This window comes from Molothrus ater, chromosome 1 (assembly GCF_012460135.2).
Source record: "Molothrus ater isolate BHLD 08-10-18 breed brown headed cowbird chromosome 1, BPBGC_Mater_1.1, whole genome shotgun sequence".
NCBI lineage: Eukaryota > Metazoa > Chordata > Aves > Passeriformes > Icteridae > Molothrus > Molothrus ater.
Genome location: NC_050478.2, coordinates 115510311 through 115798668, shown reverse-complemented (window position 1 = coordinate 115798668; position 288358 = coordinate 115510311). Strand labels below are relative to the sequence as shown.

Below are 288358 nucleotides of genomic sequence, written 5' to 3'. Positions count from 1 at the left end.
ACCATCAACAGATGTTCCTCAAAATTATTCAGGGAACAAACCTAGAAAATGTACTTGCATTTTTTTTCTGTGTGCATAACCATGAACACAAAGTATGTAAAACAAGAAGTAGCATTCTAAGTTTAACTTATTTTTTATTTGATTGCACATGAGAAATATTCTGAGAGAAATAGACTGGTGGAGTTTTTTCCCAAAAGGTCAAGCAGTCTTTGAATGGAAACAGTGCAGCAACAGTCTCATATGACTTTCAAGAAGGCTTGGTAAGTAGTTTTTTTCTACTGTTGATCTAAACCAGGTATGGCACCAGCATATGTTATGTTTTTCCCAAGAAGCTTTCAGTAGATTTTAATAGTAGGATTGTGCAGAACATGAAGTAAAACACTAGCAGTGCAAAAAGCCCTGTTAAATCTGTAAACTTTTCTGTGATTTATTCTTCTCACAGAAAATCATTCACCATCTTTTGTACTTAAGTTTTCTTTCCTGCTGTAGATTCAACTGCTTGCATCTACCTCTTACATGAATATCTCTCATAGTGTTTGTCACAGCTTGTTTTTGTTTGAAATCAATGTATCATTACTGCTACACAAAAAAAAAAGAAAAGAAAAAAGTAACATCACTTTCATTAAATGTCCCCTCTGGATACTTTTCACTGCTCTGCCTAACATTTGTAGACGATGTTTTGCTCACATCTGCTGAAGTAATTTTTTACCACTTTTTCAGCTCAGCTGCATTTTCCCACCTTCTCTCATTCAAATATCATTGGCTGGTTTGCCTTCCACAGATAAAGCTTCCAACAGCTAAATTCCTATGTCACCAGCTGAGAAGCCTGCTGATTTGATTTTTCATGAACACACGGCACATACTCATTTGTATTGAGTGCAAATTAAATACATTCTTATACACACTGGTAAGACTTCAGTTTAAATTCAAAAAGACTGTCACTGTCAGTGTAAGATTATAGCTTTACACATAAATATGTCTCCTTTAAACCATAGGATTTGGCTTTACCTCTTCAACTAGTATATTAACAATTAACAATTATCTAAGTGTTGTCATGTCTTACCCAAATACGTCTTTTATTTTAAGCACTCCTAATTTAGACTTTGACATGTCAATTTCTTTTTAGGGATATATATTTTTAAAAATTGAAAATCCAACAGAAAAAAAGTCAAGGGATATCAGCAATGTTACACTTAATGGTAGTTAATAATCTTGATTTCCTAATTTTACTGAGCTTCCTCCAGTTTCACAACTGCTCTAGGAGGCGGTTTTACAGCCCTTTTGCATATCTCACCTTAAAATACAAGTGACTAGCAGTCATTTAATCTCATTTTCTAAAGTACAGCAGCCCTACATTCCTCCTTAACTACTTCAAACTATTCACTCACCTAATAAATTACCTTAGCAAGCTTAGGTCTCCCTGCACTGGTTTTGGCTGTGATGGAGCTAATTTTGTTCATAGTGTCTGGTGTGGAGCTGTATTTTGGATTTGATTTGAAAACAGTGTTGATAATTCAGAGATGTTTTTGTTTTTGCTGAGCAGGGCTTACCCAGAGCCAAAACATTTTCTACTTTTTATGCTGCCACACTGGTGAGGAGGTTGGGGGTACACAAGGAGTTGGGAGAGGGCACAGCTGGGACAGCTGACCCCAACAGAACAAAGGGATATTCCACACCATATGGTATTTTTTCTCCCTTCATGAAGACATTTAAAACAGAGGTCTTCAAACATTCCCTGATTCTTCTGAAAAGTTTTGTGGAAAAGCATCTTGATGCCCACCCACTTCAGGATATCATCTACTATATTCTAGCTCAAAACATTTCTTTCTAAATATTTAGTGGGATATCTGATGTGGAAATCTTAACATGAAGCAGACCATGTATACATTACAATGTCACACAAATCAGAACGGCTAAGAATTACTATTAATCCTCTCTAAAAAGGAAATAAGAGTAAGAATTCAGTATGTACCTTCACAGTTTCATACAGCTTTGCAATCCTTGGTTTCACTTTCATTGGTTGAGAAGGTTGAGTTATTTTTATTTCTTGAGGCTTTCCGGCTTCTTACATAGGTGAGAATTTACTGCTGCACATCAACCAAAATGTTTTTCATTAGACATGTTAGACTGCCTATTCTAAAATAGAAGCTTTCATAATTTTCTTTTTAAAAATGGGTCTAAGGCTTCTACATAGGTCATCATTTGTTTTAGTCACACTTGCTAAGATTCATTATTGTAGAATCATTTTTTAATCTTTCTTCCTGAGATTTCTTTATTGGCAAGTCACAACAAACTGTAAAATTTGCTACATTTGCCATGAACAGCTTGTGAAACATGTCAACTTTCTCTATAATTTTCACAGGGCTTTAATTATGAATCAATGTGATGTTATGAATAGGGGTATTCATAGTTAATGCTTTCAACATGTAGTAAGCAATATTTCTATTAGTTAAACATTGCTCATATTCACAGGCACTACATTCTGGATTGCTTCTTTTGTGAATACCCAGGCATGTGCATTTTACTCAGTCTGATGGTCAGGTTAAAAAGGAAATGATGCATTTTCCTTGGAATTTTACATTGCAAATAAGGATGAATTTTCTAACTGGAGAGTTGCAATTCCCTTGGGACAGTTTGTGACTGACATTATATTTTATCTGCACATTGAAACAACACACTTATCAAATGGAAAAGAAGAAGAAAAATTACAGGAGATTTGATCTTCTTTACAGCTTCTAATAGTAAAATACACTCTATGATTAATGAACCTGTCAACTGTAATGGGAAGAATATGTAACAAGTAACTGTGCATTACTTGTTTGTGATTTTTATCTTTTATAAATGCAGCCATGTGTAGGATGATAAGATTAACTCTTTGTGCTTTTAAGTGAACATTATATGCAAGAATAATACAACTTCTTCTGTTTCTTGTCTTTCTGTCAGTTTTCACTCTTTAGAACTGGAGCTTTTCCTAATTCCAAAACAATCATATTATTATTTCATTTGGCATGGCTACACATCTACTGCTGGATATATTATTCAGAGGGATGAAAGACAAAAAAGCCCACACAGCATACCTGTTTCTATCCATTTAGCTTCTTATGCTTTGTACCCTGCAGCCTTTCTGTGTCAAACAAAAATATTTTAATAATTACTTCAGGATTTCTATAGGGCCTACAAGGGGAGAGCCCTGGGTGCACACTGCAACCTGCCTGGCATTGAGACAGCATGACATAAGGGATATATGTCCTACAGGTCTACATTATTTTTGAGATGCTTATTATGTAATTTTTTTATCCTTATGTCTTATTCTCCAGGAATAACATCAAGAAAAAAAAATCTTTCATGTCCCACTAACTCAAAACTTGAGGAGTCCTAATATTGTTTAAGTATATTGCAGATGTATGGCCTTGAGATGGGAAAAAATCAGGGATTTCTGGAAGTTTTCTCAGCAGCTATCAGAAGGGATAGGGAATGGCAGGGTTTTTGCATCTAAGACTCAGAAAATTCATCAAATTATGGTAGTCAAATATCTCTAAGGAGGACATTTAAAAAGAAGTTTATTAATTTTCCATGTTATCATAACATCTTCATTAAATGTCCAGTGGCATTAAAGTAATAGGAAGTTATTTATTACCCTTAACTTCACATTTATTTTTTGACTTTCAACTATCTCATTGTCTTTAATTGCCTTGGGTAACTTGTACCACTGAAAGTAAAACTCATATGTTCCAGATGTACAGAAATTCTGAACTAGGAATATGGGAAGTGTTTGCAATTGTAATCAAATCTGTCTGTCACTTCGTTGTTCACAAAAAAAATATTATTAGAGCTGAAAAAATAATTTAAATATGTTTTAATGCACTTTAAAATGGGGACACAGTGTTAGAATATAGTCCATTTACAATTTAAGAAAATAGTCCATTTAATTAAGCATTTGGGAATTTGAAGTTTTATGTTTCAAAAGAAAGTTCAAAACTGAAGTACATTTTGAAATCAGATCTGAGCATAGAGAAAAGCATTTGGTATGGTGTGAAAATTGGGAAAATTACTTGTCATTTAGTTGAATGTCATTATGAAAATAATTTGTCAGAATATACATCATTTATTGCAAGACATTATTTATTGTAATATCACTCCATCCAGTTAGCCTAATAACATTAGCAGTGCAGTATGATCATATCAACTATATAAAAATGTTTAATATCAGTTCTTATTTTTGTGCTGTCTTTATACTGGTATTGGGAAAACAGGAGTCCTATCAAATGAATTACATTACAAGGTCCAGTAATTGATTGTAGACAGGAAAGGTGAAAGTTGTCATCAGTACCATGATATGTCCATTATATATCTTAAGCATACTTTCTGCAGTACCAACTAATTACACAATTTTTTTATAGCTATCCCATCTCTCTGAATTCAGGCAAAACATTAAACAGAACTGAATCATCAAATATGATTTCTCCTGGATCTCCCTTCATAGACTTTTGCATCTCCAATGAGATTTTTAAGTCCTTTAGAAGTCAAAGAAAAACACAGGCAAATCAGGTCCATTTGTTAATAGAAAGTTAACCCTATGAAGAAGTGCAGATTGTACTATCCAGTGCCATTTTGCCCAAATAAGAGATTAAATATGAAAAGATACCCAACCAAACTTCAGCAAAAGGAAAGGTATCAGGACAGAAAAGAAAAATTGTAGACTAAACCCAGAAAAGTTAAGGTTAAGTAAAGGCACAGAAGTTCTATATTTAGAGCACAAGAATATAAAAAAACTAAAACAACTATTAGAGATGCAGAATGATTCCACATGGGAGAATATATGGTCAGTAAAATAAAGTACTCAACTTGCAAAGGGAATGAAGCAGTTTTAGGGTACTCCTCATGAAATAAAATAGTATCTACAGTTGTTAGAACACATACAACAACCATTGTTACTGCCATTATTCTTACACAATATCCATCCAAAACTAAGTGTTAAAAGGATAAGTTGACAAGAAACACAGATTTTGAGGAAGTACCATGTCAAGCCTGTATGATTTTTCTCTGTGGGAGAAAAATTGCTCTTTTTTTGTTGGAAAGTAACAGATCTAAATTGGTTTGTCATAGGTAAAGCTTTTAAAACTGTCTAAACAATGCATTAATAAACACACAAGAGAAAAGATAACCCAGATGAAAAGATCACGAGACAGAAAGTAATAAAAATTGGACTCAACAAATTAAACTGCAAGGACAGACCAAGAATAATTCAGCAATCTCATCACCCATTAGAAAAGAAAATTAATAAAATATGAATCCAGCAACTAAGAATTATAAAAGAAGTAAAAAGTATAACATAAAGAAAAGTAGAAAGAAAAATTATTTCTTAGCCTGAAAAGTGATATTTCTTTTAATAAATATAAAGAAGACAGTGATCAACTTTCTATGTATCCAGTGAGAGCAGTAGAAATAATAATCTTTGTAACACGAGACATTTATGGCAGCTCTTAGGAGATGAAAAAATTGTTCCACCTAGTATTAAAATAGTTGACCAGCCTTTACGAGTGAAACACAGTGATTTTAAGAGACCCTCTGCCCTTTAAAAACTAGTTTTAGTAAGCATCTGTCAGCAATGGTCTACATGTGCATCCCCAGGCTAGTAGGAGGAGAAGGAACAAGACCTCTCCAAGGTAACTTGCAAGACCAGTTTTTTACATTCTCTTTATCTCCAGATTTATCAATACCCAAAGGGTGAGCATACACCCTCCCTTGGTAATGTCTCTTATGAATTAGGAGAGTCTTGGACAGCCTTGAATAATGACTACCCTGTGGTACCTGTACAGCAAAGAGGGCAAAGGAACTTAATTCTTTCCAGAACAAAGAATGGCAATGGAAAATTGTAATTGACCTCTACCAGTCTACTTTTGTGCTCACTTCTTAATTCAGAGCAAATTTTGAAGGGCTCATCCAGTTTTTCATGCAGGAAGTTTAATTTATATGCCATTCCAAGCTCATGCAGCGCCCTCTTACAGAGTACCAACTGGATCAGCAGCAAAGGTATTACATGTGACAGAATCACTCAAAAGCAGTCCCCATTGCCTAACATAAGATGCAAATTTCTGAATCTGTGCCCCTTGGTCTGGGTCAACAGGCAGCAGCTCCATGATCTCAGCCTCCTCTTCTTTCAGCAGCACATACTGACACCAGTTGCCTTCACAGGATGTTAAACTTGACAAGATATCACTGACATGATTTGTCTGCTGCAAATGTCCTGTAGCCAAACTGTCCTCTTCTGTGTAAATGCTTACTGAAAGAAATGTCTTAAACTCTAGACTAAGTGCTGATGTAGCACTTGAGAGGCTGAGGGAATCAGACATTTACCAAGTTGTCTGAGTTGGTAAGTAGCAGTTTATTTTTAGTGCCTTCAGAAGTGGCGTGAAATGCCTTCCCTGGTTAACATCCCTGCTCTGACTATACGAGCAGTCAGTTAATATGTTAACATATTACACTTGCCAAAATAAAACTCCTAAACCGCACCCACTGACATTAATGATAGGCTGTGGAAAGGTTATTAATAATCTGAGTTCAAGTTTTGCTACCAACTGTCACATAAAGTGTTATGCTACTGAATTCATAACACAACACTGGAGTGAGGGAATTCTCTACATTTAAAAGATTTATTATTGTAACTATATTAGTTTTCTATTGTGTATTTTATGTCAAACAGCAAAAAGTTCTATTCTCATTTGTACCATTATTTATTGTTCTATCTATTATCCCTGGAAGAAAAAAAAAAAAAAAAAGGCTATGAACAACATCTAGTTAATCTTTTGGCTTTAACAATTCAATATGTAAGGAATTTTTTTTTTCCCAGTGTCCTCAATTGACATGACCATTTTTCAAGCAGTAGCATGTTTAGACATGTTTTCTTTTTTCCTGTGTGTGTTCATAACAGTCTGTCCCTTTACTGCCAAATAAAGCTGGCTGAAATTTGGGGTGGTGTTTTTTGTTTGTTTTGTTTTGTTCGTGGTGGTGGTGGGTTTTTTTTAAATGAATGGTATCTAGCTGGAAAATGTACTTTTATGCAAAATGAAGAATTACTGGTGAAATGCACCAGATACCAAACATTTAGTTGGGAAATTCTGCAATGGAATGCTTGGCTTCTTAGCTTAGTCACTGATACATGAATTTGAATTTTCCATCTGCACCACCAGCCCTCAGATATCACCTTGTTTTTAAGCTGCTAGTAAATTCTTGTCCAGTACTCCTCCACTCTGGAAATCACTGACCAAAGTGATTGTCATTACAATTCAGGAGTCACTATGGCACTAAAAGTTGGACTTCATAGTTTGGTTTTCCACCCACCAACTCTTCCATCTTCGGGTTAAGCACACAACCACTATTCTGTTTGGAACTGTTTATCCTTTTGACTATCTGACAGTGTCAGTAAACGGTTTTATTTCTAGTTAGCAAAAAGGCTTAAGTATTCCAATTATGATTTTCTATACTCCTCTGGGAATAAATCATGAGGTTTAGAGAAAGAATGAACCATTTTTCAAGTTAGAGGAGGGGTACAGCAAGTATTTAAAGACTCTTTCTGTTGCATCAAAAACTTGCTTACTATATTTTTTCTTGTTTTACAGAAGTTGCAGTTAATTAATTGACTAAAAGCATCCTCTTTGTTTTTCTCTGCAATTTACAGCTTTTGAATCTGAGAAACTCCTTTGAGGAAATGACAGTAGACCTTTGTTGCAGCTCTAGATACTGAGGTTATTCCAAAACATTTTTCTTATAAATACTAATAGAAAATCCACCACTACCTGATTCCAAGACTGTCTTGGGTTTGTTTGTTAAACAAAACAAAACCAAGTTCCCTACCCCATCTCCACAGTACCTGGGGGCCTGTCAGCTAAAAGAAGTCTGTGGAGATATTTGTAAATCAGAAAAACATTAACAGAACATTAGCTAGAACAATGATGATTCAAAATACTTCAATTTTACAAAATTTGTCACTACTAAATCACTTTCAGTAGTGCAGGTCAGATGCAGGAGAAATTTCTGCAGGGAAATGTCAAGGTTGGAATTGCAGAGGACGATCATAATTTAAAAGTCTGCCACAGCATTCCTCACCTACTGCACTACAGACGTGGTTAGTACTTGTGGATATTGGCAATTGTTACATGCAATTACTCATATTACTTTATAAAGTGCTCTGTAACTGCACTGTAGTGATTCTGACAGTGTTTTTGTGTCCCTTGGCTGTTTCAGTGTCTTATTGTATAACCTCATGGTGTTGTTTTTGGACCAAGCTGTGTAACTGCAAAATGCAGCAATGTTCATGTACTTAAGGTGACTCTGATGAGTTTGTTTAACTTTCAACACATCCCTTTGAATATAAAACTCACGTCTCAGTGCTGAATACTCATCCACAGCTGTAATAAATTTATTTACTCTCCTGATCACGGTCAAGGCTGCAAATTTAAGCATCAGAGAAACAAGCTATTTAATAATTTTTAACCTGCATTTAACCCCTCATTGTCATCTTAGTTTGAGATTTATAGAAACACAGAATAGAGCATATACAACTTTGTAACGTTTGAGAGCAGAGCACTGGCATTAAAAGGCCAAAAATCATACCATTGGTAATAAATAAACATATTGTTAATATAGAACAAGTATTGCATTGGTAATAAATAAACATATTGTTAATATAGAACAAGTATTGCTTTCACACCTTTGAAAGGTTATAAACATAAAATGTAGATTTAAACAAATGGGCAATAAAACACTTCTGAAAAAATGTATATATAGGCTATATTTATTGCATATGATGAAGAGATGAGAGCATTCTGGCGGATGAAAATGTCCAGGTGTTTCCTAATTCTCCAAGTGGGCATTTTCTGAGCTTAAGAATTTCACACTTGACAGATGCAACTTCCTGAACCTTCTGGTAACACTGTAGATATACTAGGGAACCCCAACAGGCAACACTGGCTTTTTTTTCTCTGCACTCCATGCAGGGTCTTTCAGGTCAGCTGCCTGCTAAGTGCCTCCTCCAGACAGCCTACCAGGTCTGATATTGTGTACATACAAAATGCAAAAGCTATCTGGGGGTGGAAGACACTGTGTAAAATTGTAAAGGACTATTACAGTTTCGGAGACACCAACTATGAGTGCCAGGCTTTTGGTACAAAATACTGATTAGTTTCATGGCAGTGGCTGCTGAAAATTGCTACCTAATTAAAACAGTATTATTGTAATTATTTGCACTTTTCTGGAGATTTGATGTTCCAAGAACAGGTCTCTTTGTAAACCTTACTTATTAAGTGAAAATAAGGATCATCACCAATATACAGTCTACCTAGTAGAAGCTCTTGTAAGCTCTTCTTTACTCCACCAGGGCTGCTATTCTTTCCTCCTAATATAAATAGATAATTTATAGAAAAAAAATCTCTAGTGTTCTGCTGTTACATCAATAAGACACACATCTTTACACTTAAATTAAGGTTTATTTTGCTCCTAAATTTGCCCCTCAGGAGCACAGACATCAAGAAATCAACAGGAGGGTAATTTTTCTGTACTCTCAGCTTAGGTAATATATGGTCTCTATTAAAACATGAGCAGAGCCTCTACTCTCTTACCATTGTCTGCAAAGCCAAGATAAGCATACATTCCAGATTTGTCACTTTGGAACATTATTTAACCTATTTTTTTCTAACTTTGTCATCTTCTCCTTTGCTTATTTGGATCCATGTCCTCTCCTCCAGTCACTCATTTCCTTTGATTGGTTTGTTTTTTTCAGGGGGTTGTGGGTTAGAATTAACTTATTTTTTTCAGTCATAAAGACGTAATGTTGCCAAATCTATGCTTGGGGATATTGAAAATGCTCATTCTGTAGGAGCTGTAGCAAGCAGAGGGCAGCACTTTTGTGACTGTCACCCTCATTTCATCTTAGCAAGGGCTCAAATCCAGAAAACTGCTGCCTGAGTACACCAAAAATAAAATTCTCTTATACTTCTGCACACTGTTAATAATTTAAATAGAAACAGTGGCAGAATAATAAAACTTGATGCCACACTCTCTTCAGTTCTGAAAGTTTTACACATGGCAGCTGCATTAGAAAATCAGGGAGTATGCAGTAAGATATCTACCCTTTTTAATGTATATGTCTTTTTAAAGAAAGGTGTGATTATATTCTGAATAGGTCAGTCTCTGCACCTGGCATTTCTTCTCTTTTTCCTATGACCTTTTACTGAACAAGTGGGATATTTGCAATCTTTTTGGAACTGTCCATCCATTTGAGGCAGTGAATACGAGAGGCACAGTTTGACTATATCAGAATTATTGCAGTGGGTTATTGCAAGGGCAGAAACCACCTACTGTGGGTGGAAATGTTTCTTCCATAACAGCATGTCTCCAATTCAGGTTTAACTTTACTTTGTCTTCTGTTTGTTCATCCACATTTCTAAAGATTTAAATAAATGTGCAGTCACATTTGTTCATGGAAAGTAACAAATGAATAAAACTGCACTGGACAGATTTGAGTTTCACAATGTATGCTGAAACAGATGTCTTCTTTTCAATGGCTCGGGAAAGAATTATTAATATGGACCTTCCTTGGTTATGAAAGAGACAATTAGGAGCTTTAATCCAATCTCTAATAGTTCAAAAATGTTATTTTTTATTAGATTTCAGCAGCAAAGAATACCATTTAGATAGATCACCAGAGTAATAAGCAACATGATGCTGGGTTCCACCCCATCTGTGATATTTTAAAAATACAGTCTACTGGTGCCAAACTTCAGATTTCCCATAGGAACATTTATAAGAATACAAAGCTCAATAGGCAGCACTGATGCTGTATTAAGGATTTGTGTCATTTCCACTACAGAATAAACATGCGCTATAAAGGGGCATGTAGGATTTTATTAGTAGAGAACTGAAGTTTGACTTACATGAAAGATTTTATTCTGTTCAGTGCAGCACAGAGCTATCACATTTTCAGAATTTTTTTCTGCTGTACCAAGACAAAGGCATGGGGAGCATTTAAATCTTTTGTTAATGAACCCAATTTTAACCCATGGAGAAATAGTTTTAAATATGGTTTATAATCTGTTCAATGAATATGATAGCTTCAGCTTGGTCCCTACTGGATACTTCTCCATATTTCAAAACCTACCCTGCTTCCCAAATTTGGCACAGTAGCAATTTTTGGTGATACAAAGCCAAGAACTGAAATTCTAGGGTGTTGGAGATTGGGTTTACGGACTATTGGAGAAGCTGTGAAGAGGAGAATATGCAAGGTCTGTCACAGCCATCTGTCCCCACCCAAACAATTTAAGGAGCATAACTGCTAAGTGATTTGCTCAAAATGAGCAGGCTATTCAGGCTGCCATAGAGGGATTCCAGAACTAAACCTGATCTGAGAATGTGCACTCATATAATCCAGTGTAGGACCACACTAAAGTACCATTATTCCAGATACACAAGGTTTAATGCTCATTCTTTCTTCAATAGGGCCAAATACTTAAACAGGTAGTTCTTCATGGATATGGATCAAGCAGCTATAGTTAAGCCAAGGTCAGGGAGAGTTGGGCTTCAAGACTTAGATTGAAATTGTAATCTTCAAAGCCACAGACCTAACTGCCAGCAGAGCCAAACACTTCTTCAGTTCTGTGTCTCCTTTGGATCAATGAGCATTAAAAAATCCTACAGCTCGGTTTGTGGTGAAGAGTGCAAATACAATGTGATGTGTGGACAAATCTTAAGAAATCTTCATTTCTAGCATAAGTGCTGCTACTGATGGGAAATATCCCTTTGTAAGTTCTCTGGCACAAATGGCTTGCTCATGGGACTAGGGTGCAGTGACAAGGGTTTGACAGAGCAGAGATTACAGTCTCCTGGTTGAATCACTGTGACAAAAATGGTCCTTAGCTAAATTCTAGCTCTTAACAGCTAGCTGGCTTCAGCTCTCATCCTAGTTTCTTGCCTCCTGAATGCAAGGAAATAAATCTCTTCTTTTCCTGAAAGGGGAATCTAGCACAACTATAGACAGTGATCCATACATAACTCTCATTTGACCAGAAGTCATGAGCAAGGGCCCCCTATCAGTCAGGTTTCATGTTCAAGAATGATCAGTGATTTTGGATGACTTTTGGATGGATGGTCTGAGACTGGGGCCATGGTTAATTTTCAGAGGACTAGAGAAGAAAGATCTAGATCTGCTATTAGGTTTTTAAAAGACCAAAAGCTTGAATGAAGACAAGAATCACTTGACAAAAAGGTTTATTAATGAGAGTTTTGATAGATGTGGCTTTGGCCTGTTAAGCAGTTACATTAAGTGAGGGATTTGGGAAATTTGGATAGAAAAACTGACTTTATAGTTTGACTCTATTAAAAGAGCTACAAATATTTCTGTTGAGGACTGAGGAAATTATATTCTTCCAATACCTGCAGCAGGGAGCATTGCTGAGAACAAAGTAGAATTTTATTAGGATGCCCAAAAAAGGTGAAGTCCTTGGTTTTTCTAGGTCTCTTGTGGACTAGGAAGAGGGCTGATCTTAGTAAAGCTGAACAGCATCCAAAACAGAGCAAGTATTATGCAATATAAGTCTAGGAGTCAGCTGAGGGTCAGGAAGGTATCAAATACTTCTGAAACGTGTCACTGGACCTTGAAAACACACTACATTTAAGATGACCATTCTTAGCAGACAATGAAGATCATTAATTCTAAGAGGCATATTGATCACAGGGCTATACTTCTACTTAGGACAAGTTGATATCAGGGTGAGTGTTTAGGACAGCATGGGAGAAGAACTATATTTATTGATAGAAATTGATGTGAACTATTTAAAAATTCACTCAGAAGGAAATACTTACAAAGAGGTACAAAATATAATTTTCTCAGATCACTGATAATACACATTTGTTTTAACTACCCAATTTGGTATCACAAGTGGTCTAAACTTGCCACAGTTGGTCAGGACTGCCCCTCTCCTTTGCTACTTGTATTGATTGGTCAGTGCTACTTCCATATAAGTAGACAAAGAAATTTTGCAGTATTTACAGTAACTTCCTGGAACAGAAACAAGAGCATATTATATCAAATAATCTAGAAAAACATCCCCATGGGTTAGATTGGGTCTGTCCTTCCCTCCTCAAATGATATTAGGTTATACCTTTCACCCTTAAAAGCTATACCTCATTACTGTTGCAATAAAATTATATAAGGTTAAGAAAAGTAATCTGCCACCATGCACCATTATGCAGATAAAAACTCCTCACATGTATCTGACCTGCTATATTAGACAAGTTTCTATTGCCAGAAGTCCCATGTATGCAAGCTTTTTTTCTCAATGCACAGTAGAAAATTGCTGTACGTGCTGGGCTCATAAAGCAATTTTCTGCTTACCTAGGACAACTATTTTAAGTCTGACTGCCTGTTGCTTCTCTTCTTGTTTCTATTTAGTCTACAGAGAGATTTACTGTTTTTCTTCACATGAAAATTACAGTGCTTTCTGTGCACTGCTGAATGTGTAATGTCCTACAGGTTGGCAGACACAGTAAAAGCATTTCCCTGGAACAGATCTGACAAAACAGCTGGGGGTATTTGTAACAAGGAAGGGCTTAAAGGCCATGCTCAGAACCATGGTGGGTTTGGCTCCCTGCAACTGTGCCCATATCCCACACTGAACACAAAGGGAGCCAAATTCTCTTTCCTAAAGCCTATTTAAGTATTTGTGTAAAATATTAGACACAGGAGAAGCACTAGAGTTGGGAGGCCTCCAAAATATGACTTTTTGTCAGGACTGATCTATGGCAACATTCATCAGTCCTCCTCACCCTACCAGTCACCTGCCAAACCTCACAAATGTACTAGAGTCTTGTAATATATTTAAAACATGTCAAAAGTAAAGAGAGGGGAGGAACCTAGTACCAGCCTCAGGCTGCCCTGTGCAGGGGAAAAGTTTTCTGCACAGACACCTTTACACAGGGAGGTCTGCATCATGTGCATAATACACAGTCCAAGTCTGGGAAATGCACTTGGACTGGGCTACATGCACTTCACAAAAAGCAACCACAGCTACTAGAGCAGAACAGTGTACAACACTGCCTGCTAGTAAAAAGAAAACTGGAGGTTAGAGTGAAACTATTTCTCTTTTAAATCTCATTTTAGCAAGGGTCTGGCTCCCCTGAGCATGGTGAATTATGTGTGACTGTGCGCATTGATGAACAAAAAACACATTGAGAAACACACAGAAATCACTTGTAACTGCCAAGTCCCACTTAATCTAATGTTACTGATCCACTGCATGTGTTTAATTTTAAGATTTTTCTCTGTCCTCCATTTCAAACCATATACACAGTATATGCTTTAGGAATACAGAGTATAAGCAGTTTCTTCTATGCATTTTGCAGGTAATAAATGGTTCCAAGAAGAAAACTGATTTATATTAGAATACTAGATGCAGCTCCTGCTAAAGCTTATACATATAATTTGCTAGTAAAATATTAATTATATATAATATTTATAAATATATATATAAACCTTCTTGGATTTCTGTCTAAAAGTTTTGCAGAAGAGTATATTATACCCCCATTATACTTTACACCAAACCTTTGGTGTGAAGGCAAATTCCTTACTCTCAAAAGTAAAGTAAGCCTCAAGAACATCTTTAACAGTTGAAAGTTCCCTCTTGAAAAATTCTGGACTATGTAACTAATTTTTCTCCTAATATCCATTTACCCTTCACTGATACTTGACTCAGAAGGGAGCTGTGAATGTTTGGTGTTTCAGGAAAGAGCAACTGACAGGCTCTTGACTTTTGCAACAAGAAAACTAAATTGAACGAACTATTTTGAAACACCTGGATGCTTTCAAAGTGTCAATCTGTATGAAAAAACCCCATATATATTATAGAATGAATGTTGTGTTTATTTCAACACTATGCACACATTTTGGATGACCTTGATAATCTACCAGCAATGTAAATTCTTAGGAGTGACCCTCTTTTTCAGAGTCACACTACTCAAACTTTCCAAAGTAGGCCCAGTAAAGCAAACAAAGCAGAAGAGGTATTCAAGGATATCCTTGAAATTTATGTTGAAGTGATTTCCTGAATAGAATGAACCTGAAGACATGCTTGAGGTCTTTCTTGAAAAAGGGCTTACATCACACTATGCAATAGTGTGAATCATAGTAAAAGGATAGAGATACACAAAGAGATAGATAAATTTCTACATTATTTATATTAATGTAATAACCTTATCAGTGCTTTAGAAGTATTGAACATCTCACCAATGACAATTGAACATCTCAGACTTTCAGTCCATAGGTTTCATTTCTAAGCATATGATTACATTTCTTTCCTAATGCCCATCACCTTATAAAAATTCTATGCCCTTATGAATTTAAAAAAGAAAGTAATGCACTGAAAGGAAAAAGAAATATGCTAAATTCTGCACTGAACCTCATGCATTTTCTACAATAAAATAAAAGTTTTATGGTAAGCCAAAAGGAAAAGAAAGTGAGTATAGAGGGGAACATATAGGTGTTCCCAATATGAAGATGATATCATAACATCATAACAATATGAAGAGTAGAGCAGGGTCAGGGATTATAAGGAGATCACTGGACAGATCCACAGGGATGAGGCAGGTCCAAAGTGGAGCCAGGAAGTCATTGGCAGTATATCCTGGGTTCAGAGATCTGTGGCCAGGCAGAAACACTGCCACAGCACAGCTCAGGTGAGTACCGTGGTCTGGAGTCTTGTTAAAATGCAGTTTTGCAGAGCAAAGCAGGGGAGGGCCTGAGGAGGTATTTGAAGGCTGTTTCACAGTAGGCTGTTGTCATCTTATTGCAAGAGTTCCATACCTTCTTGGTGAGCTCTCATAAGCAGCTCCTCACAGCACTAACTCCTCCTCCACAGTACAGCCAACAAACTCCAGCTAGCCCACTCTTTATAGCACTCATCTTCATTGGACACAGCTGTGGCCTGTTAAGGGCAGGCCCATTCCTAATCTTTGATGATTAGCACAGCTGCAACTCCCAACTCTTCGGAGGTGAGATTACCTTTTGCACCATCTTTATTTTCTTACATTCTGTCGCCCCGCAATTCCCCCTTTTCTTTTAATTACAAAGTTGCAGCATCTCTAGAAAGAAATGCTTGAGTAAATTGATATTATAACATATTCACATATCTCACTTAGGACTAACGGTATACATTTCTAAGTTCTGATTTAATCTTGCTTTTCATAGTCTAGAACATCAAACTAAGGCTTTTCATAAACTAATGCTGTGTTCACTATCTTTTGCAGGGCCCTTGGCAAAAGATAGTAAACCCAGTACAACCATCTTTTGTATAATTTCCATTTAAATTTGGAATGTGTTTGTGTGCTGACCTTGATTCATTACCCAAACTTACATTACATATCATCAGAAACCCTTATACTTACACTTCTAGAATATTGAAAATATCAATAGCTATACAACCTTAAAAGACAACCCACAAGAGTAAGTTAAAGGCTATATATTAGGGTAGTAACAAATCAACAGTTAGATAAATTTATCAATAGCTATCCAACTTGAACATTGATCCAGTATCTGTCAAATGTACTTATGCTTGTGGAATATAAACTTTTACACTTATGCCTAATCAAAGATTAATAGCTGCAATTCACAAACAAAATGCACATGTTTCATCAGCAAATGAATACACCATACTGAATGACAGAACTACTCTGTCCTCAGCTCCAACTGCTGGTTTAATAATCCTCTTCTTCCTTTTACAGTTTTTTGTTGTATTAGTTGGTCACTGCAAGCCTCTCTTGCCCTGCTGTTTTCCATGTAGATGAAACAATCTGTTCTTCACTTGATATGTTATTTCCCATTGTGTCCCCAGCAGCTCACCTGTACTCCAGGTGTGGAAATCTGTCAGGTCCAGACCAGGCAGCCTCTCCTGCTGCTCTCAGTGCTACACTGGGCTCCATCTCGCCCTACAGCCCATCCTGAATCACACTGGGTTACTGTGGAGATGGCCACTATACAGTTTTAGAGGGCTACTCTTACATATTGTCTGTGCAGCTCTGACTCTGTCTCAGAGCTCCATGTTGCTTTTGTTCCAGTACTTATGTAGCAGCAACTTAGCAAACATCCCCCTGTACTCCTCAGGGGCCAAGCTATTGCTGAGGCACCGGCTACTGCTGTGGCCATGCCATTTGCCACTTCTACCACATCACTCCTGTGTCCTGCTGCACACACTGCCATTCAGGGGGAACTCAGCACCGTCCTGGGTCCCCTCTGGACTGTGGCCATACCTTGGCAGGGGGCACGGGGCTCGCTCCAATGCACCAAATAAAGTGCAAAGTGTGTAGCGTCCATTCCTCATATCCAGCACTCTTCCTCTTGGAGGTGGTATCTCATACATTGTCCAGACTTCTAGGCTCCCAGGTTTAGGCTCTAGGTCTGCCTGACTCCATCATCTTATTCTCTTAGGTCTGCCATCATCTTCCTGCATCACCTTGGGATCACATCACTTAATATTTAAGTCCTTTCTCCTGAACCACCACAGGATCATGTCAGAAACATGACAGGATCACCAGTTGTTATTATCTTATTACAAAAGGTCTATACCTTCTTGGTAAGCTCTCATAAGCAGCTCTTCACAGCGTTAACTCCTTCTTCTCCACAGTACAACCAACAAACTCCAGCTAGCCCATTCTTTTATAGCACTCATCTTCATTGGACACAGCTGTGGCCTGTTAATGGCAGGCCTGTTCCTAATCTTTGGTGATTAGCACAGCTGCAACTCCTCAGGGGTGAGACTACCTTTTGCACTATCTTTATTTTCTTATATTCTATCCCCCCACAGTAGGCTGATGACAGTCACAAGCCCAGGAGTGGGAGCTGATCCTCAAACTGGCAAGCCAGAACTCCTGCCTGCAGAAGAGGCGGCTGAGCTTGTGGGGTAATCAAGTTTCTTCCTGGATAGATAAGGATGGTTTGGTGCCAAGGGATGGGATTCACCTAATTACCCCAGATGCCTCGTCTAGTCAAAACAAAATGCCAGTGACTGGATGAGTGAGTCTGAAGTCTTGCAGAGTAGGCATCTCAGAAATTCTGAACTAAGCCTGGTGTATAAAATTGAGACTCATACTGAGCTCCACACCTTATTTTCCTGGAAGGCCTTGCTTATGTAACTTAATGGCACGGTGGCAGTGGTGCAATCTCTCTCATATCCAATTCTGCAGCACATGCTGATATTTCTTACTTCATCTGCTTAAAATGTACACTATATCCCAATGATGCCTTTATTGCTGGTTTAGCAGCACATTCCCTCTCCAGTCTAACTGGATTCTTGGATCTTGAAATTCCTCAAGAAACTCCTCTATTTTGGTTGAAAAGTCTTCCACCTGGACTGAAGAGAGATAGTAGACCATTTTTTCACCTCTACTGCCTTCCTGGTGGCCCAGGAAATAGCATAAAATTTGGATTCCTTCAGGACAACTTTCCAAGGGAGGGGCAAGGGTAAATAAGCTCCGCCATATCCCTCTCTAAAGCAAGGACTGGAAGCAAAAAGCAGCTGAGTAAAAGGTAGTCACCACTGACCCAGTGGCTTCCCTTCAAGCACAAATGTGTCACACAACTTTTAGACTTTATTTCATTTTGAGAAGAGTGAAAAAGAAACCTCTTAATGTTAAAAACAACTCCAAGGAAAAAAAGCCACAAAAAAGTGTTTGGTAATTAATGATTCATGATGAAGCCAATCTAATAAATGTGTGAGTGCATGGAAAAGAAACTAGGACACTGACAGAAAAGCTTTGGTAGCCCGCTTAAAAGGCAATGCATTTCTGAATGTAGGAGCTCACTGGAGACCATCTGAGATGGGCAAAACTACTGCTGTCAAAAAAGCAGAACGAAAGGAGTCAGGCACAGCTGGTGGAAATACACAGTAAAATTTCTTGAGGATAATTTTTAATTATATTATGACGGTCACCAGAGAGAGGCTGAACTCCTGTCCTGATGGAAATTGATTACCCTCCACAAGGTGTCCCTAAGAGAGCCTCCAAACAGAGCCAATGTTTCAAAAGACAGTCTGGCTTCTACTCATAGCAGGTTAGCAATGTCCTGTCCTTCTAGCAGTGTAAAAGCCAATCTAATCAGGTGTGAAGCATTTGATGTATGGAAAAATTAACCAGCATCTAGAGAGAGAACCTGGCACAAGATGAAGAAACCTGGCAGCTGAGACAATAGACCTGGCAAAATCTACAGGAGTTTCATTCCAGTTTTGTTGAAGTTATTTCTTTTCTGCTTTCTATTCTACATAGGTTTTCTTTCATTTTCATTCTAGGCTGTAAGTCCAAATAAGAAAGCAAGCTATTCTGCTGTGTGCCAAGACACCATTCTGCAGAAAAGCACAAAAAAACCTTTTCATTTATTTATCTCTAAACTCTTTGTTTCAAAACATGGCTCTAAAACTAATTTTACAAGCATCTTTTTATGGAATGCAAATAATATGAGTTAGAATATCTGAGGATATATTAATAACAAAGTAAAAGCAAAGTCTTACTAAATTCAGTAAATGTTCTCACAAGCCAGTGGAAAATAGTGTTAATTTTTAATAAGCACTTAGCTAAAATCAGTGTCTTGCATATTGGAGAATTGCTGAGGAAGTCAGGCAGCTCTTTCATGTAATTATTTGTCTACCCAAAGAATGTGTGCAATATTTTGTTTCAAACAAAACCAAAACCAAGTACCCACACTTCAGATTTATGTCATGATTTACCCAAATATACTCTCTTTAGCTCTTTTTGAGCTTTTCACCCCTTTCTGTCTGCCCTTGGATTTCTTCCACCTTCTTCCTTGAAATGTCTGGAGTTTTTTTTTTTTTGTTTTGTTTTTTTTTTGGGGGGGGGGGCGGTTTTTTGGGCTTTTTTTTCTTATTGTTGTTGTTTTTTTTCCCTCTATGTACAATACTCCTTCAGAAAAAAAGAAATTACACCCATATCTCTCATCCCAAACTCTCCTCATACATTTCACCTTCCTGAGTATGGCCAGAGTTTTGGGAAAGACTTTGTACTGTGTTGTCTACTTCCCACTCCCCAAAGAAATTAATTGCATTTTTTCCTGACTGACTAGTGGTGCTACCATAGCTTGGCCTTACTGGGATTTTCATATAAATCCTAGAATAAGAATATATATTTAGAAAAAATAGCCCTTTCTTCATTGCAAAGCTTACCTCAACCAAGGTACTCAGTGATAAGTAGTTTAGTTTTAAAACACAAAAATGGACATCCACACTGTAGACCAGCTTGATTTGTATCCATGTGTTTTCTTCCTAAAACAATGACCAACCTGCACTGGTAATTAACATCTTTAACAGGATGATTAGGGCATCATTTTTCACACTCTGCTGTAGAAGAAGCTGATGTCCTTTCTACAAAAGCAATAATATAAACTCCAAACTTACTTCTCTCAGATACTGCTCTCACCAAAATAGAATTGTGCTGTACTGTATTGATGCTCCACTGGCAGTAATTACAGAAGCTGGCACAGCTGGTCCCACACATGGTAGATGTGCATCCACATGTGCCTCTCATCATCTTTTGTTACACAGGAAGTGTGCTGCTGTATTTACTCACTTGTATTGAGGATACGGAGTAAGGGGCTTGTCCCTGGGGGTGCATGTGCGCCACTGCCACTGGACACTTGTATAAGAATGCCACAGCGTGGATCCTTCAGGGAGCAAAAGTGGGAACAGATACATATGTGGAAAATGCTGGGAAATCTGGGTATATTGCAATCTCCGCATTTTCTCTGTTCATATGCTGGGAGAAGATTGTGGCAGGACAATTAAAAGCGTGATGATATCATAACATCATTTTGACTAATAAACAGTAATAAGAAATGCTTCCAAAACTGCTGTGAGACAATTTTAATGCAGTTGTGTGAACAGCTGCCTCTGACCCTCTGCCATACTGGCACATGAATACTCAAGGATATGTCCACCTACTCACAAGCTAGGGACTGCTGATATCTGAAAGCAAGCTCTTCCAAATCACTACAAGGCAGCAGCTGACAAATTCTATACTGACAAGGAAACTGTCAATATTGAGATAACAGAGTCTGGAAGGCAATTGTTGATGTGATTTAATTTTCAATGCTGAATTTAGCTTACTTTCTCCTAATTAAAAAAAAGAAAAAAAAGAAAGTAACCATCCCATTTCTGGTTCAAACCTGAGGCCCTGCCTGCCCCCACCATTGCTCAGGGTAGGTTCAAGGCTGAAAATAAGAATTATGTACATTTCCTTTAATTATGTACATTTCCTTTAATGAATCCAGTCATGGGCATGGAGATGTGTGATGTTACAATGGGGCAAAATGATGCTTTGCTGTTTTACCATTAACTATGTGTTTGAAATTATTTGCAGAAGAAGCTCTTTTAAATATATAGGTTTTCAATGACATCATGGAATCATAGACTGGTTTGTGTAGATGATTTAGTTTCATCCCCCCCATCGTGCACAGGGAGACTTTTCACTAGACCAGGTTGCTCAAAGCCCCTTCCAGTCTGGCCTTGAAAACTTCAAAGCATTTCTTCTTAATGTCTAATTTAAACTTGCCCTCTGTCACTTTTGTCCCTTGTCCTGTCATTACATGTTCTTGTAAAAAGTCCCTCTCCTGCTTTCCTGTAGCTCCTTTAGGTACTGGAAAGTGCTCTAAGTTCTCCCTAGAGACTTCTCTTTTCTAGGCTAAACAACCCAAATCCTCTCATACTGTCTTCATAGGAAAGGTGCTCCATCCATTTGTGGCCTCCTCTGGACTTTGTCCAGTGTTGGGAAGGATGAAAGTTTGACAAGAAAGTCTCACAGATATGCATGCCTAGCAGAAAGATTTTTATATAGAGAGTTTGATGAAGGAATAGAGATGGAAGCAAGTTTTGCTATAGAAGAAAAGAATTGCTGAGCCAGTTTTACTGGATAACCCAGGAGGCAAAGGGTATGTTAGTTAGAAGGGGTTTTTATGACATAGAGCAAAGGATAAACCCACCTCAAACAAGAAGATGTTTTTACGAAGCAGAAAGATAGCACAGGCAAACAAGTCAGTAAATGTTGCAAGTAGAAAAAAGATCTCAAAATTTTCCACTGCAAGAAAACTGAAAAACAACTTCTAGCTTACACTGTAATGTACTAACTTTTAGTGATTGGAGAATAGTAATATGAATATGGTAATTATAGTAGCTATGATAGGCTATAGATAAAAGTTAAAGTACAGATTGGTTCTACAGTATTAAGGTGCTCAGCAAAGAAAAGTATATAATGCAATGTAACCAAAACCAAAGGGTCTTCAGGCCTGTCTGCAGCCTGTAGGCACAGGCTCTGTTGCCCACAACCCTGGACTGCTGTAACATCTTGGATGGAATGAACTGCATTCTGGAGAGCCCCTGGAGTCCTGCATCCCTCATTTTGGCTCTTACAGTCCAGAAGAATAATGTCCTTCTTATGTTGGGGAATCCCAGATGTGATTGCAGTACTCCAGCTGGAGTCCCAAGAGGCATAGAGGGGGGACAATCCTTTTCTTCTGCTTTTTCTGCTGCTGATTCTGGTACATAGATCTGTATTGAGAACGTCATTCAATTCACAGAATTTTTTTATTTATCCTTTCATTTCTTTCTGTGTGCATTGCTATTGCTTTACATTGTAGCCTGGGACAGAATGTGCTACCAAAGGTACAGTCATTTCTTCCACAGAAGAAAGAAAATTTCCTCCCTGACATCTTGACAAAGGCAGATATTGATACTTGTTGTCTTTTTGTGTGCCTCTATTTCATCCCTGTACAACAACTTCTCAGATACCGCCCTTGCAAGTATGGTAGATGCAATTAATTGAGAAGAGGCTGGGACCTGCTGCATTTGGGGGCTCTGGGTATAAGGACAATGAGCCTCACTGTGTTCCACTGATTATATTTTAGTTATTTCAGGTCTGAGATGCTCCTTGAAATGTTACATAAGCTGGATAACCTTGGGCAGGTCAGGCAGCAGTTTCCAAGGCCTTCAATTATACAGACACTCTGTGAATGAACTGGAAAAAGACAGCTATAGGAACAGTGGTAGGCAAGAATCTCTGAAATCTAGAATCTAATCTGTAGAAAAATCCTGAGATTTGACAGCCACGAGAACAGACATTTTGTGGTGAAAAGAAATAGGGTATCGAACCAGCACAGGGAGGTTGTGGATAATAATGCCTTATCTGTTGCTTGGGCTCCATATCCTGGACAATGTCATGAAATACAGTTATTGTGCTACCAACAGAAAGTGCCAAGAGGCTCTGAAGAGACCTTTTCACTTGATACCACCACTGGGATTTGTAACTCAAACCCTTATCCCACCTGCACAAGCAAACCCAAATTCCAAGCACAGATAAGCCCAATTTTAAAGAGCTTGTGGCTGACAGGTACAATCCATGGAAGAATCCAAAAGAACCATGAAAGTAAATAATGACTGAAGAAAACTTTCTTTCTTTCAAATTTCTACTCGGAATACACTTTTTAAACTTGTATTTCCTTTGCTTAACAGTTTCTCTGCTTGCATCATCCTTTTGGTTCCTTCTTCCCCTAAGACTGGCTGGGAATCCAGAGCACAGCTCAAAAAATACAGTAAAATTTGATCATACATAAGCTTGGTGTGAAAGTGTTTTAAAACTGTATGCATATCTACAAGAGTACTTAATTAAATTATAATTTACTGCTCATATCTATAAAAAATTAGTAACAATAAGGTTGTGATATCTTCACAACTGCATTTATGTGAAAATTATTATTAGGTACACTACACACAGTGAAGCTTACCAACAAGGGAGAGAGGTGCCAGTCAATACCTTTCATGCAAGAAATAAAAAGAAGCAAATGCAAATATATAAGGTTATGTTTTGTTCTGTTTTACTTAAATTTTCTGGGACATCATTTTCTGGGTGAAAACTGGCATTCAAACCTTCACTTTCAGAACATTGGAAGTGTCATTGAGGTAAAATGAAATTTTACAGCTCCATGAAGGCCTAAATGCGTCAGTCTGTATAAAGTAAACTGAGCATTGCCATGTGCCTGATGGGGAGGACTGCTGAGTAGCACATCCACTCCCCACTGCACTGGGTGCTGTGTACAGCTGTGTGGGCAGGATACAGAAGGAAAAAGGTGCTGCTCCCTTTTTTGGTTTTTCACCCAGTTTGTTTAGATTTGAAGATGTCCTCTGAACATATTACATGCTCAATCTTTTTTAGACAGACACAGTTCCTTCAGACACTTGCAGAGGCCCAGAATAGACCTGGATCAATTCAGAGCCCCTGTATTTGCCACACTCCTGCAACAAGGGTACACCAGGGTGGGCCAAAGAGGGGCATGCAGCCCCACAGAGCTGAGGAATTATGTGTAAGGAAGCTTGGGTTTATGTTCTTCAGTCTCCTGCTGTGTGAGCTCCAGAGTGATTTTTAAGGGCTGCTTCATGGGAATTGTGTTGTCATGGCTGGAGTCAAGGTATGCAGCACTCATCTGTTTGAAGAAACAATGAGGGAGAAATCTCTAGTAGATGAAGCCCTTGAAAGAGAGTTTCTTTTGACACTTCCTAGGCTTTTGAGAACTGAGAAATCAAACTTAATTGGAATTTAAAGACATGATATGGTAGGAATGACTGATGACACTTGATAGTTGAACCTGAATCAAATTTACAGAAAAAGTCATTTATAGGAAATATTTCAAAACAGGGCACTTCAATATGTTTAAATATTTTCTCTTAACCCCTCAGCTCTTTAGATCATTACTCATAGTTCATAAATAATAGTCTAATGCCCACTAAAATACATATGACAAAATGTGCTATTCCATGGGGTTGCAAAACCTAATGTATTTTTACATCTAGGTATATTCCTGGAGTAAATCAAATGTTGCAAAATGCCATTTAGTTTAATTGCATGTATAAACATACAGATCAAAAGAGAAAACAACTGATTTTACTCATTATCTTTATCATGACAGCTGTGGGCAAAAAGGTTACTAGTCTAAGGGTTATCTTTCTTGATCCTTACTAGTTTAATTTTCCATGTTGGAACTAACTTTTTAACTGCAAAAAATAACTTAGTAATAATAACTATACTCTTTTAAAAAATCTATTTTTGTTTTAAGGCCTTAAAACACTACTACTGACAGGTAGTGTAAACACAGAAAACTGTTCTGTAAACTGAGAAATAGCCACCCTAACAGAGTACAGTCATCATCTACAACTTATATCAGACTACATCTGACAAAACTCACTTTCAAAAGACTTAAGCAATCATTACAACCTCAATGAGGTACTGACAAAAAGGTAAATAAAAACACAAAAAAACAATTTCCACTGTGGATTACTTTATAAATTCTGTCAGTCCACTATGTATTGTATGTTCTTCAGAGATTATGACTGATCCATGACATTCCCAAGACAGCCCATTGCAGTTGCAGTATTATGGCTTTAAATGTAATATCGGACATCACCATGAGAAAAGAATACCCCCAGGAGTCGAGGACAGAAGGTAATACAGTGGCTCTTTCAGTGGTGTGGGAGACATGGCAAACTGCTGCATAGCTGAACAGTTCCCCTTTGTTCTCTGTTCAGCTATGGATCCGATTTCTCTGAATTGGGCTTATTACAATAAATATAGATGCACAACATGATTATTTATGGGAAGAAAACAGACAAAAGAGGTTGAGTTGCTGGTACCTAAAACCTCATTTTCTGAGCTTCTCCCCTTGAGGCCCTTTTCATTTGTTGCACCATTGTATTCTCATTGTTGCTCAATGATACAAGCCTAAGCTGTTCATCAATTTACGCACACCCCCAATCTCTTTCTCTCTCATGTGTGCTTCCTCTCTCTTCCCATGTTAATAGTTCCCCTGAAATCCTATCACTTTGCTGGAGGATTGATGTAAGTCTCCAGCAATTAACATAATTACAAGCCTGATTATCTTCTAATTGCATTATGAGTATTTGGTTATTCACTACACAAATTAGAGAAAATTAAAGAGGAGCAAGATCCTGTGGTGTGGGCGGTATGCTTTCTAAACTGTTATGATCATCTGAATGCTGTGAGATAACAAGAAGGTGAACACGTTTTATATTCCTATTGGCTCACAGTTCTTCTTGTCATTGTGTAATTTCTTTTTCCTCTTTCAGCTGTGCTTCCTGTCACTGAAAGATGCAGTCCTACTTCATTTGTTTACTGACAACATACAGTAAACTACAGTAAATGCTGTATTTTTCTATATAGATTTGGCAGAGTAAAATGATAGAAATTCAAATAAAAGGCACTCAGATGATAGGGTTCTCTACAATTGCGCCGCATCAATAATTCAAATACATAATTAAGGGATACTCTTTGTGGTGGCAGGAGAACATAAAAATAAAAACCATCAAGAATTGCACATTATTGCCTGTCTCTTCTTGAGTTTTTGAGGTTATTCCATTATTAGTTAAATAATCAGGGATAAATTCAAATAATGAATAATTGCTAGAGGGCAGTTTTAAGCCTGAATTAGACTTTGATGCAGCATAACCAATATAGGACAAAAGTCACTTTACTGTCAGCAAGGCCAGCAATGAAAAGGTGTTCTTGAAATGAACAGAATGGAATTTCATTAAGGGAAAATTAAGTAACTGGATATATTTTAAAAAGAAAATAATTGGAGTTTTACCAAAATATGGAGAGAAAAACTTATGACAAGGAAAAGGTGCAGGCTTACAGAAAACATTGTCGCTTTTGCAGTTTGGGTTGAAGATTGTGAATGCTGCTGGAAAAACAGCCATCTCATGCCTCATGCAGGACTAACCACCCTGTTACACACAAAAAAACCCCAGTGAGGTAGGAGGTAAACCAGCTGAACTCCCCTGAGCAGTGCTTTGAGCATCATGTGCTGACTTCCACCCTAAGTAACTGCCAACTCTTGTGTTTTGGGATAACTCGGTACCTGTCTGGTTATGAGCCAAATCCTGCTAATGTTCTTTATCTTAGAGATGTGTTGTCAATATAAATTAACTTGGCAACACTCAAAACTGGTGTCCCTGAATGAATTTACAGGATAATTTACATATTAGTGATCTAATATCCGTGAATATAACTTTGTCTTCTGTACCAAGGGACCTGTAGTCATGACCCTCTTGGTCATAACATGCTCAGATGCAAATGGCACCCAGACACAAGGGAATAAATGGATGATATTTGCTTATTTCAAAAGTGTCAGCACACAGTCTTTGGTCAGGAATTTTGCCTTCTGACCTGGGAACTGTATAGCGTGGAATTAAAATATATGACCTAAGGCTTTGTAGCTGTGAAATGTTCACTATGAAAACACATTTCTATTTACATAATTTCCTTGAATGTACCTAATGCATTCAACTGCATTCCCCTCTGGGTTTGGCTGGAGAGTTAGGACCTAATGAACATAACTTTCTCAGCCAAGCAAAGTGTACACTGCAAGACTCACTGCTATTTGCATGCAAACAGGAAATTTTAGCTTTGATCTCTTCCCTGTATCTCCTTACATATCACCATGTTATTTGCTGTCGAGACTATTCCCAAAGACTTTCTATCAAAAAAATCACTAATAACACTCCCTGTCTGCAAACATCTCCTGGTGCTTAGACAGAAGTTGCAAAACTAGAATAGTGCATCCTAAATAGGGCCGCAATCCTGCAAGCAGGTCTCACTGACTTATTTGATCTGTCTTATTCTAACTTCTCTATTCATACCTCCTTAGGATGGGCAGGAAAAGAATGCTATCTTTCCACTTCCTTTAGGACATAAAAGTATGTCTTTGTAGAGCTCTTAAAGTCCTTAACTTTTGGACATTTACTGATGCAACAAGCTGGCCATTATTATAACATCAATCTAAGACAAACTTCAAGGAGAAAAGAGAACAATCTTAATTATATATCACTCTATGATGGTTGCTAAAAAAATCTCACAACAACAGAAGAATTTTCTTATTAACAGATGCATGCATATTTTCATTTGATGCTGCCAAGTGTAAACAGAAAACTCTGGGAACCAATGACCATGTGTTTCATCTGATCCATCCAGACAGAAAATAAAGAGAGAAGCCACACACCATATGAATCCTTAACAGGATAATTTAAAAGTATTTGTCAAGTTGGTTTAAAATAGATTCAACATTATACTGAATTTTTTCAAGTGCATTAAATTTCATGTAACTTTTTAAATCTCTATAACTTCAATAGCTGTAGACAGTGGGCCAAATTCAGCTTTAATGTAAAACACACTGAATTTAATGAAAAGCTTCATTGAATTTACTGGCAATTTGCCCAGTTGCCACAGAATTCAGTTTTGCACCGTCTTTCACGTTCCTCCCACTGCTTCTCAAAGCTGTCATATGTATGTAGTCTAGAAGTTTTCAGAAGTCCAGGACTGGTAGTGAAAGTGGATTTAATAGTCTAATATCAAAGGGCCCATGGAGAAAAGCCACCCTGCAATTTTGCCATGGAAAGTAAACAACAGATCACCATTTTCACTGCTGCCTTTATAAAAGGCCATTTTTAAAATTCTACAAATACTTTGCTCTGAATGGCATCCCTGAAATTCAAACTGAAGCCTGGATTCCCAAGTGAAACAATGAATTAGAAGGAAATAAATGAGGATTTTTTTTTCTTTTGCACTTGACAGTCCCACTTTTACAAGAAATTCTGAGCATCTGATTTAGGCAGAAGATACAAGCATTTCCTTGAAGAAATCCTGTGTAGTACATAAACAAAATTTCCACAACAGAGTGAAACTGACACCCAAATAAATTGTCCATATGTGTTCTTTACATGTTATGCAAGCAATTTCTAGGAGGCAGTACTCATGACAGGATAGTCTAGAGCCATTTCAGATTTTTTTAAAACAGAAATCAGTACTTAGAAGGCAGGCAGTAACACCACGCCACAGCTATCCTCATATTTGAAGGGTTATCTTCCTTTTTGATGCAAAACTCCTCACCACAGTGAAAAGAAAACAAAATATTTTTTCCTTGCTTCATTACTTTAGTAAGAAGGATTGACGACATGCTTAGCTGGCAGGAAAAAATAATTTATTTCACTGTCACCTTATTTGTTCACCTGGTGCAAGGTAAATAAAAGCTAAGTCACTTTTTATTTATTTAGCTTTTGCAAGACACCCATACTGAAATAGCTGGCATTATCTATTATATACAACCACTCTATTATACTGATCACAGAAAATAAAAACAGTGTGAGACCATCTATAACTCTTAACTTCACTCTTAATAGTTAATACTTGGTGAATGCCTTTTTTTTTTTCATTCACCACTTTTCCAATTTATAATGTGTTTTGAAAATAACAGCAATTTAACCTATTTCATGTTCAAAATGTTCCAGGAAAGTAAATGGTCCACGCGTAGCACTTTCCAGTGTCTGGCTTTTATCTGTTATCACAGACCTATTAGCATTAATTAGGAAAATCTCTTTGTCATAACACTACAAAAAAATTTAACCAATAAATATATTTGAAAATGCAGTTAAAAGCTGATTCCCATGTTAATTTCTCAGAGAAATTTCCCACTAGGGTGTGGCTGAAAGCAGAGAAAGTGAGTTGGGATTGTACAGAGATTACTATGCATTAGCGTAAAGCGTATCTTTTCCTGAGAAGTGAAGAATGGTATAAGCTCCACACTCAAAATGAGAGTATAAATTTGACTCAACAAAGCAGCCTGCTTGCAGGAACTTGCTTCACTCTCTCATTTCATAGCACAAATAAAATGCTTTTTTATGCTGCCTTTGCAAATAGAGTCAAACATTTTAAATAAAGTAAAATGTTCTATCAAGGGGACAAGCAAAGAAATTATGTTTCAGGAGATTGCCTGACAGTGAAATGAAGGTAATATGGTAAGAAGGTAATATGGCAAACTCATACAAGGCCACAGAAGTAAATATAGTGGCTTCATTTTTTTTCTCTTTCATGTTGTCTTCAGCCCATGCAGCCCTGAACTCTTCATTGTCTCTTTGGTGGATTAGCAATTGGCTTTGACATTCGGCTGCCTGTTGCATGGGCGGACCTGCCAGAGCTGGCATAGTGGAGTGTGCTTTTCCAGAAGTCTGTAGAAAGTATTGAATTTGTACTCTTCTTAGCCATAACCAGAAGTTGTCACTGTCTCCACAGATTACAAATGTGGGCCACATTCTGGTATGCAGTGCTACTTCCTTTACAGTAAATAGTGAGGTTGCTTACTGTTGCAGGTGTTTACCTATTGAAATTTGAATATCTTTCAAATTTCCTTTTTTTAAACTTTCAAACCCTTGTTACTTTCAAATTTGTCAGAACTCTGATTTTGGAAATATGCAAAAGTTTTCTGAGAACATGAACATCATTTCCTCCCCTTGAGTTCCCCTGTTGCTATGCTAGAATCGGTCTGAGGCTCCACCTTTCAAATGGTCACTTACAGATTTAAAATGATGGGAGCACATTTGGTGGGGGAAACTGAAACTACTGGCAAGAGAGAGGGCATTCACCTAAGTGGAAAAGCCAGGTTCAAGCCTCTTATGTAAAAAAGACAGAAGAACAAACTGACCTTTGCTCCCTCTTGGTTCACAGACATCCATTGGCTGGTTGTCTATGTTAGGTTTTATTCAGGCTTAACCAGAAATCCTTCTTGAAACTCAAGTTATGCTGAAATTGGTATATTTCTGGTAAAAGAAAAAAGCCTTCTCATTTCAGCTAACCAACATTTTCCCTGAGAGAGTCTGACACAGTTCTCATGGTAAAAAGGTATTTTTAAATTTTTATTATGATTCAGTAGTGCTATATTTATGTACAGTACATTACATTCTGTGTTTACTTAATCTCAGAAGATATAACAATAATATATGGAACAGTTATGCACAGTGGGAAGACTTTACGTATACATTTGATATATTAACCTGCTATTGTTGTATGCTTATGGAACAGCAGTGTAAAAATATAAAACACTATAACACTTGCTCTTTGATGACATTATTATGCTAATAGATCACCTTTTTTGTCTTCTGAAGAGATTTTTCTTTTCCACTGTAAAAAGTCACCACCTCCCATTATTTTTTCAACACTGTTTTATACACATTTGCCAACAACAACTTCTTCATTTTCCATAAAATTCTGAGGCCAAAAAGGCAAGATATGTTCTCTGGTAGACTTGACATCATACTAGACCACACTTACATGTGCACTGTGAAGAAATATGAGCATCCTCAGCTTCTACCAGCCACGTTTGAATGCTGGCTTTGCTATATTTTGCAGCTCTGGACCAGCAGCCATAACTTCAGTCTATGCTTTCAAGCTAAACCAAAAATGTAGAAAGCTGTCTCCGATGTTTCTGTTGGATAAGTATATAAGCTTGCTCTCAGTATTTTTTAAGAAACACTGGATTTTATTATACCATAGTTCTGGGTTTGCTGCGGTCTTTTGGCCTAACAGTAAAGGACAGAAATAGACAAATTAAAGAGGTAGTTGAAAATATTTTGGCATGAGGTCCTTGCACAGGAGACCAGGGACTTGAAGCGAGAATTTGATGTTTTCCTCACACTCATAATGTCTTTTTTTGTCAGGAGCTGAAAATCTGGTTAGCTGTCTCCAGAGCAGTTGTCTTGGAGCACATTTACAGAAACCACCAATGAGCTAATAACAGCTGGGAAATAACATCCTGGCACCCTCATTTTATCTCAGGACTGCAGCAGGTGGCAGTCACTGTTGTGCCATAATTTTCCTATATTTTCTAGAAAGGTTTTTTCTCCAGCAATCTGTGCAGGATTCAACTTTAGCATCAGTAGTTCTGAGTGAAAATTCATTTTTCTATGTTCGCTGCTATTACCAAGAAACTTCCTATGGACTCAAAAATGCATCTTACATTAATGCTCATTTTAAACCACTTCAGGCATCTCATTTGTCCACATTTTCCTCATCTCCAGCATCTGGTTGAAATGCAAGAGAAAGCCTGGGCAAAGAACTAAGAACACCTCTATTTTTTTTTAAATTTTAGTTATTTTAATATAAAGGATGTCTGCAAATTTTTTGTAAGTTTAATTTTTCTGCCTTCATTTCTTTTCATGCTGTTTACATCTTATTTTTTGGTACTTTTGTTGATTTTTGTCACCTTAGTTAAGGATGTTTAGAGCTGCTGAAACCCTGCAAGAAAGGCTTATGTAACCATGGTTGACTCTTTACAGCTTGGTGAAGGAAGCATAAATATTTCTCACTTGTAAGATTCTGTTTTTCCATTCTGCCACTTCAGTGGACAAACTTTCTTGCTGTGACACACTTGATAGTTGTTGCAAGAGATTAGATGAGGCTCATGGAGGTTAGGGCTACGAGAAGCAACTGCCGAGCGCATGTGGGCATATCAAATGAAAGACCATGCTGTACTCACACTGTTTGCTGGAATCTACTGCAACCCTCCATGGGTTATTTCAGAGACAAAGGGGAAGTGTGCTCCAGTACAGGAATTCTTAAAAACTAAATTTAATATACAGAAATTTCTTTTCTGTATTTTGAAATTAGCCAGCAAACTTTCTGTCTTACTAATGAGACCAGTATTTTTCTAAACGGCATCAGTTCACTTCACTTTCAAATTTACTTTTGGAGAATTACCTAGTGCAACTACTCCAGTACATTTAGGTCCCTGTTCACTATATTTTCTTCCAAGTTATTTTGATAAATGGACATGCTGACGTTTCCTAACCACAGTAGATGATTTTACAGAACATCTTTGAAGTACAGACCAACAATTTTCACATATGGTAAAGTTCAAGTGAAAAACAGTGCATACAATTCATTTATCCTTTGGAGAACACAACTTAGTTGAACTCTGGGCTACAAAAATACAATGTTATTTGGAAAAACAAGTCACTAGCCCAACTTATACACTTCCCACTGCGGTTAAACACATCCTTTAACAAGAACAAAAACCTCATGCATTTAGGATTACTGACACAAGCCAGTGATAATGACTTCCATGCATTTCGTCCCCCCCCCCCCCCCCCCGCCCCCCCAAAATCTCAAGACAATTTTAAAAATGTACTGCTGTTTTCTTCTAGGTACTGTAGTCCTAAGGGAAACTTAAATAATACAATTAAAAAAAAAATAGAAAGGTGAAATGTACCCTCCACCATCATACACTCATTTTAATGTCTTTCCTCCCACTTTAAGTCAATTTTCATCACACTGACTAAATTCACTTGTGTCCATATTTCACTCAGATAACTTTAGAGCACCTCTCTCTTTTCTTCTCTCCCCCAAAATTCAGTTTGTCACTGTAATGTTTGTCACAGGTCTTTATTTTTAACCCCCACCATTTTGCCTCATTTACCATAGTAATATGCCTGAAAACAATCACACTAATATTTTAATGATTATTAATAAATTAATTGTATTATTATACTATCACTGCTGATCAATTCTTTGTCTGACAAAGAATTGCTGTAATGAAATAGTGACTAAGAATGAGGCTGTATGACATGGCACAGTCACTAATTTTTCTAGAAGAAATGGCATTGGAGGCATCTTCTGTCTTTCCCATTTCATTTGAGATAACCGTAATGATTTTGTTAGCACAAGACCTTAGAGTCCTTAAATGGCTACTGGTCCATTATGTTTGGAAGCACTTCCCTAAATAGGGTATGAAATCATATATTCATTTTTTACAGAGACATTAATGGGGAGCAAACAATGACAGCTGAACTTAACGCTACTCAACATTTAAATTTAGCTGAGGAATTTCCATCCTAAATTCAGAAAATATCTTCTTAAAGATAAACACTGAAATATATTGAAGATGCATATTATACATGAACTATTTTATTATTAACCTTGTCTGACATCTAGTAAACACTTCAGAAAAGCTCTTTTGGTCTCTACTTCATTGATTTTAATGGAAACCAGAGACCTATTCTATAAAGTACATATAGAAGGCCATATACCACAATGCAAGTAATTTGGCATACATCCATAAGTCTTGAAAGGAGAGGCACTTAGAAGTGTGAATGTGAATTGCTTTGCAATCTGCAGTGTGGTAATATAGCTGTCAACCATATTTCATGTTGTGCAGGACTAGGGATAGAAAGCATCTCTGAAAGACATGATTTTTAACTCACAGAGACTCAATGACTGACATCCAAATACCTTTTTTTTTCCTACTGGGGTCTAAAAAGCTCCATGAAGAAGTGCAGTAAAGAAGACTGTCTTTCACAGAATGATAGTCTGTAGTGAGGAACTTCCCTAAAATTTGGTTGAAATATGAAAAAAATCCTTCTACAGAGGTGCATACAATATTTAAGAAAAAGAAGATCAATGTAATGTACTTGCATACAGCCAGAAAAGTGAAAGTTGGTGGTTTTGGAATAGAGGGTCTGTGACTCCCTAAAAGGTTTCAATTCCTTCTGAGTTTGCACCCTTGAGTTTTACTTTGGGTTATAGGGTGAAAAAAATTATACTCAAAACAATACCTATCAAGCTACCAAGATGCTCTTTTCTTCAAGATGAAATCATTAAAAACCACCAAGTCTTGGCACTATTTCTACCTGAAATTATCTGTTCTATAAGATTCTCTGGCTATTTAGCTTCACTGAAAAGTCTACAAATTTTGGCATATCTCATCTGAGTTCTAGCTTTTTATCAGATCATGAACACATGAAAATCCCTACTTGCTTCTGCTTTCATTATGAAAATTTCCCCACTGTTTATACATGGCCATCAAAATCAGACAGTAGTGCTGAATTAATGCATTACAGTAGTCTGTAATGTGTTAATTCATTTGTAATGCACCTACATTCATCTAAAAAAAGACATATTTGACTTCTGTAGCAAAAGAACATGATTTGTGTGAAAACCTTTATTTTCTTGTACAACTGATTATATCACTTTCGACTACTGTTTTATGTGTTACGTGTTCTGAGCAAGCCATCACATTTCTCTATGGTGCAGTTTCTTCAGGTAAATGCTATCAGGATAGCATTTAGTTACCATGTAAAGATGCATAGACAATTTAAGACAAATGACATAAATACAATTATTACTTTGTATTCTAACCACTGTATAAGCTATATATAGGAACAAGAGTAAAGCATTCACAAAACAGACATTTTAAAATGAAACAAGTTTTAAGCACTCAGATTCTGGAATGAGGTGAGGTTTTGAGTTATATACCCAGTAATATTGCAGTGAATGCAATATTGCTGCATAGATGGAAGTAATCTTTCAAAAACCTCTTCACCTCTAGAAACCTTAGAATTTAATAACCAGTTCAAATTAGTCCAATTCAGGATGTAATCCAAATAACTTTTCTCAAGAAATGATAAAGAAAATACTCCTGCATGTTTGGTGTCCTGTAGCTTGTACCACACACTCAGTACATTTTTCATTTTATATCTCCCTGCTTTTCAGAACTCAATCATAATTAAAAAAAAAAAGTTTCAAATTGCTAAGGAACCCAATGCATTTGATAGTGGATAAAGTCAGGGTCAGTGTCTGATTTGCTGGCGCTTTCCCAGGCACGAGACATGTTTTCCCCTGGGGTCATCAGGTCCAAGCTGTATTCTTTCTGCCAGGCACTTTGTAATGTGCAATGAACAGTGTCATTTATTTTCATTTCCTCATACTTAATTGCATGCTTCTTGCTTCCAATATTAAGTCAGAAGGCAGGTGGTAGAAGCAGTAAACTAAACTACTACTAGCTGTCAGAGTTACAGACCATGCTACTCTCCTTGTGAAACAACCCAATTGTTTACAATTCAGCAGAAACTGCTGAACTGGAAAAACATTTGCTTCCATTGCACATTCAATAGAGATTTTTTCTTTTATTCTGAAAAAAAGAAAACCAAAAAATGCTTACCAAACACACGCTACTTAAATTAATCAACACTTTATCACAGTAGGAGGAAGAAATATATAAAGTTACTGTTTTTTGTAAATGTATCAAAAATACTTTTAAGGTATAGATGGAAGCCTGCTTTAGCCAAATAACATGTCAGTAATAATACTTCTGGAATTAATTAACTCAGCAGTAAGCTAGTTAAAAATTTAATGATCATGCCTGAATATAGAAAGAAGACATTAATTAGGTATGCAAAGTTTATGGTTATTGTATTTGGAATTAAATTATTTCATTCATTGCAGAAGCTAGCATTTATTTAATTTTCACCTCTTATAATTAACAAAATAAAGTTTTACCAAAGACCTCACTACAGAACTTCCTTAACTTCACCTTCATGATGCACCTGTACTTCATTTCTGATGTGTTTTATAGATGGGTATGTCACCTAGATTTAGGGTGATTCAGATCAAGTCAGATTTATTGGCATATTTATGTCACTTATTGTATTCATAAGTAGCACTTTATAAGGTACAAGAACTTTTTCAAGTAGTAACTTTTGCAACAGATTTGTGTTATTTTTGAAATATTCTGCTGAAACATACTAAAATCACTCCATACTGCTGTTAAAAATGACATAGGGGAAAAACTAAAGTGACAATAAGTATATGTATGATCCTTTAAAAAATTATTATATTATTATTTTATTTGTTATTATTTATATTTATTTCATTTATTAATTATATTAATTATTATATTTATTATATTAAAATAATTTTAAAAATTTATCACACCAGTGACTACACAAGTGTTTTAATAAGAAAGGAGGTGTCAGCTATTCCTTCTGAAATTGTCTAATAATGCTAAATCATAAATACAGGATTTCTACACATATTTGCTTATTTGCATAATAATACAAGTGTTAGCAACATAACAAGAAAAATGCACTACATCAGAACATGCTGTCCATTTTAGTTCATAATTTTTTATGTACATGTCCTTCTATGCTAATTAATAACTAACAGTATACAATTTCCTGTTTATTATAAACATAGTGCTGTTCACTTTCTGTAATACCCTACTAAGAGATTACAGATGCTGTTATCACAGGATAGCATATTTCAGCTGCAAGAAATACAAATATAGCCAAGTTCAGGCTCAACCCTGCTAAATTTTTCATGCAGGGTTCTATATGGAAGACTTTACACCTTGGCATTACACCCTCTTGAAGTCAGTGGAGCTCTGAGCTAACGAAGGATTGCCTTGCTTGCCCAATAAAATGGAATTGTGGAGTTTCATATCACAAGGAATGAGACATCCCATTTAGAAACAGCAGCAACATCACAGCAGGCACACTTTATTAAAGCAAAATCCATTCCTAATCTCTCATGTCTGAAAAAAAGATACAAGCAGGTGGGCAAAAATTAAGTTACATTTTAAACTTTTCCCACTACCAACAAGTCTTGACTGAATTTGTTTATTTTTATAAAGTATCTTTTTCTTCATAGAATCTTATGGTGCATCCAGACCATCCTAAACAAACTGAAGATCCAATTATTAGGAAATGAGTGGGCAAAAGTTTAATATTTTAAAAGCTACTGAACTGTCTAAAACATCAAATTCTGATTTTCTTGTATGACATAGCTTTTACTATATTTAATTTTATTTCTTTTCAGTGAAACTCAGGTTTGCAGAGATAGTTTCTCAAGAAACTCAGGAACCTCATTAAGTTCCAAAGTATTCATATAGTCCCATTGAAATCAATGGAAGATAAATGTCTTCTGAAAATCCCAATCAGTCTTTTTTCTTTCCATTCTTTAGGATTAAAATATCATAGGAAATATGATTTTTAAGGCCAGAGTTTTAACCTTATTAAAACACCTATTTCCTAAGTGGCAAGCTAATTTGTTCTGCCTTACAATCAGTGATGAAGGACCAAGAAAATGTGAGGTGAGCTATTTGGAATTGACCACCACTTTCCATATCCAATTGGAAAAATTCAGGGTGACCTCCTTTTTGCCCCTTACCAGGGGCACCTGAAACTAGGTGAGATGCATCACACTTTACAGACTAAAAATAATTTCTTTTGGATGCATCTTCAAAAAATGGAAGATCTTTTCCCTGTAACTCTGACCAATGTTTTTTGCTCCACCTCCCAGCTCCTCTCTTGTGATCTGTACTTTATGACAAATTAAAGACAAACCCAGGAAAAAAAAAAAAGGGGAATCCCAACTGAATATAAGGAAAGCTTTTAAATTCTGAAATTCTGACGAAGAAAGGGATTAAGATGTTTCTCTGCCCACAGGATTCTCTATTGCCAAGTTCTTGGTTAACAGTACTTTTGAATGATTTTGCATTACCAAAGTTCACTCACATAATGAAGAATAAGTAGCAATTTCAGTCTTTCCCTAGTCCAGTAATGCACTTTATAATAACAACTTTTAGAATATAAAGACATTCCTTTTGTTAGTGAGGGAGGGTTGGGGTATGGGGAAGAAGGGAGGAGAGGGGACAGGACAATTTACCACTTAATAGAATTCCTGGCATCCAGCTTAGCTAGAAAAATTTCTCAAGAAGTCCTGGGGAGACACAACAGAAAGTCCTGTATGGCACACAACAGAAATTACCTAGGAAAGTCAGTGCACTCAGGAGAAACTGGAAATATCAAAGGGAAGGGACTATTAAAAGTCTTTAATCTACACAGTTATGTTGCATTGAGCATGCATAGAAGAACAGACCTCCATCCACTGAAGAGTCACAACATACAGTTTTATTATAAGCACTGCTTTCATAATCCAGAGGGGAATGAGTCTTTCCTCACACCTCACACTTCACAAAGTCTTTCCTCCCAAAGCAAACCAGATGCAGAAGTATTTTCCAGCTCTTGTCCTGCCAAAAAACTTCATTAGGAAAGATGGAGAAAGTAAGATGGTAGCAAGGTGAGTGACATGAATTACATGCAGCAGGAGAGACCCAGGATCCATCAATTGATTAAAAAAATAAAACAGTAACCTTTTCAAAATTAAATGCCTTATACCCAAAAGACAACTAAGTCTCCCTTTCTGTAAGAGAAGGCCATAGTTACTAAGCCCTTAGCAGTCCCTTATCCCTGCACTCAGGAAACCATTAGTTGGGAAACTTTCTGAAGTGGGAATGCTGGAGGCCAAAATTTCCACACATATAATTGATAGACCACTAACAGCTACCAGTTAAGTTATATAGGTTAGCTGGGGAAAAGAATGCTTACTTTGAGAATTCCAATAGAGTTTGAATGTAAAAGACTACTCTGCTCTGCATGGTCAATGCATGGTTAAAGCATTTGCATTTCTCCTGGCATTATCCAAAAAAGACATGTCTCTGTACTGAAGACATTGATAACTCAGGATGAAAATCCTCCTGGCCTTATCCTGCAGCTGATCTGGGATATTTTGAAATTAGGCAAGATAAGCACTCACAGTACTAAGCATAAAAGTCTCTCTGTAGAGTCCAGCCTGGACTCCTGTGTTTTTGGAAATTAAGGGTCTTTCCCAAAGGACTGCACTGTTTGTATTTTTAAAATCAATCAAAAGTGTTGATTTTTGCAGACTCAAGACCAAAGTCCTCACTGAAAAAATCATACCATTTAGAAAAATTATGATCCTCCAAAGATACATTTATCAAACTTCAGCCAAGAAGACTGCTGACTATAACTATGACACTAGCAGTGACATGTTGGCCTGCCTGCAACAGAAATTGATTCGTGCTAAAAGAACCAAACCACCAAAAAAAAAAAAAATCAGAAGTGCAAAATCCACTTCCTTATACCTTTGGGGACTCACTCCATATTTTTTTGACTGCCATTGTGATACTGCATTTGGAGGCATCCAGAAGTGTTTGAGAGCTGGCTGTAACTAAAAGTATCTTGAACTTTAAAAAAGACGTCTAGCATTTATGCACAGAAATGCCTTTCATGTTTCCATTTCAAGAGCATCCAGTCTGTAATCTTGCAGATCACTCATTCACAGGTTATGTCTATGTATCTAGAAATTTCCAAACTGCAATGTTTGTTTTTCATCTATCCAGATGAATACCGCAAAAAATACCACTGACCCTTTGACATGATAAATGACTCTGTGGGGATTTTATTGCTAAGATGCATAACTCTGGAGAGTCATGTAATCATGCAATCTAATTAGTCTTTTAGATGGTGAAATATCATTCAGGGGAGAGATACTTTACAAATAATATTATCAGGATTCTCTTTTCCCTCCCTCTTTTCTAAATTGTCTTCATAGACATAGATATACACAAATACACTGCCATACACTATCCAAATGACTGGCCTTGATAAGATCATTTCTGCTTAGACAGACCATTGTTTTTTGCTGAATTTCATTTAGAAAGGCTTTTTGAGTTGTAGACAGAATCTTTACAGAGTACACATTGATGAGTACATGTTGAAAATGCAGAGAAAAATATTTTTAAGTTCTGTCATTCCCTATACTCCATTTCAATTTCTTTTTTTATGAAAGCATTCGAAAGCAGTGGAGAATCTAGTTTGAACCTTTATTTTTATTTTGGTTTTCTCATGTCCAAATTATAAAAGACAGATCCCAATTCTTTGGGTACTGCAATTTAATTTACCTCCAAAGATGCATTTTTTCTTCTTCTTGCTGTATAGTTGCTCACAGCTGAAATTGTTCAGTCATAATGAAAACACACTTACTGCATTCCAAATGCTTACACAAGTATGCATTTGGGGAATAGCTTTCTTTTATTTAAAGTTATCTGCAAAGAAAAATATTGTAAAATATACCATTCCTGAGAGAGTTTTCAGAAAAAGTTAAGCAGAGTTAAAAAATATATTTCAGGTGACTATTCTATTGAGCTTAAATTTGAGTAACTCTAGTGTAATACTGATGTCTAATTTTGCTATCATTTCTGCTCAGTATTTTTCCCTCCTCTCTAAGAGTACCATGCAGTTCCATAAGAGGGCTGGATATGTTAACTCATCCCTGAATTTCTTACCCTTGCCCCTAGCTAAAGGATTGCAAATTAGATAAAGTAACTACATTTTTCAGACTGTGATACAGAACACATTTCAAGCCATTCACTCATTAGAAAAGAGTATGACTTTCTTGAGCTGCATTATCAGAGCCAAATGTTTCATAAACTACAAAATGACATGTTTATTCTGTGTGGGTACTTAATTCTTAAATTTGCTCATTCGTTCATGCCTAACAGAAAAAACTAGGTTATTGCCTGCTCAGTCAGAAGCAACAATTGAAAAATAATTACACTGTAGCAAAGGCAAAAAATTCTTAAACTTTGATGCGCCTTCCAAAAAGTTACCATGAATTTCTCAATTTTCCTTCTTCTTTATCCCCCCTAAACCCTTTTCTCAGTATTGCAAGTTCATTTACTAGAAAAATGTGTGCTGAATGGAAGCAACCATTTATTCTTTATCAACACCTTTGCAGCTAAATTATACTGCGGGTAAGTATACTTATTCAAACACATCTATTGAACAAAATTTGGATTAAGGACTTTTCTGTGTTCTTTAAAGTTATATAACTACAAAAGATAATGTTAGTAAATGAAACATATACTTGGCTAATTAATGCATGCAATTAAAAGTACATAATTGTCTTTTCATTCCCATTTAGGTCTCTATTCAAAAAAGCACTTAAGAATATCCTGCTCTTTAATGTGACTACTGTACTCCTTTAGGCATATGACCAACCAAATATTTAAGGATGCACTTAGGAATATGTTTAAGAGGTCTGCTGAAACCAGATGTTAGTGTAGAAGAGCATGCAAAAGAGAGCACTCATCCCCCTTGGATTGAAAAATCTATTAAAAATGCTTCTGAATTAAAAAGAAGCACAGTAAAATATGAGTTCAGTTCAGTTCATCCCAACTGAAAGGAAAAGCAGGAAATGCTCTCAGAGGCTGACAAAACCTGCTGTTTCTATCACTAAGTCCAAGGAAGTAAATCAAAGTAAGGAGTAAATACAGAAATTCACAGCACTTGCTGCACAACCCTCTTCAGAGTTTCTTGAAATCAGTGTTTAAGATCTTCCTAAGTGAAGAGGACAGAAAAAGCTGTCATTACACTAGCTGTTATCACAACTAACCTCTACATAATTAAAGCCTTTTTTCATATTCACTTTGTTACTTAGAAGCCTGTCTGCTTAGTAAACTCATAATGCAGCATAGACTGTTTGTCATAGTTTTGCTTTTTTCACTACTACAACACCATAGCAACCCAAACACCAAATATTTATTTTCTTTCTCAAATACTGCAAGTTATTTTATGAAAAATTTTATGCAAATTGGGCAATACGTTGACTCATTCTGTTTGTCTCTCTTGCATGTATCTCTAAGGCACCTATCACCATGGTGCCTAAATGCTGTGGTACTATAGTTATTTGCCAGCTTTCTTGTATCATAAGTAGTGTCATCATTTTTGTCCACTTTTATACAGCCTTTTTATATAAACTCTAAAAAAGTATCAGCTAGGACAGAACAGTCATGGATTAAATGCAATGATGCTTTCTGCAGCAATAAACAGAAATCAGTAGTAAAATTAATCATCCTGTTTCCTTCAGTCTTCATTTACTCTGAAAATACAGTAGCTATTAGTAGAAGGTACTCTTTTGATAAAAGCATCTCTGATTTTAAAAATCCTGGACTGTACTTAAAATCACTTGCATTCCACCTCCAAACCAGCTCTTATAACCCACAGCTGCCCACACAACACTACACTGTCCTAACAATTTTTTGTAGTACATAATTCAACTTATTTCTCTCCTTAGAACTCATTCAGAGTGCATCATCCCCTAAAACATACTGTAATCATTTTAGCTCCAGACCAATGTCATCCTACAAACAAGTTATGTTATTGTGAGACCCAGGCTGTGTAAACAATCCTGCAGAGCTTCCATGCTACTACAAATACAAAACAAACCAGGGATGAGAAACAGTGACATTTGTAAAGATACACCTTCTGCTGATGGTAAAAGTTAATATCTTTTTTCCCCCTCCTCCTCCTTTAATAGCAGTCAAATGGAGAGCACAGGAAACTGCAAATAAACTTTATATTTGAAAAAAAAAACTAACATGAGCCAAAACATTGTGATGGTGTATTCGGCTCAACTTAAAATAGAATGATTTTTCTCCCAAAATATTAAATGGAAACAGTATAACAAGAAAGAAGTGAAATGGAAAATTGCTAAAGCTGAAGAACATTACGCAGAAAAAAAAAGCAGCATTTTTTCTAACAGCTCTGAGATTACATGAGAAAGAGAGAAAGGATGTGGAGGAGGGGGAAAGGGATAGAGAGGTAAGACAAGGGAACATGAAGCAGACTGAAAACAGAATAGAAATAACTGTTATGGAAAGACTAAAAAAATTAAGAGAGAGCACAAAATCAAAGGGGCACATTCAAGACTTTAAATATTCTGCAGAATAGGTTTTCCATAAGAAACTTAAATGTAATTGGACATCATTTATAAAACTGGACTTTTTGTAGTTCATCTTGCCACAGGCCAGACTGCTTCCACTTCTCTTACCTACAGCATGTTTTACTCTGGAGTTTATCTTAATCTCTGCAATTCTACATCAAAAGATATCATGATATAATTTTTAGCCAATGTTTTAATTTAAAACCTTTTTTTAAAACCATTGGTAAGATAGGATGGAAGGTAAGTGCCTCCAAACAGAAAAATGTCTCACTTTTTAGTTGTTCTCAAGGATGGCAACAAAGTTTGACAGCTGACATTTGGGGAAGCAAAAAGAGCTTGGAATACTACATTAATAAAGCATATTTTGTCTTTCTTAATGGAACATATACAGGGACATTGTAAAAATAAAATACTCTCCTCTAACTTTAATATTCAGATTCTTCATTGATCATGATGCTTTATCACCAGTGAAATGTACAGCATTTTTAGCACATCCAAACTCATATGAAATGGATGATTTATATATATATACAGCACCTTACATCTTCAAAGAGTTTGTAAATAGCAACACCTTCATTCTCATCCTATTTCACTAATGCAATATGTAAGACTTGACATCAGAAATATGTAAAACAAGAAAATTTAGATTTTTCAAAGTACAACTGATATTAGAGAGATCTAAAATTTCCACTGATATATGAGAAACTCTGCCTAGATAAAAACTAGGTCTCTGTGAATTTCCACTCTGTGGAGGTGGGCACAGGCATGAAACCTCTTCCTTTGCAGAAAATAAATTAACATCACCATTTCTTTTCAGTATTACAAAATTTTTTGTTGACTGAATGTGCACAACCTCTGCCTTCCAAGGCATCAAATAATATCATTGATAAGACATAAATGAATCAGTCAAACCTGTTCAGCTCATAACCAACCCTTTTTCTATGTTCTAGAAAAGAGTGGTTGTATTTCTGTCTAGCCCATGGCTATACATACAGCTATATTGCTAAGGCATTGCTTAAAATCCTGACACATCATATATTTTATATGGCTGCATATGTTATATTTCAATACATTTTTGAAATTACTTAACTTGATGAATCTTCTTGCAGCTGGCCTACTGAATTTCAAGATTGCTAGTACAGCCAGTCGCTATGAGAGTTCAACCCTTTTGTACAAGCGACTGATAACTCTGTGACTGCTGTTAAATTCCTGGACAGATTAAATGAAGCTCACCTCCCCCTAGATCTGAAATCTCTTCAAGCTGCTTTTTTAAAGCCACATAACAAGTGTTTTGTCCTGACATTACCGTTCCACTTTTTCTTCCCTGTCTTAAAGGAATTTTCATTCTTCTAGTTCTCATGGGAAATAGTGTTAAAATTCAGGAACCTGACCTTAGGTTGCATTGAATATTCCCATTGACTTCAGGCCATAAAAAAGGAAAACTGTGAAAAAGAGTTATATTCTGTCAGGAAGAATATGGCTCCAAATGCTGGAATCATCCTGACAGCTCTATTTCAGAAGTTAGCCAAGGAGAAAGAAAGGGCCAGATCTCTTGAAAATTACATACACATACCTCACACACATGTATACACATACAAAGCATAAAGGAGAATAGAAAAGAGAACCTGGAAAGAAACCCTGCCAATTTATCAAGTGGTAGATGAATTATCCCCAAGACTTCTATAGAAGCAGCAGCCACCCCATTTTAAGGTGAAATTTTATTTCAATCTCAGCTGAAGCATAATCTCAGATCCATCCATCCATGTTTCGCCCACTCCCCCTCCTTTCCCCTCACAGTCCCCCTGCTCCCTTCCCAACTCACACGTTGAGTAACTTTGAGGCATCACTTCCTCTCCAGTACCACAGCTTTGATGGGCCTGTCTAGGTAGGAATTTCAGGAAGAAGGATTGAATTGCTACAAAAAAAACCAGGTTAGGTAAAAATTTACTTCAATAAGTTTTCATCCCAGTTGAAGCTTATGAACTTTGTGTACCTTTTTGATAACTGTTGGTGTGTTTCAGAGTATTTTCAACATTCTCCCCACCACAGAACATTTTAGGGAAAACTACTGGAGTTATATGGAAAAAATTTGGAAAACTGGGTCTATGTGAGGTGTCTAACTCTTACTATTGTTCCACTCAATATCTACTATTTCTTTTTCCTGCATGATGGCTCTGCTTCAAGCTCTCTGGAAATTACACTACACAGAAAGTTTAAAAAAAAAAGCATTGGAATTTTCCAGTGTTTGGTCTTCCCTAATACCAGAAGCACATTTCACCTCTGAGTTTAGCAAGCAGACTCTTAGGTGCTGTTTCATTATTGGCTTAAGCTACCCTTAGTATGGAGTGTGCCAAGAGGCAGGCCCACTCACCACCTCCCTCCCCCTCCTCTCCTCAGACCTAGGTAAATACTCCTCTCATTTCATCATCAGTTCTCATGCTGCCTCAGAGTCAGCCAGATCAAAAATACAAAATGCTCCACCTAAGATCTGAGCCACACACTAATTTTCAGATGGTTCCTGACACAGCTGACCTTGAAGCCAGAAGTATGCTCATTCTCCCTAGGGAAACAGCAGAATATGCAGCTGGAGGAGGAAGGGAAAGAGAGCTGTACCACCATCTTCAGCAGCAGCACAGATTTAAATTTGCTGAAGCCTACTGCAAAACCACAGCTTTGTTATGTTAGGAACAACTCCCAAATGAACCAAACTGTACAAAAGAAAAAAGCAGACCTTGACCCTTGATTTTAATGTTCAAGGAAGACAAGAAAATACAGATATTCTCCTGAATCAGAAATGCCAGATGGCAGAGAAGCACACTTGAGTATGTTTCCAAAGCAGAACCAGTAATAACACCCTACACCTGGATGCTGTGCCTGCACTAACTCCTGACTTATAAGCAGTGCTAGTAATTATGGGAGCATATCCCTTAAGCTGTGTGTGAAAACATGTGTACCTCAACAAATTTATTTCCAATACGTTAAGGGAGAAATTGTCTGGCCTTTTTGGGTGTGCATGGAGAGCACTTTGAGAAGCTGATGGAAGAGACACAATAATACCCATGGGCTGTAGTCCCAGTTTTCAGCAGTAGTGATCTCATGAGACTGATTGTATTAGCACTGCTGGTTCATGCCTTTTGATGCCCAGTCAGCTCAAGTTTACTGCACTTCAGTGTTTGAGCTGGAATGTTAGGAAACTGCATCTATTTGAATAACCACTGCAGCACATTCAAATATAAGAAATACCACCTAAGACAGACAAAAGTACAGAGAAGCAGGGCAAACACAAGCCTGGTCCAGCCTGATTTTGTTGCCTTAAATTGGTGCCAGTGGGCTGTTTGGCTTCTGGGGCAGGAGGAAAGCAGTTAACTACCCTTGTGCAGTTCAATGCCACGAGAATACCTCAGTTTGATGTACAACTATCCAGAGAACCTGAAATGCTGCAGAAATACTTCCATTTTTAACAGCTGACAACAGCAACTCTAAGTGTTCCATTTATATTTCTGCTATGATACTTCAGAAGATCTTATCCTGGAACACTTGTGTCGGGTGACTAATTACATAAGAATTGTTCATTTTTGTCCTTTCTACCGCAGGAGTATGTTCACGAAGTTAGTCCTTTATCTGTGATGAACTTCTGAAAGAGAAAAACAAAAAAGACAGAGAAGCCTGGAGATTTGATTAGTTTCTTCCAAGATATTTAATTGCTATTACAGCCAGAAATATGTAATACACTATAATACAATTTTCTTTTTGAGAGTAAAACTTGGGTTAAATACTAGGACAAATTCCACGTGATAGCAAAGTAATCTCAGGAGTTTCAAAAAACAGAACATGGCAAGCTAGACTTCCACTGGTTATTTGTGGTTCGCTTTATAAATTTTGGGCACAGAATCAAACTTTAACATTCTATATAGAAAGCCAGAATCTTTCTAAAAAATCTTTTACAAATCAGCAAGACTGGAAACAATTTGATAGAAGACTTACTGTGTATGCTCTTTCAGCCATTTCACTAGAAACTCATTTTAGCTTTCTCTGAGGTAGAGATAAACCACAGCTAAGAGACAGTTATTAAATCTTCTTTATACATTCTGTATGAAATGTATTAAACCAAAAAAATACTATATTCAAATAAGGTTAAGGGTCTGACTTAAACCCACAAAGACATGGAAATTCAGAAATATTGTGTCTTCCTACCCTTTACTCTCTTCAGTGTGGCTATGTATTGTAGCAAAAATGACTTGTGCTCAGGTTCCTTAAACCTCTTCTTTATGTTACGTTTCTCCTTAACGGTACTTTCTATTTTAAGGTTATTTCAGTTTGCATTCTCTTTGTGGATTGAATTCTGCCCTGGACAGTCTGGGGGGTTTCATTGTTTGTTTGGTTGTTTTTTTTTAATAATTTCATTTTTTAAAGTCATTACAGAAACACAGATGTGAAAAAAATGAAGGAAAAGTATGTATGTATTAGTCTTGGCAACCAAATATTCTTGCTTTTATTTTTCAGCACATACCTTACAAATCACACGCACGAGAGACAGGCAGGCAGATGTTGGACATGCATGACTCTCAGCAAGTGCAAGCACATGCTTCAGCTCTCTCCCTGCCCCCCTGCAGCTCCACTTAAACATATGTAAATACCTATTACATATTTCTCCAGTGAACTAAGTAGGAACCTTGCAGTTGACACTGCAAGACTTTGTGCCACAAAATGTCTTGGGGCCTTCTTCCATGATGGACTTTTTCCCCTTTTCCTGAATACAACAACGACCAGTGGAGGTCACACTTTATTCAAAAGAAAGTAAGATGCTTGCAGATCCTCCTTCCAAGGGGCTGTCAGCCTTGAAACCACCTCCTACACTGTGGTACAGTAGTTTGGACCTGCTGACCTCTTAGGCAAATTGCAAATTGTGTCTTCTCAAGATAACTTCAAGCAGGGAAATTCCACTGTGAGGAGGGGGAGGGTATCTTAGGAGGATGGTGGAGGTTTTTTTTCCTATATTCTACAACTGTAAATGAGTCTGAGTTTCTTTTCATGCTCTTTTATTTCAAATTATTATTTGTTTTTACTTAATTATTATCAGCGTATTATGCAGTCAGGCAACTGTCTCCACGCAGCTATTATCTATAAATCTATATGCATTCAACAAATTGTTAGAAACTTGATAATTTCAAATGTGGCCTGGGAGTTCCCCTCCACGTGTTTCATAGATTCTGATAAATATGTATATTTAATTCTTTTATACTTACACATGCTACTGAAGAGTCAATTTTTAAAGATGAACAGCCAACGTAGACGATTCATTCCCTCTAACTGGTACTCCTGCCAACTGCTAAAAAAAAGGACAATGGCCATTCCAACAAGAAAACAGTGTTGATTACACTCTGGTAGCCAGAGTAAAGGAGATGATTTGGAGGATGTCCACAAACATTAATCTTTGCAGTCTGACTGTGATAAAAGTAAACCATTCAAAATCCTCAACCAAATAATCCTCAGCAAAACAGTATAAGACTATAAAATAATACCAGTGATGTAGATTTATCTTAAGATACCATAGAACAAGACACAGGGGATTGAGAGAAATTCCTTAAACAGATAATATTTGACAGTAGTAGACAATCTCTGTTAAAGAGTAAGAGAAACAGAAAACAGTAGCCTTGACCTAGAAAAGGTATTTCTGCCTTATACAGCATAAAAGACAGACATTCAAGAAAAGCTCATCCATGAGAAATGGTGATCTCCTATTGCTGCCAAGGTCAGTCAGACCTGTTGTGATATGTTCTGTAAATGCTGACTCTATCACTTACAGTTTTCCAAGGACTTCCTTAACACCCAGAGCTTTTTTATTTTTATTGTGGAACAAAGTTATAACACAAAACTGTCAAACTAGAAAGCCCAGAAAAGGAAGACAGAGAGTCTTTATTAGACTTAAGAGTGACAACTCCATCGAGAAAAAAAAAACCCCATAGCAGTTATAAGGAAGGGGATCTGAAATTCCTAGAGATCCACCAGAAAAATGCCAAAATCTCAGCAAGAAAGTAAATTTTGCTCTCAAGTCAGCAGTCCTAACAGTTTATCATGCCCCTTAAAAGCTGACTGCAGATGACATGCAGATGACATATCTGTTTCAGCCTATCAAGTGTGAATGGGATGGGATTTATTTGCTACAACAGGAAGCTCTAATGGAAACCCCCAACATACTTTTATTATACCTCAGTCACAACCTTTTACACTTGAAATGCCAACTGTGCCCATTCTGTGGTGCTTTTCTGACAGCAATCATAAATCCCAAAGGGAGAAAAATAGATTCAAGCAAGTAATTTTATTTTCTCTAGCTAAAAAATTAAAATGAGATAATAGATAAACTGTATTACCTTCTAGCCCTAAAAAATAATTTTTTTACTCTCTGAACTTTACTATACTTACATGTATTCAGAGAGAATAGAGTTTGGACCCCTCTCTCTATTAACATCTATAATTCTGAGCTTGAATTAAACTACTAATTAAACTCACGTAAAAGAATGTATTTAGACTACTTTTTTGCCTCACTGCTTTGGGGTGGGAGCCTCCTTTTGAAACACCTACCTTGCCCGGAGATTTAAGAAACATCTTTCTCTTCATGTAGACCTTGTGAATATAAATGAAAATGAAAATTTTCTTTAGCAAAAGACATCTGAAACAGAAAAGAAGGGGTTTCAAGTAAGCCTGTAATGATACCCTCATGTCAGGGGAGCTCATGCAGGGGCAATTCAACTCTGTTTGGGGGTTTATCAAATGATGACATCATTGTTCTGAATTGAAAACTGATTAATCACCTACTTGGCATCTGTCTTGCAGATGAGAATTCCCTGTTGAATGCCATGGGTAAACTGGTGATACAGACCCTTCCTCTGCTGGTGACCAGTTGTCTGTTCAGTCTTTACTTTCTCCTGACTATTCAGCTAACATATTAATATGTACATTTGTAAAATACCTGCAAATACAGATGGGTATTTTTAATGGTAGCAACTATGAATACAGATTTGTTCTCAAGACATCTGTATATGATGCAGTCTCCAGATAACATTTATAGAACTTATATGAATCCTCAATTTTTGGAGGAGAAACCAAAATGCCTTTAGACAGCTTTTAAACCATCAAATAAATTGTTGAAAACGTAACTTTCCTTTAAAAAAAATCTAAGTTACTGAACTCTAAGTACAGGCCTCCAGTACACTTCAGAAAAAAACCAGCACAAAACCGAAAATTCCTGATTCCCTATACTTCTGGATGTTTCATGATTGATCTAACAAGATAAGTGGAAGAGTGGAAAATTGGCAACTTTAGCAGTTGAGTATATCTTGAAATTGTGAACTAGCTACATCACACTGTGATGTATTTTTGAGCCTTCCTTCCTTCATACCATGTGGACAGTGTAGCTCATATAAAAACCTTGATAAGATAGATAATACAGGAAGAGAATAAAAGGAACTTCATGTTTCCCTTTGTTTCTCTGACCATGAGAAATAATCTAAAGCCCAGTAAAATGTTTTCTTTTGAGACTGGCCTACCTTCCCCATGTCTGCAAGGCCACATTTAATTTGGTAATTTGAATTGAACCAGCTGGCAGTGTCTTTGAGACATATGGGAATGGATCAAAGCTGCAAATATGCAAGGTGAATTTTACATTTTTATATTTCTTTCATGGTAATTTAAGTTCTTGATTCTCTGAGATATTTTGTCCTTAATTCCTACTGGGGGCAACGGCAGATGAGTTGTAAGAATCTTTTCTGAGATGCAAAACACAGTTTGGCTTCAACCCATGTGTCAATTCCTCCTCCAGTGTTAAATTGTCTGTGTATGATTTTTTGGACTAAGAAGATATGGCAATACTCGGGTTTTCTCTCTGCTTTGTATCAAAGGGAATTCAGGGGCTCTCTTTAACTTTTAAAAGTGATTTGTACTTCCTTATAGAGGACAATTTATTTTCATACAAGTGTGATAATTTGGGGCCTATCATTTTTACCACAACAAATGAAATAGGACAGGAGCAATAGCTAAAATAATAAAATATCTAGCTCTTTCATTACACTTTGTTTGACACACTATCAAACAAACTGTTTAAATACTGGTAGCCTTACAAACTGTTTAAATACTCTGAAATATATATTACACCTATTAAGTTTTTATACTATATTGAAGACCTCTTTTTTCACATTGATTTATGCTCACTTGTAAATGCACAGAATGTCAACACTTAAAATGAATCAATTTCTTAAAGGATTTGAGTTCATTCTGATTAAACAACCAGATTAATTACATTGTTTAAAATATTCTGCAATCTTAATATATTATCATTTGCATCTTCCCAGATCCAAGTGTCATATCCAGATTAAGAACATGAAATAGGACATCCACACAAAAGAGACAGACCCTTTGTCCTATTATTATTTAATTAACTACTATCTAGAAATGGATGAGCATTGGCCTTTGTTATGAATGGTAAACAGTGCTGTCAGTTAGTCAGAAAATCAAAAATTTCAGCAGGAGGGATTTTCTTAGCAAAATCTCATTGGTTCCCTTTTAGCTTATCTATTCCTCCTGGCTACCAAAGCAAGAAGCAAAATGATTTTCCAATCCAACTCTTTTTAAAAATATGCAGCAAAAAACTTTTCTTTAAAGAAGAGCCAGCCTCATGAAGAGATTCTTGTGGTGCCTAGCCTAAGTATAATAAATACTAAGCCATCATCACAGTCTCACATTTCCTTCTTTCTAGGAAGACCAGGAAGTCTGCTCTTTGTAATACATGATCAGATATCTAGTACTCTCAAATAAAACTGGGTATATGTGTGTGAGATTTAAACAAAAAGATGTTGGACTGTTGTTTTTTAAACTAAAATACTTTATTTCTCTTTGGCTGAGAACATTAGTTATGTCTGCTGATGGCCCCCCAACACACTAGACAGACCAGCTGGGTCAGACAGTAGGATACACAAGAAAATAACCTGTCATATCAGACACAGTTACTTGTTCCACTGAATTCTGTTCACCTGGCCACTGCTAAGACTGTGCATTCTCAAATGAGACTGTGCCAATGGCCAGACTGGTTCAGACTGAGGGTGTGTCCTAGCAGTACTCTGCCTCCAATGATGGCTCTAGACGTGACAGCCCAAACTGAGGGCAAATACTGCCACTACCTACTTCCATATCCTCTACCTCCAGCTCTTTTCAGCTCAGAGGAGTTACTGATCCATTTATGGTTTGTCTATCTAACGACCTTCTTAGGTCTCCAGTCTGCTGTGTAAACCTCTTGCATCCACAATGCTGTTTGGCAAGGAATGCCATACGAGTTCTCCATTGCGTGGAGAGTATTTACACTGCACAGTCTAACTCCAGCAGACAGCATTTAAAAGAATAACATTTTTAGTATTGGCAGATAAAGATCATGTTCCTCAAGGCATTTGTTCCTATTTATATGAGAAAGGCAATAACACTCTTCTCATATGCTGGTATAGCAACCTCTTTCAAGACTATTTTGGAGACATTCACTTGAATGTTGAATGGCTTTAAAAACTCAGTGCCCTTCTGAACAAATGTTCCTTCCTTTTGAGCTTCTAAAAATTGATTCATTCTTTTAAATCTGTTTTAACTTTTTTTGTCTTTTTCTGGAAAATGCACTTCCATGAGCTAAAGTGGCCAAGTTTGATATACCATTGAATTATCCTGCAAAGGCCCTTGCTTTCTCAGTCCATAAAGGCAAAACCTACAATATTATTAACAATTTTACTTCTGGTCTCCACAAACACATTATTCTGAAAACCCTAGAGAACATGTTCCCTACAAAACAAAAGAATGTTCTAACAGAATAATATATATATTTAGCTCTTTAATTTTTACCAACTGTACAGATAAGTGCCACAAATCTCAGGTATTTTACCATCTTGATGATTAAATCATCTCTGTAAGTAGCAGGAAAAATTTTATAACTCTCAGGGCCTGCATCATTAAGTACTGAAAATAACTTGAAGTGCTGCGCAAAGCAAACGGTACAGTTGTAAACTCCTACAGACTCCAAGGAACCCGAAGCCCTTCCTAAGGCAGCAGTCAGTAATATTTCACATAAATAAAAAGCCAATTCTCTACTTTTTATTATCAGACACTCTAGTCATTCTGGTATTGACATCTCCAGCTCTGCATTAGCGTTTCTGTACCTGCATGCACTTGTATGCGCCTGCACGCACTGGTTGCCTAGAACAGCTCATCTCGAATTGCTGTATCTCTACCACCTCTCTCCACAATAGGCTGCAAACTAATCCACTGTCCATGAATAACAAGTTTCTCAACAGCAGCTTTTCAATACGGAGCTTGCAATCTGTCTCCCATTCACTTTGTCAAATTATGGTCCACATATCAGCCATTTGCAGCAGTGATATATCTGTCAGGCGTCAAGTACATCTCTTGCAAAGGAAAATCTTTTTTAGGATTTTTTAACTTTCAAAATGTCTAATCCCAAACATGTAAAATAATGAGTCAGATGCCAAAAATCATGAGGGTTTGGGTTTTTTTGTGGTTTTTTTTTTTTTAATATGTTAATTTCTTTTCCTTTGCTTTCTGGAGCTTTTTCTAGGTCATGTTTTCAAGCTTTTCTCCAAGGCCAGAAGGGTTTCAAACATTATTAAAAAGAAAGCAACTCAGATCCTTTTGTAATTGCTTGTTTAAGAAAAACATTTATTGCCATCAAACCTAAATTCTGTTGAACTGACAACCAAGTATCTTCAGAGATGTTTTTGATCAAATAATCCTGAAATAGGAATATTGCTTCAAACGTGTTTTCTCTAGAGTTTCATTTGCATTACTTATGTATTTTTTTCAGATAATTAAGCTTTAATGAAAGCAGGTTGTTAGACATGGAAGAAAGTCATGACTTAACACAATCCTGAAGGACTCTACAATATCAAAATATCTGAGGTGCAGATTATATATCTTCATATATGTATGTGTATATCCTCACACAAACATTGATTTTTTCACCTGAAATTTGCGAATTGCTCCCCCCAATACTGAGTTGCCTTGAAATCTTTACCGTATAATTTTTTTTCAGTGATGAGAAGACAGTTTTGTGTGGCAACATGCATTACAAATCTTCTAAGATTCTAACTGGTTTGTGATGGAAATGTTCATGAGTATTGATAAATGTAACCATTCCTGTTAATCATCATAATCTCAGTTTATTTGTGTGGCACTCAGTAATTCGCTTTTATTTAAAGAAGAAAAGACATTCCTTTCTTTTCATAACAATTCCTCTGTTGGGCATTATCTAAGCTCAGCATAGTGTCCTTCCTGTATTCTTTCTCTTCCATCCTTTCTGCCCTGATTAAGACTACTGAAGACTCAGCAGGAAACCCAGTGGAATTGCTCATGGTGTCTTGAAGTCACCTTTTCTTTCATTGTTTTTGCCTGTTAAACCTTGTTATTGTTATGCTCATCAATCCCTCTCCCGCATCCCACTGGATTCCGAACTTTCCTTTGTCAGCACCCTTATTTGCTCCTAATTGAGCTCCTCCTAATTTTCCCTACCCCATCCGCTTCTCCTTCCTTCCTCCCCTCACAGTTAGGCCATCTCCTCAAATGTCCCTCCTTCATCCTGTGCCTGGTGTCACCCTGTGTGCCCAGGCCTGAGCATCACCATTAATGGCGTAGACCCCAGATGACGAGATATTTCACGGGTGCGCTCTACTTTCAACTTGTTTCCTGTTTTCTGGGACACGCTCATGGATCATAGCCTATGTGTGCCACCACAAACTCTGGGCCGTAGCTTCCACTCTGCCGGGACTGGAGACGAGGGCTCTGCTGACAGCGCGACCCACACCAGCCTCAGAGGGCTGCCAGGGCGGAGGGGTCGCCCGACCCCAACTTTGCCAAAGGTCCGCAGAAATGGGTCCAAGGGTCTCACAGAGGCACCTCGAGAGACCTGCCCGCGGCCACACCGGCACTCTGAGCCCGACCCACCCCAGGCAGCGCACCGAGCGCCCCCTCCCCGCCGCCCCTGCGGCCCGGCCCGGCCCCGCGGCGCGGAGGGGGTGCCATAGTAACGGGCGGGGGCCGGGCGGCGCCGGGGGCCGGGCGGAGGGCGCTGCGCGAGGGCGGGGACGGCGGCGGGATGGCGGGCGCGGGAGCGCCCCCTTTCCGCGGCTCCGGGCCCCGGCGGCCGCAAATGGCTCTTCCCTCGCCGGCCCCTTTGTGTGAGGCACACTCGGAGCGGCGGCTCCGCGGCGGAGCGCGGTGCGTCCCCTGCCGCCGCCAGCCCAACCCAGCCCGGCCGGGCCGGGCCGAGCCAAGCCGAGTAGAGCAGAGCCGAGCGAGCGGGGCGGCCATTCCAGCGCCTGGACGCCCCGCTCCCCCCGGGGGTGCGCGGGGGGCCCGGCTGCTGTCGCCACCTCCCCCTCAGCCCCCCCAAGGCCCTCGGTGTGGTGGGCGACCAAAATACAACTCTACCAAACCAAAGCAAATAAATAATAACAATATTAATAAAAGAAAAAAAAGAGAGACAAAAAGAAAAGGAAGGAAAGAAAGAAAGAAAGAACGGGAAAAGAACAGAGGGAGCGAGCGAGAGGGAGGGAGGGAGAAGCGAACCAACTCCGAGACTCCCATAAAGAGCGGCACGCACGGAGCGAGCGCCCCGGTGCCGATGCGCGGGGGAAACAATAAGTACTCGAAGTTACCTGCCCTGCCGTAGAAGAAGGAGGGTTCGTGGGTTCTCTTGCAGACATCTGCAGACCGGTGCTTTTTTGGAAGAGATTTTTTTTTTCCTCTCCTCTCTCTCTTTACAAACCACAAACGGATGTGAGGCAGGGAAGGTGTTTGACTACTGAAGTCAGGCACCTCTTTTTTTATTCTTCTCAGTCTTGTGTGTCCCCCCCCCCTTCCCTCTCTCTCTCTCTCTCACACACACACACACACTCTCACACACACACACTCTCACACCCCCCTTTTTGCACCTACATTAACGACCAAAAGAAAAGGAAAGGAGTTTGCTTGATGTTTTAGTGAAATGGACGTAAGATTTTATTCACCACCTCCTCAGCCTGCAGCCGCTCCTGATACGCCTTGTTTGGGACCTTCCCCCTGCCTGGACCCCTACTATTGCAACAAGGTGACTCGTGTTTTGTGTCGTGCGAGGTGTTTTATCTGTGCTGTCGGTGTGTGCTGTTGTCGCGGCGCGTTGCATGAGCGGGCGCTGCGCTCTGGCGAGCCGCGCACCAAGTTCCCCGGCGAGGCGGAGGGAGGGCAGCGGCACTTGCCGGGCTTTGGGGTTTGGGGAGCGCAGTGCCGCCCGCCGCGGAGCGGTGCCGCCGGGACACACACCGGCTCCCCCGCAGGCACCCCAAATTAAACCCCCGGAGTAGTCTGGGGGCGGGCGGCTGGAGCGGGGGGGTGGGTGGGGGAGGCATTTTCCATAACATCTTTTCGGAGAAACGGCGTGGACGGGGATGTTGGTGCGGGGGACTTGAATTTCCAGGGCGCTTATTAATGAGAAAGATCGCGTCCGCCACAAACGGGCAGAAACTCTGCCCCGCAATTCATGTGTCAAAGAGCCGAAAAGCACGTTTTTGTGTGTGCGTGTGTGTGTGACATATGTGTGTGTACACACACAGACACACACACAGACACACACACACAGAGGCATACACATATCTCTGTGTGCATAATAAGTCCGCATAGTGTTTACAAGTCGGTTTAGAACATCGGCTCCACTTTGTCCCGGCCGTGCAACTGCCTTCCCAATTTCTCTGTAACTTGATTAAACCTCTGCAAATAGGGTCTGTATCTGAGGAGAGCTAAGTTTTAGGTCCCCGAGCCTTGGGGAAGGAGGAACCGCAGAGGATACCCCTAATCCTGAGTCCGGTTCCGAGAGTTTGGTGTTGCGATCCCGGAGCACTTTGCGTGACTTTTGCTGCCGAGGAAGGGGGCTGGGGTTCCTGCATTGTTACTGCCGCTGTAGCCTGAGCCAGCTGGTGCTTTATGTATGAACTGCACTTTCTCTGCTGTTACGGAATGGGCTTTGCATGTGAATAAAACGTTGGCCGTAGGAAATGATCGGAAAATGCGAGTTACCCAGAGCACAGCCCGGCCAAGGGGAGCAAGCCGGGAGAGAGCGATGTGTTCAAACCTGCGCGCTCGGGCTCTTGTTTGGAAGCCCGCCGTGGCAGCCCGTGGCGGGCTGCAGCAGCAGCAGCAGCAGCAGCAGCAGCAGATGGCTTTTCGCAGCGCAAGCCCCGCCGTGCGCAGGCTCCGCAGGGCCGGCCGCGGGTGCGGAGGGCGGCGGCGGGGCGCGGTGGCCGGCGGGGCTCTACCGCGGAGGAGCGGCCCCGGCCCGGCCCGGCCCGGCCCGGCCGGCCCGGCCCGGCCCGGCCCATCCCGGCGGACAGCCCGGTCCCGCGCCCGGCTATTGTCGTGACTGTCTCACGTGTCAGAGAGACGTTCCGAGCCGTCCCTTTCATCCCGGGCAGCTGCCTCGATTCAGAGATAAACAGCAAAATAGAGTGTGCTTGTGCTGAGGCGCGGAGGCTGCGGCGCCCGGGTGAAGCCCTCTCAGTTTTCAGGAAAGGTTTCCCACATGGTCGCATCTACCAATCACAACAGAAAGGACCAAATTCATCCTGGCTGCATTTCACATATACTCAATGGAGTTATAGAATCCAGGGATAAATCGGGCCCTTTGTGGTGGATGCCCCAGGATATTTCAAGAGAGATCCCAGAGGTATGACTGTTAGCGTTGTTTTAAGTAACTATTTTGCAGCATCTGGCAAACGTGCGCTATATTTTGGAAGTTCGTGCCAGGAGTGAACTTGGTTCAGCATGAAGAGTTCAAATGCAAAGGAGCATTTGTGTGTTCATTAATTTTCTCTTAGTACTCTGAGTAATCATGAGGCTACTGCTACTTTTCATCTGTGGTTTGCTGTTATTTTCTCTATTGTCAGTATTGTAAATTGTAACAGTGGAATGTTGCCACGTGAAAAGCTTGGGCTGATATTAATGCCATAAGAACCAAAGTGTTTGAAGACCTGTTTGGCAGTGAAACTGGACAAACGTTATTAAACTTATCAATGATTTAAAGCTTCAGAAGGAAGGTAATGACTTGAATACACATTTCACTCATCATTCTTGAGATAGTGGCCAGATTTAATTTAAAAGTTAAATGCTTTGGAAAATCAGGAATTACTTTAATATATTAAATCATTTTCCAATTAAGTTCCTTAAATAATTTTTGGTGTGTTGCACTCCAAATCGAATAAATTAATTTAGAAATCGTTTTCAGAATTTCTTTACTAGCTGGTTAAAGCTTCTTTCAAGTCATGCCATGTATGAGGGAGCAAACTGTTCTTTTCAAATGCAAATGAGACACTCATTCTGTAGACAAGTTGCAACTCTTCTATTTCACTTTGCCTGAACTGATAATGCGCTTAAAAGTGCACAGTCATAAGACATATGTTTTATGCTTGGAAAAGTCTTACCAGGAATGTTTCAATATAAGATATCGAGTACAGAACAATTGTCTTCCTCAAATGTCTTTACCACTGACCATTGATAACATTAAATGGACAGAGTAGATTTGCCAGGCCCCTTGGAGGTGTACATTTAGTGAACATTTCATTTTTCACCCCTTCACTCTCTGCCTTTGCCCAGCATGATTAACATTGCTGTGAAAACTTATCTGACTTGTTCTAAACATGTCATCATGTTACAGTATTGCTCTGTCACTCATTTTCAGGCTGTGTGTATTTAGGGAGTTGGAAGGGTGGGAGGCCTACAGAATTTTCTGTTCAGTATGTTTGGTTGAGTGTTTGCTTTTAAACTCTCCCAGGAAAGGAGATGATGGCTGGAGTGTGATGGATCCTTGTTCTGGGCCAGAATGGTGGTCTTCCTTAGGAATCTACCTGCAAAACTCATTGGGAACTCATTCAAGATCCTCTAGGTTCTTGTTTCTTGTAAAGTTAGTTAAAACTTACTTTTGGCACTTACTAGCGGATTTGACCCTATTTTTCATATCTAGGTTTCGGTGGTGTTTTTCCTTTTACAAATTTTCCAGACTTTGATTGTTTACATTTGAAGTCTGCTTGAGCTGCTGGTAATTTAGAATGTATTCTACAAATACTTAGGCTTTTAAGTTTTTTAGTTGTTCTGTTAGTACTAGTTGTTTTCCCTGATCAGATGGTTGTTTGTAGCATATGAGTTCCCAGGCACATGCATGGGAGGCATTGACTGTGCATTTTTCTTTAGCCAGAGGAAAATAATGTGGAGTCAAACAATCACCTCTTATCTTACAATTTTCAGTTGGCAGGCTTTGTTTCAGAAGACTGCTTAGATCTTTATTTTATAAACCTAAAATAGCATTTTAAGCATCTTAGCCTAATATTTCTTTATCTGCTGTGAAAGCTCATTATGCTCTGCATATATTGTTATGCAGGCTTTTCCTTGTTTCTCTTGCATTACCCATGGAGAGAGAAAAGTGAAGAAACAATGCAAACAATGTTGGTTATGACAACTGTGAGAGGTATCTCTTATACAAACAGACAGAATGGACGGTATGCTTTGGTATATAGGTCAGCCTTTGAAATAACATAGTGGAGCTCTTATGCTGGACAGATTTAGGGTTGAGATTGTACTGTTCACCCCTTGAACCTTGAAGCATAATTGCAGTTCAGATACGTTCAGGCTAATGTGAGTAGTCTTTTCAGTTGAAGTTTATTTTAGGAAACGTCACATTCTGTAATTGAGTTGAATTATATAAAAGAAATAACTTTGATAATCCAAGTGTCTTAATTTGATAGAATATGATGATTAGAATAGAAAATGATCAGCCAGTGATTTCAAGCTGCTGGAAGAAGTTGGATGATAAGTTTAAATGTTTAAGTAGAAAGAAGTAAATAACAGTCTTGTGGCTTTCCCTATTAAAGTGTCACCTGCAAAGACCATCAGTACTGTAAGAAGGATAGGTATATTTTAATTTTCATATTTGCAACTTCACAGTGTTTTCAGATATCTGCTCACATAAAGTGCAGTTATATAATTGTAGTTTGACACAGCTAATGACAGGGATGCTGACCTCTGCCATCAGAAGGCAGAAAATAATAGTCTTTACTGCTCCCAATGGTTAGCCTTGCAGAATTATGCACTGGATTCTTCTGTGATTTGCTACCTTGTTCAAAAATACAGGAGCCTACAACTCATCTTTCTTGTATTCACTGATAGTTGTCAGTGCAGTGGAAAAATACAGCCAGGCAGCAGAGGTAAAATGATAGACTGTAGTTGTTTTTAAAAAGAGGAATAAAGAGGAGAAAGGAGGGAGAGGGAAGCAAAACCTTTCAAATGAAAAAAGCAGAGTGACATTGGGTAGAAGTGGATAAGGAGATATAATACAATGCTTTGTAAGCAGGTAACAATCCTGCTTGTAATCAGAATTCCATGGAGCAAAAGTGCATTTATTTATACTTAGCGTTTAGAGTAATTTATTGTGTAAACTTAACCCTATCATAGAGACTACTCTAAATAAAATGTTCCATGGCTGTTTACAAAGTGTACATTATTTCCAGGGGCTTGCTTCTGTCCAGTCTCTATCTCAAACTCAGAGTTGTGGCGAGCAGGCTCTCTGAAGGACAGCTCTAAAGCTGAAATACTATGTTGCTGTTTTGACAGCGATTTAGATTATGCTTGTATTGTTTATCCTGAACATATTTCCCCCCCCACCCCGCCCTTAAAAAAAATACCTTATCCCCTACTGTCTTAGAATCATACTTGAAATTTGTTATTGTTTCATAAAGGAGAGAATAAACAGTTGCATTGGGGCTGACTGTTGATTTTCAAGTGTTAAGTCTTTTAGTTTCAAAAATACCACATATGAAGAACGGAAATGGTCTTTTCTTTCATATCTTAGTATGTAGTTTCAGAATTGTGGGCAAGTCTCAAGTGTGCCTCCTTAAATTCCAGTGTTTCAGAAAAGAAGTGGTCCCAATTTTAGTGGAACATAGGAAATGATTTATGTATGTGCTTTTGAGAAATCTTTCTCAAAGATTTCTATAAACCAAAGCATTTGCAGTAATTTATTTTTTTTTCTTTCTGCCAAATATCAGTACCCGGAGAGGAATTATGTTTTATTCTCATACCAGAACGATGTGTTTCATCTCTACAGCATTACCCTCAATCAGCCTATCATGAGGTCTTACGAAAGAGAAGTGAAACCAGTAAATTATTAAGAACGCTGAATCAACTAAACACTACAGCACATGCAGTACCTTTGGTGTTTACATTAAACCAAAGAGGAGCTGGAGCTGATTTTGAGAAGCTGATACTGTGAAGGACTATGCAGTTCCAGCTTCTGTTGAGTTCGGGGTGTGTTGGGGATGATCACACTTTACTGTGAAGAACTGAGCACCCTCTGGCCCTCAGATTCCCACATCATTAAGACTTTCTTGTCTTGCTAAAAATGTACAGAAGCATTTGAAAAACGGACTGTGTGTAAAACACAATTTATATTTTAGCAGAGAATTGTCCTAATCATGGTAGGATTTAGATTAAAAATCTTGGATATTTAAATCCTTTATTGATGGTAGATATAAAAAAGCTTAGATGTTGGAAGTAAAAAAGCTTCTTTTGACTTCACTCTCAGCACTGTTCAAGAGTGACCTGAAAGCACCACTTTGCGTGGTGAGAGGGTAGTCTCTGGATCAGTGCAGACCTTGGATTCTGGAACTGACAGCAGAGGCAATTAGTGGCAGCTTTGTTTATCTTTTTGAAGAGGACACATGCTCTTTGAATGTCTAGCATGGATTTCATACAATAAAATACTTATTTTAAATGTAACCTAAATTTAAATGTTTTTTTGTTGCAGTTGGACTGTGTGATTGTTGTAGATCCCTTCCAACTGAAATAGTTTATTCTGCTGTTTTAGCTACGCAACTACATACCAATTTTCTGCCCAAAGAATGATTTCTCATTAAAAGCGTTGAGTTATAAACTGCTTCAAAACATGGTTTATAGCAGATTCGCCAAATGACTCTTAATTATAGCAATGCTTCCAAAATACTTTGAGGCATGGAATTCACATCAGCCCAAATGAGATTTTCTTGATCGTAATGCTTTTCCCTACAGTGTTCAGTTGAAAAATGGCAGCATTGGCTTATTCTATGGTTAGGCACAGATTATGTAGCCGTAGCAGCAGCAACAAAGTCTGCCCCTCCAAAGCGGTGAGTGCATGTAAGGAACTCTTGTCTCCCCTTCTAATGGAGTAGCTGCCATTTCTGTTCATTGGTAGCAATGAGTTTTCAGTTGGTAAGTCAGCAAATAAAACGTTTAGCTCTTGATTTAGACCTTCAAACTTAAAATTGTTTTTCAGCAGGCATCTTGGTGCAACCCACATTTGTAATGTCTGTGGTTTTGTTTTGCTTCTTATGTTTGCAGCAAATTATTTTTAGCATTTGAATTTCATATGGCTCTAATAATATTTATATCTTATCTTTCAATTGCACATATGCTAACACTGTTCTTGAGCTGTTCATTTATATTTCTCACTGGGCTGCTATTTGATTTGCTACAGACTCTTGTTGAATGGTTTCCTCCCAAGGAACACGCTGCCTTCTAAGTTGCAAAACATACTTGAATTACATGAGCATCTGACAAATCCAGGTTAGTGGAAATGTCAGAATGTTTTAGCATTCACATTCTTGACTGTTAAACCACTCTCTACCAATCAAAAGTGGCACGAGTTGGTTTTTTCAAAGGTTCTGCTGTCTAAGCATGGAAATTGAGCTGCTGTGGTAGTACTTTTGTCTCCTGCTATTGTTGTTGATGATTATATGGTCTTAAAGGTTAAATAGAAGTTACTGTAGCTGGTATGTATTTTTGTTATATTAAGAAAATCTGCAGTGAACTCCAGTTCTTATTCTATATGCAAGAATTCAGAACTCTGAAATCAGGCAGTGGTAACCTGTACTTACGGAAATGGGTCAGTAAAGGAAGTATGAAGCCTGCAATGTGAAGTAAAAGATTTATCTAGACAGTTCCTGCTAGAAGAGAAGATTATGTAAACATGTTAATTTCTGTTGTATCTGTGCTACTCTATATGTATATACACACATGTAGATTTCTGCTTCATTACACATATTGCTGACTTTGAAAGAAGTGAACTTACTCTGGGAATGCATAATTTCTATCCTGTACTATAAGTAATTGGCTTTGAAGTCATGTCCTGGTCACAGTTGCCAAAAGTGGGTAGGTTTGTGTTCATGAATAAGAGAAAACATTTGTTTCTCCTATGATCATTGTGTTTGCATCGATCTGAAATAATAATAAATAGTAAAAGGAAAAATAATGGTGAAAAGGGATGATAGCCTTTCAAAAACATATAATTGATCGTTTGGCAGACAAAGTTGTGAACATTAGTCATAGAAACCTGCAGATAGTAGAGGCTTAATATCAAAGCTAATGATTTATTTTATGTTAATGACTTTCTGCTAGGGCATAAAAGACTGCTCATAATGGACTCTCAGTGCTGTGTTCAGTTGCGAAGGCTAATGGGATAATCTTACCCAAAACTAAGCTTTTTGAAGTAAATCATGGCGTTATTTTTTCAAGTTAACTCTTGAAAATGATTCTTTAGGAACTGCTTGTAGTCTTTATAGGAAAATGTAAGGTGAGTTCTTTTTTCTTCACCAGCAGTTTTCTTAATTGTATTGGAAATGTCTGTGCTTTTTTTATGGTTCTGAAAAATAATATTCAAGATATGAAAGTCATTCAGTCACTTCAGTGTTTTTATCGTAGGGCAATAGGTTTTTGTGAGGCACAGTTGTTTTTACAGGTTGAACAAAGGAAAAGAAGAATTATTTTTTTTGTGGCTTAGCCACTTATTAGCTAAATGGCAGTAAAACTCTTAGTTTTGCATTGAGAAGTTTTTTAAATCATGTTTACAATTAGTTATAACCAACATTATATTTCAATAAGAGATAATTTGCCTACTAAAGTTCACATAATGTGCTAATCATGTGTAGTGGTTAATAAAGGCCTCCTATCTCACTCCCCTGATGGCTATAAAAGGCTATTATGTTCATGGCAGCAGTTCAGGTACAGCTGCTGTGTGTTAATAATGCATCATTGTCCCACTAATAAACACAGCAAAGGTCAGCAACCCTGAGCACCTAAAACACCCATTCTCTTTCCAAAATATTTATTAACACCTTAATGGTGTATCTATTCATTTTGGTTAGGATTATATCAGTTAATGACCCTCACGGAATACTGTGTGCTCAGGTTTTGCAACCTACATGCTGCTGTGGGCTGCTGCACTCATCTTTCCTCCTAAACACTTTTCATCACAACTTTGTGTTGTTTTTTGAAGACTAGCATGAAGACTAACACTTCATGGTCACCTTATGATTAACTTGCTTTGTTACTTAGTTTGGCAGTTTTCATTTTTTTTCTTCAGCTAATTTAAGATTCTGTCTAGAGGCTGAGTTTTCATGACTTAAGACACTTTGTAGAAATTCTGTGTGCTAAAAAACTATGTGACTGTGTAACAGACATTGACGCATGCACAGAGACATGCATGTATACATGTATGTACATGAGCACTACTTCCCCTTGGTTCCATGCATAATTTTATACTAGTTACCTATGTTTTCCTTTTTAGCATAGATTGCTGTATTCATAAAGGTTTTTTAAAATGCATTTTCTACAGACAAAGAACATACCCACATGGGATTTCCATTTTGCCAGGGAAACATGCAAATCAATAGGCCAGCACTTATCTACATTAAAATTAGGTACACTGTAATTTATGGGTGTAGTGATATTGTATTTGTCGTGTATAGCCTCAGATATTCTTTAACGTAGCCTGATTCTGTGTCTGTAGAGAAAAGCAAAAGTGTTAATTTAACAAAATCTCATTTTCTCATCTTGTAGTATTGTCTTTTGTTATCTGTTACTCATTTTGAAAACCTGATTTTTTTTTCTTATGCTGTGTGATTTACAAACAAATGTTTAGAGTGCAGAAAAATACTACTACATTTCCATCAAGAGCAATGAAAAAGCTTAACAAGCTGAAGGGTTTCTTTTTGGGGTAGCACATAGCCTCAGTGACACATTTGTCATGCTTTAAATATATAATACATACAATAAAATATGTACAGGCACAGTTGTGATATATGTAGTGTTTGGCTCCATTGCTATTGTTTGTAGTCTCTACGGTTGTCATACATTGTTCTTTGCACATCATACCATTACAGCAGAATTTGACACAATTTCTAGCTTTCAGTCCTGCACCATTTTCATTGCACAATATACATGAGTTTGACAGGGTGTGTTGAGGACAACTCTGGCAAGCAATTGATATTTTGAAGTGGCAAGCGTTTCAGCAGCTGCCTGCTTGTGAAAAAGGAATGATAAGGTATACTGTATTGTTAGTTTCAGGCAAAGCATTAAGGTTTAAGCTCTGTAATAATGTACACATTATTCGTCAGTGGTGAAGCAAGCCTTTTATGTTTTTTAGAGCTTAGCTCTCTGGCTGATGTGAACTAGAATGACATTGGTTTAATGGTCAGTAAATGAATAGGAGTACTTTGAATTTGAACCACTGCCAATTTTGCACCGACAAAGAGACTGACAAAAGAAAGATTTTATGTGAAAGCAAAGCACAAGCAATGTTTGGGGAGGTGGGGAGAGGGGCAGAGGAACCCAACAGAAATATTCTCTAACACAGCCTTGTAATGATTCTAAAATTGTTAAAACACATCCATTTTGCATGGCTCATTGGCTACAAACCTAAGCTGTTTCATCTAATGTTCTTTAAAACCTGTTGTATACACATAGTCTTTTAGAATATATTCATATGGAATTTACAGTGTGTTTTTCTAAATACCACACTGTGCCCTGAAGGCCTGCTGGCAGAACATCAGAGTTGTCCACTGCTGGAGTTCCCAAGTCTCTCTCTATCTGGTAGTGGGAAATTGTAGTTTAATCAGTTATGGCACTTTCAGTGTGTAACATTCATTAGTAAGGCAATTTGTCATGACTGTTAATAGTCAGGATGCATCTGCTCTCTCTTCAGTTATGGAGTGTGATAAGCAAGAGGGCAAATATTTCAATATTTAATAATATTAGCATGTTTGAAAACTGTAATTCAAGGTTAGTGCTCAAAACACAAACATCAGATTATTGACGATCAAAGTATTTTTACTGGTTTTACCTTTACAGAGTGGATTTGAAAGTACCCTAATGCTCTTACAACTTCTGTGTTACGTGACTGGGTATTAGAAAGTAAATGTTATCATCTTCAATATTTATCAAAGACTTTTCCTCTGTTTTTCTCTGTAAATTGAAAGGTAGGATATTTTCATGGAGTTCCAAATACCTATAATTATTTTCCAGTGTATCAGTAATAAATTGTTCACAGTATCATTTTTGGCAGTAGCAGACCTTTTTCAGTGTTAGTTTTGTGTCTGGGCAGCTTATAATGTCATGTTATAAAAGATATTCGATGCCTACCAAATAGACAACATGCAATTAGAATAATGTTCTCCTCTCACTAAAAACCAGCTTGTAATCATTGTTCATTGTTCTAAATATGAAAGGATAAATTGTTTCCTACAGCCAAGAAGGGTTAGAGAGGGTTTTTTTTAACATATATCTGATAACCCTCATGTATTACATAATATGATAGCTTCACACACAATAGCTTTGTGACACATTTTAATTTTTAATGAAAAGCCCCCAAAATTTTAACATAATTATTTCTTTAGAAACCGAGCCCAATCTTGGTAAAATCCGTTCTTGCTAGTAACAAAAGCTGTTACTGTTTAAGTTCCTGTTCAGCAGTTAGTTGGTACGCTTCACTGGATGTTGTCAAAAAGGCTTTTCTCTTGATTGACAACCCTGTAGGAATGTGAATGGAGATTTTAATTGCATATCATGTGTGCATATCAGAGTGAGTGGATTCACTGACTCTGCTTAGCTGTGTATCTCTACAGGTCAGCCATGCCAAAACATTTCTTTTTTTAATAAGCAATTGATATATTTTCCAATGAGAGAGAAAACGGGCATACAAGTGAAGAAGACACTGTAAAGCAAAAGGTTCCTGTGAATTTGGAAGAAAAATGTGTGCAATAAATTTTTAACACAATTAAGGGGTGTTTTGATGATGTAAATTCATATCAAGTCTACACTAACCAAAGACTGCTAGAAGTGTCTTTATCTTTTTCTCTCCTTTTTTTTTTTTTTTTTTTTAATTTTCAAGAGTACTTTGAGCAAAATCAGTTTTAAAAAAAAAGAAGCAAAGTGAGTGGAAAAATTTACTGAGGCAGGCTGCCCTTGAGTCTTGTCCTCTTATAGAGACAAGGGGAAATTATGGGAGTTTTCATTTCTATTGAGAGCTAGTGGGGTTTCTTCTTTATAGTGTATTTGATGCACACTTTTTGGGGCAACACTGTTAATTTAGGGGGAGATTTATTTATAACTGAAGGATCTCAGTTTTAAGTCTGATACTAAAACCAAGTTCTGATATCAACTGTAATGCAACTTTAATAATTTTTTCCTTAAGAACAGTAAATGATACATCACTAGAAAAAGCTCTGCTAAACAGACTTCATTATTTTCCATAACCAAGAACATAAAAATATCAAAGCCAAATATTTGTTATTATGAATAATAATTATATGTCAATATCTTAAATTAGATTCCAGGTTTCATTTTGCATCAAAAACCACAGTATTGGTTGTATTCTTTTTAAAGCTCACAAAGCATCAGCAACTGAAAGCACAGCTACAAGACAGTTGTGAGGAACTTTTAGCTGAGTTTGTGTTTTGTTCAAGTACAGGGACATGAAAATCTAAAGGAGGATGACAGTTGCATTTTTCTGTGAGGACCCCTGGGAAGGAATTGTTACTTAGTAACAAAGTTTCTTTCCTCTTTTCTCCTGGTTTGTTTTGAATGAAAAGCAAATTTTGCTCTTTCACCCTTTGTGTAAGGCCAACTCTGACTTTCAGGTTATATTTGTGTAAAAAGTGTAGGAAGAAAGGATGCTCACCACTTGTTGAAGGCACATCAAATGGTCTGACAACACGCTGGCACCTTTATAGAGCTATTTTCTCCTGTGCTGGATTAAAGTGTATCTCACCCAACTGCATCTTGAACATCAGTAAATCTGCAAGAGTGCTTAAAATAAGTGAACACCTTAAGAAGAAAATCAGTGAGATTTACTTTATTTCTAATGAAGCAGATCACTTCTAACTTAATATATGACATTGATGTATGGTTGGATCTATTAGAATCTGACACTGCTATGGGTTGTCAAGATTTGTGAGTAAAAAATAGAGCACCAGGTCCACAAGAGTCAAGGGAAAATTCCAGATTTTGAAACTTTAAATCTGTATGAAATGAAGAATTAAAAATTTTTTTTTATCAATATTGAGGAAAGAATCGACTTAGATTTTGCAACATTAAATACCAGAGCCGTTTTTGTAAATCACCATAGTAGCCCTTGAAATAAAGTTAAAAAATTGCAACATTGATGTCATCAGGACTTCATTTTTGAGGACTTTGTTAGGTTACAAAGTCAGGCATTTTAATGCTGGGAATGGCAGATTTAAGGACGTCTTGATTTTGCTCTTTAGTATGTTATCATCGGCAGGAATCTGAGCAAAACAGAGGGTGTGGGATGAATGATCATGCCATTACAACTTTATCATTAATGCAGTTGCAAATTGTACCAGAGTAAAACTTTCAGGCAGCCTCAAATTTGCATTTTTACATTTTGATCACATGACTTTCTAGCCCAAATAATATTGTTTCAGAAGAAATTTTTTGTGTGTTTTGCTGATTCATTTGATCATGCCCATGTCATTCATTCCTATTGTCTCTTAGGAGTGCCTGAGTCTTTTCAGCATTACCACACAGATTTTTCTGCTGCAGAGTTAATTCCATTTTAGTAGCAGAGAGAATTTTGTCATGGTGAATGAAGTGAGGACCAAGTCTTGGTGTGGCTAGGAAGATCTTGGGCTGTCTCTTACCAATCCTTTCTTTCTGATACTTTTGTGCAGGCTGTCATGACTCATGCATTACATTCTATGGGTTTTGGATTGAGCATGAGAATACCTGTGTTATTATTTTGTCACAATGCCCCCATTTTGGGATGAGGAACTCAAGCATAAGTTAAGGCCTTACTTTTTTCTAAACTTTATCTCTGAACAAAAGGCACTTCTCTATCTCAGTATCTTTTCTTCTCCTGAATTCAAAAGATGTCCTGCAGATAATGGAGCTGGTTGAATTTCCTTAAGGCAAAAAATTCTCCAACTCTAAGTACAGATACTGTGACCAAAATTGCAGTCATATGTACATAGTTAAACCTACAATTGTAAGTAAGAGAAAGCCTATTGTGCATGTATTTATTATCATATATATAGTTACTATGCTTATGGAAATAATTAAAGAGGTATCTGTTAAATATATGCTTATACTAAACTTTCTAAATTTGTATAAATTATTTCAATTCTAGTAAAACCAGGGGATTTAGTTTGAAAATCGTTAGGGCTCATCCTATAACTTTTTTTTTTTTTGGAGATAGAGAAGAGTCCATGTATATAATAATAAAAGCTCAGAGAAAAAATATTTTTGAGAAGGAAAAATATGTTACTCAGCAGAATCCATTGCCCTTTTAAGAATGCTTTCTCAGACAGAGGACTTTCTCAAACAGAACACTACAGTGGAAATACTAAGGTAGCATTCTCAAACTTGGCTGTGGTTTTATTAACTCTTTTCAGAAATTCAAAATTTAAATGTTAATATTTACTGCAAAGTAAAATAGTTCTGGATTTAGGAGGAGTTTAGAAGGCTTTGGCTAGAGCAGATGACTGCAGACTTTCTAGGAACAAGTTTATTACAGAGCCCTTAACCTGCTGCTTCCTACATGGTTCTCTTGGATTCTAGCAATGCTGGAAGCTCTTTGTAGAGGTTTAAGCATATTCTGAAGCAACAGGGCACATTGATGTACCAGGCCTGGAAGTTAATTTTCTACCATTTTCCACTCATCAGAATCTTTCCTTATTACTACTGAGCTTGTAATGCACCTGTACAAAGATTAATAGTTTAAAAAAAAAAAACAAAAAACCACAGAATATTCTGAATTGGAGAGTGTCATAATCTTCAGGTCCTACTATCCTGGGCAAGGATGAAATGTTTTGAGGAAACATGAGCTTTTCACACACAGTAGTGTGTGAAAAGTGTGAGTGAGTGTTCAGTCAAGTGTGGGAGAGGAGAGCACAGAAAGGGAGCACTGAGTGTTTCAGGAACTCATGTAAGCAAAAGAGCTGTATCTGTGGTCCTTCATGCTGGTTCAAGAATACGTTTGTATTTCACCTTACTGAATACCAGTTTCTGTTATGTCAGGACCCTCCTTTCTCCCTTTATATTTTGAGTATTCACCCTACACAGAGGCTGAACTTTGAAAAGATAGATGAATTGCAACTATAGCATATCTGTCACTTGGACACTTAGGAATTTATACTAGAAAAGAATAAAATATGGAGATCTTCTGTAGAAAGAAGATTTTCTGACTGGTCTTGGTTAAACCTGGATACCATTTCCACCAGTATGGACACCTAAACTATCTCCAGGAAAAACTGACCAGCTGACTCTTAGATGAGTAGGGACATCACCAGAGGGTCCTGAAGTACCTGTACTGACAGTGGAGAAGAGGTGTGTGGAGTGTGCCCCAGACAGACTAATTTTCACCCTTAGTTCTTTGGGATGAATCAAAAATCTCAGGTTCACAGATCTGGTGTGACAACATGTCTGCTTTAAGGAAAACAGCCAAATTCAGATTTAAATGACAGCAGGGCTATTAGGATCAGGACAAATCAGCTGAAGTAGTGCTGGATGATGTTAAAAGTCATGTGCATGTGGGTTTTCAGAAGTCTTTGTGGTACAGGTATTTCTTTTTCTGTGAACTTGCATGACTCTAGGCAATGTTTGCTGGCTCATGGGATAAACTCCCCATGCTGTAGGAGTTTCCTTGGGAAGTGCTTTTTGTCTTAGTCCATGAAATGTCATATTAGCTATTCCACTGCTGCCTTCATCTGCTACTTTCCTCACTCATGTTCTGTATAAAGTCCTGACCTCCTGCAACCAAGACTGATTTACCATTTCCTACCTGGAACTTTCTTTTAAGAAGGTACAATCCAAAAAATAAGGAAATCCTTTTTTTGGCCATTATATAGATGAGATCTCATAAGAGAAATGGGGAAAAGTAGTATAACCAGAAATGGATCATGGTGAGAGAAAGAGCAGAAAGAGCAGTCTCCAAAAATGGATGTAGAGATTCTTCAACACAAATTTAATTGCGGAGTAGAACTAGAGAAACACTATGAGATGCTATGTCATCTCCTGTCCCATTCCCCACACCCCTTCCTCCTCCATTTCTGAAAAAAATCACTCTTCTCCACATTGTAATTTGTTATCTCATAACTTGGATGAGAACCTTTTTCTTCCTCAACAGCAGATCTTATTTCAGTCCTTATCTGGTGGTTCAATACCTTATGCCTCTAGCCCTTAAAAAAAATAATTCGGATGAATTTGAAGTACAAGAAGCAGACCGCTCAGATATGTGAATTCTTTTCCCTTCAGGGCCACTCCACAGTACTCCATAAAAATTATTATACTATTTGGATTTTGGTTTTCCCTTTTCTTGCGGTTGACTGTTTAGCTGAGAAACTGGCAAAAAAATTCTGCTACACAGAAATAGTTAAAAAGAATTAGCCTAAGATTATTAACCACACAAGTGCTGAAGGACTTGAAAGGTCTTGTTTATACCCATAAAAGTAGAGAAGAGAAAGGTAAGAATTAGAGCTGGAATTCCATATTTAGTTTGAAATTTCTAGTGATGGCAAAACATTTTGTATATAGGATTATTACTTTTTGGCAAACCCTGCTATATCTAAACACTTTTGGGTGGGCTAAGGATGAAGTTTCATTTTAACTCTTAACTTAAAGAATTTCCTTGCTTTGTGGTTTTAGATTATATTAACATTTCATGAGCATCAATTTCTATGGTACAGTTCCTTTGTAGAAGATACTGCTTTTACACAGAAGTAGTGCTAAGTCTGTAGCATTAGATTTTACAAGATAAACTTCATTATATTTGTCCTGACAAAGATTTGTATCATCTAGGATACAGAACTGTGACAAGATGTTTGCGAAAGAATTAAACAAATCTTGTATTTTCTTACCATTTTTTCCCCATTATCCTAGGAAGTAATGCCACCATGTGAAAAACTTTACCCTCTTGGTGCTTTGTTATATGGGCTGAAATACACTCGTGAACATCTCATTACATTCTGTGTGCACCACTTGTATAGGACTGCCAGCGTCTGTCGCCAGTCCTGCCCTTAATACAGCTCCCCATTCTTAGTATCTTGTGTTTAGACTCAGTGCAGCACAAGTACAAAGCTGCTGCCTTTTTAGTGTCGAATTTTTAATATGTTTCATCCTTTTTAATGATTTTCTTACTGAACAGAATTGGACTTTATTTTTGCAGATACCACTGTATTTGGAAAAGTCCCCATTCTTTCCTCCCTTGAAGTGTTTATAGTACATTGTGTACTTCTCCATGTATCCAAGTCTCGAAATTAGTTCTCTGTGTATCTGAGTCTCCAAATTAGTTTGCATCACCTCTGTTATAAAACTCCTTTTTTTCCACCACTACACTGAAATTGCCTTTCGTACTCAGTGTAACCTATGAATTGGTCCTGCAAGTGAGTCATTCCAAGGTTGTTATTCTTCCCTTATAACTATATTTAATAGAAAATACTGTGCGCTATGTTATGTCCGTCTTGTTCAGATAGAACAGTGTCTGAGATGGAGAAGCAGAATGCAATATCAGAATACATTTAAATGTAATAACATCTCTGGAAAATTTCTTTTTATGGTACAGAAATAACAGCTCCTCTGCCATTATCACTGCTTTGGCTTTTAGAGCCTTGTGGTATCAGAGTATTTCAGTGACTGGCTTGGCCTTGCAGCTTCTACCCTAGGGAAAAATGCTACTGATGTCCAGAGGAGTTTTGCATTCTTCAAGGACTGTAATTTGGCCTCTGGTGGGCTATATAGCCCTGTCTTAGGAACCCTTTTTCCCTGCATAAAACATTACATAAAATTTAGTGGTTTATCTATCCTGAACATTTCTTCTATTAACAAAATGATACACCTGGGGTTAATTGTCAAGATTATTGCATTTTATACTTACTGACCCTAAAGAGATCTTACTGAGAACATTAAATTCATTTTCTACTGAGGATTGTTTTTCCTTTAAGTACATTAACCCAGTATTAGCTATCACACTTACAAGATCACATTTTATCTGGCCCTCCTGCAGTTGCAAAACTGTGACTGAAGTTCATTTGAATTACTCTTTCCTCAAAAAATAATCAGTTAGTTGTATTTTCCCTGTGTAGTGGGTCAATTCAAAGGGAATTTCATTAGTAAGACAGAAGCCCACACAAGCTGTGCATCTGGGGTAGGAAGCAAATGCGCAAACCCACAAACCTGCTGTCTCTCTGCAGTAGTCTCTGTAGGACTCCCTCCAGGTCCTTTTCCTGGTAAGTAGGATAAAGAGTATTGGTAGTTGTAAGGGAACTTGCACTTAACTTCAGTAGCTGAGGAAAACTCATGCCAGAAATCTTGTTTTTGTTATAAAATAATTACACATCTTTCCATCCACATGTTCTCACCGAATCTTTCAGAAACTTGTAACTCACACTAAGCTGTGAGGCTCTCACAGTGTGATTCAGGCTGCTACCTGCCTGGGACATCTCGAAGACCAACTGTTACTACTTGTAAAAATTTGCTTTTAATGTTTCCTTTAAATCCCCATTTTAAAATTCAAAATCCTTGCATAAGTAGATACATGAAATTAAAGAATCCGTGTATTTTCCTGATACAGGGAATTTGTTCACTGTTCCTTTGATCTCTTTCTTGACCTTGTTCTGTGTTACAGTTTTGTTGCTGTGATCTACAGCAGACTGTGGGTGCGGTTGAGTGCTGGTGATGTGAATTTATGCTACTCTGCCTGTTGTAGAGTAGCATTCCATGCAGATACTTCCATGCCCACACAGGATGCCTTTATGGAACGACACTCTGCTTTGAAAGCAAATGGACATTACAGCTTTCTGCTCTTTCTTACTAAGTTCTTGTTGTAACTGGTGATCTGCTCTGGTTTGTCATGTGTCTGCAGTAGGAGTACCAAGCAAAGAGGGGGCAGAATTCACATTTAGTTGCAATTTAAAATGGATTTTAGCCAGTTCTGAGACTGCACCCTAAAGTTATATGGGGATTTTTCAAAACGGAGGATATGCTTCAAATTCATATGGGTGCTCATGTGTTTCTGTGTGCAAATCCCATGTATATGTGTACCTTAGGCATATTAGGCATATTTTGAAAAGAACCTATATATGCGCTATTACTGCAGATAATTCAAGAATGAAACATCCTAAAATTCACCCGTGGATGTGATTCCAATGACAAGCAGTTCTACTTAAAAAGTGAGATTGAATATGGTTCAGCGTTGGCAGGCTTGGCTAACTGGAGTGTATAGCAACCATTCTAGTTTGCAGTAGTTTTAAGTCTGGCTTTAAAAGTGTTTCAGGAATCATTTTGAAGTAGAAATCTGAGAATATGAGATACACAGAAGGAAGTGTTTCTGTCTGTCATGAAAAGTCTGTATCTAGCTAGAGGCTGCAATGATTGTGAAGAATGATAGTATCTCAGATATGCAGTATGCATTTTTGACTGTCAAAATTTGCATATATTTAATGCATTGAACTGTTTTACAAACACTATTCTTAGAATACTTGTCAAAATATTTTCTATAATGGATGAATTTAAATCTAATTAACATATTCATGTTTTAAACTTATTGGCATTTTTTTGTCCAAAGAAGTGCATAATTTATACTCATATATAAATATCTTATACATACTATATTCAGAGGTAGTATATAGCTCAGGTTTAAATTGAACTTGCATGATGTTCAGTCATAATACATCTTACTCATCGATACAGCTTTCTGTAGTTGTTCATCAATATTCTCTGAAAAAAGAGGATAAATGTTTTATACCTACAACCTATCTCTTATAGTTGGGGTTTGTAATGGTGAAATAAAAAAATTGAGGTAAAGCTGCCTCAGATACTTGTTTTGTGCAAAACTTGTTCTGTATGTGCAACACTTAAAAATAAAGGTGCAAGAGCAAATAGTTTAGATGTCAGGTAAGATGACATCTGTATAAGCTCTCTGCTGAGTTCTGAGTAATCTTTTGTTAGTTCCCCCAATAACTCAGTCTAATCTAATACAGGGATGTAAGCGATATCATGTAATAGGTTTTTGGAATCAATAAATATGCCAAGGTTTTGAATTACTAGCAGTGTAGATGTAGCTGATAAGCTCAATTGTTGGAAAACTGATCCCATAAAAGTGAAAAGTGAGATCTTTAAAAGAAAAAAATTAGATAAAAGCCAAATCTTTTATGAAACAGAAATAAAATGTGGCCAAGTTCTACATTGCACAAATTTCGGCAAATAAGTAATGATATGATAGAAAGAAATATGCAAGTTTAGCAGTGATATTGTTCAGAATCCAGGTTGTTAACAATTGATAAACAAGAATTCTGGGTTAAAGAAATGAGATATCAGTTTTCTCAATCTTCACATAATCTTCAAAAAACTGCCTTGGCATTAATATTTAAATTAGAGCCTTAGGTGTGATTGTGCCAAAGGTCTGTTTTCTAAAGCTTAAGTACAGGCAAAGCTTTGGGATAGGAATCCTCCATAAAACTGGCATGGATGGCTTAGCAGTAGAGATAGGTAACATATGTTTCCTCAAAGTATTCTTTTCTTTGTTCATCTGGCTTGCCAGTGTGCCTTAGTTTGTGACTGCCAAGCATCTAAAATTAATGTAACATCTTATTAAAATGATGGTGAAGTTTATGCATGGTATGCTAAGCTTGTGCAGAACCAATGGCACATAAATTCCATATTGAAGGCATCTGTGTGTAGCAAAGATTTTTCTAATGTTAAACACCTGGGATTTCTGGTGTGTGCTACTGGTCTTCCTTGCCTGAGGTTCCTTGTTGTAACATCCCATACTGGATATGGATTGAACCGTGGGGCTTTTGCCCCACTGTTCACCAATGAGTTCACCATCTGTTCCATGGATGCTGCTACTTCTGTGTTGGTGATTTTATTTGTACCAGTGCACGATGTGGAGGCTGACTGAGAGGGGAGCTGTTGGGATTGAGTGTGTTGTCAGTGCATTTGTTGTGGAGAATGGATAACAGTTCCTCCATAGTAGTATATGTATTTTACTGGACACTGTGTGTATAGAAGCATTCATAGCACTGAGACATATCTAATGAAGGTAATATATTTTGTAACTTTGGCCGTTTTGGTTCGGTACTCATCATTTATTTATATGCTGCTAGCATCCATATTTAGTGCTGTATAAATTAATAACACTATATTTAGTAAATATGAACTATAATCATTGTGCTATTTAATTTGGGTCTAATAAGTACTTGCCAGACTAATGTGTAGTCATGTAGTTGGGCAGATGTACAAAAATGTCATTAACTTGTTTTGATTTGCGGACAGTGATGTATGTGGCAATGTCTGTGAATACTCCTGCTTTTCTTACACCACAGCTACCTCATTTGCCAAATATGGCTATGATCCTTTGTCCATGTTAATTGAGAATGGCATCCTTATTCATCATGTGCAGGGTTTTTTTCAGCCATTAAAATGCTGTCCAAAGACTACTCAACTGAGGAAAACTACAGAATAATACAGAGTGCTTGTTTATCTGTTGTTGTAAGCCTTCTGTTTTATCCCATTGTAATGAATGGGAAAAGGAACTCTCACATGTGAATGCAATGCTGTTGCTAAAGAGCACAAATTCCTTTTGGAACATCAGCATTAATAATTGGACTGGGACTTGCTTGAAATATTTTCATCAGCCAAGTCTCTGTTCAGTGTTTCTTGTTCTTTTCTTTGACCTTCTGAAATATAAGTGAAAAATGGATTAAGAAAATTTACATTAGTTGTCAAAAACTGTGTTTATTTCTTTGATAATAAAGGTTTCCATTCCTTGATTAAATTTATGTTTATATTTGACATTTTCCAGGGATGCATAAATTCATATGACAGTTAAAGTCTACATACTCCTAGTACCTAGTGCCAGGTTGAGTTGAATTTGGACACTTCACATAAATAAAAGTGGTTTTATGTTTCACCTTCATCTGGTAGGTGAGCACTCCACCTTTTCTTGTGAAACATAATCGGTTTTGACATGGCAAAATTAGATCCTGGCTATTTATTATCTGCTGAAATCAAAAACCATAACTGGGAAAGCATGTGGTAAGTCCATTGGAACAGCTTGCATGCAGAGAAGAAAAGAGGAGGCATTCCAATTTTATAAGCTCAAGGTGATTTTCTCTAACACCTAAACTGTTTTAATTAATTACCCTGAAAGATTGAGTAAATTATTATTTGAATACTTTATGGCATTACATGTTAACATTTCAAGGACAAAGTGCTGTACTTAGCTTTTCAACAATGCTTCATCTGTCAGAATATATCTTCTGAATTTATGTAGTATACTGCAGTGTAAAGGGTAGTCAGAATTTGAATACTATGAAACATTACAAGAAACTGAAATGGGAACCCTAATATTTATGGAGACCTGATAGGGACCTACAAATTAAGAAAACCGAAAATTAAGATTTTAAAAAATATTTTCCCTACATTTTTTAATGTGAAAGTAATAATGGAATGCTATTAAAATGTTGATAGTATTGTGGGTATAGGCTTTGCTGCTAACAGCGTGTCCATGGAGTATGGCCCTGCATATTTGCAGGGTGAGATGCTGTTTCAGTTGCCCTGCTTACACAATATGCAGAGCATCTATGTTTTCTCTTCCTTTATGACTTCCACTTTTGACACTTTTGCTTTAGAAGAAAGGTTTATGATATTAAACCAGTACCTTCATGGTGGATATACCTACATGTTTGATATAACCTTTTTGAATCAGTGGAGTATGTGAAGTCTGATAGGTTGTTTAAATGGTGTTTGTAACCAAAACATCAGCTGTACTCCACAAATGTAATCCTTCTTCCACTGGAAGAGCATACAACCTTTTAGTAACTTCAGCCTAGCATCAGTAGATTAGATCAAATCCCCATTTACTGCATTATATTAATATTTTCAATGGCACACTAATCCAAGAAATAAATGTGTCAGTTTCTATGGCTACCCTGTAATGGCCATGGCCATAAGACTGTGCCTTAAGGCCACATAAAAGACTTAATGTACAGATTGAATAGAAGCACATTATTTATTACTAAGCTATCAAGCTGAGAAAATTTAGTGATCTCATTTTTTAGATTTGCTCATTTGACCTGGGCCAATTTGCTTGGATGATAATACTGAGTATTTAAAACCACAATATTTTCTCAGTTTTAAGGATAAAGTGATTCACACTAATCTTTCAGAACAATTTTGTGGAATTAATGATTTTTATGTTCCTGTGATGGAACTTACTGATGGATCTTTGCATTTTTTGTGGTTTGAAAATTAGGCAAGACTCTTTCAGACTTTGAATGAATGCATCAGAATTCAAGTGTACTGCTATACAAAGTAAGGGAGATGCTTCTCCTATCTTCCCTCCCAGCCCCATGATACATTGAGACATTTGGGCTGTAAATAACTTGAAATAAGATGAGGTGACCAGCAAGAGTCACAGGGCTTTCCCCGACCCTAGGGAGTCTGCTTCTTCAAAGATGGAGCACTGGAACTGCAGTGTGCCAATATATTTCCCTACTTGGTGACCCACACATGCAGCTTAACTCCCTGAGGTGTGTGATGCCAATCTCTTCCCCCTCTGCCTAGGATGACTTCAATACATTGCTCATACAGTTAAAAAAACCAGTCACCTTTGGTGTACATTTATCCCCACCACAACTTGGCTTCCAGAAGGAGTGATGGTGTGCACAAGTGAAGGGAGAAGGTACAGTCTGGGGCATTTCTGTGGTCATTCAAACTAGAAGGATAGGAGTCCTTGGAGACGGATTACAGGACTAAAACACTCAGGAGACTCTTTGGCTGCAAACGAGCATAAAATGACTGGAGGGACTGTTATTAGAGAAGATCTGGGGTCAGAGCCCTCAAATGCTTTCCTAGCAGATGGGAGATGGTGGGAGAAAGGAGGCAGAGTGTTGTGAAAATGGTTTCCTTCTCAGTGTGTTACTCCCCCTAGCAATACTTTGGGAAGTGGTGATTGTATCAACTTGAATGCAGACTATTGAGTCACCAAATAATATAACTTTTCTAAAAAATTGTTTCTTAAATATGGCTTGAGGAATCTACAGTTTATTTTCTTTTCTGTGCAGAATTTGTGGTTATCACATCATTTCCAAAAGGTTTGTTGAAAGACAAAATTGTTCTTTTAAAATACTCTTTTACACTTCCTAAGAGAACTACTAATAACACTTTTAGACTGTGACACTTGCCAAGAGCTGACATTTTCAGAATTTCAAATGTCAATAAAACTGCTTAAAACCTTGTAAGGAGGCTGAGTGAAGACAAGAGAGACTTAGCAGAACATATTAGTGGTTTTAACACGTGTCTGCTTAAGCCTTAAAATTTATGTTCTGAAAAGGCCCATTTCTAGCAAGTCACAATAACCTTCATGACAAGTTTCATCAACATAAATGCTAAAGATGAGTGACAGATATGTATAGCATATAGCTTACATGGAATGTAAATAAGAGCTTTAACCCACTGCAAAAAAAAAAAAAAGTGTTCATGAAGTAATATAGACCTAGAAAAGCAGAAGGTAACATTTTTGTCACCTCATAATGACTAGCATTTACACGGGGTTTTTGGTGCATGTTTGCCATTACAAACACTACATTTGCTCTTAAGTATGTTTGTCCATTCAGGCACACCTAGCATAACTAACAAATGGTTATTACAAAGTCTCACTTGAGGTTAGAATATCTGATAGAAAATATCTGGAACTATTTACAGTGCAAATGTTAGAGGAGAGAGGAGACTTCTGGGCCTATATGTGTTGAGCAAAAAACCTAGTAATGTAGGTAGTTTGTGTTATAAAACAGCCCCTGCTCTGTGTGAGATGTAGTGTTTCCAAACACTAAATTTACTAGAGATGAATGTTTTGTCCCTCCCGTGCAGAACCTTTATGCAATGTGTTCTCTACATGGAAAGCACCTGGTGTGCTGAGTAGGTCATTATGTTAGGGACAAAGGCTTATGCAGCAATGCAGTTAAACTGCTGTAGCATCTCAAATTTTGTTTCTTGTCTCAAGAGAAAAAGTATTCAAGATTTCATCAGCTGCCTGTAAAGAACTAGCCTTTACATTCAGTCCCAGTAAAGTGTTATTATAAGGGCAGCCTTTCTGAAAGAGTTCAGGGTACACTACCAGTCTATGATCACAGCCATTTTGGCAGCGCTTTTTGCAATTAGTTCAGATGCTGTCTTGTACTTTCTAGTTTAGCAGAGTTGGTAGAGAAATGAATGGCAAAGAAAACAATCTCAGTTAAGGCCTTCTGTTTGAAAGAAATGTAGTGCTGCTAGGAACAAAATTATTTACCATGTGGACTGAGTCATCTTGTATTAGTGTATTCTGTAAAATACTGTGTATAGCATTATTATAAGCAAATGAGACTTTCCAAGTAACAAGTGCCCTCTGTTTAAACAAACAATTTTCTATGCAAAGGTTAAGCACTGAGATATTTTTCTTGTTCGAGTCATGCTCATGACTTTGGAAAGTCACCAAGCAAGTATGCTTAAAAAAGAAAATGTGAATGGAAAATTCTGAAGCATTTTGCCCTTTTGGTTCCTAAGAGTGAGCTATCGTTTCTCTCCAGTGTGGTCATTAATAATGACAGATGTATGTGGTGCAGAGTTCACCTACATTATTGTCAGTAACAGGGATAGAGAGGGAATATTTATTACAGCAGAAGGAGGGAGGGGAAAGACATGATGTTGAACCAGAAGACAAGAGCAGAGTTCAGTGTTTTTCGTCTGGGTGGGGAGGAGGGTTAGCAGAGAGCATGCGCAAAGGTTTCTTAAGACTGACAGCTCTCACTGAAATCAGCTGAAATACTGCTACAGGCTGCTGTGAGAGGTGGATTGATTGAATCTTTAATATGTTGTGCTTTACAGTACTTCAGTAACACAGATTTATTTCACCGCAGCAAAAGCTGTTATTGCTTTGGGTTTCCAAACAAGTACGGTAACAACATTTTATTTATTTATTTATGGTAAACTGGTCAAGCATTAAATCATGATCATAAACTGATACAAGGACACTCCCAGCTTGACACCTATTAATTTTGAAAATATAAGGATGTATAGTTTTGGGTTGTGCATCTTTTTTGTAGCACAACTTACAATTTGTTTTATTGTTATTACATTAGCCCTTAGAGAAAAAAAAAAGTTTCTTTATTATTTTGCTGTGTGAAAAACAAACATGGCATCCCCCAGACTTGTGGGCAGACTCATGAGCTGACAGTATGTGGACGTCATTACATGCCCACTGGCCTACATTTCATGCCACCTGTCTTTTGTCGTTTAACTGTGTCTTCAAGAATACTTGGAAGTCAAGGAAGAGAGGTTGCATCTCCAAAGTGGCCATTTAAATATTATGAGCTTGAGTTGGTGACTGAACTTGGCCTGCAGGTTGGCATACAGTTTAAAAATGCATTGGGGAGCTATGCAATAATTCCAAAAGTTCATTTGGTAGCAAATGATGCCTGGATAGAAAGTTTGAGAATATGAAAGCATGGTGTAATTTATTTATCACCTGAAAAATTATGTTCTACTTAAATTATTCACAGATGAACTTAATGTAGCATGAAAGACAAATAGATGAAACTGGGATGTCTGACTTCTTGCAGAAGATTGGACCATTGTATCTCACCCTTTAAGGGATTTATAAATTGCCCACTTTAAATACAGCCTTCTACTAGTGACTGTATCACAGGGTTTTGTTTTAGTAAGTAACAATATTAAGTTACATCAGGTCTGGTATTGTTTTAATATGCAGACATAGAGCTTTGGACCTATGAAGGGGAAAAAAACATCCTTAGGACCCATTTTCCTGATGGTAAGCTGTTACTTAATGTGTGAAAGTTTGCAGAGATCCACAGGGATGATGGAAGTTCAGCTCCTGGCCCTGCATGGGACGACTCCAAGAATCACCCTATGTGCATGAGAGCATTGTCCAAACACTTCCTGAACTCTGGCAGGATGGTTCTGCGACCACTTCCCTGGGGGGGGGGGGCTTCTGGATGAAAAATCTTTAACAAATACTGAATCTAGATCTCCCTGACACAGCTTCATGCCATTCACTCAGGTCCTGTCAATGGTCAGCAGAGAAATGAGATCATTGCCTGCCCATCCTTTTCCTCTTGTGAGGAAGTTGTAGACTCCAGTGAGGTCTCCCCTCAGTGTATTAGTCTCCAGGCTGAACAAGCCAAGGGATCTCAGCCATTTTTGATATGTCTTCTTCTCTATGCCCTTCACCATCTTCAGATCCCACCTTTGGATGTTTTCTAGTAGCTTTACGTCCTTCTTTTATTATGGCACCCAAAACTGCACAGAGGACTCAAGAGAAGGCTGCATCAGTGCAGAGTAAAGCAGGACAATCACCTCCCTCAACCAGCAGGCAGTGCAGTGCTTCAGGCACCCCAAGACATGTCTGGCCCTCTTCATAAAAAACATGGATGCAGGACTGGAAGGGATACTAAGCAAGTTTGCAGATGATACAAAACTGGGAGGACCTGCTGACTCCCTGAAATGCAGGGAAACCGTACAGAGAGACCCCAACAAATTAGAGGGCTGAGCAATCACCAGCTGTATGAAATTTAACAAGGGTAAGTGTCAGGGACTGAACTGGAAATGGGACAACCCTTGCTCTATGGACAGACTGGGAATGAGAGGCTGGAGAGCAGCACTGAGGGATGGGACCTGAGGGTCCTGGTTGATGGCAAGTTGAATGTGAGTCAGGAGTGCCTTCGCAGCCAGGAGGCCAAATATTTAAACTCTAACTTTTCAATACTCTAAACAAGAGTCTGATACCTGCTTCAGACTTTTTCACTTTCTCTAGGAGAATGACTTATATCCTAATGGTGCTTTAATGTGAGACTGTCGGTTGAGGTGAATTCTATGAATCAGTTCTCATTAATACAAGTACTTCACTTTGAGTATTTTTCAAACTATAGTAATACATAATTTCTGACAAAATGAATGAGTTTTGAATTTTCTAGTGACTCTTTACCAGAGAATAGAAAATGAAATAATAAGAAAATGAAATAATTATGCTGCTTCATCTTTTATTAATGACAGTGTAAACAATATTATAAATGAAAACAACATCCATAATAAATACTAGACAGGGGATGCATGAAAAAAATAAGTAGGTCTGTTACATAAGAATTTGCTAAAAGAATTTTGAACAATTGTGAAATATTTCTTATATTTCATGCATTTGAAAGAACTGTGAGTAGTTCTAGAAATTGAAGAGCAAGAATTGAGATATGCACTTCAAAGATTGAATTGTACTCTGGTTTGTAAGGAAGCAGTAAGAGTAGATCTTGCCTATAATACAGATGACAATAGTTAGAGATTTTGAATTCACCAGGGTAGATAGTTGAACACATCCTAAAACCTGTCACTGACACTGCTGTAGACCTTCTCCTTGTCAATAATCTTACTAAAAACAAGATTGATGAATGTGTGGGCTGGCATAGGAATTTGTCTTTTCATACCCTAACAGGGCCCCCATCAGGTCTGAGTAGTAAATGCAGCTCTGTTTCTCTGTTTCTCTGGGCTTCTCTCTGATCCATAGCTCAAAGGACTTCTGCATTCAGTTCTCAACTTGGTGCCATATCAGCTCTATCTTCAGGTACCAGGGCAGCAATGGATCCCTGTCTCCTTTTGTACCTTTTAGCTTGTGTTCACTGTGTGGTTGAACCCACTTCTTTTCATTTATCTTAATCATGTTTTACAATGCAAAATGTTTGCTTTTCTTTGCGGCTGCTTGACAATCAAATATTATTTCCTAAGCTGAGTGAATAATGAAATACTGAGTTGAGAGTTATGGTGATGATACTGGAAAAGTTAGCAGAAGATCGACAGTCGTTACAGAATCAGCTTTGATGTAATAAGCTGTGTTATTTACATAGTTTTGATAAATCAAGAAACACATGAATCGTAATTTCTTTTAATTTTGGAGAAAGATCTAATGTAAAGATTTTATCTTCTTTATATTAAACAGGCAATACAGAGGTCAAGTAATTCTTCATCTCCATGAAGTGCATACATGTTCTCATATTTTCTTCTGAAGTAAAAAGGCATTGTTTTCTTTCACTGTTAAGTGAAATCCTGCTCTAAGCTGTCTTGCCAAGCTGTACTAACTTTGCTAATAGTTCTAAAAGCCTATCATCACAGGATTTTGCCAAGAGTAGGCATAGTATGCATAGGGCAGATCCAAATGAGTAAGCAGATCTTGTTTTCAGGAACTTAAAAGATCAGAATAGATACAGAAGAGTTATCTGACCTTCTCTATGTTTTCTTGGTTAAATTTGTGTACTGACATATATTTACACTGCATTCAATAGGAAGCATCTCCAAAGTAATTTAATATACAGAAACCCATATAAACTGTAACCAAACATTGTGTTACATTATGTCTACAAGGGAAAGGTAGTGAGTTCCAATTCTGGAGGAGTCACCTTCTATTAGGGTTTCTTTCTGTCCTTATTCTGTATGTCAGATGGATCGCTACATTTAATTAAGCAGTAACAATTGAGGTGCAGATTATTTCCTGGGGATTAATGACCAGCTGGACAGAGTTGATAGCCCAAGGTATTGGATAGATTATGCTGCATAGCCTCTTGGATTAAGTATGAGCTCTATATTGTAGATGTAGTTACTTTGAATAGTGTAGGAGAAAGCATCACATTGAAGATAAACTCTATATTTTTTAACTTTTATTCTTTCAGCACCAAGTAGATCACTACAAAAGGCAGTTCTTGATCATGCCTTTTTCCTGAAATAACCTGTATTTAAAATGACTATTTTTTCAGCAATATAAGCTACTGATTTAGTTTCACATTGTCCTGTTGTGGCTAGAAGTGGCTAAGGAAGTGACACAATAGCTTGCAGAGAGAGATTCCATCCTTTTTCAAAATATCCTACAAGCTTTTTGGTGCAGAAGTAATTTTCCAAGTTTATTCCAGTTTGCAGGTGGCTTAGGAATAATTTTGTCCTTGTTTTGCACTACAGAATAAATTTAAATTAAGTTTTGTAGATGGTATTTCATTATTTTTTCCTGTACATTTTGATATGGCTGTTATTTGCATAAGAATGTTGCACCTTGACTGAAACTATACACATCTAGATGCCCTTTACTGGCCACCAATGTTTGAGAGTGAAACCTTACACTGAGTTCTTCCATTTTTGTTTGTGTTTTTAGTTTGCCTGGAGTTTGGGAGAGGGGTCATTCTGAACATATAAGCTAGAGCCAGTGGCAAAATCACTACCTGCTGTTTTGTGCCTCCACATGATAAAGAAGAGAGAGCATATCTAAGGATGGCCCAAAGACCCGGTTCATGCTTTAGAGACGTGATGGAAGATCCACTCCCCTCTCCTCTGTAGATTTCCGTACGGGTTCATTCCATAAGCTGGGAGTTGGTGACACTCATCTGTCTTTCCATCTTGAAGTCAGGACATGTTTGAGGGCCTGCACTGAGATGAACACTGGAGCACACTTTCTTTCGTATTTTATTGTACCCAGTAAAATTGGCCTTCTGCTATTTGCAGTTGTACCCCAGATTAAACTGATCAGATCTGGGAGTTTCTGGACTGTTTGTTCTCCATGATGAGGGGTCATTCATCACCACTTCTCCTGAACTATACTTTCTTATTTATGTCCATAGTTAGGTATTTATTGCTGCTGTAGAGAGGTAGTTGAATTCTCAGGGTCACGCATACCATAGTGCATGTAATTTTGTGTCTGCTTTCTTGGTACAATTAACAGAAAAGGAGGATATAATAAAATGTCAGAATGTTGGTAAAAACAATTTTTCCATGAATACTTTCCTCTCATTCCTTTCATATTGCAGTTGTACTGTCAGCATGATGTCTAGGCTCAAAATGCAATATGTAAGAGAAGCACATCAGTTGCTGTCTGTAAATTAATGATTTTCTTAACTCATTCCTTGATAGAAAATGAAAAATTAATAATGTCCTAAATATGTCATAAAATATTCGCAGCACTTTTTCCAATTTGAAAAAAGGAATAGGGGATGTAGTAGTTCTTGTCAGCTGGTGTCTATCCTGATCTCATTTATGGTAGTGGTAGCAATGGTGTAGAGGCCTTAGATGGTCCAAGGCAGGATCAGCTGTGACTCTGGCTCTTCCTCTTGCAATATGCCTGGGACACTTCACATCCAGGGTGCTCTGGAGACACTGCCTGGCCTTCTGCCAGCACATTGCCATGGAACAGGGTGTGCCCCATGCCCCATGATTCTCAGTCTCTGAGCACCCAACAGCAGGTGAGACTACCCATTCTCAGGGCATAAGGCCGTTTATCTTTTATTGTGCTTTCTGTAAAAAAGCACACTTGAGCCTCTGTTACATCTGAGTAATTGGCTGTAAAGTGCAAGCTTCTGAATTTTGCAAACGTGAGAGCCTCCATCTTGCCAGGCAGTAGGGATTGAATTGCAGACAGCCAGAGCTGAAAAAACAAAATACTGCTGGACTGAATCAGTCAGGATCTGATACCACATACAGACCAAGGTTCAGAAGAAAATTTCATTAAAAAAAATACTTTAAAAGTGAAAGGAAAGGGCTTTATGTGACTTAATGATTTTCCCCTGTGCTGGGTTTTTTTTTTTTTCACATACAGTATATAAGCCACTTTTTTTTCTTTAATACATGGTAACTTAATTAACCAAAGTCTTAATTTTAGTTTGCTAAGTGCATACCTGTTGGGGAAAACCACATTTTTAAAATTACTTCTTATTTCTATATTAAATAAACATTGGACATTGCATTATTTACTTTAATATAGTGATAATTCAAATAAATAAAGGAAGCGACTGAGCACATTATTTCTCTGGATAGAAATGGAAGGCAACTTGCTGTACAGAGAATCTGAAGTATGCTCATTCAGGCATTAAGAGACCTTATGTAATCATATTTCATTCTCTATGTGAATTTGTGTAATTTGATTTTCTTTGTAGTTTATACTATACATTTCAAAATCCAAAATACATCAGACAAATATCAGATGGATGTATTGGCTAATTAAAACATTCCTCTGTCTGAACATTTGAATATTCAGTTTTAGTTTAGCAGTGAATAAATTAAACATGCATTCTGAAAAGTAAGGTCTAAAGGAATGAAAACTCCTAATTGTAAAACCTATGAAAGACAAGAGATCAGGAATGAAAGTGCGTGCCTGAGTGCATGGCAGTTCAGATGAGGATGTGAAGGTGTGATGAAAAAAAAAGGGAGAGAGTTAAGTTGCATGAGCATCTCCAGATCTGCACGTGTCTAATGGGCAAATGTATCTGGAGGGACCAGATTTTCTGGTTGCAAAGAATGACCCCCTAGCAAAGCAGAGGAAGAAATCTAATAATGGAGAAGGAATAAAACTAAGATAGGGACTTGGTGTGCTGGAAATAAAGAAGAGAAATGAACAGTCAAAAGATAGCTGCTCTGCAGCAATTTTTTGATATACTATCTCTAGAAAGCAAGACTGAGATAATAGAGGGGCTGGGAGCCAGAAACAGCTAGAAATTGCACAAGATAGGAAACTCTAAGCTACAGACTGCTAGATGATCTCCACCAGCATCTGAGAAAGGCATGACATGCAGTTGGATGTTCCTTCTTGAAAAGAATCAATGCATTTGGCACCAGAGGAGCTAAAAACAATCTACAGACTAGAATTCATTTTGAGACAGGTAATGCTGTCATCTGCCATAAATCCCTGCCATGGTCTAGGGAAAATCTCAGAGAAGACAACATTTCAGTAGAACAGCAGTATTGACTGGATGATCATTGGTAGAGTCAAATTTAATTGAGAGATCAGAGAAAGAAGAGGTTTTTTTTCTTAAAGAAACTTTGAAAAACCCAGTGAACCAATGAAATGTTGCTGCAGATTGAGATTAAACTACAAAGAAATAACCTATATTTGTGTATAAATAGTAGTCTGTATGTACACATACACATACACCTAATGTACCTCTGTACACTTATTTTCAAGTCTTATTCCTGAATTTATTTTTTCCAATTTGGAAATGGGAAGATTGATAAGAAAAGAAATCAAACCATGGCTAAAGAACAATTGCAGCCAGGAGCAATAAGGAAAATCCAGAGAAGCAGAAAGCAAAGCAGTATGTTGAGCAGTTATAAGCTGGTAAATTGGATTGCTTGGCTTTTTTTCTAAAGAAAGAAACACTGTGTTGTTACAAGGATTTATTTGAATAAGAGAAGTATGTGGAGACAGGAGTTCTCATTTCCCATTTTGATAGAAGAAAGATAGTGTTTTGTAGTGTCTTTAAAACACATCTCAAAATAAAGACCTGTGAATTGAAAAATTAAGTTAACAGAAACTGAGACATTTTTGCAGTCAAAGATGTAGACATTGAGCTTTATTTCTAAAGCAGAAGCTAAAAAAGGGAATTTTTAAGTTCTGAGAAGTCTGGGCCTGATGGAGGAATCGTAAAATGATAGAATGTCCTGAGTTGGAAGGCACCCACAAGAATCATCATCCCCAAGAGTCATACCATGTGCTTCAGAGTATTGTCCAAATGCTTCTTGAACTCTGACAGGCTTGGGGTTGTGACCACTTCCCTGGGGAGCCTGTTCCAGTGCCCAGCCACCCTCTGGATAAAGAACCTGATATCCAGCCTAAACCTTCCCTCATGCAATTTCAGGCCCTTCCCTCAGGCCCTGTCACTGGGAAGAGATCACTGAGAAGAGAAGAGATCAGTGTCTGCCCCTCCTTTTCCCCTCCCAAGGAAGCTGTAGACTGCTACCAGGTCTCACCTCAGTCTTCCCCAGGCTAAACAGAAGAAGTGACCTCAGCCACTCCTGATATGGCTTCCTCTCTAGGCCCTTCCCAAGTCATCCCAAGAAGACTAATGCCACTAGGAAAAGTAATAAGGATTGAAGTCTTGTTAGGGAGGAGAAAATGGTTAAAAAATAAAACGTGTTAGAGTTTGCAAATGATATGATGAACAAGAGTCAAGGTTTTTCAACTTTATAAATGAAAACAGAACAAGGAAAGAAGTATAGCAGCCGTGCAGTACAGATAGGTAGAGAGTAGAAGTTGTTTAGAAGCATCTCAACTCTTGAACAGAACATGTTATATTCAGTCAAGAAAAATAATACTAAGTAGTTGGGTAGAGGAGTATGGAAATACACTGCTGTACATAATAATCTTAAGAGAGGTTAGGTTATGTCTATCAAGTCAATAGGATTCTGAAAGGACTGGTGAAAGAAATCACAGGACGTGTTGGATTGATTTTGAGATCTTATTGAATGTTTTCTTATTGAATGCTATGATGAGTCATACAAATAAAAGTGCCTTAATTTTGCTGCTAACCAGAAATGGAGAGGCAGCATTGCTACAAAAAGTCACAGCATATCAAGAAGTGTGAGGCACTAAAAGTTGGAGTGTCAGGGGGTGCTGTGAAAGGGTGGGCCCAGAGAGTTCAGCTTGCACCCAGCTGAACAGCAGAGCTGGCTGCAGGGAGCAGGGAGAAGAGTGGGTCACCTGCTGAAGGATAAAAACTGCCAACATGAGCCTTGACAATAATTACAGCAAACATACACAGATTTGTCTGGGGGAAGATTTCTGGTGAAGGTGGATAAGGTGCTATCTGAGACACTGGTGTGATCACCTGTATCTGATCACCTGTATTCAAGTGAGACAAAGTTTGAATGAAACAAGTATAGGGAAGGTCTGTTAGGATGATCAAGGGACATGTTGTGGTTCCTGAGCAAGACAGTGTACCCTGCACAGAAAGTGGCTGAGCACACCTAGACTGAACCTGACACTTGAGCTCAGGGGCATGCAGGAAACATCTCAGTTTGTTTAGTCTGCCAAAAAAGAAGGATGAGGGAGGAGATTATTTCACGAGGGAGGAGATTATTTCACTCATAACTATTTGAGGGAGGAAAAACTCTAGAGAGGGAAAAGAGCAATTTAAATGAAAGAACAATATTGATGTAAGGGCAAATAGTTATCAACTGCTGGCGAATGAATTTCCAGTCATCAGAACATGGATGCCTGACTAGCTTGCCTGACCAGCTGGAGTAATGTTGAGCAAATTAACAAGGCCTTTACAGATGAAATTGAAGACAGTGGCTTCTGTGCCTCTGTTTCCTGAAGTTTTGCTGTGCCTTCTCTTCCTTTCTGCAAGCAGTGAACTAGTTAAATTGCTGAGTAACTCTAGAAACAGTGCAAACAAGCAGCAGCCGCACTATTGTTTCCAAATAAATGTATATTTGAATGACCTGGTGAAGGATGAGATTGAAATGATAAAGCAGTTGGATGGTGAACATGAAAAATAGAAAGTGTTACTGTAGACTTCGTAATTTTTTCCATTGCAAAGGTTTCTTAATAAGTATTAAAACTAATCAATGACACATGCCTAAAACTGATCTGATATATTTTATCCCCATGATGAGGACCTCAGGAATGTAGGCATAGGTTTTAAACTAAGGTAGCTTGCCAGCACGTGGATTGAATGATCATGACCGTTTCATGGAAGGATAATTAGCTTTTTGTTCTGTTCTGTTTTCAGCTGCTTCTATTATTTTAAATGTATGTCGTCACCCTCGTGTTGACAGTGAAACCACTTCCCTGTCTCTGACCTCATTGCTACACAAAGTGCTAAAAGAAAACCTTCATAGACAGTCTTTGATTTCTGTGATGTAGTGGCCAGTGACAGGGGTCTTACAAGAAAATGTCTTTCTCTTCTTTCTTCTTTCTCTACACTTTGTAGAGCAGAATGAAATAAATTAAATCTTCTTTTCTAAAGTACAGTCCAGTGCTTTTGTTGATAAGTGGACATAAAGAAAAAACATGCGTGATGGGAGCAAGAAATTTTATTTAGAAGGAAAAAAATGCATCCAATACAACCACAGTTGTAAACTGTGTACTGGTTACAATGATTTCCAAACAGAAGTTAATTTCTTTGAGTTACTGTGACTGCATTGCATAGGCATGCCCAGCATAAAAAACAGACTATCATTTTTTCCTGACTCATATCCCATGTTAGTCAGACAGATTTATTCACACAATTACATGTTTTCTCCATATATTTTATTTTGCTGTGCTTTTCATAGGTCTTTAAAATGAATTGGTTATTTTTTCTTAATTATGAAAATGTTATTGCACTAAATGCAATTTAATTTAAATAAGAATTTCTGCCAAAGCATTTAAATAAATACAGTATTCTTTTACAAGTATGAAAGGAGTTACTATTTGCTGTTTCATTTCCTCACTAATATGCTGGCATGTTTGGTTTGAACCTGAGCTTGTGGAAGTTTATTCTTAACCAAAGCAGTTCTTTTTTCATGTAAGTAGGTTAAATGTGAGTTGTAGAGCCCTAGGGCTCTTTTTGTTCAGTTTTAAAGCCCCCTCAAGTGGGCCTCTTTTAGAAACCTGGAATCATATGTTTGTAAGGTTGATCCAAATTACCATTAGAATAGCTCTTTTCAACTTTTTATTTATACAAAGAATCGTAAAAAATGCACCAAACTGACAAGGTATTAAATCAAACTGAATGAAGACAGTTAATTTTCTTTTTTTGCTCAACAACTTCTTTTTTTTGTGTCTTTTAATGGAAACTCTCAAATTGAAAAAATTGTCTGTACAGTATGTTAAGGTGCCATGCAGTATAATAAATTGCTATTACTGTCAAAAAGATACATGATAAAGTGCATTTGCACAAAAGGCACATATTAATGTCAATCATTTTTGCGTGATTTATATACTAACTGCAGTGTTTTAAGAAGATCAATATTCTTTGTTTTGACAACATTTCAGAGCCTTGTACGTTCCTGACAGTATTAATATTTCTACCATAGTATGATAGAATAATTTTAGTAGTTAGTGAGTGGTCAGTTTGGTGAACAGTGCATGGTAAGAGAGCATTTAAATATTACCAGGTAAAAAGCATAATGCATTTTTGAGTAAGATAAAAATGGTTATAATTCTAATTTTTAGTGGAATATAATGTCATGTAATTAGTAAAACTTCCTAAAGTGGTGGTATTTTCCCATCCCCTTAAATGCATCTTCTGTGTATGCATAATTACTCCCATTGCAATACTATCAGTGTCCCCTAAGACATAATAATAGACAGAATTACAGTAGTTTGACATGTAATTTTCTGATCTAGTTCTCAGAAGGGCTCAGAAATACTTTTAATGTTTTTCTTTATTTTCTTCCTTTTCCTCCTTTTCAACTTCTATGTTTTTATTTTTTATGTTTGTTTAACCCTCTTGTTTGTCATCCATGTTTTCCTTAAAGTTCTTTTTTTTTTCTTTTTTAAGTAGTAGAGTGGCTAAGCAAAAAAATATGCTCTTTCTTATCTCCTCTTGTGAAGAATTATTAGCTTTCCCCTCTGCTTGTAAAAACCCATCATTCATTCTTACTTGTTTAAGAAGGTCCACAGCTCCTGGAGAGCTCTCAGAAAGTTGCCTCTACAAAAGAAGAAATCCTGAAGGTATTTTTAGAGACTTCTGAAGAGGTACTGAAGAATTGTGCTTTTACTACAATCTGCTTTCACCATTGCTTACCTGTAAGGGCCTGGGTTCAGCTGTCTTTCACATCATATACTTCTAATTTATGCAGGATGCTCAGTATCTGTACCACTAAGGCACTAACTTCAAAAATTGATAGCAGTAATTCTCAAGAATTTTCATGACTTTTAGTCCTACTCTATTTTAAAAATAACTTGAGACACCATTTGGTAAGCATCTCCAGTACTACAGTTATTTTCTTATCTAAATAACTGAAGTAGAAGTGTAGCAGATAACTACTGTCCAATGATTTGGTCTTCATGATAACAGCTGTAACAGCTTTGGAAAAAACAGGTCTATGTTCTGTATTGGATAACCTAACATTCACTCTTAACATTCTGGATATTTTGTAAATTTTTAGTAATAATATTAAAATATTTCTAGTAATAAAACTCATTGTAAACTATAGCAAAGGCTATGGAGTTAATTACAGCTAGCAATTATGTGTTTTCCCCTCAAACATTTCCTCCTATTACAAATAATTGCAAATTAGATATTATCAATAACAAAATGTACATACACAGGCTTTCATCACAGCCTTGATAGCCAGGCTTAGATTGCCTACCCTATGTGTCCTGATTCCTGAAGGACAAACTCTTGTGTAGTTTGCAGTTTTATGGCAGCACATTAACAGGGAGACTGACAGCTGCATTTTAGGGCTTATCTTCAACATGCAAGTTCCCCCTAGGCTGGGTCAGAGTGGGTCTCAGTCCCTGTGCTGCAGCAACTCAGCCACAGTGCAGAGTAGAGGGAGAGGAACCAGAGAGAGCAAGGGGTGTCTGCATTTGGGGAAGAAATGATCCTCTGTGTGCACAACAGAAGTTCATGCTCAACAGCAATTTGTGTTTTTCATCAGTGACTTGTGAAAGCAACTTCTGCCTGCGATGGAAACTTCATAGGTGGAGAATTCATATAGAAGAGTGACCACTCATAACATGTTAAATGTGAGCAAGGTTGCCTTTTCAGCCCTGAGAACATAGCACAGCTTTTGTGAAGTGTGATAAATACTGTAGATTCCTACAATGAGCCACTGTGTTAGGATGGGGACAACAAAGGCATCAGAGTTTGTCTGGAGCATGATGCTGCATAGGAATTCTCATGGGTTGTGCAACTTGTACCTAGATTGTTTGTGGTTGGGCTTAAAAGCCTGATCTCACTCTACCATGTTTTATTGTTTTCTAAGGCTTTTATTTCTCATCTTGGAGTAAGAAAAGTTGTAGGATAATCTCTTCATTTGTCATAGTGAGTTGTATAGTGCTCTATGCAATATGATGAACTGGTGATGGTAATTCAGGCTTTTAAAATGATTGGGGCAAAAAAGAAAACATGAATACTTTCAATTGGCAGCTAATGCCCTATCTCAAATAATTGGCTCTTATGTTACAAAACTGGAAAAATATCATGAACCATTAAACACCTACATGCCTTTATAATTTTCCTTTAAATTCCGCTCATCAGCTTTCATATGCCTGTGAACAAATGAAAGTTGATGAGGGTATAAAACTAAGTATACTGGATAATATTATTTTTAAAGATTTTATCTGATAAGCAAAAATTCACTACATGGTAAAAGTCAATCACTGTAAATATGTCTTGTTAAAGTCTCTGTCTTACATTTAGTTCATTCATTAGCTAAAGAAGATTAAAGGTTAAGTTTTAGACATTTTTATGACTGCATTCATGGAAGTTTTTCTTCATTCTGTTTGAATTCTGGCAAACAGAGCACTTCTTCAACAGCACTTTTCACAACCATGCACCTGTTCATTTGAATGGTTAGGAAAAAAAGCTTAAATTAGCACTGAACTCTTTGGGAGGGTGTTTTCTTTCTAATTTAAGATTGGTGTCCTACATATAGCAGTCATATAATTTAAATTTTCATATCAGTTATAGGAGTTGTTTTTTTGGTTTTTTTTTTCTTCTGATAGAGGTATAGCTACAGTATTATCTATCTATCTATCTATCTATCTATCTATCTATCTATCTATCTATCTATCTATCTATCTATCTATCTGTCCTTCTACCTAATTTTTATTTGGTTTGCAAGTCTTGGCTCTTTTCCTGTAAGGCTGATTATGATCTTTTTTCTGCAATAAAGCCTGTGCTGATTGCTTGGTTAACCAGTTGCTTGGTTAGCTCGACTTGGCTGATAAGATCAGCTGGATTGCAGAAAAAAGTCACATGTTCTAGGTACAATGCAGTCTAAAAGAACATTTTAAGTTCAGGCTTATTATGTGGAAAACAAAACAGTTCTGGAAATTACCTGTTGGAATCATTGCACTACCACTGAAGTGTAGTCACATTCTGTATGATGTTGGTATTGTATAATAATGTCACCTAAAGACACAAATGCAGTCATGTGCATTTAAAGCTAACAGTTTGCAGCACCAAAGCTGAAATTTGTCTGCAGTAGTATGGACTGCTTGTTTTACTAAAATTATTCACATGAAGGAATCTGATTTAGCCCTTAGATTATGAGCTTTGTTAAGTCACACTTTCACAGTATCAGTTTAACAGTGATGTCTCAGTGGTTTTCTTTGTTGAGCAGAAAATCATATCACAATGTCCTGGTGAATTTAGAAAAGTGTATTCTGTATTTCTAAAATGAACAATATGTCTTAAAGTGCAGATGAAATTCTTTTTCATATTCATATTTATGAAATTCATATTCATATGAAAATTCCTATGCATTCACATAAATCAAGCTTGAAAAAACACATAGAAGTCCAAGGATCTGCTGTAAGACTTGAAAAGCAGCTTCCCCAGATAGCATCAAGCCCCTGACTCCGTCTTATCTGCAGTATACTTCACTTACAGAAAGACTAGTGAAAAACAATATTTGAAACATGCTTGCAGAAGAGGTTGCAAGATTGAGGCCCCAAACAAATCACCTTCAGCTGTTAAAACTTATCACCAACTCAAGCAGCAGAACCTTCATAATCCACTACCCTGCCATCAGGGCATCCGTCAATAAAGGACAGTGCCTTGAACACAAATGAAAACTTGTCACCATTTGAATAATTATTTCATGGAGCTCTGGAATTTTCCAGATTTTGCAAATTACAAAGGCCTGATTAGTCTGTATCATTTGAAAGTTAATGTTGGAAAGGGTAAATGTACTTAGATTGGTCTCAAATTGCTTGTTCTTACTAGACTTTTTTTTAGTGTAAACTTTATCAGAAACTAGCTGCCTAAAGTGATATGCAGCCACAGAAGAAATAAGTCATCAAAGACAAATGCCAGTCTGAAGTTGACCAGACCCAAGTCTCTATTATCAGGTTTAAAAGAGGCAGCAGACAATTGGAGAAAAAGTCCTTTGAAATGGAGCCCAGGTTTAGCCCGTCCAGGACCACATTTAGATTTCCTGCATTTTTCTTAAGCGCTCTAATTTGACATATACTTAGAGAAGACATGAGGGCATGATTATGTGTAATTCAGCTTCTGTTTTCTTCCTCTGCTTAAGTTTCTAAAAATTTCTCACACTAATTTAATTCTATGTATCCTAAATAGATCCTCATGTATTTAGGTAATTAGTGAGTAGTTCTTATGTTTAATTTAATTTGAGGTGTTCTGTTTACATTTGTTGTTTTTTGCCTTCTTTTTTGTTTATGTGATACTTCACTTTGGGATAGTTTACAGAATGAAATAGGATGGTTTTTGCTTGGGAGCAAATTGCGTTTGCTGACAAGAAGAAAGAAATGCAGTGTATTCCCTCCCCTTTCTTGGCATGAGTGTTTATCCATTGCACAAGGTTGTATGTGAAAGCCATTGAAGTATGTGAAAGCAAGCTTCCAGGAGCCATTGTTTTTCCCCATCCTGTTGGAAGGAACCAGGGCTGCCCCATTGTGGGGAAGGAGGCCATAAAAAGTTCCAAGTCTCTCTCTCACTGATTTCTATCCCACTCTTAAACTGTGGGAGAGGCAGAAAGGAGCTGCAATTCTTGAGTAAGCATTTATTTCCTGGTCATCTCACAGCTATGCACTGTGCTTCACATGCAGAAAGGGGCTGAGTTAATTTCTAGCCTTAATTTGAATTCAGTAATCATAAATAGCAGCAAATGTTAAATTTACAAAACATACTCAATGAACTTGAAGAAAAATAATGTCTCTGGTGTGTATTCACATTTTGTAATGAACCAGGGGTATGGAATGTCTGTAGGTCTATTAATTCCTCTTACTACAATAATTATAGATATTTTTAAATGACACATTTTTTTTCCTCCATTAAATACATGCTAATTCCTTAAGGTGCTAGATCTCTTACGTATGGAATAACTAATTCTGGAAGGCTGGAGAAGACAATTAAGTAGGTGAAGTATCATCAGTGCTTTGAAGTCAATGTAAATACTCCTGACAAGTTCAGAATCCTATGCTTGGATTTTATAAGAGCACCTCTCCAGCCTTCTGTGCAGGCAAGCTGCCTGTTGCCACTGGATAGAGATGGGTTAGTTGTTTTTGTACATACCACAGCTGGTAACAGTAAAATTTTCATGCTCATACTTAATATATACTATTGTACGTAACTTTGTCATAGCAATCAATGTCATGGATGTTACTGGTTTTTGAAATTTAAAGCCATTTATAGTGTTCAATACTAACAGACTGGAAACATGAATTCCATATGTTTTTAGAACAAAATACAGTGTGAGTGAGCAGTTTTCATAATGCCTTTCATTTGCTGTGCACTGTCCAATATTGCTCTTTTTCTTGTGCTGCCATTTTTTAAAAACTATTTTTGGTGTTGTGGTCATGGTGTTTCTTCCACTTTTAACTTGCTTCTCATGCTACCTTTTTTTAACTTCTTTGTTTCTTAGAAATTATTCTCTTCCTTCCCTCCCTCTCCTGAAAATATTACTGAGGTCTTTTACTGAAGCAATAAGTCTTGTGGTGTCCTCCACTTAGCATTAAAGGAGTTAATTAACTTTAGTTTTAGGCAATAAAACTTTGTAATAAATATGTTGATCTTATACTTGCCTGAGTTGCAGTATGTAAACCAGAGAAACTTTGAAGTCAACAGAAATATTATCTGGGAAAATGGTAGCTGGGCTTTTGGAGATAATTTGAGACTGAAAATAGCTCATAGTATATCAAAGCAGGAATTATATGAGCTATAATGATAAGATTGCTACTTGGAAAGACTAAGTGAAATAGAAGGAATATCCTGATATTATTGTATTGGCTTTCATGAATTCTGGATGATATTGTGCATTTTGGTTTCAGCAGTTAAAAGTCTTGTTTGAGTGTATTTATAGACCAAAACTTGTAGTGGTTTTTGTATGCTAATGAATTTCAATATTTTATATGTTTATAAAAAATGTTTATAATTGAGTTAATTACATCTGAGATCATTTATTACTATTATAATACAGCTATTTGATTAATCATTAAAATAAGCTTTTTTAATAGTCACTTTAATACTGGCCTGTCTGTAGAAGTCTGTATTTTTGTCTACTTTTTTTTACACTTTTTTCAATACTTTGATCTGCAATCATGATATTACAAATATTCTAATAACCCAATGGCTCTGGAAGTAGACTTATCATTTTGTATAGTCCCATTTCAAAGGAGGATAAAGAAATAATGTTTAAATTAGGAGATATAAGATTTTAAATATTGGACTTGTCCTTTCAGGGTCCTCTGTGTAGCTCTCATTAACTCTGAGAAAATGCTCAAAAGCAGTGATTGTTGGCTTATAGCAGTTCTTATATCTCAGCCTCAGAACATTTATTGCTCCATCTTTGTAAACATCCAGAATTTCAGACTTGTAGAATTGCTTGTAGTGCAGGTGGGAGAAGAAGGCTGTGTGTTTGGGACCTACATCATGCCTTTAAGGCTTGAGTTAGAGATGTCTCAGAGCAAACTCGATTAGGTGACGTTTATTGTTACAGATTTTATCCTTCATTTAAACCATCATGCTGGGATTTTCTTTCAGTTGGTGGTTGTTGAGTTCCATATCTGAAAACTCCAAAGGTTAATCCACAACTACAAACAATCATGTTCCTTCTCTTATTACTACCTACCGATTGATCCATGTGCTTCATATCATACTGCAGAAATGCTTGTTCGAACACAGTAATTCATTCTGTAAAGCTGTTTGAGATACATGACACCTAAAGAAAAATGGTCAAAAAATGCCAGTACAAACCAAACTATGTTATAAAGGCTGCATTGCCAGATATAAGAAAACTGAGTTATTGGTCAGTATAAAAGGAATGAAAACAACAGCTAAAATTATGGTTTATATTCTTTCTAGTCATGACAGGCCAATATATTTTCTTAGACAAACCTGCTGAAGTTCTCCAGGCAGTAAGGCTAAGAGAATGGTTATTTTAGAGAGCTTGCAAACCTATACCAAGTTCTTACTAATTTTTTTGTCCTTTTTGTTAGCCTAATGATGAGAACTTCCAGAAAAAAAAGATGATTTGTTATCTTTATAAATAAAACATATTAAGAAATGAGGAGGAACAGGCATTTGTCCCAGTTTGTTCAGAGATTATGTGATGTTATTATGGTGTTTATATTTCAGCAGAATTAAAGTTACTCAGTGTCAGAGCATTATGTGTTTTAATTTAAACACTGGATAAATTCTCTTCAGTCTACAAATGACTTTTCTTCAAGGCTTTTCTGGATTGTTGTTTTTTGGTTTTGGTTTTTCTCCTCACCATCAATATCAGCTATGTGTATGCAACAAGAGCAAAACTTGTAGTATTAAAGTCCTGTTTGGTCTTTTTGCAGAAAAATACTGATATTTATATGAAAATACTATATTTGTGCATCCAAATAGATTTATACATGTTTCTTATACATACATTTGTGCAGAAATATCTTACATAATACTCAGAGGAGGAAGCACTAGTAAAATATTCAGTACAGTTAATTGAAAAGGAAAATGTTGGTTTTCACAGTGTTGTGTTTTATATGTATTTATGGGCTATAAAATATAGAGTTCAGATCATGTAGCAAAGATAAGTAAGAAGCATTTTAAGTCCTAGAGTTTCTCTGAAACTTTTTCTAGAGCTGTCCTTTTCTGTCTGTTTCAAGTGTTCCATGTAATCATGTAAAACCAAAATTTTATTTTCTGTTATGATGAAATAAAAAGCCAACCAAGATAGAATATCAGCTGTTATGAGCTATATAGCATTTCATTTTAGATTTAAAGAGCTGATACAGATTTTATTTTGAAAGGTTGACATCATTCTTGGAACAGGTTATGGAATGTTCACATCATACAAAAAAATTAATAACCTTCAGATTCACCTAGGACTCCATTTTACCTATACAATATTTTTGGTTATGACTGTATCCACTGCAACTTGGGAAAGTTACAGTAAGAATCACTGCAAGTATGGAAAATTCTGAATACCTCTTTGGATTTTGTAAATATTTTCACAATTTACTAGTGAAAGGGGGGTGATTATTACAAAGCGAATCAATTGTAAAATATTTTTAAATAAGTGTAAGGTTTAGATTATATAACATAAGTTTCTTGATTTAATGACGTACATCTCATTTTATAGTCAATTTAGTGCACTTTTATGTGTGTGGTCTTGTGTGTGCATGTATGTGTAAAATTGGGGCAGTACAACACATTAATGACATGTTCATGACTAGGCAGATCAATTGAGAATTTATGACATGACATAAGAGTTTAAATAGGAATCATGTTAAAATACTTTTGGAAGTCTTTTTAAGACTTGTACATTACAGAAGTGGACATCAGAAATGCTTCAATGTGATCTCTACAATACTATATAAAGACACTGATAAATGGGTATGTTCCATTGACTTTTTTTTTTCCCAATTGTCACCAGAATTGCTTGAATTCCAGTCTGGTTTGGTCACTTTAGTCAGATTTTATCTATGCTAGGGTATAATGCCTAATAGAGGAGTTTGTTTTTAAGTCTAAACTGTACACATTGTCAATGTCATGGAGTCCTCTACTCCCTGTCAGAAAGGGAAAATACCTTTTTGAGCAGTACACTGAAGAGAAAATAGTTTTCAGTGAAGAAAATTCTCTTTCAATGAAGAGTTTTCACTTGTCATGTTTAGTTTTCCAAATGGACTGGTATTTTGGAGCTTTGTACACATTGAAAAGGTGCTTACATTGATCAACTACTTAATTACCATTGATTCTCAGTGTGAGTACATAATCTCATGGCACAGCCTCAGTAACAATTGTTAACATTTGACTAATCAATTAATTATTTCAGTATTCATGAAGGCAACAGATAAGACTGATTCTCCATTGAAAGCTAGCACTACAGGAGAAATGCAAGTTTTCATAATTTAGTAGTAAGCATTTAATTTTCTTTAGCTGAATACATGAAGACATTTTGACTTTCTATGTTTGTATATAACCATATCAAATACTCCAGTCCTCACGGGGAGTCTGTGGTTCTGAGGAAATGTTAAACAGCACAATGTGCTTAGTGTCATCTTTCCACATGTGTAGTATCTTCATTATAAGACCCCGTGTTCAAATATTGCAAATGTTCAGCATTTCTGATAAGGTACATTTAGGGCCTGTAGAAAATACTCGATTGACCGAATGAAAATTTTGTCTTGCTGCTTGGCTGCTAAATGCATGACCATGGGCAAACCTAGACAAAAACATCAATACATTTCTTCCAGGGGTGTGCGTGGCTTAGGAGGAACTCTGCAACAGGCCGTAAGTAATTTCCTTGGCCAACTGCTCCTTGACATGCATTTACAGCAGATGACAGATGCTGCTCAAGAGTGTTTTGGCCACTTTGGTGTCTGTCCACTTTTCTGGACATTTCATACATTTGTTTCTACCCAGTGGAATGGGAAAAAAGCCATATTTGAGGTCTACCTTGAGATGCTACAGTGATCCTGCTGGGTGGTCTGGTGCCACGTTAATGGTGTGAGCACAAGCTCTGGCTTTGATATGAGAGCTCATGCTGGCCAGAGCTAATGGGGGCAAAAGCCTCTTACTCCCCTGTGAATTCACAGTACAACTTCCCTTTCATCTGTTAACCTTTCAGTACTGGTGACCTGGAGATGGCCATGCCTGCCATTTCCTACCAACTTCTTTGTTCATTTCAGTTTTTTTGTTAACAAGTTCTGTAATCATGCATTGTGAAAATACCACAATTGCCTGTCATGAAAGAGTTGCTGGGAAATAGGATTTCAGTGAATTACTGAAAAATATTTTTCTGTTTAACATAACAATACCTTCACTTTGTAGTTAAGTGGAGATGCGGGGGAATTATCAGTGCATACAATTTTATCAGCTTACATACAGCTTGTTTTCCTGAATATGTTTTAAGAAGCTTTGTGTTTCTGAAGTTAAAACTTCAACTGTTGTTTAGATTGCCTTGTATCCCCCAGAGTTACCTTTCTTTTAAACAGTTAACTTAAAAAAATCCAAAACAATATGCAACCAGCAACACTTCTGGAGAGAATCAGAATTCAATTTTTTTTCTCTGAGCCAAATAAAATGTATTTTGTTGTTTTCACTGGCTAACGGTTCATTAATTTTCTTGATAAATACTGCACATAATGTGTTCATCTTCAATTTAATATTTCAGTATGTTAAAGTTTATGATCACAGAAACATTTTCTTGTCAAATAGTGCCTGTGTGACTGAGGTCACTAAAACAAAGGTCCAGAGCTCCTTCACAGTTTTGTAAATCAGGGGATTTTGTTAGAGTCAGTGGGATTAAAGTTGCACGAGATCACAGTGAAGTCCAAGGATACTACTCATGATCATTACACAGAATATAGGCTGCAGAACTGGATCCATCTGTGCACCAAAGACCCATATGCTGAGAGTAATAGTTGGAAGTGATGGATGGATTCTGCAGACTTTAACATGTAATAACTAGTACGTACTTAGATGTCAGTGGATGTAGCAGAATATGAGTGGGAGTGGCAGGCATAGCCAGCTGTTCTATATCCATGCTATATTTGGCCGAGTAGATTTATAGTGCGCTCTCGTTCACTGGCATGTCTTCATTCACCTTCATCAAGTATGAGACACCTTGTTCCTGCCTTTGCTCACTGGCTTCCTCTTCCTCCAAAAATGAAAGATTCCTGCAGGTGCTGTAATCCTTTCAAAGATGATCTCATAGCAAAGAAATAGCCTATGAGGGTTGATATCCAAGCAAAACTAAGCATTTGCAACAAATTTTGCCCATCACAGTTTTTAATCCTAAGCTAAATTATTTTAATAGTATTGGAAGTTTCGAAATGTAACATCCACAATACATAGACTACATTCCACCTTAAACAAGGATCTTTTCTAAGTCATTAGGTAGTAATAAATCGAAGCTTTTTTGTAAGATGAAAACTACATTGAAGAACTAGCAATGGAAAGAAATACCAGCTGTGGAAAAACACTACCAATAAAATATAAGGTTTTTTTTGGTTTTTTTTCCCAAGAATAGTAAATCTGATCTTGAACCACATTTTATTGTAATTCAAAGATCAAGTTCCCAGAGATGCTGGAAAAAAGTGTTTGTTATTTTCTTTTTGTTCTCTTTGTGAATTTATCACGAAAGCTTTTTTAACAAAATACTTCTAGGCCTCCATTTTACATTTTATTTTCTGAAACTTTATAGCTGAAAATACTTCTAATGCATGATCTTGTAAATTTATTACTTTTTAACTGCATTTGCAAATATTACTGGAATACTTGTATCAGGGAACATTTCTGAAAAATAACTCAGACAAATTCCTACAGTAGGAATACATTTTGCCATAATACATGATTTTGAATTTGCTTTAGAGCTTAACCTGTTGGCAGCTCCGGAACTGGGCAAGAAAAAGGTGTCATCTGTCAGATATTTGTCTTATTCATTCAAAGTATTGCTGCAAGCACTTATATTTATTTTCTCCATGCTGTCAAGCTGTGATTTCTTTTAGCAATGACACTTTAATCTGTTTATTTTGGAATGCTCAGACTTGAAGTTACCAGTTCTTCAAAATTCTCAGTTTAACATTTTAAAATAATTTCTATATCAATGTAGCTGCAGATGCAGAGTGTTTTTCTCATTCAGATTGTAAATCTGGGTCTCCAGCAGTTCTTTCTAGGCATTATTTTTGTTGTCCAGCAACATGATATGTGCAAATATGAAGTAGAAAGATGTTGTTATTTAGGGTGATTCAGCCACTGTAAATAGAAATGAGAGTATGGTGAAAAAATAGAGTGGTACCTTTCATTTCTTCTTGTGTAGTGCATTTGGATGATGAGTGGGATTTGGATGCAAAATGCTGCAAATGGCTCCAACCAGGAGCTGTTCTGGTCTCATTCCCAGGGATCTGATAATGGGTCTCTTGCTGGCAACTCTGTGCATCAGACTGGCAAATCCAGAGCTGGGAAGCATATCCTAGGATTGAAGAGGGCAGTGTCTTCAATCCCTATTCATTCCCAGTGGAAGCTAAGCCTTTGTAGAACTCACCCCCATCCCTCTGGTAATGGAGTAAATTATTTTCAGTCTGCTTTTATCACTCTGCTTCTGGAGACAAAATAATTTGCTTTCTGATTTAATGTTTCTCTTCTGTAATTCAGAAATGAAGCTACAGGCTTAAAATAATGAAATTTGGTAGTTACCTCCACTTCATGTTGTTCTTTGAATTTTTGCCTTGTATTTCAGAGATGGTACATGTTTCTTTCAAATGTTTTCAAATTGAGGCAATGCCTAAATGGAGACTTGGCTACTCTTTGCACAGGTAGATTGATGAAATATTGGTCAGTCTCCATTCACTGAAAAGCAGTGAGCTCCCAAATATTTAGTTAAAGCAATTGTGTATGTTTTTCTTTCCCAAAAGGGAATGTTCTCATTTGTGGTCCAGATCCCCTCCAATGTGGTGACAGCAGTATCAATGTAATTAAGGGAAGGAAGGGAGATGATATAACAAGCTCTCTTGGGTTTGGCCAAGATAATTTTCTTCCTAGTAGCAGGTACAGTGCTGTGTTCTGGATGTAGAGTGAGTATAATGTTAATAACATGCTGATGTTTTAGTTATGGCTGAGCAGTGCTTACCCTTAGTCAAGGACTTTTCAGCTTCTCCTATCATTCCACCAGCAAGGAGGACAGGGGGGCACAGGAAGCTGGAAGGAAATGCAGCCAGGACAGCTGACCCCAGTGAGCAGTGGCATTGTGCATAATTTTTTTTCAGATTTACAATTCTATTATTCTCTTATTATTAATTTTCCCACATCTATTTCTTTCCTATCAAACTATTTCAACCCATTTTATGTAATTTTCCCCCAAATCTCTCCCCATCTCTCTGGGGCAGAGGAGTGAGTGAGCAGGTCTGTTGTGTGTAGTTACCTGCCAGTTAGTCTTACGAAACTTTTGACAGGAATGTACGTTGTCCTGCTGCACATATGGATGCCCTGACCTGCCCTTCATCCGTGATATTAGCAGAGTTCAAAACTGCTTTTTCTGGCCAAAGTGGAACACTGAGTGAGGATGTAGTAGCCAGGTAACACATGCAACTGCCGAATATGTGGCTGCCACCTTTGCCAAATGTGTGTGATTGGCATAAGCTACTTATATTTTCAAATCTGTTAATTATTGACACTTCTGGCAGTGTTAATGGCTGCAGTCCATCTTTTTTGATGAGCCTTATGTAAAACGAGGGGATGTTTGCTTTCCGTGCTCTAAGACTGTGCCATGGTATTTTTAATACATTCAACTCACTATTTTTCATGTAATCTCTTTGAAATTTGCACCAAAATAGTTAGATCTGCTTTATTTTCCCAACATGCTACTTATATATTTCCCTATGCTATAAAAACAATTTTTGCTAGTGCTGTGCTGTGAGCAATTGAGTCATAGAAAAAAAATGAAACGCTCTTCCCTCTTGTAAGAGGCAATGTTTATTTACAAAATTTATGTGGACTCAGGAAACAAAGGAGGAAGAAGAAGTATAATACACTCCCAAAACAATGTAGTGTTGTGTAAACTATGGCTTACTCCAACAGGTGTTAGGTCCCATGTTTAGCACAGGAGAGAGGAGGTAGGAATACAGGACTAAGGGCTGGAAATAGCACATTGCTCTTCAAAATAGTCGCACAATTTCCAACATGGGCATTTTGGTAAATGTGTATTTTGGTAAAATGAGCACTCTTGAATTTTAAACTTGCTCTGATAATTAAAATATTTGTATTTATTCCTGTTGTAGATTTTGTTCTAATGCTACAGTAGGGTTCTTTTTTCCTGTTTTTTTTTTTTTATAATATATTTATTTTTCCATTTTAAATGTGTTAGCATACATGTAAACCACAATTCATACTTGAAAATAGACTTATGTTTTAAATTAAGTGAAACATACTCCACTTTTAACTGGCTCTACTGTTTTGTTACAGGTGTTTTATTGAATCTAAAATAAATGCAGACCTCTTTCTGCACATTCAGTTTTACTATTCCTTGAGATGTTTCAGCTAATAAGTGAAAATGGAGTTGGGTCAGTTGTAGGAACTGGGTGGTAAAAATTCTGTCCTATTACTGAACAAGTTCCAGATGGAACTTAAGGAGCAGCCATTAAGTCTGGCACTGGAGATGCTATAGCCACAATAATAAAAGTTTTAAAAATTATCTGAGTAATAATTCTAATAAATGGGCATACATACTCAAAGGTTTCCTCTTGAGTTCTCTCAGTCAGTTTTTCAGTCTTTCAGTTGAATGCATTCACCTTAGCTATATCATTCAAGGGTGCAATTCATAAAAGCATAGATCTGCTTTTATGATTTCTTTACAAAGTGAGAATTTTCTCATTGTTCCTTCTGAAATATAGATCTATGATGATGAAGTTTCATGGACCCAGCAAAATTTTTGAGTGTCCAGTGTAGCAATAAATCTCACCCAAGCACAGACTCACCCCATGGACTATCTGATTAAACACTGCAGTCTTCATTCCTCACAGCAGTGGCTGCCTGTCACCTCCTTTTTCTGAATGCCTCTATAGACAGGGATGAGTTGTGCCAGATGAAGCATGAAGGCAGAAAACAGCCAACTGAATGACACAAGACACACTTGGATGTCTAACTACCAGGAGCACAAGAAACTCTTTTATGAGTCTGTTACATCTTTGATGTAACCCAGAAATCCTTTACTCTTTACAAGAGAAGCTACAGAATAGTCAGTGATAATGTATCTTAAAAAGATTTATGCAGGATAATTCCAAAGCAGAGAACTAGAATTATCTTAGCTGTAGGCTGCATCCAGGATAATTTTTTGATAAAATTTGACATTTTAGAGCTCTTTTTTGACTAGTTCTGGTTAGACCGTGGGAAAGGCACTAGCTACACAAAGTGAGGCCTTAGTCATGTTCATGTTAAACTGTTTATAGTCATTCTACCTAGGGAGCTTTCAGCTCCGAGAGAAATAAGTTATTTACTGTCTGTCTACCACACATGGTTGCTGTAGATCACAAATTGGCTTTCAGAGAGATCTAAAATTATGAGATTTTCGCAACTACAAGTTTTAATTCTACTGCCAAGTATTTTCTGATTCTTTAACACTGACAAAAACAAACTGCAATGGTCCAGCATATCCAAATGTCTAGATTATGTGATCTGCAAGAGTCTCTTACCCTTTTGGATCGGATGTCCTTCTTAAGAAGGTATTATTGTTATTATTGAAGTGTAACATCAGAATTTGCAGAATTTGCTGGGTTTTTTTTTTTTTTTTTTTTTTTAATTTACCTTAAAAAATAAAAACTGTTTGGAGAAGAAGGTTGCCAAAATTCAGCCAGATAAAGGCAGTGGTGAATTAAAAGATAGCTTTGAAGAATCTGAGTAATTCTTGGTTACTGGGAAATGGTTCTGCAACTGAAGAGCTTCCTTACATAGTCCATAAAGTTAAATGCCTTGAAGTACTCAGATCCACACATCTAATTCAAGCAAATAGTGACCTGGATTACTCAAATGTTGCTAAAATTAACCCCAAAAAAGAGTATAGAATGGAAGTAAATGTCTCATGATTTTTGCAAATAAACATTCTTCCTATGCTTGGACATAGTGTTGATTTAGGATTAGTCACCCGTCACATTCAGGCCAAGGTTATAGTCGACATACTTCCATATTTCTACCTTTCCTTGTGTGTGAGTTCATAAAGAATATCACTTCTATCAACATCAGACCTTAGGTAGACTTTAACACATCTGTGACCTTAAAAAAATATATATAGAAAGAAACAAATGTACCACAGAAAAATCTGTTCTGTAGTGTGCTTTCCAGGTAGTGAAAGTTTGAGCATAGGCATATGAAGGTTGCTTAAAATACCTTTGTGTCTGTGTATCCACACGGGAGAGTTATCTGGCTTAAGCCCAGTCCCCAGGGATGGCTACGGTTCAATTTACATACAATACAAGTTTGTTTTGGCTCAAAAGGGGCTCTAGAGATGACACTACTTAGAAAGAGATTTCTAGAAAGCTGACTATTCTTCCTTTGCTCTCTCTAGCTCGTATTCATGTCCTCCCAGATGTCCCCTCTAGCCTTGGGTGGGTAGAAAACCACCAGTAACAACAGTTTGTCCATGCTTCCTTTTTGGGCAGTTTTTAACAATGCTGCTATAATTTATGGAGGCCCAGTGAGCAGAGCTGAGGTTTTGATCCATTCTGAATTATGCATGGCTTTTAATTTTTCAGGTTTTCTATCAGCCTGACTAACAGTTTTTCCCAATAAGACTTAGCCTGTTCCAAGCATAATGAAATTTCAAAATCATTAACTTAATACAAAGTTTTGTGAAAGTACACAGTGCTTTTGTGAAGAGGTTTGTTGGTAGACCTGCAACTACTGAAAAATGCTCTGATGAGGGCACAAACATACTTTTTGGTGCCTGAGAATCCACACAGAGCTGAGCTGCCAGAAATCGTGTTTGAGAAGTTCAGAATTGCTGTGACTAAATTCTTTTGGGTTTGTACCATGTTCTTTTATAGTAAATTGTTGACATTTACAGAGTGATGACATTTCCTTTTTCATAGTCACATATTCAGGAGAGTATATTTACACAAGAAAAGCAAAATACCGAATCTTTAATGGGTCGCATGTACTAATATTTTTGACTTTAGAAAGAGCAAGTTTTACAGCTCAGTCAATACTTAATCATGAACTTTTAAAATTTACAGGGGAGCAAAAATGAAGTAAGGGGTCTGATCTGTGTTTCACTGTTGTTTTTTCACACTAAGGACTTTTCTTTCATGATGAAGTCAGGATCTGATATCTCAGTCACATGGGTTTTGACTACAGGTTACCTAGGAACAGTAGAGCAATTCTAAACATAAGAAAGATGAACTTCGACCTTCTTTGTAGCAGATGGAACATTTTGTGAGCAACTGGTCATGTGTAAATGTTAACTTGTTTGCCTTTCTTAGTAACCAACAAATGAACAACATATGCCTTTATTTTGCAAAGGCTACAGCTCTTTTTTTTTTCCTTTTTTTCTTTTTTTTTTTGGGGGGGGGGTGGTTTGTTGTGTTTTGAGCAGAAAATATTTTGTTCCTTAGAACAGAGTAAAATGTGACCGTTTGCTTCTGTATCAAATGCACAGCATGTTTGGAAAATTAACATTAACAAACATTACTTATATCTGAGTTCGTCAACATTTAAGAGGGCCCTCTACATTTTAGGAAGATATTGTTTGCATATATATTATAAAAGGTTCACATTTAAATACTGTACAATTAGTTTCCATGAAAAAAATGACTTTTGCAGACCCCTGCAATAGACAGTTTAAAGAAATAACTATTCTCTGTTTAAATTGTGCTCCTTAGTATTTTAAACAGATGGCAATGGCTTTCCTCTTGATTATAACTTTGAGGCATGCTTTACTAAATGGAATCAGCGGGGTTCATTAAGGTCCCATTTGATGTATCAGTATTATAAAAATACCATGTTAATTATCCTCAAACGTTGCAAGTTACCTCCATTTTCCTGCAATCAGAAGATGAGAGAAACCCTGTGAAGCAAATTAGTCCTAATTGAAAGAGGACTGATTAATATTTAAATAAGGCATTGTGTGAGGGATTCTGCCATGAGAAAAATAGGCTGAACATCTGAATTAATTGCATAGCAGGTTAAATTAAATTTCATATAATGGGTTGGAAGATGAGTTGGCACAGTGCTTTAGCAGGGAGCACAATGGCTGAAATACCAGTCTTTTCTTTCACTCTTGGCTGGAATCCACTGAGGTCCTTGTAGCCCTTACCTCTTTGTTGTCTTTCTTTCAATACAAACAAAGGTACTAACAGAAAATTGCAACTACATTTTAAAAAATGTTAATCCTTTTTGGGAGACAGCACCTGTCTACATTTGCTCAATTTTTCTTCCACCTTGGCTGCAAAATTGGGAAACATTAGTATCTTTTTCCTTGCCAGATTTAATGAGAATTGATGTCATAAAATGCTAATGGCTGGAATATAGTTAGAACTGTGCTATTAGTGGGTTATCACTGTCTGACATTTTCACTGCACAGGAGCATACATGTGGAGCCTGTTTAAAGTGATTGGGTTACTTAAGGGTCCCTGTTAGGGATATTTAATCCAACATAAATTACTTATGCACTTTGTTAGTGTTCAAAGGAAGAGTGTCACGTTGTACATGTTGGCAGTTTTCCAGTCAAGAACTGTTAATTACTGTACAGCTAGTGAATACATTTTGTGGCAATGGAAGCCAAAGGGGGGAAAAAAACTATATCTATATTCCATCTAACTGAAAATGAATAGATGGGAGTGCAGGGGAAAAAGTAGACTGAAGTCATTTTCACCCTTAGGAGTTACAGTGCCATTTGTTTTCATTTTGAAAATAAAAACAAATGACAGTATGATTCCCTGAGGGGGAAGTACTTTAGCTATAAAGAATCCCTGCCAAAAACAAGCTATTATCTATTTGTATGCTGATAAGAAAAAAGCATGTTCTTCAAAGCTCTAATACATCTACATCTCTGCAGAGTTCAAGGTTCACTAAGATACTCTCTGCTTATCATATTGAATGCACGTGATAACTAGGAAAATGGCTGATAACTATAGTACTCATTTCTTTTTGACATGCAGTTTAGTATAGTCAAATTACTTTATATTCCCACTCTGATATTAACAACTGCTGTTCTTGCCAAGGCTGGTAGGGTTTTAGTGGTGGAGAGACATAGTAAATAACAAGTATCTTTTGATATTATCATGTGGTTCAACTTTGGGAACTAGCCATAAGAAATAACTTTGAAGAGCTAAACGCATTTTTTATTTGGAAGCTCGTGGATCATGTAACTGTGCTAGAGGAAAAATGCATAGTTGAGTTAGTAAAGTTACTGTATGGTCTACAAATAAAGAGCCTGTTATACCCTTGATCACTGCAAATGGAAATAAGGTTTGAATATGGCCTAAAGTGCTATCTTTATTTCATTTTATTATCTAACTGCAGTGCTACTTATGAAGTTGTACATATGAAGTTCATAACGAAGATAACTCCATTTTCTGTCTATACTATTGAAATTGCTAAAGGCACAATATATGCATGATTGTAGTTATGTAAACATTCCATTTCTCAAATACATCATTTATGAATCTACAGGGGGAAAAATAATATCTTGCTTTTGCATAATAATACATCCTACCAAACTTTTTTTTTTTAAAGCTAAATCCAAAAGTTTTACTTTTAATGTTTTGCTAACATTTTCAGTATAGGCATTGTGCATTTGACTAAGCATCTCTCTCCTCCTTCGACAATAGATCCTGAGTTTGTGATTTCTATGTATGTACTTAAATACACCAATAACCTTGACTTTCATGTTTTCCAGGTGAGGGCTGATACTCAGAGATAGATAGGTAGATCTGGAGACTGAAGTGTGTTTTGGGTTTGAGAAAATGCTCAGATCTACAGATTGCTTTTTATATGATGGCTCTAAGTGGCTTTGGGTTTGTTTGTGTTTGATGCAGATAATTATCACAATAAATCCTAGATATGTACAAATAAGAACACATTATTATAGATGCAGATAGTTTTTGTAATCAGTGGTTGTCACTAGTGCCCTTTGCTTTCCCTCAACTCTTTTGATATTTCACAACACCAACACTTTGTAGTTGGTCTTCATAGATGCTGCAGGTCTTCAGGCCCAGGACTTTGTTTATTGTTTGCACCACATCTCTAATAACTGATCTGCTTTGGCTTACTAGGGGTTACTAGAGTAAAAATGCCAGGTTATATGTTTTGTACCATGCTTAGCCTACAGTCATGCAGACACTTAAGTAACTACATTTTTCATGAAGAATCCCTGAATTGTCACCCAGACACTTTGCATCTTTAGCATCTGAAAATGCACAGGGAGATGCTCCATTCTTGTCCTATTTGTAGACACAAAAGCAACTACTTCTGAAAAATCACATTGTTCCTACTTAAGGTTGCTCAGGGTTTGCAACCTAGGCATATTTTACCCATTAATTCAATTTTAAGGATAACAAACATATTCCTGAATGAAGGGACAGGGTCCAAGGCTCCCTCCTGGTTAACAGCTGTAACCATTAGGAAACAGAACAGAAACTTTTGCATTCAGAAAGGTAATTTTGGGTGTCATATCCTATTTCACTTTGTACATCATGACTTCTGTTTTGGAAATCTTTACTGTAGGGTATGATACAAAAAGCTGGCATAGCCACACCATTAATTTAAATATACTCAGAAGAAAAAAAATGGTTGCCTGACCACAGGTGCAACTTCTTAACTGTAGACAGGACTTCAAAAAATTTTAATTTCTGCTTAATCTATGAAAATATTGAGGTTTTTTTTGAATTTCATCCTCACATTCCTGACTTTCATAATTTTAGGGACTGAATAGGCTACTCAGTTGAAACTTGGGATTTCACTGTGGGACCTCGTCCTGGGTTTGGCTGGGATGGAATTCATTTTCTTCCTAGTAGCTGGCACAGTGCTGTGCTTCAGATTCAGTGTGTGAATAATGTTGATAACACACTAATGTTTAGGTGTTGCTAAGCAGTGCTTACACTAAGTCAAGGATATTTCAGGTTCCCATGCTCTGCCACTGAACAGGTGCACAAGAAGGGAGGGAGCATATCCAGGACAGCCAACCCAAACTGGCCGAAGAGATGTTCCATTCCAATTTAATCCCCTGTATATAAACTGGGGCAGTGGGTTGGGCATCAAGCAGCAGATGATGAACAAGTGTATTGGGCACCATTTGTTTTTCTTGAGGTTTATCAATCTCTTTTTATTATCTCTCTTTTCATTAAAATTATTGTTATTATTATTAGTAGTATTATGTTTTACTTTGTTTCAGTTATTGAACTGTTCTTATCTCAACAGGTTCTACTATTTCCAACTCTCTTCCCCATTCTACTGGGGGGGAAAGGGGAGTGAACAAGTAGCTGGGTGGCACTTAGGTGCCAGCTGGAGTTAAACTACAACAGATCTGTATACCCATCTTTTTCAATACTCAGTTACATTTCCTAAGCATAAATTTGAGAAGATTAAAGCTTATAATAGATGAATTTAAAAATTAATAATTAGAGGATGCATTTTTATTAAAAGCAGATTTTTTTTGTTATATAGTTCCAATTTCCTTGGAAATTCAATCTTTGTAAACAAAATAAAATAATCTAATTAAATAAACATGACAATGTTCAATATCTCTACTAGTTAAAAAAAAATCATATGAATCACTCTTCCAAATCATTGATACAGATTGTTTTCCTGGCTGTGAAAATTGAATAATGTTTTATACTCATGCCATTAGTTAATTTGATTATCAAAATATTTTCCCAAACAAAGAACTGGAACATTATTCTTGCTTCTTTAAATACAAAATTAATAGTAATTGTTATTAGCTCAAAATCAAATACTTCTTTTACAGGATTTATTGATATTTTTCTCAAATCAATAGTTACATAGAAGCAAATTATGTACTTTGGTTTTATAGTTCTTTCAAGTGATCTTTTTTTTCAGGTGAAGATTTTTGTTACAGTGAAATGTTTTAAGTGAACAGCACTGTGAATTTGCCTTGCTGACAAATGCAGACCTGTGCCTAATAATTTTCTGTTTAAGGAATTGTGTTAAGTTGGGCTTCATATTTCAGTTTTGGTTGTCCAGGGCCTCTGTCTTATGTACATTTTCATTTGGTTCTCAGGGCTGTCTCTGTCAAGGAGGAAGCAGTAGGCATGGTGGTAGCCCAGTTGCATTTGGACTTTGGATATGAATACGCTATTTGAAACTTAGGCAAGACCCAGCTGAACCTGAATGGATGAAGGGTTCTGCAGCTTTCTTTCCCTATTCTATTGTACATGCAACAGGTACATATAGATAGATTGGGCAGAACATGTGACATCCAGGAGTGTGTTTTCCTATATAGGTTATTACTGTTCTTCCAGAATGTGAGAGCAAAAATGAACTCCTTCTTGAGTTCAAATGACAAGACGGGATGTTTTTAATTGTTGGTTCTGTGTAGCTGACTAATGTAGTAAGCTCAGATCTCTTGTCTAATAAAAATGGCCATTAATGACTGTGTGCTACTAAACAAATAAGGAATGGCAGCTTAGCAGTGTTTTTTTCTCATACAAAAATAGTGTTTGGCTTAATCCAGGAAAAAAAGTGAAGTGATGCAATGTGTTAAGCAGAGGGACTTACTGATTGTTGACTTTTTAGAACTATGCATGAATTATTATATAAACTGTTCTCTTTATGAAACTTAAGAAGCTCTGTTTGTATTCAAAGATGGAGTACTACACATCTGGGTATTATCAGAAAATAAATAGATACCTAAACTCTCATTGTTAGACATGAACTGAGTAGACATTTTCTCAATGGCATCTCTGTTTAAAAACCTATATAAGTATAATTTTAGATACTTGATTCATGATGTTCCAGCTCTCTAAACATTTTTTTCTCAATTTTTTTTAAGCAGCAAAGTGGAGACCTAGTCAAGGAAAATCTGAGAGGAAAGACCATACAATATCAAGATGAGAGCGAGGGTCTATGAGTGTGTTTCAGTATCTGGAAATTAATAAATCATCATGTCTCAAAAGGAATCTTTAGAAAGAAGCGCAGCTTTGACTGGGAGCAGGTGGGCTGGGTTTCTGCAGAATTAAACAATGCTTTTTAAATTACCCCCAAATTTCAAAGTGAAATAAAGCTAAGAGTAAAAGCAAACGTTTCCTGCTGGACTTAAATGAGCTGCATGATCCTTGACATGTTTTTCCTGCCAACAAAATAAACCCAAAGGGTATGTAGCACAGTTCTTAACTATGATCAGGCTATTGATCCTCAAAATCTCATTTCTCACTATATTTTTTTTTCCACATTTGACAATTACATCATTAAAATAGTATCTAAAGTTGATTTAAGGATAACATGTCAGTTAGACAATGCAATGTTATCTCATATTTCAAGAATACATATAGGATTCTTTGCCAAGGATGCTTGGATCTCCTGATGGCATTCAATCTTTTTCATGGATGATAGCACATCAAATTATAAAAAGGTTTTATATCTGCATTTTTAATCCCTGAAAACATGAAATCAGCTAAATATGTATGTTACATGAATCTTAAGGAGTATTTACATTGTTGTGATTAGTGCATTTTAGAAGTGTTACTATGCAGTTTAAAATAAATTAACAATCTGCTCAAAAATTTTTGGTATGTAGATCAGATGCCTCAATCTGTCATTCATATTGTATCTATACCCATATATACACACATTTATTTACATTTATATAGGCTTACATACCTTCAGCAACTTTTTGCTTTCAGAATTTGGGCTATAATTTGTCAAACTGTTTCTACTTTTTTTTTTTTATTTCATAGTATCTTTTTATAGTGCTTTAATACTAGCACTCTCTTTACAAACTTCAGTTTTGAAGGCTCTTCTGCCAAATGTGTGAATCTCTCTCTCTGCAGGTTGTCCATGTTTGTTTCTGAGAAGCTCCAAATTGGTAGGAATCAACTTGAAAGTGTGTAGTAGCTGTCAAATCCTCAGAACAGGCTGCACATGATCTTATAACTGATTTAGCTTGTGCTAGGAGCCAAAGTAATACAACATAATTGGTTGTTCCACCCATTCATGTTTGATGGCTAGGAACCTGATCCTCAAAGACGGCGGCTCAACTGGGAGAGTCTAAACACTTCTGACTCCCAGAGCTGCTTGTGTGCTGGGACTGGTCCCAACTCCAGCTCAGAGCAAGTCTGGGGAGCTCAACCTTTTGTCTGGCTCACTGCAGTCATACAGGAAGGGTCAGTACACAGTCAACAGCTAAGTGAGTGGCCTGAAAATTTGGTAAGCAAGGCAACAGCCTGAGATGAGGTGAACATCTGGGTTTCAGTTGCTGATTTTTGCCCTTACCTAGCTTGCCCTAAATATGCATGAGGTGCATGAGCTCTCTAGGATTAAGATTCATCCCTTGACTGTGGCACGCAACCACTGTCCTTTTCCCCATCCTGGTTCAGCAAGTGAGGGAGAGAAGGGCTACTCACAGAGGTCACTGGGCTGCCCTGGAGAAGATCCACGGAGAAGAGGTGGCTGCAGACATGTCATTGCACGCTGCCTTAGTGAAGGAAAACTGAATCTGTCTCTTAATGAGCTCCATCTAGGCTGCACGGCATGTGGCAGCCCTCCAAACTAATTCTGGGCTAGCTCTGCTAAAACCAGTTAAGTTACAGGTGGAGGTTCAGGCTTCACCTACACTTTTCATCATAAGTAGCTGTGTCCTGATTGTATTTGCTCTTGCAAACATAATGTTAAATGGTAAAAGGAAATTAGACAGTTCATAGACAAATCAGGAAAACCTTACTAATTCTTGTCTGCTATTGTGGTTTAACCCCAGCTATCAACCAAGCCCCACACAGCCACTTGTTCACTTCCCCACCAACAGGATTGGAGAGAGAATCAGAATGATAAAAGCTAGAAAACTTGTGGGTTGAGATGAAGACAGTTTAATAGGGAAAGCAAATGCCATACATAGAAGCAAAGCAAAATGAGGAATTAACTCACTGTTTCCCATGTGCAGGCAGGTGTTCAGCCTTCTCTGGGAGAGCAGGGCCCCATCACACATAACAGTTACTTGGGAAAAATTCCATCACTCCAAAAATCCCCCTTCCTTCTTCTTCCCCAGCTTTAAATCCTAAATATGATGCCTTATAGTGTGGAATATTTCTTTGGTCAGTGGGGGTCACCTGTCCCAGCTGTGTTTCCTCCCAACCTCCCATGCACCCCCAGCCTCCTAACCAGTGTGGCAGCAGGAGGCAGCAGGAAGAAAAGACCTTGGCTCTGTGTAAGCCCTGCTCAGCAACAACAAAAGCATCTTTATATTATCAACTGTGTTCAGCACAAATCCAAACACAGCCCCACACCAGACACTATGGAGAAAATTAACTCTACCCCAGTCAAAACCAGTTGTCTGTTAGTTTTGGGTGATAGATTATGACCTGTGATAATTTTCTGAGGCATCAAAAAATCAAGCATTATCCATAATGAGTCTCAGCCTCTGTTGAAAAAAATTTGTAATCTATAGCAATTTATTTTGGTTTCTGATGCATCTGAGGCTCTCCTATCTAAAGAGGCATGTGGTTTGGGTATGCAGGAGATGGTCTAACTGAAACTAGTAAACTGTGGATGATTCATTGTGTGACAATGACTATAGGCACACTGTTTGAGGCTTGCATCCTGCAAAGTGCAGGAAAAGAAAAGGGTAGAGAGGGCCAAGGACGCAGCAGACTGTCCTTTGTGGTGTGTTGACAGGTGGATGGTGCAGCCTGCAGTAAGCAGCTGTGTCTGGAGAAGGAGTATGGTATGGGAACCAGGTGTGAGTTCATTCCATACTTCTGTGGAGCATATACCACCACTTTAAAATCCTTTTCCCTGACAGGTGTTTGTCCCCACCAGGTTTGAACAGAACCTCCCTGACTAGAGTAAGCTAAGTCTTTATTAACATGTAAATATTTGCCTTGTTGTTAATGCATATCTGGAGACTGGACTGTCTTCCAAATAAAAACAATGAAGGAGCAGAGCAGAAATTCTGCTACTCTTGTGCACCACAGAGAAATGTTTAAAACATTCAGCGAAGCATTTTCTTTGTTAAATCAAAGTGCACAGTGTTGACCCTTAGTAAGAACACTGTTATGCATTTTTAATGGGAATATTGTGAGGAGTTGAGAAGCTGCATAATGAATTTCATGCATTTCACTATGTGTTTGTTCTAGTTTGTGCCCTCACAGTCAAAAGAGGGGAATCACATACCTTGAAAATAATGTTCATAAGTAGTAAGAAGCTCCAGTATGCATACTGTATTCTAATTATACCTTGTATATTAGCATTTAATTTCTGCTAAAGGGCTCACTCAGAATGAGCCATAGAATTTTATGGTGAAAACTTGTTCTGATCTCTAACATAAATTTAAACACCTCTACAGAGAACATTGAGATTTGCAATATGACAATAAATAAAGAAAAGATAATTTTAAGTTGTCATGTAGCTAGGTTAAATATAATGTTCATTTCCCATTCAGCATTTTTGTATCTTCTCCAAGTAAGTAACTTATGCTACCTTTTTTTTTATTTTCACAATAAATAGCAAACCACTCTCCCTCTCTTTTTCCTGCCAAGATGTAATGTGATTTGGTTACCTCAGGTATTTTCCTACTGGGAGGAGCAGTTTATACTGTGCAGAAGCAAAGTATGAACAGGCAAAGACTGGTGGGTGCATATGTTCCTTGGAATGCTGCTGCAGTGCAGGGTGAAAGAGCCACAGTAAAATTGACAACCTGACCAGCAATTGCATAAGAACAAGAGAAGTTGTTGTGGCTCTGGTGGCTAACAAGTACAATAGTTCCTGAAACAGCAGGATATGGGCTGCTAGATATGGGCTGTTAGTGCTATAGAGCACTAACCTTGCTCATAATGATCTTAAAATACATTTCTTTTTTAGTATAAAATAGCAGATTTTAATCTCTAGAAAACAGTGTTATCATTGAAATCTGCAATATATAGAGGTAGTTTAAATTATTTTGAAAAATACTTTCCATATTTAAATAAATGCACCAAAGTCTAAATGCTTAAAAATATTGAACCAAGCAGGCTAGACTTTGAAACTGGCATTTGGCATAAACATAAACCCCATAAGGAACTGTAGCTTTACTTACTGTGCAGAGAAACAACAAAAAAATATCTCCAGCATGTTTGTTATCTCAACCTAGTAGAATTAGGAGAGCCTAATGAAGCCATTTCCTTTGCAAACTTATGTCACAATTAAAATTTCTTTTTCCAGCTAAGACAATAATGTGACATATTTCTTTCTCTCCAGGAAAAGTAAAGGGAATGGCAGCTGTCCTGAAAATATTTCTTTGTCTCCTTTTACATGTGACACTGTTAGTATTTCCTCTCAACTGGAGAGAAAAGAAGGGAATGGATACCGCTATGCATGAAATGCTGAAGATGTAAATAAAAGATTGTAGTGTTTCTGAAGTGTTTTTACAATTGCATTATGCTGTGAAGCATTCTGTCTAATTTAGCCTTTCCCTCACAACAGCATTTACTCTCCCTATCTGCTGGAAAGATATTTCTATTATAATGACATCTAGGAGTCTGAGTTCTGTAAACTGGGAGTTGCTTTCAGTAGCTTTCAGTAGCAGCCCACAATGCACAGTGTGGTTTGAGGCATAATTTACCTTTATCTCATTCACTTTCGTAAAAGACGTTTTACAGATTTCCTTGTGAAGGTGAAGAGGGCTCACCATAGGTTTATGTCAAAGCATTGTTGAGGTTGTTTGATTCAAAAAAAACCAAACTAATTTTAGCCCATATAGGGGAAGACAGGAAAGGGGAAATAGCTAGTTTATTTTAGGGTTGCATAGTATCTTGCTTTTCCTGGAAGAAAGGAAGCATGAGGAACGTGGCTTCCTGTTCTATAGACCAAAATCTCATTGTGTATTTTGCAACATGTGGCAAGTAATTTGTACAAAGCCTCCACACTCCCTTGCTATTCAAGTTAAAAAGAGGGGCAAGAAGAGGCTGATATCTTGGCTCTCTTAAAGTGGAGCAGTTGCTGTCTGTACCCACAACAGCTTCATCTAATTCAGCTCTACTGGAATCATAGACTGGATTGGGTTGGAAGGGATCTTTAAAAATATTTTCATTCCATCCCTGTCATTGGCAGGGAACCTTCCACTAGGCCATGTTGCTCAGAGCCCCATCCAACCTGGCCTTCAGCACTGCCAGGGATAGGGCATCAACAGCTTCTCTGGACAACCTGTTCCAGTGCTTCACTGCCCCCATAGTGAAGAATCACTTCCTAATAACCAGTCCAAATCTACCCTTCCTCAGTTTAAAACTGTTGTCCCTTCTAGCACCAGAAGCCCTGGTAAAAACTCTCTCCATCTCTTTTATAAGCCCCCCTTATCACAGAATCACACAGAATCAATTATGTTAGAAAAGACCTCAAGGCCAACCTATGACCCAACACTAACCATGTTCAAATAGACCATGGCACTGAGTGCCACATATCCAGTCTTTCCTTAAACACCTCCAGGGATGGTAACTCCCCCACCTCAGCGGGTAACCCATTCCGGTCTCATCACACTTTCTGGGAAGGAATGTGTCCTAATGTCCAACCTAAACCTCCCCTTCCATAGCTGAAGACTATGTCCTCTTGTCCTATTGCTGGTTGCCTGGGGAAGAGGCTGAACCCCACCTGGTGCAACTTCCTTTCAGAGTGTTGTAGAGAGTAATAAGATTTCCCCTGAAACTCCTTTCTCCAGGCTAAACAACTCCAGCTCCCTCAGCTGTTCCTCCAAAGACTTTTGCTCCAGACTCTTCACCAGCTTCATTGCCCTTCTCTGGATTTGAACCATCACCTAAAAGTTCTTCCTGAATTGATGTGCCCAGAGCTGGACACAGGACTCGAGTGCAGCCTCACCCGTGCCAAGCACAGGAGGACAATCACTGCCCTGTTCCTGCTGGCTGACACTATTTCTGTTCCAAGCCAGGATGGCCTTCTTGACCACCTGGGCACACACTGGCTTCTGTCCATCTGGATGTTGATCAGCACTCCCAGGTTCTTTTTCACTCAGCCTCTTTCCAGGCACTCTGCCCTCAGCCTGTAGTGCTACAGGAGTTATTGTTGCCAAAGTGTAGGACCCAGCACTCGGTCTTGTCAGACCTCATATAATTGGTCTTGGCCCATCTATCCAGCCTCTGCAGAGCCTTCCTACCCTCCAGCAAATTTACACTCCAACCCAATTTGGTGTCTTCCGCTAATATGCTGATGGTAGCCTCAATCCCCTCATCTAGGTCATTAATAAAGATATTAAACAGTTTTAATTAAACAATATATTATTATATTGAAAGGCTGAAAAATGTCTCCACAGAGCCTTCTTGTCTCCAGCCTGAACAACCTCAGATCTGTCAGTCCATTGCAGGGTGGAGAAGTCACATTCTGCTTTCCAGTCTACAGCAGACTGTCTTTATTGCTTTGGCTTGTGACAAAGTTCCTCTGCGCCATTAAGTTTTGTACTCAAAGCCAAACAAATTGTAAAGGAAATTCAAAAGTTAAGTTTGCTACAGGTTTGCCAACTTGGGCACATACTTCTGCATGCTGTAGCTAGCCAGATAGCTGATCTTTTGCTCTCAGTGTGATATTTGAATGTATCTATGTGTTTTCATCTGGTTAAATTTTGAAAACTTTATTAATGTGGGCTTTTGAATCTCTGCTGAATATATTATGGGCAAAATACAGAATAGTTGAATGGTGAGATTCTTATGATTTTAAATAGGTACTTTTCAAATGGATTTCTTTTTGACTTTTCAATGTTATGGGGTTTTTTTTAAGTGCCAATTAGGCATAGAAATAAATGAAAAAATAATTACTTGTCAGGAATGTGGATTTTCATTGTTATTTTATTCCACAAATTCCTAAAATTTAGTAATATAAAAGAGATTTTGACTGTTTTTTGGTCAGTAATCATTTTTGTGTTGTCTTCTACTTCTGACAGTCGTTTGTATGCACTAAGTAAAAGGTAGGATGAATGGCCTATTTCTGTCTGTTTTCATTACTGTGCTCTTTCTGTGTGCTCCATCTTATTCTCTGTATATGCCTACTGGGACATTAAAGATTCTGTAATTATTTCAATAAGATCAGGGTTATAGATTTTTTGTTCCACTTAGTTTTGTTCCATTAGTTGTTTGCTAATAAACCTGCCTCTGTGCTGAAGGCTAACAAATTTCTTATTTAATACTGTACTTTTTTTTACATGATACATTAGAGAACATTTTAAAAGGTCAAGATTGTGCAATTTACTCTTTTTCCTTGCTGTTGTAACAGTCTCAAGGTAGCTCCTTAACTGAAAATTTCAAAGTCATCATCATCCTTTTGAAAACATAAATATTAAAGCTGTTTTCTTTCTTATTTCAGAATCTGAAGGAAATTGAAATAGTTTGAGATATCACAGTGCTTAAACCCAAGAATGATTTTTGCTCTAGCAGGAAGTTTGTGGTTTCACAAATAAGAATATGCTAAGGGAGCAGCAGAAACTGGATAAACTGGAGCAGTGCAATAATATATCCTTCAGATAAGTGCAGAGGGGTTTCCCTGGTATCACATTCTTTGACATCTGTGGTGTAAACCAATGTCTTTTACCCTTTTCACCACATGGTTTCAGCCCAGAGTAGGATGAAGGTCTGCACAGGAGGAGTGCTGCATGTACTCCCCCCTAACACTACAGACCCGGGCCTGAAGCTGGGACCCAACGTTCCATTTGGACCCAACGTTCCATTTGGACCCAACGCTGCCATTTTCAAATTTTTCTACATATTCTGGAAAATTAGTTCCCTGCTGCCTAAAGTGATACTTATTCTTACATTCAGAAGGGCTCATTTTTTACTAGTGTGGAGTAAACCATCTTTCTCAGGCCTAAGTGCCGTGAAATCATTCTTGGAAGAGAGCGCCTTTTTCTGGTGCCACTGGTATTTTGAAGAGGGATCTCAGGTATCGAGTCCAGCTCTAGATTGTCCAGAGGTGTTGATTGCCATAGTTTTTCTGTGGTTGTGCAGCGCTTGTGTTAGGAGGCAATTGAAAGCTACTCAATCTGTGCAAGTCTGATTTATTATTTATTTATTTATTGCCTGCACAAAGCAAAACAACATTAAATCTGTCAGTTGTACAGGGCTAACTCCTTTGTTTCTCAGGCTCTCTAACTGGACATTTTCTCTGACATTTTCGCCTGCTCACAGTGGCAGCATAGCAATTACCTTCTTAAAAGATTTTTATCCTGTGTACCTATGTAAAAACTGTTCCCAGTATTGGCCTTATAATTGTCCTGAGTGTATTTTTTACTTAAAGTTTGAATGAACAGAGGACCTTGTGAACTGGCCTTGTCAAACCTTTGGGAGATTTGTGGTGAGTTTAGCATGTATCATATGCTTTATAGTGTAAGCTGTTATTAGTTCTACTCAACAGCTGAAGCACTTTAGCCAACTGCTCTACAGATAAATTGCTTCTTTGCACTCTGGTCTTTTCTGAGACCAGATGGAATTCTGGGACTTGACCTCAAAAGGAATATTTTTACTACTTCTTGAGACCAAACTTCACATACCCTCAATCTTCAAATTATTAAGTGTCCAGTGCCAAGAGACTTCAGTAAATGTTAAGTTTCTTTTGAGGATTTGAGACTCCACATTTCTGTAATTCTTTAGGTATTTCCCATCAAAAACTATATAACTGTAGTTAGCTCTTCATACACATCTGGAGTATAGGGAAGGATGAAGACAAATTTGACACAGTCCAGGAAAAAAAGGCAAGAAGAATGAAAGATCTAGATTATTAACTCATGAAGATGAGAGTTAATAACCACTCTCAGCTTGTAAAAAGGATGAAGATAAAATGCTGGAATAGGATACTTAGAAATATTGTGATAACTCCGTCATTATTGGGCATTTTCTTTTAGAATAGGTTTGATGGTAATTAGTGGAAAACTGCATACTTAGCTCTGCTTCAGTGAAAGAGGTTGGAGATCATTTGAGACACGGATTGCCATTACTTCTGAGCAAACAGTTTAAGTACTGAGGCATTGTCATTGGTCATATAATTATCTATGCTATGATGGCATAGGTGTTTAAATCAGGCACTCGCGAGACTCACTGAATTCACCCCTACACATGTCACAGGGAAAAGGCAGGTGTTAGAACTTTTTAAGATGCTCCATTGCTAAGGAATAGCAGAGCTTTTATGTGCAGTCTCAAAGGATGCAAATTGCAACTTTTAACACTTAGCTTTCTAACCTTGGCTAAGGTTTTGTCTACCTGACAAAACTCTTGTCGTCTTGGATTTGTTACGCTCAGCAGTACAGATGAGCTGATACATATCACCCTGGATAATAGATCAGCTTTTGTTGGTAACTCTAATCTGTGGTTTAGGCATAGACTTTTAGAATTACAAGGTGCTGTTCTCATATATAGGCTGACCTCAAGCTCACACAGAGGCCAAGAAAACAACCACAATGGGAAACTTCTGCATCAGAACTTCTGCTTTGTATGTATAGTCTGAATTTAGAGGTCCTATTTAGAGAGAATATTTCACTTTCCTAGATAAGTTGCTTCTGTGAGGTGTTATTCTCAATCAAATATGTGTGTTTTCTCTTTGGCATGAATTACCTGTTCCAAACATTCAGCTGTTTATCTTCCTCTGTTGATCAATAAAGAAACTGTCAGTAGCACAGATATCTTGAGTTGATATTTGCAGTTTGTGTTGAAAGCATCTCATAACCTTGTTTCAAGGTAAATTATTGAAAATTAGATCATGTGGTTTGACACTGTGTTATTCTTTTGGCTCCCAGCTGTTTCTTAATGCTTTTGGATATTATTTGAAATATAGACATTCCAGAATTGGACATGGGATTCCAGTACTGGTCTTACTGGTGACTTGTTGCAGAGCTGCTAGCATTCTTTACTCCCTTTCTTACAGTAGACTGTTTTCTTGCTCTTGACTTCTTGGCTCTTACCTAAATTACTCTGGGAGCTCATGTGCAGGTGACTTTACATGTTAATCATTTTCCAGTCTGCCATTGTTCATTTATGAATGCAACATGTACAAAACTGTGTTCAAATGCAGTTCAAATGAGTGCAGTGTTCAGATGCTTTTCTATGGCTCATCTTCCCCATTTGGTATCTGTGACTTCATCAGCTCTTTACATTTCCTCCAGATTTTACTGGGTGAAAGATAGAGATACTTCAGAGCATCGGGTTGAGAACTTCATGCCTTGAAGCATTTCTCACAATGATATTTCCACAACTGCAGTTATTTTTAGTGGTCTGTCAGTTAGCAGGGTTTTGCTGTATATTGTGGGTTATATTGAGTTTGTACATTATTTAAAAAAATGTGGGCTCAAATCTAAATGATACGAGAAATACAACTACATTATGTAGTTGTATTTGTTGTATCATTTGGTCCTTTCTAGTCAGGCTTGTGGTGTCATAGCAAACAGATTTTCTGGGAAAACCCTTTTTCTGTAAAATAAAATTCAATGCCATTGGTTCACTTGCCATTTTACTATTTATTGTTGTATTGTTTAATAGGGTCTAATGATTCCAGATTCAGGCTAACATGTATTTTATCTTATTTATGCTTCTGAAATATTGATGTATTATGGTTTCTGTCCTGAGTCCACTGGAACTTCTCCAGTGTTTCAAAATCTAGTCAAAAAATAAGTCAAGGAAGGGCACAAGATCTCCTGAGCCGATCCTTTCCAAACCCTTGGGTGTAAGCTCTCTGATCCACTGTCATTATATATCTTACTTCACTTTACTTTAGTGTTTAGTATCCTACATAGTTAGAAAGGAAATCACAATTGTTCAGTTGTCACTGCAAATGGTGAATGTATCACTTTCTGAAATATGTATTAGATTCACTTATCTTCTGTACCACAACAGTTAATCTCATCAACTCTTGGGACCAGAGCTGTGCTGTTGTCCAGATTTCATTGGTTACTGACACTATTTGATCATACTAGAAATTACTTTTCTTCTTCAGACTTCTGGCTTCCATTATCAATATTCTGTGTTTGTAAACTGATGATTTTCATTTACTTCTGTAAGATTCCTCATTTTCACTTTTGTCATGTTTGAAAGAGAAAAAATTGCTCTACCTGCTTTTTCTCTCAGTTGAGATGGGTATTCACCAAAAAATTTCCTACTTGCATGATGCAGAATTGCAAATTTTTTATAGTTTGATTTTGAGAATTTTTTTTGCATTATAATAACTACAGTGTTCAGTTTTGTTTGTAAATTTCTTTAAAATTATTTGGGAATACTGAATTCTTTCAGAGAAAAAAAACTATGTCATAATTCCTGCATGCTGAAATTAATTTCTGAGTGTTCTAGCATAGCCAGTTAGAGGCAATGATCTTTTATCTACCACACTGAGATTTAGCACAGAATGATTTTAAATTGTCTGATTTGCTTTTTATGTTTGGAATAGATGTGTTATTTTTAGATATTTCAAAAATGTTTTATCAGTAGCATCAAAAATATGTCTTCAGAAACCTGTGTGAATTTCTACATATTTACAGGCACTTAGAAGTACTTTTTAGAGGCTTGCTCCTTCTATTTTGTCATCTGTGTTGGCAGCTAGAAACAACATGATATTTTTGTCAATCACGTACGACTATCCTGAATTAGCCTGTTGTTTTTAAGCATGTAAATAACACTTTTAATGTGGAGTCCCACATTCCTGCTCCTCCTGGATGTCTTTCCTATTAGGTTTCACTAATAAGCTTCTGTCATGTGAATTGTCATACCAGGTTTCAGTCCTATCAAATCATGTCAAATTCTATTTTGCAAACATATAACTGTAGGTTCTAATTTCTCTTTGTTACTCACAGAACAATTTAAAGCTCTCCTTACTTTAATTTGTTTTCAGTGATTTTCCATCAGGTCTCCACCTTATGGCTAGGTATTAAGGGCCCCTTTAGCATGTATTTTAGATGGTAATTTTAAGTGCTTAAGTCTCTTGCTCTGGAGTGGTATTGCTTAGAAAAATTACAACTGTAGGAGTTCAATCATGAAAACAAAACTATTTTATGGTGTTGGGTTTTTTTTTTTTTGTTTGTGTAGCTTGTGGTTGTTATGTAATGAAGAATATATGCAGGCTCTCTTCTCTTTGTTGAAAACAGATCAAGGTAAACAGTTGAAGCAGAAGGAAACTAACTGTTTTTCCATTCATCTTATTATTGAGCTGTGGTTAAAAGAACTTCCTTTTTGTTACTATCAAAAAGATCTCAACTATATCTTCAGCTGAACATGGAGAAGAAATAGATGCTTTCAGAGATGGGAAAATACATAGAGACACTTGCCTTTGCATAATGAAGTCTGAAAACTAATGTTAGTTGTGATTGGATAGTTTTTCTAAATTACATTTTGGCATGGCAGAAGACAGAAATGTTTCTTTTTGTTCCTTAGCTTGATTTAATGTTGAAACTTTGAGCATACAAAATATTTTACATCATTGGTTATCACAGTTTGCAATTTTAGCAATAGTAGTTTAAAATAGAAATACTAAAGGAACTGAAAACAGAGTATTTTAGAAACATGAAGTGTGAAGCCCTGCCCTGTTCTAGTTGAGAGCAAAACTTCTGCTTACTTTATGGAGGCCAAAATTTTGCACAAACTTTACAACAAAATAAGAAAGAACAGCCAGCTGAGTATTTTTGGGTGTCTGTTACATGTTTCAGGAAGAAATACAAGACATGAAACTAAAGTAGGCATGAATTTAACCACCTGAGAAATTTAATAATCACCCAGGGGTGGGAGGAGGGCAAAGCTTAGTTCAAGTAAAAACATGATTTTTTCACCTTAAAACAAATATCCATTGACTGAAAAATGTGGAGACAAAATAACATCACATAAATCCTAGATTTGTGCTGGTGCTTGGAGTTCCTGGGTTGTTCCAGAGTGCAGGAGACAGTGAATAAAGAGGTGGGAGACCAGGACCTGGGTCCCAATGAGATGCAGTTACCCTTTGGCAATTCATCTATGGCCTTACTAATCTTGGGGACTTTTTCTTTTTTTTTTTTAATACAGCTTAAGCAGTGAAGGAGGAAAGTCCCTTTCTTCCCTTTTCCTCCCCTGTCCCCAGGAGCTAAGTTACAAATTCAGATGTCAGCTGCAAATTATTTCATGCTATCAATCCTGCCTTTTTTCACATGTTTATTCAGACAGTAAGGTTAGGATGTGAGGTGTCCTGATCCCCTTTTTCTTGCTGGATAAAGACATACCATTTGTAGAGGAGCTGGAGTGAAGCCAGTAGTGCAAGGGAGGCCAGGTATCATAATGTTCGTTATGACAAAAATAGGCTTAAAACACCCACTTTCAATCTGACTGCAAAAGTTCACTTGCATAGAGAGCTGCCAGTATCAACAGGCTTTGGTGTGTATGGAGAGCATGCAGTTAATCTGAGTTGGAGCATCCAAATGTAGTCATGGTTGCGTAATTTTCTTGTCAGGTTCAAGTGTTACATTTGTAGAACATCTTCAGCAACCACTCACTTCATCATAAGGTTTTAAGAGCCATATTCTCCATTATACTTTAAAATGTTAATAATCCTTTCATTATTGAGGAAAAAAAATGCACATTGGTTCAGAAATAGGGGAAATAAGATGCTTAATTTTTGAGATGTGCTTCATTTAACATTACTCAGGAAAGCCTTACATAATATATGTAATATGCAGTGGTTAATATCCATAAGTAGTTTCTTAAATAGAGGTGCTTACTTATTTCTTAGCAATAACCACCTGCTTACACCTTTAGAAGTGTTTCATTCATATATGCCTATTTACTTGATTTTTGTTCTGTGAATACTCTTGGTGGGGACATAAAACTCTTTACAGGTTTAAAATCAAGCACATGCCTATGGAATTTTTGGTTTAGGGTTTAATTTGAAATATATAAATTTATATAAATTTAATATAAATTTATATAAATATAAATTAAAGAACTGTATTCACACCATCTAAAGTGATTGGTATGTCTTTACTACTAAGAATGTATCTGAAGCTGTAATTATGGTATTTTATACAAGCTTTTATCAACAATGATGCTAGCATGTTCATTTGCCACTTGCCATTTTTTGACCTCTGGTCAAAAAATGGTGCAAAAAAATGACAAAAGTAAAATACAATGCATATTTTTAATATGTTTAAAGAGTTTTTTATTAATATTATTTTATATTGGTTTGGGTTTTAGCATAGAAAGAAAACAGCTTTCCTGTTTAGCAAAGAACAGCCCAAGTCCTGCGTGTTTGATTGCTATGGTTATACTGTGTAAACTAAAACTATTCATAGAACTGCCTCAGTATTTCCATACAGATGCCCTCTGATTTCTGCTTTCCCTGTCATAGATAGTCATCTTGAGAAATTACCACTAACAAATCCCAAAATATGTTTGCCTGGAATATTTGAGGATGATGGCTGGTAAGTCCCAAGATGAAATGACACAAATTTGTCGACAACTTCCACAAAACCCAGCATGGTTACTATTTTATGGCTATGGATGTAATTAATTAGTAGGTCATCAAAATGAAATGGTTTGGAAAAGACTATTGTCATTTTTGTGAAAAGCTATTGCCAAGTTGAGAAATTGCAATTCTCAGCTGTAATCAGCATTTTCAGTATTGTCCTCAGCAGCAGCATTGAGAGTGTGGGGGCTGGTTAGAAGTTAAATGACTAAGCCCTTTAACCTCACCCTAGTTTTGGTCATGTTTCTGGTTTCTGGTGATTGTCTTAGGTCATACGTTTTTTGCTCAGGTTAGATTTTCAGATTATTTCATTTTAGGGGTCTTCCCAGTTTTTATGTTTCTGCACATTCTCTACAATGCATTTACTACACATTCCCTACAATGTCTGTTTTTATTTAAGAGTTAGTTGGCTGTTTTCTTCATTAGTAAAGGGCAAGTGAAAGCTGTGGATATAAAGCTGCCTTTCTTAAATCTATGCCTTTTGTTATCATTTTTTCTTTAGAGTAATACATTTACATTTCATAATCATAAACATGAAATTGAAGAGGAAATCAGTTCTCGAAAGATTAATTCAGTACTGCTCACAGCTGCGAAGACTGTGGAAATAAATATCATTTTGCAGTAACATATTCCTGACAAAGGGCATAACAAAAGACTGATTTCTATTCAGAGATAGTGGGTATATTTATTTTGCATGTTGGGGGGAGGGGCTGTGGTTGACTGCTTGCGACCCTGACCTAGTTTTGTAGCTGCTTATTATTCAGCTATATGTTTGAGAAATCTCTGTAATTTAATTTGGCAACCTCTTCTGCATGTCTGCACGTAGCAGTAGGTGCTGTTAATATTAGTTGTGCCCCATGCTGAATCATATTTATTTAGAAAAAGGAAAATCCTAATGCACTCATAACTCAGAAAGAAACTGTTAATTGTTAGCAGAGAACTGCCTGATTACAGACTGGATGTCTCGTCCAGGGCCCTGCCATAATTAGTAACCACTGTTGACATTTAGATTTAAATTGAATTTTCTTCTAATTAAACCCAGAGGGGGTTGATCCTCTCAGATGTACAGGTTAATAAAATTAGTCAGAAACTGTTAAACAGTAAACTGAATTCTCCAAGAGAGCTTTCCCAGTGTATTGTTAGGAATTCTGTAATTAATATTCAAAGGATTCATTAGATTTGGAGTTGTCCTTTTTTGTTTTGGGTTGCATCTGGTTTTGTTTCAGTTATTTCTTTAATTAGGTCTGTTTGCTTTTGATATCTGCAGTAATACTAATTTCCATCATGTTTGTGCATGTGTAATTTTAAGTGCTGTAGCACCACTCATCCATAGAGTGCAACTGTTACGTGTAATAACAAGCTGCCTTTTTCTGGGCATATTCAGCGAATATTAAGCCCAAAACCTAAAAGCAGTGTAAAATAAATTTTAGGAATATAGCCCAGATTAACTGGTGTCTATTTCTCATCATCATACAAATGTTATATCTACCACAGGGTCAGTTACTCTTTTATTCACCACTGTTTTTTGCTGATCCTTCCCAAGCTTTTTGTTTAAATAGGATTATTTTTCTGATGAAATGGAGATGTTTGTATTTTTCCTATTGCTTTTTCAAGTACCATCAGTTGGACAGAGATAGCAGCCTACTTGAAATTAATCTGTGGTTTTGCTTTCTTGTCCTGCTCAAAGATTAGGAAGTTAAGAGTAGGAAAGCTATTAAATATGTGTGCCAAGAAATCTCAAGAGTATCAGTGATGTAAGAAAAAGTAGAGTCAGAAGTAACACAAGGGGATCTTTGAACATTAAACTTTGAGAATATCACAAATTTTGCAAAAGTGCTCTGTGGGAGTAAAGTTTCTCTAACAAATATTTCATAGCTTAACTCACTTGGGTTTTTTTCATAGCTTATATACAGAGGAAATCCTGTAAAATATTGGTGGGCTCTGAGAACAATTTAGTACCTGTACTAAAAACTTAGTTTTACAAACAAGAGTGAAGAATGCATTTTACCATTTAATGAGCCTCATGAAAGTTATGGGTTTGGTTTAAATCAATTTCTGCCCCAATGTAACTTGAAAAAAGAGGGTTTAGAGAAACATAAAATGATGAATGAAAATGTGTAAGGAATGCTTTCTTGGAAGATACCTTAAAAGTACAGAAGTTGTTCAATACTATTGAATTGAATTTACTCCCAAAAGGAATACCATTTCTATTCCTTTCTCCTTAATCATGTAAGCCAAACAAACACAAAAAATCTAGATGACTTCATTTTTCTTGCTTAGTCTGACTAAATAAATTGGATTAGGTAAAGAATGCTTCTTACTCAGAATTGGCTTCAGATGGTATAAAAACACTAAAAATGCATGGAACAATTCACTGCACTGGTGCACGGGTAAATTCCTCTCTCTTGCAGGTTTGTTTTGTGGAAGTCCCAAGACAGATCAAACCAGAAGTTGCTGAAACTGTCAGGTCAAGAGTAGGAAATTTTAACCCATTTAAAAGTGTTGTTGATCTAAATGAGTCTTTAATAGGAACATTTTGTGTGGATAACAGCTTCCGGATTCTGGTACAGGTTCTCGAAGAAATAGCTGAAAAAATCTGAGTAAGAACAGTGAAACGGAAAACAAACTTCTTTAGCCTGCAGTCCAGACCTTACACTGAAAAGAGACTTAATATTGCTATTGATTTTACACAAAAGATGTCTACTATGATGATGGGCAGCAGTTCTGCTGAAATCAATAGGTAATTAAACCCCCAATGAGAACGCAGTCTTAAACTGAATTAAACTAAACTTTTGCAGTGGCCAAATCACATTACTGTGAAAATATTCCCCAAGTCTCAAAATTATCTGTAATCCCATTAAGAGCCATAACCTCAATCCTGAATTTGGCAACATAGTAACCTTATTGCATGAATCTGAGCATTCATGTATGGATGAGAATATGCTGATGCATGATCATTTTATGAGACTGGGAGTGTCATTAAGAGCCCCTAGTAAGTGATCTTGGATTTTTCCTCAAAATCATATACAAGCCTAATCACTGACTAATAATGTAATATGCATACAAAACTTTAATTTGTTTCTTGTATGATTTTTAGATTTTGAATTAGGAAGAGCAAGTTTTTGATGTCTTGACAGCTAGGCAGAGCTGTTACAGCAAGCAAAACAGATGTGTTATCACCGTGCTTTTATTAAACTCCATGCACCTCATTGGTGCCAGCAGGATGCCAATAGAGAAAGGAGAGAAAACAGCAGTTGCCAAAGAAGCCAACAGCATGCCCATGTAGTTTGGCATGAAATACTTCAGGTCAGCCATCAGTAGTCAGGAAATGCAAAAATGTCCATGTTCCTTGTTTTACAGATGGATAGAGCAAAATGCAGACTTGGTAAAGAGCAGAAGGTTTGGACTGTGTTAAAGACTTCTGCCACTGAGTAGGGAAGCTCTTTGCCCAGAAGCCTGGAACGAGTGTCTGGTTTGGGGCACTACAACCTGGCCTAGCTCAGTGTCTGACAGCCCTTTTAGAAACACCTACAAGGAGAGCCAAGGGAAGTTTAACTGGGCTGGATGGTAAAAAAGCCTAGGTCTTTGCACACACAGTCACAGAACATGGCAGATTTCAAGGAGAGAAATATTCTGTTTGCATGGCCATATGTGATTTCATGAGGAAATGTGGTGAGATGATGCCAAGGCTTTTTGGAGTAAAATGGGCTAGAAATTGCAAAGGACAAATAGCTGAGGTTCTTTCAGGAGAGTCTGTCACTGGAAACCATAAACTCTTGTTGCTGCCTGTACATGTAAATTTTTGAGCCTGTTGCAGGCATATAGTGAACAAAGAAACACTTTTCTTACTGTTGGTTGTTTTTAGTGTCTCACAATATAACTTTTTACATCTTTCATTTTTCCACATGGTTTTGATGGTGAATTAAGTATTCAGTGCTTAAACTTGTTAGGTGTAGGATGTAAGCTTTTCTTTTTTCTTTGAGATATCATTTAAGACACTTAATTTCTGAAGGAAGAAGTATATTTCTGGAAAGCACAAAACTACTGCCACATAAACTCCGGATCTTCTTCAGTTTATCTGTTTCAGTCAAAACCCCACATTCTAAATCCCCTTGTCAAGTATTTTTATGGTGAAAAAATAACCAGTGCTGACAGTATTCTGTATTATCCAAAGAAGGGGTGAAATCACAGAAACCCATTTTTAAATTGTGAATAATATATTGATAATGTTTGTTTTTGTACATAGTGTCCGTGTCAATGCATGTGTTGTGAATGGAAAAAAGAATAGCCATTATTTTGCAAATGAGCTCCTGTATTTTAGATGTGAGTTGTCTGTTCCCCAGATGCTCCCAGTCAGCTATTTCCTATGTTAGGTAAAATATTTCCTCAGCTGCAGATTTTTGCATACAAACTGAGGAATGCATTCTGTACTTTTTGTGCAAAACTTTCATTTCTGTCAGTGGGAGTTCAGTGTATAGCATTAGGATTGTATATAACTCCAGGTACTTGTAAGAAATATCTCCCTTTATACACTAATATATTTGTCACTAGTAATTTTTTTCCATTTATATGCTAGTTCTACCAATTCAGCAACAAAATGAAAATAATAAAGATAACATGTATTACATTTGATATACCTTTTGCTTTTTATCCTCGATTTCCCATCACCTGTATGTGATGGCTCACTCTTCAGCCTTTATTTTGTCATTGAACAAATTACTTGTGCAGGTAAGCCCATTGGCCACAGTGAGACTGCTTGCATTTTGTTACTTTTCATGGATAGGAGAGGGCTGCCCCTTTTGTCACAAGGTGCCAAGTTCTCCTAATGAAGGTGGTGGGGAGGTTTTCCTCAATAATTGGGCTCCAAGAGTTCATGCAGGAGAAAAAGTAGTGAGTCTGTTCATTCAGTACTTCTCTGACACAACTGTCCCTTCTCCTGCAAATAAGTTTTTGTTGAAACTAGCTGCAAATAGAACAGCATATGGAAGAATTTCTCTTCCACTTATGGGCAGAAGGATTTGCCATGGAACTGTTAGCAAGTGATGAGGGACTTGATAATACAAAGTACCTTTGCCTTACTCTGTGAATACAGTAATTTTTAGAATAGAGATAATTTTTAGCATTGCATATTAGGAAGCAACTATGGAAGCCAGTGACGTTAGAGGATTTATTTTTGTAGCCTAAGTAGGTGAATTCTTTGATGCTTTTGCGTGTTCACAGATCCAGTGTTAGGTGGAGATTTCCAAAATCACTGGGACGTCTAAGGATTGGTGTTTCTAAATTCATGCAGCCCCTATCAAAGGTATCTACCAGGCTTTTACAGCTTGAAGCAGCTAAATTTTGGTAAATCCTGGATATTTATGGCAATTGGTGAAGCTGACGTATAAACTTTTTCAAAACTCATCCATCTAGGAAAGCTTTTTGGAACTACAAAATTGAAAAGAACATAGATGTTTTTCTTTGAAATGCCATTGGGACTGTCCCTCATGAGAGAGGGTTATTAATATGCATCTCTGCCATCCAGTCAAATATAGAAACAAACATTCAAATATATAGTAAATTTTTCCAATGAAAGTAAAATAATTTTTACAGTACTCCTACTAGTTCTGATAATGTTATAGTTAGTATTTTAATGTTTTTAAATATCCAGTTACAAATTATAAGACATCTCTTTATTCTTAGCATAGAGGCATGGTGTGTATGGGGGGATAATTTATGGTTTTGGAATAGATTACATAATTAGATTAGCTTTCAAAAAACAGACTATTCATCAGGTTAATAAATATTTTCAGGTGCAGACCTATCCCGTTCCACAACCATAAATTATACTGTTCTTTCTCTTCTATGTAGTTATACGTGTGTCTGTGCCTCAGATATTTTGAAACTGTTGAGTGTCCCCATAGTTTTATTGAGTTTCAGTGAGAACTGAGAACACTTTGCATGTCATCAAGTAGCATTCAGCAGAGGAACAGTTGGAAAGAAAAGAAACATTTCAGTGGATAGAGATAAGATCTGCTAATCTGCTTTTATGTGCATGCGTGTGCACACACACGCGCCTTCATTTCCTCTACGTGTATGTGCGCACGCACATGACAAATCAAGATTTTACGTGGAAATGTGTGAAAAAATGTTGCCTTTCTAATCTTGCTATGAGCTAGACCATATGACTATGTTAGAGAGTTGGAAAGAACCGCTGGTGCAAACGTCTGAAATCTGATTTAGCTTTCTAGGCTTCTTGGCTGACAGCAGACTGTATTTTGGGAATGTGCAAGCTAGTATTTAGTAAGAACAAAACAGTAAATGGGATAAGTTCTGGACAGCGCTGCAGCCAAATCTTTGAAATCTGGTTTTGGAAGCTGGGATTTATAAAACCAAAGTGCAATGGCTGTAGAATTTACAGACAGGTTAGGGAGACAAAGTCAGCAGATGGTGTGTATGTGCATGATAGCATATACATGTAATAGTGCAAATGAGTTTGCTATCAGGTTTCAATCACTAATGCAGCAGAATATATGTTGTTGCCACCAGAATATGGTTTGAAGGATAGATAGTGCATTTAGCCAGAAAGCACAGTGAGTTTCCCTGGGTTAATTACAGGTTGAGTGCACAAAAGGGGATAGCCCTAACAACAGGTTGAGGCAGGCAGTGCTGCTCACGCTGTACTGGCTTTTGGGTGTTTTTTCAGAGCACTCCTGAAGGAAACTGTTGAGGGCTGTGGTTCTGCAAGTTCACAGATGTGTGTATCTAACTCGTAATTATTAAATTTGAAACTTGGGAATGGCTCTTCGTTCATGTACACCTGTGTGGTGAATTAAGTGAGAAGTTATGTTGACATCTAAAAAACAGCTTATGGAATCAAAATTCAAGAAACAGTGCATTAAACAGGAAGAGAAGATGATTAAATTCTCATAGTCTTCATACTTAAACTCACAACACATTTACACTGTTATAAGAACTAGTTGTACTACCTGTCATTTGAAAACTGTTCACTTATTCACTAGTAAAACTATTTTTTGCATTAGTGTTGTTGTTTGGGTGAAATTCTATGTGAGTAGGATTCTTTGATACTTTGGGTGAGTGCATGCTTGTAGAAATAGATTCTAGGGTGGCTGCCTGGTAGTTTAAAGGTGAGATTCTGGACACTGGTCTTCCAAGGGTAAAGATCATGTCCTTCCCAGAAAAGGAGGTGTGCCCAGAAAACTAAGTCTGTAAGTAAAGTACAATAAAATTGAAAGGAATGTGATTATGTCTTCATGGACATTAGGAAGATTTTACAACCTGGAAATGGAAAAAGCTATTTCTGGCTCATGCTGGACTTACAGCTCTATAATTGTGCTGCTCTGTTGCTTTCTGCTTGCTTGCAGTTACCCATGTGTGGTGTATTGCAAGATCACTGTGTCACTTGTTGTGGTGATGGGCCTATTCTTTACGTTTTCATTAGCCATATAAATGTTTTATTTCTACTGCAAAGGCTAAATTTCTACTTCTAAGACTAAATACTTGTGGTTAAAATATTTCACCTCCTTGGGCTTTTTCTTGTTCAAGAAATATTTGAATCCTAATGCATGTTGTGATCTCTTAGGTGCTAATAATAACAAAATATGCCACTTGCAATAGTCATGTTCTCACTTCATAATTAAATGAAGTAAATCACTGAAGGTTTGAAAAACTGTTTTAGTACTTTATGCAAATTGAATATTGGTTTGAATAATAATTAGGTTGACAAAGTAACTATAGGAAGCAATTTAACATTTCTTTCAAGGAAGGATCAAGATACTTGATACTGCTTTCTTTGGTGAGGAATGGTGCATGTTAAAAGTACCTTGTACTGTGATCCCTGCTATCAGTGTTGAAAAATGCATACATACATTCTTCATTAGTGTGAACGCAGATGTGGTGTAACACAAAAAGAATTTTACAAGTATTTGGAAACCATTAAATATGTTATGCATTTTTCTTGTACTTTTACACTTTAAAATGATGAATTTAAGTCCTCAGAGTCTCCACAAAACACTGCATGAAAAAAGGTGGGTTTGGGAGATCACTTAAAGTCAGTGCAGTGAGGGGTAAAAAAGATAAAGCTGGAGAAAATTGCTGTTGACTGGAATCAAACTACACTAGTTGCTTACAATTGATTGTGTGTTGTTCAACCAGAAAGATAAATCAGAACATAGAATACTGCAGTAGAAAAGTGGTTTAGATGTCATAGAGACAGTATGACTATTTTTATCTCAGTTGTAAACCATAGCTTACAGTGGCTGAAATGACATTGAACTGTTTTTCTCTTTGATGATTTACAGCCTGTGTAGTGAGTTTGTAGGAGCAGATGTCACGTTTTATGTATTTGAAAGTGTCAACACTGATGACTTATGCCTGAAGATTCTGTGCATGAATCAATAGAATGTAGTGATTTCCATTTCTTAAAAGAGTTTTTTCTGACATAATAAAAAACACATCGTGAATTTTGGTCATAATGTTACTCTTGAACTCTCATTGCTTTTCCCTGTATTTTACACTACCAGGAGATCATTATTTTGCAAAATCCACTTTCCTTCCCACCCCATAAGCACAAAAATCTACAAATAAACTGTCTTCTTTTTTACTTAACCTGGAAGGTGTACAATGCATTTAATTTTCTTTTCAAAAATGAATAATAAAAAACTTGTATGAATCGATAAAAGAAAATGCACCAACATTATCTTACTAAGAATAATACCAAGCAAATCTAGACTGATCTCATACTGGCAGCTTTCTCCCATGTTTCACAATGTTACTGAAAAATTTTGGAAATAGTACTTATACCATTAAAACCAAAAGTCAAATTTACATTTAAATGGAAAATCTATCAATAATTTAGTATCTGCAAACCTGGAATTTTTATTTTATTATTAAAAAAATCCACATAGGCTTTAGCTTGCATATTTGCAATATGTGTATATGTGGAGGGGTTCCTTTATGTAGTCATGCAGTCATATAAAAAGCATGTAAGAAAATATTAGCCTCCTTTAACATTTTTAATTCTCTGTGTGGAATGTCTATCTGTATAAGTAAGATTTGGTGTGTAAACAAAGGACAGAAAAATGCTTTTTAGAATTTTAATAATACTTCTGTATTAAAACAGTGACACAGATTTGAGATGTACAGGTGGTGTCCAATCAAAATTTTGTTTGGAAAGTATACTTCTAAAATGACTTTTTTTATGTCTTCCTAATTCCATATGTCCCACCTATAAAAGCCTAAGTTGAAGAGCAACAAAGCCTGAGATCTTAAAAAATCCTTGATTTTCTGCAGTAGGATTCTCAATTTGCACATCACGTACTTTCATCCAAGCAATGTCTTCACAATGAGTGTAAGTTCTTTACTTCATACATGTGACAAGGGCTATTATGGTTCTCAACATTTGGCTTTGACTGCATTTGCTCACCCAGTCCACTGCACACTGCCCTGGTTTCGGAGAGCTCTAATGGATGATTCTGGAAAAGGCAGTATACTTCTCCTCTTTGTGTACACAGGACGAAAGTCTGAGTATAAATGATGCATTTCATGCCTAGATCTCATCTGGTGATTCCTATCTATATTAGTCCATCAAAGAGTTGTCTTGCATGAGGGAGAAATGGAGCAGGGAATTGTGATTTCAGTTTGAACTGAAGGTGGTTAAATTGCACGAGGAAGGATCTGGTGATTTTAATTTTGGGAGCAAATGTTTTTGCTTATCAGTCATAATATGAACAGAAGCTAGGAGTTTTCCTGATGGGTGATTCCGTGTGATGTCACATGTTAATTGTGTGAACACATTTTTTCATTCTTGACAGCAGTGGGGCCGTAGATTATTGGTGTCAAAAGTGCTGCCTAGCACTGCAGGAGATCAGGAAAACTGATAGAGCATTTCCTCACATTCCCCAAACCTCTCTATTGAATTCAGTATAACATTATTATACTGACAGCCTTACAGAAATAAGAGGGTAAGGCTACTGAAACAGCTATGCCACAGTGTATTTAATAGCAATGGTAATTATTAGCTCAGAGCTCCTGTGTTGTGCTAAGTGTTTAACAGGCTCCTGCCCCGAGGAACTTGCAGCCTTCATGGTGCTCATGACAGACGGGCAAAAATGTGATTTAGCTTTACACAGAAAAGTGTCAAACCCCTACAAGCACAACATAAAAATTGTTTCCTCTGCTATGCTAGGCATTCCCCAGTCTGCCTAAGGTGTCTGTCATTAGCTGGGGCTTGATCCTGGCCAGGCCGAGCTTATACAGCAGCAAGCCCTGAAATAAGATCTAGCTGAAAAATTATTCTTTGGATTCCAGACTCATGTGTGCCAATTTTAGTGCCTGACCTGGTTTCAGCTGAGATGGAGTTAATTTTCTTCCTAACAGCTGATACACTGTTTTGTTTTCAATTTATTAAGAGAATGGTGATAACACTCTGAGGTTCTAGTTGTTGCTCAGTAGTGCTCACTGTAAAGCAGTGAATTTTTGGTTTCCCATGCACTGCCAATGAGCAGGTGCATTAGAAACTTGGGAGGGTAGGGTAACATGGACAGGACATGTGATCCAAACTAGGAAAAATCATATTTTAAACCACAGAACATCGTGCCGAGTGTGTGAACTGGGAGAGCTGGCCAGAAGGGGCTGATCACTGCGTGGGGATGGGCTGAGCATCAGTCTTTGGGTGGTGAGCAGTTGTGCTGGGTATCACTTACCTGTCTTGTTCCTCTCTTCTTTCCATTACAACAGCAATAACAAAAATAATAATAGCTATTGTTAGAATATTTTATTTTGCTTCAGTTGTTAAATAGTTCTTATATCAAACCACAGCATTTGATTTTTCTTTTCCAATTCTCCCTACCCAGGAGGATGGAGGATGAGTGAGAAGCTGTGTGGTACGTAGTTGCCAGCTGGGTTTAAACCATGGCAGTGCCATAACACAGAAGGTCTTTCATGGATTTATATTAGCCTTTATAAACATAGCTAACTGTGCATTCACATAATTTTCTTCAGCAAAAGTTGTTTGTTCTTATCAAAAATGTCTGCAAAAGAACTGAATGCCTGGAAACCCTAATATGGTGCTCTAGGGATATTTGAAAGTTAAAACTAATGAACTTTGAATCCATCTTTTCATTTCTGCATTTATCTTAGAACTCTGGAGTCCAGAGTTATCATCATACACTTTCTGTTGTCACCAACCTTGGCTCATATTGGAAGATATCTTTCAACTAAGATTGTCAGTTCTGTACCAGACTTGTGAAACAGTTTCTCTGGCAATCACTGTAGTGATTTTTCCAGTTCGCTTTTTTCTGAAGGGAGAGGTCATAGGTCATTCTGCACGACAGCAAATCTCTGGCAAAATATGGGTGTGCACTTGTCTCAAATGGGGGAAAGAGTCTTTGCACAGGATTTAGCAGGGCTCATTGAGAGGGTTTTAAACTAGATTAGAAGGGTGAAAGGGCTAAAACCTCTCTCACTAAAGCTAAATTTGGGGGCAGCATGCTGAAGTTTGATGGACAGAGGGATAGTGAGATCCTTAGGTGTGCTGTCTGGAGGTAGGGAATGGAAATCCCCATGGCAGCAAAGATTACATTATCACTCTCTAGAACTGCCTGAAAGGATGTTGTAGTTAGGTGAGGGTTGGTCTCTTCTCCCAAGAAACAAGCAACAGGCCAAGAGGAAATGGTCTCAAGTGGCACCAGGAGAGGTTTAGATTGTATATTAGGATAAATTTCATCATTGACAGTGTAGTTAAGCTTCAATCTTGAAGGTCTTTTCCAGCCTAAACAAGTCTATCAGTCTATGATTCTATTACTACTAAAAAATAGGCATTTTGGACAGTTAATTATTTTCCCTAAGTATTTCTATGAAAAAATCTCACATGGTTTCACACAATCCACAATAAAACCAATCAAAATATGATTAAAATATTTGAAAATAATTGTTTAATGAAGGGAGTGTTTAAGACTGAGTAGGACATGATTTACTCTGTTCCTGAATATTTCTTTTTTACTGATCAGGCTCCATCCTTAGGAAGCTGTTCCATATGGCAATTAAGTTGAAAGAGTAACATTTAGTCACAGATCTGACTATGCCAGAACTATAGGTTCACATTCAAACTTTGTGTTCTCTCTTCCAAGAAGAGGGGAGACCTTCCCATGACTCCAGCTAACAAAGCTGAGCATTTAATAAGGTTTATTATTACTGTAGAAAACAGAAAACTGGAATCTCAGCAGATGAATGTATGAGATAACTCAGTATTTGTGCAAACTGATTTTTAGCAGAGCTGTGACTGCAATTCATCCACTTAAACACAGAATACTTGCAAGTCATTGATTAATGTGATCAAACTAAATTTAAGACTCACCACTTCCCACAAATTCTTGTCTTCATCATTAGGCAGATAGTCATATAAAGTATTAGAATGTATATTTCACTTCCCTTTACAGGTTGATCAGCATATAAAATAAGAACTATTAATTTTTGCAAGATAAAAGTTCACTTGGCTTTTCAAGTGGGTTTTTCAATTTTCTATTATGGTGAGAATGGTGGTTCTAGATTCAGACAAGGCTCTTTTACCATTAGAGCTTAAAGATGGCTATGAATAATTTCCTGTTCTTTGCCTTGTTTTATTAATCAATGTAGCATAACTAAGTAACTGAGTATTTTTTTTCTGCCTTGCACAATGATGAGCTGTTCAATAACTCAACAAAAAACGCTGAAGTTCATTAAATGATGGTAGTTCTGTATCTTCTCTCAGGATCTGCTAGAATATGCCCAACGTGTGTCCTAACAAGACTACAGACTACAAAAGGGGATCATCATGGATATAATTTCCAATACCATTTGTCTTCTTCTCAGAGCTTGTCAAATACATTATTCTCTTATAATTTAAACAAATATTGTGATACCAGCTTTTAAACCAGCTGTAGCATGCTGATTAACATCACAAACATTTATTTTCTTTTCCTTCTTGACAAAACTTTGGATTGTTTTCTTTGTTGTGAGTCTAAACCAATAAATGAATTGCTAGCAGTAGCAAAGGCTGTTTAGAAGTGAGGATCAGACATTTATATGGGTCACTTTCAGAGCAGCTGTAGCAGCAAGCTCCTCCTGTATTAAACTGGGGAAATGCACAGGTCTTTCTACCTGACTCTAACTAGAATGCAAATGTGTGGCAGTGGCAAGAGTACGAAGATATTGCTGTATATGAGTTGATGATAGAATGAGCATGTTGAATTTACCCAAACTGTAATTTAGTCCTGACAGTCATTTTATTTAGTATCCAGTTTCCACTTGCAGTAAAAATTTCTTCGTGGTAAGAAAATACTATCTTTTCAGCACTGTACTTGTATTCTTGTCATTTCACACTTTATTTATTAAAAAAAACCCCAAACATTTGACACTTTTCCAGAATAATAGAGCTGCAAAACTAATATCTATGTGTTTTATAGTACATAGTCATTTAATTTCAATTTAAAAATGAATTAAAAATGAATTAAAAATGATGAAAGTAATTGTATACTTTTCAGATTGAACAAATAGAATTTTTCTGTTCAAAAAAAAGGAACTGAAAATGTTATAGTAGTTAATGCAAATTTAGAAATCTATACAATTTGCCAAGAGTATGTCCATAAGGTGTTATTGCTATGGAATTCCTATTTCATATGAATAATTACATGAAAAATTTAAAACTTTTTTTTTTTGAGATTGAGGATATAGTGTCAAATCCAGGATTTATTTTATATTATTGAGTCCCAGCATCTCAAATTCATGGCATCTTTGGGATGTGTAATGAGCTGATTTGTAGGGTTCTGTATTTTATTAAATTTTTTGTATACTATTCTGTATTTAGGAATGACCAATTGTCATATTGCTATTTCTAAAACTTAATAGGGAAAGCTGTATTTTCATCATACAAACAAAAAACAGTAGTGATATTTTAACATAAATTTTAATATTTTCATGCCAGAGGTGATATTTTAAAATTAATTTTAATATTTTCATTCCTAGGAAGGCTGTGCTTCAGAACAATGAAAGTGTCAATTTTCATTGCCCAAAATGCCATTTAACAAAGAATATTAAGTGGAAAGCAGGTTCAGGCTTTTTGACATCAGAAAATGTACCTCAAAAAATTAAGTTGAAAACATGAATAATTGCATGGGATGCATGCATATTTCCTGGGCATAATCTTGAACAGCGAGATGTTTTAATTGAAAATCCATAATTCTGTGATAGCCTATGACTTCAGAGTCGACAGGCGTGGCAAGAGAGTGCCTTAACTTTACTGCTCTTAGTCTAGAGTGGTAGATTAAGCTATTAGAGCTTAAAAAACCCCTGCAGCAGCAGGTTAACAGGTCTGTGGAATTAAACAGATGGTGCTCAGGACCAGGCATGGGCTTGCTGCATTTTGTTGTTACATATGTTTTTTAGAGATGTGTGACTTTGTATCCGCTCAAATTTGGCTGGTCCAAGGGATCTAACACTCATTAACAGTTGCAGTACATCTGGCAGTTTTGTTTCATCCAAGAGTAATCTGTTTGTAATCTTCTCAATACCTTTATGCTGAGAAATTGCTATGAAAATTCATTTCTCATCAGAGTTAAACAACAAAGTAAACAAATCCAGTGCCAGCTTGTGGAGAGGGCAATGAAGATGAAGTAGGAGCTAAGGAGAATGGCATAATTAATGTGCAGCTTCTTTCTTTGCACTGGGAGCAGTTTGATTTGGGAGCTGTTCCTGATGCTTTTGGTGGAATTGCTGCAGACTGCCTCTGTAACCTGCTGCTTAACACCAAATCGTGCCTCTGGGTTCCCATGTACAACCATTGCATGCAGGATGTATTGATCAACTGTAACACTTGCAGTGTTGCATTTGCAAGGGAGATTTGTTGGAGAACTTGCTCCTGTTGAAGAGTAATTCTTCCACCTGTCATTTATTTCAATTGTTGCAGTGTGTTTGTGTTTAAGGGTTTGAGTTTTTTAAGAGAAAAACAGTAATACAAGTTTTGATTCAAGAGTTTTATGATAAGCCTCTTGGAACTATCTAAGCTTTAGTCATTGAATTTCAAAATGAATATGTTATTGATTCTTAATGCTTCCTAGAATATCTCTGGCATTTGGTGGATACTTTTAGGAGCTTATGCTGCAAATCTCAAGAGATGTTACGAGTGAGGGGTTGAGAAAAATTTAGCACACCTAAAGTGGTAAAGAGTGACAGTGAGAAGAGCTTCTGTCATTGCAATAACAATAAGAAAGAAAAAAAATTAAAAACCCAAGGAAAATGTGGGGGTGCTACTGAATCCTGATTGTGAAAGTGGATAGTAAAAGGAAGGACGATAAACCTGTGATCAGTGCTACCTTTACCTCAGTGTCCACTGACAAAATTTCATTGTTCTTTGAGGCTAGAGGAAAAGAGGATTTACCAGCAGTAGGAGAGGATCAAGTCAGGGATCTCTTGAGAAATTTTGACCCATAGAAGTCCACAGGATTGGATGGGGAGCAGCCAGGACACAGAGGACTGGCTGAAAGCATTGCGAGGCCATTCTCCTTTGTTGTTGAGGGGCTGGAAGAGATTCCTAATGACTGGAGACAGGAAATATTGCACCCATCTTCAAAAAGGACAAGAAAGATCACCTAAGGGACTACAGGCTGGTTAAAGCTGATTTGATTCCTGAGAGAATTGTTGAGTATCCCCTTCCAGAAGTTGTTTCTGCACACATGAAGGACAATGAGGAACTTAGGAGTAGCAGCATGGATCTCCTAAGGACTAATTGTGCCAGGGACCTCTCTGCCATCTGTGGTGAAATGACTGAATCTGGGAGTGAAAGGAGAATAGTGGATTTTTGATCTTGACTTCATGAAGGCTTTGACATGATCTCCCTCAGCATCCTTGTACTTGAGTTGGAACAGTACAGTTTAGATGGGTGGAATGATAGATGCATGAGGAGCTGATGGCTCATCAGACTCCACGTGTAGCAGTTATTGGTCCACATACTGCCTTGAGTTTCATTAAAAGCAGAGGTCTTTACAGGTCCCTTCTGGGACCTACTCTGTTCAGCATATTTTTCAAAGACTTGGGGGGTTCATAGTGGACACAATCTTGTCAGGTATGGAAATGGCACAGAATTGAAAAGACCAGTTGATATTCTTGGGGGCAGCATCACCACTGAGAGGCACCTACACAGGTTGGAACAATCATCCAACAAGAACCTCAGGAATTCAACAAAAGTGAAATGCAAAGTCTTGCACTTGGGCTGAACCAACCCCTGCATTGGTATGGGCTATGGACTCATCAGCAAGGATCTGGTTGATTGGGATTCTGCTGAAAATGATCTGGGGGTCCTGATGGGGACAGTGGGCTAAACACTAGCCAGCAATGTGCTGTAGAAGTGGGAGAGGCTAACAGGTTACTGGGCTGTACCAACAAGTCTGTTGGCAGTAGATCGAAGTGTGTCTTTATTCTTTTTCTTCATAATCATTAGAGCATTTTTAATAATAATTTAATAACTTGTCCAGGTTTGGAATCATCAGTATAGAAACACTTTGTAAACTGGAACAATTTTAATGAAAAGCCATTAAAGTTGTCAGAGAGAGATCCAGAGACCAAGATTTTTTTAACCCAAATAAGAGGTAGATTTGAGGTACAAGAGCAGACCCCCTCCCAGAATCCACAAAGAATTTCTGAGAAGACACAGCCATGTTCTTACTGAGGTGTGTAGTGGGTCGACAGGGTGTTTATAAATAGAAACATGAGATGTTCCTATTGGATAGACAGAAAAGAAAATTCTCTCGGGGGATAATTAAACCCATGTAACCAGTTACTTGGAGATACTGTGGAATCTTGGTTGCTGTAGGTTTTCAAGACTGAGCTGATCAAAGTTCTGAGCAACTTCATCTGAGTAGTGTTGACCCTGCCTTGGGCAGGAGGCTGGACGAGTTCCATGCTGAGGTCCCTTCCAACCTGAATGTGTCTGTGATGTGAACCCAGACAAGTGTGTACAGGTTCTCGGAGCTTGCCACTCATATTTTATATTGCCAGCCTGTCATGAATCTTATGTTTTCTTCAATGGTTTGTAATAAATATAGTCATGAGAATTTCCAAGGACCAGTGAGGACATTCTTGGGACTAGTGACAGCAAAATACAGTGGATTTGGGTGTCTTCACAGATATCTTGCTTCAGTCAATAGTCAGTCAGTAGATTTTCTACTGAGTGTTAGCTACAAATCCAGAGATCTCTTGCACACTTTTTAAAGTGATCATTACTAAAAGAAGCTATTGCAGTCTTATTCAGTATATGACATGAGTAAATTGCTGACTAAATAATTACTGTGAACATTCTTCAAGTAAAACTTATAATAACTTATTTAGTAACTTAATGCTGTTTAACTTAGGTATTTAAGGATGGCTTTTTTATTTAAGAAATGTTTCATTTTCCTATTCTTTCTTGAAATCATTTCCTATTCTTTATAACTGTTAGAGCTGATTAGTGTGGGTACCTTTGGTAAAGGATTATATGAAATGGACATGGTTCAGGTATGACGTTTAAGTCAAGAATGTGATGTAAAAGAGAATCTGATATGTCTGTCTTGGAGGTGGAGAATGGCCTGTTCAGGCAGCAAGCAAGGTCTCTGCTGCTAAGTAGTCCTTGATATGCCTGCTGTGCTTGCCACTGTTGTTGTGTGCATTGTAGAAGAAGGTGGCAGGATGGGAAGCAAAGCCCCTCTGACTCCAGGTGGAGTTGCAGAGGAACTGCAGTGAAGTTAATGTGAACACCATAGTCTATTTGCATTACTGCCAAATAGCATTTATTACTTACTATCCATTGTTCTTGCAGGTGTAAGAAACCTAAGAAATGGCTTAGACTTTCAGCACTACACTTTCTTGTTTGTTTTGGTTCTCATTCTATTATGAACATTGTTATTTCTCTTTTGAAAAAGAAAATTATATAGAATGATTGTCATTAGCAGTGATGCAGGAAGACAAAAGACAGTTTTCTTTACACTGACTCTGTTAACCCTACAGGCTTGAAATTGTAGAGATGCTGTTTTGATTGGTAAATTGAGTAAATGTGACATGGGAGTGAGAACAGAAAACTCCATACAGCTTTTACAGTGGCTATTTTTGTGTGCATGTAGTTTTTTTTATATATATATATATACATACAAACTACAAATAATGTATGTATTAACTCTTTGTGGACAATGCTCTTAAAAGCCGAGCGTTTTTTGGTTTATGTCAAGTTGACTGATCAACAGAACCTCTGTAAGATTTTATCTGAGTTAACTGCACTCAAGTCTGTGGCTGAAGTGAATGGTGGTAAAATCATGTCTGAATTTTACAATGTTGAAATCTGTAATTTGAAGCCAAATGTTATAAGCAGAACTCACTGGAAGAGTGAATTTATATTAATTTCTTAGTTTTTATGAGTTAGAAGTTAGCAAACCATTTTCCATTTTTTGTATCCTTTTAATGATAATTTTCCAGTGAATTTACTTTCCCTGCTTTTTCACTGCATACTGTAAATTCTCACTGTTTTGTTTCTTATTCCATCCTTTTTGTGTGAACAAATTGTTGAGAGTCCATTCTTCATAAGTATTAGTTTAATTCTATTTCCCTGCAAATCTGGTTAACCTCTTTAACATTCAAGACTTTATGTTAAGTCCATAGAAGTAAATGTGGGAGTCTTTCCAATCATTTAGCATATGCACAAGATGCAGAGATATTTTCTTCTCACTGCTGTAGCATTGAACAGATTCATGATCTAAGAGTACCCTAGTAGCATTTGGCAGCAGATTTGAACACTTCTTGCTAAAAAAAGGTTAAAATATTTTTGTAGATTGGGTGATCCAGATCTCAGGGGCCTTATCTGCAGTCATGCCAACAAAGTTAAGCTTGACAAAGTTGGAGATGACTATTCCTCGATATCATCAAATGTTACATCTACAAGCACAAGATGTAAAGGAGCACTTTCTAGCTATGATCTGTAGAATAAATTATTGGTAAGTGCAGACAAACAGAGAGGCTCAGGGGCCATTTTGGAATCTATCAAAGGGCATGATGCCAACTACTTTTCAGGAGCCATTATTACTCCTTTTTTCAGGTGTTAAGCCTCTCCAATCTTTATTCTGATCTTAATGTTCCCTTTTGTGGAGACTATAGTCTATCTGGCTGTGTATAATTTTGGAAATATTAGTCTTACAAACCCAAAGTGAAGCTGACCTTAATCTCAGTGTTGTGAGAGTGCATATGTGGGGTGATGAAGGCCTTTTCTTCTTCTGTTTTGAAAAATGCTCATGGTATTTTATATGCAATAGTCAACTACTGTCACAGCCTCTGGTTGTGCTACAGTCATGACTGGTCCTTGCTTGAGTGAATCCTTTGCTTGTTTGCCTGTTCTGTACCATAGAGGGAAGACACCCATTCAAGAAAAGGCCCGAGTTTCACCTTTTGAGTCGCTTCTGTATGAGAGTGATACTGCTTTTCTTTTTATGTCTGTTGCAGTTTTACTGCTTTGTCTTTTAGAATACATGTCTCATTCTCTCAATGAATGTTTTCTTCACCACTTAAAATTGAGTTTGTCCAGCTTCAATTAGCCAAGCTGGATCCGCAAACATTACCTCCAGTGCACTCACCTGTAATGCTTTACAGACATTGCTAAATACTAGCAGAAGAGATAAATAGACCCATTTTAGACAGTGCTAACACCAAAGGAAAACTAGTAACAGGGTATTTTTTGGCATTTATTTGGCTTCTTTTCTGACAGCTTGGCACTGGAGATCAAAAAGCTTTCAAGAGATGTTTAAAAATACGTCTTCCATAAAGCACTCAAAATAGGGATTGATGTTGTATTTTTATATTATTTTGCTGACATTGGCATGAAGAAATATTTAACCTAAGTTCACACTGGGAAATCAAAAACAGGACCAAGAATGGAATTTCCAAATTTTTCACTGGCTGTCCGGTGGCAATATTTATCTCTTTAGAAAGAAGGAGCTGAGGTGCCTTTTAAAGCAACCAGAACCAGGTGTACAGCAGTGTAACTTAGCAGATCAACAGTGTTTCCACTGAAATATTTAGATTTCTGATATATGCCATCATTTTTCTGTAAAATATTTGACAGCTTGTAATTTATTCTTAAATTTTAAGTGCAGTTACATTTATTGCATAATATCTAAACTACATTAGAGGTAATTTATGGCAGGGGTCCAAACCAAAATTGACCATATCAAGCTATGGCTTTTATATAATCTCTCAGTGAACAAGAAAAAAATATTATTTCCTTGTGATTTTATTCTGAAAGTGGTTTTTCATATTTCTTGTTTTGTATCAGAACTTTGTTTCTTTTGATGTCTTTTTCAAATTCACACACCTAGTAGATCAGAAAATACTCATTAATTTCTGCTGTATTGTGAGCAATAAGAGCTTATTAAGTAGTAATAAATAGACATTATATGTACATTGTGCAAATAAATGTTGTAGGGTCCATTTTGTGTTTTGGATCTATTGTAGGTATGCATATAGATCATGTGTCTTATACTTGGATACTTCTTGGCTGTTATTTTTCCAGAAGTGCTTTAAAGGAAATGCAAAGCTAATGATCTGTTATTGTGGGGAACTCTCCTACTACATTGGAAATCTGCTCTTACAAAATCAAGCATATGGTAACATTGCACCATATGTTGACTTTTATATTTAGTAAATGCATAAATATGATATAACCTTTATAAATTTCATTTTATTTTGACTGATAGGGCTTCATTTTCAAATGGAATTGAATGCACTCCTTCCCAAATGTATCATATTGTTGTATTTGCCAAAAAAATCTATGGGAGTTATTAGTACAATGTGAAAAATATTTCCTGTAATTTGTGTGTGTACACATACCTCCTAAGCTTACACAGTGATGAATAGAGGGAGAAATGCATCAGATCTAAGAGCCACTGAAATATGCACCTCTAGAATGTGTCTTTTTCTAGCAGTAGAATCTTAATGACTGTATGGCAAAGATTTACATGAGATGTGCGATATGTGAAAGATCAGTTTGAATGTCTGATCTCCTTTTTTGCTGTATTTCTCTCAGTGAACTTCTGAACCCATTACATTATATCATAAAAATAATTTGCCTTCCTGTTACCATTATTATTAACCTTCCACCCTATCCATAAGCTTTATTTGGGCTTTTTTCTCATGTGTCTGTAGAACTTATGGAGATGCTTTGTCCTTGTTTGTTTATTTTCAGTGTTATGACTTGAAGACCTAAATATAACTTAATGTGTATTCAGTTTTAATTCCTTATCTGAATGTGTTCTTGTGGAAATTAGTTTTCCCAGAAAATTCAAAGGGTTACATGCCTTCCACTGAGGAATGAAGAGCCAAGACAAGTCAAGGAAAAATTGATTAAAAACAATGGTTTAGATGTGTCAAGCAAAATAATTCTCAGTTCCCACCATAAAACCACACCATGATTCCTTGCTCATTTACTTTACTTAGGGTGTGTAATGGTTCACACAAGGATGAACGCTGTAGCAGATAACACAATTCCTATTGTACAAATTCCATACCTAAGTACTCCCTGTGGCTTTCTTCAGAAAATGTTAACCAGATTAGAAGAGGAAGAATTTCACCTCATCTCTAACAAGCCCTTATCCCATCATTCAGAATGTGTTGCTTAAAATCCTAAGATGTATATTATCTTTTTTAGAAACTATCTTTGCAACCATTTCTAAGTTATCTCCTACTTTGGAATTTCTTCTACCTAAAGTGATTGCACTGCTTACTTTCTGTTTTTATCTGAATATTGGAACATGCAAAGGTTCTAATAGGGAGTGAAATGACCAAGCAGACACATAAAACCTTCATGGCAGACTTTAGATTTGGTTAAAGAGTAACAGATACACTGCAGAACAGTTAAATATACAGTGCTTCCTTGTAGTTAGACTAAAATGTTTTAATCACTTAGATTAGCATAATTCACTGACTTCAAGGTCATTAATAGGAGTTGCTATTTGTTCAATAGGACATAATGTAATTTCCAAGTGAACCTTTCTTATGAGCAGTATCTTTCAACATCTTGTTACAACTTTTCACAACAATATTTTTCTACATAAGTAATCCTGCATTTTCTGGAGCAACTGGGAAAAAAATGTTCTGTAGCCTCACATGACTTTCCAGAGATAGACCTTTTCTGTTTGCATGGTGTCCCATGTGTTTTATGGGTTCAGTATGTCAGCTGGCATAGGCATGTAGAAGTATGAATGATGCACTAGCTTCAGGTAAGCTAGTCAGGCTGTGAATGTATATCTGCTTTACCTATATTACACCTTGGGCAAGCAGTTGTTTGTGATGGCAAAAGTTGTCCAGAAAACACAAACTGCATGGACAGGTTTCATTTTTTTTCCTAGTAGAGATGGGAAATGGATGAGCTCTGTGAAATACTTAAATTTTTTTTAATACCATTTTCAAATCAAGGAACTCGGTCAGTCATTAGATACGCTGTGCTTATGGTAGTAGTCTGTGTATAGGTACTGAGTAAAAGGAGGCAGGAACTTATCAATTGTCTGTAATCTCTATTTAATTGTAATGATCCGAGGGACTGAATTTTTTATTCTTAGGTTTCAGTAGTATAATTCTGAGGTAACCCATACTTGTCAAATTCTGTTTTAATTCCATTTTACTTCAGTGAAAAAAACTCTTTCTACATGTCTTTGGTGAGCTATATCTGCTGGTTTGAGCATCAGAGATGGATAGCCTGAGGTTGTCCTGCAAGTTTTAATTTTATCATTGCACAGGCACAGCATGGTATGCCAGGCACCAACCAGTGTAAGGAGGATTCCAGCATCTCCATCATACAGTAAGCTCCTGTCAGCAAAAGATTTTCTGCAATGATACACTGCTTAAATTTGACAAAGAACATAGATTGTGTAAATCACACTGTTTTCATTTATTAGAGTCAGAGAGTGCATTAACCTTCCTTAAGGCTCCAGAAATCACTTACATAAATGTGAATAGTACAAGAAAATGTTTAGTGAAGCTTTTCATGGATTAGCTCTTTGTTAGAGGATAAAGTATCTTTACACATACAGATATGAAAGTGATAGTTTTACATGTAAACTTTTTTTTTTTTGCCTCCACTAAACATTTGTTTACTGTAACCCTGTGAATGTTAATTTTCATTTACATTTTACAGGGATATAGGGACAAGAAACTTTGAAAGATTGTCTTATGTCAGCTATTAATTAAAGCAGTACTCTGACTGGGGTGAATTTTCTGTGTAGGAAAGAAAAGTCCAAGTTTAGAATTTGAAAGTGATTTCCACAATTACTTTAGACTTATCACGGTTGGGGTTTAAAGAATTATGTTTACAATTTAAGGGATTTTAGAACTGGTTTTGTTCACTTTTAATGTGTATCTTCTGATTAGTAGTTGGACTTCAGTGTTTTAACATTATTGTGTAAGTTTTTCCCCATGAAAAATGAGACTCCCTTTCTGCTTGAGGAAATATGTGATTTAGTTTGGTTTTGAGCTTCAGGGCCAGTGCCTAATTTTCTTTTTATCACATTCTTAGTTCCATAGTAAGCAATTTCCTTTAGCTTCACTGAACTAAAATTCTTTGGATATCGTAATTATAAACTATACATTATGACTTCCTACATTTATTTTTAAAGAGAGAGATTATAGCATGTAGTTTTAGACTGCTTTTATTTTATTGTCTGTGAGTTTATTAATGTTTGTGCATGTAGAGTCTTCAGCTGATAGGCTATCAATTGAAAAAGAGCCAAACTTTATATATACTGGAATTCAAAGGCACAGCATAAAGTTGCCAAAATAAAATTGCTAGAACACCTTAATCACATTTTTATTGCCTCATACTTCACTCTAAGAAACATATTTTCAACCAAGTTTTATATGAAACAGATCAAAGCATCTCATAGCTCTGCAAAAACTCATAAATTGGGTGCAAATTATCCTATAGCAATTCAGAAGTCCATTTTACTTCCAAGCATTGTGCTAAATTGTTTCTTCTTTCACTAACAGTCTGAACTAATAAATAATGGGTTGCGTTTGCAGGCAGGATTGCAATATTTTCATGCTGCAGTGCCATCGGCCTGTCCATAGATTGACTGCAACTATGAAAATTTTTCACTTCATGACTTCTTTTTCAAGTTTAAGTCTGCAGGTAGTGCTGCAAAAAAAAAGCCTGCATCCATATCCCACAATCCAACCCACTCTTTATTATTTTCTGCTCTTGGGAAAAATGGCGCACGTACAAAACTGTCACCCTCAGACAAGGGAATCCTTTAATACAGCAGGCAAAATCATCCCATTGGTTCTTCATAATCCCTAGCCCTGATCTCCAGAATAAGCAGAGAACTGGATTCTGATGTGGTTCACAATGCCTCAGTGATGCCATTGCAGCTCCTCAGGGATGGAGGACACAGAGGACACCTGGTCCCAGAGGTAGTTAATGCACGCTTTACACCACCCCATTCACTTTGTCGTGTGCACTGTTTGGGGTTTGGCTCACAACTTTTACACATCTGAATTTTTATAAATTTGCCCTAGAGTCCTTTTATTCTTAGCAGAAGAAAAAATATGCAAATCATATAGACAGTTCAGCTGGTCTGTCATGGAAACCTGCTTCCAGAGATAGAAAATCAGCTCTATTGCCTGTCTTCCTTCTCTTTTCATCTTTTGTTTCACTCCCCGGGAAAGATGTGGTCTTTCCTACCTAGGTGTGCATCCTTCTTTAGTCCAGCTTGCATGCCAGTCTTTCTGCAGGTGCTGTGCTTGCATTAGCTGTCATCTGCCTACTTTGGGGAGGCCCAGCATGAACACAGGAGGAGGTTCAGGAGCCCATAGGATTGATGTTCTGGGTCTGAGAACTAGTTTACTCTGTAAGTAGGAGGGGAACATTATTCTTCAGGCTCTGCCTGTCTTTGTACAAGGCATAAAAGTGCATTTTCAAAGGTACTCAGATGCAAAATGGAAGGACTCTTCACTCAAATGAATCTAGAGTAAAATGACAGTGAGTATTGTTAAAATTGTCCATGTTGTTTAGCTGAGGCACAACAGCCATGGAGTGAAGTCACCACAGATTTCTTCAGTTCATCCACATTACTTTTCCATCTGGCAAGGATATTTATAAATTCCTGAATATATACTGCTCTGGAGGGTGTTCTGGGTAATGTCCCCTTTTCGCTACAGAAGTGGCTGTGTTTCACTGATAATTTACATTTCCATTAGCAAAACGTATTAGGCCTTAACTCATCTTTTCCCATATATCCCTGAAAATGGCTACTGGAGTCAAGGGGTGCTGAACACAGAAAAAAAGGCAGAATTTTATCAATATTTGCAAAGCACTTTGGAGTACTTGAGCATGAAAAACATCATATTGGGTAAATATTTGTTTCATTCTGAGTTAAATCCTGAAATCTGTACTTCAAATGTTCATGATTTCTGAGCCGAGGCAGATATGTGCATATGAAAAGATTTTATTTGGACTAAGTTTGCTTGATTACTTGTTGATCCTAAATGAAAAGAAGACTATTTTTTATTTTGTTTTGCTTGGCTGAGGGGAGAAAAAAAAAGCAACAGTCCTTCCTAACTCTGGTTTTCTTGTTTTCTGTCTGAAAAGTGCAGGGCAGCACAGAAAAGAAAATATAATTTGAGTTTGTTGATAGTAAAGAAGGACCAAATGTCCTATATTTTGATATTTAACACCATGGATATGCCTTTAAGACCTGTTGCTGTGGTTGTGTAAACCAGATGTAAGCCTGACTGCTTTCATCTACCCTTTTCTAGGAGCTGATGCATCTAAGTAGTAGGACTGTACCACAGCAATGCCCAGTGGTGACATTACACACTGGGGATGACTGTATTTATGTAATTTTTATTATGTAAAACTAGCAGATTAAGTTGAAGTTGAGGCACCGGAAAAGTTATATATATTTTTCCTTAGACCACTGGATAAAGAGAAAAGGAATATATTTGTGTTTCGCTATCAGAAAAAACCCCAAGTGATTCCTGGTAGTGAAATGTTGCTGAACCACCTTTGTCCAGACATCATAGCTCAAAACAGAGAGTTGGAGGGAATTATCAAGTCCACAAACACACTGAGGAGTACAGTACCTTGCTCTCCCTTTTCAGGTCTTGCCTATCTTTATATATCTCCCCTTTTTACACTGTCTGCAGTGAGTATATCATTTATCGGTTAATAAGTTGTCTGACAAGATAGCCACTTTGTACCTAATTGTTCAGTTTATTTATGTATTATTGATGAGCCTAGACTTGAACTCTGCTTTCCTTAGAGACTGCTTGATAAATCTGTTGGCTAATCCTATCTAAGGAACTGAACTACCTGCTGTAGCATAATACATGACATTGCTTTTGCTGGGTATCCTTAAAAAGGACCCGCTTATGCATTTCCAATAAGCTGTGTTTAACAGTAAGAAATAAAATCACATAAATACTTCACATTGCTGTCTGTGTTAACAAAAGATCTTCAGTGATGCCCTGTAATGCTTAAAATACTTCCCCAGCTTTTAAATCAATGTTCTGACTGTTTTAGCCTGTAAGGTTCTGGCTCGTGTAGCTAAAAGAATTTCTGAACTGCAAAATCTTGATTATGAGTACAACTATTAGACGTGTCAAAACACTTGTGTATTGCTAATATGATCTGAAAATATTGGAAATTAATCACCTTATACTTTTCAAGGCAGTAGTTACTATTTCAAACAAATGAATAAAGCACCAAATTAATTTTCTATCAAAACACTAATCTAATGACAGCACATATCTGTACTCTATTATTATTTCTGAACTTTTGACGTGTAGGCACTGACATAAAGGAAATTGGGGAGTATTAAATGATCTCTAAAGCACAGGAAGAAGCAGTCATACAGTATCGCTAGCAATTTATGAATACAGCTGTTAAGACTCAGGAGCCTCTGCCAAACCCTGGAGTCTCTTAATACTTCTCCTAGAAGAATATCACAAAACCGATTGTTGCTGACACCAAAAGAGGTTGTGTGCTGAATGCATGAGCCCATGTAATGGCTTTCCTAAAAATGAGAAAAAAAGAAAACTGCACCTCAATAAGAGTTAAATTTTCTGAGACTGATCAGTTTCAGTCTTGAAAGCAATTGGATTATACCAATATAGACCCGACCAGTGTCCTGGTACCAACACCATCTGTGAAAAGGTGTTTAATTCTGAATTGCATCAAATCAAGGACATTTTGCTCCATCAGGAAAAACATGATTATTTCAACTTGTGCTGAGTTTGCCTTTTAATGTGGGAGGGAAGGAGCCAAATATGGGTTTGGAAATATTTATGCAGCTGTTGTGTTTCTGCTGGAGTTGTATATCTGCAAATCTGAGTACAATTTGCCCATTTGATTTTCTTTGTTTCCTCTTTACTGGTTTGGCTTGGAGGATTTTTTACCTAATAAACATAGAATTAAGTTATTCTAGATTGGGAAAGTTTAGTTTGGAAATGAGTTTGACTATGTCAAAAAAGCTTATTCTGTGTATGTACAGCAGAGACATAATCTTAGGCATGACCATTGAAACTGTAATTTTTAGTAGGTTCCTCCACAAATTTAAAAATTTCAACATGCATGTCATCCAAACAAAAAGAACACATTTAAACAAAAATTACTGAATCCATTTATTTCGAGTTTAATGTGCGCTAATTTAATGGTCTTTAGGCATAAAACAACATAATTTTCATCACACGTTTTATCAAATCTTGAGGACGGTGTATTAATATTTCAGTAGCTTGTAGAGAAAAGTGAGAGAATATAATATGGAACACTAAAATGATAAGGCATGTTTTCCATGGCATTACTGTTATAGAATATTTTCATTGGTTTCTCAAATGGCTAGAGTCTGACTAGGCTATGAGTTTCCTGAATTTAAACAACAGTTATTGTACAATTGGGTAAAACAGAAGCAGATATTGTGATGCTGTGGGGAAAATGAAACATCAAAAGCTAATAAGAAACCATTTTTATACATAAAAGCATAAGAACAGCTCCATCAAGCTTTAATCACATCGTTATAATACACACTTAAAAAAAAATTATGTTAGCTCATTAGCAGGGGTTATAACACAGATTGTTATAATTAGAGTAGGATTAACAAATACAGAGTTCTGCTTCTATTTCAGTGCACTGAAGCACAGGCTACACTGTGTGAATCATAGGATTATCTGTATTTCAAGAGGGTTTTTTTTACATTGGTGTCATGGTCCAGTTCAAAACTGCTGCCATGCACTTTGCAAGAGCTGGCTAGTTTAATTTCAACTAAAATGAGGGAAGCCTGTGTCGACCTTGTCCATAACTCCTCTTCTAGCCATGGGGTTTGGACTACCTACACTACCTGTGTCTTTCTGGGCAGCTGCAGGTGGAGAATCACTGCCAGTGAATCAGAGCCCTGGCTGGCCAGCAGCGAGCCCAGCCTGGTGCTCCATTCATGGTAAGTGGTAAAAATGAAGCACTTGCCTCGTGTCTCTGCATGGCCAGTGTCACAGAATTCAGCTTGTTTCACTGCACTCAGGGACTTCTGAAGTAAATCATGCTGCAAATGTTGAAGTGACAGAGTCTTGCTAATATTAATTTGACAAGATGATAATTGCCAATTTATTTTCTGCTCTTAAGAGGAATTTCTAAGGGTCTGAAATTATTTCTGCTTAAAGCTAGAAAGACTGATACCAGTAAATAATGTCTTGTGAGTGAGAACACTGCACTAGATATGAGAGAGATGAATTCAAGTCTTCATCAACATATTTTTAGGAAGTTGATAGCCACATAAGTGATATGGGAAGACCCAGCCTATGGCCTTGATGTGCAGGTGATGTGTGAAGGAGTGGCAGAGTAGGACTGAAACCAGGTTTCTTACAGTGCTACTGTGTGCTTGAACTGCCACATTCTTCTGGTGAAAGTGTCTTTTCATTTCTTGTGTAAATGTTTAAAAGTCATCTTCATCATAAGATTCACCTTGAAAATGCTTTATTTGAAAAATCCATAGAGCTCTGGCTTAGGCCAAAATCCATGGAGCTTAGGTGTTCACCGTTTGTCATAGATGTTTTTGTCATTTGTCATAGATGCTATGTACCCTAATTATCTGGCAACTTTCCATACTACTGTATAAATCAGGATAAGCTTTCAAAGATTTCGTTTATTAAGGGCTGGCAAAAAGCAAAGCGTTTTCTAAATAATAATGTGTACAGGAAGAAAGAGGTTGATGAATACCCAGGGTCTGGATGAAGCCTGGGATAAAGAACCTGTTCAGGATTATCCATGTCTAACTGGAGCACTACATTCATTTTGGACAGCACATGAGATGGTGAAATGGACATCAGTAAAGGGAAGCACTTAAACGATCACAAATGCTTGGAAAAAAAGCATGTTTCCAGAGAAGGTTAAAGGAATTTAAATTGGCTTTCTGGAGAGGAGGACAGAGTGTCTGTCTTTGTGTTCACAAAGGTTAGTAAAAGGTAGAAGTCATTAGTCTCAGCAGACTGGAGGGATGGAAAAAGACCTTGAGATAAAACAGCAAAATGGCTGAAGAGTTTGAACCAAAAGAGGAAAATGTATGAAAGTGCCATTGCTGGAGTTGTAAGGCAGGAATCGACAATAAGTTTTTGTGGATGCTCTGTGAAACTTGTTCTGCTGTTATTCAGGGGATGGCTTTGCCTGCGCGAGGAGCTTCCTCCCAGCACTAATGTGACTGTCTCATGCTGACAGGCACAGCCTCTCAGAAAGCCAACAGCCATGGTGCTGGTAATGCCAGGTTTGAGTAACTTTCTGATTTGTTGTGAGGAGTGCTCAGCATTAATAGATTCATAGTATATTGATGGGAAAAGCAGCAGCCAGTGCTGAGCATGGCACCTGTTCTTCAAGCAGGAGGGAGGAGGAGGTGGGACAATTTTTGTCTTTAGAGGGTTTTGATAACAGAGTGGCAGGTACAACTGTAGCTTTATATTTTAGCTCTTTACCTTCAAAACTTAGAAAAAATTGAAATACATTTCCATGGACTTTTCTGTTAAAAAAACATATCAATTTTATAAAGGAAACACTGCTGGCAGACTCTTTAAAAATCTATTATGAGTGCAACTTGGTAGAATACAAAGAAAAGATGAAAACAGTCATGGAATAATTTAGTCATAAAGTGAACTTGAAGGTCAAGTTTTATCTTAAAAGGTGTAGAGAACACTTAGAATTTTTGAAAACAGATAAGTGATCTCACATCAAGGACATGTCTTCACTGAAGTTGGTAAGAAAAAAAAGTAAAACAACTTTTCCTCCTCTGCTTTTGAGTAATATTTTGAACATTTCTAACCCCATCTACTCCCAAATGACCTATTTTAGGATAGAATACTGCTAAGTTCTCTACATTGCTCTGCCAGAGTATCTCAGTTTGATCTGTAGACAATCTTAGCAAAGGAGTTAGCCAAGCTACAAGCCTTGTCAAGGTTCTGAATCTCTTGCAACTGTAAGTGTAAAAATCCATGTTGGTTCAGATTATTCTTATGAACATTCATGGGGCTCTCCCTTCTTATTTGATGCAGACAGAGAAATAAACGTGTGACATTCTTAATGAAAATAATCCTCTTGAAATTAAAGAAGTACCAGAGTAACTGTGGATGGAAGTAAGATTGTCCACATGGCTGCCACAGTAGCTGTTTTGGTAAACTATGATTGTATATCAGCCCTACAACACTCTTGTCATTTAACAGATGTCCATGTTTTCCTAAGTCCTTGCAATTAGTCATTTCTGTTAACACTCTCTCCAGGTCTGAATTAGTTCTATCTAATGAGATCCCATCAGACTGTGCTAAATAATTTGGTCTATCAGAAATTTAAGCTGATTTTTTCCATCTGAGTTTGGTACATTCCTAAATATTTTATTCCTGTTTCTGTAAATGTCTGAGCTCTTGGGTCCTATTTTATTGCATATTTGAATGGGTGCTTGATTTTAAGTATTTTTGCATTGTCATTCCTTTCAACAGGATAATTTTAATATATGTTGTACATGTGATCCAAATGACCTGCTGCATTAGTCTAGAGCACTTAAGTTCTTAGGTGATACTATTTAAAATTGGATTAAATATGGCATAGGTTAAAAAATTTCTACATATGCATGTGTTTTTTCCCACTTACTCTTTCAAACATGATTCAGTCAGGCAAGGTTGTTTATTTATCTGGCAATTGTCACCTTTATTTGCTTCTCAAGATCCTCTTTCATAGGATTTTCAGAATAGCAGTGTGTTTTTTGGTTGATGTTGTTCTGTCCCTTTTTATTTCTAAGATTCTGCTGAGCAGAAGGAGATGTACTTACCCTTAGGAACTATATGTATCCCATTCACTATAAATAACACAGTAGATAGAGCTCTGTCCGTGGATCCCTACAATATTCCAACTGTACTCATGCAAGGCAGTGGTTCTGTCCTAGTTGTGCAAAACTTGTTGACTATGGTCCATGGAACCTCCCTTCTGCTATACTCCAGCACAGGAGTCCTCTATCTGGATATATAAAAACTGCTTTTTAGTAATCTCTTTGCCCTCTGTAGATCCTTTTTATTAAGATTTCCCATGTTTCATTACATAATCTACCACTTTACACAATAAGGCAGAGATGAACATTCACAAAAATTACTCTGAAACTCGAAGATCCATCCCTATTCCCTTACCAGTCTACTGCTTCCTGATCCAGTTCTTGCCCACCTGGCAATGGCACAATTCCCTACACCTTCTATGATGCAGGATCAGACCTTGTAGTGAAATTGATCAGGTTCGTTGGTATTGGAAAATGTTACCAGCCTACCAGGTTAAACAAATTTCCTCAGCTGCTGTAGGCAGAAAAAGAGGGTCTTATCTTAGTTGTTCAAACCTTTCCACCTTATCACCCAATTTTCCCAGTGGGTGTCTACATCTATAATTTAGTGTGAATTGAGTAAAATAATAACAAAAGCACTTGCTACTTTGATCTCAGTATGTTTATTTAATGAGTGTTCAATATGCAAAAAATAGCTGAGCATAAGAGTCCAGGCCACAGTGTGCTGGGTTTATTTTATTTTACCTTCTTTCTTTTTAGTTTTTTTATTATTATTTTATAATATTTTATTTTATTTACAGAGCCAAGGTTAAAAGGAGCAGGAGCCCAGCTGAGAGAGTTCAGAGTTCATCTCTGCATGTTCACTGCCTTCCATTTAAATGTACACAAAGGACTAATACAGTACCCGCTCTCCCCTGGGCTGTCTTTGATACACTCTGCTGTGCCTGGACTCTGCCACTCCTCCTATCAGTCTGATCCTACTTCTTTTAGCCTGCTGTGCTCAGCACTGTAACCTCATTCAGCTAGTGCTCTGCATGCAGGCTAACAACTTCAAGGCTCTGTCAGGCATTGACACATGCAGGCTCCAAGCGGGAAGCTAAACACTCCCCTTCACCTTTCCTGCAGTTTCACATTAACCTCTATTAAGTGCAGGGAAAACACAAATGCTGTAGTGTCATTATTCAGGTTTTAACTACTAGTGTGTATTTAGATATTCAGCCAGCTCTCCACCTATGAGGACATACTCAGCAAACATTATGTCTCCTCCTGTTCTCCCAATGAGAGAGGTGAATAGTGAGTAAGCTTGAGGAATGCAATGGTGGATTGCGCATTTATGACACAGGCATGAAAATCTGAGAGAAAACTTTGGCAGCATTGTCTGTACTTTTATGAGGCAATAGCAGGTGTTATAAATGAAAAATGAGAAAAAATTGGTCTCATTTGAGGAGAATCAAGCAGTGTATTTACAAAACATTTTGTCTTTGAAAGCCAGGTAGTAGAAAAGGCGGTGCTACTCTGCAAGCCATATCACACTTGGATCCAAACACCAGATGGGTCCAAGTCTGTGGGGTGCTGTGGGCAAAGAGAGTTTCATTGCTGTCTGTGGCTTTTTCTAAGATAGGAAATGTCTGACAGTGTTTCCTTGTGAAGCAGCACCCTTGCTTCCTGCTCTGAGGCTGCTCCCAGTGCTCTCACACACCTTGTGGCTGCAGATTCTGGGGCAGATTCCTTCCCAACTCTAATCTACCCAGTCCACACATCACTGTACTCGGACCACATAAAGATAACATAACCCATACTCCTGGTTCAGAATCTTCAGCAACCTGGAAGAAGATGAAAGGACTGGAGACATAAAGGATTTTCCTGATACTTTTTTCCTGAAAACTAGTAGCAGAATTATTATTATTATTATTATTATTATTATTATTATTATTATTAATAATAATAATAATAATAATAATAATAATAATAATAATAATAATAGTCTTGAGACATGCAATCTCTACTCTATGGCTTGACTCATCAAACTTTCTGTATCCTGGAGGGCTCCTAGTGTTCCAGATGGGACAGGACTCCTCCAGTCCTGCCAGTCTGCGCTAATCACCTCGCTTTGGCCACAGAGGGACATCCAGTTTGCAAAGAACTTGACTTCTTTTTGCCATTCAGTCATTTTCACCCAATCTCATGGTTTTTCAGTACACTCCTCTGCTGATAAACAAGGTTTATGGGAGGAGGGAGGGAAGACGGCAGAACAATCAAAGTTGATAGTACTAGATTGTTTTTTGACAATTTTCCTGTGATAGTCCTTCAGTGAAGTGTCAAGCCTCTTTCCTGGGAAGGGTGCCTGTCTGGAATGCATTACTGTAACCTGTCTTGGGCAAATTTAAACGTGTTCAAGTACAGCATACAAAATGGAGTTTAGGAGACAAAATGGAGTTTCAATTTAATACAAATGTACCGCTTTGCCAAACTGTGTCAAGAAAGGGATTTTCCACTGTGTGTAATGTTTACAGAGCATCTCTGGTTTTATCTTTAATGGTTGCCATAACAAGATCAACTGTTTCTTTAGCATAGCAATTTGATGATTTATGTTGTATCCCATTATTATTTTAGTGTCTTTTCAGCAGCTCTGAGTAAAACAAAATATCACTCTTTGTCATCAAGCAACATGAAACAATATCCACTCTTGACATTTGGTTTAAAATAAACAAAATTACCTAGCTTTAAAGATTTTTCAGGATTAGTGGCTTTTAGGTAATGTAAGTTACAAATGATATATATAACCTGTAAGCAGTAAAATCACAAAATCACTCGAAATAAATAATCGTTTTACACAATGCTATTGCAACTCCTTAAAATAAAGTATAATAAATTGTGCTGGGGCACCATCAGAGTAAGGTAAACTATGGTTTAATGATATAACTAAAGTTTATATTTAAACCTAAATCTATCTTCCAGTTCAAATCTAGGATGGGAGAAATTTGTATTTAGATTATGTGATTAATAACACATGCTTTGAAGGTCTGTAAGATCCTTTGAAGAAATTGGAATGTCAAGTCCAAGTGGCTTTATCCAGAAGATGAACTTATTAAACATAGCACCTTTCACCAATATAATCATCTCTCCCCTTGCTTCTCTTCCTTTAATCTTTGCATTTTAGGATATCACTTTTGGGATTTATTTGTGCCCAGAACATTGTCCAAAGCTGTTCCCCCTCCACACCCCTGTCCCAGGCATGTTTTGGCATCAAAAGCAATTTGGGCTCATGTTCCTTGTGCTTCCCTGCCCACACTGCGGCTGGATGAGATGCAGTACTGGCACATTGTGCTCCTCTTCAGTATGAATGAGAAAAAGCTGAAACATTCATGTGCTTGATTTTTTTCTTTCCCATAGCTCATATAACTGTGCTTGAAGAACTTAGGGCACACATTATATATATGCATAGAAAGAGAGAGCAATTATGCAATACCCCAGAAGTCAAAAACTGGATAATAAAGGAGCAAAATAAGCCCATCATTTCACAACAAGAGCAATGAAGTGTCACAAAGCAAGAAGAGAGATGTAGAGGGGAGAAATGTCATTCTCCCTGTAATCCAGACAGCCAGGTGATCCTGGCAATGAAAACAGAGTGACTTGGTACAGGGGAAGGTTAAGTTGAGGGGAGAACTCGAAGCTAGGCTGAAGGCTTGTTTAACATATATGTCTATGTGGTAGCTGTCATCTGAACAAGCTACCTGAAGCTAATGCAGATATTAATCTGCATTTACAATCACTGTATGTGCACACCACTATATAAATATATTTTATTTCCAGTTATCCTCTTTGGTTCTCAAGCCCTTCTAGCTTTTTCTGCCATCTTGCACCTTCCTTTTTGTATTTCAATGCTTTCTGTCTAGTTAGGTGATCAAATAAACATTCTCTACATTGGTGTCACCATGAGAATTTTTTTTGTCTGTTCAACCTCTTTATAGTATCTTTGTGACATAGTCCATGCAGGGTGTTCTTAATTTAAAGCACATTAAGAATGAATAAAAAAATACTACTCTTGCAAGCTTTGCTACTTCATAATCACTGTTATAAATGCTGATAAAGTTCGCTGCAATTTAAATGGGAAGATGAAAACAGGTTCCTGGCCATACATTGTGTCACTCTGGTATGATGCCACATTAATGGAAGGCAGAAGCCAGCCTTGGATCCTTTAAAACACCTTTACCACTCTGGGCATTTGCTAAACTCTGTCATACCTCTTGCATCAGTTACAGTCAGCCAGTGCTTATGTAATTACATCCCTAACTTCTATGAGTAAATTGTATTTAATAACAGCAGTTGGGTATTTTGTGCATATTGGTTACTGAACATTGCAACTTGTCTTACAAAGGGTCATTCTAAAGGGGGCTTCTATCTGACCATGCCATAGTGTTGTCTGTATGTTTTATTTATAATATTAATTTAAGTAAATAATATTATGCAATCATGAATTTATATTAGAACTAGTTCCCAGTTATATTTCTTTTCATATTACAATGCAGTCAATACTCTTCGTTTGCTCTCACTCAAACTTCTCGTGCAGTTACACTTTAATGTGAAAAGAAATGTTGTCAAGAGTAGTTATTATCACACACCAGAATATTGTATTAGCGTTCACATTTAATAGATTAAAATGAAAGATTTTGAAATCTGGTCTTAATGATACTGAGGGATCTTGGAGACACATTGGGAAAGCTTTATATGAAATGTCATATGATATATATACATCATTCATAGGTTCATAAAAGACAGTTCATTTAACTGCCTGCCTTTGTGTTTCTTCTGTTCTGTTGGGATGAATCATCCATGGGTTAAGTGATGCTTGTGCAGTTTCTTTGCTTGAAATCAAGCACAGTGAGTGGCAGTAAAGCTTAGGGAATACAAGCTGAAATTGCCGACCTGAGAATGATGAGTACATTAAGACAATTTTGGAGGCAAAGAGTATAACCTGGAAGGACACTCTGGTAGTTGAAGACATCTTTGAGCCGAATCTGCTCATCTTTAGGCTCACTCTGATCCAGATAGGTTGCTTGAACTGTTGTTGCATACATCACCTTGCTTGTAAAGCTGAATTCCAGGTAGACATAGCATGAATTAAAGGGTCCAGGTGGAGACTTGTTGAAAGGTGCCATGCTGTGAAGCCTGCATGGTACAAAGCAGTCTATCAAAGGTGAAATGATTCAATATTAATTTCTAGAGTTTAGGGGCATATTTTGGAAGCTTCTAAGCAGATGGGGAAAAATATGAATAGAACTTTCCAGTTGATCCAATTGTTGGCATTTTTTTCTCAGTTTATCGTTTTGATGTGGGATCATCACATTTGGGCAAAGTGAGCGTTGTATGTGTGCTGCATCAATTTTTCTGAATTTTTTGTTATTGAAGGCTTGTGAACCTTTTTTTGGCTGGGGTGGGATATACAGGTCATCTCTATTTTGCACTGCTTTGGTAGTTGGGAAAGGGGATGATGAATAAACAAATCAGCATTGCAGTAAATATTTTGTTTTATTCTGATATACAAAGATAATATTTTCACTCTTTTATAAACATTTTAGTAAACATTGAGAACGTGAAGGAGGTATCTCCTGGCAATACCTGCTGGACAAAATGCATGTTTATATGCCTCATCCATTGAGTTTATGGGTGTTTTTCAGGCTCATATCCAAAGTCTTGGGAACTGCCAAGTAGCCATGCACCACACTGCACTGGACTGAGGGCAGATAATAATTTAAACAGTAGTAAATGTAGTACAAACACCAACATGGCAAGAGTGTTATTGTCAGCTGATGCATTACAGTCCACAATCTGCATATATAAACACTACAAAAAATACTCATCCCATCAAATCTTGCTGACCTGTATAACCTATTACACAACATCTTGCACATACTTCTGACAAGCAGATGCTAAATATTGCAGTGACTAAATTCCATGCTTGAATATTGAAGAAATTAAGTAACAAATCAGACAGCTGCTCAGTATTTTTAGATGTTAACAGGTCACTCAGATTTTACAAACATTATGCATTGATTTATTTTTCTGAAAACTTACCCTAACAAATTAATCCAAAATGTTGGTCATTTCTCATGTAAGCATCAATCCCTGTACATTTGTAATGTAAGGGACAAAGGGACATTACATTTGTAATGTAATGTCAAAAGGCCACAAAATTTAAATTTACACATATTTTTTCTGTTTTGATTTCTCTGAAACATGTTCATATAAAGCCCACAGACCATGGCAGAAATAAAAAAATATTTCAGAGCGAAATAGAGGGCCACAAACAACAAACAGGAGATGCTGAGATCCAAGATCCTGTCATGCCAGGGGGACCACTAATAGCAAGGCACTGATTAGGTAGGCAGATAATCCAAAAACAACACACATAATTATAAAAATTTCAGTATTCATGGAAAAATAACTTAGGGAAATTATTCAAAGAATGCAGATTTGGTGATTGTAAGCTTGGGAGCAAGGACAGATGACCAAACATTCAAAAGAGGGAATTATATTAAAGAGAATTATATTAAAGTTTACTTCATAAAGATTCTTAAATCATAGTCTCATGCATTATGGAAGGCAAAAGAAAAGAAATTTCTCCATATTCACTGCAACTAAACACCTGCAACACAGTATTTGAATTATAGCAAAGCTTGCAATGTATCACAACAAATATATGAAGATAACAAGGGAAATTCAAAAGAGGAGACTCAAGGAATGATGGTTTCCAGGGCAGATAGGACTCCCATAACCAGCAAGTGTAGCTATCCTGTCTGTGGTATTTCTTATAAATATGATATGGATTACGTCTGTTCCAAAGAAGATATCAAACCTCATTCTAAAATGTCTGAGAAATTATGAGTTTGCTGTTGACATAATGCTTAATTACCTCCTAAAGTAGGAACTTGTATCTTATTTCAGGGCTGAATTTCTGTAACTTCCATTTCTCAACACTAGATCTCATTATACCACTGTCAGGAAGGCTGACACCTTGCTATCAGACATCTTTCCAGGGTGTAAGTACCAATCACAGTGATCAAGGCACCTTTCAGCCTTTCGTCTGACAAGCTGAATAAGTTGAGCTCCTGTAGGCCTAGCACTGGAGTGCTTGCTTTCCAACTACTGGCTGTGAAATCTCTCTTCAGAATTTCACCTGTTCATCTGAGTAGAAGAAATAATGCATTTTTTTCCAAACCAGATACTAAATGTTTTTTTTCTCCAGAACTCTACTTTGAATGCTTGAGAAAGCTAAAAGACATGGTGCATGCCAACAAGAAACAAAAAAGGAACAAACATCAATCTCTATATTATGATCTAATCTAACTATCTCTATTCTGTCAAAATTGGGAAATACTCTATTCCCTATGGCAGATCTGTGTCTGTGGCATAATCCTTTCCCTCCCATGAAACTAGGACTTCTGACAGATAGTCTGTGACTATTAAATATCTCTGGCCAGGAAGGGCAGACCATCAGCTGCTGTGCCAGGAGCTGGCACTTGTTCATGTTACTGCTGCTGTTAGAAGCCTTGTAGCCTCTGGCAGAGAAAGAGGATGAACAGCTGGAAGCAGAAACCTTTTCAGCCATCTCAGCAAAAATTGGGAGTGCTATCTGCCAAAGACACAGTTTAACTTTGCCACCTTGGGCTAGTTGATTTTACTGCACCTTGCAGGTAGAATATCCCCAGAAGCCCAACACTGATCAGGAAATGTCCATGGGATATTTCACTGGCAGCTTCTGTGGGAGCAGAGCAATCTCAGTAGTAGGGACTTCTTAAAAAAAGCTGCTGTGTCATGCAAAACAATGGCTGATGTCCAAAATATGTCACTCTAAGCATTCACACAAGGGGTCAGGTGCAAGTTATTTCAAACAGACCTCGTAACAGCTGGAAATTTGCGGTTCATGACTGGAGATAGGAATTCCTGCTGTTGTTCATTTCTGCTTAAAAGGTTTGAAAAGATTTTCCCTAGCTCCTGAGCAGACACTGGGACTGTCATTGCCCTGTTGGTACTGCCACTTGAGTGGGTGTGATGAGAGTTCTGTGGGGACATTTTCCAGACTATGTAAAAAATCAGTAGTTTTACACTTCTTTGTGCTGGTACAGGATGAGGCTTCAGATCTGACAGTTTTTCTCCATCTAGACCTTCAGATTTTAATCAGCTCCTTTCTATGACATTTCCGTTACTTCTTAACTGCAGTTGAGAAGAGAACAAAAAAAAGAAATAAAAAGGAAAGGAGAAAAGGAAATAAGCTTTTTATATGTTTTATATATTTCCAGGAATGGTATTTATCATTTACAGATGGTTATTTTTGCAGTTCTGATTATGAATGTTTACTTTATTCACACATCAAGCAAACTATCCTCTTACACCATACGGACAGGAGATATACTCTTTCATACATTCGGATGTCTGAAAGCTGTCTGGAAATGTATTTCTTACTTTCTGACATGGGAACATTTCAGTTGGAGGGGGTTTAATTTGTTTTGAAATCTCAACTCTTGTTCTGCTCAGAAGCTGAAGTTGGAATCCATTAAGATGCATTTTAGTGCAGATTCTATTCTCATCTTTCTTTTCTCAGTAAGTGTGCAATTCACTTAGTACTTCATTGCAACCAACAGCAATATGTATACATGGTGCACAAAATGAGGCATTTTGTTTTAAAACAGATTGCAGATGAAAGGAAACCATTCATTTCTTCCTTGCTAGCTGTAATTACTAGAGCGCTAATTACTCCAAATCACTGACATCCAGGGTCAATAAGGATGACAACAGGAACATCAAAGACAAGATGCACACATGCAATTACAAGTCTCTAAAACCAGGCTGTAATATTATTTTATAGCAACTGTTTTTTTCAGTCAATGCTAAAAAATCGAGTTTGCTGAATGTTTACTATTATTTCCTTTGCAGTTTGACGGTGAGAACATGTATATGAGTATGACAGAACCAAGCCAGGACTACGTGCCAGCCAGCCAGGTGGGTTAATTAATCTTCTCTGCCTTGTTTCAAATTGTAATTAAAAAAATTCAAAGAGTTGCATTGCAAATGAGTGGCACTATCAGTAACTGCTGCAATCAGGAATAATCATAATTTATAAACAAAGCATTTAAGCCTTGTTTCCAGTTAATGAGATAGAGCTGATAAAACACCAGAGTTGACGTTTGTTGAAAGATACTACCTTGTTTCCTCTCCAGAATGCAAGCAGCTGTTTTGCCAGCATGAGCTTTCCTAAACAGTTGTTTTACCTTCAGGAAATAAAGTCTTTACAGGTGCAGGTTATTTGTTTATTTGACTGCAGACAAGTTAATCATTATAAGCTATACATGTCACAAATATCTTTAATTATCACTCATAGAACAGTTGAAGAATTGCATTTTTAGCACTAATCCTGTATCTGAGGAATGTTGTTATTATTACACAATTAACTGTGGGGTTAAGGCAATGACTTAACCTTCTGTAGCCTACAGGCCAAAAGGCTTAACGTGATGTTCATTCTTTAAAGGTATTTTTGAGCACTTTTCCTTTTGGGGGACCATACACACTAAATTTTGATACTGGATGTATATTAAAATATCTTCCACCTTTCCACTTGACCTCAAAGATCCAATGGATTTTTAAGAATTACAATTGTAATTACTCCTTAAAAAGCAAAGATAGTTTTGAAAGTTTTGGGTTGTCTACCTGTTGCTACATCTATATGCAGGGGGGAATTTTTCACTTACTTCATGTGTTTCAGTTTAACTTTGCACCAGTAAGTGGTGGGAATAGTTCTGCAGATCAGTTAGATTGTGTCAGAAATTGTCCTGAATAACCAGACTTGTGGTCTATGTCGTGCAATATTTCAGGCCAGTGGTGTCTGGTCTGACAAAACCAGGAGGCTTATGTGCAAAACTCTCACTAGGTGGGAAGTAAGTTTGAATGAATAGTAATTATGTTCAGATAATCTGGATGTAATTTAGGAATCAACAGCTTTGGAAAGTGTGCATTCAAAACTAAATGTCTTCATGAAGTGATGCTCTTCAGGTACACCGGTTCCTTGGGGGCTGAGAAGCAGGAGGTTGTGTGAGATGAGTACATGGTTCAGTCAAAAAGACCATCTTTAAAGTGTTCCACCATGTTGCTTCTCAGCTTTCTGTTGAAGTCATTCTGAAATACCTTTAGAGACCAATAGTACTTTGCATTTAGGAGTTGTGCATGATTGAACTTATTCAGCTAAGAACCCTCCAAGATCCAGAGGTAGTTTAGAATAGAACTGTTTGATTAAAAAATGAAAAATTATATTATTAATTTTTCTCTAACCATTAATCCAAAAACTGTACTGACAAGTTTTAGTATTACTATTAGATTAAAGCAGCCTAGTATCATCTCATTCTTGCCTTAAGGGTTTTGAAGTGCAAGGGCTAATTGAATTTGTTTGAAACAGTAGAAATACAAACTCTATGAATGATTGCTGTTATCTGGCAGCTGCTACCTTTCAGAGAATCATTATGTCTGTCTTAAATAGTTTTGAATAAAGAATTGCAAGTCCACATTATGCATCAGAATTATTTTTCTTCTGTTGATATTTTTGTACTGTGTATGCATGTAGTTTAAATAATTTAAATGGCATATTGAAAAATTAAGAGCATAAGTTTTAATCTTTTATGTGGTTTCTACATGTGCTAACAAGGCCCAGATTCTCAGAGATATTTAGGCATCTAACACTCACTGGTTGAAGTGAAAGTAAGGTTCTTAAAGTACCTTTTAAGAGCCAGGCCTAGGTATTTTAAATGCAAATTACTTTGTCTTCAAGGAAAAAAAATCCTATCAAATGTGACATTTCCAAATTCAAAGATGTCAGAAAACCCTAAATTCTTACTGAGGCCTGGAATCAAGAAAAGGCTTATAGACTTAAAATCTGACCATGGCAAAACTGAACTCTGGGATGTCTGGCTCCCAGGTGGAGTTCAAAACCCAAAGGCAACCTCTGTCTTTTGCTGGGGGACCCATGTGGCAAGAAGCATTTCAATTGCCAGGCAGAGTGTTTTAAGTTGTTACCAAGTGTGCACCAGTCAAACAGCCTTCTGTGCCTGGTTGAGAGTAGCTGTCAGCCTTGGGCTGTCACAACCTCCTTTCCCTTTCTGGGATTTTCTCCTGGTGCTTACACTGTTGCAGTGGTTTTAAGTGAATATACAGAATCATAGAATGGACTGGGTTGGAATGGACCTTAAAGATCATCCAGTTCCTTCCACCAGGTCATGGGCAGGGAACCTTCCGCTAGTCCTGGTTGCTCAGAGCCCCACTCAGCCTGGCCTTGAAAACTTCCAAATATAGAAGTCCACAACCTCTCTGGGCAACCTGTGCCAGTGCCTCACCACTCTTGTAGCGAAGAGCTTCTTTCTAGTGTCTAATCTAAACCTATCCTCCTGCAGCTTAAGGCCATTCCTCCCTGAACTATCACTGCAGGCCGTGGTGAAAAGTTCCTCTTCAGCTTTCTGGTTGGCTCCCTTTAGGTACGGGAAAGCTCTCTAAGATCTCCCTGGAGCCTTCTCTTTTCCAAGCTGAACAACCCCAGCATTTTTAGCCTGCCTTCTTGCCTTCACAGAAGAGGTGTTCCAGCTCTGTGTGGGCTGGAGCATATGTGAAAGCCTGTAATAATAACAGTATTTGAAAAAAAGAAGAAAAAAGAAAGAGACAAAACAACTTCTCTGAGAACAGGAATATGGGGTGTGATGGAAACCTGTCTCTCATGTTTCATCAAGAACCTACGACTGTGAGAGGAGCCTTCCCAAACCTGTTCCTGACATAGACAGCTGCTAGTTGTTCCTCAAAGGAGCAAAACAAACAACTCTTCATTGGCAATGTCTGTGAGGTCTTCACTGACCATAATGGGGTGTGTTTCTTTCTTGGGCATAAGCATCTGGTGGTCAGCCAAAACTAGTGAACTGACTACCATTTCAAAATCCAGTCTGGTGGTTAAAACTGGAAAAATACAGTATTTCCTGCTCTGAAAACAAAGCACAAAAGACTGTGTAACTTACAGGGCTAGGGAGAGGAACAGTAAAGGATGCAATTATATTTTCTGACCATAGTTTTAGGACTGTTTGTTCATTTTCCTGTCACTGTTACTGGATGTAAAAAGAGAGGAGGAAATGTGAGGAAATGTTTCTCTCAGATGACAGCATAGTTACTCTAATCATAATTTTGTCCTATGTCTATTTTGCACCTGTGCTCATGAGTCTTGCCATTGCATGACCTCAGTGTGAGGAATGCAGGCTCCTTCCCACCCTTAATAACTTGGCTGTTCCCTCACAAGATCAGAGATAGGGGTTGAATCCTGTCAAAATGAGAAGTGAGTAAATTACTCTGCTTTTCTTGATGCATTCACATCTGCTAACTAAAATATGAATCCCACATGTAAGGACATACATAGTCCTGTCAGAAACTTTTATTGAGCTCTGGTCATGCTGAGTCAGACATGAGCATCATTTTTTAATTTCAGAGTCTGACATAACTTATTTGGGAAGTGGGCTGGCAGACTGAGTCATGGTATGTAACCCCAAGGACCAAGGGGTTTCCACTTGGCTGTCTTCAGGACTAGGTGACCATAGAGGAAGGATTGCTGGGGTCCAGATACCTGCTGACAAGCACCTTGGTTCTTCTGTTTGCTCCAAAGTGCTCCTATCCAGAAAAACATCACCTTATATTATTTTACAGGTTTTAATCAATTTATCCCCCTTAGGCTAACATAAATAAAAGCTCAGGCATTAGACAGGAAAAAATATAATTTTGTTCCTTTTGCTGTATAACATCAAACATCTGCATAGTTTGGTAATCCAAGACAAGTTGCCTCACAGCATCCCTCAACAATAATTATAATTTCTGTTCAATTTTCAAATCAGTACATGCTTTGGGACTTACAGACCAAGTTGCTAAGTAGCAACATATGGCTCACTACTGTTCCTGTGATGTTGCTGCAAGCAAATAGCATAATTCTATACTTGAAATTATTTTAACAGAAAGCCAGTGCTGGAACTGAGCCAGAAGAGTAAGTATACAGTAAAAATTAATGATATTCTTTTAAAGCGTCCCAAAAGGCTGTTTGGCAATGTTGTCTCTGTGTACATTTTATATATATGGCTAAGTACTGCATTTTTGGTTACAATATATGTGATACAGGACTCTACACTGAAGGCATCTCCTAAATTAGTTATGCCAGCCATATTAACAAACATACACAGTAAAACTGTGACATTTTCAGTACTAATTGCACTTGGATCTGAAAGTATTTATCATTTTGAAATAAAACTATGCCAACTGATCTGCATTTGAGATTCCCACCAATTATTGTTTTCTCCCATACCTATAATTGAAAGCTTGGACATGAATTACTCTTTATGTTATTCCTCCTCCTGTAATTTGTGGGCCCCACAGAGCACAGTATAAAATTATATTGTTTATTTTACATTTCTTCCTAGTCACAATATAGAATGTAATTCAGGACTCTGTTGCACAAAGCTTTAACACATTTGTGGCCTTCCTGAGGCCTGATAAATGTTAGGGTTAATGAGTGCAGCTGCCAAATTCCCTGCAAGGTCCAAAGGGAAGGGATGAGAACAGGCCTGGAGCTGATGATTTGGGGCAGTACCCCTATTGTCCTACTGGGAACAAAAGATCTGAGGCAGAGGAAGGAATACTGATTGCTCAGAAGTGGTATTTTCCTGCTTCCCAGAGCTATGCCAGGGAGATCTATCTAAAATATATCTGCATGCTCTTTGATAGAGGGGGCATCATGGGTATCAAAACTGTTTTGTCCTATACATCTACAGGGTGAAATAGGATGGATTGACATCCACAAGAGAGATTTTTCATATTAATGTTGCCTTATGCACATGGTCCTTCACATAGCCCTCATGTACTTTTTACATTTTTATACCATAATTTCTTAGATTATTTATGACATAACTATGGCTCATGTGAAGTAGGTATGGACAAATGCTACCTAATAGCTTCTTCCCTCTCTTGCTCTGTGTTGGTCCTTCCCTGTAGGTAGGCTAGAATTCCAGGGTACTGCCAGAAGACACAGCTCTTCGCTCTTGTTGCCTGCAACAGTCTCCATCAGCAGAGCAGGGCAGGAGTTGTCTGCCTTGAAAAGGATTCAGAAAAAACAGCATTCTCACATGGAGAATCATTTCATCGTCCAACGTAGTCCCATGGGTACACACTACCCTGACCTGAAGTCTAGCACAATCCTGCCCCAAAGTTGGAAAGCTTTTGCTTTGGAAAAGCTCATTATTTGAGAGGCTGCTTCACAGTGAAAAAGCAATGCTACCTGGTCAGTCTTGGCTGGCTGCAGTCCAGGGCTGTTTTGGATCATATTCCACCTCCCTCTTCCTGATCTACTATCTTTTCATTTCAAAAATAGGTTATCAACAGAAGGGAGTCTACTTATTGGTCCTCCATTTCTCTGAAGTGATCTCTAAATGTCACAAAAAAAAAAAAAAAGGACATAGGTTAAAATGGCCTCAGGGAAAGAAAAATACCAGGCAGGCCTTTCAGATCCTGAATGAACAGCTACAGGTAGATATAATTTTACCCTGCCTTTCACTTTTGAGTCAAACATAGTCTTTTAGTATTATCTTAACATCAGGCAGAGTCCAGAAAGAACAGAGTTCCTGATAAAAATACACCAACAGTTGCATTAGCAAGGCTATGTATTTATAGACATACATATTTAGAATCATAGAATGGTTTGAATTGGAAGGCATCTTGAAGATCATCTAGTCCAGTTCCCTGACATGAGCAGTTGCATCTTTCACTAAATCAGATTGCTCCAAGTCTCATCCAACATGACCTTGAAAACTTGCAGTGATGGGGCACACACAAATTCTCTACACAATCTCTTACAGTGTCTCATCACCCTCACAGTAAAGAATTTTTTCCTGTGTCCAGTCTAAATCTGTCCTCTCTGTTTAAAACTGTTGCTGCTTGTCCTGACACCACAGAAAAGACCCACTAGAGGGTTTTTCTCCATCTTTCTTATAGCCCCATTATGTACTTAAAGGTGTTATCAGGTCTCCTTAGAATGTCCTACAGGCTGAACAGCCCCAACTCAGCCTTTCATCATAGGAGAGGTGCTTCAACCTTTGGACCTCTGTGGTCTTCTCCAAACCCAAACTGACAAGTACACATTTTCCTGTGCTGCAGACCCCAAAGCTGGATGCAGAACTCCAGATGGGGTCTCCCAAAAGCAGAGTGGACAGGCAGAATCCCCTCCCTCATCCTGCTGGCCATGCTGTTTTTGATGCAACCCAGAACAAGGTTGGCTTTCTGAGCTGCAAGCACATTGCCAGCTTATGTCCAGCTTGTTGTCCATCAGTGTCCCCAAGCCCTTCTCCACAGGGACGTAATATATTATGTATGAATGTCTTTAGCTTTAATGCAAAGTGTATGAACATGTACTGTGTATATATTCAAGGATTATTTTTTTGTAATTAAATGCCTCAACTTTTATAAAAATGTAAGTCAGAATTAGGTCCTGTTGGCTGGAATTTAAGAACTTTCACAAATTTCACTTTAAAGATGTGACTCAGGTGAAATATCTTTACCCTTTTTTACTCAAATTCATTTTAGTCAGTTATGTTCAGTAGGTGTGGAACTTGTACTCTGACCAGAAGAAGAAATGTATACGACCTACTTATTCCTGAAAAATGAGTTACTTAAACATGCCTTAACTTAATGCATCTTTCATTTAATGCCTATTCTATAGCACATGCTATAAAAACACTAAAGAGGGCAAAATGTAGTCCCTAAGGATCCTAAGCAAACATCCCCATAATTACAGTTGTATAAACAAAAGTGTCCCTCTCCAGCCTTCAAAAATCATTAGCGTGGATCTATAAAATTGAGATCATATCAGAAACCTCAGCAAGTATAACAAATTTTTCAGCATTCTATTTGTCTTCTGGCTGTAAAACCTTGCACTTATATTTTCTTTGCAGCCATGTGGGCAGAAAACTTTTTAATGAAACAGGTTTGGAGGGTAATTGCATAGACACAGAATTTTGGAATTTAGAAGTAAATGTCAGATACTTCTAGAGTAATGCTAAAATTGTGAACTTGGCCCTGTTGAATACACAGTGATTCCGTGCATCAATTAAAAATATTCTTCCTAAGAGTTACACATGAGAGGGAATTAAAGTAAACATTGCATCTTGTCTTAGCTGTGGCATCAGGATGACAGCAACTTCAGTGATAGGCCCACAATAAATCAATAAAGTAAAAACAACAAAAGCTATTATTTTACCATGAAAAAGGTAAACAGAAAATCAATCATCAAATGATGAATTCTCTGTCCAAAAGCCAGAGGTATTTTTTCACATATCACAAGAGAAAAAGCACTGCCTTTTGCTGTTCATGTCATGAGACAACTTTCTGTTTAATGAGCAGCCAGTATAAAATATTCTTCAAAATGTTTCCCTCTGCTCCTTCATGTACAACTTTTTTAGCATGTGAAAACAGATTACAGACATCATATATTTTAGTTATGTAGTTTCCTTTCCAGGAAACGCTACAGGTCAGCAGCGTGGATGAATTATGGGATGTAACCATGGGAAATGTTAAAGGCAGTATTTTTCATCTGAGCTTCACATAAAATGAACCTTTTTCGGTCCATAAAATGTCTGGAAGAATTACGTGAATTTGAACTACAAATTAGACCAATTACTATTATACTGTCCCTTTTGGCAAAGGCTGCCACAGTGGAGTCAGTTTGACCTGCTGACCCCTGACCGAATAAACTGATAAGATGCCAGTCTTTGATTAATCTAGTTAGTTTTACAAAATCTGGCATCTCAACAAGCCCAAACTAGTTACTCAAACCAGTCTTCAATGTAACATTCAAATGATCACTCCGTGGAGTCCCAGAGGTATTCATTACAGACAAAATTGCTCTTGTTGCTTCGCATACAAGCTGAGTTTTCAATGGGAAATGAAAGGCTGCCTGGAAAAATAGGCCACCTAATTAAGTTAAACTACTCTAGCATTTGGCTTGACATCTTCATTACTCAAAATTAAAAAGATGCTTCACTTGAGCACGCGAGTTACTATTGTTTATGTTGTTTTCCTCTTAAATTGGCTTCTTACATAGAAGTCTGGTTTACAGAATTATATCTTGTAATAGCTTGCATATTTCTTGCAGTTTATAAAAATGTCTTAATAGGTACTATGCTGCTGATAGTTTGTATGCCATCAGTAGGATTGAACTTATTACTGGGGTCCCAGCAGTCCCAAGCTTACATGACACTTTATTAAGAGAGGGCCAGATCCTGCCACTTTTACTTGCTTAAATAATCTGTACTCGTTCATATACTGAGCACTTCCTTGGCCTTTTTACTGTAAAGTGCTGGGTCCGAAATCTAAGTGTGAAAGCCAGGGGGACCACTGGTAGGAATTGGGAGCTTTGATCTGCCTCAGCTTTCAGCTTTTCCTGTGATTGGCATGGGACTAAACAAAAGTTACATCATAATTGCAAAGAATAGCCATGCCTCTGTTTTGATCCTCTTTTTCTCAAGTGGTGACATTTTACATTAAGTCAGATTTTTTTCTGGCTATTTCATCAGTCGTTCAGGAGTAGTGTAGCACAGGTAGGACCCACTCTCCTTTTGAATAGTGAGAAGCAATCCATTGTTTCTGAGCTTTTCTAAGGAAAGAAAAGAGAAAGAAGGAGAAAAAAATCACGAACAAAAAATAAAAGGATCCTTTTTGTCCTTCATCATTGTGTGCCCTGAGTACAATATTATCTTTTGGTGTCTTTCTCAGAAGGGAAATGGAAATTTAGACAGAATTTTTGCCCTCTAAACAGATATACTTAAATGTAAATCTATACTATTGCTATTTTAAGAGCATTTAAAAATGTAAACATGTGAAGAGCACACTGTCTTGATTGCTGGTTTAGAGTCTATGCTATGATGCTAATGAGGCTTCTGACAGGTTAAATGTGGTGTATCATCTATATTTTCAAGCAGCACTATTTGTGAAGATGTGACTTCTATTTTTTTTTTCAGTTCAATTTTGCTTATTAAATATGTATATTGCTAGTTTTATTACCCAGAGCTTTGTACTGAGCATAATTTAGGTATGTTTTGCAGAGAGGGTCTCTAAAAAGTTTTTTATATCTAATATGCTTTTTATCTCTAGTTGACAAAGAATATTTAGTGCACATAATAACTGATTTATGGAAGTATGTCTTGTAGTGCTGAGTTCAAGATTATACCATACATGATGCTGCCTGCATTATAGTACAGACCAAAGTTGTCAAATAGGACCCTGAGTTACCTTAAGAATTTTAGCTTTCATTAAAATGCAGTTGTAGTAATAGTAGTAGTAGTATAGTAGTAATAGAATTAATAAGAACAAAAATAATAGCAAGAATAATAATGATAGTAGTAGTAGTGTAGAAGTTGTAGTAGAAGTAGCAGTTGTTGTAATAGTAGTAGACATTGTGGGAGAGAAAATACCTTTCTTTTCAGGAGAGAGGAGTGACAAGGGTGTTGGACAATGACCACGCTTAGATCCCCACTGGGGACATGCTAAGGAAGGCGAAAGATTGTCACAGGTTAGAGGGACAAGACTCCACTTTGGGTGCTAAGGATGCTCCATTTGTGCCTAAAGCTCTTGTATATTCTTAAAGAACTGCTTTGGTCAGTTGGTCAGTAGTTCAAAAAAGACTTGTACTTTTCTTTAAATTTTATTCAAAAGTTCTAAATAGGAAAAGTGCACAGCTGTATTCTTGTCTGAAGGGAAGTTTAACTGCTTCAATAACAGTGTTGGTATTTGCAGGTCCCAGATCCTTTACCTTCTTATAATATTTGTGCTCCTACTTATTGTCATCTTTAAACTATATTTGAGTTTAAAGCCTCCGTTGAAAAAACATTTCCCAAGAAAGTGCTACACTATGTGCATACATTTAATGTCATTAATGAAAAGACTCTCAAGAGTGAAATCTTAAAAAGAGTTTGGTGTTTTACATAGTTGTGTACACTTTGAAAATGATGATTGTTTAAAATTAATAATATAATTGTCAGCCCATTCTCTTTTTTGAAAACAGAATTCAGCTGGTACAGGAAAATTAATGTTTTGCTTGAGGCTTTGGCCTTTAACTAATGCAAATTAGAGAAATTGATTAACACAGTACAAAAAAGTTATACCTTCCCCTGTAATACATTTTTGATAGCTGTGGCTTGATAAATTAGTATATTGTGTGTTTTTAAATGAATATGATTTATTGCTGTTGTCTACCATATGAAGAAACACAAAAAAATTATTTTCAGGATCATTGACTTGAACATATCAATGGCACTGTTGGACAATTCTTGCTGAGTGTTAAGATGATTTATGTAACAGACCGAAGGTTTCCACAGTAATGCATTATAGTCTCAAGCTATCAAGCCTTGTTCATACAGAGACAAAAGCAGCTACAAAACACTTGCTTCTGAAGGTCTTCCATTTAGAAATTAGAGATAAGGTTGATCCTATTAAAACTCCTGGAAGTATCCACTGTCAAATATATTATCCTAACTTTCAAATTTGTATAAGATACGTGGCTGTTTTTCCCCTTCTAATGAGCTCATTGTTTTTACATTACTCTCGATTCATAAGTATTTCAGTTATGTAACAACGTGTTCAATAATAGAAGAGGAGACAGCCTGAAGCATCTATCTTTTAAAAACTGGCATCTTTCCACAGTTCAGACGCAGAAGCCTTGGTGCAAATGAAAAATTAAGACACGCTCTACATAGTTGGCAGAACCATTCATATCATTTAAATTAAATATCTATAGGCAAATTCCCAATTTTTAAGGAACTGTTGCTAATATGAGATTCTGTTGAGTAAATGCATGATGACTGATGCAAGCGCTGAGCACACGAATCAGACTTAGTGAATGTTGTCTTCTGGGCTGTCATATAGGAACAATTCTGCTCTTCCTAGAGGGATTTACACTGGATGTTTGAAAGCTTGCTGCCTACTGTGGTCAGTCTGTTTGAGCCTCCTCCTTTGATTTGCCTTCTTTGATCACTTCTTAAAGTTCTATTAAAATTATTTTGAAACATAAGTAAGTTTTGCTGGCCAATATGCAGTTTTCACTGTAGAGTACTTAAGGAAAGGGGCTGTATTTGTGTCTCCTGCCAGCATTTCCCTTTTTTTCCTAATGAGTAACCTCAAAAGTAAATACTAGATATTTTTTTTGTATTTGTGTTATCAGCACAGCTGGATGCATAGCCATAATTTGAGTTATGTGTTGCCAAAGTAAAGAACTGATTCCTGACATACACTTCCTCTCAGTGTCCCAGTTTTTCCCCTCCTTCCATAGCTTGTTGCTGGATTTGACCAGCCTAAGTGGCTTAAAAAGTAAATTTAACAGGACCAATGGGGTCTTTTTCAGAAACAAAAGCTTGGGTTTGGGTTCGACAGTGAGTCAGGTTTCAGTGTTCATATCATTTTTATTTTGGCAAGCTTTTCTCATAAAATGATATGCCAAGGTAGCATATAGATAAGACTCCTGATCTCATAGTGGGCCTATCAATCATCTGTTTTATGGAGTTTACATAATTTCAAGCAGAAATGTCACAAATATTTAGCCAGAAACATAAAATATAGTCCTCTAAATTTGGGAAGACATTCTTAATTCAAAAATCATCCATAACAGTGTTATAAGATAGCTCAAATGTAAGGATAATCAGTTCTGAGGTTCCCACTGTGTAGATTCCATCTGAACTAGACTGAAATCTGTTTATAATAAACACAGGTGTAATGAAAATGCTCTTTAAAATAAAGAAAAATTTAAGCCTGTGTCTATTCAGTCCTGTGCAGTTGGTTTAATGGTGTTAATTTGCAGAGGGTTTTCTCTCTGGAATGTAATAAAGACCTAGGAAACTCCCCTTAACTGAAGAGTTGATTGACACCTCTTTCACTCCTATAATCATGAGTTGAAAGTGAAATCAGTGGCAAAGTTCCTAGTGGAAAAGTGGTAAAGAAAATAAAGAATTTCTGCTACTTTTGTTTGCTTGTTTGTTTGGGAGTTTTGGGTTTGTTTTTTTTTCTGTTATTCAAAAGTCAAAAGGTGAGCTTGCTGAGGTTTCTGTGACCAGTAGAATAAAAAGAAGCTATTCCACGTCTCTCTGAATAGAGCAAGTCCTGCTGATATGAAAACCAGCTGTGAAGGAAAAACCCTTGGAGTGGAGGGGAAAGACCCTAACCTTCCCCATCCCCAAGAAAAACCTAGCAGAAGTGAAACTATGGGCCACTCTTTATTATGAATACATATGAGCTATACTTATAGCTTGTAACTGGATACAGGGAGTACAGCCCTCCCTGATGCACTGGATGCTAGATAACTGCTTTAATTAGAAATTCCAGATAAACAGCTTGTGTTGGAAGAAATGGTGCTCAAAGGAAGCCTAGAGTTTGGGACAGGATGATAGCTGGTCTAGGAGTGGGAGTTCTTGCTGCAGGGTTAAGCTTGAGACCGCCTTTTTGGTAAATTTCCCTAAAATTTCTCTTTACAGAAGAAGGTAACAATACAACATTCCAGGAGAACCCATTGCTCGCAGTGGATCAGTTGCATCAAGGGAACCCCAGATGGTTACTAAAATAGATTTTCCAATGGCAAGGAGAGAGGTGGCAGGAAAGTAGGAGTGGGTGTTTAAAGCTTGTAGCTGCTATTCACAGGACAAGCACATGTCCCATTCCTCGTGCCTTTCCTCCAGGCTTAGTTGCAACAGCCTTGTTCCTGGGATATGCTGGGTTTGCTGCAGATGTATCTAGGAATTTTGGGGTTGATATGCCAGTGTGCTAAGTCATTACAAGCATTTGAACCAAGCTCCTGGACGAGACAAATGAATACCAGCAAATAACTGTTGAAGTAACTTCCCTGAGGAAGTTATGTCTATATGCATTACATGCACACAATACTGAGCATGGAAATATCAAATTGGCTGAAAATGTAAGGTGAATAGGGTGCTCTCCAGGTGCCTTTGAATAACTGTCCATACCATGAGCATATAACTTGGATTCTGCCTAGCTTTACTGAAATAGTATGATAGTTTATGTCTTAAGAAAAAAAAAAAAATAGAGAGACATAGGAAATACTGTAATTTGAATTATATGTTATTTGGTGTGTGATTACAGCTTTTGCAATTCTAATCCTACTTTTAAGCTTTTAAGTGTACTGAACAGTGATATTGTAGGTGATGTGGGATCAAATACACTCTTAAATAGTACACAAGCAACAACCATTGATTTTTTTTTGTAATTAATCAGCATAATTAAGCATTTATTTAAAGTTCTTAACCTATATAATTTATATAACAGTATTATATACCTACACATGACACATCTTGGATTGTGGAGCTGCTAGTGCTTTATACTTCCTTCTTAATAAGTGAAGCTAATGTCCTACTGGCAGTTAATTGATTCCACCATTCTTGAAATATTACTGGTTAAAGACACATTTGAAACACAAAGAATCAAAAGTAAAGCCTGGTCCATCCATATGTGACATGCAAAAAGAGGTGTAAAAATAAGCAGATATGCTAAGTGCCTCCAATATCCTGTCAATATTTGATTTAGGAATATTTGCTTTTAGTAGCAAGCTGAAGTCTCACAGGACAGTGCAAGAGACAGAAAATAGATGTTAATACTTTCTACCTGCAAAATCAGGGGAGAGAAAACTCTTTTGAGGCCTGAAGTCTTTTGGGACATTGGAAAAGACACTGTTGAACATAAATGTCGTCTTTTCTCAGCTAATGAATCCCTCCTGGAAGCTGTAGGCTACATGGATCCAAGCTCACCAGGATTACGGTTACCAAGTCTAAGTGTACCTGCAGGGATCGCACTGGTCCAGGAGAGCATTATGGATGTTATCCCTTCCTTCATTTCTCTTCTTTGCTGTTTAGTAATTGTTGTATTAGATCTTAAACTCACTTTAGACACCTTTTCCTTCATCATGGATTTTATATAACAGTAATTAGGAACTAGCTAGTGTATGCATTGTCCCTAATACTTTTAATTGGTTTTGCAAAATTTATACATTGCTATTGAGTAAATGTGATGTTCTCTTTGCCATGTTTAAGGCCTTCTCTCCATTTAGTGAGGGTCCATTTTACTGTATTTCCCCTTGGAGAAAGGGCTGCATCATGGCTTGTAAAAGTGGGGGCAAATTCAACTTACAGAGGTCAGTAGACTTGCACCAGCTTGCCATTAAGAAGAAAGCAGGGGCAGAGGGAGAGCAAACTCCTGTGCTGGTGGTGAGAAACACAGCTGGAATGCATGGGTAGAATCAAAGTCCTCACACATAACAGCGATGACATCACTGTCAAACCCTGTTCTGTTGTTTTCATTTTTGGGGATTTTACATTGGCCTTTCCAATCTAGACTTCCTGTTCTATTTTATACTAAGATATTTGGTAAAGAGATTAAAACCTTTTTGGGAAAAACGCAAAGCAGCCAAAACCATGGCAGTGTGCGCTAGCGGAGGTTTATCTGTGTTCACCAGCTCACTGAAAACACTTAATACAGTTTGGTTTTAGTCTGATTTAAGTTGATGTATACATGCTCGTACAGAGAGTAATCTCAGGCATCAGGAGAACATTATTACTATGATGACTAATGAAAAATCCCTTTGTTTATAATTGGCCATTGATTCTCCCCTTGTCCTTCTGCATGAATTCATACACTGTATTATCCTCCATTTGGAAACTCATATTGGGGAAAACATTTTCTTCCAATAGCTGTTCTTTGAAATTGTGCCCTCATACTCATCCTTTCTGGTGATACTTTTCAGGAGCAGAATGTATTTAAATCCTTGCATTTCCAGAATTAACAAAAGCAGCACTCAGAGCAGGACTGCTGTGATGAAGAGGGGCAGGAAGGGTGGGAGTAGTCACTGTGCTATAAATCTCCTGACTGTGGGCATGGGATGTGCAAAGACTGATCACTTTGCAAAGGAGTTGGCTGTTCTCAGAAAAGCAGAGCAGGCTTTCAGGCTGAGCCATTGCAACTGATCTCTTTAACCCTTTATTATGCTCACCTTTTCCTTTTTAGAAATACGCACATGCCCACCCTCTCCCACAAAGGAGCCTACCTGCTGTACAAAAACTGTAGATAAATAATAGCAATTATCCACCTTGGTGCATTACTCGGACTTTGCCTGTGGCTTTTCCTTGGATCAGATTGAGTTGGATGACTTAATGGCAGCAGGCAACAAAAGACTAACAGTTGTTTGGTGGAGTTACTAATTCAGATAACTGACAAAATGTATGCATAATTCACTTTATAGATTAGGAAAGAAAAAAAAATTAAAAACTTCGAATGCTTTTTTATAAATACAAAGCATATTCATACTGAGTATGTATTGTTTCTTTTTCTTTCTAGCTGAGTAAATGCATGGCACTCCCATAAGTATAAAAGTGGTATCTTTCTTCACTATGTAATTCTTAGTCTGAGTAGCAGGAAGTAAAATGAACCATTTTGTGCCAATATTAATTTTATAAATTGCATTCCCTTTTCCACAATTCCCATGAAAAAGGTATTCAGCTAGATGAACACTCGGAAAATTTTAATAGGACCCTTGAAATCTGTTTGAGTTCACCTTCTTTTAAAAAATATTTCTAAGGGAAAAGTATCATAGATTCTTATGCCTTAGAGGCATTTTTTCCTCCATACATAATGGTGAAACTTCACTTGTATAATATATGGGTCTTGAAAATTCTTTATTAAATTGTAGATTGTGCTTAGAAGTATGGGAGTTTGGCTCTTTTTGTTTGTTTTGTATGACTTTTATTGTTATTATTGACCAGTGCTCATATGATTTTCATAGCAATTTCTGTTTGTTGGCTTGTTTTTCTTTTCCAGTCTTTTCCTGGCCCAAGTCTTGAAAGTGAAGATTTTAACATACCTCCTATAACTCCTCCATCACTGCCTGACCACTCCCTGGTGCACTTGAATGAGATAGAGTCTGGGTACCACTCTCTGTGTCATCCCATGAACCACAATGGCCTCCTACCCTTCCACCCTCAAAACATGGATCTACCTGAAATTACAGTTTCCAACATGCTTGGCCAAGACGGGACACTGCTTTCCAATTCCCTCTCTGTGGTAAGCACTTTTAGTCTTTCTCTTCTGTTCTAAGTGCAAAATCATGGAAATACAGACCTCTGAAATTCTTTAAGGGGAACAACACCTGCCCCACTCAAATTTTGGAGTGCCCTGGCCTGACTCTGGGTGTTACATTGCATTCCTTGTGTCAAATCCTCTGCCCCGCAGAGGGGAGGGGGAACCTGAAAGTCAGAGTGTTGTTACCTTCTGCCACCTTGAGTAGAAGTTTATCCTTTACAGAGATGTAAATAATGACAGAACGAGGCTCAAGGCTCTGACTTCTGCTGGAGCAGGGTTTGGATCCAGATGGCTGTTGTTCTGTATTTGTCTGATGAGGCTCTTTCCATTCTCATTTGCATGTGCTGAGAGATGTACAAAAATTTAATATCTCCTTTCTTGTTTACCGCACGTTTGGAAAACAGCAAATGTTATTTCTGATTCTAGGCCAAATCTTACAGCCTTTTTACAGTTCCCAGTCCTTAGCCAGCCAGAATCCAATTGAAATGACTGGACAACTTGCTTGTAAAGTCTGTCAGATAGTCATTATGGTCATAATCTTGTGAAGCCTGATATTATAAACCACTTATTTGAATGTTAAATTGCTTGCAACAACTGCAGAGCTACTGTACACGTTACATTTTCAAGTGGGCTCTACAATTAATTAGTATACTTCTTGCATAGAAGCTCCAGACAAGATTTCACATTGATGTACAATTCTAACCCAAAGAGTTAAAAATCCCATGAAAGAGGATGGAGCCTGACATTGTGTGTATCCCAGGGCACTTCAAGCACTAGGTGGGCTAAATGGGCTGCCCAGGAGCTGCAGATCCCAATAGCCAAAGATAAGAATCTATTGTTCCTAGAGATAGAGGGTCTGGGCTTCTCACCAAAACTTCTGAACTTAGTCACTGAGGCTGTTTAGGCTTTCCAACTTGCTAGCTCCCCACCACATTATCTAAAAAACATAAATCAGTCCTGGGAACCTGAGAGCTGACACAACACATTTGTTTGGGTAGTCAGGGATCCAGGTTCAGCTTCCATCAGCCCCTCAAGGGCTCAGACCCAGGGGCCATGGTGGCTGGAAAAGACTTGGTTTACAACAAAAATCTGCTTTGTCACACAGCTTCATTGCAACTTAATTAAAATAAAGCTACCTTGATTTTGAGGAGCTCTGCATTCCCTCTGAGGATGTTCAAAAAAGCAGAGGGGCACAAGTATTGGCTTCTTATATGTTGCACAGTTGTTATTGATTTACTAGGATGTTGCACACTTCGTATTTGAGGTCAGAATCTGACCCCAGGGTTATGTTCAATAATGGGAGGAGTGGAGGAGAGGCAGATTTATATAGAGAAATAGAAATATGCTCTATGGAAAGAGCCTATATTTTCCTTGCTTGTCTGCAAAGCTGATGGCATGCATTAAAGAGCTTGAGTGAAATCTTGTGTGGGGTTCTGAGAATTAGAGCTATGAACGGACTTGGAAAAGTAAGAGAAATGCTTGACACTCTAGTCAAGACAGGCAGTATTTTATTGAATTGACCTCTTTTGAGCCATGGTTATGGCTCAGAACTATGCATTCTTTTAAGCCGTGATGTTTCACATTAACCTTTTGCAACAAGCCCTGAACAAAGGGCCTTGAGAGTCTGTAGATCATCACAGTGAATAATCGCATTGAGGGAAAATACAAAAAAGTTGAATAATATAGCTAGGCAATTTTGCTGTTGGATCTTAGTGAAGATCAGAAGAGATGAAAGTCAGATGTCAAGAAAATATGTGCTGAATTTTTACAATAATTTCTGAGGATTTGTTCAATAAATAAAGCATCCTTGGAGTGTCATGTGCTAAGTCAGCTGTTATCCCTAACTTGCATGCCCTTTTTGCACAGGAGCACCTCTTACCTTGCAATAGTTTGAACTCGAGCTGGCTTATCTGTGCAGGGGGTGAAGCTACAGTTCATGTTAGTACAACTGGTACACTGTTAACACCTCAATTTCATACAGTTCAAATGCTGTTTGTCAGTATTGCTTCTCTGATTTGAATTTGATAACTTGAGAGAAATTAACTTGAGGGAAGTAATTTAACTCTTCAGTGAATTCAGTGACTTCTTCAGTTAATAGAATGACCCCATTGTTCTTTTGGCTTTGCACTGATGAAGAAAAACAGGGGATTTTGTAGAGTTAATATTCTTTACTTAGTTTTGAATCTTTATAATCCAGAACATTTAACCTTTTTTTCAATATGACTCTTTTCTTGTGGTATTACTCATCTCCAAGTTTCCTTTTTACTATCTCATCAAACTCTGATCCATTTAGCAAGTTCTTGTCTAAATCGCTCCTATATTACCTCATATAGAACATAATTTATAAGTTTCTCCAACCCATCTAAACCCTTGGTTCCATATAATTTCTAGTATATCAAGTACCATTTAGTGTACTTGGAAAACATGTGTGTCACTTCATATTTCAGGGCACTAATGGGTATTTTTAGAAAAAATATTCTTAGAAGCAAATCTGTTGGCTGTTCTCTATCCCTAATTAATTTCACATCTTCAGCAAATTTTACTTACGTTGGGACAAATTCAGCTGCATTGCAATGTGCCTCTAATAGAATTTGGTTATTTTATTTTACTTAAACATCCTTCTTTTTAGCTAGTTTTTAACCTATGTTGGTATTTTAGCAGTAATACCTTCTATTTTATCTGTGTTAGAACAAGTGAATGTTTTTCAGTTTGTGTTCTTAGAGACAAAACATTATTTAATACTAGCCAAATGTGAGAAAGGAATATCAGTGAGCTCAGAAACAGTTAGAAAATAGTTCATACACTAAGTATAGTGTTTTTCTTCCATCTCAACTACCAGGTGTTTTCACATGAGGATTTCTGTGATTTTGGACAGATTGAAAATTGAGGATGTACCCTTCCTAAAACCCTTTCAAATCTCCCCCCATCAGAAGTCTCTGTTTCATACTGTGCAGTACTCCCTCCAAGCTGCAGATAAAATCCCTTTCAGTAAGGATGGCAGGATTTACCCCAATCTCTCTAAGAATTCTCCTCTGCAGAAGTGCTTAAATACACACAATAAGAGCCCACTACCAGCTCAGTGAATTCATACTAGGGATTGGCTTCTTACAGATTCTTACACTGTGGGAATTCTTTCTAAAAAAATTTTGCAGTGCTAGGAGATGAAAATTTCTCATTGCCATTGACAGTGTCTTAAATTTGGAATTAACCTTCTTTGAAATTTTTTTGATTGATTGGACTTTCATACTGCATGCCAACTATTTAAGAAAAAAGAAATCAAACAACAAAACCACTAAAATTTTTCCTTCTCATTATTCTGCTGCCAGTTCACATATTTACTTCTATGTTTGTATATTTCTGTATTCTTAGCTGACATACAGAATATACACATGCACAGGCACGTTAATTTCTATCATGCTGTCACATACAGATTTCTTTAGGTGCTCATTATGTCTGAAAATCAGGGCTTCAGAAATCTACAAAATTTGTGCATAATGTAAGTCAGGGTGGTATTAACCCACAGTCCAGCCCTATCATGGGAGCCCTTAAAATCCTCCTTCAAAATGGATATGACTTCTATTCCTGCTTCTTAACTGTATGCAATTTGATATGGATAGAAGTGTTTTTTAATGAAAATGTACTTATGGTCCTGTTAACATGTTTGCTTCTATATAATGGAATAGGGATCCCTTCCTGGTTTCCTACCAGTTGAAGACTGTGTGGGTTGGGTTAGATCCCAGCTGGGGCTTGACCTGCCAGCCTTTTTCTGTTGATGTGAGTTTTCCTGAAATATCCCAAAGGATATTTTCAAGGACCACAAGAATTACCCTTCTAACATTTGCAAAAAATTCACGTTGTGTGAGAATTTGGATGTGTTGGATGTGTTCTATAAAATGGGTTTTTCTATGCATCAATAAAATTATAGACATTCTAGCTTCTTTAGTGTATCCTATAGATAGTTGGTTTTTCTGCAAGAAACCAGGGTTAAAAACTGCAGTGCTGTTTTTACATAGTTGGAAAAAAAACCCAACCTATTTTTGGAATGCTTTCATTTGTAATCTTGTGCTGATCTTTTTGAAAATGTGGCTCATGAAGGTATACCATAGAAAATTTACAAGAAATAAATAGAAGATTTCAATTTCTTGAAATGCTTCAAATTTCTGGGTTTTAAGTTTAAAGTGAAAAATATGTTAAAAGACAATAATATCAGGGGTTTGATTTCCCAAATGCTCTACTTGTGCTGGCAACAAAAGCCAGCATAATGTATGTACTTAGGTTTATTGTCATTTTTAGTATACAGTCAAGGCACACTTTGAATTCAAAGGCTACTGTACAACTGTTTTGACAACCACCACATCAGTAGGTAATGTGCAGGACATATGAAACTGAAGCAAAAATGTTTCTTTAGGTCTATAGGGAGTGCAGTACATCAAGGAATTCAGATATATTAGAGCAGCATGAATTTCTAATATGTTGCTCTTATGGAAAATACCACTGGCATATTGAATAATGCTGCTTTCAAAGCAGAGCAGAAAATGTGATTACAGACAATTTCAATGCTGTTTTTAAAATAAATATTTTTGAAATCTTGAGGTGTTTTATTTCATGTAATGCATAAAATATGTAACAGTGTGCTAGAGCTAAAGATCTTCTAGGTCACGGAAGAGTAGATGATGTCAGCTATAATTATTCAAATGTGGAATAATAGAAGCATTAGTTTAAAATAAAATGCATGTCACAAAGGCCCATGTCCTTATATAAAAAAAGCAATAAAAAGCTGCTTTTTTTTTGCACGCTTAGACAGAAGAATAAAGGCAATGAATAATTATTTAACATTATGCCCCAATTCATCAAAGCCTGAGCAATTACATTATACTTTTTCATGAATTATATTTTTAGATATGCAACCCATGAGAGATTAATATCTTAAACAAAATGTGGCATTGTATAACAAGGAAGAAAGCAGACAGCTATTTTTTTTTTTTGCCATTTTTAATCCAGGTAGAATGAAGTTAGTATTTCATATTCACAGTACAGTTGCTAATAAATGCAATAAAGGAGACTGTTGTTGTATCTGGGATGCATTTAAGAGATTTTGTTTTACTGGTTTCATACATGTTAGTTTAAATTCAGTATTCATGACTCATCTTGGGGCTGACCTATACAGCTGATTCTTTTTTCTTGCACCTTTAAGTGTCAGTGGAAACTACTGAGTCAAACAGAAATTCATTATTTCTGATAAACAAGATGAATGACTTTCATAACAAAAAAAAAAAAAAAGAGAGATTTGTGTCTCCTAACCTAAGTGTTGAGATTTGAATCATGTTTGGATACTTTTTTCTAGCTTGCATTGCATGCCAGTGGTAGCAGATTCATTTTGTCTCTGGTGAATACTTCCCATTTGTGCCTCATTACCAGTCTTTGGTCTTCAGTTTACATCAAAATTTACTGTTATGCTACACAGACCTGCTGCTACCCCAAATTTTATTGCAGTGAGTTATTGCCATCAGAACCACCAAATCATAAAGCTAAGGTCATGGAACATCTTGTGTTAAAGTTACTTGTTTTTTTTTTTTTTGTTATTAAGCAACTTTGTATTCTTCTTTTCCTAAGAAAAAGAAGCAAAAAAACCAAAACAACAACTACAACAACAACAAAAAACAATTACAAAAAAGTAACACCATGTTTTCTGAGCAGGTTTTTTTTTTCTTTACTGAAATAAACCTTGCATGGAAAAAGGTTACAATAGTTAATGTATGTTTTGTCAAACACCCTGATCAGCTCGTGTCCATCAGCATAACCCTTATTGTCTTTACTAGAATTATGACTGCTTATCTCCATCAAGGACTCTGAGACATAATTTTTATCTTTCCTTTCTTCTGATGTCTGCTCTACTCTTTTGTCATCAGACAACAGAAAGGATATGTACAGGAGCTGATTAAGATGTTATTCTATCAAGGTTTCATAAATACCTGCATATTGCATATCTGCTACTACAAGGCTCTTTACTGTGCTACAAGAAACTTTTGATGTCAGAAATTGCAGCTGTATAAAATTAGAGTGAAACAAAGCATGCATTTTTAGCAGTGATAGAGATATGCCATTTAGCTGTAGTGTACTGTGGCAGGTGGTTGATTCTCTGTGCCTCAGGATTAAATTCAAGTGGGATAACTCTCAAAAAAGATGTCCTCTATCTGGGACTGGACTTACAGACCCCACACTACAGCAGCAGGACCAGAACCTTCCCATGTGTCACCTTGTCCCTGGGGCCTTCTCAGCAAAAAACATCGGTCCATGCATTCACAGAAGAGGCAACATTGCTGGTACCACCTCAGCTGGCAGCTGAGCTCTGTGGCTTTTGCCTCCCAAGAGAAACATCAGCAGAGTAAAAGAGAGCACTCTGTGGGTGCAGGCCTCTGATGGACCCCACCTTCTTCAGGTCAACTAGGACAAGAATTCCTGTGAAAGTATTTGTGGAGCTTTTTTTTTTGACCCTTCAGTAGTATCTGGTAAAGTTATGCTCTCAGTCTCTAAGTACTAAGGGCTTGCCTTAAAGATAGATCAAGTAAATATTTGCACATAACTGTTGCAAAATATTTGTACACCAATGATCTGAACTCTTTTTAGAATAATTCCAGGTCTCATTTTTAAGATTGAAAATGAAGCTGTTGATTTACTGTCAGTTGGGAAACACAGCATCCTGCTCATTTGAGTGTGGTTTTTGAGAATCCATGGGGCTCACGTATTTCACAAACTCAAGTCAGAAAACAATTTCAGTATAATTTAAAGAAGAAACAACAAGGTGTCATGTATCTTATTTTTGAAAACACCCTTCTATAAAAAATACTTTGGTGGCCTTTTTCACAGTGGTTACACATTGTCTGATAGGAATCTATTTGCTACATATAAAAAGTAAGAAAAATAAGTTTAGTTGTAGTAATTTTTTACTTGGACTTTAACCAGATAGACACAGGCTAAGACAAGATGAATGTGGTGCAGAGAGAAAGACTTCAGTTGTGGGTGGTAGATTATACAACACCTCACATGTGAAGTACTCACAGGAGTGATTAATGCATAAGCAGCATCATAGCTGCAAGTGTCAAACAAAACAGATAATAGAGTATGCAAATAGAGGAAACATAGCTCTCAGAAAATGTCAGAAATTCAGGGGCTTCAGCAGCAGAGATTGTTGACTTTAATCTGCTGCTTTTAACATTGCATGTAGTTGTCGAGAACAGCATGATAATGAAATGTTTCTGAAGACTCACACTTTGGCAAAAAAAAATCTTAGTGATCTTAAGTCCTGGATATGGAATAGAAGTGAAATGTCTTTCTCAAAAACTGTGAACATACTTCTATGAAGACAAAAAGGAAGGAGAAGCCCACAGTGCAGATGAAAGGGAGGGCTTTGTGCATCAGGTGGAGTAGCCTCTATTTCCACCTGTTTAATAATTTAAATGCATGAATTTGCATTCTTTGAAACTCAAAAGCAGCTGAGAAGACTGCACATCCCTCATGGATTTGAGCTGCATTCACCATCTCATCCTGTTTTGTTCAGTACTAAAAAGGTGTGTGGACAAAAGCAGCCCTGCTACAGAATGTTCTGTCTTAACTCTAGGTGCCACATGCATGCTGGAAATTCAGCTGTCACCTGCTAGAGAATGAATTCTTCTTAAATCTTATATATAAAGTCATAGATGTTTAGCAAATTTTTTTCTTCATTTTGAGGGGAAAAGCCCATTCTTGACTTTCCAAGTTGAAGGAATTTAAATGGTCCAATTAATAACCTCAGGGGGTTTTATCTGTTTTTGTGGTTTTTACAGAGTTTTAAGTATCATTGTTTGAGTTTACCAGTGACTTTTTACATGAGGAATGGAAGAAAAATATTCTGCATAGTTGTGTTTTGAGATTTGAAGAAATAATCAGAAGTGAAAAATAACTCATTTGTTATTTTTATCCCTTCTTCTTTCACAAGGCAATTAAGAAATGCTAAAAGTGTAAAGCTGTCTACTCTTCCCTAGTCCTTTTAATAACATAAAGATTAATTTTAGATGGATGTTTGCCCCTCTGTTCCCCCTTCCACCTCCTCTTCATTTGTACAAAGCCTGTTCTATGTAAATGCCTCTTTGGGATTGCCTGTGGGCTGTGTGTAAAATCTTTAACCTCCACTGCTCCTGTGATGCTGTACTTCAGGCACATGCTGACCCAGGATCTTTGTAGTCTCACTCACACACCTTTGAACTGCACTTCTGGCACATTGTACATGCTGTTGCCTCTGTATTTGTACACTAAAGATACGAAAATGAATTTTCTTAATTCATTTTCTGTGCATATCATGGATGGATGCAGTCAGAAAAAAGGACTTGAGGTATAGAGTGGCAGCGAGAAGCATTATGGAGTGAGGAACACCTCTAAGGCATGCTTTTCAGCTACAAAATCCCCACAATGAATGCTTTTCATCTAAAGTGAACAAAGAAATTTCACTTTATCTTACATATTATCAGGGTGTATCCAAAATTCCTCTTTCAACCAACATGCAGGGACATAAAAGAGTGGAAGGAGATCTTATAGGTCATGATGGGCACTCTGTGTGCCTGCCCTGACCCAGAGCTGAAGTGGACTGCAGTGCTCAGAGTACATACTGGCATACACATCTGTACCTGGATACCCTATATACATACATATGAACATCTATATGTCTGTAAGTATGTACCTCACTGTTGATCACTGAAGCCCTCTGCTGGAATGGGAGTGTAGCAGACAGGATGTAGCATCTGCAACATCCCCCTTCTCCCCAGATTGTGGATCATGTTGTTGCTAAACAGAGACTGAAACTAGAGCCAAATTATTGAACTAGATTCAACGGATTTACTTAATGTACTGCACATGGCTGCATTATACAATATTTTTACCAAATTCCTGAGTTATAAGTGAGGTTACAGTGCCTGAAAGTAACTTTGATAATGGGTACTTTTGCTAATTGAGTTAATGAAGGAAGTAGCCTAGTTGCTAAAGTGAGACATGGCATACCTAATGGGTAACAAAATGAAGATGAAACAACTTCCTATCACATCTTCAAAATTCTGCTTCCAGACAGTAACGATATTGGGTTATAGGTACCTTAACAAAAATGATCTAAACAGAAAAAAACCTTTAAACTAGATATGCTGGTCCCTTAACCAAAAAAAGGCCTGCTCATGGAGTATTTACAGGATCAGGCCCTTGTTGAGAATGCAATGCTTTTTTATTTGGAGATGCAACTTCCTTCTAATACATTTTAAGATTACTTTCATTCACACATAAAGAATTTCAGAGATTAACTCAGTAACTAAGCTTTAGTTTCCAAGACATGCCTCAATACTCAAGTGTGGAATCTCATTTTAATGCATTTTATGATGCTGCCTTTTCTTATGTGGGAGCATAAAAACTATTTAGTGCAATAGGCTTGGTCCTTATCTGGTTATCCTTATCTGCAGTTTTAGATACTATACAATGTAAAATAACTTTTAATAACAATAACTTTTAATAACAATAACTTTTAATAACAAAACAACTGACAGCATTTGAAAAATAATGCCAAAAGCACTCTGCTCTTCTGAAGCACCTTTCTTGTGCCTTGGAGTGCTTTGCAGTCACTAATTAGCTGAGAAGGTAGTTTACTCCTAACAGTGCCAGTAGATGTTCACAATATCAGTCCCTCCTATCTGTCAAGTACTATACTGTAGGAGAGAAAACCACTTACTTTATTTTAAAGCTAGCAAAATTTAATTCACCATATACAAAGACAAATGAATCCCAAATTGAAAAAGAAAGGTCTTAAAGGAGGAGGATGAAAATGACTACGTAGGGGGACTTGTAATAATGAAAGTGTTACCAGGAGCTAATTTCATGTTTGATGCTCAGTAACACAAAGGTGGTTAGCAGTGTGGTGAGAGTCAGCTTTCAATATTAGAACTAGCAGATGTCCTCACATGTAATAAAAGCAGGACTTAACTGCCATGTGCTGCACGTCTAATATAACGTTTTTACAGTGACTGCATATTATGGTAGCTGAGACTTTTAAGCTCTCAAGCAACCTGGAAGTGATACAGCAACCTTATTTAAGAGACATGAAAAAGATGCAGGCACTGCTTTGCTTGTCCTTGAAATGCAGTCAGCTCTGGGGAGAAGTGAAGTATCTGTTTAACCACAGAGTGTGATGCTCCACTGCCCCAGATCTCCAGTCCAAGCCCTTACGGGCCGGTTCCATAGCACATGTGTTTCTTCTCACTTGTCATCAGCTTTTTGAATGCAGGGAGAGGAAAACTCAAAACAGGGGAGTTCTCTGCCCAGGGCCTGGCCTATGTAATTTTAATTGTGGCTGGCACTGTTGCACTGATTTCATAATTTGTGACCTCTGCCTCTGAAGTACATTTTAGGAGCTCTGTGGCTGACTGAAAACCTCAGTGGGATTTTCAGAAATATTCTGGCTTAATGTTGATCCTGTCCTACTCTAGCTATCCCAGAGTTTCAAAAGAAAGAAAACTGGCTCTATAACAGATGCTTTCTCATTTCTTCATAAATTGTGGGAATTTAGATTTCACATTATGTAAGAAGGTGTGTCAACAAAATTGTTTGTCAATAATGATCCACACTCATAATGCCATCATAATTCTGAAATATTTTTCTTGTAACATGTGGAAAATCAGTGCAAGGTGCAACAAGACTGAAGAGAAAAATCATGATCTAATGTCCTGTTTGGAAACCATTTTTATTGTTTTGATTTTTATTATATAATTAAAGACAATATAGGAAGGCTGTGCAACAGAAAAAAGTCACATGAGTAACCTGACCTCTTAGATCCTGGCTCAGTGCAGCCATAATATTGTGTTACTTACCAAATCACCTAAATTGGCCCAGAGGGAACTGTAATGTCCCTCATTTAATGTAGTTGAAGGTAGGATTTTAAAAGGTCATCTCACTGAGAGCAGGATACTCCATAGGTTTGTCATTTCTGACAGATCTAGCTTATTTTTCAGAGAATTCATCTAGACTCCTCATGCAAGCTCTGGATAGAGGTTCTCACCCTTAAAAAATCACCATACATAATATCCAGCAGGCGGTGGAGGTTAATAAAGATAATTTAATATTTTCAATAGTCTGTTATTTATTTTTAAGGTGTGCTTTTTTAGATATATTTATATTTATATTTATATTTATATTTATATTTATATTTATATTTATATTTATATTTATATTTATATTTATATTTATATTTATATTTATATTTATATAGGGTATATTGATTTAAGAATGTATGATAGGTAATAGATGTTGATGGAACAGCTAGGAAATAAATAATCAAGAAGATGTATATTAACTCAGACTGTTTTGGTTCATAGCTGACTTGACCATTTAAGAAACAGTAGAAAAATAATCAGCTTTCCCCAAATCTTATTAGCATATAATCATGATCCAGACTGTATTAGCCCATGAACTACACTGAGCCAAATAACTCTTCTTGAAGCTTCAGCTATAGTGTTGTTTTATGAAATTGTTTATGTGCACATTTTAAATATTTTATTTATTTATCATCATCCATTACTTAGAAAGTTAGACTGAAGGACTAGATGTTTATGATACCTAAGGAATGTCACTGCAAGTAATGGGATAAAAATAAACAATGGGTGAAGGTTGGGAAAAAACCCTTTTAATGGCATCAGAATAGTCTGCCAGGTAGTGTTAAAGCAATGGAACATGCATTTATGGGAAAATCCTGCACTGGCTGAGAGATGGGTTGGATGATTTAATAGCCCTTTCTTTGAGATGTAATTTCTGTAACTGGTTGATACATACACTGGTGTTCAGATATTTGGACTTGTTTGTCTGGCAAATTGTTTCTTGTGAAAGGTTATAAATTACTATAAATAGACTTTGCAGAAGATGAGCTACATGATATTCTTGGAAAGAGTGTTTCAGCTGATATCCAAACGTTAATGCCAAAGCAGAAAAAACCCAATAGAGTCCTAATACCATGGCTTTGCTTGAGCACAGTGCTAGGACAGTGCACTGCCATAAATAATATTTACATTGAATAGAGTTTTCTGTATTCTAACAGCAATTTAGGATAGAAAGGATGAAACAGAGAAACAAGTGTTATTTACTTAGAAGAATTTTTTCCTTCTGAATTTGCAACAAAGATTTCACTGCTAGGGATGGAGGAAAGGACAGGGAAAGAATGGAAAGCAAGCATTTATAAAAATGTTGATGTAGTTATAATTAGATCCATTTTAGAACCAAAAGTTTTATGCAGAAGCTGACAGAAGGATACACAATAATTATAGTTTGCTGACAAGCTGAATAGAGTTTCCTTTTTTTATCTTGTGGTTTTAGGAAACCAAACTGTAAATAAATATGTAGTTTGACAGATTGTAATTGCAATCAGCAAGGCGTCTTTTCATTTAATCAGATAGTGTTATTAAAATGGGGTTACAATTAAACATTTTATAGTGTGACGTAGAACTCTATTAAAATTCTCCAGCAAACAGTAATTATCATTTGATGCTTCTGCAACCGATTTCCATTTGCAGAAAAGTTATTGGTTGTGACCTTCCAGTGGTTAGGTGTCAGTTTGCTGTTCCCTTCCTACTTTGATACATGATATTAAGTATCTCTTTTTTATACCTCACTGTGAAGCTTAAAACATTAATTTTGTATTTTTTTATTATATTATTTTTTACCATTGTTAAAACTGCATGATACTGGCCAAAGCAGGTTTGCACCAGAGGAAATGTGGAGTTACTTAAGCATGAATGTTCTTAACTTTGGGAATTATAATTTTGATCAACTCTAACTGTATGGAAAAACACCATTTGCTCCCACAATTTTGATAAACTACATAGAAAAATATGAAGTCATAAGCTCAGCCTCTTAAGACTTTTTCAGGCTGTGACTTCTCTCTGATATTACCACCCTCTAAGAAGTAGAAAAGAGCAAGAAGAATCATTAGGAGACACAATTTTTGGGACATTTTTCAGGTGTATGTAACCCCACTAGTGAAACTCCACTCCAGAAATTATTTGGAGTGAAGGAAAGGAGAGATTTGCATTAGCAAAGAGTGAAAGTCTTTGAAAATGGGTCAGCAAAGCTACTGCTCCTTTACTCTGGGGGACATTTTTGGAGGAAACATCAGTGGTTTGAGGAAAGTCAATATTTTCCTTACTGAAAAATAATCGGGCAGTGGTATAAAACATATAGTCTTGGTTTTTTTCACTAGTAGTTGACAAAGATAAAATAAGAAGGGAAAGGGAAGAAGAGTAAGAAAAGTCAAGTATTTTCTATAAATCCATTTCCCACAAAGTATGCTTTCTTTTAGTGAAAAGTGAAGTTGTATGAATACTCAAGTAAAGGAGAAAAGGAAAGAAATAATTTGTACTGACATACTATGCATTTGTTTTAACTTTGCATTATCTTGGAGTTGAAACCTCTTTACTCTATATTAGTTTTCCTGTTACAACTGTGTGTTGGTTTCCTCTTGTGCTTTTCAACAAGTACAATCACTGCAGAGTAGGCTGATGCAGAGTCTCTGACTCCTTACTGCATGCCCAACAGTTCTCCTCTCTTCATTTGTGTGCATATATGCTTTTTCCTCCAGATCATTTTCCTGAGGAACAGCTTTCAAAAGGTTTGTCAGAGACAGAGGTCATCCACCTTCACATCATGTAGCTGAAGAATTGTATTGCCAAAACACTCAGAAATTCAGTGGTCACATAAAAGTACGACAGATTAACAAAGAAATTTTAAATTCCACCTGAACCACTTCTGATAGGGTAAGCAAAAGGGTTGACTTTGCCCTTCCTTTCCAACATCAAAACAAACAGGGCTATAAGAGTTCCCTGACTGGTCCTCTCTGGACAACACAGGATTACTGCCTGTGCAGATACAACATGAGTTTGAGGTCACCATCCTCTGCTAGATTGTAAATGATCAAGGAAGAGAACTTAAAATACTGCTTGTCACTGAGCTTTTCCAATGACAAGCCCACACATGTAAATAGAAAAGTGACATTTAAAAGTGCATACAAAAAAAAAAAGTAACCAGAGTCTCCCCAAGTCTGATTGTATTTTTTTCTAACATAAAGGAAGTGTATATCTGGGATTAATGTTCAAAATAAGGAAAAAATAATCCACATCTGACCTGCACATAGTGGCTTTTTTAAGAGCACGTCACATGGCGTATATAGGTGTGAAGGAGAAGATAATCAGGATAAGAAATGCAGGTTGAACCCAAAGAAACAGATCCATCTTAGGGTTTTGTGGTGGCACCATCTGAGCACTCTATCTTACCTTATAGGCATCATTGGCACTATCTGAGCACTCTATCTTACCTTATAATGTCTTCACTATGTATTTGAAAAATACAGGTCTAATTGTGAAATTGTGCTCATACAGGGGCCCCCTTGCCTGGTATAAAGAGGTATTTCTCAGGAGGAGGAGAGGCCCAAACTGACAAGGTGGCCAATGTACATAATATTGAACATTTGCATTTGGCTGAAACCTGAGGTTTGCTTTAATAATTCAGAGAGAGATGCCTGGTCTAGCACACGTGTCTGTCTTTGAATGTCATGTGTTTTAAAAATATGGAAGTTGCACAGGATATGTGGTTTCTTCATCATGTTTTTTGCATTTTCTGTTGTCTGCTATATATTCACATACCACTCTGTGTTACAATCAAGCCTGTTTGATTACTTTCAATTTTTGCCACAAGATTTTGTCACTCTTGCTGAAAATTTTAAGACATTTTCCTCCAGACTCATTCTTTTTTTTCCCCCTCAGATTTATTTACTACCTTTAGAAGTAGAAAAGTCCAATTTCAATCATGTTAGAAATAGCTCATTTTAGACAAGTACGTGCTGCTCTGCTTACAAAACATATATGAGTGGAATATGCAATTACCACAACTCAGTTTCCTGCCACAGAAACATTTCAGCATTATAGCATTACAGAAATAGAATGACATGCATAATGAAAGATTTCAAGATTCACCCAAGGCATTTATTCTCTTCACCTTAATGTTCTCAGCAGTAGCAGAGTATCCATTAAAAGGTACGATGAATTATGGTTGCTTAGCAACCGCGGGGAGCTTGTAACAGCACCAAAGAATGAAATGGCTGGTTGATAAAATGAATTTTCTCTGAGCATTAGCCTGTTGAAACTGCCTTTTCTTGTGGAACATAAAGTGCATTTATTTGTCTCATGCATTTTTTATTAGAAAATTATTTGAGTTCCAGAGACTTGAATCATTTTGCTACAGGAGATATTTGATTTTAATGTGTTGTACTAAAATAAGTAATAAAAGACATTTTCTTCAAAGTAAAGACACCAAGGAAACCTAGGTAGCTCCTTTTGAAGTTGGGAATAGAATCTTATATAAGGTATGTCATTACTCATTTCTAATTAAGAATTATATTAGCTAGGAGTTAAACTTCAATTTTACCTTTGAGGGAAAGTTTGAGACAGTTGGCCAATATGCAGTGACAAAAAGGAGAGGTTTGGAACTGATCTCATGGATTCATCAGGAGTGAAGTAAGTTTTCTTCTCTCTTCCCAGACGGTATGGTAGTCATGTCTCAGAGAAGGTCAGAAGTGGTTGCGCATTCATATCTAGCATTCACTACTTATTTCTGTGCTAAAAATGTGCTCACCATAGGCTTCCATCCAACAGTGAGGAGATGCTTCACTTTCCCCTGAGACTCTCTGGGCATTCAACAGCAGTCAGAGTTGGATGAGCATTTTTGGCAGAAAAGGGTTTTGTTGGAAAATGCCGGAGCAGTGAAACCAGAGTTGAGACAAGGAGAAACTATCAGCTGCATTTAATCTTTTACTGTTAATATTTTCTGAGAATCAAGTCTGCATGGTCAGGACATGAGACGAGGGAGATCAAAAGAGAGTGAGACCTGCCCATTCTAAAATACCCAGAACATCTGACTGGATATATGAGACCAAATCTTGGGCTTCTGCACAGCGCTATTTAGACAAAGAGCTTAACCTTTTGGGTTTGTACCCCATAAGAATGCCCAAATGATTAGTTATTATCAGTTAATAGTTTAGTCTTTCCTGTGAGTCTCAAGACAATGTCATAATTCCTCTTACACAATTCAATAAAGGTCTTTCAAAAGGCTTCAGACTTATTTTACTGTTGAAAATGTTGTATTGAACACCTGAGTGATTAGGGACCATAACCGTGCTCCTGCATGCTAAGCCAGTAGACTGTGGCCTGTTGAGAGCCTCCTGAGCTCTCTGTGAGTCCTTGGTGCAACATGGACTTGCTGTTGACTTCTCTGCTAACCCAAACTGTTGATTGTGTGGGTGCAGATTGCATGGTGAGTCCAGGTGGCAGCTGAGAGGAATATCTGGGAAGCTGGGGCTGTGGAGAAGGTCTTCTTGTCTTGGAAGTGTATCTTTAATTCTGGACTGAGGCTAGAGTAAGAAAGCAAATCTCAGAATCACGATGTGATGACTCATTTATGTCTTACCTACCTGTCAGGAAAGAATCAGTGTGAGACAGCACTGAAAAAATTGAAGAGTCTTGCAGTGAGCTGCCTTGTCATGGAAATTTTCGACCTGTATTTCTGTCTCCATATGGATTCTGGTGATGCTGCTGAGAGTACTGCTATCAACTGCTCTTGGAAAAGGATGGAACTATTGCTGTTAACATGATAGCAAATGTTGGCAGCCTAACAAAAAACAGATTTTAGTTATGTTGACAACATGGCAACATTTTTTAGAGAGCATTTTTTACTGCAAATTAAATGCCCTGGGAGATACATAACTACAGACAGTAATAACCTTTTTTGGACTAAAACATAATTTTGCTCAAGTGAAAAAGAAAGGAAACTGATATTAAGCAGTAAGATCTTGCCTCTTTAAAGTATGTGCTAATAATCAAACATTAAAAGTGAAACTCCGGTCATCTACAAAGGTGCAAATTAAAATTCCAGAGAGAGAGCTTGACTGATTTGTTTAACAAAGGGTTTAATACAGCAGAATCCCACTTGAACATAAAACTATTACACTCACAATAATCCTGTCTAGCTGTTGGGAGATCCAAATTAAAACTCTCACTGATATTTGCTTAAATCTCATAAATTGCATAGAATTAGAGCATATTGAAGTTGTGTATTTACTGTGATCTTACTGTCTAATGGGTTTATAACAATTTAAAATGATGACTGAAAACAAGTATTTTACCCTCAGATGATTCAAGTAGTGTATATTTTATTCCTGTATTCTAATTTAATACCCACTTGTTTATTAACTTACTAGTGTCAACATGAAAAGGTTGTATTGAATGCAGACTAAATGTTCCATTTAAACAGATAATTTATTTTCTTATTAGTATTAAGGTGTTATAAGGAGATTATTCAGTTGAAGCTGGTGGATTAATACTACTTCTCAAGGAGATATTTTCATGCTCATTTACTATGTTCCATTGTTTCCATTCATATGTATAGAAGAACAGATGTTTGTTTCTTTTCCACTTGTGATTCCAGTGATTTAGTAGCAATATTACTTACCGTGTTCTGTTTCACTCCTCAGTACCCTCTGGAGGATTTAATTTATGGATTTTTTTTTTTGTATGAAAGTCACAAAATTGTATGAACACATGAAATTCATAGCAGTTTGGGAAAGGAATTGCAGTCCTACTGAACATCTCAAATGACTGGCAAGTATTACAAAATTAGAATTGGTGACCTCTTTTCTCCAGCCCAGCTGCAGGGACATATTCAAGTCTTTTAACTCAGGTGGGCAAGTAGAGGTTATAAATTTGTTCCTGTCAGTAAGATTCCCGACATTTTAGTTAGGACACATTGCAGATATTGACTTAGGAAAAAAAAGAAAATAATTCGGGAGTGATAAAGGTAAAATGTGATAAATTAGTAACCTCAGATAGCCACTGCTTTTTCCAGGTTTTGATACTATGGTAAAAATAATCTTGGCATTCACAGTGCAGTCCTTCTTTTGTGAGACTGATCTAATAAAACAGGAATGTGCCCACACCCACCTAAGAAGTAATCATTATTCATGCTTTGTGGAAAAAGGTAGAGTTCCAGGTCTGCAGTTCTTGCTCACAGCTACATTATATAAAGAATTATATTTGTGTAATTTATAAAAATGTACAGTTGTGCCAGCTGGAGAACATAGAGTAAATCCTGTCTGATTTTGCACATCAGCAAGAATTACTGAACAAGGAACTAACCACTGTTGCAGTAAAACAGTGAGCAAAGTTAAAGGAGTAGAGAAGGATTATTTTATGAAATACCCAGACATAAACAGCACCAAAATAGGACTCAAAGTATATATTTGTGTGTGAATATAGCTGTAACCACAAAACTGTTGCCATGCTTTGACTGTGGCCCTCTTCCAAAAGAATTTGTTATATCAGAGCAACATGCCTAATGCTTTTTTTTTTGCATGAATATGATGAAATCAGGGTGTGATTTGCCCAAATGCACTGACATAACCACTGCATACATTTATGTGAATCCATCAAATGTGAAGCATGTTGCATAAGAGCACTCTATTTCTTACAGCTCCCTGAATAAATAATGTGCATAAACCTCCTCAGAAACAAAGTCAATAACGAGCTGTCTGGTTACATGTACTTTTGTATGGCTTCTGGTTAACTCAAAAGCCCCAAATATGAGATACAGAGCTCTGGAATACGGTGTGAGTTTGAGATGCTCTCTGGGGAACCTTTATCTTCATATAGGGTCTTTTTTAATATGTGACAGTTTTATATCAAGGATTATGATCTTTATATAATGAGTAATCTAAATACAGTCAAACACATCATGAGTGAACATGGTTTATTTGGTAGAACAGTTTCATAGATCAAATTTTAGATATCTTTTTAGTGGCTACATTAAAAGGGATATTTTTGCTGGTTTCTGGCATGTAATGTATCTGTCGCTTAAAGTGGAAGGCATGTCACTCTGTTTTTTCTGTTGACACATGCTGCAGTCTGTTGGGAGTGTCATAGCCAAGAAAACCACCTTGTGATATTCTTCTCACTTTACACAGACATGCTAAGAAATGCTGCTGTGCTGCATTACCAACCAGAAAACATTGGCAAATTCTGGGCAGTGACCAGATAGGCAGCTAATACATTCTTACTGTTCTCACTAGTAAACAAAGAATTAGAAATTTCTATTCAGTGCAATTCTTGAAAACATATATGCTGATTCAGGTCTTAATGCCTCCGGTTTTAGCCAAAGACAACTTTCTCTTATCATCTCTACAATTGCTATTTAGATTTATGCCAAGTCCTTTAAAATATTGGCTAAAAAGACTAGCCTGTTTAGCCCTCAGAAGGAGACAAAACAAAAAAAAAATCTCAACATTGGTTCAGAGTATGTGTCAAAAACTGACGTAATGGCCAGCAGCAGAGGGTGGGGAGAAAGGCAAAGGAACTGCCCATGTCAGGTTTTGAAAAGCAGGTATTCCAAAACACAGAAAGTAGTTGTGTGTGGTATAATGTCCATTTACCTAGGGAGATATTTAATTTCCTTTTACAATAGTACTGTATTTTCATTTTTCAGCTTAGTATCAGTCTGTATTTGTTGAGTGCACAGAGTAGCAATTTTTCTGCATAAGTTTCTTAGTTGCCCTAATGGTTAAATGTGGCATTTCAGGTAGTTCAATGGACATCCAGCTACTAGGAAATGAAAATCAGAGTGTTCATCAATACTTATTCATGTACATGCAGAGTAGGAGAGTATCACAGTCAAATATGAATTTACAAGTTTAATGACTGATTTAAATTCTGCCTTCATACGGACATTACAGTCGATGACAATGTGTGTACATATCTGAAAGGAGAGATGATTCCTTGGGTGTTAGTATAGAAGATCAAGTAAAAATCTGTCAGTTACAGTTAAAGATGGAAAAAATAATGAAGTGTTAATATGAAAGAAGGAATGAGGTCTTTCATGCGTGATTTCCCAGCCCTGAACGTTCAGGTTTCCAAGCATATGCAATTGGAAAGCTACCTTTAGCTGAAAAATCATGTTAAGATCTTTTCAGAACTGGTGTTTGTCTCCATCTTTACCTTTACTGTCTACTGCACCAAGTACAGAATAGAGACATGATGTCTCTGGTGAGCTGCTGAAGGATCTTTCAGAGAAGTTCTCATGCTTCCATTGCATTTCTTGATGCCTTGTGAAGGCTGACCTAGAAGAGAGGCTAGATGGAGCTAAAGAAACAAGTAGGTAATTATTAGAAAGCTTTAATGGATACACCTTGGTCAGTACAAGAGCCCAGCCAGGGCTACACCCAAGATGAACCCAAAACGGTCACAAAATGGATGACCAGTCACAGGGTTTCACACTTTTATAAGTTCTGGTCCATTAGCATACTGGAATTAATTGTCCAATTTAAGTTATTAAACTTTAGGTTATGAAGTCCCATCCTTCTTGATTTTCTCTCTTCATTCTACCTTTGCTTATGCTCTTGGGCCTGAGATTTGGATCAGTTGTCCTTGGTCCCCAGCTAGTGAAGGAATTGTTTTGTCTACCAACTCTCTGAAGAGAGCTTACTATCCCTTAATATGAAGCTCAGAACTACACACTAAAGCAGTACAGAATGTGAAAAATAGAAATGCTAAAACCTGAGGCATCATTCTCTGCATTTCACATAGTTCCTCTGACAGGATCACAGTCCAAACTAGAGACAAGTTAAAGTGAACGAAGGAAGAAGAGATCAGATTGAGGACTTAATGACTGACAGAGAAAGCTACTCTTATGTCTTCTGGGTCATGATTCAAATCCCATAAAAATATTTGGAAAGGCTTGTAATACTTCTCATGGACTTAGAGTTAAACCTTTGTTATGCATAGAAGTGCTCTTATCTTGGTTTTTACTTTAGCTTGAGAAATTTCTGTCTGTACCTCTGTTTCTCTGTCTGAAATGGGGGAAAAGATGTCTATATGCATTACCAGCACATAAGGTTTGGAGGGTGCAGTAAAATAGAGTCTTGGAATTCAAAATGTTGTATGTAAAAAGTCTTTTGTAGTGAAAAATCCTGTATTATGGATCCCTTGTACAAATAAATTATCTTTACCTTTCTCATTGTGAAGTTAATGCATTTCCTTAATCTTATACCTGTTTGTTTTGTTAGAGAAAGCAGAAGCTATTCTGCTTCTGTATTCTTCCTGAATGCAGAATTTGAGTTGAAGGATTACATTTATTGTATCTGAGTACGGGAAAAAGCCAAACCACCAAACAATACAGATATTATAAAAAAACTCATAAATTCATGTCAGTCTCTGCTTCCCAAGTCTTAATCAAGGATTTCTCATCTTCATTCATTGTCAGTTTTTCCAGAGCAGATTGAGATAAATGTCTTTTATCACCCAACAATTGCAGGTGCACATTCCACTTGGAGGAGATGGTGGTAAGTGTCTGTATTAGATAGACAAAGTATAAAGGGCCAAAATTTTCCCCTGTGGAGAGAATGAGCTATAAAAGCAAGCAAGAATTTATGCTGTGCCTCTTTGTATCTGTGCAATGTTGTATCCTGATGTATGTCTATGCTCTTCTGCTCATGGGCCTTCCCTCCTTTCCTTAGGCTGAATGTGATATCCAGAGAATCCTCCTCAAGAGGAGTGCTGGCTTAGGACAGCATAAACAAAATCCTCCTGGTTGCTGGCATGGTTCAAGAAGTGGGGCTACAGGTCTGTGGTGGCAGCTGTAAGGAGCACATGGTGGTTAAAAAATGCATGGGAAAAGTGGAGATCCTTCAAACTGCTTCATGAAGGAGAAGTGTAGTGGTGGCCTGCAGGGGAACACTCAGCAGCTGGGAGGCTGTCCAAAATCCATCCTGTAATGCTCAGACTCTTTCCTTATGCCAGGAGATGATGTCTTGTGGTGTCTTTTCACTGAGCTCTTCATACATATGTTTGCTGGAGGAAGTAAACAATACTTTCAGGAAATCATTTGCATTTCCATAGTTCTAGAGTCCATAATTTTAGATTTTATCCTGACGGTAGCATTTCAGTGGACCCCAAAAAATTGCAATAAGTAGCATACCTTGGATGTTGTCCTTTGATCTAGCTTTATCGGGATGACACAAGTTTTACACTTGTGGATGAGGATGGAAAGGCATTTAATGTCTTTGCTTCCTTTTAGTTTGACTGTAGAGTTTTCAACTTCAGTCCATAGCAGAACTTTTACATTGGCAAGAGAATAATTTATTTATTGTCTTGGTTTTTGGAAGGCACTTGTGCAGTGAGGCAGATTGTTGTCTATTTTGCCACTGGGTTTTTTCCTGGCATGAACAAAGATGCTTTTGTGAAGATTTTATAACTCACATGGTGAGAACTGTACCCGTTCTTCAGTCCCTGTATGTTTTTATAAGCTCACTAAACCATCCACTCCTAGCTGGAGGAGCAGTCCAGTAGAAGGAATTGAGAACAGCCACAGACTCATTTGCAAAGACTGGACATGAGCAGAGTGCCAAGAGGAAAGTTTGGTTTGGTAGAATTGTATCTGGATGTAGCAGCAGCACAGACTTAGGCAAATTTTGGCTAGTGCTCCTGCCAGATAGAGACTGGTATGATTTGTACTACTTTATTCTTTCTAAAGGAAACCTGGCCAGCAAGTTATGTGCCTTGTCTTGAATGGGTGAAAATTCTCATTATGTGCTTGTGTTGGCCACTAGTAGTTGTTCTGTTCTATGCCAATTTATGCTTATCAAGTATTAAAGTACTGCCTTGACTCGGGATACTTCAAGGAGTCTTTGTGAGATGTAATTTCATAACCATGTAAAAGACCTGGGGTTTGTTCCAAAACATACACATCAACTGAATCCAACTAGAACCAGATAAACATTTTCTACTGGCATTTCTAATAGGGATACTCTCAATTTTAGAAGATTTTAAGGATATTTTCATGACTTTTTGAAGACTTCTGTGCTGGTTACTTAGTTGGTGATTTCTTTGTTAGCATGTGCAAGTGTTCATTTATACTTTTGGCATCCTTATTTTACCATTTGCCTCTGTGGAGGAAAAGCTTTTTAAAATACATCAGTGAAATGTTAACTAAGAGTAAAATGATCATATTTTAAGGTTATATTTTTCTGGTTCTCACCAAGTGCTTACTTGGGATGAAATTGTTAGTGGGATGCTTTAATTCTACCCATCCTTGTTGGCTGGTCTGAGAGCTCCATTTTGTGCTAAATGGCATTTTTAATTTGCAATTAAAAAATCCCCCAATCTTCTCTAAGTTTGACTACATGCCCACCCCTCTCTTTCTGCATTCAGAGGAACCTGTCATCCTCCTGTGGGGGATTTCTTACAAATTAGAGAAAGGAGAATTGGCCTGTAGAAATTCCACTGTAAACACAGGAAGAGAAATTATCTTATAACATTGGTGCTGTTAACTATATTATTCAAAGCTATTCAGATCACCTGGTTATTTTCTTTGTAGGCATTCTTATTTCCAAAGTACTTCTACCCCTAATGATACCTTAAGAGAGCCAGTTTAGTTAGATGGAAGCACAACTATTTCAGACTGCAAACACAAAATTGAGCTTGTAAACATACAGACTTGGCCTTTTGAATATCTGGTCCTAAATGTTTTATGGCCCTTATGCAATGCACCCTTATAATTGAATTACAGAGAGAGGATAACATGTTATTGTGTTGTCTTCTGTAGAGTTGGTTATAATTCTTATCATGTATTTCCAGAAGACGTTATTTTATTTGATTCTTGGCATTTCAGACAAGCCTTTAATGTATTTATTCTGGAAGGGCTCCTTGTGTAAGAGCTACTTGCTCAAGCAAGGACGGTTCAAATGGGTAAAGACAAATCACTTGGGGCTTATTTCTGACACTTAGGCACAATACGGTGCAAGAAGAAGAAAACAAAGTGGAAATAGGTTTTCATGGAAACTCAGAGCCATGGTGGCATTTGTGTCTGTCCAAGTGCTATCTTTACTCACCAGCACCTGGGTCAAAGGAGCAGCATGACCAGCTGTGTCTCTCCCAACCCATCTTTGTCATCTTGGGCATGGTCCCAGAGGGAAAGAGAGCAATGCCTTTGCGTCTCCAAATGACAGGACTGTGATCCTGCCTTGTCCTGTGTGGTAGTGGGTCTTCCCACACACCTCCCATGCTGTGTGGCCATGCAATGCTCACAGCAGGCAGCAATGAGAAAGAACACGAGGTGCTACCCACTGCACCTTGGTAGCCAAGGAGGGGACTGGTCACATACCCTGTTTAATACAGGGAGCCTTTAGAATGGCTGCAGGAATGTTGCAGAGGAACCTGTGAGACTGAGTGGTGGACTTTACGTGGAGTTTGCTGAATAAATTGTTCAGTGTTCAATGGGTATTAATTAAAAACGTGTGTGAAAGTAAAAAAATTTGGAGTTGCATATTGATAGGTCTGAGCTATATTTAAGCTACTTAAGTAGTAACTAGAAGTAGTGTATGTGATATAGTAAAAGATTTGCATAACATAAACATTGTGAGTATCAAGTTGTGGCCCATATACTTCCTGTGATATTATCATTGCTAATCTTATGGCTTAGAGCTGCATGCCTGACAAGCTACTTATACATTATAATAAACTGTTATTACACAGGCACCCGTGCAGAGTAACCATAGTTACACACACAAGTACCTTTCTTTTGGTTAAAGTAAACACAAATATAATCATTGGGGTAAGTACTGGAGCTTTGTAGGTTAAGAGTTTGCTGCTAGCAGTGAATAAAAGGAATGTATCCAGCAGTTCAAAGTAAAATTCACTCACCCTTTTATGAAGATTGAAACATGCTATTAAAGTAAATCATTACAGTGATTTGTTTTATTTTTGTCTTTTTGATATGATTACTTTGAGTCATCACCATTTTTGTTAGAAAACCTGAAGAAAATCTTTAGTACCAGCCTCATCATCTCAGTGGAGTAGCTTGACAGTCCATTCTAATGCATTTTAAGCAACTTATAAATCATTTTCTGGAAGCTAATGATTTATTACTGCTGTAATGAACTTCAGAGGCATCAATACATTAGTATCCATTGTGAAAAAAAGCCATTGTCAAGTCCTATTGGAATGATGATCAGTTTACTATTGTTATTAATGACCCTGATCAACTCTTTGAATCTATGGATAACCCTGTTAGATGACAGAGATCTTCCATTTGGGCAAAAATCAATGCATATGTAAAATAAAATTATGTGGCTTTCTGGACCTTTTATCAGTGCCTATGTTCCCATTGTCTGCAGAGATTCAGAACTACTTGTAATTTCACCAAAGCTGGGGTGCTTCAGGAATAGGAATCCCTGGAAATACTTTATATTCAAAGGCAATGTCACAGTTCTAGGAGAGACTGCTTGTTGCTTTTTTTCCCTAACACTTTCCAGGTGTGGATATGCACTGGCTACTTAATAGACATGTGATGTCTCAAATGGAATTCTCATTGCTGTGTGTCCTGTATTTTTTTCCTATGATGGAAGGAGTCTGTAATACAGGGAAGTTAAATGTTACAGACTGTATGTATCCAGTGCTGGTTCTCAAGTTTCTGAAGTATAGTGCTTTTTCCCTTTCTTTTTGAAATACAAAATAGACTTCAGTGGCTTGACCAAAATAGTAATTACCATGTTAGGGGTTTTTTTCAGTGTTCAGAGATGTCAGAAATTTGACCTTTGAGGCTTTTAAATCTGACCTTGTTGCTTCTTTCCATTCATTAAGCTACAACCTTTGCTCTCTTGTCATAAAAGATAAATGAAGATTCACACAATCTTTATTTAAGAGAAGATTTATTGTTTACATTAATGTAGATTAAGTAGGAGCAAACCAATTATTTATTGTGCCAATCATGTCTTCTTGAACTTTAAGTTAGTTATCACAGTTCTATAATTATCATTTCCAAATGTTCATTGCAAACTGAAGCATTAATAGATTTTGTAAATGTCTTTGAAGATGTTATTTTATATGAATAAGTGGAAAATTATATCTAACCTCTCATGTAATGGTCTAGAGAAAGAAATTAAATTTCAAAATTCAGTAGACAAAATGTATTCTTCATACACATTACATTGTCTTAAAATTATTCTTTTGCTGAGTACCTCCTGCTCTGAAAGCAAAAAATATAATTTTCTGTTGCCAAAGTAGATTTGTTGACAAATTAAAAGCGAGGGAGAGTTTATCAACTTAGGAGTTGTTCAAATTCATCTTTTTGCTTATATAGCTTTTGATTAAGAAATGGATAGGCGAGACCATACTGGTGAGAATTTGTACACTGGGGTAGAAACCTGGGTTTTGTTACTGGGTTTGGTTTCATTTTCAGTTTTGTGCATGTGTCCATCTGAAAGGAATTTGTTTGAAAGTGCACATTTAATGCTAAATTATAACTAACACTATGGATTCACAAAGTGACAGGAAGAAAAGAGGCAAGAATAACCTCCAGCTTGTGTGCTACCATTTCCCCGGAGGTCTGGCTGAATCCAGCATAAATGTTTTTCAGACATCTCAAGAGAGGTATATATTGCACCCCTAGGAGCAGTCACCTCCCTCCTTGCTTCAGGCATGACAGTGCCAGAGGCACACATGGTACCTCTGGAAATGTGGGAAGAATCTTGCTCCTCCACCATTCGTGTGCACCATGACCTGTAGTTGCTCACTTTTACTACAAAGCTCAGTGGTAACCAGATGCTGATTTCACTTCTAGCATCTCATGTGTGCTGTAATGTGTGAAATGTATATGAAACACAGTCTTCCGAAGAGGCAGGAAAATCAGCTTTGGGAAAAATAAAAAATCATCTTTGTAAAAGATAGTGAGAATAGGGCTGCTTTTAAACAGAATTCTGGAGATAGGCACCAGTGGCAGCAGCTTGGAGTCCAAAACACAAGGGTTCGTTTTGCAGAATATTTTAGACTAAGATTAAATCGAAGCCATATACAACAGTGAAATCAATGTGTACATTTAAATGTGAGTTATGTTGGGGGATCATCCTGATATGTTATAGCATAGCAGTTCATACATTTTCTGATCCTGACTTTCTGAGGCCTTGGGAGCCAAAGTATAGCTTAGCTCCTTGATTCATATGCAGTTCAGTGAGGCTTTGCTTCTTAAGCATGTCAGATGAGATCAAGCTTTGCAAATGCTCATGAGTTAACTAGCCAGACCTGCCATCTCAGAGCTCCACTGGAAAATAACCCAAAGCCATGTGTCATGTATCCACACCTCTGAGAAGGACACATGGATAGATTGTTCAGGTCAGCCTACACACTGCAGTTTGGGAGGAACAAATTAGGTAACAGTGGGATAGCAATTAGGAATAGTTGCTTCATTCAGCAGTTTTTAGAAGGCTAAGTAGCATGGCACTCATTTCAGTGAACATCTGCTACATAAATTAAATAGTTTCCAGGAGTTATCACAGAAATTGAAAGCTGTGTTCTAATTCCACGTCCTGTATTTTACTGTTATTCCTAGTTTAAGTGGGAGCGTAACTGCACAAAATTCTCTCTTTAAAATGTACACCTATATCATAATTTCTGAATTCCTTGTTAAAGTTAAGGTTTAATTTAGTTATTAAACATTTTCTTAAACATTTTTTGCTTACATTTAGAATGGGATATAGTTGAATCCTCTCTCATCTTGCTATCAGTATATATTATTCTATACATAACTTTTTTTAAATACTCTCTTATATTGATGATCTCCCTAATTTAATTACATTAAGTACTGGAACATATTTATTTCTCCCATGAGAAAACACTGTAACTTTATTGTTACAAGAAGTGAATTCAGAGAGTGTAGATTTACAGTACTTGTTCTGCTTCTTTAAAAAAACTCATTTATTTCTCTGTGTGGGAGAGCACTTTGCATTTCACCAATATGTTTAGGAAAACAAGATGTCCACAAGATAGTGTGCAAATAACTCATTAAGATTGGTATTTCTAAATAGATAAGAAACTATAGCCCTGGTTTACATCCCATCAGTGTCAAAAGAAAGAAAAAAATGCTGGTTTTTTTCTGTCCCTGAATCAGAATCTCCATGCTAAAAAACATCACAGACTGCCCTAAAGAACCATTCTCAGATGCAGGGCTACCTGATTTCATCTTTTTTTTGCAGATTCTGTAAGTTCCTTCCAGGAGAAAGAGAGAATTTCCTGTTGTAGTTTCTACAATATTAATTACAGCATCTGGATTTGCTAAAGGCAGTAACAGAAAGATGTCTCTTGTTAAATTGTTGACAGTAAAACTGAACATTTTCTTTAAAGTCAGTAAGGATTTTCACAGTAGTTGCCAGCTACCGTGGACCAGTCAGAATTTAAAGATTATCACAAGTGACAACCACTGAGTAAGGGTAGAAATTGCATATAACTGCAATAAAGGGATGCTCTGATGATTCAGAATTTTAACATACATGTTCTAAAATTTCAGTCTTAGAATGTTGCCATAATATCAGTGTTAGTAAATAGCGTGGAATGAGGTGTCAGAAAAAAGAATTAAAGCAAAATAATTAGAAAATTGAAAAGCATGAAAATTGAAAAGCGTGGCTTTTATGTGGGCACAACTACTCACCTATAGTTCAGCTGGGGAAATTAAAATTATCCAATGAATTTTAACACCTTGTAGAGTTCTTTTTTCCCCTTTGAGCATGTTTATTTTTGCTAGTCCCAAAATTTAAAAATTAATTTCAAGCTGAAAAATTTGAGCATCACATTGATATAATTCAAAAGTACTTCTAGCGTGTTCAGTCTACCAACGTTGTTTGCAAACATATCAAGATTAATCGGTCACAAATCTGCTATCTTTTTCTAAAATTAAGGAAAACATTTTGGATGCAAGGACAGCTTGTCAGACTCCAGACTGCAACAGATACAGAGGATGTTAGGCCTCAGTGTAGAAGGATGAAGACACTACTTTTTTGTTTCTTTTCATGATGTTGTTTTTTTTCTTTTTGTTGTACTTCCTAACTAGCAGTGGCAGTTACTTACATGCAAAATATTTTTCATTCCAACATAAGATTTAGCATCTGTTATTTAAACAGTGCAAAGTGTAGTTATTTTTCAGAATAATATAATACCACTGATACAGTATGATATAAAGCAATGCTTATAATTTCTTCAGTACTTTAAAAACTAAGTTATTTTAGCAATACTTTGAAGAGACAGAAGTATTATTTGTTTATGAACAGGGATTTGATTGTTTGTTTGTTTGTTTGCTTGTGTAGTTCAGCCCTTATCTCTTTTTTGTGCTGGAATGGGATTGGTTTAGGTGGCAGAGAAATTATTTAAGAATTCAGTTTACCATTTTTAGCAAAATAGAGCCCCACTTACCAGCCTATGGTTTTGTTGACTCTACAGTGCTGGCAGGAGTAAAATTTAATAAGCTAAAAAGATTAATTGGAGTTATCAAGGGAAGCAAGTATTCTACATATGACCATATCTGAACAATCTCTCTTAAAAACCAACACTTCTTGTGGCAGATGTTGTTTGCTCAACTTTGAGAATAAAAGTGGTCTTTTCAGGAGCCATAAATGCCAACCATAAGAGGTCCATGTGCACTGTATAGAAGCAGTTCAGAATTTTCAAAATAAATCTAGAAATTTTCTACATTTAAATATATTTTTTTAAAGTTTTCAATATTTTCCTAAATATTGTAGACATAGGAATTAATAGTCTTAAAAATTGGTTTATGAAAGATTAGGAGTAATTAAATGCTTGGGCTTGATTTTAAGGTTTCCATAATGGGATGCAGTTTTTACACAGGGTTACAGAAGGCACTTTAGGGTCCATACTTTTCTCTAACATGCATATTTTATATTTATTTTGGTACAGCTCTCCTTAAAATGCTAGGATGTAAATTTAATGCCAATGCATCACATACATAGCTCTTTTATAGTTAATGATCAAGGCTAACAGAAGCATCTAGGTATGATCTTCTTTTATTTGCTTGTCTTCCTAAAAAGCAAAACAAACAAGCCAAGATTTTCATTATTAATATGGCTTTAAGTGTAACAACACATCTATAATTTTTTGAAATGCCTCTCAATTGAATGCAGTATATTTCCTTTATTCGTCACTGAAGGAGGACACTTGTAAACTCATTCAGTTTCTTATCTGTAAACACCACTGGGCCCCTGTTTTGGCCTTACATTCATGAAGAGCACGTCTGCCTTTCTCAGATGAAGAGTTAGACACTTAAAATGACAATTTCACTTACTGTAAATTACACTACATATGTAGCTTCTCTGTCTGAAAATCATTTGGCTTCTTGACTACCAGAAAGGGTATGTTGCATATTGAAGATAGGAGAAGGAAATTGATAGAAGGATAATTGAAGGAACTTGACCTCTCTAGTTGCATTACTCATGCATTACTCCTCTTTCAAAATAAAATGTACAAAAAGGCAAATGTATATGCTGAAGTTGAATTTTTTCAATTTTTTTTCCATATGCTTCTAATTTACTTATTCCACTAGTTGCTCATGCAGCCTTCATCATTCCTTCATTAGTTATTAGTTATTAGTATTCATTAGTCCCGAGATCTATGTACTAAACCTGGGAAGGTAATTATGAAAATTGCCCATACAAATTGGGTAAAGGCACACATAAATTACCAGTTAGAGACTTAGCTAGTAGTCTGCTTGCATATTTACCCGAATTGCATTCATAATTGCAGCAATTATGTGAACAGTCATGGATGCAGTTTTGCACACACCGCAATTACATTTTAAAATTTCTTCATGAAGTGACTAAAATCATTACTTTGCTGAGAAAATCATGAGAAGGTAATGTCGTTACAAAACTCATGATTACTAGTAAAGGATGACCCTATTCTAGGTTATAAATGAAACTTAAAAGAGCTGTACTAATGCCAGTGGTTGGATGGTAGACTGGCATGAATAGCTCAGCTAACATGAAGGCAGCCAGTGGCATTGAGAACAAGAAAAAAGACTGCAGAAATGCCTTTGTGTTACTTGGGATGTTCCTCTGTCATGTCATTTTAGGATTATATGAATTCTAAGCTCTCAAATTATTAACTATCCTCTTCCATAGCATGTGAGTACTTGCCAGGTCAGAGAGGCTTCCAGAGTTACCTCCTGGCAGGGTAAAAGTTTGGCACATAGATCCCATCTCATATTTGGGTTCATTTTATTCAATTACACTAATCTGGATTAGACCTGTTACTTTGAAAATTAGAACCAAGGCCTCTGTCAACAAATCTGATTTATGGGCAGCAGAAGAATGTAGGGATTTCAGAACAAGCCTGGTGTGCTCAAAAGCTTGGGAAATATAAGAAGCTCTGTTTTGTGCTGTATGAATGTTATCAACTATCATCATGTTTCCTTCCAGATAACAGTAGGTTAGATGGTCCAAACAGAAGTTAGAAATATAATATGACTATAGACCATCATCCAAGAAGAAAAGGAAAGCTGAAATACATCCTAGAGGTCTTCAGATTTTCTTTAAAATGAAGCAACTATTAATCCAGACTAAAGCATTTCAACACATTGATGAGCTTGTGAGGCTATGCTGAGAAAACACAAGGGCCGTTTCTTTGACATGTTGTCATCTCTGTGGACAACACCACTCTCAACACAGAGTGGGTACAGCCTTCTCTAATTTGAGGAATTCTTTCTAAAGCCCAGCTTTGTAGGATCTAGGTAATCTGTGATGTTATCATTGTATCCATCACTTTCTTCACCATGAAGTCATCATTTCCAAAGCTTGAAAGTTCTTGTATTTCAGGGTGGCTTTTTTAATGTCCTGAGCTCATGTTCTGTAAATTTCTTTATTCACTATTTTCTACCTTGCAGACAGCAATTGATTCCTTCCTAACTTTCACTATGAAACCTTTCTCTATTGTAGTGGGTTTCATACAAAACAGGTGATTTTCTTTGATTTTTTCTATTGTCTGTGTTAGGATATGCAGAACAAGTATTATATCACAGCACATTCTTACCAAACACTCCACTGTTCTTCCTTGGCATTCAGGGATGGAATTAAATCACTGTATATATAATCATCAAATATTGGTTTCCCAGGTGTTGGTGGCTGCTCAGCAACCAGTTGAAAGTACAAATTTGTAAGATGAATGAGAAAAAAGGGAGTTTTCTCAGCCAAACCAAGGTTGCTGCTTTATTCTAAAGAATAATGGGACAATAAGAGCTTCATAATCAAAAAGAATAGACTGAATAATGAGTTTAAAAGGAAATAAGAAGTTGTGATTGCCCAAAGTATTTCTTTTCAAGAAGTTATGGGTTCTGCTTTTTTCTCTGAAGTTGTTTTGGTAAGTTGATCAGGCTTTATTAAGTAAGATATCCACATTTAGAAATATCAAACCAGCAAAATAAAGATATATTCTAAATTAAAAATATGATTCCCTGGATTATCTTCAGTCACATGCCAATATAATGGACATCAAGCAAAATAAATTTACTAATTTTCAGCTTTTGAGACTGCTGGATATCTGTTCATCTACCATATAGTTGAAAATAAAATAATTGAGATTTTTCCTGTTTCAGAATTATAATATTGGACTTGGCAAGATGCAGATGGATAATTACACTAGAGATGTTAAATAGGTTTTAGAGACAAAATTGTAAATAATACAATACAGAAGAATGATGGACTTATTAGCATATCATTAAATTTCTTTTTCCCTGAGAGCCAAGCATATTTTTCATAGCTCACAAAAAGTATCTTGCCCAGCAGTAACACATGGGCTTAACATTTGCAAAACCCACAATATTTGACAATGGCATTAAGTTTATATTACAGAGGAAATTATGACAATACAATTACAAATATCAGTAAGTTTATCACTTGATAACAAGATCATATGTATGAAAAGCAATCTTTTCTGAGTTAAACATTTTGCAGTCCTTTTGCTTCAACTTCCATTAGTTCTATCACTCATGCTGAGAATTTACAGGGCTGCAACATAGCAGCAGAAATATTTGTTGAAAGATTCTTTCACTAATGTTATTTAAACCATTCAACTCATTTTTATTAGTCTAAATTACTTTTTTTAAAGATTTTGTACTCAATGAAAAGTAGATTCATGTGGGATGTGGTGTGGTTTTTCATAGCTACTGGTATCAGTCAGAAAAATATCTTTCTCAAGGAAAATTATCTTAGTCCAGAAACACTCAAAATGCACAAACAAAATCTGAATGACTGTGGATTTCAGGTGAATGATGAATAATGTGCATTCATCATTAGTACCAGGGTGGCAGGGAGTTACAGGAAGGTTCCTCTGGTTTCATGCAACTGCTGCATATGGGGATGCAAGAGCGAGCACAGCACCCTGGATCCTACCCAGGTCGGAAGTGGCTGGCAGAACAGTTTGCTTAGACAGAGGTGGAATTTATGAATGGGCCTTCAGGGCACTGACCTGACTCTTCCTTTAGCCAGCCATGCCTAGAGTTACTCACGCTCAGACTTTGCTTAATGATTGATGCTCTGGGAGGTTTTTTTGCAGTCACTGTAAGTCACAACCCCAGACAGGACCCTATGGCTCAAGGAAATAATTTCAAGATGCTCCACATCACAGTGACCAAGAGGAAGAATATAGAAAATGGCATACTAGATCTGCCTGTATGACTATGGGTTCAAAAATCCAGCTTCATATCCCATTGGAGTAAAAAGATCCATGAAATGCTTGTGCAGAATGGCAGGAATTCTCATAAACTTAATGATGGGAATAGTGAGAGGACAAATATCTTCTAGAGCACATAGAAGGCCCTGGTTTTAGTCCTTTCTCTGCCTTCTGTGTGACAGAAATTTTCAGTTTTTGAAAATGAAATTTCAAAATTGAGGTTCCTTTGAGGTTCCTTCTGCCCTATATTTCTGTTCAGTGCCTAAACAGGTGGATAACACTGAAAAGACAGCCACTCCTCCCTTGCAAAAAATTTTCAGAGAAATAGCAAACTTAGATTAAATCTCATTGACAGTATTTTAAAAGTTCTTTGTTCTAGTTGATGTGCTGCTCCTTCGGGAAGGAATTGGCATTTTTTGTGACTGAGATGAGAGATCAGTTTAGATCATTTAGGGTTTTCCTGTAGAGATGGGGGGCACAAGACACCCCAGTATTGTACCAACCTTTCAGCTGGTTTAATGTGATTTTCTAACCAGAGAGAATTTTTTGACTCTTCTCACATGGACATCACTATACATTGCTATACATTACCTGAGATGTACCTAATACAAATTCCTTTTCTTGGTGGTAGGGAGGTTTGGGTGGTGTGGTCAGGGTACCTTTGTGTGATAAAGCAAACAGCAAACAGCAAACAACATGTGGCAGGTAATAGTCACACTGCCCAACTCACTGCAGGAAGAGAGTTTGTCACTGCTGTGCTGAACACCATAGGAAAAAGCCCAGAACAGAGCAGAGCAGAACAGAATAGAATGGGACACAATAGAGCAGAAGCGAACGATGGTTACAGCAACCTCACACTGGTGACTCTGCTGTTGTTGGTCAGTCACGGGAGCAAAGCATTGCAAAGGCAACAGTAGCTGCCTGCATCCCCTTTTCTCTGCTGCCCTACACCAAGCTCACCGTTAACATTATTTCCAAAGATCTAGTTTGTATTCCTAGACTTAATCATTTCATGTCCCCTGGATGCCTCTATTTTTATTGTATAAAAGAAGGGGAGACAATATTGTGTCTCTCAGGCATCTTTCTGACTTCATTTCTTTTGATGAAAGGCTATCGATTCAGGTGTGTTTGAGTGAATCTGTGAATATACTGCTGACTCAGGAGTTCTTTAGCATCATGAAAATAAATGTGAAATGCATTATTGTTTTCCTTATGCAAATAACTGCTGAAATAGAAAATTGTTTTTGTCTTTTGTAATTTGAAAAAAAAAAAAAAACACCAAAAAACAAACAAACCAACAAAACCACTTTAGTGATAACACTGTTATCAGGAGTTGTGTGGTAGAATATTTGCCTTGTACCTCCTAGATTCCATTTGTCTGCTGTCAACCTATACCTGCTGTTAAGCATTAGACACTTCAAAAAAGAGAAAAAGATAACACAAATTATTCACCATTAATTCTTTAAAATGAGTCACTATTAAAAGCTTAATTGTTTGCTGAGAGGGTCTAAATTAGTGGACTTTGCAAGATCAAACAAAATTGAAGATATTTGTCCAAATTAAAATGGAAACATGCATCGAGAATATACCAAATGAACATGGATGCTTCTGTAATAATAATTTTATTATCTTCAGCTTCCAGGCCAGACTTTTAATTATGACCCTTTATATCAGGGAAAACCATGTACTCAGGATTAAAAACCTATTTCTTTAACTAGTCTAGTTAAAGACTGTGGTTTGATATATTCTATGCTACAACTTTTATAAAAACCAGAGAACACTTCTAATAACACTTTTCTAATTTCATGGTTCAGTGCACAGTCAGTAAAGATTTAAATAATTCAGAAAGAAAGCCTATTCTGTTTCTTTATTAGAAGTTTGAGTCAGGCAAATTCTTTGACATTTAATAGGTTTTTAACCCTTTTAATAACTTCTTATAATGAAATTTATTGGAAGTTGTTTTAAATAAAGGGTTATTATATTAGAGTGAATAGCAGTCGGTAGTTTTTTATGATTAGTTTTGAGACCTTGGCCCTGTGTGGCTCAAAGGATATTAAAACATAAAGTAGAAAAGAATGTTAATAGTCACCAAATTAACTGTGTACCGAGAAATATAGAAACTGTATATGACTGCATTTTTGTCATTATGTGATCATACTATAAAATTTTGCAGTCAAATTTTGAGTATATAATAGCTTTAAAGGGGCTAAAGATCACTTACAGATCCAATACTATATAAAACAGCCTTAAGTGTTTTAGTTTTTAACAGAATGATTTTGAAAAGATTAGTGTAGTAGATTTAATAGGAGTGGGGGGTTTTATTATTTTTCATTTAGGGTTCTCTTTACATGTGAGTTTTGTGATGTTTAATTTTAAGACTGTTTTCCTAATCAAAAGAAATTTTGAATGATCCTTTCAATTTATTCTAAAAAATGCAGTGGGTTTAGTATATAAAATACTCCTGTGTATAGCACTAGAATATTCCCCAAATACCCACTTACTTTAAAACTTAGTCTTTCATTATACAGTTAGCTGATACAGAAGAGAATTATAAAAATGAGATGATGAAAACACACCTCCCCTCCCTCTGTTAGGTGGTGCTTTGAGTTATTCCTTTTAATGTGTGTTGAATAGTTCTCTGTGGTCATTTCACAGTAACCTTGACTCTCATAAAAAATCCTTCTTTAGCACTTGTTCACTTATAGGTCTGCTAAAACAAGACTTGGTTGGAAATATGATTTCTCCTTTAACTTCATGGAAACAAAGATCTGATAAACTGTGAATCTTTGGGTTTGATCACTCTTTGTTCGTGACAGGACGTACATACCAAGTACCAGTTTTAGTCTAATCAAGAAACTCAAACTTCCTGTCAGATTTCAGATCTCCAAATATTTGGGTCACTTTTTTGTTTTTCTCTGGTGTATAAATACAGATGTTCAAGTTATCTCAAGTTTTAAGCTCTCTCATGAAAAAGCATTACCACGGTGGAAAACAACAGATACAACTGCATGATTTGTGATTTGTTTTTGATTCCCTTGCCATTAATCTAGGATCCTGACCATCAACGTGCGTTGAACAGCCATGAGGTACCATTGCTTGATCACCTGTATGAACTGAATAAAAGGTGTCTAAAATTGACATTTCTGTGGTTTTAGACACTTTTAAGTTTGAATGTATGGTTGTACAGAACTATAGAATATCCTGTGTTGAAAGGGACCCACAAGGATCATTTAATCTAAGTCCTTGTCCTGCACAAAACATCAACAAGAGTCACACCATGTGCCTGAGAGCATTGTCCAAACACTTTTTGAACTCTGTCAGGCATGGTGCTCTGACCACTTGCCTGGGGAGCCTGTTCATCATTTGTATGATGACCATTGCTTGCATTTTGTAGCGCTAAAAAAAAAAAAAAAATAATCATTAGGTCTTTTTGGTTTATCAAGTCTCTTGATCCTAAATTTCCTAAATCATTTCCCAAACACTATCCCTTCTTTCTTCTCTTTTGAAGCCTTCACTTACAGAATCAGTGATTATGTAGGAATTACTTTTTTTCCCCTCTTTTTTAATGAACATCTCTTTGTCACTGGAAAACATCTTGCAGATGTGCATTGGCTTATGGTAGAAGATAATTAAATTGCCTGAAATAAAAGCAGTAACATTTCTAAGCAAATTTCATGGCTTTTCAGGGGGTTGGCACAACCAGACTGATACTGCATTTAATGTAGTGTTATTTGGGAACAGAGAAACATTCAGATTTAATACAGCACAGGTAGTAGCACAAGTTTCCTGGGAATATAAATGAGAATACTACTATTAACAGAGACCCCCTCTGCCTACCAAAGAATGTCCAAGGCACCAGATCACTCAGGTGGGTCATGCCAGTGAAGAAAGAAGGACACTGTGGGTATCTTCATAGATAACACTTAAGATCCCCTGGGGTTTTCTACTTTTTTTTTAATGAATCGATTGAACCATTGCTTTCTGTAGTCTGAAAAGTTGTTACTCTCTAACTTACCTTGACCACTCAGACAAGAAGCAAAGAACTGTCAGCCCCTTCTGCAGTGTTCATCAAAAATATTCACAAGAGCATTCAACTTGTAGAAAACTATGCAAAAATCATTTCAAGAACTGACGGTGATAACAGTAATAATGTCTGCTGCTTCTTGATACGAATTTTCTCAGAGTAGTGAGATATGTGAACTTTACTTGCTTCAGTGAGTAAGCCATGTGTATTTCTCCTTATGTTTTAATGTTTTAATCTCCAGTGAATTATCTCTAGTGTTTCTTGCTTGTACATAGACCTTGTATTTACTTTGATCTGTTAAGGCAACCTGTCTTTCTTCTTTCATTTAGTGATAACATTTATTATAAATGAATCTAAATAGGAAGGGACAATTGGGACTTCTGCAGCTTTTCAGAGAGATGTTGCCTCACAGTTATTAATTATACCTAGAAAAATAACGTGAATTATTTTGCTAACAGCACATTCCCTTTGAAACTTCCTGTCTGATGCTTCTCAGAAAAAAAATTATTTGCTTCCTAAAGCTACATTCTGGGACATTAGTTAAGAGTCCTGAAATTTGACTCTTTCTGCATCTTGCATATGTTTACCAGCTTGTATCAAAAAGGCTGATAATTAATTTTGGAGTTTTTTATTGCTATGTGATACCTTCTGTAAGAGATGAAGGATTCTATCTGAATGCTGTGTCAGATGAAAATATCTGTATTTTGTGGACTTCAGAGCACAGTCTTTCAAGAAATATGAAGGCTATTGGATATAGTCCAGAGGATAGCAGAAAGAATGATAAGAGGTGTAGAAAACACAGCATACGAACAAAGTCTTTCAATCTTCAGGTTTAGTTGTTTAGTCTAAAGAAGAAAAAACTGAAAGGAAATTCATAACAGCCTTCTAGTGTGTACAACTTTTCTGTAAAGAAGGAGAAAAACATTCCTCAAGTCCACTGGGAGCAAAGCAAAAAGTAGTAGGTTTAAATTACAACACAGGAGATTTAGGTGAGACATTATGGAAAAAAGCCCTTTCCACTGTAAGGATAGTTAAGCACAAGAATTGCCTAGGGAGGTTATGAAGAGGTTAGACAAACATATGTCAGAAATGATTTAGGTATAGCTAATCCTGCTGTGAGATAATGTTGGACTAAATAACCTTTTGAGGTCCCTTCTAGCACTATTTTCTGTGATTCTGTGATTAGGATACTGTACTCACATTGTCCTGCCGTGAGATGTTTCTTTACAGGGATGATATCACTGAATTCTGCACTGTATGCTTTGCTTTGTTTTTACTGTAAGCTGATGGGATGAACAATAGTCTGATGTTCAAAGCTCTTTAGCCTTATTCTTAGTACCTCAGAACTTTGAGCAGGGCATTAGGAGCTCATCTTCAGCCAGACAGCCCTGTTCTGGTTTTGCACTACCCATGTGTCAATAAAGGGTTTGGTACACACCTTGGATTTAGGGACTTGCACTGTCTTTTAACTTGCAATCAAACACTTATTTGGCTAAATGCTCAGTTTCTGCTTATAAGCAAAATGCAAACAGAAAAAAAAATAGACATGACATGTATCATAGCTTCCCCATTAGTAAAACTAAAATAAAACCAGGCATGTTCTAAAGCTGAATATAACTCAAGTTGTGAAACATCCTGGAACTGACAGATGGAGAATGATATTAAAGTGCCAGATATTATCATTATTACCTCATCACAGAAACCATTGAAGACATCAGTTTAAGGCTGTCCTTATCCTCTGTAATAGTCAAAACTCTTTAACTTTGTTCTTCCATTTGGCATTGTGCCATCCATCAGGATTTCGGTTCAGCTTTGCATTCGGCAGGAGCGTGTTCTCAGTATTGCCTCTGCATCCTGAATATGGCTCCAACACAGCCACACAGCCCTGGTCTTTGTAAAACTCCATCTGGAGGAGCAAGGAATATTAGGTTTCAGATTTTGAAGGAGTTTAGAAGAAATTGGTCATACATTTTGAGAGAGTGTGTGTCTGATTGGTGTTACTATTCTGCAGAGGTGAGGTTGTCACAGCATCTGTGACAGGGACACACCATTATGCCACGGCAGTGACCCGAGTGTGTAGTTTTCATGGCTGAGTGTGTTCTTGAACCTAGAGAGGAGGTGGGACCAACCAGTTCTTGGTTTTGGTGATACTTTAAGAACATGAAAGTTCATGTTTTCCACGGCATGATCTCACAACTTTTTACATTTATGTGATTAGTTGCCCATTCTTACCAAAGGAATGAGCAGTTTCCATTTTCTTAGACAATCCCACTTTTTCACCAGGCAGTATGGGAGAAGGCAGGCTCTGCAGTGCATGGTAAAGAGGTGAGCCAGAAGCCTCATCAGCAGATGTGAATCACGTCTGTGGATCCTGAGTGCCACAGCTCTGTGAGATGGACTTAGACTTTCTTGTTCTCTGCAGGCAGGTCCCTTAGGTGGGGGTTTCTGGCTTAGCATATGAAAGAGAAAATGTACTGTTAAACAAGCTTATTGGCTGCTTAAACCTGGTTTTCTGCAGGTAGCCCGGTATTCATCTGATTTAAAAATTCAGGAGAGAAGCTGAATTCATGTGAAAAGAAAAATACTGGCGTGGGGGGGGGGGGGGTTTACTCCACCACTTCATTTGCAGTCCTCAGAATTTCCCTGGTGAAGGGTTCTCTTGCAAATATATATACACATGTATTTTGTACGGGGATACATTCAGTACTGTTCAGTTGTTATATTATCTGAAAACAGCCTATGTTCAATACTGGAGCTAAAATTGTATCACAGACTGTTAGAAAATATATGTTGTATAAAGAAGACACACGCAGAATGTTCTGTATTATCTATCTGATATTTGATACTCTTAAAGGAGAGATCTTTTTGAATAACAGCAGAATCAGAGAATCGCAGAATGGGTCAGGTTGGAAGGGATCACAGTGGGTCATCTGGTCCAGGCTTCCTGCTGAGGCAGGATCATCCCAGAGTACATGGCACAGGATTGCATCCAGATGGTTCTTGAGTATCTCCAGTGAGGGAGACTCCACAACCTCTCTGGGCAATCTGTTCCAGTGCAGTCACCACTCCCTCACACAGTAAAGAAGTTCTTCCACATATCCAGGTAGAGCTTCCTGCATATCAGTTAAAGCAATTGTATCATATTTTATTTGAGGGAAAGTAATTAATATGGTAGCCCTTGCTCTGCTTTTAGAGATAAATAATTTTGAAGTTCATTCAAAATAAGATTTAGGAGTTTCATGTAGCAGTTGTTACATTTCTAGAGTTCATAAAATCATTAGGATGCCTACCCTTCCTAAAAAGCAGTCAAGCCTTTCCAGCTTTTTCTGGAAGGGTTTATTCTGCACCACGAGATGCTGCCCCATGAAAACCTGAGGGCTCAGCCCCTGCTGGCTGAAGGGTGGGAGGGCACACACCCACACTGAGTGCTGCAGACAGGGTGAAGGGAGGGCTCTGGGGGAGGGTTTTGCCTCCCTGTGCCCAGCACATGAGGGACTCTGTGGGTTCCCATCCCTTTACTATTTGCCCTATGTTGGCCAAGAGAACCTGGAGACCCCCCCAGTGCTGCTCCACTTTCCCCAGCTGCTGCCCAGCTCAGCAGCTGGATCCAGAGCAAAGTGTCTGAGCAGCAGTTACAGCTGCATGGGCACAACTGTCTTGATACAGATTGTCTGCTGGAGGCAGAGATAATGATAGCTTTCAAGGCTAATATGCTTGGCAAGAGGGAAGGGACCAAGAAATCAGTAGTAATTTAAAAATATAAGTGTCTACCAGGATTCAAATTTCAGCCTTCAATTGATTTCATCCACTGTGCTCTCTGTGCTCATCTCCTCCGGTGCTTTAGTAGTCATTAAATGAACTTGGAAAACAAGTTTGTATTGATAAGTCTTTTTACCAAAATCTATTAATTTCTAAAATAACATAAATACAGGTATAATTGTGATGTCACATTGTCAGAAGCCAATTCAAATGCCTTTCAGAGATACAAGTACCTGTAAAGTGGTAAGTATGCCATAACTAATGGTATTATTAGCTTGATTTACTGCCAACCGATCACCTTTATGAAAATCAATCCCCAAGATCATAAAATAAAATATCTCCCAAAAATTGTTACATTTTTACACTGTCAATAATAAGAGAAAAGATGCAGTTATGGGTTTATCTTTACTTTTTCCTGTGTGTTACTGGTTGAAAGGTATCTTACAGATTGCTGTGATATGTGGGGGAGTGTATATGAGCAACAGATAGGTTATAGAAGTCATGAGCTATAAAAAGATTTTTAAAAAAATAAAATCTGAGTGATCTTTAGACAATTAAGATGACATGTCTAACAAAGACTGTCAGTAGAATAAATGTGGCTATGTTAATATATTGAACCATAACACATGTCCTTATCATAATGGAACTTACACAATGGTAGCTTCTGTCAGATTCTACTTTATATGTACACACATGTTTTCTGATGCACAGAAAGACAACCATATCTATTTCATTTCAGCTCTGAATTGATACTTCCATTTTAAATCACCCACAGAACATCTTAGCTTAAATCTGAGCTTCTCTCTGAAACTCTGCTATTTGTCGTGCTTCTGTATGAGAATACTGAAAAGAGGTTACAGGCAATCTGCTGAGGTCTGTGTGTATGGTGCATTTGACCTCTGGACAAGAAAGGAGCTTCATCCTCCAGTGCTTTTAATTCTTATCCTTGCAGAGGCTGAATCTGTTGCTTGCATTCAAATAGTATGTCTCGTTAATGCTAAGAAGCAGTGACCCACATAGCACAATGGATTCATTTGTCAATCCTGCGATTTCTGAGCTTTCCATTCATATATGTCTTAGCAGTAAATAGACTCAGAAATCATTTAATCAGTCTATCAATGCATCCTTCTTGTCAATGGTCTGAATCCTGAAAAATCCAGTTTCTCATTGGGTAGCACCAGGTGAAATAGATTTGGACCCAATACTAGATATGCAGAGTCTGAAAATTCCCTGCAGCTCCCAAATTGCAACTCAAAACCACCAAAATCCTAAGTTAAAAAAAAAAAAAGCAGGATCTGGAAATTATCTTGAATTTTGAGGATGTTATTGTTCTGGTCTAGGTCTGAACTTCAGAGTGCAAAGCTGTCCCTGTTTGTTAGCATTTCAGAAATACTCTACACACAGTTACAGAAAGCAGTGCCCTTTTGTTCCCCCATGAAAAAAACCCTGAGCTTTAATTGCTTTTTTTTGCTATTTCCAAGGGCTGAGGCTAGAGCCTGAATTCTTTATAACAGTCAGTGTTTTGCAAATGTCAATCATATCCTTACTATGTTTATTTTCAGTATTTACATGTTTATTTAAGTACTTGCCATTTCCTTTAAGCCAATCAGGCCAACCGAGGTCTAAAGGAACAGAACACTTTATTAGTGATATGCTTAATACAGTTTTTTTCCTCTTGTAGATGCAAGATTTACGGAATACAGAAGGAGCCCAGTATAGTTCCCATCCTCAGATGGCAACCATGAGGCCAAGGGTTCAACGTGCAGATATTAGGCAGCCAGGAATGATGCAGCACGGGCAGCTGACTACTATTAACCAGTCCCAGCTCAGTGCACAGCTTGGTTTGAATATGGGTGGAAACAGTGTTCCTCACAACTCGCCCTCTCCACCTGGAAGCAAATCTGCAACTCCTTCACCATCCAGTTCAGTCCATGAAGATGAAGGAGAAGATAGCTCTAAGGTAGGCTTAGATGCTAGGATTGCTATGTAAATGGTGGATATTTTTAGGACCTGCTAAATGGATGATATGGCCACAGTTATTAAGGTGATACTTTATACATGATTGGTGGTTCACTGAAGTGAATAAAGGGTTATGAATACAGAACTTACAATATCCAGACAATTCTTCAGGCAGCTTCAGTAAATTGCATCATTCCTCTTTGTGAGAGCAAACTGGAATACTGTTGAACACTGAAAGGATAGTCATTCCTTTAGGACTTTAATATAAGGGTTGAGTTTTCTCACTTGCATAGCAGGGATGTTTGTTCCCAGTTAAAGATCAAGTTACTGCTATAAAAAGTATGAACAGTCTGTGCAATATACTAGTCTTTGCCACTTGGTCACAGGATGTGTAAACAGAGCATCATAGCAACCAGAACAGAAAGATCCTATGAACTTTAGAAACCTTACCTTGAAAATCTGGAAGACCCTGTATGCATTCATACTTTTGAGAGGTGCTGACACTTCATCATGACATGTTTAAGCTTCATTTTCATGTCAGTGCAGGAATGAAGTGATAAGAGAAATTTACATATTAAATTTCTTGAAAGGATAAATGTCAATCTATATAGCTGGTTTTACGTACAAAAATCTCCCAAATCTCCCAAAATCCTGAAAACCTCCCAGAAATACACAAGTCTATTGTCTTAATTTTGCAGACAGAAAAGCTGAGACACAAGACTGGGACTTTGTACTAAGTCATCCCTTAAACCAGGAATAAAGCATGTTGAAACTGGGGACCTCCTTAGCTCTGTTTTGTGGTCACTAGAAAAAAGCAGTCCTGTTAGAGCACTCCTGCAGTGCAGTGTGTGCCACAGACATGTCTGGTGGGGAAAAGTTGCAGACTTGCAGGGAATGTGAAGAAAACATATTGTGAGTCACTGAGGAGGTATAATCCAGACAAGAAATGTAAGTCTGATTTGTTTTAACATTATATTGTTTTTCATGCCTCCAGCTATAAAATAATCATGTAATTGGAGACATAAGTTTTACTACATTATGAACAAATTCTGATTCAAAAGTTTTATTTCAGGACATTCCCCTGATTTCACAAACTTTAGGTTTTAAAAATTACTGAATAATTCATACGTTTTAAATGAGCACTTCCTTACTGAGGGAGACTTTAGAATACAGCTATGTAAAAATAATTCCAGGCAGCCTTTACTTTTTCAGAATAATTTATTTGCTACTCCTCTTGCATTGCTAATATTTTTACATTGCTGGGAGTGTGCAAGATGCTCTAAACTTCTGGAGAAAATATCCATTCAAATAATTTGGATTTCCTTTCTACTTCTATCAAGTATTTCAGTTATTTAATCTACATTTTTCACGTACCTTTTCAGTGTAGCACTTTGTGCTAACAAAAGTGTAGGGCTGTGGTTTAAAGCAAGCAGTAGTTATCTGAAGCTAATGTTTTTCATAGAGAAATACAAAGCACTGCAGACTATTTTCTTTGTGAAAACCAGTTTATATAGGATTCAACTTTTAATTCTCTTTAAAATTCTCTCATGCTTAGTCTAAGCAGAAAAAGATGACAAATGGCACAATGCATGACACAAAATTAAATCCAGTGTGCTAAAGTAGATACCATTGCCTTAAAACTATATTTATAATTTCACTGCTAAGAGAAAAGTTTAAAAGGATATTACATTTGGTTAATATTGACAGAGGCTTAAAGTCTTCTCCATCAAGTAAGATTTAATCAGCAAGCTTGATGGGGAGCAGATAATGCTATACTTGTCTTCTGTGGGATTTCTTAGGGCTTTGTGAAAACACCTGAGGCTGGCCGCCAATGGAAATAGGCCATGGGCTGGCACACCTGATCCCATGCAATGGTTCTGTAGTTCCCTCTGTAAAAGACAAGAGGGGTTGAATAATTAGCCTAAGTTGAGTGTCTTGTTGTACTTCAAGATTTAAAGCTCTCCACTGTGTATCTTTTTGGCACATTGCTCTTCCTGGAAGCTGCCAGTGACTGGCCAAGAATACTCAAAATAAATCAGTTTTCTGTGGAGATCTTTCTCCCCAGATACAACAGTATTACATGTTATCAGAGTTGCTTTGGAGGGACCTGTGAAAATTCTCACTCCAGAAATCCTCTTCCAATGAAAGAAGGCACTGGATGGGGACAGGAGCAGATAGACCAACTGTTCTGTCTCTTGAGAGAACACCTGTCTTTTAACTGAATATAACTTTGCAAAATCTGGATTCTTCTCTTTGAAATATAAACTATCATGCAGATGTGTGGTATTATTTAATAGATCAGGGCCAGAGCTCATTAGCCAGTCCTTTGGTAGGAATGCACATGCTGCAGTGATGGGGTTGCTGTTGGAGTTCACATTGTGCAGTCAGAGATGTTTCTGCCATGAGTACTGGGTAAAGACCTCTCTCAGTTTTTACCAACTGAAATGTGTGAAAGAGAAGCCACTGGTCTTTTCATAGCATATTTTGTAGAGAGGTCCCTAAAAACGATACCTACTTCTATCTAGGAAAAAAAAAATGCATAGATCTCAATAGCCTGTTAATATTTTTGAATGAATTTATAGAAAGAGTGTGATGGAAGGTGCAAAAAATACATACTTTACATACACATTTGGACTAAAAGTACGATTGTTGCCCTATGAACCACTGATTTCCATGAATGAAGGAAATGACCATTTCAGCTCAATATATATGTTCCACATTCCAGTATTAAGCTCTACAAACTGATGTAATTGTTCATGTACTGAGCTTCGTGGATGTTCATTCCATGATAAATATTCAAATTGTTGTAAGCCTTATCCAACAAACACAGAACTAATGGCAGCAGCTGCTAAATGTTATTTGGCAATACTCATTCTCATAAAAACTCTTTCATATAGGCTGTTCAGACTTCAACTGTCCTATATTCCCTTGCTCTAAGAAAGGGAAAGGAGCTGCATTATAGGGGGCTCAGTTTCCCTTCCCACTCTAAAAGCAGGACAGCTGAGGTTGCTTGACCATGAGATCAGTGACAACTGTAGCATAGTTGTAAGGTTGAATATACATTCAGGGAGCTGCTAAGACCATGGAACTGTGAAATGTAGCCTCAGACTAAGGATATTGTCTCTGCAAAGAGTGCACATCACTAAGGTTCCTTAATTCTTACAAATCTTGTATGTGGGGCTATCGTTAGTAGCAGAAAAAGGGAAGTAAAAATTAGTAGTTGTAAGTAACTATAAAAACATCGTAAACAAAGTGACCACTTAGCACATGCCTTATTTTGACCATCTCAACATTGGAATATTATATTTATGTAATTCTTGCCATAATTCACACTGTTGAATTGTTAAACTTGTACTTCGTTATTGCCAAGCATAATTGTGAGCTGCTGGAAGCATTACTGGTTTGTAAATAAGTATTTCTTCATAGATGGATAACAGGGTCTTCCTCTGTGTAAATTTGCATATCACTTATGAGAGAAATTCAAATAATGTATTTTAGAGGAAAGATAGCAAGAGGAGTGCAAGTAGCAAGAATTAAATAACAGAAATACAATTACTAAAGAACTGCTGCAGCATATTCTCCTTATGTGGCAGAGGTTTTACAATATTTACTTTATATGATAGGAGTTATAAGTGGAATTCTGTGTTGTCTGTTCAGCCTATTATGCAGATGGTGCTTGATTAAAATCTATTTTAAACTACAGCGATTACTGCAAGATAGTGTGCATAAAACAGCTCTCCTAGCTCCATTAAAGGCTTTGGTACTATTGCAGTTTATTTTAAATATGCTTTTAGACATTTTCCAGGTTCTCAAGGGACATTTAGATATCAACGATGTGCCTTACTTGATAGTTTTAAATCCTACACTAGATATTCTTGTGATCTATTACGTGTGCAACATGGTTAATATACACTTTTTTAAAGTGAAAGATTATTGCTTTCTTGTGATAAATAAGTTAAATACATCACCATAATTAAGCAATAAGCCATGACAGGAGGTGGATTACCATGAGCTAACTACACCTCCAGGGATTTTGAGGCACAAGTCTATGCCTAGCAGAATATATATGGTTTTTATTTTATTTTCCATCTGTCTCTGCTTTGGTGGTTAGAAGTAGAGTCTATGAAGCTGATAGACTGATGGGAGCATAAGGTAGACCATCATCTCAGCCATTTGCAAGGTTATTAGTACTGGAATTCTGGTATTCTTTTTATTTCGTTATTTTCATATAAGACAAACAGAATTTCCCCTGTGACTACTCTGTTTTTAACAGTGGGTTTTCAAAGTCTCTTGATCATTAAGGTTGGAGAATAAGTTTTTAGAGCTCTTCACAGAACAGCTTACCAGAAGGCACTTACGCAATTTTCTGTAGTATATCACCTAGTTTAAGGGCAGTTGAAGTAATGGGATATCCTAACATACAGAGAACTTTTAAATCACATTGGTTGAAAAATTAACTGAAAGGAAAAAAATGTTAGCGAATCACACTGGTAAAATTTAAACTATAGAACAAATTATTTCGATGTCTTCTTGCTCATGGAGTTCCAGTTGCACTGGACTTCTGAAAAGTTTAGACTAATGTTCTCAAATTAGAGCCCTAGTTAATTATACTTTAACTGCTAGTTTTGTGTATCCTGTAGAATTAAAAAACAGCAAGAGACAAAAAGCTGGATAACTTAATAAAGGGTAGCACAATTTTGTTTTTCCGTATTTTCCAAATCCTGACAATAGGTTGCATGTCTATTAACTTTGTATTAAAGTTGCAGCTATTGTAACATAATGCTCAAAAAAACAAGCAACTTCATTTTCAAGTTCTGGTCATCAGTTTGTTGCTGTTTTTAGAAAGCCACAGAGATTCAGATTGTTCACTGTAGTCACTTGGGTTCTGTTGGACAGCACATATTGAGGCATATAGGAAAATTAAAAAGTCATTTTTCTCAAAATGTGAATTTCCAGCCATTTTCCTCGTGCAGTTCCAATGATTTGAACACCTGTATCCTCCTGTGCCACTTGATACACATTATTAAAAAATGATAATAGAAGGAAGTGAAAGAAGTCATGCCTAGTAGATCCTTAGCCTAGAGCATACCATTTATGCTCTTGATCTTCTCTTCTCTTAAAAATGCTTATGATTCACAGTGCTTTGGTCATGCCGACTAAAGTAAAAAGCTTTTGAACCCACTTGTAAGATCACACACCATTTCTACAGATACAGTAAATTAAGTGATCATATCCTGAAAAGCTACTTTGCCATGGAGCTCCAATGTGTTGAAGAATCAGGTTATTGTCCCTTTATGTGCTTGTAAGTCATAGAATCCTAGAATAATTTAGGTTGGAAAAGACCCCTAAGATCATGGAGTTGAATTGTTAACCTCATATTTCCAAGCTCACCACTAAACCATGTGCCCTGGAGCCCACATCTAGACATCTTTTAGATGCCTCTAGGGAGAGTGACTCCACCACTTCCCTGGGCAGCCTGCTCCAATGCTTGACAATCTTTTTGGTGAATAATTTTTTCCTAATATCCAATCTAAGCTTCCCCAGGGGCAACCTAAGGCCATTTCTTGTCATTCTTGGGGGGGCTTGTAACTTGGGTCAAGAGACCAACATTCACCCCTCTGCAACCTTCTTTCAAGCAGTTGTAGAGGGTGATGAGGTCTCTCCTGAGCCTTCTTTTCTCCAGGCTAAACAACCCCTCTCTCCTCAGCTGCTCCTCACAAGGCTTGAGCTCCAGACCCTTCACCAGCTTCACTAGGAAAATTGGGTGCTTTGGCATTTGCACAACTGCTCACGCGCAGGCTTTTTTTCAGGTGGTGCATAAATAAAGCACATGAGCTTTCCTCCATACACCATTCCTCTTTCACTCCTTCCCTCAAACCATTTGCTTTTACATGAGCAGATATAAAACTACTCATCCGAATCCAGATAGGTCAAAACTGGTCCTTTAAAGGGCTTTAAACTGTGTATACTGGTAAAGTTTTTTTCCTCAGACTTTAATTAGAAAGTGTGTAGGGGACTGTCTGTAACTTGAATTGCTTGGTTCACAACCAGATTTTCTTCAAAGTCCCTGGAAGATGTACCACCAGCTGCAGAAGAAATTGATTTGAGCAGTAGTCTGGGGTCATTCTGGGAAAGGATGAGAATAAGCAAAAAGTAGAAATGACAGTGTTCCTGCTGTCTGCAGATGGTTCATGTTGTTGAACTGATACTCAGGCTATAGAGAAACTAATTTCATTTGAATTTTCTCATTATTTTCTTGTTATAGCCACTAGCAATAAAACTTAGAAAAGGTGAAAAGATGACCAGACAGAGATTATAGCAATTATATGAAAGAGAAATATAAAGTATTATCCAAAATACTTATAGTGAATTTTATGCATGTGACTAATGCAGACAGTGTCAATATTTGGATTATCAAAGATATCAACAAAAATTCCATTTCTGCATGCAAAATACAAAGTTTTTGCATCACAGAGGCTGTAACAGTGGTTGGAGTGAATTAAACTGGCTTTTTAATAGTACTTTCCTAATTTTATGTTACAGGTCAATGGTGGCGAGAAGAGACCTGCTTCAGATATAGGAAAGAAACCCAAAACTCCCAAAAAGAAGAAGAAGAAGGACCCAAATGAGCCACAGAAGCCTGTGTCTGCCTATGCATTATTCTTTCGAGACACTCAAGCAGCCATCAAGGGCCAAAACCCCAATGCTACTTTTGGTGAAGTCTCTAAAATTGTAGCTTCAATGTGGGACGGCTTAGGAGAAGAACAAAAACAGGTACAATATGTGCTGTAGCTCAGAGGCTTTGTTTCAGGAAAGTGTTATCAGGGTCATCTGAGCACTGTAGGCAGCTTCTTTTGTTAGCCAGGATGAAACTTGAATGTGTGCCATCTCAGGAGTATGATTTAAAGAGGCTGAGATAAGGAGAGTATAATTTTATTTTATCTCTTTGAAACCACTAAAAGAGTTTACCTTGTTTTGGGATGTGGCACAAGTTTTAGGATTATATTTAGGAATGTTTTATGCTGATATCTGTGGGCCTAGGATTTTGCAACGTCATTGCCCTGTATGTGAACTGCTATGTAAGGGGACCTTGCTGCCAAATCTTAGAATGTCTGAGCTCCCACTTGCAGATGTTTCCCTTCCCCGTGATCCCATGATGCCAGGAGTGAAACTGGGCTCACATTTGCTCCCAAACCACCTGGCTTTTATAAAAGAAGTTAGTGATGTGTTGTCCCAAAGAGCCCTAGGGTGGATGCAGGCAAATGGGCATCCTCTATCATGTATGTGGGCTGTGGAAATCACTTCCCAAGGTTACTTCTGTCTTCCATGGAAGCCCTTGGCTCTGCAACAAGGCCAGCAGAGCTTGAGGGGCCTGAAATGTTGCAGAAATCCTTCCAAGTCAGGCAAAGCTGTGTAAAAATGGGCAACTCTGGAAGCTCATCACATTGAAGTGGTGACAGCTGGCAAATGACATGGATCCACACTGTAGCATTGCTCTTCTTCTTCTTGTAGTTGGTTGCATTTTTACTAAATGCCAACAGAATGAATTGGATTGATAAAGGAATGGGAACTTTAAGAAGGCAACAGATATGGAAGGAAAGAATGTGCTGGGTGAGAGTTATATTGGCTGCAGGAGACCTGGACCGGGGTTGATGTTAGCACAGACAGTGGAAAAGTACTGGGAATGAACTGAATCTCCTTCATTCATGCACTGGTGTTACAAAAATACAGTTAAAAAACTAAGAATCAAAGAAAACTTTTTAATGATTTATTGGTAGGTAAAATTATTTGGGCTTGGGAAAAAAAAAAAAAGAAGGGTTACTTTGCTAATAACAGGGTGGTGTAAGTACATCTAGATCCTTGCTAAATATACCAGTGTAAAAAGAATCAAGATTTGCCACTCACTGACTAACTAAAAAAAAAAACAAACAAAACCTCTTTTTATCTTCATCTATCAATGAATAAGGCCAGCGTTTGAAGGTTTAGCTGGAGGAAAAGTAACTTTCTGAACACAGATATCAGAAAAGTCACTTGCACTGGCACATTAGAATTATTTTCTTGTGTTGTGTCTTTCTTTCCCTTTTTTAATATGCCCTGCAAAGGCCAACCTAAAAGACTGTTAAATGCATAAAATGCACATTTTCTTTGAGCTTGTCATGTCAGTACTACCACCAAAATATTAAACTCTTCCATAGAAATGTGTAAGAAAAATGCATGAAACCCTAAATTTCCAGCTTACCTTAAATTTCCTATTCATGGTTGAGAGCAAAAATTAGTAGGAATTCTGTTCCTGTAGGAACAGAATTCTGTTCCTTTAGTGGGAATTATTCTGTTTTTACATCATAGGAATAAGTCCTATGATGTAAGAACAGAATAAAATTTATTTTCCTTGTGTCTGTTGCTGTTAATGTAAGTTGAAACACAGATGAATGATGCATTGTGGAATCCATATGACACATGCATGTAAAAATGGCTGCAACTATGGTTTTTAAGACAGTTCTTAAAAAAGTTTGTGTTAGCATATCTTCATTGCTTTTTTACTCATTTTGCCTATTCATTATTATCTATTAAGCACATTTTTAAAATTCCAGGCTGAAGCCCTTTCTAATTTAGCACTGTACAAAAATAATAAAAGATAGTTCCCATTTAAAAAAATAAAATTGGCAATCCTATTTTCTACAATAAATTTAAACTAATTTTTTTTCCCATTAGGGATCTAATAGTACAAAGTAATGATTGCAAGACATCTTAACTGACTAGATAGTCTGTATTTTAAAGGCTTAATTTTTCAGATCCAGAGCATTAGTAACTGCTATGAAATCTATGTCTCTGGTAGGAAAACTGGACTCTAAAAATACAAATGATAAATGTAGCATTTGGTATTTGGCATTGAAGGAGCTTCAGAAATTCAAAAATAGTTAAATAAAGAAACAATAACTTCATTAAAGGACAACTTTATTGATGAATTATACTTGCTGAAAAGGATTCAATTATCATAAAGCTTCTGGCTTATGTTTTGGAAGCTAATGCTTATTCTGAAATTTAAATAGAAATATATTTCCAAATTATGTTTCCTGAATTGGAACTCCTTTTCCTATTTAAATAGAAAATATAAATGAATCAGAAAGTAGAACATAATGCAGCTTTTGAGAAAGAAGAATAGCCTCATGTTTTCATGCTAAAATGAAATCTTCTTTGTTGTTGTGATCTGAGCCATTTTTTTCTGAAATGCATAGAATTTATCTTGTTTATTCCTGAAGATTGACCACAGAATAAATAAAAGTATAGAAACTCAGTACAATAATGACCTAAGGGCAATATATGTCCAAGACTTTGCAACAAAATTTTGATAACCTGGCATATTGAAGAGCCTTGTGCTATAACCACCTCTGTCTTTCAAACTGTGAAGAACTAGGAAAGTGTTATTTGAGAAAATAGGATTTGAATGACAAAAAAGGAAATGGTGTTATGAACTACCTGACTGTGGGTGCCTTACTGAAGTTAGGGGAGGGTTATGCTTAAAATGGATTGCACTCTGATACTCTCACCATGAGAATAATGCAATTCATTAGACTAAAGCAGATACCAGTGTACTTCCCTCTTATTTTATCATATGAAGATATTTGAATTTTTGAATCATATGTTCCCATTAATTTCTGTATGTAAAAAGCCCATTTGCAAACAATGCTGGTGTGTGCCTGTATTCTATTTGTCCAACTCTATCTACAGAGTCTAGAAGTTAAAGGGAGCTCAGTGGTCATGGTGGACTTTGTCATGGACTTCTCAAATTCTGGATAGAGTACAATAATTAAATGTGATCAGGAGCAGGCACTGTGCTTCATTTTTCACTGTAAATGCTTTCTAAAATTGTTCAGATTAATAAATCTCTGAACAGTAGGCAGCTGTAGCAGTAGTGTGTTGAGTTACATTCTCCTCAATGCTGTAGCCATAGCACTGGGATATTTTTTTTCAGTGACTTTTCCAGTTCCTCTCTTATGATCACAGACGCTGTTTTCTCTGTAGTACCATTCTTCTGTGCATCCCATTTCTATAGCTTATCTATGTACATCTTTGTCCTTTGCACACTTTTTTACTGCAAAGGGGAGATAAACAGCCCCTAGGAAAAAGGGATCAGCATGCTAAATGGTCGAGTCATTGGCTTTCAGACCGAACACTGGTTTAAACTGGGTAAAAGGGCTATTTAGGTCATTTTCTGTCCTTAGATGAAAAAGGACAGTAATTTTAAATCAGTACCAGATGTGCATGTACTAAATGAACCTTAAGTTTCTAATTGGAGTCCTAGTAAAGCTGTAATAGATGTGGCAAATTACAAACAAAATGTTCTTGTTTACATTAGTGTAACTTTAAAACTTCAGCCAAAGACCTTAATAAATGTTCTGTTATTCTAAAAATGGAATTGAATGTCTATTCAACATTCAACAGAATTAATCTCTGGTGTTACTTCAGTGACTTAACTGGAATTCTAGTAGGAATTAATTTGACCTCCTATGAACAGTTCAGAGTGCATACTTGTGTGTGTGTGTGTATGTGTTCCTGTGTGTTTGCTTCAACATTGCCCTGGTCCTACAGCTGGGAGAAGGAGGGATTCACCCAAAACTTAGCAATCAGAAGAAGCAGGTGAAGTGACTGTTTGAGTGCTGTGACAGATGCTTTCTTTCAGGCTGCATAATTCATAGACAGTAATATTAGCTGCAACAGTTCAGCTCAATAGCAACACCTCATTATTTTATCCCTCAGTATTTATTCCTACGGTTGACGCCTCATGAAATTACTGTTAATGTGTTTATATAAGGGCAGATCTGACACAAGTGGGAAGAATTTAATTTCCCACTCATTCTTTCCTGCTGATGTGTCCTCTTCCCCTGGTAGAAGTGGCAAGTGTAAATAGTTAATTTGCTTCAATTATGAGCCTGTCCTGCTAAATTAGAAGCAGCAGGAATATGAAGAGCCAGAATTATACATACGAGGCATCTGACAAATCCTCCGAGCTCACAAAATCAAATCATTTACTCCTCATTGGTGTTCAAAGACCCACTAGATAAAAGCTGCAGTTTATTCTTTAATAACTGATGGAACTTGGATTGTATGTTACCAATACTTATGTAAAACTAAGTCCCTGTGCATTAGTGTCAATGTTTTTGGTGCTGTTACCATTTTCACTATAACCCCCAAGCTTTCAGGGCTTTTTATTTTGTCTCTAAAGGAACCCAGACTGATTTGGACATGAAAAATAACAAAGAGTGTTTCATAAGTTTCTCTTTTGACCACAGGGATGTTTTAGACATAGCAGCACATTATCCACTGCTGGGATGAACCGGGTAGATCAGGAGGGGATTTACAAGCAATGCTGGCCAACACCTCATACCTCCAGAGCTTCTGTCATGATGTGAAACACCACAAGTCAGATCAAAGTGGATCCAAGATCAGTGTTTCAAGAGATCTTGACTCCACCTGTCCTTTGGGAACATGCAACCTAGATCCTCCCTCGCAGGGTATCCTCCCTCCCAATGGCATCTCATCCCTTGACATGACAGATGAGATCACCCACCCCATGGCTGGCAGAGCCATCATGTCCCCATTGCATTGCCATGCCTGTGGGGTGCCTGGTGTCAGGATGTCAGGCAGCTCAGAGGACTGGCTGCTGAAACAGCTTCAGAAGATGCGCACACCATGAGGTCAAAGCAGTCAGTAGCATTTTTAAACAAATTTTTAATTTCTTCCCTTATAAATGCTGATGTACTCACACAGACATTTGTTTATCTATCTCTTATTCTCCCTTTAGAAACCCTTCCTTGCTCCATGCTAATGAAGCAATCTCCAAGGAATAACTAACACAATTGTAAGAGGATGAGAAAGTACCTCCAGTTTAGTAGATAAACAACCACACAAGGTTTAGCTTTGTTTTATTTTTGTAAATGAGAAGAGGAAGAGAAGGCACATCTGTGTGTGCACACTGCCAAAGTGAAATATAAGCAAAATGGATTCTGGAATAGACAGCAACTTTACATCTCTCCTCCCAGCTACTTGCACCTATGTGCTTTCACCAGTCTTGCATATTGGGAGGGTTTGGGAGATGCACTGTTTTTCTTTACAGATTCCTCCTCTATTGAAATTGCATCTCTACCCTTTGAAGGTCTAGACTGGGGTGTTAAGATTTCAAAACAACTGATCCTCATCCTGGTGTATTCTCCTTCTCCTTTCCTCTGAAAGCATCTGGAATGAAAGCATCATTAATGAGCTGGAACACAAATGGGCCAATAATAGGCACATACTATGTGCAGATACAACTCATGTCTATTTACACATAAGTAAATTTATATCTTCAGGTTTTTCCACCCTGGCTTCTACATGGCCAGTCCTTGAAACCCTCAACTTCCATTGAGGTCAGAGGGGAGATGTATCAGGCCCTCTGTAAAGTCACAGGGAACATCAGACACCCCCTGCTCTGGGTGGATTTCTAACATCCATTTGCAGCACAAAACAACCTTGGCTCCTACAGAAATATTGCACAAGTCCCCTGAGTTATGAAATGTTGACTTTAACTCCACTTTCTTATTGTACTTGGAAGCAGATGGGTCAAAAGGACCCTGGGTTTCAAATACTGCTGTAGCAATGTGCATAAATAATAGCCTTAATTTTCAGCTTATTCTTCTTCCCCAGCTTTTAGCCCTACATTTGACTTCCATAGGAACATGACTTTTATATATATATCTACAAATCTCCATTCAGGCGCACATCCTTTTTTTAAAAAAAAAAAACAACAGACTACCAGCAGGTGGAAATAATCATCAGATAAATCATGTGTTTAATGTCACTTGTTTTGTACTCAACTTTCATCCAGCGTGCTTCTGATAAAGTGTGCAGTCCTGTTCCTGTACGCTGAAAGCATCAAGACTGTAAGGTCAAATTATTTAGGCCTGGCACAAATGGCTGCAATTTCCAGTGTTCTCCAGGAGTCTCATTGTTTGTGCTAGAGCTGAATTTGGCCTGTGATCTTCCCCCCACATGCCAGAAAGACAGAATTCTTTCCCCTAAGCCTCTAATATGTCATCAGTGTCTTTTCCATGCTCTACAGTCAAAGAGACTACTGAGCCATATAGCTAGCCCTGGGCCTCTTTGTTACTGTATGTACTTAGATTGAAAATCAAATGGTAATATATTTCAATGTCCATTAAGCAATTCTGAGGATTTTTTTTTCTGGCTGCTGTGGGAATATCTTTTGTCCAGATTTTAGATGAGTGTGTGCAGCTCTAGGTGCCTTTGATACAAAATCAGGAGATTAAAACTAGAGATATGTCTCCCACTTGGAAAAAAATACAAGCTTTCTCTATGAGCCGAAATATTTAGGGCCAGGAATGACAATCTGAATGTGGAATTTAATTTTGGATTGGAGCCTACTGTATTTTATCAGATGACATTCCTGTAACTGTAGTCCGTGAAAATGACACTCCCATGGGATATAACACTGCAGAGACCAAGAATACAAAATCAGGCATGTTGCTTTTTGATTTACTGTTTTTGCATATACCGTTTTGTGGGGTTTCTGGAACACTTCCACCAAAACAAATGTGGGCACTTTTACATCATTTTAAAAAGACAAATATAACTTGCTTGCAACTCTCAGCTCTAAGGAGATATCCACAAGATAAACATAAAATTTCCCTTTCTTTGTCATCCTCGTACCATCTATTTAGGCAAAGCCAGGGAAGTAGCATGGTTCTTTGTAATTTGCTTTGTCATCTAGGAGCCACAGAGCTTTTGCAGGCTTCCATAAAACACAGATTCTGAAAGTCTCTTTTTCTCCTAAAATTATGAGCCAGTTCAGTTCACTGTCTCCAAGTCTAGTATCATCTCTAGAATCAAAGGGACTGTAGTCCCAAGCAATAATTTTCCATTATCATCTGATAGTCAAAACTGAGGATGTGGTTGCAGACATTTGAGTGCTTGTTTGAGCTCTTGTGATGACTGGGGGAAGAGAGACCTGTTCCCTTCAGGCAATAAGGGTGCTAGCCACAAGTGACAGGGTAGTAATCCTGCTGCTTACTGTGTTGTGACGTGTTGATAATCCTCCACGAGCTAGTTGGGAGGAAGTTCATTGTGAAAAAATGACTAACCAGAACAAAATCCTGGCTTAAGACATTTTACAGGTATATTTCAACTCTATCTATCTATCTATCTATCTATCTATCTATCTATCTATCTATCTATCTATCTATCTATCTACCAGTAATGAACTTCATATTATAGAACACACAGAAAAGCACAGGAGGCATAAAGCCTGCCTCAAAGAATTTATGATCCAAAAAGTCAAGAACTAAAAAGCAGTTAAAATACATAAAGTAAAACATGACCAGAATCTGACAGCATAAAGCAAAAGTGCTTAAGTTCTACTGTGGCTTTAATTTGGTGAATCTAGTATTTGTGAGTGGTTGTCCCATAACTTGCCACCCCTCTATCTCCAAGTGGAATATTGGGTACATTCAGTTTAGGGATGTGTATCACTGTTAATAAGTAGAGTTCAGTGCTTGCTGCAGTAGCTCTGGTGGCCCACATACATGGGCAGCCCAGGAAACCTGAGCTAAATGTTGCTGGTGAAATGGCCTGGAGACTGGTACCAACCTGTGAGAGCCCAGGGCATTAATTTTTCCTGGTAGCCTAATTCAAATTATATATTTATATATATATATATATTATATTATGTGTTATATATTATATATATTGTATTATTATATGTTATATATTTAATTTCTATTTTTATTTCTATTTCCATTTCTATTTCTACTTACATTTATATTTATACATAATATATCTATATTTATATGCACAAAGTAGGGGTTTGTGCTCACTCCTTTTTACATAGTTGGCTGTACAGTGTAAGGGAACTTGAAGCTACCTTGGAAGTGCAATTAAATGGGGACCTGTGTATTATGCTGTCTACATTTGTATGTGTGAAGCACAGTAGGAAAATAATGCCAGCAAGTTCCATTTATAGATAAATGTAGGCAGTCTTGGTGTTTTGGGGTTTCTATAACATGCTGAAGAGAAAAAGCATAAATTAGGCTGACCCACCCTGCATATACAGAATTATGTCTTTTTCTGCCAACATTCATCATTTTCCACCACTGGGACAATATAGAAAATAAAATACTGTGTAAGGACACAAATATGCTGCTGAATCAGAATGGGCCTTTGCTGCCTGAGAGACAATCAGCTGATGTTCAATTATCATGTTAATCGAATTAAAGGAAAATGGAAATTACTTAATTCCATAACTATATGTTCCTGTCAAGTTACTTATTTAATAATTGTTGCTTGCTTGATAGAGGACAAGAAAATGACCTTATAGGAGATTTCTAAGATGCTATAAATAAAATTAAATGTTCCCACTCTACAGTACAGATAAGCAGGAGACAGAACCATGCTTTATGATACAGGAAAAATGTTAATTGTATTATTGGATATGATGTGCTTGATAATTTGGCATCATCTTTAGCAGTAAGCTCAAAAGACCTTCAGCTGTTTACTAGAGCACACTTGAATGATGACACAAGTCTTTCCTCCCCAAAAGTGCTGCAAGGATACAAGTCTTATACTTACAACAACACAAAACTATTTAAGCCTGAGGGCTAAAAAATTCTCACAGCTGCAGGAAAAAAAAATTCAAATAGTTTGAGAGAAGCAGCTGACTTGTTCATACCTGTTTGAGGTACTGCTGCACGTGCAGAAGACACTTCCCACTTGCCCTGCCTTCATAAGCCCCCTGTGCAAGTCCAGTCCAGCACAGAGCCTGTGAATTGGTACCACTGGCAGGGCCACATTCATTTACCTTCAGAGAGAAATATTGATGGCCAGAGCAGACTTTGTTGCTATTTATGTTACCAAGTGTTTACTTCCCAGACAGGCAGAACTTACCCTAATTTTTAGTCTGGGCTATGACCAATCAATTTCCAAAACCAGCATGAGGATCATCAGCCTACTTGTATGTTAACCTAAGCAGTGGGCACCTTGGGAAGGACCAGTGAGAGCTCAACCTGTTCTCCTCAGAGAACACACCAATACTTTTCCAGGGACAAACTGGGGTGAGCTGATGACCTTCCAGGCCAGCCAGCCTGCAGGAGCTATTCTTGCCAATGCAAAAATCAAAGCCGGCTGAGGCAATCTAAAACTTTTTCCCACCCAGTAAGGACTTTTTTACTATAATGACCTCCTGTTAAATCAGTAAATTTTATTGTGCCAGGGAAGACATGGTGTTCATGTGATTATTATTCATTCACCAAAAGATTCAAAAGAAGAGGGCAAGGCAGTGTGTACACTGAACATGGTAGATGCATAGGTAGGACATAAATAAATAACAACTGTCTCATGATGTTTCTATGAAGTAGTGATGTTTTAGGTGGAGATTTGCAGAATTGTTGTTAGTTTCATATTATTGAGTTAACCTTGTGCAGTATGACTATTTGCAGGAAAAGTCAGGTCCCAGAGGACTCTTTCAATTATGCTGTGACTGTAGGAGCCCAGCAGGAGTGTCTATTTTTTATATTTGTGTAATGCAAAATAAAACCCAATGTGGAAGCAGTAGATACATGATTCTTTTAAGAACATTGTTCTGTGTAAAATTTGTTGTTCAGCTCTGTTTTTTAAGTTGGCTATCAGGGTGATGCAGAGGCATTGCAATATACAAAGCAGTATAACTTAGTCTTTGTTCTGTAGGTCAAGCTGAATTAATTTTAGCAGCTAGGAACAGACTGCTGACTAATTTCTTATTTGTTTTCAAAACAAATAGTAATTCCCCTAATAATCACAAATGATTACAACTTAAGAAGCAAATTGCTACCTTTTTTTTTTATTTGCAGAACAGTAGGAGATCAACAAACACTACGTATTTATCTTAATCTGGAGAAATTACAAGGGTGCAAAGATACAGTTGCACAGCTAAAGCCAATCTTTTCCCCTCTCTGTCTTTATAGTTAAAATTTTTGAAGCCTGAGACTTCTCTGTTTCCATTATGATCTTTTGCTTCCCTGGGAAGCAAAATCTTTAATCCTTTTAGGCAGCCTCTTGAGTTTTGCCAGCCTGTATCTGAGATTTGTTCTGTGTCTGAAAGTAAAGCGTTAGTGAAACAAAAAATTGTTTCACGAGTACATTCTTTATAAAAATGGTTTTGTACTGGATCCTTCCAGCCTGACATTGCCACTCTCCCTTTGTTGTCTGCAACTGTATTGTCCTCTGTGTGTACACTCTGTGCTGCCAGGTCCTCTCCATTTACAGGACTGCAGGTTTTACTGAAGCATTGGAAGATCAAAAGAGAACACTTTAAAGTTCCATAAAGTTTATCTTCTAGGGAGGAGATGTTCATGTGTGCTTTTAGCTGTGGAATTCAGAAGAACACCCCAAAATTGTCCTCCTAAATAGCTTTGCTTGTCTTTTAGCTTTGAATCAATAGCCCAGTTAACCAGGCAGTGAGGAATGGGAGGGGGAAGGTGGACAGTCTTTACTTTCCTCGTGGGGGCTTTCCTCAGGTGCCCAGGTTGTGCATTTGGCTGGAGAAGTGGACAACAGATACACAAAGCTGCAGTTTCATTTTGTGCAATATTATGAACTCCAAATGTCCGTCCACATGTGGATTAACCTTTGGCACGTGACTTAAAAATCATTAAATATAACAACAATAAAAAAGTAAATTTTCTTTCCCTTTATTTTTCTCCCTCACTTTTAAACCTTTAGATATTTTCTAAACTTCTCCTTTCAACAAGAAAGATGAGGAGTCAGTCCTGCTTAGTTACATGAAGCCCAGATGCATGCATGACTCCTAATCTACCCCTTCAGGAAAAAACCCAAAACATGAAGTAATGAGAAACTCATGACAATATTTGCAAACAGAAATGTTGAGTTGTTCCTAAATCTGTCAGTGACATGGCTAACAGCAAGTCATTAGCTAGGCTCCATGGGTCATCTACACATGCTTTTGTAACATCATGTTACTGTAGTGCTATGAAGTCCTGCTTAACCCTGCAGATAGTCTTTGGTCTTGAAATCTGGGAAAAATTGAAGTGATTCTCCAAGGTCTTTAATCTATTATGAGATTGTGCACATGCCACATTTAAAATAATTTGGTGAGTTGAGAGAAATGTACAGAAATAGATCCATGCTTCTGAGAAGTTAATTAGACCGATATGGGATCAAGACTGGAATAATGACTAACATTTATTATCCTTAGCAGCTCCATGAGCTTCTTTGACTGCCCCCAACAGTTCACCCAGGGAAGAGAGGAATTCTCTTGGCTAATCTGTGGCACTGTCATCTCCTCCTTCATTTAGCTCAAATGTCTTTCTGCAAATTCCTGTCTTCCTCAGAGGGTTTTAACTGGTCTCACAGGTGGAAGCCAGCAGAGAGGGTCACACCCACCTTCCCCCATCCCCAAAGGTCCCATTTGAAAGTGCAACCTACACTTCACTTTGAGCAATTTAACTTGAGGTGCAATGAGGGATATTGTTTTTTCAGTACTGCTGGTTAGTTAAATGGTGTTTCACAGTTGGAATAATATTTTCTTTAAAAATTTGATGTTTATTATTTCACTCTTTAAGCAATATGAGGAGGAAAGGCTGTTTACTTAGAAAGACATAGAGACACACGAGTGATATATAAAAACAAAACCAGATTAATTTACCAATGTGCCACTCTTTGTTTTTAGGTATACAAAAAGAAAACTGAAGCTGCCAAGAAGGAGTATCTGAAGCAGTTAGCTGCCTACAGAGCAAGCCTTGTATCCAAGGTAACACATGATGTATATACATACACACTTCTATATAGTGACATATTGCAAACCATCTTCAGCTGAGCACCGCAGTATTTAGTGCAAATAGCCTTGTTTATTATCACCTTAAACTTGTGTTTAAGTTGCAAATGCTCAATAAACACAGTCATCTGTCCACATAAAGACATCCTTTCCCTCCTGGTCATCAAGACAGCACTTCAGTTTGGGAGTAACATGTAAGTTCAGCAGGGGAAGGAGGTAGTGGCAAACAGACCTCCATATAACAAACATGCCAGGCAGCCACTGTGCTAACAATAAGGAAGAAAAATATATATTACACACAAAATGCCTGGGTTTGGTTTTGTGGGTTTTTTTACTACTGCTTTTTACCTTGCAATCACATGACAGAAATAATCAAGCCCAGATGATACTGCAGATTTTCATAAGAAATGTGAACTTCCATTTTATGTCCAGCAGGCTGTTGTGAGCGTGGCGTAGGTCACCACTAAGGCATTAGTAAATAAAGTACATTCTTTACTGGAACACACCAAATATACAGCCACTAGCAGTTTTCTAAATAGATTTATTCAAACATTCTCAGTACCCATAATTTTGCAGTAGAGTCTTTAGAATTTGTAATAGAATTTTAAATGTCTATTACATTAAATGTCTATTACAATGCAGAAGAATGTGAAATAACTATACTGTGTCAATGTGAAAAAACCCATTGAGCAACTTCAGAATCATACCAGTTAGAACCACTTGTTTTGGGTCTGTCAAAATAAATTTAGATAAATTTTGTTCCTACTTAAATAAAATTCAATTTTAGAGGTAAAGAGCACAGTATGAAGGACTGGCATATAGGACATGAGAAGAACTTCTTGGTTAGTTTCAAAATATTTTTGGGGCCCTGCACACAATGATACTCTGTATACTATATTAATTTTTCAGGGGGTTTGCTATATGATTAGCCATGCAAGGACTTTTCATGCATGCTTCTGCATTATCTCTGTATTTGGTCAGTGTTTGTCTGAATTTAAAAGTCTGAAATATGGCTGCCACCTAATTCATTTTTGGGGGTTTTGTCCTATAACTTTGCATTTTTTATCTGCCATTATAAATACTCCTGCATTTAATTAAAGTTATTTACAGTTTTTACTTTAAGTTATTACCTTTCATTTCTGTATTAGGACTATTTGGTTCCAGAAATAATCATTGCCTTCAGAAAGAGTACCATGTGAACACAAGCAAATCTTTTTGAAATAGCTTGCTTATTGGCAAAAGATAGGTCTAAAAAGCTCAAAATATTCCAGTTTTAACCCAGCTTTTCACTTTAGAAGATAACTTGGCTATCATTATTCAGTACATCATGGACTATTTACGTAACACTCTATGTGGCTTAATTTTGAAATGCACAATATAAAAAATGTGATTTTTTAAACAATAAAAGAGTATGTTATGGCATTTTCTGAAATATTGTTTTAGAAAAAAATTTGGAAGGCTCTTGATCAGTTCAGTGCATTAATCCATTAGTGCAAATATTCAAATTTGTTGTTAGTCAGAAAAGCACTGAAGCGTTTTCTTAACTTTTAAGCAATTATTTAAATTCTGCCCATAATGTAATGTTTTCCTCTAGTGTGGAAAGTATAAAAATATAAACTAAATGAAGCTGAGTACTGATTGCTTATTCCCATGAACACACTCAGTGAATCTAAAAGAGCTGGCATGTAACAAAAGCAAGTCCATTTTGGAATAAGGATGTAAAATAACCATTTGTAATATAATATCAGTATATTCTACATTATCATTATTAAATATTTATATGGCACCAGAAGAGTTGTGGTTTTTTAGACAAGCCTGTAAGCATGAGAGAATATATATAATACATAATTAAGGTTATTTGGAGTCAAAATGGTCTTTTATGTTCATGTTGTTACATTACCATCCATAAAAACTACTTTTAGATGGTATTATTAAGATTCCAAGACCTCATTATCAAAAGCTTAGACATGCCAAAAGTAGCACACTTTTTCCAAAAATTCTTTATTACCATATTGATGATTTGCTCACAGTTAAATTTTGTGCTTTGTGCCTCACTCTGTGGTACCTCACATTTATAATCAAGTGTTCACCCTGGATCCTCCTGAGTTATATTTACTGCATGTGGTTTAACCTTGCTGCTTTATAGAATTTTCTGTGCTGCTCATCCCAACAGTGCTTTGGTGTAAAGAAATTCTCAGTAATACTTGGGACCAGGAAGTTTATATAGTCCATATTTTCAAACACAATTGTGAAATCAAGTTCTTATTAATTTTGTGTATTCTCCTTGGAACATCTTTTTTTCAAAGTATTTGAACAATATTAAGCCCTTCATGTTCATAGCAGAGCTCCAATGACTTTGGGGTGGCAGCTATGAGATACTCAATTATGCTTCATATCCCATCAGGATACGCTTTGGCTATCCAAAAGTTATCCAATTATCAAACTTCCTTTCATATCCCCTCCTAGAGGTCTCTGTCTGCAGGAAGAGGCAGGCATAAGCAGGCAAGGGTTCTGCTCAGGTCCCCTCTGTCCAGCTCAGCAGGTGCCTTACACCTCCAAGAGCAGCTGCTTTTCCTGTTTCCTATCCTTTTGACACTGATTCTGCTGCCTTTTTCATGAAGTACTACTGGTTTTTAAACTAGTGAGCATACGAGAGTCTGTGCATGTTTTTTCTGCATTTATTTGCAAGTCTTCTCTTTTCTGAAAAGCAAGGTCTGGACATATGCCATGTTCTACCTCAGTAGTCCAGACTTGGAACTGAATTCATGGCACCCACCTTGGCCATTTGAGATTCCAGAATAGTCAAAGTAGAAGATTACAGAGGAACAAGGTAGAACTCCTACTGCCAGGACACTTCCTAGCCACTGCATGACAGCAGAATAATGAAATTCAGACACACTGGTATTCATACCAAGCTCTGGGGTGGATGTGGAGCATCAGGTGGAGAGAGTGGCCTGCTCCATGACACTCAGCTCCTTGCCCCTTTACTCTGATTTTTTTCTCCCCTCCCCTCCCCTCCCCTCCCCACACACACACAGAGGTCACACACACCCATAGTGTATCTCATATCAGACTGTGTTATTTGACGAAATCATAGCTGAAAAGAGTTGAAGTGTCACCAGCAACTCTGGTAATAGGATTGCCAGTCCATTTCTAGTACACTTTTAAATGCTTTCATGATGTCTTTATAAGACATGTATGGCTGGCTACCACACAGTAAATAAGGTAAACATATGACTGTATAAATATGTCAGTATGCATTAATTCCCATTCATTTATAAGTTTATTTCCTGTATTTTCTCCTTTTTTATATTGCTTGAAATTAATGTGTTTTTGAATTTGTTCATGTGTGTAGGAATTGACAGGTAAAGTAAAAACACATAACAAGGCATTATATCTTCTGCTATGCAGATTGCCATATTGCTTATAGTACTGACTAAGCCTTTGCATTGTAAACAAGTGCCTTTATATTTGCCCTTAGTTGCAACTTTTAGTACTATTCAGGTCCAGAAATGCAGTCTCTGGTATCTGGTAATTTGTACAGCATTACATAAAATGCTGTGAATTGCAATTTTACTTTTTTTCATAAAACAAGCACTTTTTCTAGCTTAACCAGCCTTTTTTCTGGCTGACATTAGAGGTTTTGCTGCATCTTTCAAATATATATATTTAACACGGATGTATATGGGTAAATGTAAAATACTTTCATATATTACATAGGCTCATCTATGAATATTTATAAAACTTATAAAATTTATAGAAATATTTATAAAATATATTCATGTTAGGTATTCAATATGCATAACATTTATGTGCATATAAGTGATACATATATATGTGTAAATTATAACAGTACAACTGTATCTGTTTCAGTAGTACAAAAAAGATTTTTTTTGTCCCTTTTTTATTCTTTTTGACTAGCTGAATCTTTAATTCTCCACAATTTCAAGTTTCATGAAGATATATATTAGTGACTATGGCTGAAGCTAAAACCTCTCAGCAAGGGGAATATTATTCAATATCAAAATACTCAGGCATCTTTCAAAACTCTGATGCGGTGTCTAAGTCAAAGTGGTGTCCTCATTTGACTTTGAAGTGAACACATTGGACATTTTTCAGTCTTGTGGACACTGCAAATCCTTTGGACATGTAAAATTGCTTCTTGAAACTTATGGCAGAGTTAGCTTTTCCTAGTCCATCATCTTGCAATTGTGGTTCATAAGCAAACTAAAGGTCATATCTGTAAGGCTGACATTGCCTTAATGCCATTAGCCCAGCAATTTGTAACCAGAGAGTTCCGGGGACCCAAAGTATCTGTTACATTGCCCGTGGTGTAATAAAAATGATCAGCCTAAGGAATTCAAGTCTCTTAAAAATGCAGTGAACATAAATGAAAACATTTGACCTTCTTGTAAAAAGCAATATGGAGACCATGATGAAGAAAAAATAAAAATACAATAATCAAAAAAACAAGCAAACAAGCAAACAAAACCAAAACCCAGCTATAACTCAAAACTAAAATTATAAACTCGGTATTAGTTTCCAATTTCATATATTTATGTGTGAGAGCACTTGCATAACATATAAAAAAGCAAAAAGATATAATAGGTCTCCCTGATTATTCATTTCCCAACTCCTAAATAAATGCGTGTGTGCAGGTGTGCTCTCTCCACAGTTTATTTTCTGTAACTGCATAGCTTCATAACAGCCAAGCTTCAGATGTAGGGGGGCACTTTATCCTGGCTCAGTCCTTCCTGAAATAAGCAGCTGCTGGGGTTTAGGACATTTCTTTTGGGAATAAAATTCTTAATATCTCTTGACAAGAGTTAGTGACTGAACTGTCTTGTCTCCTGGTCAGTGCTTTAACAGGTTGGCTATTGCATGCAAGGAGAGCAGCATCCTTTCTGCTGCTGGAAAAGAGGCACCTGCTGCTGAGAACAGCTTTTCCTGCGTTATATCTCGACCTAGTCCATGCAGATGTTTTTGGAATTTCATGAACCAGTTAGGCATTCTCAGTGAAAGCATAAGAGAAAGAATAAATAAAAAATACAGTTATGTTTTATGCATTTTTTTTGGTAGCTATAAGTGCAACAAGGCATATGGCAATATTTCTCTTAAAGCAAAAAACCAGTCCCAGACTGATGACACACACATACAAGTTTTACCTTTTTCCATTAGAATTACTAGATAGAAAAACTATAATGAAAAGCTTCCAAAGCAGGTACTTCCTGCTTCTGTGATATTTCATTCTTTCATTATTTCTGGAATCATTATGATGTAGTCAGATATTTTCAAATTAAATCCTTTATGGGCAAATATGTGATGTATCAGAGTATCTGCTAAGTAAACATATATTTATAAAAGAATTGTCTAATCATAACACAAGTCCAAACTTTTTTTTTTTTTTGTCTAGCAAGGAAACCAATGATCTACTGCAGCTGAAAATAAAGAGCAAACTATATTTAAGTTAGTGCCATGAATTTGATTTGAGGCTGTATCATGTGATGCTTACATTCAGCAGTGCAGAAACTGAGAGATGATCTCACATAATTTCTGCCAAAAAGTGGCAGAAATGTCTTGATCTTGACAGAAGCCAGATTTTGATTTGAAGAGGAACTGTGTTTGTTTTTGAAGTGAGTTAATAAAACTAGATTTCACTATTAGCCTAGTGCTTCCATTTGGGGAATTAAAACACTTGTATCAAATTAAAGTTGCATATCCTTTATCACATGTACCCAGGTTACATTCATAAAACATCCATTTTTACTTACATATCCTAAATGAATCCATGACAATCCCCTGTAGGTGATGACAAAATGTATATTTAGATTTGAAGATGTTCTTCTGAGCCACCTTGACTAATTATAGATGACAACCCATGGCTTACTCCTTTGTTTCTGAAACATCAAGAATGTGTCAAAAAGCTTTCTGAACTCTCTGGGGTCCCAGATGTTGTTATTGCAATAGGTGACTGGAATTAACAAAATGGGAAATGTCATTTGATAAGATCCTCTTGTGACTTAGGTAGGAAGGCAGGTGAGCTGCAAATATGCATATGAGTTATCCGCTGGAGTGGATAGAGTTAAATCAAAGGGACCTCTGTAGGAGTTAAAGAGCTAAGCAGGAAGAGAAAGCAGTGCTGGAGAAAAGTCATTCTTTCATAAGCATCTTCACAGGGGTATTAATAAAATGGCTGAGCCCACGCAGGCTAGAAAAAGGGATTCTTCTCAAGGACAGGCTTGGGGTTGGAAGTCACCTAAAATGTCCAAAATGTTACAAACAGACAGGATTATGTGAACACAGAAAAGCTGAGAGAAGGAATAAACAATTCAAGATGCTCTTTCCACCAAAGAGACAGCAAAGACAGCAGATGCAAACTTAAGCTTAGGTAAGCTTTGTAGGAGCTGCATAAATATGCAGCCAATTTCCTTCTATCTGCTTCTGTAATGTCACAGTACTGAAGATAACTCATTTTTAAGCTGAGTCAGACCTGCCTAAGTTTGATCACAGCCTGCACAGCCTGGACCATCCTGGTACCAGCTGACATAATCACTGCTGTTTCCTGAATGTAACCTTCAGTCTGGTCACAGAGTCTGAGGCTGGTTGAACTCCTCAGCATGGCTCAAGGACAGACACCAGTCACCAGGTGTGAGTCTGGCATTGTCATGGAAAGGGACAGTGTGGCAACCACGTAGGTTTATGATACATATTACTGTAAAACCTGAATTAGGTTTAGCTCTTTTCCAGGCTTTGAAATCCTCACATAGTGCATGTTCCAGTCTGCAGAGAGAGGAGGCCAGACCTCCATTTCTTATTTAAAGAGAAACACCTGTTTCTGATTTAAGATAGATCTATGTCACACCATTATGGCTTTGTAAAAACAAAAAATAATTCTGAATTTGGAATATATTGTGTTTGCCCACAAGTAAAGCTGCTTACACTGTTTGTTGTTTGCATATTGGCCATAAGGCTTGCTTTGTCCTTGAGGATGTTTCTCAGCATATATTTAAAGGACACATAAGCATCCAGTAGTACCAAGAACATTTACTGAATGTTCTGAATGTATTTACTGAGTATTTTACTACAAAGGAGAGCTTAATTGGTGTTATTAATAAAGAAGCATTTTGATAATATCTCATCTGTAAACAACTGAAATTATATTGCTCCAACTGAAAGGCTTTGATCATTAATTTTCTGAAAACAATAGAACAAGAAAAAAAAAACTTTTTTCGTCTCTAAATAGAACACCTCTGGTTTCTTTTGGGACAACAGTGACTTTTTAGTTTCACATTGCAAGAAGCAATATTAGTTGAGCACTGCATACTAGAGTGAAATTATTGTAAAAATCTATTTAATTCCCACGTATTATTCTATGGTAGAAAAGAATTCTCAATATGAAGCATGTATAAATTATGTAAGTTGAAGATATCCATATACATCATCTGTGAATCTATGTAGTCCTACTTATTGGCAACATTTTTAACAAAAACTGCATTAACATGTTAACAATGGAAATAAGTGTAGGCACTTGTAGATTCCAGGCATGTTTCTTATGGATCAGAGGTCAAAAGCAGTGATCATCAAGTGCGAGTGATTCTTAGCCTCTATTAGTCAGATCCTACCTGTTTTTCATGAAAAATAAAATGGACATCCAGACATTAATACTTAAGTAACAGTAACAGTGTTGGGCTGTGATCCAAATTCTGTTTGAATTAATAATAGATTTTCCTTTAAATTCAGTAGTCTAAAGACCAGGCCCTTTGAGTACTGCCTTGTTAAAACATGTCCTTGCTTTACTTTCAACCACATGGATGTTTATGTTCCAACAGAAATGGGGTTACAATCTCCAACAGTAGCCAGAAGGCAGACACAATTTAGAAAGAGAACCAATACCCATGTGTAGGTTTCAAGAGCTGTTTGGTTACACAGATACATAGGTGAGAGCTTAAAGTGTGAGTTTCCAAATTGTTTCCAAGTTTTCAGATTATATCCCAAAGATATGGAGATGCCAAAATGGCATCATCTAGGCTTTTTTTTTTTTTTTAATATCACAGCTAAATTGAGCAGGATGTCTTTACCAAAAATAATTTCTCAGCCACAGGAGAGAGTTGAATAGGGTGAAATCCCAATGTCACTTTCCTCTAAGGAGCAGACACACTCCCTGTGCCTGAGTGCAGTGTGATAAGAATGATCACTAGGCCCAGGGCAGTTCCCTTCAGGAAAGAATGGCACAACTAAGTGAGCAATGCCTAACCCCTTATTCCTAATTTAATCCTTAATTTGCAATAAAGCACAAGGAGTTTTGGCACACAGTGGGGGAATAGAGGTGCATGGGAAAGCTCTCTTTGCACTAAATTGGAAGGGAAGTCATGAGTTTGGTGAAAATCATGGGGAATAACTTGATTCAGCACTTCCCAAACTTTGTGCAAAATTATCCACCTTGAACACTTTCTGTTAAGAACAGTACTCATCTGCATCTGCAAAAAGCCTTTGCTGACATACTGATACACACTTCTATTTCATTTATAACTACAAAGATGCTGCCGTACACACCTTTAACAAAGGTGTGCAAAATTATCCACCCTGAACACTTTCTGTTAAGAACAGTATTCATCTGCATCATCACAGACTTCCTTGAAAATATTATACAAATAAAATAATTTCATGGACCAAGGATCATGCACCACGAGTAATTTTAGTTAATATAATTATACTTGTTATCATCAGAGTTACAGTAGTACTTATTTTGTTCCATTCCTTTTTCTGTATGTCTTCTACTTTCATTATCTTTCTGTTGGGATTTCAAAATGATCTTCCCTTTTTTCTTTGTGTTTCAGAAAAACAACAGGTTCTTTTGGGGGGGAGGGGATGGGAAGGGGATTTCTGTTGTGCCTAAAGGGCAGTCATACTTTCTCTGTACCATTCCATTGCCTTGTCTTCACCTTCTGAGTTTTGTGGTTTTTTGTTTAATTTAGACAAGAGTGATGATGTTAGAAGGAGAGACAGGTCCATAGGAAATCCTTCTCCTAGACTATGAAGAATGTTAAGATTTACAGTAAGGCTTCAGCTTGTTCTCCAGAACAAGTATAAGCCACTCAAAGAGCATAAAGGACTGTTATGAAAAACTGATTTGTCACCCTATTGTATGTTCACTAATGGAGGTGTTAAATACCACCACCTGCCATTAACTAAATGTAATATTCTGTCACCCTCTAGTGGTGGGTGTGCACCACCACTCTCCAGCTAGTTGTCATGGAAGATGTCCTCACCTCATGTCTAGAAGATTTTTTAGCATTTAGGATTTACTAGGCCCCAGTGTTTGGTGGCCTGTGTGTATGGATTTGTAATTTTGGTCTCCACTACAGATATCTGAATTTTGTCCTAGAACTTCATCCTATAAATTAGTGATGGAAATTGTCTGGTTTGGTTTGGGACAGATTAATTAGAGGTTTGGGAGAGCTTTTTAAGTTGTGTGCTGTTTTCCTTGGATAAGTCAAGAGAATATTGGCTGAAATCCAACCTGCAAAGCAGGGAATGTAACTGCATTTGAAGCCCTTATTGGAAAGTCAAATCCATTCTTTCTTAATTCCAATTTTTACCCATAATAAAATTCCTTGTCTAAGGCTGTCTGATACTGCACTGGACCAGTGCAAGGCCCATTCTAGTCTGTGAGAACAGCAATTGAGCCCAAAGTCATAGTGTGACCTGTGTCATACCTGCTTCTTGTTATATTTCACAGCAGAGAGTGATATCACAAAGCTGAAATACTTGATATCGCCTATTTTATTAGGTCCAGCAATACTTACAAAATATGTGGTTTTGACCTATCTGCAGAAAAAAGCTGCAAGTGCAGTATGCTAAAGAATGGCATTTAATGGGTTCATTTATCAAGATTCCAGTAACTGATAATATTGATGTGTTTTCCACTGATATTGGACAATTTGGTTTCAGATCACATATGACTTAAAGCATCCTAAGTTATAGCAAAATACTTGCTCTTAAACTGAAGTGTTGTGCTTTGTACTGGATCAAGAGGTGGTGAAACATATAGAAAGCTGATTCATAGCTTGAGACAACTGAAACTGTCCCTTTTGATCACTTTGCAGAGCTCTTCTCAGAGGTGTTATAAGTGTTATTCATCTCTGACCAAAGACTCTGCAATTCCTCTTAACACAATTCAGCATTTAAAGTATCAAATTATACTATCTATATGTCTGTAATTTTATCAGTGTGGGCCATGCATCCACCACTTATGTGTGAACTCAGAATTGCCCAATAATTGGCTTGGGTTCCCTGTTTCTTTGTTAAAGGTGTGTATGGCAGCATCTTTGTAGTTACAAATGAAATAGAAGTGTCTATCAGTATGTCAGCAAAGGCTTTTTGCAGCACTCATCTCTCCAGGAGGATTAGTTTAGCCAATTTGCCCTTAGACACTTCAGGAGCAATTATCCCTGCTTGGACCACAGAGAGCCTGTCAGCTGCATCATGGAAAGACAAACTGTTTCCATGAGGGGGCTGTGCTCTCAGAAAAACTTCCAAGTGTCTCAAGAAAGAACACAGCCTGCACCTCCTGTAATGTGTAATAAGCATGGGACACCCAAGAGGAGTCTCCTGACCATGCTGCTAATTAACAAACCTTCTGAATTTCTGGAATTTCAGTAAACCTGCCCATCATTGCTTCTACACTCAGGAGTGTTCCAAAAATACAACTGGGAAGAGGGAGGAAAATTCTTCCTGTGTTTTCATGAACATTAATTCAATGTTTAAAAAATAATATCCAAATAATGACAGATTTTTCAGCTACTTTCAGGCTTTTATGTCTGCATCTGAATCCTGCAAACATGAACATAATATATATTGCACACGTGTACACCCACATGCGAGCAGAGCTAGGCTGATCCACAGAGACAGAGATTTGCATTAATTTTTTCATATTCATTTAATTTTCCTTAATTTACTAGAGAAAACAAGGGTTTTTTTGCTAATGGAACTGCAGTTACACATAGGGAGAAGGAAGTTATCATTCTCATCTTCATCACTGCATATAATGAAGCAATTTCAGTAGCGCTCATGTCAACAGATTGTTGGTGATGGTGCATCCTTCAGAAGGAATACAAATAGACTTCACTGACCCTGGAGTGCTGAGAGTAACATGAAACTTACTCTGACTTGTAAACTGAGCAAACATGACACGGAGATCACAGAATAAGGGCTTGTATTCCTCTTTAAGCCTTGTTTTGACAAAGTGACTTTCACCAGAGGGACATTTCTGCCATTTTTTTCCCAGCATGTTTCACCTTTCACTGACTATTAATCCCAGTATGACTTAACTTCAAATTATGATTCCCACCTATAAGCATATGTGAGTTAATTCTTACATTTTTTCTAATTTATTTGAGCACACAGTTAGCATTATCTAGGAAAATAAATGTATGAAAACAATTGAGTAAATTGAGTTTAACCAAATGTAGCAAGTTATAAATATTAGAACAAAAAGTGTTATTAAAATTCATATTCATTCATAGGGAAGTTTTATTACTAGCAACTTTAAGAAATCAGGACAGACCATAATATTTCTGAAAATTGCAGTTTCTCATATTCTATGTAGTATTCTTCTAGCTTTAGACTAAAGATAGCTTCCCTATATCTGGTACAGGCTAACATTTATATAGCTATAAGTTTTAAACAGAATTTTTGGATTAATAAAGCATATTTTGCTAAAAGAGAAATTATTCAGAATATTTCTATTTCTCTTAATGCATGGCTTATGTAATATGTTTGATGGCATGGATAGCACTCCAACACAAAATATTTCAAAATAAAGGCATTAGCACAGCAGCTAGTGTATTTTTTCCATGCAGCAGAACAGCTGAGGATGGGATTTAGCATCTTCATCATGTCAACTAACTGATAAATAACTATTAGCAATATCAATGTATATGGTAAAAGACCTTGAAAATCTTGTCCATGGTTTGCAGATGGAAAAACAAAATCACTACAGAGTTTTTCTGTAACCCACCCTCCTAATTCTTCTTTCAACTAGGCCATGGAATCTGAGGACAATAATAGTGGCTGTTTATGTGAAAAAATGTGTCAGGCTTGGTTGCCTTGGTTGTGTAAGATATTAGATCAGTGATGGCAGTTCCAAGTTTGGATAAAGAAAATGCCAGGCTAGACCAGGAAATGAAGGACCTAAATTACTTTTTTTTGTTTTTTACAATGTTGAAGGCAAAAGTGCAAGGTGAAAAGGGATTCATTATTTTTCTAGAGCAATAACCAAACTCCATTTCAAGGAAAATTTGATGGTCCAGATAAATGTTTGCCTATGGTTGGCACTTAGACTTCAGGGTGGGTAGAACAGCCATATTTGGTAACTTCTAAGCAATTTCTGATTTTTGTTTTCTCCAACAGAGCTACAGTGAACCTGTTGATGTTAAAGCCTCCCCACAACCTCAGATGATGAATTCAAAGCAGTCAGTGTTTCATGGGCCTGCCCAGGCTCACTCTGCACTGTACCTCAGTTCCCACTACCACCAACAACCAGGAATGAATCCTCACATCACCGCCATGCATGCCAATATCCCCAGGAACATAGCGCCCAAGCCCAACAACCAAATGCCAGTGACTGTTTCCATAGCAAACATGGCTGTGTCCCCTCCTCCACCGCTTCAGATCAGCCCCCCTCTGCACCAGCATCTCAACATCCAGCAGCACCAGCCGATCCCAATGCAGCAGTCCATTGGAAACCAGCTACCAATGCAGGTCCAGTCTGCTTTACACTCACCTACAATGCAGCAAGTAAGCTGGGGTTTTTCCGTTCTCTTGGGAATTGTTTTATTTTTGGGGAGGGTGTGGGAGGGGAGTCATCCAGAAGTTGGCATAATGAGAGATATTTAGATTAGCTTTAATTTTGCAGGTTCCAAACCATGGTAGTATAGGCTTAGTCTTCCAAGGGCAAGAACAAATGAAAGAGTTTAACTAGAGGATGGAAAACTGCAGTAGAGGTGTTTGTGCTGGCGACAATGTCCATCACTGTCCATACATCCATCTGCAAGTCTGTGGCTACCCTGAAATAGTGAAATGCAAAGCCTTCAGGAGTCAGACTTTGCAAACAAAAGGCAGGCATGTCTAGAAAAAATATAATTGTAGCTTATGCTGTTATCCTTGTGCTGACTGTGATGTGGAACTGTCAGGGGAAACGTAAAGCAGCCCAGGTTGGGCTGAACGTACTAGATTAAGTGAACATGAGTGTGTTACATTACTCCACATTCACAACTTCATTTTGCTGAATAGATATACCTTCTTTTTACTGTAAATGGGCTGTGTTCACCATCCCAATATGGGGCTTTTTTGTTTGGTTTTTTTTTCCCTACTCTGAATGTTTTAGATAGTTGATTCTCAATACATTTCCTATGAATTCTGATTTAATGCAGACCATCCATGGTATTGTGCCTTCCAGGCTTACAGAGGAATATAAAGAGAGCAGATAAACTGTTGATTGCATGAGAGAAAATTTCCTTTTGTATTGTATGAGATCTGACTATCAATAACAATATCTTGCTTTGCAAAGTGGCATTAAAATGAAAATTTTTTTGAATGGAAGTGCAAGAATCTACAAATTTGTATACACAAAACTTGTCAGTACCGGCTGATAATACATAGTCATGAACTTGCTCCATGTTTTATATTTCTCTAAAAATTCACCTTTGCTAACAGGGCATTTGCATTTGCTTTCCAAACCAGAAACATTTCATCTCAAGATTGGTCTTTAGAATTGAGACTACTTCAACACAAACCATAACTTCTTGCCAGGAGAACAATTTAGCAGGGGAAGAAATTTTCCAAAGCAGAAAAAAAAAACCCAAAAGTGTTGAAAGCAATTTGGACTGATAAACTTAGTTGTTCAGGAGATAAATCAAGATATGGTCAGGATGATTTGGATTTATTCAGAGACTTTGATCTTAGTCTCAGGAGTGATTTGGAGTAATCAGAAAGGAAAAGTCGTGAAGTGTTCACAACTTCATCCTAGTTCGGTCAATTTGTCACTATCAGAGAAAACAGACTCAACAGACTTATGACCACGTGTATGTGGAGTCATGTATTCATGGAGGTTTTCCTGCAGTTAGTGTGAGTGTTCCAGGAGAGCCATGCTCAAGTCTCAGAGAACCTCAGGAGCTGACCCCAAACCCGGGCAGCTGGAATCAGCTAGAGGAAGTCCTAGGCAGGTGAGCCAGGAGGGTCTGACTGGAGATCCTAAGCCCAGAGGAATCCTAGTTGAACCCGAAGTCTCAGAGCAGTGAGAGACAAAGCAATACTCTGGTTCATTTACCAAACATGAGAAATTACATCTGTGACAGCCACCTGTTGAGATCCTATAGCTATATTTCAATGAGTTTTTAGTGCACAGTGAGTCAATCTTCCAAGTTCAGATTGTTTGCCAGCTTCAGTGTCACTTGTGTATTAGTCGTCCAATGCAGAATTCCCTATGTCTTTTCCAGAATTGTTAGGCATAATTTACTGAATAGATTTGAAAATCTGTCTCTATTTAGTGAATTAAGAGTAGAGTTGGGACTAACAAAAGATGTCATGCAGATGTTAGATACTTACTTATTTATACATAAACTATCATTTTTATATGGATAAACACTTAGGCAATACTTTAAACTCTCTACCAAAGAAAAGCTAATGTAGTATGAATCTGCTAATGTTTTATTTTGCCAAGTTGCAAGCTGGTAGCATAAGGTGTGTGCATCCATGGTTTGGAAGTACTTTCAGTCATCTGTGAGATATATGGCACACAGTTGACTTGTTTCTAGCTTAAGGAAAAGATACAGGACGCTCGGTTGTAGAAAACAGGTCTCTAGAAGTCAGAATGTAGACCTTTATCATGATGAGTCTTTTTTTTTAACTAAGGAAAATTACAGTTAAATAAAATTGCTGTACTTCTGTGTTCCTGTTAAACTCACAAAATTTTAGGTCAAATGCTTTTTACTAACTCATATTCCTTAGTTAGAAAGGCTGATGCTTTTAATGAAGATACTGTGGTGAGATATTTCTGTTTCACTCAAGGTACTTGTTACTTGTTGAAATCCTTCACTGCCATGCTTTGCCTACATGTCTCTTTAATCATTATGTAATATCTACAAGCCAATTTATATTTCTTACACTCCTGCTTTTGCTTTACAGTCATGCAGCTTTTGAGCTCAAGAAAATCTGTGTCATTTCACTTTGGAATATTTGTTTGGGGTTTTTTTTAACATATAACAGCTTATAGAGTTTGTGAATTGAATTTAAATATAGCAAAATATGTATTACATTATAGGGCTAGAGGTATACTGACAATACATGATTTGCCATGACAGAACAGAACAGAACAGAACAGAACAGCGGTATCTTGCTCAGTTTCTTAAGTATGACCCTTTTTAGTCAAGAAATTATAGAAAACACAACACCAGGATTTCATACTGTGTTAGAACATAGAAGATAGGTTGGTCACCAGGAGGCAAATAGCAAAAAGTCAAGAGATTACAACCTAAAAGTAAGGGCCTCTTTCTGGCTCAATTGTCAAAGGACTCTGCTCTCCCTTCTGGTTGAAATAGAGCAAACACTCTGCTGATCACAGAGCTTGTTAAAGAGGAAAAGATGTAGTGGGAGAAAAATTGAGCTCTCCCAGCAGCTCAGAGTCAACAGCAGTAAGGAGAAAGAGGAAGCACCACACTGTCTGTCTGGCCTATGGTGATGAGGGAAGGGGAGGTCTGGATGTGATGTTCAGTCCCAAACAGCACTGTGTAGAACACTCTCCTGAATAAAAAGCCAAGAAGAATGGAAGAATATTAATTCTAAGAAAGCAGAGCAATAGTTGCTTTTAAACCAACGTTTTTTCACTTCCCTCAAGTTGTTTTATTTCCTCCATGCTTAGGTATGGCCACCATAAACCTTTCCAAAGACTCCATGAAGGTAGCAAGAACAGAAACTAGTTAACATACCACTCCCTAGGGAGTGACTTGCAACAGGAGTAATTTTCCTTTTTGGAAGCCTCAGCACTATTCATACTAACTAGACTAATACAGTATAAGAAAAAAAAAGGCCAATTTTGTCATGTCATACTGCAGCAAGAGAAGGCAAGAGAAGAGTAAGTCTGCCAACAGCTTCCCAGCAGAGCAGTTTTCTACTGCAGGTGTTGGCTCACCTGGCTGGGCACCTTCATTGCAGACTGTGCTGGAGGCATGTTAGAAGTAGAAATCATCAATTGTGGGTTCTCTTTTATTTTTTCTTTTTTTCTTGTTTTTTTTTTTTCTTTTTTTTTTCCTTTTTTTCTCTTTCTTTTCTTTTTTTGTCCTTTTTTTTCCCCAAACATCCCTCTTTGAAATAGTTCATGTCTCACCAGTGGGACACTCAACAGTAGCAGGCTCTGCAAATCCCTGCTCTCAACATATCCCCTGCTTGAACTCTGGCTCTGTGACATTTGGTCAGTCATTTTCTCCAGGAAAAGGAGGATAGTTTCTTATCAAAGGCCATCTCGTAGAATGTCTGAAGGACTGCCAGCTCCAAGAAAAACCACAAAGAGATCCAGATTTCAGTCCTGGCAGGCAGGAACACAGTTCTCCAAAAAACATTGTGCGTGAAATTCACAAACTCTTCTATGCAGACTTTGAGGAGGGTCTGCTAAGAAGTGCTGACCTGAGGAGATAGTTCTGTTCCTGCTGCTTCCAGGACAATGAGCTGGTCTTCATCAGCTCTACAGGGAACAGCATGTCCTTCTCCATATCCAGCACTCCTTGCCTGCACGTGTGCAGCTGCCAAATCAAGAGTGACTGCCAGCTGGGGAAGGGCAGTCTCCTTTGAGGATCCAGAAAAACTACAGAACATCAAAAAAAGCAGAAGTGTTGGTAGCCAAAAGTCCTCAGTGACTGCACAATTTCTGTTATTTTTAAAATCAATTAACTCTGTGGAGTATGCAGCTGATGCAATGCATCCAAATTTGTCTGAAATGCAATATAAAATTTCAGTATTAGCATTTTGGTCATATGCCTAGTATAAGTAATTATTTTTTAACTTCTTTTAAACAAGCTCTATTTTGAGTTATCTAAATTGTAACTTCTTGGAGGTAGATTATTTTGTCTTTTTTTCTCTTCTATTCCAACAGTTAATTAATAAATTTTAAAAAGGTCATTACTGTAGACCTTTGGGATGCTTGTTTACAGTGATAATCCTTTTAAACTATAAAAAAATGACCATAATCTCTGTTCTAATACTTAGTTCAAAATTAGATCCTGATTTTTATTAACTTCTAATTCTGAAATTCATTATATTTTTCCTAAATATCATTAACAGGAGCTGTGTTAAAGTTTTACTTTTCAAAGTCAAAATCCACTCTGACGTAGTTTCTCTTTTATCCACCTTTGACACACAGGTAGACTCACGGTAGATTTGAAGAGTGTGATTTTTCTTTCATTAAATGCTCATATGAGCATCTTATCACTGTATAATTTTTTGACTGATACAGAGTTTTCTCTCTCCAGTCTGTTTCTTAGGTTTGACATGATGTTTAATTTTTACTCAGTTGGCCTTAGATGATCTGATTATTAACCCTTGTCATTCAAATCAGCACAATTTCTCCAAAGTTCAGGCTGAAACAGCAGCTGAAGCTGCAGCCTGTTTTCACTTGCAAGGTCATTCTTTCCTTTCTCTACTCTCTATGGAGATTTGTGCCTCTTTCTGAGCATGCACCTCTACCCAGCCTGTTCACTGTGCTCTTTGGTGTGAAGAGTGATGAGACTGAGGATTCACTCCCTCCTTAATACACCCAGATCTTGTTAAGGAGCCCTTCAAGTAGCCCTACTGGAAGCATCACCTTCCCTGCTCAAAATCGTGCACCCAAGCATTGCATGGGATGGTGAGTCCCATGTCCAACTCTGTCCCATTTCAGTTCACAGGTAGAGGAAACAAAACTAAATTCTTAATGTCTAGTAGCCATGGCTGCAAGTACCTATGCATAACAAAGCATCAGAAGATTAATGTATGTCACTTTTTTTTTTTAATAATAACTCATTTTAGTCTACTTTTAGGTATTTTTTTCCCTTTAGAAAATAAATGTATACAGCAAGATGATTGCATAGCCTGCCAAAAATAATAACCTCATTTTTTCTGATATATATTTTATATACAGCAAACTCAGGAACCTGCTGTATTTGTCCAGATTTCTTCTTCTTTTTTGTTAAGCTTTGTCTTCGAATGAGGTCAAGAGAAAAAAAAAAATCATTAATATCTGTCAACTTCCTTTATAACCTTAAGGAAAAATCTTTGTATGATATCACACAGGCAGATTTTCAATTTCCTTGTGTAATAAACAGATGCTTTAGGATTCAGATATAATTTAAAGGTTTAAAATATCACATTGAGATTGATGAATAAATCAGTTGTGAAGACAAAAACATTGATGCCTGTTGAAAATACCTCTCCAGACAGGCAGGAAATGAAATTAGTTCCTAGTAAAGTGTGGATATGAGGATCACTCTTTAGTTCTGCTGCAGGCTTTTTAGGACTTGCTACAGTGGCACAACGAAACTGCTAGGGCTACAGAAATCTAATTAAAGAGCAAATGTCCCTCCTGACATCAAATTAATCTTTATCAAGTTCCCTATTTTTATTTCAATCTGGGACAAGAAAATGAAATTTAAAATTCTAGGCATGTTGCAAAACAGTTGGTGATTTTCTCTTGAGCATTACAATGCAAAAACATTCAGCATTGTTTAATTAGACCTCGAAGCACTCATTTTCTGAGCACTTTTTATTTCATCATTGTTTGTTAAGGGCTTACATAAATAATACCCAAATATTTTCCACAAGCCTGGTACAAGGCTGTTTCCCTCTGTTGTACAGATCTGTATTTTCAGAGTTTTTTCTCTTGATAAAAAAGCTGAAGTAATTTTTGTTTACATCTTTAACAGTACCATACTTTATCAGTCCTTCGTACTGAGTTGAGGTTGCTTAAATGATTTGGCTGTAACAAGCATGCTTTCCATCACCCACAGTGCTGGTATTCTGGTAGCCCTCAAACCCCCAGAGGGACCACTGAGACCCTTCTAGGACTGGAGCCTGGCACAGATATCCCTGCATCATGTTAGCGTTTATCACCTGAGTGTGCCCTAAGAAACAGAGCCCAATCCCAGGCAGCCATAAACTAAATAGAACTTGTCAGGTACAAGGTGAAAGCATTGTTATGCCTTATTTTGCAGGTAGAAGAATTAAATTTGGCTCTGCAGCCCCAAACTTAACATGAGAGGTACCAATTCAGTCCAAACACACGTGCACATGTGCTTTGCTAGAAGAGAGCCAAGGCAATTTGGCTGTGGTCACTCAGAAAACCTGAAAAAATACGAGAATCCATCTGCACCCAGTTCCTGAATTAAAATCCAGGACCATTCTCTGACACCTACGCTATTTATTTATCCTAATTCCAGAAGAAATTGAATGGATATTGTACTGATGGTTTCTTCTTTGGATTTGGAGGAACTGTCTCCTTGCTCCATGAGTGTTGTCCAGACTTTGTGGATGCTCCCTCTCCCTGGAGGTGTTCAAGGCCAGGCTGGATGGACCTATGAGCAATCAGGTTTAGTGGAAGTTGTCCCTGCCCACCAGATGATCTTTAAGGTCCCTTCCAACCCAAACCATTCTATGATTTTAGGAGTACTTGAGTCTCTGTGCCTGCTCACTTGCATGCTTTGCTACTGGCTACTGTCCCTATATAGTGTTTTTCTTGGACATATGATCGATCAGCGGATTTGCTACCAAAGGTAAATCTAAGTGCCTGGGGGTAGGATGTGTTTCTGTGGTTGGTTTCCTCTTACAGCTAAATTAAAAAGGTCTTATGGTTGGTGTTTTGTGTAAAAATGATGAAGATGGTATACAAACCCAAATTCTCAGCCTTCTAATTACACAAAACTCCAATTAAAGTCATTGGGAAATCTGCTCAATTACCATTTCCTTTGGATCTGTTGCAGGTATGGGAGTCTCTGCAGCTCGCTGCACAGATTCAGAGCCTGGTGAAAAGGCAGTGCATGAGCATGGGGGTTACAGTCCCCATGGCTGTAAAACCCACCATGGGAAGGCTTTATTTAGTCTCATTAACAGGCAGTATATAAATAACATGGCAACTAGATGCAGAATTCAGCTGTGAACTTGCTCACTACTAATGGTCTGTTTCTTGGTGTCAACAGGGATTAAGTGAGGTTTCCAAGAGTGTTTTAGGTACTCAGGGTATTCTCCATATGGAAAAGATTAAGAAATAAAGTTGCAGTCATTTATGGCCTAGACTAAAACCCATGATCAGGATGAGTGGAGCAAGGTGGCAGTGTACATGAGAGGTGGGGCAAAACACCTGCAGGATCTCAGGGAATAGTCAGGGAAGAGAGATGAGAAGAAGGAAGCAATGTTCCATTTGAAGGAAGGCAATTTCTATGGATGAAGGGGGCCAAGTGAAAGCTGAGAATATTCATTTATTTTGACAAAAGGTAGGGTGGCTGCCTTCTTAAACCTGCAGAAAAAAACATCTGTCCACAAAATGCCTGTTGTAATGAAGGCTGTGTAAGAAAAGCAATCACACACAACACACGAACACTGAATTAACTAAAAGCTATGAGAGTTAATTCTGTCTATTCTGTATGTGATCTTTGGCTGGAAGGAGTGAGTTTCCAAACTAGGCATCTTGGTGCAAGTTCCATTTCTCATTTAGTAGCTATGCATCCAGTTTACTTCAGTGGGAATTGTATGCCCTTGCCCCAGGAAGAAGTTTGGTCTGGATTTTTTCAGTAGACATCAATTGCTTTAATACAACGTTCCCATGATTTTACCCAGTACAGCTCTTCCTACTTTACAGGAACATGATGCACAGGATGAAACAGATACGCTAGCCTTGAAATTTCAATTGTTCTCCGGTTTTAAACACAATATTTAAACATCAGAATATATCAAAAGAGCTAAAAATGATTATGACTTTTCATATGACAGAAAATTCAGGGAGCAGGTTAGATGTCTCTTTGTAACTTCCACTTTTTTTTCTCATCTCCTTGGTTTCAAAAGCAAGTTATTCTCTGCCACTTTTGCTACATTAGTCCAACAACTGTTAAAAACCTTTGGTTGAATTTCCGTTTAGTTGAGAGAGAAGTGAAAATAAAAGAAGCGGCAGATGGTCCCTTTGTGACTGAATGAAGAAAAAGGGTTTTGAGAACAATACGTGAATAGGTGTAGTCTAATAAAACAGTCAACCACCTGCTGCCTACATCCTTCAAAAAGATTCTGTTGCATATTCTGGGAATTAGTGACTAGTGTGTATGCTTACGTTTAATCTAAATGGAAGCTCTAAGGAGCAAACAGACCTTTTTGTCCCAGTGCTGATTGAGTTGTTCTCTTGGTTCGGAATTGTTTCTGCACTGTCTCCTTTAGTTCCATCCTGTGACTGTGTAACTGCGAACAGAGCTTTGGCAGTGTTTCATTTCTCAAACTGAAGAAAGATTTTAAAACTTAGAAAGCACCTACACATTTTGGCCTATTTTAGGTTTTATAACCAAAATCTCACCTGGAAAAGTAGTATTCTCTAGCATTGCACAGTACAGTCTGCATTTATACTTTTTTTAATGCACCCAACCTGTTACTCTTTTTCCATTCTTTGTAATGTACTTGTTTTCTCCTCTAGGGATTTACTCTTCAGCCTGATTATCAGAATATCATCAATCCAACATCAACAGCTGCACAAGTTGTTACCCAAGCAATGGAGTATGTTCGTTCAGGGTGCAGAAATCCTCCAGCACAGACTGTGGACTGGAATAATGACTACTGCAGTAATGGGTAAGCAGCCAGTGAATGCCACCTTGTGTTGAGCAACATTCATGACACAAGTATATGATAGAGAATTGGGAAACAGCATTGTTTCCCGTTTCCCTACAGTGTTTCTGAAGTGTATCTGTGATGGCCCCGTATTTATTCAGCAGTTAGTCTGTTGTGGGAGAGCAATTGTTCAATACATATATTTATTAGACATCTGTCACCTTTTCACAGCACATACAGTTTCTAGGTCTCAGAGAACCTTGCATTCCATAGAAGATCAGAACTGAAGTCTTAGGGAGAAGGAGTAAGAAAGAAGTTTTAAGAGCACTGTGTATCAATGAGAGGCAAATGACGTGAACTATTTTCTAGTCTGGGTCATGCAAATAGCTAGCTGGGTCATGAAAAACCACATCAGTGAGAAGCAGGGCTGATACATGGGATACAAGATACATGGAAGAGAATTGCATGAAGAACACATGATTGTAACCAGAAACAAAACACCATACCTGTAGGAGCCCTATGTCCTCAATATAAGGTTAGTAACCCCTTCAGTCCTTCAACTTCTGGCACCCTGGTTTTTGTGGAGCCATGTTACTGTGCCACAAACTGCCTGGAAACATTTAACACTGAGCAGAAGGTATCTTTTCAGTTTTAAGTTATAGATGTTGTGCCTTGTGAACATGCCCACCAGCCTGACCTCCCCTTGATTTAGCCTGAATCCCCAAGGCAATGGAAGATAAAAGCTCTTCCTTGCTCCCAAAGTGCCAAATCTAGCCCAGACAAATAAACAGAAAGCAGAACTAAAGACCAGTTTCATCCATTACATTTACTTAAACCAAAAATTTCACTTGCCTTATTGTTTTAAAGTGTTCCTGGAACTCAAATTAGAACTGAATAAAAATAATTTTCTGGCTGCTAGTTCAAAATAACACCTTTGCTACAACCTGCTGACACTGAGGCGGACTTTAGCTAGTCTGAACAGCAGCATCATTCTTTCCCATACCTATCACTGTTGCCCCATGACTTGCCACTTGTTCAGCAGAACAGTTTCACTTCTGTGTCCTACCACCATGTCAAGATGTGCTGCAGGCCCTAATTGAAATCTATCCAGCCCACAGACTTTTACAACCACTTACACTGAGCTCTGAATAAACTGTCCTCTGTCAAACAAGCCACAGCCACCTGTGGATTTGATTCCTGGTCTCTTCTGGAACAAAGCAATGTGTCATTGTTCCCAGAAGTGCTCTCCAGGTGTGCAGTGGGTGTAACTTCCCATCCCCAGCAGCTTTCTCTGAGCACATATGCCTGTAGATAGCCCACCCTGTGTAGAGAAGACTTTGCAAATCAATGTGAACTTAATCTTTGCTTGGCTTCTGCTGTCCCCTTGCAAATGCTTATCATGCAAATGCGGCCAATCCAGCACGTATTGGGTATATCTGTACCAGTAAATCAGATATGCCAGAGGCTCAGTAAGTGGCAGACACCCATGTTCATGCAATGAAACTCTCCTGCCTCTAGGGAAACTGGCTGCTTCTTATAGGCCACTTATGGAGCATTATTCCAAGACCTGTGCTAAATCTGGAGCTCCAAGCAGATTTTGATAGTCAGTGCTACCAGCCCACTAGTGCAGGTTACCCCAAACCAGTGCTCAAACCCATGTCCCAGTCCTGGGCAGTTTTAAAAACAGATGTGGTCTCCACGTTGCTATAAGTTACTATGACTTTTTCTTATTATTACCATGGCAATGCAGCTGTACTTCAGTGATATGCTTGGAATTAATGACATGCAGTGGGGTTGTGGGGCTGATCTTTTTTTTTTTTTCTTGAAGAATAGAACTAAAAATTTTTCAAATATAAGAAAAAAAGTCACATTTGTTCTTTTTCTCTTTGAACAGGGGCATGCAGAGGGACAAAGCACTCTACCTTACCTGAAAATCTGAAACACCTCTCCTTTCCTTTCACTGAGGAATGCAGGGAAGTCTTTTCATCATGGATTGCTTTATGCAGTCAGGGCAGTTCTGCATTTTATTAGAAAATACAAGTTGCTAAGCACTTAGGACTATTTGAGCTTGTGGGTCACCCACTCTGGAAAAAATAGTCTCGCTTCTTTCCTTTTCTTTGTTTTTTTCCCCATTTTTTCTCTTTCTTTCTCCTTTCCACCCCTTCCCTGAGATCCTATAACGGACATTGCTTTTCTTCTTCCCTGAAGGAAACTTGGACCATTCAGATTTTATGTTGGTTTTTGCTGTGAAGTGCTGCGGTAGTAACTGCCTTAGCAACTGTAGATGTCTCGGATAAAAGTCCTGGATTTTCCATTGGTTTTTCATAATGGGTGTTTATATGAAACTACTAAAGACTTTTTAAATGGCTTGATGTAGCAGTCATAGCAAGTTTGTAAATAGCATCTATGTTACACTCTCCTAGAGTATAAAATGTGAATGTTTTTGTAGCTAATTGTAATTGAAACTGGCTCATTCCAGTTTATTGATTTCACAATAAGGGTAAAATTGGCAAACATTCATATTTTTACTTCATTTTTAAACAACTGACTGATAGTCTATATTTTCAAAGTATTTGGAGAAAAAAAGTAAAGTAGTCCCAAATTATATTAATTAAAAATATTGGCTTTGTCTCATGAAATAAATACAAAAAACTTAGGAGAAAAAACTAATGTTGATAAAGAGCAAACACATTTATTTTGTACTGCCTAAAAAATGCTTTTTTTTTTAAAGAAAATCACTTTATGTGTACTGGTTAGTAAACGTCATTTAAGTCCTTTTATGTATAAAACTGCCAAATGCTTACCTGATATTTTATTAGATGCAGAAACAGATTGGAGACAGCTAAATTATAACCTCTACATATGGCTATGTATTATTGTTTCTTCATACTGTGTCTGTATTTAATCTTTTTTATGGAACCTGTTGCGCCTATTTATGAAATAATAAATATAGGTGTTTGTAAGTAAATTTGTTAGCATTTTAAAGAGGTTTCTTTGACGCTTTAACTTTTGCTGGCACAAATTGTTCACAACTGATGATGTGAATACTTTATTTAGTTTTTACAGTGACAAATATAACAACAAACCTGCTTTAATGGCAGAAAATGAAGGTAACCAAGAACTATTTCTCTATTTCTTTGGTTGTTATGGAAAATAAAAAAAAGGTATTTTAAGTAATTCCCTTTTTAAAACATTGTAGGAGGAAGTTGCCCAAAACTAAGACTTGAACCAACAAAACTAACTGAATAAAGCTACATAACACTGCTTCTTGAAACTTCATCATGTTTTGTTAATTTGTCAAGTGGAATAAACATATTACCAAAAGAAATATTACCAAATATGCTTCAGCCATTTTATTATATATGCAAAAGTCCTACAGAATTTTAGGGAGTATATCAGAAATAAATCCTAAAATGAAAGGTAAGTTCAACAGCCACAGGGAAAGGGATAAAAATATCCAAAAGAAGGTATTTTTTCAATGTTTGGGATCAGGGATAGTGCTGAAAATATATTTCTGGATTATTTTGTCCCAGATGCCTGTCCCATTAATGGACACTACCACTGATTTGTATTTTCTGTGTGAAATAAAGGAAGCAATTCAGATAGAATACACATTTGGCAATGCCATTGGTTTTTCTTTATAAAACAAAACAGAAACAAAGGCATGCTTGCTTCTGAATGATTTCAGGCAATGTACAATCGGAATCACTTGGCATGTAATAACTAATAAATAATGCAGATCAGATGTGATTACTCAAATAACTGTAGCTGAGAGCTCTAATTTTCCTGTCTTGAAACTGTATGAGAACTCGTGATTAAATTCAGAGTTTATTGTTTGTCTGTTTAGTACTTTAGAAATATACCAGCACTACTAATTACCCAATGTCTTCTATTTATTATATTACAGTAAACTACATTTTCCACTCATATTAATTCTAAAGAGAAAAGATAATTACTGAGAATGAGAAAAATCAACTTTGATTTCGACAGGCAGTTTTCTTTTTTCTTTTATGGAAAAGAACTGTGTTATCTTCATTTCTTATAGAGCAGGTGTGCAGTCACATAAAGTTGTTAATTTCGGTATCCAAGCAGAGTTCGAAATACAAGAAAACTTTAATGTAAATAAAAAAATACATCATGAATAAAATACTTATTCTGTATGAACCTCTGGCTAGTTGGTGTCTCTCAGTCTGTCACCATGGGAAGCTCTGGTGTGTGTGCTGTGCAGCACTTTACCCATCCAGTGTGGTTCTGGTACCCATCCTCTGAGTGAGGTTCTGTGTCCGGTGTCTGCTCAGATGAAAGAACTGTGCTGGAAGAGCAGCAGGTTTTGGCCATGGATATACTGAAACCATTTTTTACCAAAAGAAAGATCCAACTTCAATCCATAGATGTCAATTCTTCATGTCTGACCTCAGAAAAATAAATGGTTGCCAGCCATGGGCAGTCTGCTGTTTGGTTTCGGCTGTGTATTGACAGATATGAACTGCCAATGGATGGTTGGGATCCTTCTGGAAGCAGGTGAAACTCCAATGGAATTGGTGAAGATGTGCCCTGTCCTTCACTGCAGCATTGTGCCTTAGGCACCACAGTAACACAGACACCCCAGTCACTGGTTGTAAGTCACCATCTGGCCTAACCATGTTAATGAGAAAGCACACAGGAACTAAACAACCTGCACATGGAAGCTACACAATAATAACAAGAAAATATAATAAAAACATCTGTCAGAGTGATAGAAACCAAAGGAAATAGTTTGCCATTCATTGAAAATAATATACTTTAAAATTATTTTTAAAACATGGTGGACAAAATGCAAAGTTGGCAACATATACACTCTGCAGGTTGTAAATCCCATCTGCTTGCACAAGGTAAGCAGAGGTTTTAAAAAGGAAAAGCTCTTTGATTTTACTGCTTCTCTCAGTGTGCCATGTTCTGGTGACAAGAGATATCCTGGTCTCTCTATCCCCAGACTCACATGTGTTCCAAGCAGAAATCTCATCCAGCTGCTGCCTCTGACCAAAGAAGCCAAATTCTAATTCAAATGGGCCTGCCATAGGATTTTCCCCTCACACTCATCCACAGGCAGTAAGTAATGTATTCATAGAGGGCCCCAGCCATTCACAGGGAAATGTAATGTATTCATGCCCACTTCTCTCTCTCTCACCAAATACCAGCTCCTGATTCCAGTGGTGTCTGCCAAATATTCCCTGTGAGGCTCCTCTCTAAACGGGCAACCCAACAAACAAAAAGAGCTCATTACTGGAAGGTAAAACATGTTCTTACCACCTTCTTTAGCCTTTTGAGACATCACCCCATCCTGAACTGCCATCTCCAAGCCTGTTTCTTCCCCAGTCCTGTAAACACGGCAGATCCACAGAGATATTTTTCTGTGCTCTGGGAAAATGGAGTAGGTAAAAATCTGTATTTTGCACATACTGTGAGAATTAGCTAAGAGATGTTACGTAGCCCATAGAGGAATTACTCCCCTAGACTCCCATTGGTAGGTGAGTATAGGTACAGATACAGTTAAAAAGACTAGATAGATAGGCAGGCAGACAAACAACCATTACCCTGTTAATTATTTTTTCTGGTGCTTTCAAGCCCTTTTGCATTGAAATAAAATATAATTTTGTGGGTATAGCAGCATGCTGGCAGTGCTGCAGGAGGTGCTGAGCACCTTGGAGAACAGGAGGTGCTTTGTGTCAGGTCTCACAGACACCATTTGCTTTCCTTTGCAAACCCATGTATTTTATTATTACCCAGCAGCACATTAAATCACATCTCAAATGTAGCTCTTGCTTCACCAACAAGAGGACAAGTGAGAACAATGACTTGTTCAGAGTCTGTCACAGTTACTGCCTAATTAGAGAAACCCACTAGCAAATGTGCATCTGCATGGATCCTGTGACTGTCATCATTTCACATTCTATTAAGGACTTGCTGTGATAGACACTTTACAAAGAAATTTTGTTCAGGCTAATACCAAGCTGGCAATCATATAATCGGCCTGAAAATAAAATGAAAGAAGGGGGGAAAAAAGGAAAAAAAAAAAAAGAGAGAGAGGAAGAGGAAAAGAAAAGGAAGCCTACCTATTTGGAAAACAATCTGTGTGCAAAAATCCACAGTATACTGCAGAGAAGATCCTTACCCTCTGACAATTGTGTGTTTACAACGAGTCTGAGTATAATTGCTCTGATGGGCTGTCAAGGAAAAGATTAATTTGGCAAAGATTAGTATTGACTTGCTGTTTATTAAGGCTTTTAAACAGCTGTATCTGGCAACATTCCTATAAGTGCTTGTCATGTCTGAAAATCAGGCTCACACCCGGGTGCTTGCCAGCTGTTGCTAAACAATCTTACCACTTAGAGTATCTTTCTCCAGGCCAAACAGCAAGAGCAGAGTATTGCCAAGTCAGTCTCTTTCATCCTGTCACTTTTCAGGGGATCTGAGAGCTCAGCTATCAGTTGATGGCTGAACGACTGAGCTGATAGCAGCTGCCAGGAGAAGCAGGGTAGTTGGAGACGTGTTACACCATGCCTAGGGGAGGGGTGCTGCTCTCAGTCACCTCACCGACATGGAAAAGCACAGCTTGCAACCGGTGTGATGCGAAGGGGCTTTAAACCCCTGAACGTCTGGGATCCAAATTGGGTAGGAGGCAGAACTTCCCAGCACATGGTTCATTGCCTCAGGCTCTGATGGGTAAAGCCAACAGGATAGGAGGGTATAGTAGCCACCATTAGTCTGTATAAAAGGAACCAGCTTTTTCTTCTGTGACTTTTTTACCCAGACTGCTGATAAATAAAAGTCATAAAAGCCATGCACACAAAATACCCTGGGTCAGTGGAAACCTGTAAAAAGAAAAGATGTCAGCTGTTATTTTTGTTACATTACTTAAAACATTTCAGCTGGCATTGTAGGCTTTAGTAGCAAGCTCAGAAACAAATAATACCAGTGGAAAGAAGGATAAACGGCTGCAGCTAAATGCCAATACAAATAGCCATGTGTTACAATTAAAGTTGATTTGGCCTTTCAAATAGAAGTCTGATTTTCTGGGATTAATCTCGACCTTTTCAAGTTGCATCAGGCTGAAATAAGTTGTCAGAACAGATGTGAATTCTGTTTGCAGAGAACAATTGTAATCCAGTAACCCTTGGAACATCAGCATTTTCCAGACTGCCGGCCAGCGAGGAGCAGTGAGGATGCGGACGGCAGACACCGAGCGCACACAGCAGGCAGAACCACAGAACTCAGAGCCATGTCCAGAGGCTGGATGTTGAGTTCAAACTCAAACCAAAATATTTTTCCTTTTAACTCTGGATTTGCCAAACATCAGGGTGTATACACAACTGCCTGAGGAAAAAAAAAAGTCAGATCAAGGATGGATGTCTCTGTCATTTTGATAAACTGTGTTCTTTAGCTAAATCAAACATACAAGTAGGTGATTCCATGCACCACTTTTTCACAGAAGGCTGGGCACACATTTTGTAATGCAGAAGTCTCTGAAGGCTCCAAGAATCACACATTTCAGATGCTGCTCTAAACTGCTTTCTAAGAAGTTCTGCCTTACAATCTGCCTGGCTCCAATACCTTCAAAAAAATAAAATAGAAAAGGAAGATGAAAAAAACCTCCACTGAACATTCAAGTTTCTCACACTTTGATACATGGAGTCAAAAATTTCCCAGCTTTATGCACAGCATATATGGTGACCTTGGTGCTCCCATAATGCCAAGTTTCAGTGGAAAGTAAAAAAAGTCCAAAATCTTTGTGATATGGGCTGGGGGTGGGGGGCACACAGGGTGCTAGCACAAAGCCTGCAGGCTGCTTTTGTAATTCCAACTTTCTTCAGTGAGACACCTGGATCCATGTTTGCACCATCAGTACAGTCATATTTTTAAATACTGAAGATGCAAGAAAGATTTTTTTCCCTGCTGTCTATGTAGCACTGCTTAGATAGCAACATGAAGATCCAAAGTTCATTCAAAAACATGTCACCACTTGAATAAATAAGGCTGATGCCCTAATTAGCAGAGGAAGCCTTCATGTTTTGCTCAGAGTTCAAAATAATGAGCAGAGCCTCTCCTCTGGCATACAAGCACGTGCTACATGGTTTTGTTAAAGAATGAAAATGAAAGGACGTAAGTGATGTGCCCAAGGACACAGAGTAATTTAGAGGAAAGGTAGCTGAGATCTGAGAGTTTCGAAAAACAGTCTTCTGCTTTAGTCACAACTAAAGTTCAAAATCTGTGAAGTGGTGCTCAGATCCACAGGGGCAGTTTTAACTTAAGTGAGATTTTACAAATAATAAATAGGGGAAAGTTGCCAGGTTTTATTTGTCTTCCGCAGATTTCCACTTTTAAGTCATATGTGGACAGCTGAGTGCTATTTTCAAACTTAACTCCTCTAAATTAATTTTTAAAAAGTACAATAAAAAGAGAGAGACATCTGAGTAATCTCTGATTCTAGGTTCCTGGAATCTTTGATTAAAATATCAAAGCTTGTGAGACTGGAATTTTGACTATATCATTCATATGCCTGAAATTGATTTATTTCTCCTTTTTTTTTTTTTCAGAATTTCTGCCTAGGAGTCAATGAAGCTCTTTACCTACCTTTCTACATTAGACCTGACAGAGCACAGTACACAAACATATATCTGCCACCAAGAAAACTGATTAGCCTCACCAGGAGAGAGCCATGACAGCTGAATGGGGCTGTCCTGCATCTGAGCCCGCAGCAGAAGCTGCCCTCTGCCAGCAGGCTGGAAGCAGCCACTGTGTGAGCTCCTGGCAGGAAGGTTGTGCCTCTGCACTACATGGCTGATAGATTTTCAAGGCTGAGTATTTCTGAACTCTCAAGGGAGAATTTTTTGAGGACAATTTCAACAGAAGTCAGAAATAGGCTATCCTATCTTCTTGTGTTGTTGTCACCTTCAGACTAAGGAACATGACTCTGGAAGTGGGAACCTTTCCAGAAGTGACCCCAGTACAAGGAAAACATTGACATACTGGAGTGAATCCAGAGGAGGCCACCATGATGGTCAGGAACTGGAAGACAGGGCAGAGGTGGAGGGCTGAGAATGCTGAATCTGGCCAGTCTCAAGGAGAGGAATTCCTTCTGCAGTCTCTCAGTGCACGGTGGGTCTTTACAGAGAAGACAAAGCCCAAATCTTTCTGGAGCCATACATGAAGGCCAAGAGACAACAGACACAAGCTGAAATAAGGGAAGTCCTGATTGCACATTATGGTAAAAATAACCACTGAGGGAAGGTTGAAAACACTGAAACAGGAGGCCAAAGAGACTGTGGGATTTCCATACTTTAAAACATTCAAAAGTCAACAGGATAGCCCTGAAGAGCCCTTTATAAGTTGTACCAGCTTTGCCTCTGGTAAAGGATAGACCAGAAAACCCGCAGAGATCCCTTCCAGTTCTAGTCTGTGATTCAGTTTCACACAAAATCCCCTACACATGGGACAGAAACCCAGCAGAACATGGTTGTTTGGCCTCAAATTGTGGAAGGGAGTGAGAGTTGGTTGCTTCCTGTTACACATCTCATGCTACAGTAAATTGTGCTATTTTTAACTGAAGTTTCACAGTCTGGTTTTACATGTACAGAAAAAACAAAAGTGAATGCCATTTGTATCTGAGTTTCCTGTAGAGGTTTATTTAAAAAAACCTCCCAAGCAAATCATAAATGCTAGTCCACTAATCACTTTTCTGAAATGAATTTAGATTGCATTATTGGGAGCATAACTTTCCAGCAAAGACCAGAAGGAGTGCATTGGTTTTGCCCAAGCAAAACTAACTGGTTAAAGCTTGGACTCTGCAGAGCAAGGCCTCAGATAAATGAAGAAAAATATACAGTTTTCCTTTTTTATATTTTTGAACATATAGCATTCAAAATAAATCTCTGTGGGCTTCAGTATGTGACTTTACATTTTAATGCTTTCCCTCCACCAGATGGTTTAGATAAAAACCTATTAGTTTCATTTGTGCAAATAGTTTCATACAAGAAATGTCTATTTTTAACATTTTTGCCTCAAGGCTTAGATATAACTTTTTTTTTAGAGGTGGAGACGTTTTCACCACTGTCTAATATTTTAATCATCATCCTTACATAAGATTCATATCAGAAAGTGGTTAATGACTCCTCTAAAAGGATTTATGTCCAAAAAAGTGCATAAAAATTACTTCACAATCTGATTTATGCATCTATTCATACAACCTTTATGTATTTGCAATTTTCCATGAGCTTAGTTATGATTATTTCAATCTCTGCAAAATTAGTGTATATGTTCTGTCAAACATAATGATGCAAACTCTTAATCTTCCTCTTTTTTTTTTTTTTGTCTTGGTGTCATTACTTTGGAGAATGCATTCAGTGTGTGAAAACCAGAGGGGTTTCACTACTGGAAACTCTAATTCTCTAATTGCCATCACATACAAAATCCTCTCCAGTTTCTGGGAATAGGAAATTACCCCTAGCATTGAAATTAATGTAGCTCTGCTTACACTTTTTAGGGGGAGGTTAGGAGGGTATACCTGAGCAATTTTAAGTGTGTGAGGTCTTCCTATTTCATTCAAAGAAATCCCTTGGGACTGGATGAAGCAGAACATGGGAAACACCAGAATCTCTTCATGGTCATGATGGCTGGTTCACGTGAGACATTCCATTCTGTTTTATCTCATTTCAGCAGGGCTCTCCAGGTGCTCAGGGCTGTCCAGCACCCAGCCCATTGGTCCTGCAGAACAACAGAACCTAACAGTAACACCTGATGGAGGCACACTCTTAGGAATCTGGCCTCCTTTTGCAGCCTGAGAAGGATCAGTACCTCCATGGGCCATATTATGTAGGAAAAAAATCCTCTCTCCTTTGCCTAATTCTCTAAAACACATGGAGACCTTAAAAACCTATATCTACACTGGGATAGAATTCTGCTGAGTGGGAGTTGATCAGCTGGTTGGAGAAATGTAGGAGACAAAAGCTCTGACAGCTCCTCTGCATGAAGTCCAGGCATTTCACATAGGACTAAATTTGCTGTCTTCCCCTGCACTGCACCTCATCACCTGTAACTCAGCAATCCACACTCCAGCAATTAGGCTGATGAACTCACATTTAGACCCTGACAGGTATTTACCTGACAGGTATTTAGATATTTAGCAGGCTAAATGCTTTAACTGTTAACACAGAGATTTAAAACAAACAAATAAACCTTCCATGTGTTTTCCTGGACTGGGCACTTCAGGTACTGTGCTAGAAAAAATGTTGACAAGTAGCTATGGGAAGATGAAGTTAAGGGAGTCAAAAGCAATTTTTAAAAAAGGGGTAAAAGAAAGGAAATAAATTCCCCATCTGTCTTCAAGATGTGGGTTGGTGAAGTATCACGTTCTGTCGGACATTCAGAGAACCTGAGCATATGTAAATAGAAACCACTCAGAAGAACAAAACTCTCCATGCAATAAAGGGATTTCCAGCCATGAGTGTATTGCTTGCAGGGTTTACACCACAGGGGCAATGCATTGACAGGCCACGACTTCATATATACATCACTGTATTATTACAGCTCTTCGGATGCTCAGGAGGTTGTAATTAGTGAGCACCAGGGTGTGTAAGCCCCCTGCATGGTGTTGCCAAGGTTAATCCATGTCAGTGCCTACAGGCAATGGTAGAAAATAAAACATTTCAATGAACAGCACTAGGAAAATCTAAGCCAGGCCAAGACAGCCACAAGCCCCTGTGATATGAAACAAAAGCAAATGAAATAATCCATGGGTCAGAAATAGCTGCTGATCCAAGACTTATTTTATGGTCTGCCTCCTGAATCAAGATAAAAAGCTAGAGAGGAAAATGGCAAATGGGGATGTTTTGGTGTTTATTTCCTCACTAAATAATCCAAACAGATATAAGCACATCTCTTATACTAAGGTCTGGATGAGACACCTCCACTCCACAGAGATTTTTTACACCAGGAATAGGTTACTGTCCCATCTGATGCTCCTCAATGGACTGTGAGATGTGGATCCATTTGCCAAGGTTAAAGGTTAGTGAATTCCTTTTGTCACAGATGACCCTCAGCTTTCCATTTGACAGCAGGTAAAGGTTTCATGGTTTTATTTTCTTTTGGATCAGACTCTCCCTTTGGCATCCCTGCTCCACCATAATGCCTTGGCCCCACTGCCTGCCCTCCCAGACACCAGCCCCAGGAGTACAGCAGACGCTTAGACTATAGGAGATATCTCTCACAGCTGGTAAGGAGTCTAATAAGTGCATTTTGGGGGATTTCCACACCTAAAATGCTGCATCAGCACACCAGCACAGCAGCAGGTGGATGGGCAAAGCTACTGAGTTGCATCTTCATTTATCTTTCTCCTCCAGCATTTCATTGATCTTATCTCCACTCCTCTTTCTGTGCTTTGAAGTCAAGCGGGTCATCAGCCTTTGCCAACTCTTTCAGTCACACCTGAAAAAATAACTATTGTATGCCATGTAAGACTGAGGTGGACTAAGAACCATCCCCATGGCTGGTATTTTATGGAATTGTATTCCAATTATACGGAAAATTTTCAGCACATTCCTTTGGATGAGCAGAACTTCCCTTCCTCCCTGTTCTCTAAGGGAACTCTCATCACAGCAGCAAATAATCATTACAGTGAGTCTGTGATGATGAATGTTTATACCAGGGAAACAGGTTCCAAAAGAATAATGTGTATCCAGTCAGAGAAAATGGACCTAAACCATCACCTATGCACCCTCAAAAGAGCTATGAGTTGAATTACAATGAATCATTCAGGAATGGGCTGCATATCCAGAAACAGCCAGCTCATCTCTTTAAAAGCCAGGCTCATGGAACATATTTGAAACAGAAAAACAATGTAACTCATCTTAGAAACAATCTGTTGCAGCTGATTTGCCTGCTTTGGTTACCTTCCAAATGGTTCCTCTTATCTTATTTGGAAAAGAAATTGATCTTGAGATTTTCATGCCCTTTCCAAAATAAATCAGAAGGTGTCCTCTTGAGAGACACATGCAAGTGAAGAAAGCTAAGAAGGTATTCCTCAAGAAAGACCTCATTCTCTATCATCAAAGTTAAAGGGACTTTTGCCATTGTTTTGAATGCAACTGAATAAAAAAGTAGAAAACCAATATAGCCTGTAGAAATATATGAGTGAAACCAAGCACCAAATGGTGTTGAATGGATGCCTTAATTCCTGGTATGGTATGCTATTTTCCAAAAGGGAAACATAAAATAGGTAAAGGCACAGAAGCAAACGCTTAAAATGAATGAAGCTGTGTTTCAAGAGAGAGAAAAACTTCCCTATTGTCCTCAAAATAGAGTCTTCCTTCCTTGTCCTCAGACAAGCCAGAGATTTAATTTGCCTCACACAAAGGAAGAGCTCCCAAAGGAATAAGCATCCAATTTGCAATATGACATATGAATACTTCACCTGCTTTGGGCCATGAAGAGAACCTTCCTCCTTCCAGAGGACACTGCTGCAGCAAGATCTCCATAGGGATTTAAAAATTTACAGCCTGTGATGATTTCTGGGTATGAGCAAGCTTGGCCTGAACAGTGATAAAAAAACACAAGATAAAAAAAATCTGTATTAAACTTCAGCACATCTTTGGGATTTTAAAGGTGTAGCAGCACTGCCAAATAACTTATTTCACCAGCTCAGTCTTGGACCCTGATATCTGTGTTTCTTAAGTAGTTAAGTTTCTCCTTAACCCTCTCACTTCAGGGTTCTTTCTTGGAATCATAGAATCTCTGAATAGCTTGCATTTTAAATGTCATCTAGTCCAACTCCCCTGCAGTGAGCAGGCACAAGTTTTCAGCCCATCCTGACCTAATCCCTTCTCAGGGCCCCATCAAGCCTGACCTTGAATGTTTCCGGAATGGGGTGTCCAACAAATTCGTCATCCATCAAGCAGTCCATCCATCAAATCCACATCTCTCCAATTTAGGAAGGAGGATGTTGTGGGGACTCTGTCAAAGACCCTACAGAAGTCCAGGTAGATGACATCTGTAGGCCTTCCCTTGTCCGCTGCTGTAGTCACTCCATTGTAGAAGGCCACTAGGCTGGTCAGGAAGGACATGTCCTTGGTGAAGTCCAGAAGTTTCTCTTCACTCCAGGCTTGATATGGTTTTAAGCCCATTTCCCTACAGAAACCCTTTGGTTTTGTCTTTGAGGACGAACAAGACTGCACCAACCCAGGACTATCTGCACAATGACCATCACCCTAAGGAGCCTGTTCCCTTCCCACACACAGCCTGTCTCTCCTGCTATATATTCCAACAGGCTACAAAATCCTCATCTCTTCATGCAAACTGATCTGTGTGTTGTGGCACTGGGATAGGATGGAGCACTGGTGTCCCTGGCACCACGGAGAAAAGAGACTGCTAAAATTATTCTTTCTCACCCAGCTGTGCTTAGGTCCCTGCCTCTTCTGGAGTTGTATGCAGACATAAGGGCAAAGGAGTTTTAGTTTCAATTTTGAGTTTGCAAGCTATCTCTCTGAGAAGGTAAAAATATTTTTGTAAATGCAATATCATTTTTTTTAATGCAGGTTGTGACACACATAGCATGCAAACTGAAGGAAACTCCAGATGGAATAAAATAAAACAGCTAATGGGAGAACATAATATACAATGGCAAGGGTAAGTATTTGATAGTTTCTCTCTACTAAGTATTATTACCAGTAGCACTATATACAGCCATGTGAATTATTATCCTGAGTCATGCTTCATCTTATAATATGAAAAAGGCCATGTCTGAAAACTCTGATCAACATAAATTATGCAGTTTATAAGTAATTTCAAATTTATGTTTTGTTTCATTTAGTGATTTGTGGCTGTACTGATATCTCAAACCCAAAGCCCTGAAGGGTCTGCTATATGCCAACCAGAAATGCATCAATTCTACAAACAGCAAATGGCGTGAGGTGGGCAGGGTACACAGCCAGATCTGGAGCCGTCTGGGAGGTGAAGAGGTTTACTAAGTGAGATTCCTGTCATTATCATAGATAATAAAATAAAAGCAGGAGAATTCTTATCTTTGGAGAAAGAGAAAGTTATCTGCCTAGGGAGGCATGGATGGAATGGTCTGAGAAGCTGATCACTTGTGAGCAGTGACTGTCACTCACTTTGGGGGTAAACCCAGGGGTGTAGTTGTTGCTTGCAGTTGAGTACCACAGGACATACAGTCCTGAGTGATACTCTGCAGATGGTGGGGTTCTTTTCAGCCTCTGTACCTGGGTCAGGTGGCATTACCACAGACCTTTTCTATCTCCAAGCCATGGGGTTTTAGACCAAAGCCTAGGAGCAGTCTTTTCCAATACTGAATGAGACAGAGAAGCAGCTGCACAGATTGTCCCACTGTCACAGAGCAGCACATTACCATAATAGCAGCCAGATGGCCAGGCTTTGCCTTTATTATTGGAATTACCATTCATATCACAGGAGTGCCGAGATTTCCCAGCCAAAATTGGCACTTGAGAGACACATGATTAAATGCATCCTTCACCTACAGAGGTTCCCATCTAAAACATCAGGGCAGACAAAAAGGAATAAAGAGGCAGGTGCACAGAGAAGTTAATGGTTGGCCAGGGTTCTAAGCAGAGCCGTGGCAGACCCAGAGAGCTGGCAGTGCTGTGCTGCCCTCCTGGCCACACTGACCACCCCACAGCTGCAGGGGCCACAGCTTCCCAGCCTGCCTGAGACCTGCACAGGGCCCAGTGCAAAAGCTCCTAATCACTTCTGAGGCATGTGCTGGGATTACTCCTGCTGTGCCATAGTAAATGCTAGTGTGGCAATACCAGAGGGCAAAGTGAAGTTTCAACATGTTAAAGACAGATTGTTCCTGGAAACCATCCTATCCTGGCCACCCCTGGATTAAAAATGATGACAAATAAGTTTTTCCAGCATCTCTTGCTATGTTACTGACACAAACTGATAGATTTTATCTTTGTCCACTCCCATTAGGGGAAAAACATCTCAGGAGTGGTTGGTAAGAGGGCAGAAGAAGATCCACCATCAGATAGTACATGTGCACTAGCTTTGTCTATTGTAAACCCACAAGGAATCACATGCCTTTTTGTTTTTAATTTTGCTGAGATCAGAAAAATCAGTTTAACAGAAGCAATAAAAACTTACTCAGAAAGGTAAAAAAGCCCTGGGGTGAAAGATAACCATATGGGGGATTATTGAGGTAGGTCACATTTTTCTCTCAAGTTGAGTAAACGCCATGTATTGATAAAATCTTGCAGCCACAATTCATTTGATATGAGAAAACATTTGTGGGAGGGAAGCATCTGTTCATTATCACTCATGGGTTTAATTGTAGGGTTCTTATCACCCAGTGGTGTTTTCATACTTACCACAGGCACTACTGCATATCCAACTTCAACAAGAGAGAGCATTGCAGTGATGAGTGGCTTGTTTCAACATGGAAGATAGTTCCAAATAACCTGGTTTTCTTCTGAGAAAAGGGAAAGGTGCAAAATTTGGGCAGTGGTGTCTCCTATAGCAGTTAAACTGATACCTTGGAGAATAACAGACTGTTTTGAAAGAACATTCAGGTCCAATGAGTTAGCTATTACTCTGTCTAGCAGTCACTGGAGTTAGTGGGATTCCTTTATGGCCAGAGTGGAAGACTTACCCTTTCCCCTAACTTTAAAATAAATAAGTGAACCAAAACAATTTTCTATTTTTTTTTGGAAAAAGCAACTTGGAGCTCAAAAACAAAAAGGAATTCAGGGTGAGGCAAAAAGCAGTAGGAATATAGAAAAGAAATATGAAAGGGGAACAAACTGATACAAGGGGTGATGTTATTAGACAGATTTTGTCCATGTTTTCTTGCTGTGATGGCCCTCAATGCTTGCCACCTCTCTTTCCCAAGCTCTGCTCCCAGACTCAGGTCTGTGCTTCCAGTTCTAGTTTCCACTCAAAGCCACCAACATCAGAAAATGAAAAAAAAGGGTCACCAAACTCTTTTCAAATCACTTTTCCTACTTTCCCATGAAAAAAGAAATAATCATTGCAGGGTTGAAATAGTCCTCTCAGTGTGAGTTTAATTAATTGAAGCAAGATAGTCTCCAGGAATTGAGTCATAATGCCCATCAAAAACACTGTAGTAAGTAACCCCATAGCTATAGATGAGGGATTTTTTTCATTACTGTTTCAATCTCAACCCTTCAGAAATCCTTTTTGTATTTCAGCCATGACTCAGCTGATTTAGGTACTTTAATTCCTCCTTTCTTCCTTCTTGCTTTCCATATTGTTCTGCACTCTCTATCAATAGAAACATGAAATTCACACTGTGAAAGATGAGAGGTAATCTCTGATAGCTACTTGAAAGCTCAAGTTCAAAATAATCTTCTGACACAAAGGGCTGCTTTTCCTTGTTCTGTAGATTTATACTCAATACTGGTCACATGCCAAGGAGTTTACCAAGATGTTTATATCCCCACATATGGCCATCTCAGCATGCCAGTCTATTGAAGTGCATTCAAGAGTAGCCACACACTGCAATTACATGATATATAATATTAAAAATTTAAAAAGAGCAAACATATTATGATGAAATCTGAGGATTTCATCTCCCTAATGCCCTAAGCTTAAGTTCTCAAAACTGTTTGTTTATCCAAAATCTTGTTATCACAGACACTGAGATTTAGGTGGTTCAATCTCTCTTTTTTTTTCCCTTTCTTTTTTTTTTTTTTTCTTTTTTTTTTTTTTTTAACTGGAAATCCCTAGATTTGGCTGGGGTCAAGGCAGTAAAACAGAGAGTTTTGAATGTTCAGGTCCTTTTGGCTTGCACCCCCTCTGGTGCCTTTGCTGTGCTCAGAGTCCTGTTGCTCCTGACTGATCCCAGGGTGCTTTTTTTGCTGCCCTGCAGGAAGGCACTGCCTCTGGCTCCCCACCTCCCTGTCAGCCCCTGCCACAGGCAGTGAGCTGAGCAGAGTACACTCAAGCTGGTCTTGGGAACCTTTTCTCATCTTCCTTTCCAGGATCGATCCACACCCAAGCTTGCTCTGTTGATCACTTTTTAAGCTGCCACAACTGAAATTACTGCAAATCCTTTAGAATTTGAACCCGAAGAAGAAATTCTCTAAAATCTACTGAGCATGCATGGTACTCAACACTCTTTTGTTGAGGTACTGCCTTTCTTTTTCTCTTTTCTCTGCCCTTTGAGTAAACCAGCATTAAGTGTCCTGCAT

General features: G+C 37.4%; 1 protein-coding gene and 1 long non-coding RNA gene across 4 annotated transcripts; one reads left to right on the top strand and one right to left on the bottom strand.

Annotated features, from left to right (window-relative positions):
* Positions 1-45121: 45121 nt before the first annotated feature.
* On the bottom strand, positions 45122-49950 carry LOC118701583 (uncharacterized). Its single transcript, XR_004982563.1, has 3 exons — positions 49876-49950; positions 48540-48622; positions 45122-46927 (listed from the first exon to the last, which is right to left on the bottom strand). It is a non-coding gene; the product is annotated as an uncharacterized LOC118701583 (long non-coding RNA).
* A 5655-nt stretch (positions 49951-55605) lies between these two features.
* On the top strand, positions 55606-274307 carry TOX (thymocyte selection associated high mobility group box). 3 transcript variants are annotated; one of them, XM_036406263.2, is made up of 9 exons: positions 55606-56422; positions 169928-169993; positions 185909-186151; positions 229224-229502; positions 236045-236275; positions 248214-248294; positions 260730-261116; positions 270013-270164; positions 272038-274307. In XM_036406263.2, exons 1-9 carry the CDS (start codon positions 56321-56323, stop codon positions 272072-272074), a joined length of 1578 nt encoding a protein of 525 aa, XP_036262156.1. In that variant the 5' UTR covers positions 55606-56320; the 3' UTR covers positions 272075-274307. The 3 variants fall into 3 exon arrangements, with proteins under 3 accessions (XP_036262156.1, XP_054371078.1, XP_054371080.1); XM_054515103.1 differs by lacking the exon at positions 55606-56422 and adding an exon at positions 57723-58030; XM_054515105.1 differs by lacking the exons at positions 55606-56422; positions 229224-229502 and adding an exon at positions 57723-58030.
* The last annotated feature ends 14051 nt before the right edge of the window (positions 274308-288358 follow it).

Coding starts and splice junctions, on each gene's coding strand:
- TOX (XM_054515103.1), top strand. CDS start 57,887: ATGGTCGCATCTACCAATCACAACAGAAAGGACCAAATTCATCCTGGC. Junction 58,031..169,927: donor TTTCAAGAGAGATCCCAGAG/GTATGACTGTTA, acceptor TTTCCTTTGCAG/TTTGACGGTGAGAACATGTA. Junction 248,295..260,729: donor GAGCAAGCCTTGTATCCAAG/GTAACACATGAT, acceptor TTTCTCCAACAG/AGCTACAGTGAACCTGTTGA.